The 280,828-nt window shown below is 45.2% G+C and overlaps 12 protein-coding genes and 1 non-coding gene across 34 annotated transcripts; 8 read left to right on the forward strand and 5 right to left on the reverse strand.

Moving 5' to 3' along the window:
• Nucleotides 1-827: 827 nt before the first annotated feature.
• RPUSD2 (RNA pseudouridine synthase domain containing 2) lies at nt 828-5,334 on the forward strand. The gene is made up of 3 exons (XM_027570902.2): nt 828-1,691; nt 3,155-3,451; nt 4,385-5,334. The coding sequence occupies exons 1-3, from the start codon at nt 1,044-1,046 to the stop codon at nt 5,117-5,119; spliced, it is 1,680 nt and encodes a 559-aa protein (XP_027426703.1). The 5' UTR covers nt 828-1,043; the 3' UTR covers nt 5,120-5,334.
• A 15,850-nt stretch (nt 5,335-21,184) lies between these two features.
• On the reverse strand, nt 21,185-21,266 carry TRNAS-GCU. The gene has a single exon. It is a non-coding gene; the product is annotated as a tRNA-Ser (tRNA).
• Nucleotides 21,267-21,447: 181 nt separating this feature from the next.
• KNL1 (kinetochore scaffold 1) lies at nt 21,448-80,871 on the forward strand. Of its 4 annotated transcripts, none has more exons than XM_027572321.2 (26): nt 21,448-21,734; nt 32,091-32,144; nt 33,736-33,775; nt 34,915-34,974; nt 40,217-40,278; nt 46,604-46,656; nt 46,879-46,912; nt 49,366-49,403; nt 52,474-52,526; nt 53,339-58,426; nt 60,425-60,563; nt 61,181-61,248; nt 61,633-61,731; nt 63,760-63,875; nt 65,317-65,407; nt 65,991-66,107; nt 68,180-68,267; nt 72,177-72,254; nt 72,622-72,661; nt 73,561-73,662; nt 74,107-74,207; nt 77,505-77,573; nt 78,436-78,545; nt 78,914-79,032; nt 79,743-79,865; nt 80,642-80,871. In XM_027572321.2, exons 2-26 carry the CDS (start codon nt 32,110-32,112, stop codon nt 80,781-80,783), a joined length of 7,065 nt encoding a protein of 2,354 aa, XP_027428122.2. In that variant the 5' UTR covers nt 21,448-21,734; nt 32,091-32,109; the 3' UTR covers nt 80,784-80,871. The 4 variants fall into 4 exon arrangements, with proteins under 4 accessions (XP_027428122.2, XP_027428123.2, XP_027428124.2 ...); XM_027572322.2 differs by lacking the exon at nt 21,448-21,734 and adding an exon at nt 21,846-22,075; XM_027572323.2 differs by lacking the exons at nt 21,448-21,734; nt 32,091-32,144; nt 33,736-33,775 and adding an exon at nt 34,775-34,810.
• An 11,871-nt stretch (nt 80,872-92,742) lies between these two features.
• On the forward strand, nt 92,743-136,050 carry RAD51 (RAD51 recombinase). Of its 2 annotated transcripts, XR_003515863.2 has the most exons (11): nt 92,743-93,212; nt 98,274-98,376; nt 100,899-101,036; nt 108,963-109,080; nt 110,623-110,714; nt 114,691-114,785; nt 121,334-121,447; nt 121,773-121,902; nt 122,093-122,214; nt 122,669-122,950; nt 136,035-136,050. XR_003515863.2 is itself a non-coding variant. In XM_027571681.2 (10 exons), the coding sequence occupies exons 2-10, from the start codon at nt 98,290-98,292 to the stop codon at nt 122,790-122,792; spliced, it is 1,020 nt and encodes a 339-aa protein (XP_027427482.1). In that variant the 5' UTR covers nt 92,743-93,212; nt 98,274-98,289; the 3' UTR covers nt 122,793-122,980. The 2 variants fall into 2 exon arrangements, 1 of the variants encoding a protein (XP_027427482.1); XM_027571681.2 differs by lacking the exon at nt 136,035-136,050 and having other exon boundaries at nt 122,669-122,980.
• RMDN3 (regulator of microtubule dynamics 3) lies at nt 124,691-139,517 on the reverse strand. Of its 4 annotated transcripts, none has more exons than XM_027571676.2 (13): nt 139,377-139,517; nt 138,823-139,016; nt 136,712-136,904; nt 136,137-136,280; nt 130,407-130,692; nt 129,483-129,585; nt 128,153-128,213; nt 126,612-126,687; nt 126,381-126,458; nt 126,049-126,147; nt 125,792-125,845; nt 125,581-125,661; nt 124,691-125,367 (listed from the first exon to the last, which is right to left on the reverse strand). In XM_027571676.2, exons 2-13 carry the CDS (start codon nt 139,007-139,009, stop codon nt 125,314-125,316), a joined length of 1,416 nt encoding a protein of 471 aa, XP_027427477.2. In that variant the 5' UTR covers nt 139,010-139,016; nt 139,377-139,517; the 3' UTR covers nt 124,691-125,313. The 4 variants fall into 4 exon arrangements, with proteins under 4 accessions (XP_027427477.2, XP_027427478.2, XP_027427479.2 ...); XM_027571677.2 differs by having other exon boundaries at nt 136,712-136,962; XM_027571678.2 differs by lacking the exon at nt 126,049-126,147.
• A 4,810-nt stretch (nt 139,518-144,327) lies between these two features.
• GCHFR (GTP cyclohydrolase I feedback regulator) lies at nt 144,328-148,167 on the forward strand. Its single transcript, XM_027569469.2, has 3 exons — nt 144,328-144,492; nt 146,405-146,499; nt 147,648-148,167. The coding sequence occupies exons 1-3, from the start codon at nt 144,457-144,459 to the stop codon at nt 147,769-147,771; spliced, it is 255 nt and encodes an 84-aa protein (XP_027425270.1). The 5' UTR covers nt 144,328-144,456; the 3' UTR covers nt 147,772-148,167.
• Nucleotides 148,168-148,309: 142 nt separating this feature from the next.
• Nucleotides 148,310-183,676, reverse strand: DNAJC17 (DnaJ heat shock protein family (Hsp40) member C17). Of its 2 annotated transcripts, none has more exons than XR_003515626.1 (11): nt 183,579-183,674; nt 158,889-158,958; nt 158,301-158,359; nt 157,997-158,084; nt 156,321-156,406; nt 155,994-156,090; nt 155,388-155,431; nt 154,835-154,912; nt 154,293-154,411; nt 153,705-153,815; nt 148,310-148,546 (listed from the first exon to the last, which is right to left on the reverse strand). XR_003515626.1 is itself a non-coding variant. In XM_027569460.1 (11 exons), the coding sequence occupies exons 1-11, from the start codon at nt 183,654-183,656 to the stop codon at nt 148,424-148,426; spliced, it is 915 nt and encodes a 304-aa protein (XP_027425261.1). In that variant the 5' UTR covers nt 183,657-183,676; the 3' UTR covers nt 148,310-148,423. The 2 variants fall into 2 exon arrangements, 1 of the variants encoding a protein (XP_027425261.1); XM_027569460.1 differs by having other exon boundaries at nt 154,293-154,373; nt 183,579-183,676.
• C6H15orf62 (chromosome 6 C15orf62 homolog) lies at nt 148,407-152,744 on the forward strand. 4 transcript variants are annotated; one of them, XM_027569463.2, is made up of 2 exons: nt 148,407-150,564; nt 150,689-152,744. In XM_027569463.2, the coding sequence occupies exon 2, from the start codon at nt 150,859-150,861 to the stop codon at nt 151,384-151,386; it is 528 nt and encodes a 175-aa protein (XP_027425264.2). In that variant the 5' UTR covers nt 148,407-150,564; nt 150,689-150,858; the 3' UTR covers nt 151,387-152,744. The 4 variants fall into 4 exon arrangements, with proteins under 4 accessions (XP_027425264.2, XP_027425263.2, XP_027425265.2 ...); XM_027569462.2 differs by having other exon boundaries at nt 148,407-149,815; nt 149,954-152,744; XM_027569464.2 differs by having other exon boundaries at nt 148,407-149,815; nt 150,587-152,744.
• Nucleotides 183,677-183,819: 143 nt separating the features above from the next.
• On the forward strand, nt 183,820-190,427 carry ZFYVE19 (zinc finger FYVE-type containing 19). Its single transcript, XM_027569459.1, is given in 11 exon segments — nt 183,820-184,083; nt 185,201-185,322; nt 185,492-185,545; nt 185,928-186,046; nt 186,146-186,291; nt 186,623-186,731; nt 188,546-188,755; nt 189,198-189,277; nt 189,602-189,700; nt 189,816-189,943; nt 190,020-190,427. Coding segments are annotated over 11 exon segments (1,410 nt in total). The 3' UTR covers nt 190,099-190,427.
• Nucleotides 190,428-190,574: 147 nt separating this feature from the next.
• On the reverse strand, nt 190,575-210,970 carry PPP1R14D (protein phosphatase 1 regulatory inhibitor subunit 14D). 4 transcript variants are annotated; one of them, XM_027569465.2, is made up of 5 exons: nt 210,768-210,970; nt 202,940-203,218; nt 192,034-192,117; nt 191,829-191,861; nt 190,575-191,629 (listed from the first exon to the last, which is right to left on the reverse strand). In XM_027569465.2, the coding sequence occupies exons 1-5, from the start codon at nt 210,768-210,770 to the stop codon at nt 191,564-191,566; spliced, it is 465 nt and encodes a 154-aa protein (XP_027425266.1). In that variant the 5' UTR covers nt 210,771-210,970; the 3' UTR covers nt 190,575-191,563. The 4 variants fall into 4 exon arrangements, with proteins under 4 accessions (XP_027425266.1, XP_027425267.1, XP_027425269.1 ...); XM_027569466.2 differs by lacking the exon at nt 210,768-210,970 and adding an exon at nt 203,601-203,980; XM_027569468.2 differs by lacking the exon at nt 192,034-192,117.
• Nucleotides 210,971-214,233: 3,263 nt separating this feature from the next.
• On the forward strand, nt 214,234-228,463 carry SPINT1 (serine peptidase inhibitor, Kunitz type 1). Of its 6 annotated transcripts, none has more exons than XM_027572779.2 (12): nt 214,246-214,664; nt 214,948-215,487; nt 222,945-223,072; nt 223,300-223,438; nt 223,531-223,701; nt 223,878-223,904; nt 224,294-224,358; nt 224,466-224,516; nt 225,304-225,457; nt 225,688-225,858; nt 226,073-226,150; nt 226,494-228,462. In XM_027572779.2, the coding sequence occupies exons 2-12, from the start codon at nt 215,028-215,030 to the stop codon at nt 226,724-226,726; spliced, it is 1,677 nt and encodes a 558-aa protein (XP_027428580.2). In that variant the 5' UTR covers nt 214,246-214,664; nt 214,948-215,027; the 3' UTR covers nt 226,727-228,462. The 6 variants fall into 6 exon arrangements, with proteins under 6 accessions (XP_027428584.1, XP_027428582.2, XP_027428580.2 ...); XM_027572780.2 differs by lacking the exon at nt 214,246-214,664 and adding an exon at nt 214,671-214,733; XM_027572781.2 differs by lacking the exon at nt 226,073-226,150 and having other exon boundaries at nt 214,240-214,664; nt 226,494-228,463.
• A 12,170-nt stretch (nt 228,464-240,633) lies between these two features.
• On the reverse strand, nt 240,634-261,894 carry RHOV (ras homolog family member V). 2 transcript variants are annotated; one of them, XM_027571282.2, is made up of 6 exons: nt 261,285-261,894; nt 254,806-254,875; nt 246,759-246,882; nt 242,385-245,816; nt 242,126-242,184; nt 240,634-241,932 (listed from the first exon to the last, which is right to left on the reverse strand). In XM_027571282.2, exons 4-6 carry the CDS (start codon nt 242,590-242,592, stop codon nt 241,489-241,491), a joined length of 711 nt encoding a protein of 236 aa, XP_027427083.1. In that variant the 5' UTR covers nt 242,593-245,816; nt 246,759-246,882; nt 254,806-254,875; nt 261,285-261,894; the 3' UTR covers nt 240,634-241,488. The 2 variants fall into 2 exon arrangements, with proteins under 2 accessions (XP_027427083.1, XP_027427082.1); XM_027571281.2 differs by lacking the exon at nt 254,806-254,875.
• A 168-nt stretch (nt 261,895-262,062) lies between these two features.
• VPS18 (VPS18 core subunit of CORVET and HOPS complexes) lies at nt 262,063-270,826 on the forward strand. Of its 2 annotated transcripts, none has more exons than XM_027571279.1 (5): nt 262,063-262,472; nt 263,525-263,666; nt 266,646-266,737; nt 266,902-268,772; nt 269,491-270,826. In XM_027571279.1, exons 1-5 carry the CDS (start codon nt 262,382-262,384, stop codon nt 270,214-270,216), a joined length of 2,922 nt encoding a protein of 973 aa, XP_027427080.1. In that variant the 5' UTR covers nt 262,063-262,381; the 3' UTR covers nt 270,217-270,826. The 2 variants fall into 2 exon arrangements, with proteins under 2 accessions (XP_027427080.1, XP_027427081.1); XM_027571280.2 differs by lacking the exon at nt 262,063-262,472 and adding an exon at nt 263,239-263,364.
• The last annotated feature ends 10,002 nt before the right edge of the window (nt 270,827-280,828 follow it).

Consider the following 280,828-nt stretch of genomic DNA (forward strand, 5'->3'; position numbering starts at 1 on the left):
GCTCAGTCGTTAAGCTTCTGCCTTCTGTTCAGGTGATGATCCCAGGGTCCTGGGATCAAGCCCCGCATCAGGCTCCTTGCTGAGTGGGAGGCCTGCTTCTTCCTCTCACTCCCCCTGTTTGTGTTCTCTCTCTGTCAAATAAATAAATAAATAAATAAAATCTTAAAAAAAAAAAAAGGCCCTGACTGATCAATGGAGCCCAGGTGATAAATGCCCATGCTGCAAGGGAATCTGGGAAGGCCGGTTTCTGGTTTACACATTTTATAATGTGGGAAATTCCTCACACAAAAGAAGAGGGTTAAGAAGATGCTGGATATCCAAAAAATATGACAAATGTCTGCTCTACACGGTCTATACCAGCGCTTCTCAAATGTTAATATGCATACATACCATCTGAAGATATTGTTGAAATACAGATTCTCATTCAGTAGGTCAGGAGGGAAGAAGGAACAAGATTCTGCAGTTCCAACAAGTTGCCAGGTGTTTCCCATGTTGCTAATCCAGAGACTGCATTTTGAGTAGCAAGACTTTATACAATCCCACAAGGACTTCCTCTCTAGAACGTTCCAATATCTCATTCCTTGTCTGTGCTTTCTAATCCTTCTCAGGAAGGATAGGATAGGTGTGAAGACATTGCTTCTGGGTTGTGCGTGTTTAGATACGTATATAACAGCTTTATTGAGTTATAAGTCACATACTATAATATTCACCCTTTAAAGTATACAACACAGCGCTTCTTAGTATAGTCAGAGTTCATCAATCCTCATTCTGATTTCTTTTGAATAAGGCTCCTTTCGTTTTTCCAGACCCAAGGGACTTTGAACGTATCTACATGGAATCTACACTTTTGATGAGTCATTCTCAGCCTCTCCACTGAGCTCACTCCCATATTCACTCTCACTCACTGACTCTTAACGGGCAACTCCACACGTTCAACTCCACTCATTCAACTGCCTCCGTCACTCCTTCTCTTCTCAGTCCCCGCCTCGACACTGGGCCTCGCTGATTGGCTGGTGCCCGGTGACGTCCTCACATCGCGACCCATGATCTGGGGCCGAGTTGTCATGTGGCTGGGCGGCCACCGGTGGCTTCCAGTTCTTCAGCAAGGGTTCCTCAACCTCCGGCGCCTCAGCGCTGCCAGGATTTGGGGTAGTTGGTGGCGTCCGATGGCGGAAACATTCTCGACTGGGGCCGAGGCAGCGACCGGGCTGAGGGCTGCGGTTCGACAAAACGGAGACGCATGCGGCGACGCGAGGGGTGAGCGGACCTCCGGGAGCCCGGAACCTGTAGGCCCGGGAGCGGAGCCGGCCCGGGAGGTCGGGAAGCAGACCCCACTGAGCGAGGAGAAGGCCCCGGTTGCAGCTTCGGGCCCAGGCAAGCGTAAAAAGCGACGGGACGCCATCAGGGAGCGCGTCGTGCCACCCCCGAAGAAGCGGCGGGCAGGGGTGAGCTTCGGCGATGAGCATTTTGCAGAGACCAGCTACTACTTTGAAGGAGGCCTGCGCAAAGTGCGGCCTTATTACTTTGACTTTCGGACCTACTGCAAAGGCCGCTGGGTGGGCCACAGCTTGCTGCACGTCTTCGGCACCGAATTCCGAGCCCAGCCCCTGACCTACTATGAGGCCGCAGTCCGGGCGGGGCGCCTGCATCTCAACGAGGAGCCGGTACAGGACCTCGGCGTTGTGCTCAAGGTGGAGTCCTGATGGGGCCGGCCGGAAGCGGGCGAGGAAAGGGGGCAGGGGTCTTTCTCGGAGTTAATAGGGCATAGGTACTGGAGTAAAATCGAGGTAATTCTGAAGCGTTTTCGCTTTCACTTGGAACACTCTTGGAGCCCCCTCCTCTTATCCCATCTCCGCAAAAGTAGTCTCTGCTTCAAAACTCAACCCGTGTATCCCCTCCTTCCAGGCGGCTCCCTTGTTTCCAGGGGACTGAAGTTGGAATTCTCAAAGCTCCTTTTGTGCCCTGTCTTGTGGCACTGGCATTTATCGCTATGTTGCGTTGTAGATCGCTGTACAAATAGTAATAATAGAGGCTGTCATTTATGTCTCCTTACTGTGTGCTGGCACAGAGGTAAGCATTTTATGTACTTAACATCAAATTCTAACGACAGCCTTGTGGGGTAGGTATTGCCACCTCATTTTACCTGTGAGGAAACAAAACTAAGGTAAACTTCAGAGAGGTAAGTACCTGCAACAGTGTCACCGCCAAAGTCTGTGTTCTTGTAACTACTGCTTATTTATCATAGATCCTGATAGAATTGTGAAATGTCAGGTATAGAGACTAGAATTGTCTAGCCCAATGCTTTGACCCTTTAAAATTCCATCACTAAGCTAAGAGTTACCAGAGTCCCCTGTCAGTAACATTTTGTTGTGAGGGGAGACAAGGTGATTTCAGCATTTGAGGAATGAGTGGTTTGAATCCCCTCTGCCATCCCAATTTTGAGAAGTACAGGTCTGGCCTAATCCTCACATTTTACAGATGAGGAAACTGAGGCCCAGAGAAGTTAAGTGACATGCAGTGAGCCTGTGGCAAATCCAAGTCTAGAGACCAGATATCTGGACTTACAGCTTGGTGTTATTTGTTCAAAGTCACAATAAGTGATGATTTTATGGAGCTTTTTCCCCCCCTCCATTTTAGAAAACTTTACCTTTTCTTTATTTTTCTTTTTTTAAAGATATTTGTTTGTTTGTTTAGAGACAGAGCAGATAGAGGGGCTGAGGGAGAGGGAGAGAATCCCAAGTAGACTCCCTGCCCAAGATGGGACTCGATCCCACCACCCTGAAATCATGACCCCGGCAGAAATCAAGAGCTGGACGTTCAACCAGCTGAGCCAGCCAGGCGTCCCGGAAGACTTTACCTTTTAAATATAACTTTATTGTAGAGAAAATACAAAAAAACAAAACCAAAAAACATTCATAATCCCACCACCCAGAAATATCACCAAAACATTTTTGTGTATATCCTTCTAGTACTTTCTCAATCCCTGCTCCCTGCCTGTGTGTCTGTATTTTTATAAAATGAATACACTATGCACGCTGTATTTTCTGCTTAAGGATGTAGTGTGACCATTCTGTCAGTAAGGAACAGGAAGCTGTGTGAAGTTGATTACATGTTGCTTAGCTCTGGTCTGATGACTTGCCTGTGTCATTTGCAGGACAATGACTTCTTGAGGAACAGAGTGCACAGGCATGAACCACCAGTCACAGCAGAGCCTGTCCGCCTGCTAGCTGAGAATGAGGATGTGGTGGTTGTAGACAAGCCTTCTTCCATTCCTGTCCACCCTTGTGGCCGCTTCCGACACAACACTGTCATCTTCATCCTGGGCAAGGAGCACCAACTCAAGGAGCTACACCCATTGCATCGGCTTGACCGCCTTACCTCGGGGGTCCTCATGTTTGCCAAGACAGCAGCTGTCTCAGAGAGAATTCATGAGCAGGTTCGGGACCGGCAGGTGAGCTGGGCTTTTGTCTCCTGCATGCAACTTCCTGGGCTCACGAATGCTCTGTGTCAAAAGTGTGTCTCTGAGTTCTTTTGAAGTGGTCCTTCATGTTACCTGGCCAAGCTTCCTATCCTCAGGAAGGTCAACACTGAAAATGTGAAAAACAGTCTATTATCTCTTACGTTTCAAAAGATCTTTAGAGACAGCATATACACTGCCTCTCTTGGTAGGTTGCTCTTTTGAAGTTTTAGAGTGCTGACAAGCTGACTGAGGTGTTTTTTGGTTTTGTTTGTTTTTTTATGACTGAGGTTTTTAAGATTGTGGGGAGAGCCTCCTTGGTAGAAAGATTCTGGTTGAAGTTGGAAGAGGCTTGGGTAGAAGAGTTAAATGGTAGTGACTGTGATCTTGAGACTTGTAACTCTGGATCTGATTGTGATACGTTTAATGAGTGTTTAGTGTGTACCAGCCTCAGTACCAGGTACATTAGAGTCTAACTGAATCCTTATAACAGTCCTGTGAGGTAAATGCTTTTCTAATCTTAACATTTTCTAGACAAGTTAATGGGATTTTTTTTTTTTTTTTTGGTAAAGATTTTATTTATTTGACAGAGAGAGACACAGCGAGAGAGGGAACACAAGCAGGGGGAGAGGGAGAAGCAGGCTTCCCACGGAGCAGGGAGCCTGATGTGGGGCTCGATCCCAGGACCCTGAGATCATGACCTGAGCCGAAGGCAGACGTTTAACGACTGAGCCACCCAGGCGCCCCAAGTTAATGGGATTTAAAGAGGCTAACTATTGTACCCAGAATCATGCAACTGGCAAATGGTGGAGCTGGAGTTTGAATCCTCTTCTCTCTGACACTGATACATTTCTCATCACTGTACTGGGTCTGAACTTCATGAGTTTAGGCTTTGTGCTGACTCTCTCCCTCTTCCCTCCTGTGTAGCTGGAGAAGGAGTACGTGTGCCGAGTGGAGGGGGAGTTCCCCGCTGAGGAATTGATCTGCAAGGAGCCCATCTTGGTGGTATCTTACAAGGTAGGGGTATGCCGCGTAGATGCTCGGGGCAAGCCCTGTGAGACAGCGTTCCAGAGACTGAGCTACAATGGCCACTCCAGTGTGGTGCGGTGCCGGCCACTCACAGGCCGCACTCACCAGATCCGAGTCCACCTCCAGTTCCTGGGCCACCCCATCCTCAATGACCCCATCTACAACTCATTTGCGTGGGGCCCCTCCCGGGGCCGGGGCGGCCACATTCCCAAGACAGATGAGGAACTGCTTCGGGACCTTGTGGCAGAGCACCAGGCCAAACAGAGCCTGGATGTGCTAGATCTCTGTGAGGGCGATCTGTCCCCAGGACTCATAGACTCTACAGCTCCTTCCTCAGAGCTGGGCAAGGACCACCTAGAAGAGTTGGCTACATCTGCCCAGAAGATGGATGGAGCAGTTGAGGCAGCTCCTCAGGATCTGGACACAATGGCCTTGGCACCAGAGAAGGCAGCTGAAACAGATGTTGTGAATCAAGAGATAGACCCTCTCTGTGCAGAGTGCCGGCTGGTGCGACAGGACCCCGTGCCCCAGGACCTTGTGATGTTCCTGCATGCTCTGCGCTATAAAGGGCCAGGGTTTGAGTACTTTTCACCCATGCCTGCTTGGGCACAGGATGACTGGCAAGAAGACTGAGGGCTGTGGCCAATGGAGGGGTTGCTTCTTGAATTGGAAAAGGAATGGGCCATGGTTTTTAGGAGTTGACCTCATGGGCTGGTACTCAGGGTTTCTACAGGAGTGAGGTTGGGCTCTTAAAGGGTCTTCTTATACTTGCTACCTCCTTCTTTCCTCCCCCTCTAGCTAGAGTTAGGGAACTTGTTGGTTTGTAAATATATCCCTTTTTCAAACACCTTGTGTGTCTGGTTTTCTTACCTTTTTTTTTTAATTGAGGTAAAATTCACATAATGTACAATTAACCATCTTAAGATACACAGTTTAGTGACATTTAATACATTCACAAGGTTTTGCAGGCATCACCTCTTAACTAGTTTCAAAACGTTTCCATCACCCAAAGGAAACCCGTACCCATTAAACAGTCACTCCCCATATCCCCTTTCTCCTAGCTCTGGTGACCATTAATCTACTTTCTGTCTCTATGGATTTGCCTATTCTGGACTTTTCATATAAATGGAATCATACAATATGTGACCTTTTATGTCTATCTACTTTTGCTTAGCATAATGTTTTTAAGGTCTGTCTAATTTATAGCATGTATCAGTACTTCATTACTTTTTTTTTTTTTAAGATTTTTATTTATTAGAGACCGTGTGCACATGCACGAGAGAGCACAAGCAGGGGGAGAGGCAGAGGGAAAAGCAGACTCCCCACTGAGCAAGGAGCCATATGTGAGGCTCGATCCCAGGACCCTGGGATCATGACCTGAGCCGAACTGATTGAGTCACCCAGGTGCCCCAGTACTTCATTCCTTTTTATGGCTGAATAATATTCCATATGGGTATACCACATTTGTATATCCATTCATCAGTTGATGGACATTTGGGTTGTTTCCACCTTTTGGCTATTGTGAATAGTGCTGTTATGAACATTCATGTATAGGGTGCCTGGGTGGCTCAGTTGGTTAAGTGACTGCCTCGGTTCAGGTCATGATCCTGGAGTCCTGGAATCGAGTCCCGCATTGGGCTCTCTGCTCAGCAGGGAGTCTGCTTCTTCCTCTGACCTTCCCCCCTCTCATGCTCTCTCTATCTCATTTTCTCTCAAATAAATAAATAAATAAAATCTTTAAAAAAAAGAAAGAAAGAAAATGAACATTCATGTATAAATTTGTGTTTGAATACATGTTTTCAGTTCTTTCGAGTATATACTAAGGAGCAGAACTGCTGGGTCATATGGTAATTCTATTTTTAACTTTTTGAAGAATCACCAAACTGTTTTCCACAGTGGCTAAGCCATTTTACATTCCCCCTGGCAATGCAGGAGGGTTTCAGTTTCCCCATATCCTCACCAGTACTTGTTACTTTTCATTGTTTTGATTATAACCAGCCTAGTGGGAGTGAAGTGTTCCTGCATTGTGGTTTTGATTTGCATTTCCGTCTTTAGCATCTCTGAGCATCTTTGCATGTGCTTCCTGGCCATTTATATATCTTTGGAGAAGTATCTATTAAGTCTTTTGCCCATTTTTAAGTTGGGCTGTTTGTCTTTTGTTTTTGAGTTATAAAGAGTTCTTCATATATTCTGGATATAAGACCCTTAGGAGGTATGATTTTCAAGTATTTTCTCCCATTTTGTAAGTTGTCTATACATTTTATTGATAGTGTTCTTTGATTCACAAGTTTTCATTTCTTTTTCTTTATTGCAATAAGAACACTTAACATGAGATCTACCCCTTAACAAATTTCTATGTGTACAGTACCAGATAGTTAACTATAGGCATAACATTGTACAGCAGATCTCTAGAACTTAATCATCTCGCATAACTAAAGCTCTATACCCATTGAATAACAATCTCCTATTTCCCCCTGCCCCCCTACTCTCTGTTTCTATGTGTCTGACTGTTTTAGATACCTGAAAAAAAAATTGTTTTCCTTCACTTAATAGTCGCAGAATACTCTGTACTTCAAATGTGTGGGGACTTTTCCCACACCAAGCAATTCTCCCAACACTAACTGGGTGCCCTACAATTTAACTCAATTCTGACACTATCTACCTGAAGATAGCATCAGACCCATTGAGCCCACAGGCTCAATTCCACAAGACTGCTCCACATCAGATGCCAATTGCAAGTCCAGGTTGTCACCTGTGCTTCTGACCAACCAGAAATCAGAGGTTCCCACAACCCCCTCCTTGGGTTCAATTATTTACTAGAATGGCTCACAGAACTTAAGAACAGTTTACTTACCAGACTATTGGCTTATTACAAAGAATATTAAAGGATATGGGGTACCTGGGTGGCTGAGTTGGTTAAGTGTCTGCTTTCGGCTCAGGTCATGATCGATCCCAGGGTCCTGGGATTGAGTCCTGCATCAGGCTCCCTGCTTGGTGGGGAGCCTGCTTCTCCCTCTCCCTCTGCTGCTCCCCCTGCTTGTGTTCTCTCTCTCTCTGTCAAATGGATAAGTAAAATCTTAAAAAAAAAAGAATATTAAAGGATATGGATGAACAGCCAGATGACAAGACACATAGAGCAAAGTCTTGCAGGGTCCTGAGCACAGAAGCCTCTGACCCTGTAGAGTTTGGGGTGTGCCATCCCCTGGCATGTGAATGCCTTCTTGTTCACCAACCCACAAATTCTCCGAACCTAATCATTTAGGATTTTTATGGGTGGTTCTTTACTTAGGCATGATGGATTAAATCATTGGCCACTGGTTAAGTTAATCTCCAGCTCTCTACCCACAACCCCCCCGCAAGTTAGTAAGTGGGCTGAAAGTTCCAACCCTCTTATCAACAGAGTTGGTTCCCCTGGCCAATCAACCCCCGTCCTTAAGTGCTCTCCAAAAGTCACCGCATTAACAAACTCAAGTGTGGTTGAAAGGGGTGTGTTATAAGTAACAAAAGATACCTGAATCACTCTTATCACTTAGGAAATCCCTAGGGTCTTAGGAGCTCTGCCAGGAACAGGAATGAAGACCAAATACGTATTATTATAAATCACAGTATCACGACACCTTCGATAAGTGGAATCATATAGTCTTTCTGTCTTTTTGTGATTGGCTCATTAAGCTCACTTAGCTTATTTTTTTTTAAAGATTTTTTATTTATTTAACAGAGAGAGAGAGAGAGCACAAGTAGGCAGAGCGGCAGACAGAGGGAGAGGGAGAGGGAGAAGCAGGCTCTCCACCGAGCAGGGAGCCCGATGCAGGGCTCGATCCCAGGACACTGGGATCATGACCTGAGCCAAAGGCAGCCGCTTAACCTACTGAGCCACCCAGGTGCCCCTAAGCTCACTCAGCTTAATGTCCTCAAGGTTCATCCATGTTGTAGCTTGTGATGGGATCTCTTCCTTTTAAAGGTTGAATAACATATCACATTTTGTTTATCCATTCATCTGCTGATGGACACGGGGGCTGCTTCCACCTCTTGGCTATCATGAATAGTGCTACTATGAACATAGGCGTGCAAGTACTTTTTAAGACTCTACATTCAATTCTTTGGGGTATATATACAGAAATAGGATTGCTAGATCATATGGTATTTCTGTTTTTTTGAAGATTTATTTATTTATTTATTCATTCATTCATTCATTCATTCATTTGAGAGAGAGAGGGAGAGAGCACACGCATGAGCAGGGGAGGGGCAGAGGGAGATGGAGAAGCAGGCTCTCCACTGAGCAGGGAGCCTGATGCCGGGCTCCATCCCGGGACCCCGGGATCATGACCTGAGCCAAAGGCAGATGCCCAACTGACTGAGCCAGGCGCCCCACTATTTTTAATTTTTTTAAACATTTATTTACTTATTTGAGAGAGAGAAAGCAAGAGAGTGCATGAGCAGGGGGAGGGGTAGAGGGAGAAAGAGAGAAGCAGACTCCCTGCTGAGCACAGAGCCCCACCACATAGGGCTCAATCCCATGACCCTGAGATCATGACCTGAGCTGAAACCAAGAGTTGGACATTTAACCTACTGAGCCACTCAGGCACCCCTCTATTTTTTTTTTTTAAAGATTTTATTTATTTATTTATTTGAGAGAGAGAGAATGAGAGACAGAGAGCACGAGAGGGAAGAGGGTCAGAGGGAGAAGCAGACTCCCTGCTGAGCAGGGAGCCCAATGTGGGACTCGATCCCGGGACTCCGGGATCATGACCTGAGCCGAAGGCAGTCGCTTAACCAACTGAGCCACCCAGGCGCCCAGGCACCCCTCTATTTTTAATTTTTTGAGGAACAACCATATTGTTTTCCATACCATTTGCACCATTTTACAATCTTACTAAAAACGCAGAGGTGGTCTAATTTCTCCACATCCTTGCTAACATTTGCTATTTTTTGTTTTTGGGTTTTCTTTTTATGGGTATGAGGTGTTATTTCATTGTAGTTTTGGTTTACATTTCCCTGATGATTAGTGACATTGAACATGTTTTCATTTGCTTGTTGGCCTTTTGTATGTCGTTTAGAAAAATGTTCATTCAAGTCCTTTATGCATTTTTCAATCAGGTTGTTTGATTTTTTTGTTGTTGAATTGTAGTTCTTTACATATTCCGGATGCTAACCCCTTATCAGATAAATGATTTGCAGATATTTTCTCCCATTCCATAGGTTGCCTTTTGTTCTATTGATTATGCCCTTTGATCCACAAAAGTTTCTAAGTTTGATGTAGTACCTTTGTCTATTTTTGCTTTTGTTGCCTATGAGGCTGATAGGAATTTGATAGGGATCGCATTGAATCTATAAATTATTTTTGGGTAGTATTACCATCTTAACATTATTAAGTCTTCCAATCCATGAAAATGGGATGTCTTTCCATTTTTTTTTTTAGATCTTTAATTTCTTCCAGCAATGTTTTGTCATTTCTAGCATACAAGTCTTATATCTCCTTGGTTAAATTTATTCCCACATATCTTATTCATTTGATGCTATTTCAAATGCCCAAAAATAATAAAATAAATTGTTCTCTTAATTTTATGTTTGGATTGTTCATTGATAGCATATAGAATTACAACTGATTTTTGCCTTGATTTTTTAATCCTGCAACTTTGAATTTTTTAGCTTAATATTTTTTTGCGTGTGGATTCTTAAAATGTGTGTGGGTGTGTGTATTTTTTTCATGTCATCTGAGACTAGAGATAATTTTACTTCTTCCTCTTCCAATTCAATGCCTTTTATTTCTTTTTCTGTCCAGTTGCTCTGGATATCTCATTGTGATTCCACTACAATGTTGAATAGAAGTAGCAGAGTGAGAGTGGGCATCTTTGTCTTGTTAATGGCTTAGGGGTAAAGTTTTCCAGTCTTTCACAATTGTATGATGATAGCTGTGGGCTTTTCATAAATTCCATATTGAGAATGTTCTTACTGCTTGTTTCTTGCCCTGCATTTCTGCCTGGTCAGTCTTTTGACTTCTGTTCAGCTGGAAGCTTTCTCCTTTCTGTTCCTTTTGTTACATATCTGTCACATATGTCCTATTTCTTTGGAGTACCCATAAAGAGAAGCCTGACTTTTTGTTTTCAGGCTTCTTCAGGGTGAATGAAACAGGCTCATTAACACCTAATCTGTAGACTTTGATCAGCACACACTAAGCAGTGGTGGTGTGGGTAGGGAAAAACAATTGAGTTTATGTTCTTTTAGTGGTTCATACTAGTTGTTGGCCCCCTATTATATGCCAAACATTATTTAATGCTGGTATACAAAAATAAATAACTAGGGGCGCCTGGGTGGCTCAGTTTAAGCTTCTGCCTTCAGCTCAAGTCGTGATCCCAGGGTCCTGGGATCGAGCCCCACATCAGGCTCCCTGCTCGGCGGGAAGCCTGCTTCTCCCTCTCCCACTCCCCCTGCTTGTGTTCCCTCTCTCGCTTTGTCTCTTTCTGTCAAATAAATAAATAAATAATCTTAAAATAAATAAATAAAATAAATAACTAGGTCCTGCCATGGTAGAGCACACATGATGAAATATGCAAAATACAAAGGGAAACAGTGGAGATACGGCATAATTCTGTCCGGAAGTACCAGCACAGGTTTCCCAGAGGAAGAGGCATTTAAGAATGAGTTTGAATTGGCCCAGTAGAGACGTAAGAGAAGAATTACAGGGAGAGGGGCAATGTGAGAGAAGGCAGGCAAATTCCAGAGGTAGAGAAATAGAGCAGGAGACATCCAAGGAGAAAGCCTTTGAGGACATTTGGCCCTCTATGTATGGCTCCCTGTCACTGACTCCTGAAGTCTTGGCATAGCTTGTATATCAACAAAGGACTCCGAACTACAAGGGATAGGAACAACCTGGGGGAGACAAGATTTTCATGGATCTGAGTATCTGCTCAACTTTGTGAAAACCCTATCTCGAACTCTCATGAGCCAGCCAATTCCTCTTATCATGGAGACCCTCCTTAACTCAGGAGCTCTTGTTTCCCAGGACAGGCAAGAATCAGATGCCTGGTAAAATTCATTCAGCAGACATTTGAGTACCAACTGTGTGCTGGGTTTATACTGGGCTCTTTGTATATAATGGTGAATAAGTTAGATGTGGTCTGCAGTGGTCTATATACTCTATAGAGAGTATATAATCTGCAGTGTACAGCCCACTGTAGGGAAGACAAGTAAACAGTTAAAATACAGTGAATAAATGTTCTCTGTGGTGGGAGGACGAAGGAGGCAGAGGCTATCTCCATACCTTGTCTCTTGCCTTCTGGGGTTCTGAATGGTAGCATTTTCCATCTGGGCTCTTTAGTTCTGTATTCCTTCTCTTTCTAGTCCCGTTTATCTTATTCTCATTCTTTTAATCAGCCTCAAAGGTTTTTGATGTAAGGACACACGGATGGGTTTGAGAGTGTCCCTGGATCTCTTGAAATGGTATGCAAAATTTTGTATATGTGTATATCTTTCATATATTTCAACAGATCCTTCAAATCTGCATTGTCTAATACTAGCCACATGTGCTATTTAAATTTAAATTAATTAAATAAAATGTAATATGCAGTTATTCCATTGCACTAGCCACATACCCAATATTCAAAGCCATTTGGTCTAGTGGCTATCATATTGGGCAGCACAGAGAGAGAACATTTCCATTCATTGCACAAGGTTCTCTTGAGTAGCATTGCTTCAACGAGCCTTTACTGTAAACAAGAGTTCCTGACTACAATGATTCCACTCATCTGCAGACACTTAAAAAACAGAGGTTGTGTGCGTGTGTGTCCGTGCACATGCGTGTGTTCTTCCATCTTACACATACTAGTGAAACAATTGGTCTCTGTGTCAGTCAAATGTTGGGCTAGGTGCTAGACTATTTATATAGAACCTCTAAAAAAGGTAATGCCCTAAGGAAGCTCAGGTTGAATCCAGTTGATCTTTTCTGTAGTTTTCCCCTCGTAAAATGATATCCTTTTTAGAAAGTTAATTCTTATTATAGCCCTCCTATCCTTACTCCTACTCCGGAGGTAACCATATTGATAATTAAGTGGTTTTCTATTCATAGATGCACAAATGTTTATGTATTTTTTAAATAAAAATGGGATCATGCCATACAAATTGTTCTGCAACGTGCTTTTCTGTACGACTTTTTTTTTTTAAGATTTTACTTATTTGTCAGAGAGAGAGAGCATAAGAAGGGGGAGCAGCAGGCAGAGGGAGAAGCAGGCTCCCCCCTGAGCAAAGAGCCCAATGCAGGACTTGATCCCAGGACCCAGAGATCATGACCTGAGCCAAAGGCAGACACTTAACTGACTGAGCTACCCAGGTGTTCTTGTAGGACATTTTTTTTTTAAACAGCTTCATTGTGTCACATTGTGTGATGACACTATAATTTAATCCATCCCCTATTGGTGGAATTTTAGGTGTTTGCAGTTTTTCGTTATTACAAGCTGTAGTGAACACCCTTAGATCTGTTTGCACTCATATCAGTGTTTCTGTAGAATAAATTTTTAGTGTAATTATGAGGTTGATAGCTTTAAATATTTATTGAGAGGTAATACCACACTGCCCTCCAAAAAGATTATACCAATTTACATTCCTTCCAGTAAGTAGTTGAGAGGCAGAAGCAGGTGAATGTAGTGACTGAAACAGCTGGTCAGGCAGCTGCATTTTCAAGGTTGACTTTAGTTCCAACTGTGGATTGGAACCATGGGTTTCCTGGAATGTCTGCATCTCTCAATGGATGACCTAGATTTGCTTGGCTCAGTCTTTTCTCCCAAAGAGAAAATGGGCTCATTTCATAGTCTCTTTGGTCTTTGAATCACTGGTACTCAGGACTGAGGAACCTGGCCAGTTCAGTTGGAGGAGCGTGCAACTCCTGATATTTGGATCACTGGTACTCAGGACTCAGAACTTTGGTCTTTGGATCTCTGGTACTTGGGACTCAGAACTTTGGTCTTTGGATCACAGGTACTCAGGACTGAGGACACAGGATGATTGAAAACCAAAGATGGATGCAGAGCAGCTAAGGAAAAGGACCAGGTTTTAGATGGATCAGTTTACTGCAGTCAGAGGTATCATCACTAACGCACTCATTCTGCTTAGAACGCTTGCTTTGTGCATGGTAAACAATATTGTCTTTGATTATGAGTATTGTTTGCTTCTCCTCCAATTCCTCTGTGTACTCTCTTCCTTTAACTTTCATTTGAAGCTTGTCCAAGTTTTCAAAACTGCAACATTTTTATCAGCCATTAACCACACCAAACTGTTAAAAATTGCCTAGTAAAGTTGGACATGTAATTAATGATTTGGCTCTATCCATTTAATGATAGCTAGAAGTACAACTAGCAAGTCACCTGTACACGTACCCCGGGGGACATGTATGGGAACATTCACAGTAGCATTCTTGCAATAGCAAAAAACAAGAGACAACCAAAATATCCATCCATAAGAGAATGGATATCCAACTGTGCATTCAGACAATTGTATATTAAGCAGCAGTGAAAATGAATGAATTATATGGATAAAGTAGTGTTGAATGAAAGAAATCACAGATGAATAAATATAATATGAATCCATTTATATAAAATTTAAAAAGGAGGTAAGACTGAACATTTTTAGGGATATATATACATGTATATTTGGTTAAGAAAAGCAAGAGGATGGAGGCATCTGGCTGGTTTAGTCGGAGGAACACGCAACTCTTGATCTTGGGGTCATGAGTTCAAGCCCTACATGGAGTGTAGAGATAACTTAAATAAATAAAAAACTTTAAAATAAAAAAAGAAGAGCAGGAGGATGATTAACACCAAATTGAGTAGTTATCTCTGGTGGGAGGATGGCAGCAGGGAGGAGCACATGGGAAGCTTCAAGGGTGTTTCTTAAGCTGGGTCATGTTTACATGGCATAGGTTTTATTATTGTTCCTTTAAGTTATACACAGGATATATTACATATATATGTATTGTATCATTGTATAATCTTTTTTAAAGATTTTATTTATTTATTTGACAGAGAGAGAGAGAGAGAGAGAGAGAGACAGCGAGAGCAGGAACACAAGCAGGGGGATTGGGAGAGGGAGAAGCAGGCTTCCCGCCAAGCAGGGAGCCCGATGTGGGACTCGATCCCAGCACCCTGGGATCATGACCTGAGCCAAAGGCAGATGCTTAACGACCGAGCCACCCAGGCGCCCTGTATCATTGTATAATATTTTTCAAGATAAAAAAATTTAAGTAAAAAATGTTAAAAGACTTCTCTCTGTTTAACCTTTGGTTATCTCTGAAATAGTGACTCTCCTCTTTTAGTCACCCCACCACATAACTCCTAAAGTCTCTTTGACCTCCATGTAGCTGGTGGTACCACTCCCAAGAGCTTGGGCCACAGATCACTTTCACCAGGGATAGAGAGCACCATATATCTGGTATTTGGGGGAGTATAATGATAAGCAATATATAATAATTTGCAAAAGTGGCCACTTTAATATGCCTTAGCAGATCCAAACACTGCTCTTTATCATAAAAGAACAGGTATCTAAACGCAGTTTATGGCTTTGGTGTTCTAGATCTGGCATGCTTTCAGACATAGAGAGCTCTGTGCCTTGCCATTTCCTAACACTTAATATCATGGCATCTAGACACAGATTTTTTTTTAAGGTTTTATTTATTTATTTGAGAGAGAGAGAGAAACTGCATGAGTGGGAGGGGCAGAGGAGAGGGAGAGAGAGAGAATCTCACGCAGACTCCATGCTGAGCATGGAGCCCAACACAGGGCTCAATGTGGGGCTTGATCCCAGGACCCTGAGATCATGACCTGAGCCAAAATCAAGTTGGATGCTTAACTGACTAAGCCACCCAGGCGCCCCTTGACAGATTTTTGAAAATACTTCAGTATTCAAGTAAATAATAGATGATACATTTGTTTCTGGTTATTTTTCCTGTAAACTTTACAACATTCTAAATGTTGAAGTTAAGGTAGGTTAAGAACTGTAAAAAAAAAATAGCTTTATATCCTATCCTAAATGCTAAATTTCCCAGAATCAAAATCAAGGCAAAATTGTAAGAATTAAGAATTTTGCAAGCCAAGGAATGCCAAGAATTGTCAGCAAACCACCAGAAGCTAGGAAAATGTTGTGGAACAGATTCACCCTCACAGGCATCAGAAGGACAAACCGTGTTGACACCTTGATCTCAGACTTCTAGTCTCCAGAACTGCGAGACAATTCTGTAATTTAGCCCATGATGCTAAAATAAGGGCTGCCTCTTTTATTTGCTACGTTATACCAAAAATGACTGCAGGCAGTCATCAAAAGGCAAGTTTATTGGCAGTGATCCTTTCAGTGAGTACACAGAAACCATTGTCCAGGACCTATTTCAACTTTCCTTTTTTTTTTTAAGATCTTATTTTTAAGTTCTCTATACACACAACCTCAAGATCAAGAGTCACATGTTCCACTGACTGAACCAGCCAGGCACCCCTCAACTTTTTTTTTAATTTTTTATTGTTATGTTAATCACCATATATTACATCATTTGTTTTGGTGTAGTGTTCCATGATTCATTGTTTGTTCATAACACCCAGTGCTCCACGCAGAACGTGCCCTCTTTAATACCCATCACCAGGCTAACCCATCCCCCTACCCTCCTCCCCTCTAGAAACCTCAGTTTGTTTTTCAGAGTCCATCATCTCTCCTGGTTCGTCTCTCAACTTTTTTTTTTTAAGATTCATTTATTTATTTGAGAGAGAGAGAGTGCGGTGTGGCGGGCAGATGGAGACAGCAAGAATCTCAAGCCAACTTCCTGCTGAGTGCAGAGCTGATGCGGGGCTTGATCTCATGACCCTCATCATGACCTGAGCCAAAACCAAGAGTTGGATGCTCAACTGAAGCACCCAGGCACCCCACTCCTCAACTTTTTAAAAGCTAGAAAAAATTTTTTTTTCACATGTCAAGTTCTGTGTCATTCAAGAATTTAAAAATCAGAATTCTAAATCCATAGCTATATAGCAACAGGAAGTTGATAATTGAGATGACTTGGTCTCTCTTAATAGTCCACTTTAGTCATTTGCATGCTGTCATAATTCAGAACAAATGCAGCCTTCATCTGTCCATCAGTAACACTTCTAAGTATTTACTAAAGGAAACAGTAAACATAAATCAAAATATTTAGGTAAGAATTTCAAGAAAGTAAAAATACTTTAGAAAGCTGAAGGAGGAAAAAGTGCTCAGAGTTAATGACTCAAAGAGAAATATAAAACACTTACTGCCCTATAGTGTCACAATCAAAAAAAAATTATTGCTTCTGTTTCTAATTCCATGGAATCATTGGTCACATCCTCAGGTCTTGCTTTCATCCATTAACTTCACCCTTTTGGAGTTGGGTTTGATCCAGTTTTACTACTTTCTGGAAGATTTCAAATGCGAAATTTTGGAGTTTAGAAATCTGGGCATTGCTCCTCCTCAATATGATGAAAAGGAAAGGTGTAACTGGTTGTTGTTTGCTAACTATCCAGAGCTACCTCAGCAGAAGACACAAAACAAGGGGATATAACAAGTGTTACTCCACAGTTCCCTTAATCTATTAGCATTTATTCATGTTGTCTTTCCTAAGCAAGGTTACTATAAACTGGATTTCAGTTTTTGCTCTATCGATCTTCAATATGAAAACATTTAGTTTTCAACTCAGTAGGCATCCCCAGAAGCTGTTACCACAAAGGGGATGCTTTTGTGTGATAGCATGCAGCTCAGGGAATGATCTGAGCAAAGGAAAATAATTTTCAGTTGGTGTTGCAGGCACAAAGAATAACTGGATTCACTCTTGAACTTCTTCAGGCCTTGTCATGACTGTCTTCCCAGAAATGGTTCTCCAGTGAGACCATACTTCCTAATGGTAGGAACAGACTGAACTCACTTCTGTCATTGCCTGCCTCTCAAAACCAATCTTTTTTTTTAAAGAGATTTTTTTGTGTGTTGTTTTTAAGATTTTATTTATTTATTTGAGAGAGAGAGAGAGCATGAGAGGGGGTAGGGTCGGATGCAGAAGCAGACTCCCTGCTGAGCAGGGAGCCCGATGCGGGAATTGATCATACCTGAGCCGAAGGCCGTCTTTTAACTAACTGAGCCACCCAGTCGCCCTCAAAACCAATCTTTGCAAGCTTTGCAGCCCAAGGTCTGGGTTTTTCATGCAAGAATTAAGAAACCAACTGGGGGCACACCAAAACAAAACAAAAAACCCCAAAACCAAAACCAAATTCTTTGGATTTCAATTCTTCCTTCAAAGCTATGTCCTAGAAGGGCTGCTGACCATCACCAGTTAAACACGGAACCATTCTTCCCAGAGCACCTCATTCTCCGAGGACAGTGGGTCTTCCTGAAGCTGGACTTGGAGAATGAAGGCCCATTCCTGGGCCCTGAAGAAATAAGTAAGTTGGAATACCTCGGTAATACCTTTGACTGCGCAATGACTTTTTTCTCTTGTGGTCTTCCAGAGGGTGAGGAGCCCTGCAATAGTTCAGGATAGGCCTTGTGAAGACGGACCCTGGTGTTGATGGAGAATGGTTTCCCTGACCTGTGGCTTGTTGACAAATTTCAGGGAGTAATGGAGATCTTTCCAAAGGTAGCAGCCATTCCTCTAGAAGTACCTTGTCCAAGTCTTGCAGTTGCAGCTGTGCCAGTAGATGGCGCCTCTAACTCTTACTGCCTTATTACAAATGTATTTTTCCATTACCAATCCAAGGTGTCCCCAGCCCACCCTGCATTTTTAAATAATCTGGCATGTTGTTGATTCTTTTGATTCTCTTAGAAAAAGTTACAAGTAAGCACTGTTCTTACAGGTGAAGAGATTATAGCAATGCAAAACACTGGAACTGTCATAGCAAGTATTACTGAAATTTCATATGAAAGAAATCACAAATGAACTAAGCATGAAAACAGGTAAAGAGCTGAAGAACAGAAAAGTGAGCTTCCACTCACAAGCTTGTTTTTTTTTTCTCTAGACACTTCCAGTGCTTTGTATTTTCAGAATTTCTACAGCTGAAGATGTTCCTTTGGGAAAGTAATCCACTCACTTTTATTTGTACAGACTGGATACACTGATAGATCTTACCAGTTTTCCAAAGGAAGTCATCACTGCAAGAAGCAGGCGTAACTCAGAGACACTGCAAGAAGCAGGTATAACTCAGAGAGGTGATGCAGTCTTGTGATGCAGTCTTGCCCAATTGGCCATTTATTTAAATTTTTTTAAAGATTTTATTTATTTATTTTTTTAAAGACTTTATTCATTTATTTGACAGAGAGAGACACAGCGAGAGAGGGAACACAAGCAGGGGGAGTGGGGGAGGGAGAAGCAGGGGGAGTGGGGGAGGGAGAAGCAGGCCTCCTGCTGAGGAGGAGGCCTGATGTGGGACTTGATCCCAGGACCCTGGAACCATGACCTGAGCCGAAGGCAGACGCTTAACGACTGAGCCACCCAGGCGCCCCAGATTTTATTTATTTATTTGACAGAGAGAGACACAGTGAGAGAGGGAACACAAGCAGGGGGAGTGGGAGAGGGAGAAGCAGGCTTCCTGCTGAGCAGGGAGCCCGATGCCGGGCTCGATCCCTGCGATCGTGACCTGAGCTGAAGGCACACGCTTAACGACTGAGCCACCCAGGTGGCCCCTGATAGGCCATTTAAATACTGTCTAGCAAATGCTGGGGTAAACCCAGGAGTAACCTAACCAGGAGGAGTGCAAAGCCCCAGAAGCAAGAGAAAGTACGGGGACTAGTTACAAGGAATCTAAGATGGGGCTGCGGGTTGCAGGGCAAAGGGAGACTTTGTTGATGGGGATGATATCTAAGCTAAGATCTGAAGGAGGAACAGGAACCAGGCAGGCAGGGGTGAATGGGAAGGAGGTACAGGGGAGCAGAAACATGTTCCAGGGAGAGGAGTAGGAATAGCATAGGTCTTAGGCGTAGAGAGCAAATCTGAGTTCAGAATAAGTTAAGATCAGTGTGTTCAGGGCACTTTAGAAAAGTCTCAGAGGTTCTTAACTTTTTTTGTGACATAGACCCCTTTGGCAGTCTGGTGAAGTCACTGGGTCCCTTCTCAGAATGTTGTTTTTAAATGCATAAAATTAAGTTTGTTGGAATACAAAGGCAACAATTATGTTGGAATACAGTTATCGAAATAGTTTTAAAATCTGTGATATTAATAATAATATAAAATACTGTATGTACTTCTTTAGGAATGCATAACTTAATGACAGGTCTAATAACTATTATTTTGAAGTAGTGATGAGCAGGTAATGGGATATAAAAATATGTGATTTCTCTTGGTAACAAAATTACAGTTAAGGTTAATATTACCATAGTTCATTGCTTACCTTTATTGAAGGCAGTACTTTCAATGATAGATTAGTGAAAATAAATATGCACTTTTTCCTCCAACCAAATAACCAATTGAATTCTTATGAATGTGGACTCTAATGGACTCCTTATGAATGTGTGGAACCGGGCTAGAAACCCTTCTTAAGAGCAGGGTGGCAAATGGATTGGAGAGCAAGGCTGAAGACAGGTGCTGGGGCGACCCAAAACTCTCAACACAGAGAGGCGTCAATATCCCCCAAGGGATTTGGGTTTACGTGGGGAGGAACCAGTGACACCAGTGGGCAAGGGCTTCTGCCTACTCTCAGTGCTGCAAACCTTGCTGAAGCACCAGCCAGGTGCCAAGTTCTATGGCACTATGCAGTGTGCACAGCCTCGTGGGAGAGAGAACAGGTAAATCATTTCTGCAAGGGATTAATGAGCACTAAATACTAATCTCCAGCACGGTATTGAATGGAGATTAAGACCCAGCAGAGTTCGACAGACTTGGATTACACTGCCCTTTCTTACATAGTTATAGAAGCTGTATAACCTAGGACAAGTTTATCTTCCAGTGTTCTCATTTGTAAAAAGGAGTAATAAAAATGTCTATCATGATCATAGGGTTATGACGAGTTAAAATGATGTAATTCATTGCGGTGCCTGTAGGTAATAAATACTGGATAAACAAAGGTTAAATATGAGTTGAATGAATGTGCCTGATGACCTTTGAAGAGAGGAACCCCTCTATTCTATTTCTGTCCCCTGTGTCTCCCTCTCTGTTTAAATCTAAGAACAGTTTTAACACTTTCTTCCGTGGTAAGGTAGCCATGTTTCAGGTCTTCAGTCTCTGGCTTCTAGATACTGCTAAGTTTCTCCATGTTGTCAACATCTTTTTAATGTTTCCCAGTGTATACTTTTCTTGAGCACATGCAGCCTGCTGGGGGCTGGAAGAGAATCTTGAACACTGTGTCTTATAGTAGCTTTTGCAGTGATAACCTGGTATGTCATAGTAAGGACAGGTATTAAAAACTCCGCGGTAGGGGGTTTATGATAACTGAAGTCCCGCACTCAGAAGCTAGGTTAATTTAACATGGAATTCTATGCACTGTTGTTTACTTCATATAAAAAGATAATAAATGAAGCACACACGTCTTCTGGGATGTTTCTTTCTTTTTTTTTCCCCCCCTCTTGTTTATCTGTGACGTTGGAATGCTCCAAAAGCTGTCTTCTAAATACCTCAAGCCAGACATTGACGCTGCCAGAGTAAATCGAGTAGTAAACCGTAACTGGACTAGTCAACTGTTTTCTCTCGTAAATAAATTTACATTGATCTGAGGCAAAAAAAAAAAAAGCTACAGTCGACGAGGATGGGATTCGAACCCACGCGTGCAGAGCACAATGGATTAGCAGTCCATCGCCTTAACCACTCGGCCACCTCGTCCCCGAAGCGTATTGCTTCCTGGTAACTATAGGGAGTAATACTAGGGGGCTGTGACGCAATGTTATGGAAGCCGCCATTTTGTACGGAAACAAAGATCTGATCATTTTTACAGCAAGTAATCAAAAGAAGATGGCTGCTCCCACGATGTGAAGGATCTACAGTGGAGCGGGACAAAGGAAATTCGATGGAAAATAAGATGGCCTTTAAGGAAATAAAATTGATATACAGACTGGGAGGGAAGTTTGATTAACGGAGTCAGGAAGGGGGTTGTTCCGGAGTCTAAGGGGCGGAGCCGACGCGTAGAGCGGCTTTGCGCATGTGTAACAGCTAGGCGGTTAGATTTGAATACTTCTCTGAGGTAGTCTGGGCGTTGTGAGGTTAGTCGGTGGGCGGCGGCGGGCTCGCTCTCTGAGGAGCGCGCGGACCCCAAACAAGTCTGAGGACCATTTGTCAAGCAGCTGGACTGCGGTGGGTAAAGAGAATGACCCTTTGTTCCAGGCTTCCGGGGCGGTGGGCATTAGGTTTTTTCTGGGCGCTCTGAAGGCTCAGTGGGGGGTCGTGGGGACGCTCCCTCCGCCAGGCGGCCTCCGAAAGCGCTGGGCCCAGAGTAGAAGTTTCTGCCGGGTTGCGGGGCTCTTTGCCCACCTGAGCCTGCACTTTGTGCGCCTTCCTCTTCCCTAGCACTTCTCCCTCCACACCTGAGCCCCTCGGGCCTGCTCGGATTGCCGGTCCGCGGCGCCCCGCCCCGCCATCTTCTGTCAGGGCTCCGGGACTGTGCCTCGCACCCCTTCCCTAGGGGACTCCCGGCGGTTCGTATTTCCGACTCGGTCTTTTTGTAGCTATAACTGAAGTGACAGCGTTGAGTGGTTTTCAGCGCTCGGCTGGTCGCTATTTATTTACTGGCAGCACTAAACCGACATTCGGTTTCCTGCAGTTACAATAACGTTAACAGATAAAGCCAGTATTAGTAAGCCACAAACGAGTTTTGAAAATATCTCCCTGTGTCCATTAGTAGCTCGGAGCTTATTAAAGCCTCTTTTTCTTGCTGCTTATCTCAGTACTGAGTTTAAGGAAAAAAATTCTCAGATATTGCCGATTGCAATTTTAGAGATAAGTTTGTAGAGATATGATGGAGAAAACCAGAGCAGAGCTTACTCTAGCTAGATACTAAGATTGAAGTTTTCACTTCAATTGAATTGGATCAATAGAATTCCTCAGATATTTAGTGGGATCCTTGTCTTGCGCTAGGGCCGGGAACGAATGATTCAGAGTCCCTAATCTGGAGGGATTTTCAGTCCAAAAGAGAGAATAATTAACATTCACAAATAACTAAAATACAAGACAATGTAAAGGATTATAGGACTTTGTAAGGTGCTATGGGAGCACAGAAAAAGAGTTTATTTGATGCTTTTGGCCCTGGAGACTAGAGGAGGCTTTGTGGAGAAAGGGGCATTTGAGGTGGAACTTGAAGGGAAGGATGCCTTACAGAGATGAGTCAATGTAAGATTTTGCTAATTAAAGGTTGGGTTCAAAGCAGTATAATTCTCCTTGACTTGATTGGCTGGAAATGTTTACAAGATGACAAATAGATACAAAAATGTTTGGAGTGGTAGTATCAGTGACATGCTTGATGCTGAATAAGAGTATAGTAGAAGATAATCTAGATATTGTTAGTGCTGTCCAGTAAAACTTTCGGTGATAATGGTAATGTTTTATATTTGCACTGTCCAGCATAGTTCCCCATTAGTCACAAATGACAACTGAACACATGCAATGTGGTTATTGTGACTAAAGAACTGAATTTTAAGTTTTATTTCATTTAAATTAAATTTAAATAGCTACTGTATCAGATAGCACAGGTCTAGAGCCTGTTATCAGTGGACACAATGGAATACATTAACCCTAGAAATTGGTAGTGAAATGCAGGAGTAGCCAGAGTCAGAGAGTAAATGTTTCAGGTTTTGCATTTTACGTGGTCACCAGCATGGTCTCTGGTGTATGTTCTTCTTTGTTTTTGTTTTGTTTTGTTTTGTTTTTTCTTTTTTGTTTTGTTTTCTACAACCCATTCAAAATGTAGAACAAAACAAAACAAAAAACACTCTTAAGGGCCCATTTGGCCCAGGTGCTGTAGTTTGAAGACTTCTGGATTATTTAGACTAGTAATTCCCAAACCTTCTTGGCTCATTGGTGCCCTTAGATCAAAAGAAATAACTAACAGTTCCATTTATTAAGTCATTAGGTCCAAACAACTTAAAAAGTTGTTAAGTTGAAATAAATTTATGTTTTAGTAGCCATTTGAAAAAAATAATATGCATAAATTGGAAGAAAAAATAGTATTTTTATTTTATGCTTAAATAATCACAGTTATTTACTAAATGGCTATGTGTGCCTGTTGAACACTACACAACTTCTCAAATCTTGGAATCATATAGAACACTGCCACCCTCATTTCCAGTATCACATTGATAAAAAGTACTTGCTTCATATCATAACAACTGCCAAAAATCCAGCTTTGCAATAATATATCATCAAACTGAATGTAATACAAATGGGTACTATTTTGAGCTAGTAATCCACACAGTGCCTGACAGATGTCAAAAATTGCTGTTTCTCTCAAAAATTTAAAATATCCCAGGACACTTCTGTGAGTATGCTATAGCACCCCTGGGTGCCAGGTGTACAGATTTAGAACCAATGAATAATTAGTTAATGTGGCAGTGACCAAGAGTTCAACCATAACAGCATTTTACAAGTGAAGTTTAACATGATGATCTGGGGTACCCTATTTCTGTTGACGGTGGAACTTAATAGTTGTATAATAAATAGAATTTTTTTAAAAAAAGGAGGATTTCAATAAGCTCTGAATCTCATCACTTACTTAAGTGCCAACTGGTCTGCAGGTTAGACAGGAATGATGTTCAATGACTATTTCAAACAGTGAAGATGTTTAGGTGATCCTGATGTGATAGTATTTAATATTTTTATCTGTGAATTTTGAATACGTCACTGAATTTGGTAATATTCCCAAAAGGAGAAAAACTATGCAAGTCAGTGATTGTAAAGGTAACTTAAAAGATTGTTTCTTAATTACTCATTCAGCAAATATTTATTGAGCTCCTATTATTTACAAAGCATGTGCTAGTTTCTTAGAATGTAACAGTGAGCATAAGAGACACCAGGCTTATTCACATAGAATTTATTGTTGGGGCACGGTAGTTTGGGGAAATACTAGGGATAATTGATTTACATAACAGACTTTTAAATTGCAGTTGTGGTAATGCTACAAAAGAGACATACACCGTGCTACAGAGTGCTTTTCTTGGCTTTTTTTTTTGCCAAGAGAGAATAGCAAATATAAATTCAGTGGCTTGGGAAAGAGCTTGTGTGTACAGGAATAAAAGTGCCAGTGTGGCTAGAATAGCGAGGAAGACAGTGGCATGAAATGAAGTGTGAAGTCTGAAAGGCAAGTGGAGACCCAGGTCTTGGAGAGCTTTATAAGTCCTGGTGAAGAGTTTATTCTCATTACCACGGGAAGCCATTGGAAGCCATTAAAGGGTTTTAAGTATGGAGTCTCTTAAACGTAACTTACGTTTAAGAAGATAACTGTAGAGAATGTAGAGAAGGGAGTATGGAGGATAAGAGTGAAAGTAGGGAGACCATTGAGGTGAATATTGCAATAGTTTACGTGAGAGATAATAAGCTTGAAACTATGATGGAGGCACTGAAGATAGTGAATGCATTTGGGATAAATATTGGAAATAGAACTACTAAGATTTGGGGATGAACAGAATTGGAAATAGGTGTCAGACCTGTTTAATCTCAGAGGGAAATGTTCAAAGTTTCACTGTTAAGTTGATGTTTGCTGTTGGTTTTTTAAAATTTTTTTAATTTTATTTTAATTTTTTAAATTTTATTTTATTTAAATTCAATTAATTAACATAGAGTGTATTATTAGTTTCAGAGGTAGAGTTCGGTGATTCATCAGTTGTATATAACACCCAGTGCTCATTATCTCACGTGCCCTACTTAATGCCTGTCACCCAGTTACCCTATCCCCCCATCCTCCTCCCCTCCAGCAACCCTCAGTTTGTATCCTATGGTTAAGAGTCTCTTATGGTTTGTCTCCCTCTCTGATTTTGTCTTGTTTTATTTTTCCCTCCGTTCCCCTATGCTCCTCTGTTTTGTTTCTTAAATTCCACGTGAGTGAAATCATATAATTGTCCAACTGACTTATTTCACTTAGCATAATACCCTCTAGTTCCATCCACATCATTCCAAATGGCAAGATTTTTTTTGATGGCTGAGTAATATTCCATTGTGTGTGTGTGTGTGTGTGTGTGTGTGTGTGTGTGTGTGTGTGTGTGTGTGTACCACATCTTCTTTATCCATTCATCTGTTGGTGGACATCTGGGCTCTTTCCATAGTTTGGCTATTATGGACATTGCTGCTATAAACTTTGGGGTGCAGGTGCCCCTTCAGATCACTACATTTGTATCTTTGGGTTACATACCTAGTAGTGCAATTGCTGGGTTGTAGAGTAGCTCTATTTTTAACTTTTTGAGGAACCTCCATACTGTTTTCCAGAGTGGCTGTACCAGCTTGCATTCCCACCAGCAGTGTAAGAGGGTTCCCCTTTCTCCACATCCTTGCCAACATTTGTTGTTTCCTGACTTGTCAATTTTAGCCATTCTGACTGGTGTGAGGTGGTATCTCATCATGGTTTTGATTTGTATTTCCCTGATGATGAATAATGTTGAGCATTTTTTCATGTGTCTACTGGCCATTTGGATGTCTTCTTTGGAGAAATGTCTGTTCATATCTTCTACCCATTTCTTGATGGTATTTTTTCTTTTTTGGGTATTGAGTTTGATAAGTTCTTAATAGATTTTGGATACTAGCCCTTTATCTGATAAGACATTTGCAAATATCTTCTCCCATTCTGTTGGTTGTTTTTTGGTTTTGTCGACTATTTCCTTTCCTGTGCAAAGACTTTTTATCTTGATGAAGTCCCAATAGTTCATTTTTCCCCTTGCTTCCCTTGCCTTTGGAGACGTGTCTAGCAAGAAGTCGCTGCAGCTGAGGTCAAAGAGGTTGCTGCCTGTGTTCTCTAGGATTTTGATGGATTCCTGTCTCACATTTGGGTCTTTCATCCATTTTGAGTCTATTTTTGTGTTTGGTGTGAGGAAATGGTCCAATTTCATTCTTCATGTAGCTGTCCAATTTTCCCAACACCATTTGTTGAAGAGACTTGTCTTTTCTCCATTGGAAATTCTTTCCTGCTCTGTTGAAGATTAGTTGACCGTAGAGTTGAGGGTCCATTTCTGGGCTCTCTATTCTGTTCCATTGATCTGTGTGTCTGTTTTTGTGCCAGTACCATACTGTCTTGATGATTACAGCTTTGTAATAGAGCTTGAAGGCTGGAATTGTGATGCCTCCAGCTTTGGTTTTCTTTTTCAGCATTCCTTTGGCTATTTTATGATTCCATACAAATTTTAGGATTATTTGTTCCAGCTCTGTGACAAATGTTGGTGGTATTTTGATAGGGATTGCACTGAATGTATAGATCGCTCTGGGTAGCATTGACATCTTCACAGTATTTGTTCTTCCAATCCATGAGTATGGAACATTTTTCCGTTTCTTTGTGTTCCTCAATTTCTTTCATGAGTGTTCTGTAGCTTTCAGAGTATAGATCCTTTGCCTCTTTGGTTGGGTTTATTCCTAGGTATCTTACGGTTTTTGGTGCAATTGTTTTTTTTTTGTTGTTGTTTTTTAAAAGATTATTTATTTATTTGACAGAGAGAGACACAGTGAGAGAGGGAACACAGCAGGGGGAGTGGGAGAGGGAAACGTAGGCTTCCCGCAGAGCAGGGAGCCCGACTCGGGGCGCAATCCCAGGACGCTGGGATCATGACCTGAACCGAAGGCAGACGCTTAACGACTGAACACCTGGGCGCCCCTTTTTGGTGCAATTGTAAATGGGATTAATTCCTTAATTTCTCTTTCCCTGTGTCATTCTTAATGCATAGAAATGCAACTGATTTCTGTGCATTGATTTTATATCCTGCCATGTTGCTGAATTCCTGTATGAGTTCTAGCAATTTTGGGGTGGAGTCTTTTGGGTTTTCCACATAGAGTATCATGTCACCTACAAAGAGTGAGAGTTTGACTTCTTCCTTGCCGATTCAGATACCTTTTATTTCTTTATGTTGTCTGATTGCTGAGGCTAGGACAACAGTGGTGAGAGTGGACAGGCGTGTCATGTTCCTGACCTTAGGAAAAAAGCTCTCAGTTTTTCCCCGTTGAGAACGATACTTGCTGTGTGCTTTTTGTATATGGCTTTTATGCTATTGAGCCATGTTCCTTTTATTCTTACACTGTGGAGAGTTTTAATCAAGAACGGATGCTGTACTTTGTCAAATGCTTTTTCTGCATCTATTGAGAGGATTCTGTGGTTTTTGTTCTTTCTTTTATTATTGTGTATATCACATTGATTAATTTGTGGATGTTGAACCAACCTTGCAGCCCAGGAATAAATCCCATTTGGTTGTGGTGAATAATCCTTTTAATGTACTGTTGGATCCTATTGGCTAGTATCTTGGTGAGAATTTTGGCATCCATGCTCATCAGGCTATTGGTCTGTAATTCTCCCTTTTGGTGGGGTCTTTGTCTGGTTTTGGGATGAAGGTAATGCTGGCCTCATAGAGTTTGGAAGTTTTCCTTTCATTTCTGTTTTTTGAAGCAACATCAGAAGAATAGGTATTAATTCTTCTTTAAATGTTTGGTAGAATTCCCCTGGGAAGCCATGTGGCCCTGGCTCTTGTTTGTTGGGAGATTTTTGATTACTGCTTCAATTTCCTTGCTGGTTATGGGTCTGTTCAGGTTTTCTATTTCTTCCTGGTTCAGTTTTGGTAGTTTATACGTCTCTAGGAATGCATCCATTTCTTCCAGATTGTCTAATTTGTTGGCATATAGTTGCTCATAATATGTTCTTATAATTGTAGTTCTTCGGTGTTGTGATCTCTTCTCTTTCATTCATGATTTATTTGGGTGCTTTCTCTTTTCTTTTTGGTAAGTCTGGCCATGGGTTTATCAATCTTATTAATTTTTTCAAAGAACCAGCTCCTATTTTCGTTGATCTGTTCTACTGTTCTTTTGGTTTCTGTTTCATTGATTTCTGCTCTAATCTTTATTATTTCTCTTCTCCTGCTAGGTTTAGGCTTTATTTGCTATTCTTTCTCCAGCTCGTTTAGGTGTAGGGTTAGGTTACGTATTTGAGACCTTTCTTATTTCTTGAGAAAGGCTTGTTGTGCTGTATACGTCCCTCTTAGGACTGCCTTTGCTGCATCCCAAAGATTTTGAACAGTTGTGTTTTCATTTTCATTTGTTTCCATGAATTTTTAAAATTTTTCTTTAATTTCCTGGTTGACCCATTCATTCTTTAGTAGGATGCTCTTTAACCTCCATGTATGTGATGATCCCAGTCTTTTGGTACCGGTTGAGATCTGATTTTTTGACCCAGGATGTGATCTATTCTGGAGAATGTTCCATGTGCCCTCGAGAAGAATGTGTATTTTGTTGCTTTGGGATGGAATGTTCTGAATATATGTGTGAAGTTCATCTGGTCCAGTGTGTTGTTCAAAGCCCTTATTTCCTTATCAATCTTCTGTTTAGATGATCTGTCCATTGCTTCACTATTATATGTCCAGGTATTGACCATTTTTATTGATCCTTAGGGAGGTTCTCTGTGCCTCCTGGACTTGAATGCCTCTTTCCTTCCCCAGATTAGGGAAGTTCTCAGCTATGATTTGCTCCAATATACCTTCTGCCCTCTTTCTCTTTCTTCGTCTTCTGGGATCCTAATTATTCTAATATTGTTTCGCTTTATGGTATCACTTATCTCTCGAATTCTCCCCTCGTGTTCCAGTAGTTGTTTATCTCTCTTTTTCTCAGCTTCTTTATTCTCCATTGTTTGGTCTTCTATATCACTAATTCTTTCTTCTGCCTCATTTATCCTAGCCATTAGAGCCTCCATTTTTTATTGCTTCTCAGTAATAGCTTTTTTTATTTTGTCTTGGTTAGATTTTAGTTCTTTTATTTCTCCAGAAGGGAGTCTCTAGTGTCTTCTATGCTTTTTTCAAACCCAGCTAGTATCTTTATAATCGTTATTCTGAACTCTAGTTCCAACATCTTACTAATGTCCATACTGATTAGGTCCCTGGCAGTCAGTACTGCCTCTTGTTCTCTTTTTTGAGGTGTTTTTCCATCTTGTAATTCTGTCCAGAGAAGAAAAGATGAACGAGAGAACAAAATACTAATATGGCAACAACAAGCCCAGAGAAATATACACTAAACAAATCAGAAGAGACCCGAAACCAGAAAAAAAGAAGAAGAAAAGAGAGAATATAATTGAATAAGTGAGCAGAATAGAGCAATACATTGGATTCTGTGTGTATTTTGGTCTGTTTTTTTTTAGAAAATTAGATCCCAAAATTGTAAATAAAGAAAAACTTATATATACAAAAATAAATACAATGGAAGGATAGAATATAACTGTAAAAATGGAAATTAAAAGACAAGAAAAAACAAAAGAGAAAGAAGAAAAGCAACAACAAAAAGGAAGGGATATAAACAGGTGAACAGAACAAAGCAATACATTATCTCCTGAGTGTATTTTGGTAGGATTGTTAGAGGAAACTACATCTAAAAATTGTAAAGTACGAAAAACTTATGTATACAAAAATAAAATTAAATACATTGAAAGGATATAGTGTAACTGTAAAATGGAAATTTAAAAAGACTTTAACAAAACAAAACAAAAACAAAAGGAAGAAGAAAACGAGAGAATATGATCAGGTGGGCAAATAGAACAGAGCCATACACTAGATTTTGGGTGTATTTTGGTCTTTTAGAAGAAATTGCATCCCAAAATTTTAAAGAAAGGAAAACTTTTATATATATATATATTATATGTACACACAGATACAAAATAAGATACACACATATAAAATAAAATGAAATACAATGAAAGGATAGAATGTGACTGTAAAAACGAAAATTAAAGATTTTAAAAGGAGTTGATAAAAAATTGGTTGAAAAAAGAAATAAAATTTTTTTTAAAAAGAAAGAAAATTTAAAAAATCAAAATTTAAAAACTAAAGAATCATGGGGGAAAAGCCATGATTTCTTTGTGCTGGAGTTTTGCAGTTCTCATTGATCGGTAAACTTGGTCTTGGCTGGATATTCTTGCTGATCTTTTGGGAGAGGGGCTTATTGAGTTGATTCTCAAGTGTCTTTGCCACAGGCAGAATTGTACCACCCCTGCCAGGTGCGGGGCTAAGTAATCCGCTCCTCTTTGCTCTCTCTGGCTTTTGTTCCCTGAAGGCTTTCCACGCAGCTTTAGAAGATGAAAATGAAAATGGCAGCTTTTCAGTCTCCAGCCCCAGGGCGGAAGACTCCGGGCCCGCTTCTCAGTGAGGCCTCAGAGAAAAACAATCACTCCTCTCTCCCTGGTCTCCGGCCGCACTCAGTGCTCACCTGGCCTGTGACCGAGCATCTCTATCTCAGGCACACAACCCCGTTTTGAGACTCCAAACCCATCAGACTCCTGTGGTGTGCTCTCTCGCCACTCCTCCCAAGGGAGGAAGGGGGATCTTTCCAGTTCTTCTGCAAGCAGGGGCCCGACTGTGCCATGGATCCTGGTTTATGGCAACCCCGAGCTGAGAGCCCACTCTTCGGCTCACTGATTGCAGCCAGCTTCCCCACTCCGATGCCTGGGAACTCTGCCACACTCAGGCACCCCTGGTCTTCCTGTGACCCTGAGGATCCTGAGACCACACTGCCCCAGCTAGGATTCCATCCCCGCTTAGCAGCCTAAGGGACGTCCCTCACCAGAGCAGACTTCTAGAAGTTCCGATTTTGTGCTCCGCTGCTATATCACTTGCAGGTAGCCTGTTGAGGGAGGCTCCCCGCCCCATGGTCTACCCTCCCATATATTGCCTTGGATTCACTTCTCCGCACCTCCTACCTTGCAGAAAGTGGTCACTTTTCTATTTGTAGAGTTGCAGCTATTATTTTCTTCAATCTCTGATTGAGTTCGCAGGTGTTCAGAATTCAGCTTTCTAGCTGAATTCCTGGGACCAGAGGAAATTAAGGTCTCCTACTCCTCTGCCATCTTGAACTCTCACAATCAGCTACACTCTTTTAAATGTTATTTTTATGTCTTAAAGTTTTTTTGCTGAGTACTTATAGTTGAATTTTCATAACACAAATATGTATATTATGCACATCCAGTGTATTTTTTTTTAAAGATTTATTTATTTGAGAGAGTGAAAATGAGAGAGAGAGTGCATGAGAGGGGAGAGGGTTAGAGGGAGAAGCAGGCTCCTCGCTGAGCAGGGAGCCCGATGCCGGACTCGATCCATGACCTGAGCCGAAGGCAGTTGCTTAACCAACTGAGCCACCCAGACGCTCCTCCAGTGTATTTTGATACCTAATTGATTTCACTGTGGGATTAAATTATTATATAATCCATAAATTCTTATAAACTAGGTCAATTTTTTTTGAACCGTTAATGCCCTTATCATCCCAATCAGTTAGTCACTGATTTTTATCTTGAATATGAGAATTTTCCAGAAGTATTAATTATAATGGAGTACTTTAAACTCAAAATTTCTCGTTTTATAGCCCCATAGCGTAGCTTTTTCTTCCCTTTTTTCGGTCTTCCCCCAGAAAGTAATCCTGAAGTTACAACTTTGCTATTAATCTCTTCATAGTTTTTAACTTCTTTTCTTTCTCACCTTTTCTAATGTTGTGTGTTTTTTACAGAAAAAGGTTTTCTTCAAAAATGGATGGGATGTCTTCAGAGGCTAATGAAGAAAAGTAAGTTCATGTAGTATAGCTAAAAATGTTAAACTCTTTATCAGAGAAAGATACTTTTCTTATGGATAAGACCTATTGATAACTTCTGAAATCTTTTTCCATTCTGTTCCAGGGAAAAGAAATAAATGTTACAAAGTCATAGATCTCTTTGCCATATCTTTGTGTTTATATATCTAAAATCAAAACTAAGAGGGACTTTAGAGACCACCTCCCATCCCTTCAATTTAAGGATGGGAAAATTGGGGTGCCTGGGTGGCTCAGTTGGTTAAGTGACTGCCTTTGGCTCAGGTCATGATCCTGGAGTCCCAGGATCGAGTCCCACATCAGGCTCCCTGCTCAGTAGGGAGCCTGCTTTTCCCTCCGACCCTCCCCCTTCTCATGTTCTCTCTCTCTCTCTCACTCTGTCACTCTCTGAAATAAATAAGTAAAATCTTAAAAAAAAGAAAAGGATGGGGAAAATATTAAAAACATAAATAAGGATGGGAAAATTGAGGCCCAAGGAAATGAAAAGATTCTAAAATTGGCGTCACAAACTGTGATGGTGGCCTGTTTATAGTCTACAGATTTTTCCCCCCTAAACAATGTTTTTAAATTTTGAATTAGTTGCTAAAATTTTCTCATGAAAAATCAAGTGCAGGGGCACCTGGGTGGCTCAGTCTGTTGAGCGTCCAACTCTTGATTTTGGCTCAGAGCGTGATCTCTCGGTCATGAGATCAAGCCCCGCGTGGGGCTCCGTGCTCAGTGCAGAGTCTGTTTGAGATTCTCTCTCTCCCTCTGCTCCTCTTGCTGCTTGTGCAAGCTCTCTCTCTATTTCTCTCTAAAATAAATAAAAGCTTGGGGCGCCCAGGTGGCTCAGTTGTTGGGCGTCTGCCTTAGGCTAGGGTCATGATCCCAGGGTCCTGGAATCGGGCCCCGCATCGGGCTCCCTGCTCAGCAGGAGGCCTGCTTCTCCCTCTCCCACTCCCTCTGCTTGTGTTCCCTCTCTCGCTGTATCTCTCTCTGACAAACAGATAAAATCTTTTAAAAAAATTAAAAAATAAATAAAATCTTAAAAAAAAGAAGAAGAAGAAAGAAAAAGAAAAATTGAGTGTAGCAACACTGGGCTCATATTCTTATGGTAAAGGCTAACCTGATCAGAATAAGGACTGTGACCATTATACTAAGCGGGAACTCTCCATTATCATCTCAACACCACCTATTTTCCTTGTATCTACTAACTGATCTGTTTGGCCACCATAGGCATTTGAATTTTCAAAACCTGATTTAAAAATCACACAGTAGTAAAACCAGAGCTAGAGTATCTTGATTTATGACCTATTTATCTTACAATTGTACCTCTGTAAACATGGTACATTATGTTGTGCAGATTGTTTTGCAGGCGATATTCTTAAGAGTATACAATATGTATTTTAAAACACTGACCTTCTAAATACTGACTTTAATGTCTTATAAATTTTGCTAAGTAAAAGTGATACCATGTGTTAAGTGAAAGTGATGGCCAATTTAAAAGCATGTAAAAGGTGCTGTGATGATGGCTTTTGGAAATTTAGTCTTTTACCAATGTGTCTATAAATTTTTTTTCCTTTTTCAGTGACAATATGGACAGACCTGTTAGAAGACGACATTCCTCAGTAAGAAACATGACGTTAATAATTGTTACCTTTGGGGCGCCTGGGTGGCTCGGTCAGTTAAGCAGCTGCCTTCGGCTCAGGTCATGATCCCAGTGTCCTGCGGTCGAGTCCCACGTTGGGCTCCTTGCTCAGCAGAGAGCCTGCTTCTCCCTCTCCCTCTGCCTGCCACTCTGCCTACTTGTGCTCTTTCTCTATCTCTGTTAAATAAATAAATAAAAATCTTAAAAAATAATAATGATTACCTTTTATTGAATGATGACTGTATGTCGCAGTAATTTTGACTATAACATGACCATCCCACTTCCACTGGCTCCTATTGCTCTCTGGATACTCAAATATTTACCTGCTTACACAATTCTGTAAATATACTAAAATTTGTATTTTATGAATTTCATGGTAATTTTATGAATTGTATGCCATGTAAATTATACGTTAATAAAGTTTAAGAATATCTTTAAATAGTATAGTAATACACAAAAAATCCAACTCAAACTGATTTAAGCACAAATTTTATTGGGTTTTGAAATTGAAAAATCCAAATATAGGGATGACTTTTGGCACAACATAACTGACCAGGGGTTCCAATAATATCACCAATATTAGGATTTTTCTCTCACTTTTCTACTCTGACTGCTTCCTCTGGGTAATCTCCATTTTACGGAGAGGCCCTCTCCCCATGATTACTACAGTACCTCTAGCTTTCCCAACTGCTAAATGAAAAGGTGTCTATTTCCTCAAGATAAAACAAAAACAAAGGATTTAGGATTGAATCATATTGGCTTGACTGTCTTGTTATGGATCAAGTCCTCCTTCCTGAACCACTCACTGTTGATGAGAGAATATCATTTGCATATTGTTCTAGACCAGGGCTACATGTTGTGCCCTAGGGTTGGGGTGGAGCTTCACCCAGACCACAGGGGATGAGAGTAGGCAAAATAATTGAGGAAGGTGGGCAGTAGAAGGAAATAGATGCCAGATATTTAAACCAGCCACAAGATACAGCACTGAAGAGTACGAATTTGAGGAGTTTTAGAGGTTTTCACAAAAATTTTAACATCTCTACCTTTCTCCTATGGTGGAATTTGAACTGATTATTAATATTAATACCAGATTTTCTTGAATAATTCTAATTCTTCTAGATTTTGAAGCCCCCAAGGAGTCCTCTTCAGGACCTCAGAGGTGGGAATGAAATAGTTCAGGTAAGTCTCTAATGCAAATGCTTTATAGATGACTATTTTCAGTGATAATTTTAATAGGAACTTTATTAGCTATATGAAGAGAGAACATCATAAATGATTTCTAGTTGAATGTGTACAAGTGAGCATCCAGTGGCTATCAGATTAAAATCCGAACTCTTGAGTACGCTGGCACTCTTAATTTTTAAGTCCAGTTTACTTTTCCAGCCTTTCTTGCCACTCTTACACATGTATCTCACCATTGCTTACTATTCTGCAAACATGACACAAACTGTCAAGCCTGCAAGAATTTACATGAAATATCTCCTCTATTTAGATGATTAGTCCTTCATTCTTCTTTGTCCTCCCAACATTCTATTAAAAAATTTTTTTGGAACATTCTGAAAAGTAGCAGGAATTTTATAATGAATGCTCATATAATCATCACTTAGATTCTTTAATTAATATTTTATCATACTTGCTTTATTGTAAGTCTATAGCCCTCATTATTTGGTAATTCCTATTTTCCTTTAAGACTCAACTTCGATATTGCTTCTCTCAGAAAATCATCCCTCAATACCTTCCATTATAATTGTTTGCTAATGTCCATTCTAAATTGAGAACTCCCTGAGGGTGGGAACTTTATCATGTGTTTTTTCAACTTATTGTGCCTGATATAGTTGAATTTCAGTACATTTTGTTGATTGATGAAATGCATATAGTTTTGGAGACCATATAATTCTGAATGCACACTCTACTCTGGCTTCCCTAATCTTTCTATTTCTCAAATGCCTCAAGCTTTTTCCTGTTTCAAGGCCTCTGCACACGTTCTACCTAGAATGCTTTCTCTCTACCCAGCTCTTCATCTGACTGATTTTTAACTAATCCTTCAGGTCTCAAATATACTTCCTCAAAGAAATCTTCCTGATTCTTAGGCTAGATTAGTTTTGTTTTTTTTTTAAACATAGTTTTCCTATATAACACTCATCACACTTTGAATTTTATATTTGTATAGATTTTTTTGTTTTTATGTCTATGTTACCATTAATACAATAGAGTAGGGAATCATTTGTTTCCTTTACCACTATTTTTCCATCACTCAGCACAGGACCTTTTGCATGTGTGTGTGTGTGTGTGTGTGTTTTAAAAATGTAATGAGGGGCGCCCGGGTGGCTCAGTCATTAAGCGTCTGCCTTCAGCCCAGGTCATGATCCCAGGGTCCTGGGATTGAGCCCCATATCGGGCTCCTTGCTCAGCGGGGAGCCTGCTTCTCCCTCTCCCACTCTCCCTGCTTGTGTTTCCTCTCTCACTGTGTCTGTCTCTGTCAAATAAATAAATAAAATCTTAAAAACAATAAAAAATAAAAATGTAATGAATGCTGAATGAGTAAAGGACAGATTCATAGACTCAAAGCTTTAAAACCAACAGGACCTCACCAGTAATCTTAAATCCAATTTTTTAGTTTTATAGAAGAAAAAAGAGGTCCAAGGGTGTCAAATTTTTATATAAGCCCACACAGCTAGTAAGTGGCAGACTTCACATCTGAGCTGTAATCTCCTAATTTCTAGTTCAGTGCTCTTTCCAATATAGCACAAAAATTTCAGTTTTTCTTTCTTTTTTTTATTTTTTATTTATTTTATTATTATTTATTTAAAGATTTTTATTTATTTGTTAGAGAGAGCACAAGCAAGGGGAGCAGCAGATGGAGAGGGAGAAGCAGGCTCCTCACTGAGCAAGGAGCCCGATGTGGGACTTGATCCCAGGACTCTGGGATCATGGCCTGAGCCGAAGGCAGACACTTAACGACTGAGCCATCCAGGCGTCCCTTTTTTTTTTTAGTAAGAAGTATATTAGTCTCTGTTAGTTTCAGTATATACTATGGTAGTATTATTGTCCATATTAAGCTCGAGGCCACTTGTAGTATCTGCTAGGGTATTAACAGAGAGGATGAACATTCCTGATTCTTTCTTATAGTAAGACATGCTCAGGTATTAAGAATTAACATAGTAAAAGTCTCTGTGGATTTATTTCTCTGTCATTTGCTTTTTGTATTTGGTATTTATGTGAGTAAAAAGGTTTGCTCTTGTTAAAGAAGATGAGGGAAAATAAAAATAGCATTTTACAATGAAAAGATGCTCAGCATCACTAATCATTAGAAAAATGCAAATCAAAACCACAGTGAGATATCACCTCATATCCATTACAATGGCTACTGTAAAAAAAAAAAACACAACAGAAAATAACAAGTACTGGCTAAGTTGTGGAATAATTGGAAACCTGGTACACTGTTGGTAGAAATGTAAAATGTTGTAGCCACTATGGAGAACAGTATGGTGGTTCCTCAAAACATTAAAGTAGAATTACCATATGATCCAGCAATTCCACTTCTGGGTGTATACCCAAAAGAATGGAAAGCAGGGTCTGGAAGACACTTACACCCCTGTCATAGCAACATTATTCACAATAGGCAAAAGGTAGAAGCAAACCAGTGTCCATTGATAGATGAATGGATAAACAAAATGTGGTATCAATGGAATATTATTTGGCCTTAAAAAGGAAGTTCTGATACATACTGCAACAAAGATGAACCTTAAGGACATTATGCTAGGTGAAATAAACCAATCACAAAAAGACAAATACAGAGCCCCTTGGTGGCTCAGTCGGTTAAGCATCTGACTCTTGGTTTCAGCTCAGGTCATGCGCTCAGGGTCGTGAGATTGAGCCCCACATCAGGCTCCACACACAGCGTGCAGTCTGCTTGAGATTCTCTCTCTCCCTCTCCCTCTGCCCTTCCTCCTGCTCTGTCTCTCTCTCTCTGTCTCTCAAAAAAATAAATAAAAATCTAAAAAAAAAAGGCAAATACTTTATGATTCCACTTATGAATTACCTAATCAAATTCATAGAGACCAAAAGTAAAATGGTGGTGCTAGGAGATTGGATGGGGAAAGAGGACTTGTTTAATGGATATGGAGTTGCAGTTTTGCAGGATGAAAAGAGTTCTGGAAATTGGTTTCACAACAATGTGTATACCTACTTAACACTACTGAATTGTACACTTAAAAATGGTTAAGATGTATTATGGTAAATGAAATTAATAGTCACAGAAGGACAAATACTTCATGATTCCACTCATATAAGGTATCTAAAATGGTCAAAATCATAGAAGCAGAGAGCAGAACCTAGGTTGCCAGGGCCATAGAGAAGGGCAAAATGGGGGTTGCTAACAACAGGTATGAAGTTTCAGTTATATAAGGTAAGTTCTAGAAATCTGCTACACAACATTGTGCCTATAGTTAACAGTATTGAATTGTGACCTGAGCTGAAACCAAGAGTTGGACGCTTAACCGACTGAGCCATCCAGGCACCCCATAAATTAAATTTAAAAAAGTGGTTAGGATGCTAAATTTTGTTATGCATATTTTACCACAGTTAAATTTTTTCTTAAATCCTAAAAATAGTATAATAAGTTTACTGTAACAGGCCACATATCACTTGCTTTGTCCCCAGTCTTCTTCTTTTTTTTTAAGATTTTATTTATTTATTTATTTATTTATTTATTTATTTATTTATTTGAGTGGGGCTGGGGGAGAGAGAGAGAGCAGGGAGAGGGACAGAGGGAGAGGGAAAAGCAGACTCCCAGCTGAGCAGGGAGCCTGAAACAGGGCTTGATCCCAGGATCCTGGGATCATGACCTGAGCTGAAGGCAGACGCTTAATCTACTGAGCCACCCAGGTGCCCCTTAATTCTTCTTAATAGCAAAACAATCATTCACTTAAAAGGAGAGAGAAAAAGTAAGGGACAGTAATCAACTTCGTTAAATATATGTTTGTGTTGGTATGCTTATTACCGTTCACATGGAAAATCATATTCATGGGCACCTGGGTGGTTCAGTCATTAAATGTCTGCCTTTGGCTCAGGTCATGATCTTGGGGTCCTGGGATCAAGCCCCGTGTAGGGCTCCCACAGGGAGCCTGCTTCTCCCTCTCCCACTCCCCCTGCTTGTGTTCCCTCTCTCCCTGCGTCTCTCTGTCAAATAAATAAATAATATCTTTTTTTAAAAAAAAAAAAGAAAATCATGTTTGTTAAGTGCATTGAGATATTTCAGAGAAATAAATAATTACCAAAATTAGTGATATCACATTAACTCCGAATAAGACTTGGTCTCTGTCTATAGTACTTTGGAGACCTAATTCACAGTAGTTTCAGTAAGAATCATACCATATAAGAAAACAATCAACAAAACTGAAAAGCAACCTATGGAATGAGAGAAGATATTTGCAAATGACATATCAGATAAATGGCTATCCAAAATCCATAAAGAACTTACCAAACTCAACACCCAAGAAGAAAAAATCCCATCAAGAAATGGGCAAAAGACATGAACAGACCTTTCTCTAAAGAAAACATTGAAATGGCTAACAGACACATGAAAATTGCTCAACGTCACTCATCCTCAGGGAAATACAAATCAAAACCACAATGAGACACCACCTCACACCAGTCAGAATGGCTAAAATTGACAAGTCAGGAAACAACAGATATTGGGGAAGATGCGGAGAAAGGGGAGCCCTTTACACTGTTGGTGGGAATGCAAACTAGTACAGCTACTTTGGAAAACAGTGTGGAGATTCCTCAGAAAGTTAAAAATAGAACTACTCTCTATGACCCAGCAATTGCACTACTAGCTATTTATGCAAAGGATACAAAAATAGTGTTCCAAAGGAGCACATGCACCCCAATGTTTATAGCAGCAATGTTCACAATTGTGAAAATATGGAAAGAGCACAGATGTCCATCAACAGTTGAATGGATAAAGAAGATGTGGTACACATGCACGCACACACACACTGGAAGATTATTCAACCATCAAAAAGAATGAAATCTTGCCATTTGCAATGATGTGGAGAACTAGAGGGTATTATGTTAAGCAGAATAAGTCAATCAGAGAAAGACAACATATAATTTCACTCATGTGGAATTTAAGAAAACATGAACATAGGGAAAGGGAAAGAAAAATAAAATAAGATAAAAACAGTAAGAGAGGCAAACCATAAGAGTCTCTTAACTATAGGGAACAAACTGAGGGGAAGTGGGAGGGAGTGGGGTAATTGGGTGAAGGGCATTAAGGAGCACTTGAGATAATGAGCACTGGGTGTTATATGCAACTGATAATCACTAAAAACTCTACTCTGAAACTAATAATACACTCTATGTTAACTAACTTAAAAAAGAAAAAAGAATCATACCATATATTCTCTGCCCTTAGGAATCTAATACTTTGAGAAATAAGAAAAGCTCTCGTCGAGTCAGCTTTGCAGACACTATAAAGTAAGTTGGAAGGAGGAATGATTAAAATGTTACAGGTAATGATTTTTTGTGTATCAAACCAGGTATGTTGATAATAACTGACTTGGATAATCTGGGTTTTAATTACATAAGCATTAGAGAATTATTATTAAAAAATTGTTATTCAGCATTATGCTTGAGAAACATTGAAAGCATCACCTCTAAAGTCAGAAAAAAAACCCAGCTATGTCTTAACACTGTTAATTTAACATTGTATTGAAGGTGCTAATAAAAATAGAGGAAGTGGAGTTCTAAAGATTGGAAAGATGGGGTAAATCTATTACCTTATGCAAATTAGATACTTGTATATTAGGAAAATATAAGAATATCAAGTGAGTGGTGCCTGGCTGGCTCAGTCGTTAAACGTCTGCCTTCAGCTCAGGTCATGATCCCAGGATTCTGGGATCGGGCCCCACATCGGGCTCCCTGCTCAGCAGGGAGTCTGCTTCTCCCTCTCCCCCTGCTTGTGTTCCCTCTCTCACTGTATCTCTCTCTGTCAAATAAATAAATAAGATCTTTAAAAAAATATATCAATTGAAATACCTGTGCAGACAATAAGTAGCAGGATACAAAAATAATATATGAAAATTGGTATATTCCTATATATAAATAATAACCAGATAGAAGATAAATACCTTTTTCCCCATTGTATTAATATTTTATTGCTATGTATTTAATAATAAAAGCATATAAAGGATAAACCTTTACTGAAGGATACTAAAAAATTGTGCAAATGAAGTTTTAACAAGTTTCTGAATAAAAAGAGGAAGCCTGCTTCCCCCTCTCCCTCTGCTCCTCACCCCTGCTCGTGCTCTCTCTCTCGCTCTGCTCTCTCTCTCAAATAAATAAATAAAATCTTAAAAAAAAAAAGATTCAACATCGCAAAGATGTTACTTTTCCCTAAATTATTAATTTACTTTTTCACTTTAAATTTTAAAGGTTTTATTTATTTGAGAATGAGCATGAGCTAGAGTGTACAAGCAGGGGGAGCAGCAGAGGGAGAGAGAGAAGCAGACTCCCCACTGAGCAGGGAGCCCAGTGCAGGGCTCTGTCTCAGGACCCTGAGATCATGACCTGAGCTGAAGGCAGTTGCTTAGCCTACTGAACTACCCAGGTGCCCTTAGTTTTTTAAATTGATTTATTTTAGAGAGAGAGTGTGTACAAGTGGGAAGAGAGGTAGAGGGAGAGAGGAAGCAGACACCACGTGGAGTGGAGAGCCCAATGTGGGACTCAATCTCACAACCCTGAGATCATGACCTGAGCCAAAATGAAGAGTCAGGTGCTTAACTGACTGAGCTACCAAGGTGCCCCAATTTATTAATTTAATTCTTATATATATTGTTTTCATGATTATTTTCTTGATGGTTAGCAGTATATTTGTATTTCTTCACTGATTCAAGAGTTGTTTAATAGGGGTGCCTGGGTGGCTCAGTCGTTAAGCGTCTGCCTTCGGCTCAGGTCATGATCCCAGGGTCCTGGGATCGGGCCCCACATCGGGCTCCCTGCTCAGTGAGAAGTCTGCTTCTCCCTCTCCCACTCCCCCTGCTTGTGTTCTCTCTCTCGCTCTCTCTGTCAAATAAATAAATAAAATCTTAAAGAAAAAAAGTTGTTTAATAGAGAATTTTAAAATAGCCAAGTGGTAAGGATATTTTGTTGTCATTAATTTTTAGTTATATTGCAGAGAGTGTTAATCTGTATTATTTTGATTTTTATTAAAATTTTTTTAATAAAAAATACATTTTTGTAAATGATCCATAGGTATTTAAAAAGATATTTTGGGGGCGCCTGGGTGGCTCAGTTGGTTAGGCGACTGCCTTCGGCTTGGGTCATGATCCCGGAGTCCTGGGATCGAGTCCCGCATCGGGCTCCCCGCTCGGCGGGGAGCCTGCTTCTCTCTCTGACCCTCTCCCCTCTCATGTACCCTCTCTCTCTCATTCTCGCTCTCTCAAATAAATGAATCTTTAAAAAATAAATAAATAAAAAGATATTTTGTATTTTAGGGTGTAGAGTTTGATATATGTCAATTATATCTACCTTATACCTTATGTTATTTGGAACTTCTATAATCTTAAGTTTTATTCACTTTAATCTGCATGAATTAGAGGTAAATTAGTGTCCTGCTGATACTGCATCTCACTCTGTCTCTATATTTCCAATAGTTTTTCTTTATGAATATTGATTCTATATGTTCATCGGTACATAGTCATAATTGTTATATTTTCATTCAGAATTGTACTTTCTAGGACGCCTGGGTGGCTCAGTCAGTTAAGTATGTGACTTCGCTCAGGTCATGATCTTGGGGTCCTGGGATGCAGCCCTGTGTGAGCCTGCTGCAGGCTCCATGCTCAGTGGGGAGTCTTCTTGTCCCTCTGTGTCCTCCCCCCGACTCGTTTTCTCTCTCAAATAAATAAATAAAATCTTTAAAAATAATAATAATGATGATAAATTTTAAAAAATAAATAAGTAGTGGGGCGCCTGGGTGGCTCAGATGGTTAAGCATCCGCCTTCGGCTCAGGTCACGATCCCAGGGTCCTGGGATCGAGTCCCGCATCAGGCTCCCTGCTCAGTGGGGAGCCTGCTTCTCCCTCTGCCTCTCTCTCTCTCTCTCTCTGTCTCTCATGAATAAATAAAATCTTTTAAATAAATAAATAAATAAGTAGGGACATCTGTGTGGCTCAGTCAGTTGTGTCCGACTCTTGATCTTGGCTCAGGTCTTGATCTCAGTCTTATGTTGTGAGTTCAAGCCTCATTCTGGGCTCCTTGCTGGGAATGGAGCCTACTAAATAAGTAAGTATAGTCCAAACTCTTTATGTTTTACCAAGAACATTAAAGCCAGGGACGTGATATGACTTTCCCGAGATAATGTAGGTAGTGACAGAACCACAGTTAATATAGGTCTCCTGACTCCTAGTCTACTGCTTTTTCCACTTCTTCTGATAGACTTTCCCAAATACTATTAAACCTAGTCCACTCTTTCCTTTCCTGGATATCATCTACTCATTATACTTACTTTCCTAAAATGGCTCTTGGATATTAAAAGGAATTTCAGGTTCAAAACAAAAAAAATTGAACAGTTCTGGCTTATTACTAAATAGTCCCTAGTTTAAGTCATTTAACAGAGCATCAGCTTCCTCCTTTTTTTAGGATGGAAATAATATTCCTTACATATCTCATATCTCATCGTATTTATTGCATGGCCAAAATAAGATAGTGTCAATTTGAGTAATATTAAGCAATGTATGAGTGGTGTTTCAAAAAAATTATCTTTGTTAAATAGATTAATTGAAAAAGAATTACAGGATTCTAGATGTAGAAACAAGCATAGTAAAAGCACTCTTAATAATTCCCAGCTCACTGAATTGTTAGAATTAACCTATATTTTCCATTCCCCTTGTAAAATATACTGATATCTACAGCACAAAGAATATTCTTTCCTGTCCATAAACTTTAGATCCTGAGAGTCGATTGGTAGGCTTACCAAGAAGTATTTGTCTTGTTTATCTAGTTGAAGTTGTTGTAATTGCATAATTTAATTTAATATTACATAAACTGATGAAAATGAGTTCAAAGATAAAGATAGTTATTTCTATGAAAATTGTAATGAACAGCAGGGGAAACTTTGATAAAGGTGAATTTATTTTTAAAAATTCTTTCAAGGGATGCCTGGGTGGCTCAGTCTGTTGGGCAGCTGCCTTCAGCTGGGGTCATGATTCTGGCGTCCTGGGATCGAGTCCTGTGTTGGGCTCCCTGCTCGGCGGGGATCCTGCTTCTCCCTCTTCCTCTGTCTGCTTCTCCCCCTGCTGTGCTCTCTCTCTCTCTCTCTCTCTCTGTCAAATAGATGAATAAAATCTTTAAAAAAAAAATTCTGGGCAGCTGGGTGGCTCAGTCATTAAGCGTCTGCCTTCGGCTCAAGTCATGATCCCAGGGTCCTGGGATCGAGCCCCACATCAGGCTCCCTGCTCCACGGGAAGCCTGCTTCTCCCTCTCCCACTCCCCCTGCTTGTATTCCCTCTCTCACTGTGTCTCTCTCTGTCAAATAAATAAATAAAATCTTAAAATAAAATAAAAACTTGGTATGGCTGAGACAACCATGGGGAAATCTTTCATGAAAATCTAGGAGTCTGTGTTCATATTACTTGAAAGTTTCTTTGTCTGGATGCCTGAGTGGCTCAGTCGGTTAAGCGTCTGCCTTCAGCTCAGGTCATGATCCTGGGGTCCTGGGATCAAGTCCTGCATCAGTCTCCTTGCTCAGCGGGGAGCCTGCTTCTCCCTCTGCCTGCTGCTCACCCTGCTGTGGTCTCTCTCTCTCTGTCAAATAAATAAGATCTTTAAAAAAAAAGTTTTTTTATTCCACTTTATAAATACACTAAAATTGTACCAGTAGATCCACTCAAAAGTAAAGTCCTCAGATTGACATTCAGAGATTTGCAAATTAAAATCTACTTATGTGGGGGCACCTGGGTGGCTCAGTCGTTAAACGTCTGCCTTCGGCTCAGGTCATGATCCCAGGGTCCTGGGATCGAGCCCCACATCAGGCTCTCTGCTCAGCGGGAAGCCTGCCTCTCCCTCTCCCACTCCCCCTGCTTGTGTTCCCTCTCTCGCTGTGTCTTTCTCTGTCAAATAAATAAATAAAATCTTTTTTAAATAAATAAATAAAATCTACTTATGTATTTTAATTTTTTTAATATTTAAGTTATGTAGGTATCAGTTAAGATTCCTTATTTTAAGTGTTTTTTTTTTTGATTAATGGACCAACTACTGATCCTGCTCATATTGATTAAAAAGGCTTCTATTGTTCTATTGTAAATGATTGGAAGAAAAGTTGTTTCAAGTATAGCTTTGTAGTTATAGGCTCAGGTTTTGAAGTCAGACAGATTTGGGTTTGCATTTTGGCTTTGCCACTTATTGGGTATATGACCCTGGGACTTACTTAAACTTTATGACCTTCAATATCTACATCTGTAAAATAACATGATAATTGTTATAATCATTAAAAATGTATATAAAGAACAGAATGCTTGTCACACAGTATGTATGCAAATGTTCACTGCTTTCTTGTAATTGAAACTAAATTTTCTTTTTTTTTTTAAGATTTTATTTATTTATTTGAAAGAGAGAGCAGGAGCCGGGCCAAAAGGAGCAGAGGGAGAGGGAGAAGCAGGCTCCCCACTGAGCAGGGAGCCTGATGTGGGGCTCAATCCCAGGGCCCCAAGATCATGACCCGAGCCAAAGATAGATGCTTAACTGACTGAGCCACACAGGTGCCCCTGTAATTGAAACTAAATTTTCTTTCTTATTAAGAATCGGTTCTCAATAATGAATGATACTTAATATTAGAACAAAAATGAACTAGCCAGATTCTTAAGGCAGATATCGAATGCTGCTTCTCCAGAAGCTTAATCATCCCAATCAAAAGAGATCCCTTCCTCTGGAGTCCATGTCCCCTTATCTGAACTGTTAATAACAAAAGTTTATAATCATTGTTCCAGCTCTCTACTTACAGTGAAAACTCCTTGAGGTCAAGGATCATATATCAGACTCTTGTATATAACATCAAGTATATAGTGGTGCTTAATAAATGTTTTGTTGAATAGAGTGAATATTTTAGGTTATTGAGGGATAAAATGATTTTTGTCAGAGTTAATTAAAAAAAACAGATTTTAATGTAAATGAATTTGGCGTTTGAGATATGAATAGTACATGATGTAGCAAAGAGGAAGCTGAAATCCATTATCTTTATCTCAAAACAGACTATAAATTAACACCATAGGGTTCTAATTAAAAATTGCAGATTTTCAGGATGCCTGAGTGGCTCAGTCGTTAAGCATCTGCCTTTCGCTCAGGTCATGATCCCAGAGTCCTGGGATCAAGCCCCACATCGCATGGGGCTCCCTGCTCAGCGGGAAGCCTGCTTCTCCCTCTCCCACTCCCCTTGCTTGTGTTCCCTCTCTCGCTGTCTCTCTTTCTCTCTGTCAAATAAATAAACAAAATCTTTAAAACAAAAAAATGCAGATTTTCAGGGGCGCCTGGGTGGCTCAGTGTGTTAAGCATCAGACTCTTGGTTTCAGCTCAGGTTATGATCTCACAGCCTGAGATTGAGCCCAGCTCAGAGCCACGAGCCACCAGGTTGGGCTCCACGCTCAGCAGGGAATCTGCTTGTCCGTACCCTCCCCCAACCCCTCCTCCCTGTCTCCCCATTCCCCCCCACCCCCCCACCAGCCCACCACTGCTCATGCCCCCACCCAGAATAAATAAAATCTCTTTTTTAAAATTGCAGATTTTCAGTAATCTTTATTTTCTTTTCTAGAGTATTCCAGACAGAGTCTCATATGAAAATAGTAAGGAAGTCAGAAATTGCAGGTAAATCTGTTTTCTATTAAATTTTACTATGGTTATCTAACCAGGTAATTGATAAAACTGTCTATCTTATTGCTTAAAAAGTATAGCTTGAGCCATGGGGGCAGAAAGTAAAGTGCGTAGTTAGTAATTTCTTTTTTTAATTGTTGTTAATGTTTGTATGCAATTTTTCTAATGCTTTATCAGTGTATCCTTGAACAAATTTAATTTTTATTTTATTTTTAGAAACAGAAGCGGGAGAAAATATTCTGTTTATACAGTAAGTAAAGAAAATGGGATTCAAATTATATTTTAAAAGCTGTTTATTCCAGAGCGCCTGGGTGGCTCAGTTGGTTGGGCGGCTACCTTCGGCTCAGGTCATGGTCTCAGGGTCCTGGGATTGAGCCCCACATCGGGCTCCCTCCTCGGCGGAAGGCCTGCTTCTCTCTTTCCCACTCCCCCTGCTTGTGTTCCCTCTCTCGCTGTCTCTCTCTCTGTCAAATAAATGAATAAAACCTTAAAAGAAAAAAAAGCTGTTTATTCCTATCAAATGCAGTGTTTATTTTTTTTTAAGATATTTATTTATTGAGAGAGAGAGAGAGAGAATGGTAGAGAGCATGAGAGAGAGGAAGGTCAGAGGGAGAAGCAGACTCCCTGCTAAGCAGGGAGCCCGATGCGGGACTCGATCCTGGGACTCCAGGATCATGACCTGAGCCGAAGGCAGTCGCTTAACCAACTGAGCCACCCAGGCGCCCCTCAAATGCAGTGTTTAATTTATTTTTTAAATATTTTATCCATTTGAGAGAGAGAGAACACAATCAGGGGGAGCGGCAGAGGGAGAGGGGGAAGCAGGCTCCTCACTGAGCAGGGAGTGTAACACAGGGCCCAATCCCTGGACCCTGGAGATCATGGCCTGAGCTGACAGCAGATGCTTAACAAACTGAGCCACCCAGGCACCCCAAATGCAGTGTTTATTAAATTAATAGTTTTTGTTTTTATTTTTGTTACCCTTTTGTGGAATTCTTAGGATTAATTCAGAAAACAGATTCTTTGCAGAATTTAATACACTGCTATCTCTGATTAAGTGTGTGCATTGTACAGCTTATCCTTTTAACAGAGTGATGAAACACTCCACTTTCACATATAAATCCTTAAATATAACAGTACAAAACAATAAAACCCAAGTTTTCAGTTTTTTTCATTAAATTAGTTTTTCTTATTATGTTTATATATGGAAAAATAAATACCAGTTGCTCTTGAACAAATGGAAAGATGCTTATTTTCATTCATCATAAGAGAAATATGAAGTTAGATTATTATTGAGATACAATTTTTCACCTAATCAGTTAAGAATGTAGGTAAGGGACACCTGAGTGTCTCAGTCCGTTAAGCCTCTGACTTCAGCTGGGGATATGATCTCAGGGTCCTGGGATCGAGCCTCATAGCCAGTTCTCAGCAGGGAGTCTGCTTGTCCTTCTCCCTCTGCCCCTCCCTCCTGCAAATAAATAGAACTTTAAAAAAAAGAATATGTGGGGGCGCCTGGGTGGTTCAGTTGGTTGAGCGACTGACTGCCTTTGGCTCAGGTCATGATCTCAGGGTCCTGTGATGGAGCCCCGCATCAGGCTCCCTGCTCGGCGGGAAGCCTGCTTCTCCCTTTCCCACTCCCCCTGCTTATGTTCCCTCTCTCGCTGTCTCTCTCTCTGTCAAATAAATAAAATCTTAAAAAAAAAAAAAGAATATAGGTAAAAAGTCGCTCTTTGCTAGTGGATATAAACTGAAGAAGGCAGTTGGCAGTATCATTCAAAATTTTAAATACACATGCCCTTTGACTCAGTAATTTCATGTCTGGGAATTTATTTCAAGATACTTGTAAATGTTTAAAATGATGAACATATAAGGTTATTCGCTACAGCATTTATTGTAATAGCAAAGGAGGTAAAAGATCCTAAGGATCTATCAGTCAGGGACTGGTTAAATAAATTCTAAATTTTCCATGTAATTGACTGCTCTTGAGCTGGAAAAAAAAGATTCTTTTTATATACTGATTCAGAAAATTCTCTAGGTTTAGGCTCCTCACAGTTAACCACTGCTGTGTGTGGAGCCCAGCATGGGGCTTGAACTCAACAACCCTGAGATCAAGACCTGAGCTGAGATCAAGAGTCAGATGCTTAACTGACTGAGCCACTCCGGTGACCCGATAATTTTAGATGTCTTTGCGGGAACTTAAATGTATATCCAAGTGCATGTTTATCTTTAGTTTTTGTTTTTAACAAGACAAAAATGAGAACACTTAATAATATGTCTTATAACACTTTCCATGTTGTTACATATAGATATACCTCAGTCTTTCATAATTTCTTGTATGTTTGCATCAGCATTTAGTCAGCTCCCTGTTGATGGACATTTGGATTGTTTTATTTGCTTTTTTTTAAGACTAAATCTCTAGATAATGAGTTGCTTTGTAGGTTCTTTAAAAAAAACACAACAGCATGTATTAAGCATATTTTTATAGTATCCTTGAAATTAACAAAGCCTTAAGACCAATCTGAAAAGTTTCCTTTGACTGCCTTGTAATTTTTTTCTGCCCGAGTTAGATGAGTCTTTTTAAAGATGTCATTATATTTTTCTGACAGTCACCCTATGAAAACCTTTGACCTTCCCTACTCTTTCAAATGTTAGGATTCTCGATCATTGTTTGGGGTATAGATTTTTAAAATACTTTTTAATTTTTAGGAATAAGAATCCAGAAGATAACTACTGTGAGATTACTGGTGAGTATGACCAGAATACTTTTCTTACCACATAACTTTCTCTTCAGCCAAATTTCGGACAGAGTAATGTGTAAAAGAACTTTGGAAAAAAATGTGAAGAGCTCTGTTCTTTATACAAAATCTTCAATATGAAATTTCACAAATTTGCTATTATTTCTGCCAAACCTGCTGTTCCACTTGTTTTCTCTATTTTGGATTCCCACTCACTCATTTACTCAAGTCAGAAATTGAGTCATTTTTGAACTTTTTCCTCATTCTCTATATCCATTTTTCTTCACCTCTATTCTTTCTCTTAAATATCTTGCAAATCTTTTACCTCCTCTCTGTTCCTTCTGCTACTGTTTGAGTTCAAATCTTCATTATTCATTGTTCTTTCATGGGCTATTGTATTTAGTTTCTTATCCCTATAATCCATTCTACATATTTCTAAATCTGATATTACCTCCCAACTTAAAATTGTTCAATGACACTTTTTTGCTTACAGGATAAAACCCACATTCTCTGGCATAGAGTTTGAAGGGTCTTTAAAATTTGGCTTGACTTCTCCCACCTTATCTCTTGCCCTTTATAGATATGCTCTAGCCCAGTGAAGAAGTATTAATAGATCCCCATGTTGACTTTTTTTTCTGTGTATCCATTTGTTTCTTCTCTCTGAAGTGCCCTTCCTACTCCAAGTTGCCTATTAGTCTTCTCATTTTTCACCTAACTTAGTTTTTCACTTAGGTTAACTTCAGTGCTATTCAGTGTAGCCAGTCCAGGGTGCCTGGCTGGCTCAGTCGGTGGAACATGCAACTCTTGATCTCAGGGTTGTGAGTTTGAGCTCCACATTGGGTGTAGAGATTACTTAAAAATAAAATCAAAAACAAAGTAGCTAGTCCACAAACTGTTAATAATCCATGACATAAACGGAACTTGCACTAGAATGTGAATCAACTATGGCAGTAAACTACTGTTTAGTTAGCTGACATTTTTTTCTTAGCAAAGCTTTCTTGATGAAAGAAATATCACATGATTTACATTGGCTGCAAGCTCCTTATTTCGTCATGAGTTGGTAACAAACAGTTCACAGACTGGCACCACACATCAAGTTGTACTGGCTTAAATGGAGCCTTTTCTGACAAAACCAAGGAGTCACTCTGTCCTGTAATGGTATAATACCCCTTTTATTTCTCATTCTTTTGTAGAATTTATCATATTGTATTTTAGGTATTTCCTTCTGGCTCCTTAATTAAACTGGGAACTCTGAGTCCAGAAATTTTGTCTGTTCTTTGTGCCTTAGTAGGTAGTTGAGTTTTGGGGCACATAATAAGTTCTGAGTAAATATTTGTTGGATAAGTGGATGAAAGCTTGATATATAAGTAAGATTTTTTTTTAAGATTTTTATTTATTGAGAGAGAGAGAGAATGGTAGAGAGAGAGCATGAGAGGGAGGAAGGTCAGAGGGAGAAGCAGACTCCCTGCTAAGCAGGGAGCCCGATGCGGGACTCGATCCTGGGACTCCAGGATCATGACCTAAGCCGAAGGCAGTCGCTTAACCAACTGAGCCACGCAAGCACCCAAGTATGATTTTTAACAAAAAACCTATAATTACTTCATATTCAATCAAGGTTGCCATAAAGTCTTTAAAATGTTTCAAAGATTTTTGTGATGAGCACTGGGTGTTGTATGGAAGTGTTGAATTGCTGTATTGTACATGTGAAACGAATAATACACTGTATGTTAACCAGAATTTAAATAAAAACTTTTAAAAAATGTTCTAGAGATTTGCCTTTAAACTTAAGTATTATAAAAATGTATTTCCTGTTTTATTACAGCATCTTCAATCCCTTCCTTATTTCCAAAGTCCATCTAATCTTTATATTTCAATTCTGAAGTGTCCTGAGTCTAATCCTTTATTTCCATTCTCATTTTCTCTTACCCAAACAGAAATTCTCATCCTGTTTGTATCTGCACTATTACAGCAGCTCCCCATTGGTTCATCTTCTCTTAAATCTACTTTTTTCTCCTTCTCTGGAGTTATTTTTATAAAATGCACATCTTATCATGGTAACATCTAGATTCCTTAACATAGAATAAGAGAGGCTTCAAAATCTTATTCTAACATTTCAGTCTCATGAATTGGTACTCTTTACCATGTAACCTCTACTATACAGGGAATAAAAATAAAGAATTAAAGGGGAAAAAAGTAGTCCAAACTTTCCACCTTTAAAATCACCACATTCTACGGGTGCCTGGGTGGCTCAGTCATTTAAGTGTCTGCTTTCAGCTCAGGTCATGATCCCAGGGTCCTGGGATCGAGCCCTGCATCGGGATCCCTGTTCAGCGGGAAGCCTGCTTCTCCCTCTCCCACTCCCCCTGCTTGTGTTCCCTCTTTCACTGTCTCTCTCTCTATCAAATAAATAAAATCTTTAAAATAAATAAATAAACAAAATCACCATATTCTGAAAATATTTCAGGCACGTAGAGAATACAATAATCACAGATCTCTCTGTCCCTAAAATGGGACAATTATAAGTTTTGTTTTGTTTTTTTTTAAGATTTATTTAGGGGCGCCCGGGTGGCTCAGTTGGTTAAGTGTCTCACTTCGGCTCAGGTCATGGTCTCAGGGTCCTGGGATCGAGCCCCACATCAGGCTCCATGCTCAACAGGGACTGCTTCTCCCTCTCCCTCTGCCCTTCCCTTCACTCATGCTTTCTCTCAAATAAAATCTTTTTTTTTTTTTTTAAATAAAATATTTATTTAAGAGAGAGAGCACATGGGGTGAAGGGCAGAGGGAGAGGGAGAGAAGAAGACTCCCCATAGTGTGCGGAGCCCAATGTGGGGCTCAATCTCAAGACCCTGAGATCAGGACCTGGGCCAAAATCAAGAGTTGAAGACTTAACCCACTGAGCACCAAGGGACAGTTAGAAGTCTTAATGAAATTTAATACCTAAGTCCTTATGAAGGGCTTAGTAACTGATAAAACTTCAGTAAATTCTCATAAATGATGAAGAACCTAAGGAAAGAAAAATCAGGCTCTTGGTGATACATTTTTTCGCTATTGACTGTAGTTTTTTCATCTTTTTCAATAGGGATGAACACATTGCTTTGTGCTCCCATTCAGACCCAGATGCAACAGAGAGAGGTATGAGTTCATGGACATGCCTTTTATTTTATTCTCCCTTGTAGTTAACATACAAAAAAAATTAATGGTAATGGCATGATTTAGGGATTACTTACTAAAGTAGACCAGCGTAGACTGGAAAACTTCCTACCTTTTCAATTAACCTAAGGACAGTTCAATCATGGCCAGGTTAAATAATAGGGAAATAATTATATCAGGACTTCTCAAACTATAATGGGCATATGCAGGATTTTGTTAAAATATAGATTCTTTTTCAGTATATCTGTGGCAGGCCCTGAGATTCTATACTTCTAACAATCTCCTGATGATACTAGTGCACTAGTTCACAGACCATACTTTGAGTAGCAAGGAGTTAGACTGTTTCCTTACAAATAAAACCATTGCATTAAGATTCAAAGAGAACCCAACTTCCAAGAGTAGAGTGTACTATAAATTAGCCATCAGACTCTTAGCCCATTCTGTCTTTTTTACTTAGAATGAGAATGACCTATCTAATATAGTAATTAGAATTTTCCTTATAGTTACATTTGATATTGTCAGTCTTTTTCATTTTTTAGTCATTCTAGTTGGTGTATAATTAACCTTGAACTTTTATTTGTCGAAAAACACTAAAAGCATTTACAGACTTTGAAAAAAAATGTAATAACAAATTACATGCTACATACCACACCACTGATTCAAACAAACCAGTGTATCATGAAGCCATCGTTGAGGATTATTTATATAGTACTCTATATATGGTACATATTATAAAATACCTTTTTTAAAAGTTTGCATTTGATCTGATCTCCTATATTTTGCTTTTATTATAGATTTCAATTACAGAACACAACCATGAAAGGAAACATGCAAATGACCAAACAGTCATCTTTTCAGATGAAAACCAGATGGACCTAACAACAAGTCATACCATAATGATTACCAAAGGCCTTTTAGATTGTCCTAAAAGTGAAAAGTCCACTAAGATAGATACCACATCATTTCTGGCTAACTTAAAGCTCCATACTAAGGATTCAGGAATGAAAAAAGAATTAAATTTTTCCATGGATCAAAGCACTTCTTCAGAAAAAAAAATAAATTTTAATGACTTCATAAAAAGATTGAAAACGGGAAAATCTAATGCCTCTCTAACAGGACCTGATAAAGAAAATTTCGAGATATCTATTCATCCCAAAGAATCAAACAGGGCCTCTTCTGTACATCAAATGCATGTATCTCTTAGGGTAGATGAAAATAGTAATAATATGACTAGAATCTTTAGAGAACAAGATGATGGGATGAATTTCACCCAGTGTCATACAGCCAATATTCAGACTTTGGTTCCCACATCCAGTGAGGCCAGCTTAAGGGAATTTAAAGGTGATGATATTACAATTTATGGCAATGATTTTATGGACTTGACAACTAATCACACTATACAGAATTTACCCTCATCAGATAATTTATCTAATACAGAAAATCAAACCCAGAATGTCATGATGGAGATTATGACAGATTATGGAACTAAAGCTCCAGGAAGGAAGACAATCTTTAAGAATAAACCAAATGCTGCTTTTCAAGACCCTTCTTTAAACCCTAATGGTGAAATACATATTACCAAAAGTCATATTACCGGGACAGAAACTCACACAGGCACACAGACTTCTAACCAAGATGCCAGAACATTGGCCATAATCCCAGAATCTATATGTTCCAGCCCAGCTACGCAAAATTATAAGACATTTTTCTATTCTAGTAGTAATGATGCCATGGAACTGACCAAGTGTCTCTCAGTTATGAGAGAAGAGAAGAATTTGCTGAAGAATGATAGTAATTATTCTAAAATGTATCCCAATCTAGATGCCATCTCTCTTCTCACAGAGAAAACTATTTATTCAGGAGAGGATAGCATGGACATTACCAGGAGTCATACAGTTGCAATAGATAATCAGATTTTTAAACAAGATCAGACAAATACACAGAGAGCAGACACACCAATATCTGAAAAAGAAATGATGCTCCAAAATCTCATAACCATGTCAGAGGATGGGGAAATGAATATAAATTGTAGCTTAGTTCCTCATGTATCTAAGGGAAGATTACAGCAGAGCCTGGCAAATTCTTTATCTATTTCATTGACTGACAAAAAGACTGAAATCTTCACAGGTGAAGATATGGATTTGACTAAAAGTCACACAACTAACTTACAAAGTCAAGCTCCTCTTGCATCTTACAATCTAATATTTGAGAATACCAGTAAATTTCACTCTCACAGCAAAAGCCCTTCAGATGAATGGGAAGAAATGACCAAAAGTCATATTGAACCATCCCAGCAGCCAGACATAAAATCTAAAAACATTCCAACTGACATGTGGGGCAAAGAAAAAGATCAAGTTTTAAAGACTGCACCCTATCTTGATAAAGATTCTCCTCAGTCAGCTGATATTAATCAAGACATAGCACTGAGCCATAGTATAGTGTACTCTGGTGGAAATCTTAGGAAACAAATAGCACTGGGAAATAATAGAAATACAGTTTCATGTGAGCCATGTTTGTTTCCTACCACAGAGTCACTGTTTTCATTAGAAGGACAGTCTACCGTGAAAAATCATAATACTGCTGTTAACAGTTACACAGTGAAATCTGTATCAGGCCAGAATTCTAAACTGCCTGAACCACTGAGGAAAAGTGTAGGCAATCCCACACCTGGCTGTTCCCATAACAAAACAATTATTTGTTCAGAGGAGGAACAAAATATGGATCTAACTAAGAGTCACACTGTTGTCATTGGATTTGGTCCTTCTGAAGTACAAGAATTGGGTAAGACTAATTTAGAAAATACTAGCAGCCAGCTAACAACAGTAGACAGACAGATAACTGTAAAAGTTGAAAAATGTAATAAAACTCCTACAGAAAAAACTGGAGCATTTATTTCTAATGATAACATAGATGTGTTAGAAGACAAAAGCATACAAAACCTTGGATTTCTGAATGAAAAGCAAGATGTCAAAATTTGTGGAAGGAAAAGTGTTGGCAGACAAAAAATTGATAAGACTATTGTATTTTCAGAAGATAATGAGAATGATATGGATATCACCAAGAGTTATACAGTGGAAATAAATCATAAAGCTTTATTACATGAACAAGATTCCCATTTGGCAGGAACTTCTAAGACTGTTTTGTATACGTGTGGGCAAGATGACATGGAGGTCACTAAAAGTCACACAACTGCCTTAGACTGTAAAACTGTCTCACCAGATAAAATAATCACTAGGCCTATGGACAAAACTGTAATGTTTGTAGATAATTACAATGAACTGGAAATGACAGAGTCCCATACTGTTTTCATTGACTACCAAGCAAAGGAGAGGACTGTGCTTACGGACAGACTTGACTTTGAACTATATAAAAGGAAAAGCCTAGAAAAGCCAAAACTGACACCTGCTTCTGCTGAGGAGAATGTTTCCTTTCCAGAGAATGGTGAAAGTGACCATTCAGCAAAAGTCAACGAGCTAACACTACTGAGGGGATGGTCTAACAATGGTCCTGTAGAGAAAGCTGCAGGATTTATAGCTGGTGATAACATGGAAGTGTCTAAGTCAACCTTTTGGAAAAATGATGAAGATGTACAAAAACCAGAATTTCTGAATGAAACTATATTAGGCAAAAGTCAGAGAAGGAAAAGCCTTAGACTCAAAAATGACAAGACTGCTGCATTTTCCAAAAATGATGAAAATGATATGGATATCACCCAGAGCTATACAGTGGAAATAAACAACAAAACTGCCCTGGAAGATAGTGAGGATTCCCATTTGGTGCCTTTGGCAGGAACTTCTAAAACTGTCTTGTATACATATGGGCAAGATGACATGGAGATGACTAGAAGTCACACAACTGCCTTAGAATGTAAAACTGTCTCACCAGATAAAATAACTACTAGGCCAATAGACAAAACTGTAATGTTTGTAGATAATCATGATAATCTGGAAGTCACCAAGTCCCATACTGTTTTCATTGATTGTCAAGACACAGAGAAAATTCTTATAGAGTGCCCTAAATCTGGAATAGCTAATGGAAAAATTTTGGGTCTTTCTTTTCATAATGATGGTAGCTCTATTCAAGAAGAAGTCATTGAAAAACAAGCACTGGTTGTAGAAAACAAAATTGTTCTTTACACTAAGCAAAAGCATCATGTGATACCCTCTGTTCCTACTAATATATTGTCTAGGGGTCAAAGTGAGTTAGAAGTTATCAAATTCAATAGCACTGTAGATGAAGAGGTCATGGGGAAAGTTGTAGACCGGGCCTATACACAGGAAAAAACAAAAATTGGAAGCTGTCAGTTAAATAGTACAGATAGAAGAAACATGGGTTTTACAAATAGTCATGCAATTGCTGTGTGTGGATCCAGTGATAATTATTCCTGTTTACCAAATGCTATTTCCTGTTTTGATAATTTGGAGGGGAATGTCATGTCCTTAGGTGATAAAGATGAGAAAGTCAGTAACTGTCCAGTGCAAAATGATCTTATTTATGTAAACAACTTAGCCAATGAGTATTACTTGAAGTCTGAGGGACTGCCTCTCTCTGCTTCTTGTTCTTTGTTAGAAAAGGAAAAAGTGATTCAAACCAATACCAAAGGACAGTCAGACTGTGTTACAACAGTGCTCAAAGATCAAGATCTGATTATGGAGCCCCCAAATTTAATAGCTAATCAAACTTTATTATATAGTCAAGATCTGGGGGAGATAACTAAACCTAATTCAAAGCAAGTATCTTTTAAGCTCCCAGAGGGTCAAATGGAGGGCTTTGTTGATAAGGCAGAACATAATTTAAAGATGACCTTTGTTGATGATGTTTGTGTTACTTCTCAGCCTCATCTCTCCAGCCAGCTACCTCCATTACCTCAACAAGGACAGATAATTGTGAATAAAGATGAAACTGTATCATCGAATGCTAGAAATAAGAATTTAAATATTGCTATAGGAAATTCTTCTGTACCCACATGTGAAAATGAGTCCAAAATGCTCAGTAATGACAAACAGTTTACTATAGCCTGTACAAAGGAGCCAAGAAAAAATACTCAGACAGCTAAATGTAATACAGATTTCCACAGTAATTCAGACTTGGCTAAGCAAGTTATTCAAACTCATGCTAATTCTAGAGAAGCATCAGATCCTGCAATTGCATCTAACACTGCAAGTTTTAGTAGTGTCAGATCAAATCTGAGTAATTTGAATGGGAAACTTGAAGAATTTTTAGATTTCCAAACTCCTCATATACCACCTTCTCCAAAACAATTATTTGCATTAGTCAATAAGGCACACAATCATAGGGGTATAGTGCAAGCTACAGAAATACATAATATTAACACAGTGCCCAGCAGTGTTGAAGAGGAGAGAGCTGAAGAAAGTAAAATTTCTCATAATGAAGCTGAAACTAATTCTGTACCACTCCTGACGGTTGTAAAAGATAAAGTGAGGAGATGTTCTTTGGGAATATTTTTGCCCAGGTTGCCAAACAAGAGAAATTGTAGTGTCACTGGTATTAATGACCTGAAGCAGATTCAAGCAGATACCACTGATTTAAACCATTTAGAAGCTCAACCAGTCTTCAGTAAGAAGTCAAGCATTGAATTTGTTGCAACTAAACTGACCTTAAGTCCATCTCAATATATAAATGAGGAAAACCTTCCTGTATATCCTGGTGAGATTAATTCCTCAGATTCTATTACCATAGAATCTGAGGAAAAGGCTTTGATTAAGACATATCAAAAAGAGATTTCACCATCTGAAAATAAAATAAGAGAAACCTGCAGTAGCCAAAAAAGAACCTGGGTACAAGATGAAGAGGATACTCAGAATGAGAAGAAAATCAGGAAAAGTGAGATTAGGTTTAATGATACTGCACAAGATCAGGAGGTAAGCTCTGTCTTGAACTAAGGAATGTGTTTTTTAAGTTATGAGTATTGAGTTTTAATTTTAGTCTTGGATGAGCAGGAGTTGATTATTTCCAGTTATAGGGCTGGAGAAATATTCCTATTTAGAATGTTAAGGAATTATTTGACTAACAGCTAGACTTAAAAACAATTTGAAGTGACAAATAATCACAAAAAGTGAAATGGGAAGTGGTACAAAAATTAATGTAATTGTGTAATTTGTCATTGTGGTTTTGCATTAGGAGAATCTCTAGGCAGGGTATATGTAGTTTGAAACGTTAAATTTAGTCTAAATATCTGAATATTTAGTCTTAAATTCAGTCTAAATATCTGCATAACAAAAAAGCCTTTTTGTAATGCAAACTGCATAAAAAAACTTGCCTGAATTTTCTTGGCTAATGAGGATATGTAGAATGCCTCTTTAGTGGATGAGAGAATGCCTAGGTCAAGCCCAGTATCTCAAAGTGAAGAAGTGAGAATTTGAGTTTATGAAAGAGGTTATAGATTTTAAAAGTTGAGGGAACACTCATTTGGATAACTTGGAGAGAATAAAATCTGTCACTCAAACTGAGTTTTGTAGGTAGAGAAATAAAGATTAGAAAGTATCAGAGGGGGGGCGCCTGGGTGGCTCAGTCAGTTAAGAGGCTGCCTTCAGCTCAGGTCATGATCCCAGGATCGAGCCCTGCTTCTCCTTCTCCCTCTACCTCTCCCTACTGCTTGTGTTCTCTCTCTCAAAAATAAATAAAATCTTAAAAAAAAAAAAAGTATCAAGGGCACCTGGGTGGCTCAGTCGTTAAGCGTCTGCCTTCAACTTGGGTCATGATCCCAGAGTCCTGGGATCAAGCCTCGCATCAGGCTCCCTGCTCTGCGGGGAGCCTGCTTCTCTCTCTCCCACTCCCCCTGCTTGTGTTCCCTCTCTTGCTATGTCTCTCTGTCAAATAAATAAATAAAATCTTTAAAAAAAATTAAAAAGTATCAGAGGTTCATAGAAAACAAAATTTAAACTCTAATATGTGAGTAAGCTTAGAAAAATATTTCAGTAGTTCTATAATATGAGGTCCTGAGGAAATGATTCATCTGTGAAGCTTTGAGAATGTAGTATCAGTGATAGAAAACTTATAACTGAACGGATTATATGAAAATTAGTATTTTGTTCAGTAGATATTGAGTGTCTCCTGTGTCCTGAGTACTGCTTAGGTGCTGGGAATACATCACCAGGAAGTTACAGAAAAAAAATCTGTCCTCATGGAGATTACATTCTAACATTTAGACAAAGGATATATTGTCCTCAAAAACATATGTAAGTAGGTAGATGAAAATGGCATTTAAGGATTAAAGTCAAATGGTTAAAATGGTAAAAGCAAGACCATATCACTTATTTGACATCAGCCAAAGGAGTCTTAGTCACCTGGGGAAAGAAGTACTAAAACCTGGAAATGAGTTTCTTTGTTGTTCTAGCCAGAGTCACTATGAATAGCCAATATTCTATGCTGTTTTATTTCAGTGTGGTAGCCCTGACCCTGGTGACTAGTAGTTGAATAATTGAATAGGTCAACGTTTGGCAGCTCATAGGATCTGGCTTTAACTTAGACACATTAGAAAAAATTTGCTTATACAGTATAATGCGCAAACTGATTTCTATATATTCTTAAATAAAATTCCTTTGAACTTTAGGGGCACCTGTTTGGCTCAGTCAGAGGAGCATGCGACTCTTGATCTCAGGGTTGTGAGTTTGAGCCCCACGTTGGGTGCAGAGATTACTAAGAAAAATAAACTTTTAAAAAAATTAAAATAAAGTTACTTTGAACTCTAAAGGCCTAATAAGTTGCTTGTTACTTATTCCAGTTTGTTACTAAGATATTTCATATAATTGTAGATAAATTTTATGTTATGAAGTAGTATTTGTTAGTGTTCAACAGTTATTGTAAGTATACAGAGTCATAACTTGAGGCTGATGATGTTCCCTAATTGATAATTTCAGATTTTTGATCACCCTGCTGACGGGGATATAGATAAAAATACTAACAGTGTTTTGATAAAAAGCCTGAGCAGAACACCATCTAGTTGCAGCAGTTCTCTTGATTCGATCAAGGCCGATGGGACCTCCCTGGACTTCAGCAGTAAGCTCTTCATGAAGACTAAATAATAGAAGTCATCTGCTTACTTGACTAATAATAAATGTATTTCAATTCAGGAGATATTTGAAATTTATTTAATCTTTTTGGGAGTTATACATAGTTGATAAGTAAAATAATTTTAGTTTATTTTTAATGCTTAATTATTTTTATAAATTGAGAAGTGGTAGACCATAAAGGGTAATTTCCTTAAATAAGCTTATCATTAGGGGCGCACGGGTAGCTCAGTCAGTTAAGTGTCTGCCTTTGGCCCAGGTCATGATCCCAGGGTCCTGGGATCGCGTCCCACATCGGGCTCCCCCCTTGCCCGGGAGCCTGCTTCTCCCTCTGCCTGCCACTTCCCCTGTTTGTGCGCTCTCTCTCTCTCTCAATCTATGTCAAATAAAATCTTAAAAAAAAAAAAAACTTATAATTAGTAGAGAAATAATTAGATGGGATCTTAAAACGGTAATATACTTTGCCCTGTAAATGACTCTTTTCCCAAAAAGATCCTAGTGGATAGCTTTAAGAGCATGAACAACACATAAATCTGAATGATAGTTAAAATTAAGCTTACAATTTAATTTTGACTTTTTTATCACCTGAATTTGCTTTACATTTAGCACAGCACAATAGTCAAATGGAATCACAGTTTCTCAGAGACACTATTTGTGAAGAGAGCTTGAAGGAGGTATGTTAAACTATTTCTCATTTCTAATGCAACTATATTGCCTGCTTTGTTTTCACTTTTTAAATTTTTTTTAAAAATTATGAAATATTCAACTATACAGAAAATTAGATTTTTTTTGTTAAGGACCCAGCACGGTGATTGATCATATGGGGTAGAAATCACAATTAAAAGACCTGTGTTTTGTTGTTTGTTCTTAATTCTGTTGTCACTGAATAACCTTAAGAAATAATTTTAGATAAAATCTGTTCGTGTATAGCTTACAAATATTTGGATATTTCCACAAATATATGCAAAATACTATAAGCTATTTAGAAACAAAATGGGGTGGTTATAGTCAAAATGAGCTCACCTTGAATATTGTGCAAACTTTTTTTCCTTCCTTAGAAACTCAAAGATGGGAAAATTACAATAAAGGAGTTCTTTATACTTCTTCAAGTCCACATTTTGATACAGAAACCCCGACAGAGCAATCTCCCAGCCAAAGTATGTGCAGTTTCTTGGCAAAATAATTATCTCAGTTAAAATGTATTATACTTGTTTATTATTAAAGTGCATCAAAACCATTGTTTATTCAAAAATAGAAAAAGAATCTAAGGAAGAATATTTTCTTGCAGAAAGTTTTTCTATAGTAGGTACATTGTGGTTAGCATAAAAATTATTTTTTTGAGGGGCACCTGGGTGGTTCATTCAGCTAATGTCTGACTCTTGATCTCAGCTCAGGTCTTGATCTCAGGGTTATGAGTTCAAGCTCTGCATTGGGGCTACAGCATGGAGCCTACTTAAAAACAAAAAAAAAATTGATTTTTTTTTGTAATATCATAGACTTTGATAAGGTGAAATTCTATTTTTTTCTCATTCCTTTTCATGTATTTTGTCTTTGATACCTTTTCCTGAGCATATGCTTTTTCCCCACTATATAAAAATCCAAATATAGCAAAAGTTTTTAATAAACATTTTTCAAAATCAAAATTGTGTTAGATTATACAATATTTGAATTGTACAATCAACAAACTCATTTTAAAAGAAGAAAAATTTGGGGGCGCCTGGGTGGCTCAGTCATTAAGCGTCTGCCTTCAGCTCAGGTCATGATCCCAAGGTCCTGGGATCGAGCCCCGCATCGGGATCCCCACTCTGCAGGAAGCCTGCTTCTCCCTCTCCCACTCCCCCTGCTTGTGTTCCCCCTCTCGCTGTGTCTCTCTCTGTCAAATAAATAAATGAAATCTTTAAAAAAAAAAAAAAAAAAAGAAAAATTTGTGTCACTTAATAGGAATATGTTTTTCTCTTAAGTCTGTCGAACATTTACAAAAATTAGTTATGCCCTAGGCCACAAAGAAAATATTAACAAGTTGAAAAAAATGGAGATTTTATGGACAACATCATTTGATCTTAATCCAATAAAATTAGAACTAATAAAAGGACTATAACATTCTTAGCTTCTTGGAAATTGAAAAATACACTTGTAGATAACTCTGAGCTCAGAGAGGAAATCAAGACTGTTAAGAGAGCAAAGGAGAATATTTAATACCAAACATATGGGACATACAGCAAAAATTATACTTTGTAGGAAATTAAAAGCCTTAGATAACATTGTTATTATAGAAAATTAAAAGGCTTAGATAACATTGTTATTATAGAAGAGAATCTAAAAATAAAAGAATTTTTAATGCTCACTTTAAGAAATTGGAAAGTGAGGGGCTCCTGGGTGGCTCAGTCAGTTAAGCATCTGCCTTCGGCTCAGGTCATGATCCAAGAGTCCTGGGATTGAGCCCCACACCGGGCTCCCTGCTCAACGGGAGGCCTGCTTCTCCCTCTCCCACTCCCCTGCTTGTGTTCCCTCTCTTGCTGTCTCTCTCTCTGTCAAATAAATAAATAAAATCTTTAAAAAAAAAAAGAAACTGGAAAATCAATAAAATCCATTAAAAAGGCAAGAAGGCAGAATTAATATAAGTAAATGGTAAAGCTAATGAGACAGGAAACAAAAATTAGTAGAAAGAATAGCAAATCCAAAAACTGGTACTTTGAAAAGACAATAAAAGACATGTCCAGAGATTAAAATAATTTTTTTAACCAAATTTTTACTACCTTATTTTACACATGCCAGAAAAATTTGAATTCAAACTGGGATAGAAGTAAGGATCAGGGCTAGAGAATGGGAGTAGAAAAAATTAATCTAGGAAACTGGTATCTTTTTTCTTTCTTTTAATGAAAGGGTTCCTGATTGAATTTTTAGGTATTGATTTTCTTAAAACAGCACATAGCCATTTTCAAACCACTATTCAATCGCATGTGAGTGGAACATCCACTAACCATCTGTAGGAAATGGACTTTTATGTCAGAGACTTGTATTCGGATTCCAACTAGTAGCTTACTGGGTGTATCGATTTCATAGAATAATCAAATTTTTCTTTGTAGAACTTTAAAATAAGCACTCTGAAACTTCAAACAGTTCTTAAACATGGTTTTGTCTTCAGGCTACCAGTTTTGAGGGACTGATTTTCTTTTTTTTTCCAGTTTACTATAAACACACCACCTACTCCAGAAGACCTGATGTTAAGTCAGTATGTCTACCGACCCAAGATACAGATTTATAGAGAAGATTGTGAGGCTCTTCGCCAAAAAATTGAAGAGTATGAAAGTTTTTATTTTTGTGTGTGTTTTGTTGGATGGGTGGGTAATCTGTGTGGTAAAATTCTAATTAGAATAACATTGGCATAGGAAAAAGTTCATGGCATTAATTAGCAGTGTGATATGGTATGTGGAAAAGAATCAGGTTTGTAGGCAGACAAATTGAAGCTCAGTCCTGGGTACAGCACTAGCTGTGTGACTTTGTGTAAGACATTTAACCTTCATTTCAACATCTATAAATTAGCGATAATAATACCTACTCAGCAGGTAGATATGAGCAGTAGAAATAGTGTATATAAAATATTTTCATGCCATTCATAGCAAAAAGTATGTCACTCAGTAAACAGTTATTAGGTTATGATATCATAAACTGATTGCAAAAGAACATCTTCGAAAGAAGATAATACCTTATAGAAATTTATATATAGTGCCTGAAATCAAGATTGTCTTTGGGTTTATAATTTTATCACATTTGCCCTTGATTTGCATGTAAGAAAGTACATGGTATTACGCAGATTATTGCTCAGTGCTTTGGTATATGTGGATGCTGCAGAGTAATTTACAGATTAGGTATATCTAAATTCCCTCAGGTAAATTGGATTTGCAACCCAAAATATATCGTACTTACCTAGAACTATTCGACTAATTTGAACCAATCTAACAAACAGAAAAGAAATAAAATAATTTTTAAATAACTATATAGTTTTTAAACTAAAAACTTAAGATGCTGTTAAATTATAATACAACAGATTTGCCTGATTCTGGTTTTTCATTCCACAACTATATATTGAATACCTACTATGTGCCACACACTGTACTAAGTACTGGGGCTCATCACTGAACAAGACAGAAAAGGTTTTTTTTTTCATATTGTCTAAAAGAGTTGAGTGTCTCAAGATTTGTCTTAGAATGTTTTATTTTGAATAAATAGTATCTCACGTACAATGCACAGTCTGTTTAGATGTGCTCTACTGTTTAATTTTACACTTATGTTCCTGTATATAATATATTCTAACTCTGATAGAAATTTATTTCTTATTAACAAGAGACTAATATATAATTTTACTAGTTTTATAAATGCTATTGTATAAAGGTGAGTTAAGACTGGGAACTGAACTGGGAACTTTTACTTAAAATAATAGCTACAACTTCACAACAGTTATGCACTGATAGGCCTTAAGGATTCTTTAAAAGCAACATATTTTTATATTGGAACAAGTTCATTGAGATTGTGAGGGAAGTTTTTCTGATTCATAACATTTTTGAACTGTTCTACAATCACTGAAATAATCAGGCTGACCACTGTTCTTGCATGAATTCCCCTTTTCTTAATGTAGAAAAGAACTAGGAAGAATTAAATTAAGTATGCCTGTAAGTCTGAATTGATTCATTCAAGCTGACTTCTGAACCCTGTGCTAATTAATTAACTTTTCTATATTTTAGATTAAAGCTTTCTGCATTGAACCAGGATAAACTGTTGACTGATGTAAATAGGAACCTGTGGGAAAAAATGAGACACTGCTCTGATGAGGAGGTATTTTTTATCTCATTTTCAGAATGGGAATCAGTATAGACATTTTGAACCTGTTTATTATGAAATAGGTACTGTTACTTGATAATTAGTGATGAGTTCTTTAACTTCTCAGGTATAATATGTTAGCAAGGTTTTTACATGAATAATCATTAAAATATATAATCTTTTCAAACCCCAAATGACCAATTAAATATATGAAATATATTTGAAGTTCATTTAGAATTTCTTCCTACTTGCTTCACTTAGATTTAGATGAGGAAAAGATTTACTTTAATTGGTTACTTAATAGCAACTCATTTTATATGTACTCTAATATATTAAGAGTGTTATTAACTTAGGGCCTATCATTTTCTGATTTGTAATATGAATAAATGAATTAAAGGCAAGAATTAAAATTAAAATCTTTGGTTCTGTTCTTAAACTACTAAATGTGATTAAATTTGCAAATGAGACATGCCCTGCCTTAGGAATCAGTCTAGGATGGGCAAAACAGCCCATAGCAGCTGAACCAGCCTTCCCAGACCATTTGCCTTTCCTAACTCTTTTGTTTTAGTACGCCCTAACCTTTGATTTTTCCTTGCAGCTGAAGGTCTTTGGAATTTACCTGAACAAAATAAAATCACGTTTTACCAAGATGACTAAAGTCTTCACTCACCAAGGAAAAGTGGCTCTCTACAGCAAACTGGTACAGTCAGCTCAGGTAATTTGAAACAGTTAACAGCATAGAAAGAAAGATCTATTAAAATTAATTTATAATGGTTATAGAATATGAAGAATGTTTCCTAAGGAACATGGTTCATAAAGAGGTGGGGTTCAATTTATCAAAAGTGGCAAATCTGGCATCTTGAGTAATTCTAGAATATATTTACTAATATGGGCCTATGTCTCATCTCAAGTTTGTTATTTATGTTTTTAAGTAATCTCTACACACAACAGGGCCTCAAACCCACAACCCCGAGATCAAGAGTCACATGCTCTACCGACTAAGCCCGCTAGGCGCCCCTATGTGTACATGTTTAAAGTAGCATTTCCCAGGCGCCTGGGTGGCTCAGTTGGTTGGGCGACTGCCTTCGGCTCAGGTCATGATCCTGGAGTCCTGGAATTGAGTCCCGCATCGGGCTTCCTGCTCAGCAGGGAGTCTGCTTCTCCTTCTGACCCTCTTCCCTCTCGTGGTTTCTATTTCTCATTCTCTCTCTCTCTCAGATAAGTAAATAAAATCTTTAAAAAAATAAATAAATAAAGTAGCATTTCCCAAAATGATTGTACTTTGCATAAAAAAACTTTCTTTCCCTTGGCAAATAATTCTGAGAAATTTACATGCCATATCCCCCCTTTGGAGAAATATAATAGCTAGCATATTAAAGTCTAAAGTCAGAAATTTTTTTTAAGTCTAAAAGGAACAAAACAGGGGCGCCTGGGTGGCTCAGTCATTAAGCGTCTGCCTTCAGCTCAGGTCATGATCCCAGGGTCCTGGGATCGAGCCCCACATCGGGCTCCCTCCTCTGCTGGAAGCCTGCTTTTCCCTCTCCCACCTCCCCTACTTGTGTTCCCCCTCTCGCTGTGTCTCTCTCTGTCAAATAAATAAATAAAATCTTTAAAAAAAATAAAAGGAACAAAACATGCTATAATTCTGTTCAGTGTTTCCCATATTTATTTGACCATAGAACATTTTTTAGGAACTCTTTTTTTGGGGGCACCTGGGTGGCTCAGTTGGATAAGCGTCTGCCTTCAGCTCAGGTCATGATCCCGAGGTTCTGAGTTTGAGCTCCAGGCAGGCTCCCTGCTCAGTGGGGAGTCTGCTTCTCCCTCTCCTTCTGCCCCCCCCTCAAATAAATAAATAAATATTTTTTTAAAAAATTATTTTTGGGGGGCATCTGGCTGGCTCAGTTGGTTCTTTCGCTCAGGTCGTGATCTCAGGGTCATGAGATTAAGCCCCGGGTTGCACTCCACACTGGGTGTGGATTAAGATTCTCTCTCTCAGTCAATCAGAGAGAGACAATTATCATATGATCTCATTGATATGTGGAATTTGAGAAATAAGGCAGAGGATCATAGGGGAAGAGAGGAAAAATGAAACAAGAAGAAACCAGAGAGGGAGACAAACCATGAGAGGCTCTTACTCAGGAAACAAACTGAGGGTTGCTGGACTCTTACTCTCAGGAAACAAACTGAGGGTGGGTGGGATGGAGTGGCTAGGTGATGGACATTGGGGAGGGTATGTGCTATGGTGAGCACTGTGTATTGTGTAAAACTGATGAATCTCAGACCTGTACCCCTGAAATAAATAATACATTATATGTTAATAAATTTAAAAAAAAGATATTCTCTCTCCATCTCTCTTTGTCATTCCCCTCCCCCCTCTAAAAATTTTTAAAAATAAAAAATAAAAATAATTCCTTTTTGCGGGGAACACCTGGCTGGCTCAGTCAGTGGATATGATACTCTTGCTCTTGGAGTTGTAGATTTGAGCCCCATATTGGGTGTAGAGATTACTTAAAATCTTTAGAAAAAAAAATTTTTTTTTAAGTAACATGTATTAGCATCTTATATTACATGGAAATACTGGAATAAAGGAAAGTACAAAAAATAAGTTTATATAAATCTGTTATGTATGCTTTTTAAAAACATTTCAAGTCCAGGCTTGAAGCTTTGACCTTCATTTTAAGATTTGCCTGTTCATGATATAGCAGTATGTCAGCAAGTTTAACCACTTATAATGTTAAAATATTTTGTTTAGAGATGTAACTTGACAATATAATATTGTGTGTTTAGAATGAGAGGGAGAAACTTCAGATAAGGATAGATGAGATGGACAACATACTTAAGAAGATTGAGAACTGTCTCACTGAGGTTGAAACAGGTAATGTATTTTGAATACTTTTCCAAAAGAAAATTTAATTTTATCTAAGTACTTCCCTACAGTACAGATTACTGGTATCACTTATGTCGAACCCTTGTATTAGCAACTTGAGACATTAAATCAGAGCAAAATAAAACTCCTTTCCTGTGGTCATCTGTAACACAACCAATAAGAGATGCTCAAGATAATAAACAAATCTCTTTAGAAAGCTCTTCATAATCTAAACCATAGTCTTATTTTTTTAAATAGATGAACTTACTGTCTTCTTTGAAAATTATCTCTCCTTTCAGTTTGACCTCTCATGATCCCGCATTGTTACTATTATTGTCCTGAAACTGCTTTCTCAAAGATCACAAAATTCCACATAGTCATCAAATTTGGAAGCTCTTGGTTCTTAACCAGCTTGACCTCTCAGCATTTGACACTGCTGATTATTTTCTTTCTGAACCTTTCATCTCCCTGAACCTCTGTGATACTGCACTACCCCCAACTGTTTGCTTTTTTCCTGAGTACTCCCTTTAGTCCTTCTGTTGGTCTCTCTCTAACCTCATGTGTAGGCATTTAGATTTTATCATCTACTCATTTCTATATTCTCTCCCTTTCATCTACTTTAACATTTGTGTTTGTATCAATGATTCCCAAATTCAGTTAAATTCATCATTTGTTGAGCACCTACTGCATACCTGATACTGTGCTTAGCAACAGAAAAAAAGATATTATAAACACAGATTTTGACCTTGAGTAGCTTATAATTATTCTGAGTAAAAGCATCTTTAGCCTCTTGAGTTCCAAACTTAACATTTCTAGCTTCCTGCTGAACCTCTACGCAAAAATGTCTTTAAGCACCTTAAACTCTGTGTGAATAAAATGAAATTTATTGTCTTCTCCTATTTCCAAAATAAAGCCTCTAAACTTGCTCTCCCTGTGATGTTTCTTATGTCTATTAAAGACATCACTATTGTTATAAACTGTAAAAAGCTAAAACTTTCTTTGTCTTTGAGTTTCTCTTACCAAGTCTTTACTTCTTCAGCATCTCTTGTATTCTTTCCCATTTCCATTAAGGCTATCATTAATTCTGACGTACTATTTCAAATTTTCTAACTAATCTATCTACACTCTTAACTTCATTCTGTCTCCTTCCAGTCCAACCTGCACATTGCTGCCAGATTAAATAATTATGAAGAACAGTTTTCATTATGTTACTTCTTTGAAAAACTTGTCTTTCCATTTATAACAAAATAATGTCCAAACACCGGAGCTTGACATTTAACATTCTCTACAATCACTTTTTTCTCCAGTCCTTTTTAGATCTTCCTTTCTTATGTGATTTACTTTTATTTTTTTATTATGCATCCCAAATTCCAACCAAATCTTGTTATCTCTATGCAGTAGTGCCACTTTGTCTTTGCTAGTGCATTCTCCTGTTTTCTACCAAAGGAGGTAGTCATCATCTCCCTTGAGCTCCTATAGCTATTTTGTTAGTCCTTATAGTAGCTATACATCTACTTGTAATTATAGTTACTTTTGCATAGTTTATCCCCCTAACTAAATTGTAAGCTCCATGGAAGCAAGGATCAGCTTTTATTTTTCTCCATATCCCTCAGAGTTCTTAGCACTATGCTTTGTATTGAGTAAGTACTTAGGACATGTTTTCTGCATTGCATTGATAATGAGTATATGAATTCCATAATCTTAGACTGCCCTACCCCTTTGTTCATTACCTTTTTCTCTACTTCACACACAAAAAAATAGAAGCTATTAAGCCACAATTTCTAAACTTCCTATTGCCAAACAAATCAAACTTTTATATATCTATATCCATTCTTTCATCCATCCTTCTTTTCCGTAAGACCAATCTTTCCACCTAAACTTTGAGTTCCATCCCTTCTTATCATCTGAGGAATTTCATATCACTGATTTTTCCTTATCTCTTATATATTCAACCTCCCAGCCTCCTCTCTGAAGGGTATATTCACCTCTCTTTCATCTTTAAGAATACCAAAACCACACTTCCCTCTCTAGGACCCACTAACAAATGGCTCTCTATTTCTTTCTCATTCCTGCATTATTCCTTGTGCAAATATGCTGAGTACCTACAATGTGCCATGTACAATGCTTAGTGCAAAGAATACTATGGTGATAAAAACAAAAACTTAGGGGCGCCTGAGTGATGCAGTTGGTTAAGCGTCCGACTCTTGGTTTAGGGTCAGGTCGTGATCTCAGGGTTGTGAGATCAAGCCCCACCCACGTTGGGCTCCAGCTCAGTGTATAGTCTGCTTAGGTTTCTCTCTCCATCTCCCCAACTCTCCTGCTTATGTGCATGCTCACTCACGTGCACATGCTCTCTCTAATAAAAAAAATGAATTAAAGAAAAAGTTTCATGGCCTTGTGGAGCATCTCATCTAGAAAAGAATATAAGAATTAAACACATAGGGGGCGCCTGGGTGGCTCAGTCGGTTAAGTATCTGCCTTCAGCTGAAGTCATGATCCCAGGGTCCTGGGATGGAGCCCCCGCCTCGGGCTCCCTGCTTAGCAGGAGGTCTGCTTCTCCCTGTACCTCTGTCCCTCCCCCTCACTAATGCTTTCTCTCTCTCTCTCAAATAAATCTTTAGAAAAAAGAAATAATTTTGCAGCAAGTGGTTACATGATAAGTGGTTACAAAAGAGGTTACATGGTGCTGTAGTCCTGAAATAGAAATCTAACCTAGTCACGTTGGGAGGGGCTTCCCTCTGAGGAGGTGGCATTTAAGCTAAGATCTAAAGAATGAGGAAGAGTTAAAGTGAGGAGGGGAGAGTAGACTATTTAATATAAATACACGTGCAGAAGCTCTTATGGGAAAGAATATGCCAAGTACAAGGGTCTGAAATAAGGCCAATGTGGCTGGACTAGAGAGAGCATAAGAGAGAACATGATCTGAGATAAAGCTGGAGATGTCAGCTTAAGAGGCCTGGCCAAGGAGGGCCTCTTAAGGAGTTTTGACTTATAAAATAATTTTATATAAAGAACTAAAGAGAAAATACAAAATATTTTTAAGAATTAAAAAGAACAGGGATGCCTGGGTGGCTGTCAGTTAAGCATCTGCCTTCAGCTCAGGTCATGATCCCAGGGTCCTGGGATCGAGTCCCACATCGGGCTCCTTGCTAAGCGGGGAGACTGTTTCTCCCTTTACCTGCTGCTCCCCAGTGCTTGTGTGCTCTCTCTCTCTCTGACAAATAAATAAATAAAATCTTTTAAAAAAAGAAGAAGAATTAAAAAGAACAGGAGCACCTGGGTGGCTCAGTCAGTTAAGCGGCTGCCTTCAGCTCCAGTCATGACCCCAGGGTCCTGGGATCGAGCCCCACATCAGGCTCCCTGCTTAACAGGGAGTCTGCTTCTCCCTCTCCCTCTCCCTCTGCTGCTCCCCTGCTTGTGCTCTCTCTTCCCTCTCTCTGTCAAATAAATAAATAAAATCTTTTTTAAAAATTATGTTTTTGAGGTAAAAATCTAAACTTATTTTGGATGTGGGAAGGAAAGGGATCTTAAGGGTGAGGTTTTAAGATTTCAAAAACAAATTAAAATTTTAAAATGTGCATGCATGCATTTATATATGTGTTATCTGTTCCTGTGTCTTGTCCATGGGATTGCCTCCCAATAACTTTGATGTATGCAAATTATATATAAACAATTTCTACCTCAAAGTGGCCCCTGAAGTTGCTGTTGGAGATCATTGCCATATGGCTCAAAGTGCACTTGTCTGCCACTAGAAGCAAGTCTTTGTATGAAATTATAATTATAGCTCAGTGCTTTATTGGTGAGGAAAATGGGGAATAATGAGTGTTTGTGAAATATTGTTAACAATTCATTTTGGGACCATCTTTTTTTCTGTGGTTATTTTTTACTGAGTTATCCTAATGCACATTGCCTCCTTAGAAACTGAGAATTTGGAGGATGAAGAGAAAGACAGTCCTATGGAAGAATGGGATTCTGAAATGAGAGCTGCAGAGAAAGGTAACTGAAGGGGTGCCTGGGTGGCTTAGTTGTTTGAGCATCCGACTCTTGATTTCGGCTCAAGTCTTGATCTGTGTCGTATATTGAGCCCTGTATCAGGCTCTGCTCAGTGTGAAGTCTGCTTGTCCCTCTCTCTCTGCTCCTCCTCTCTCTGTCTCTCTTTCTCTCTCTCACTATCTCAAATAAATAAACAAAATCTTTAAAAAAGAAAAGGTAACTGAATTAATTAAGGAGATAAATGGGGGGAAATCTATTCTTTATTTAGGTGAGATTAAGTGATACAGAATTTTCAATAGAACAAATGATTTTTGTGGCAACATTTTAATGTGTCTGTTCTGATAAATTTGTTTTGTTTTTCTTTCCAAAGAACTGGAACAGCTGAAAACTGAAGAAGAAAAGCTCCAAAGGTCAGCCTTCATTTGGAATGTTAGAAAATAGGCTAACTTTACAGGCCTAAATGACTTCCTACCTCCAAAAACTGAGATTAGGCACATGAGTATTGACTTAAGACTGACTCAGGGCTTCTACTCCACCTTGAACTTGACCCATCTTAGTTGACAACATTTTCGAAGCACTTACTGTTTACAGGGCGTTAATCCAAGGTAGTATTTTTCGAGCTTGAATAGTATCAGTATCCTTTTGAAGAAAATAAACCTAGCATTAAGCTGTTTTTGTATTGTACTTTCATATTATACTTAAGTATAAGTAAGTATAAAATGAGGTATATTTTTCTTATTGTCAGGGGTCTTATTTAACTATAAGACTAAAATGAATCAAATATAAGTAATGACAAACCAATAAAATTCCAACTGACAACATTAATTTGACAGGTGATAATGTCTGGCTAAAATTAAATTAATGCTAGCAAAATGACTAACAAGGCATAAGTTCTATTTAGCTCTAATAAACTAAACAAAACCAAACATAGGCATCAAAATTATGGCATGTCTCAGTTTTAAGGTGGGCATTCTTATGATCTACATTATGTTTATATTTTATCATCAAAACAAAAAATAAATTTTAAATAATCTTAAAGAGTATGCAAACCTTCAAGGATACCTTTATGGATCCTAATTTTGAGAACCATTTATTTAAGCCTTTCCTAATTAGACCCACATTTCTAGATTAATGCTTATTGAAAGGAAAGAAAGAAAGAAAGAAACCTAAAAAAACAAAAATGGATGCCATTCACTTCAGTGGGGAGCTATCTAGCATGTGACTTCTTGTCGTAAACCTTTATTTTAATGGAGTCCAAATTCTCTGACAGCAGCCTTATCTTGCTATGAATACCTACTTTGATTTGCAGAAATCTTTTAGAACTGGAAGTACAGAAAGAACAGACCCTTGCTCAAATAGACTTTGTACAAAAACAAACAGATAAAACTGAAGAGCTACTGGATCAGCTGAGGTAAGGAAAAGTAGATGTCGTTAGTTTGTGTTTTATCCTGTGCCTCTGTAGTCGTCTAAACCTCTTACAGCAGTTGACATGTGTTTGTAATGTGTATCGCTGTTTTAACTATAGTACAATACATTCTCAAAAAGAGTCAGTGTACCCAGCATCAAGCTGAAGGTATATGAGGTAGGAAAGCTATGAAATTATAATTTTAAAATATTTAACACCTTATATTGCCTAAACTTGGCTTTCTCTGATACACAATTCAAAATTGAGCCAATTCTTTTTTTTTTAAGTATGTTTGTACATTCACAGTATTTGAATCAAAATATTGATTGTTCCCCAAGCCAGTAGAAAAACTTCAGCAGCTGTTGCTGATACTGTTTACATGGTATCAGAAGTTAACTCTCTTCTTTTACCTCAGAAAAAAATTATTTGTCTCTCTTTCTTTCTCTCCAGCTTGTCTGAGTGGGAAGTCATTGAATGGAGTGATGATCAAGCTGTATTCACCTTTCTTTATGACACAATAGAACTTACCATCACCTTTGGAGAGACAGTAGGTGAGTAGCAAAAGTAAGATAATTCCTCTGCAGGAAAATGTATGGCTAAACTCACTAGAGAGTCCATTCTTTATTTTAATACAATAATAACTATTGACATAATGAAAGCACTGCTGAAAATCTTAGAAGAGTTGATCACTTTAATTTGTGATAATAGAATTATGCAAATTATATAAAAATTCAATGGGGCACCTGGGTGGCTCAGTCATTAAGCATCTGCCTTCGGCTTGGGTCATGATCCCACGGTCTTGGGATCGAGCCCCGCATTGGGCTCCCTGCTAGGTGGGAAGCCTGCTTCTCCCTCTTCCACTCCCCCTGCTTGTGTTCCCTCTCTTGCTGTGTCTCTCTGTCAAATAAATAAAATCTTCAAATATAAATAAAAATAAAAAAATAAAAATTCAACTAGTGAAATTTGACCTTTGTTGAATTACATTAGATGATAGAAATTTTATGTATCCAAATAATGGATCAACATGCTATTTGCATCTATTTATTCTGAGTTCCTTTTCTCCATCTGTGTTTTGTGATAGAGGATTTACTCTAATGGCTGATGACTGTTAACTTTTTTTTGTACTGAAGTTAACCTGAAAAAATTGGAAGTTCTTTGTGTAATGGTAGGCTTATCAAAGTAGGTAGAATCACTATATGGTGGCTGGACGGAGTTCTAGCTGTTTTGTTGAGAGTCTCCTGTCAGTGTTTTTAGGTCTTTTCTCTGAAACAGTTTCAACATGGCCAAACAAACTTCACAGTCTCTTACCCTCCACACAGGATTCTCCTTAAAAGTTCCTTTTCTCAAAGAATACCATCAAGACGCTTGAGTGGCTCAGTCGGTTGAGCGTCTGACTCTTGGTTTTGGCTCACGTCATGATCTCAGAGTCCTGGGATCAGGCTCTGTGCTCAACACAGAGTCTGTTTGTCCCTCTCCCTCTGCTCCTTCCCCTGCTCATGCTCTCTCTCTCCCAAATAAAGAAGTGTATAAAATCTTTTAAAAATATTAATAATACCATCAACTTCAGTCCAGGTCCAAAATTAAAACTTAGGAATTAGGGGTGTCTGGCTGACTCAGTCAGTAGAACATGCAACTCTTGCTCTCAGGGTCATGAGTTCGAGCCCAACACTGAACGTGGAGCATACTTAAAAATAAATAAATAAATAAATAAATAAACAAACAAAAAATAGAACTTAGGAATCACTCTTTACGTCTTCATCCCTTGTCAGGCATACCTAATCATCAATAAGACTTAGGGATTTTAATTTCTTAATACTGATCCACATTTCTTTGTTTCCTGTCAGTAGTCATCTCTAACCAAATGGCTACAATAACATTCCATCTGGCCTTTCTGAGTCCCCCCTTTTTCCTCTCCAATTCATCTTCCTTCCTGTAGCTATGGTGATTATTGGAAATTGAATCATGCACCTAATATTCTTAGACTAATGATCAAAATATTTGTTATGGCCTATAATGTCTTGCATGAATTGAATTTTTCCTCCTTTTCCTGCCTCATCTTAAACTATTCTCTGCACTTTGGCACATGGATTTCTTTCATTTCCTTTTTTTTTTTCCTTAAGTAGGGTCGACACCCAACATGGGGCCTGAACTCATGACCCTGAGATTAAGAGTTGCATGCTCTCCCAACTGAGCCAGCCAGGTGCTCCTCTTTCATTTCCTTAAAAGGTCCTAGTCTTTTCATGCTCAATCATGTTCCATCCTACCTCAGGACCTTCATAATGATGTTTTTTATGCCTGGAAGCCCTTTCCCTTTGTCCATTTGGACTGCTATAACAAAAAATGCCATCAATTGGGTAGTTATTGAACAACTGAAATTTATTTCTTATATTTCCGGAAGCTGGAAGTCCAAGATCAGGGCGCCAGTATGGTCAGGTGAGAGCCCTCTTCCAGGTTGCAGACTTCTCATTGTATCCTTACATGCTGAAAGACCAAGCTAACTGTTTAAGTTCTCTGTAAGAGCATTAATCTCATTCATGAGGGCTCCACCCTCCTGACCTAATAAATGTTTTCCAAAGGTCCATCTCCTAATACCATCACAGGGGGCATTAGGATTTCAATATATAAATTTGATGGGGGAACACAAACATTCAGACTATAGTACTCCCTTTTCACTAAATGAATTTCTGTTAATAATCCTTAAGAGCTTAACTCAGTTATCACTTTTGCAGGAAAGTTTTCCCTGACTCTCCTTTTATCCACTTCCTCTACTATTTGCCCTCCTATTATATATGTTCTCATTGCTTCCTGCAGTTTTCCTTAATAGTGCTTATCATTGATTGTAGTTTTTGGTGTTTATTAGTGTAATTATCTGTGCATCCCCTGAGTTATAAGCTTTTTGAGAATATAAATTGATTGTGTCTGTTTGTCTCACTAATACATAGAGAATATTCAACAAAGTAAAAAGAACCGAATTTGAGAGACAGGAGATAACTCTAGAATTTGGAAGAGGAAGCAGCTCTCCTGGCTACTTAATTACTGTAATGCTAATTACTGTACTGTACTGTAATGCTAAAAGCATAAATCATTTTCACTGTATTTGTAAAAAGATAGTAGGTATGAAGAGACGATAGTCATTTTTTTATATGATGTCTGAAAATAGTATCTTTGCACAAAAGTTAGGAGTCAAGGAGGAGGCCTTGATAAATTTACAATAAATGTACTACACCTTAAATTTCCTTCAGAGACTTGCCAATAAATGTAGTTCAGCAGTTTCAGGAGGAGCGTTTGCCATACACAAAGAATAATATGATTCAAGGATACACCTTTAGGGGCACTTGGGTGGCTCAGTCGGTTAGGCATCTGCCTTTGGCTCAGGTTGTGGTCTCGGGGTCCTGGGATCGAGCCCCACATCGGGCTCCCTGCTCAGCAGGGATCCTGCTTCTCCCTCTCCCTCTGCCCCTCCTCCCACTTATGCACGCATGCTCTCTCATTCTAAGATAAATAAAATCTTAAAAAAAAAAAGATACATCTTTCACTGCTTATATAAAAAAACCCCAGCTACGCAGAAAAAGTAGGATTCTAAAGTACTGAGTTGTATGTAGTTTAAAATCAGATAATAAAAAGAAGTAATGGGGTGCCGGAAGTGGCTCAGTCAGTTAAGCATCCCACTCGATTTCAGCTCAGGTCATGAAATTGAGCCCTGTGTGGGCTCAACATGGCATCTACTTGTCCCTCTCCCTCCGCGCTGCGCCCCCCACCACCTGCTTGCACAGGTGCACTCTTTCTCTCAAATAAATAAATAAAATATTTTTTAAAAAAAAGTACTGCTTTTATTCTGGTTCTTCTAGTTGGTCTCCTTTTCCTGGACAAGGCTTATAGGAAGATTGTTGACCTGAATTTTCAGTCTCTTTTAGATGGTAAGTCCAAACACTTATCCATTAAAAATTTGTTGAATATTTACAAGTGTAATTTGCTCCTTGAGAACTCTTTCATATACAAAGTTAAATATAAACAATAATATAATTCGTACTTAGAAATGTGTATTAGACATATAATTGCTTGGGTAATGTTCTAAATATTGGGTAGGGCTTAAAAGAAACTATATTTTTAATTATTACTAGATTGTAAGCAATGATTAATAATAGCTATTTCCATAATTCAAAAGTTACCATTCTGAGTACTTATACTATATCAGGCATTTGTATTATTTATATCAACACTTTGAGGTAAGTATTCCTTGTTTTACAAATTAGGGAACTATAGCTCAAAGAAGTAAGTGTGCTTAGGATCCCTCAGGTTGTAAGGAAAGGCAGTATTTAAACTTGTTTAGGTTGTATTTAAACCCATGCTTTTAACCAAGTTCTGTTCCGTATATGATAAAGGCTTGAGTTTTTATAAGATGTCTATGTTTGGGGCACCTGCGTGGCTCAGACCTTTGGCTCAGGTCATGATCTCAGGGTCCTGGGATCGAGCTCTGCGTCAGGCTCCCTGATCAGCCGGGAGTCTGCTTCTCCCTCTCCCTCTCCCTCTGCCCCCGACTCATTCTCTCTCAAAGAAATAAAATCTTTAAAAAAAAAAGAACGTCTGTGTTCACTATATATATGTTTTTATGAAATGAATATATATTTCATTTTTTCATAATTATGAAATGATTTATGAATTGAAAATAAAATGGAGAGGATACTTAGACACTTAGTAGTTTGAAGGTATTTCTAGCTTATGTATATATTTGAAAATAAGTAATAACCTGTTTTGATTTTTTTTCTTTCCCTTCCTCAGAGGATAAAGCTCCTCCTTCCTCCCTTTTAGTTCATAAGCTTATTTTTCAATACATTGAGGAACAGGAATCCTGGAAGAAGAAATGTACAACACAGCATCAAGTACCCAAGGTAAATCTGATTGAAGTATTTTGTAGGAAAATTATATGTCCCAAAAAGCAGAACTGAAATGTCATATATTTAATCCTGAAACTATAAATATATTAAATTGTTTAACTTCAAGGGATTCTTTATTAAAAAGCCACTAAAGGGCGCCTGGGTGGCTCAGTTGATTAAGCGACTGCCTTCGGCTCAGGTCATGATCCTGGAGTCCCGGGATCGAGTCCCACATCGGACTCCCTGCTCAGCGGGGAGTCTGCTTCTCCCTCTGACCCTGCTCTCTCTCTCTCTCAAGTAAATAAATAAAATCTTTAAAAAAAAAAAAAAGCCACTAAAAACAGAAATGTTTTCATAATTTTTTTTCCCTCAATTTTTCCCAGATGCTTCAAGAAATCTCACTGGTAGTGAGCCATTGTAGACTCCTTGGAGAGGAAATTGAGTTTTTAAAGAGATGGGGACCAAATTATAACCTAATGAACATAGATGTGACTAATACTGAGTAAGTACATTATTTCCCCAGGGCTGCCATAACAAAGTACTGCAAACTCAGTGGCTTAAAACAGCAGCAATTTATTGTTTCACAGTTCTGGAGGCTAGAAGTCTGAGATCGAGATGTTAGCAGGGTTGATTCTTTCCAAGGGGCTGTGAAGGAGAATCTGTTCCATGCCTATCTCCTAACTTCTAGTGATTTGCTGGCAGTCATTAACATACTTTGGCTTATAAATATATAATCCTAGTATCTGCTTTCATCTTCACATGATGTGCTTGCTTCCTGTGTGCATGTTTGTGTCCACATGTACCCTTTTTATAAGGACACCAATCATTTTGGGTTAGGGGACCGTCCCACTCCAGTAGGACCTCGTCTTAATTAATTAAATCTGCAGTTACCTTATTTCCAAAATAAGGTCACATCCTGAGTTACTGGAGGCGAGGGCTTCAACATATGGATGGCAGGAGGGGACATAGTTCAACCCATAACAGTAAATAGTCAAAAATTTATTAAAATGATTTATTTTAATGAGTTTTATGACTAGCAAAAAATGATACTACTAATAATACTTTGTTCCAGATTTTTTACCCATTGTCCATTTGATAAGGACAAGTGAATAATGTACTACCTAAGTTTCACATATGAGTATAAAAGGAAAATGTATTTGTTTCATTCTGTTTTTGTTTTGTATTTTTAATTGAAGATCTTGTCTTTTATAGATTGAGGCTTTTATTCTCCAGCTCTACAGCATTTGCAAAATTTGAGATAACTTTACCTCTCTCAGTTCATTTTCCAACTGTCCCATTACCTTTCTCCATTCAGAATCACCTTGGAAACACTGGGTAAGTAAAGAGCCATCAGGATAGGGCTCCTAACTACTTTTTAACCTATGTTGTGTCATTTGAAAGATCTCTCAAAGTGGTCAGAAATAATGCATATACCATTATTGGATATACCAGTAATGGATAATCCCCCATAGTGAGTGCCAAATGTCACTTCTCTCTGACTTCATTTTGAAAAATTTGTTCTTTTAAAGTCAGTGACCTTCATTTCTAGCTCCAGTGGATGCTGGAGACCATTGGTCTATTCTTTTATATTTGCTCTACTTTTGGAATACTCTTACCTAAAGCAGGAACCAAGAAGGAAAAAAATGGGTATAAGCTTAGCCCAGATCATATATAAACAACTTTTATGGCCTTAAAAACAGAATAAGCACTTAATCATTTAATAATCACTTAAAAAGCTGTGTAGTCATAATGCTTTTCTCAATTAGTCTTTGTAACCAGATATAACAATATTTCATTCCTACTATATGTCTTGTGACTTTTTAGACACACTGCTGACAGTTTGTAAGGTGGCAGAGTTTAGAATGCACCCACCTCAAATCCATCAGCAAACACTAACAATTTAGGTTTTTAGCTAAGTCAAGATACCTCACAGTTCATAGAGAATTGCTCTTTGGCCTTGTTTTGGAATCTCAATTCCAATTGGGCAGGCTATTTCTAGAAATGCCTGTTTGTGCTTCCTAAGAGACTCAGAAACCATCCCCAAAAACATGAATTCCAGTGAAATGGAGATAAGTATCCAGAAAAATTAATGAACCTTTTGTTCTTTCCAGCCACGATGAAATCACTGCAATTCTATCTAAAGTACCACTGGAGGACAACTACCTAAAGAATGTAGTCAAGCAAATTTACCAAGATCTGCTTCAGGACTGCCATTTCTATAGCTGTAACAACCAAGCACAGTGCACTTCATAATGATACTATGTCAGAGTATCCATTGCTATTTAATCTTTGTCTTTAGGTCATAGAAAGAAGCCTAATAAAATTCCTTCTGATGATGTTATAGTTAATTTGTATGGTTAGTTTTTAAATTTCTGCAATCGGGAACAATGGCCAGCCTCAAATACCATATTATCAACCTGCTCCTCTTTTTACAAAAGGTTTAAATAGTAGAACACTTAGGGGAAAATTTCTTCTAATTAAAGTTGTGCTCTCTGCTATAGGACAAGCCCTGAGAAGTAACGTTAAGTGTAAGAGGAACTGTCACCTCTGACAAAAACATTAGCCATTTCCTCATATATAGAACTATGATTTTTAAGTTGCCTGGCTTCTGCCTAGCAGGTATTTCTGGAATAGAGATCTATCTGTCTACAAACTTTTCATCCTTCTTTTTCTCCATTGCAAAAATGTTAAGAAAAAACAGTAGCACTCAGCTATTCAAATGGTTGCCATCTTTTCTTGAGGGCCTTGCCTTCTTTTATTACATAATGTCTATTAATGTTTTCTTAAGTATAATTTCATAGAGAAAGTTAATTCATTTTGGCCCAGTATGTATATGTAAATATATTAATTTTTTTGTGTGTTTGTGATGTAGTAGGGAGATATATATAGAAATACATAGAGCTGTAGGGACGCCTGGGTGGCTCAGTTGGTTAAGCAACTGCCTTCAGCTCAGGTCATGATCCCAGGGTCCTGGGATCGAGCCCCCCATCGGACTCCCTGCTTGGCGGGAAGCCTGCTTCTCCCTCTGACCCTCCCCCTGCTTGTGTTCCCTCTCGCTGTCTCTCTCTCTCTCTGTCAATTAAATAAATAAATAAAATCTTTAAAAAAAAAAAAGAAATACATAGAGCTGTATAGAGAGATACACTTCTGTCTGGGCAGTTTCCATCTTTCTGAAGGATGCTTTGCAGCAAGATTCTCGGTCTCTTTCTATTAAATAATTGTACTTCAAACAATATATCACATTCAAAACCACCAATATTGTCAAGTTCTGGCAGTAGTAATGGATTTAATGTGAGTATTGGTTTTTGAAGCCACACCCTTCTCATACACAAAAATAAGCATATCCATTGATAATGATCGGTATTATCTGTGAGATAGATAAATATGAGAAAACTTGAGTCAAATCCTAATCATGGTAATTTTTGTTTCTTTTATATTTAATTCTAAACTAAAGTATATTGCATTTTTAAACTAATTCATCTTAAAATTTTGCTTTATACTTTAGGATCAGGTTAAAGTCCTATGCATCCCATGAATATTATCTCCGCTCTTGAATTGGCTTTTACTTCTGAGCTATTGGTGAAAAAGATGACAGCTTTCAAAGCTTTTAAGCTTTGAAAGTCAACATAAAAGTCAACATAAAAGTCAACATAAAATTCATTTCCATAAAAATCAAGATGTAAACATGAACTCCTTGAAAAACTTTTAAAGTCACCAATATGGTCTGTTTTCCATGAAACTTAAATTAGTTTTCTTACTGGAGTTATTTTATTTCTTTTCTGTAAACCTGAAAAGTAGAGGTTTTGTTTTATGCATTTTGGTAACCTGGAATGGACCAACTCCAAGAATGATTTGGCTTGTAATTATGATCTCTGCTTCCTTTATGGGTTTGGCTACATAATTGTAATATTTAATTATTTCTATTTGTTCAAAGGATTGGCTATTTTTATAAAATTTTTTGGAAGTTGTTCCTTCACTGATTAGAAGCAGGTTGGTTTGGGGCGCCTGGGTGGCTCACTCGTTGGGCGTCTGCCTTCAGCTCGGGTTGTGGTCCCGGGGTCCTGGGATCAACCCCCACATTGGGCTCCCTCCTCTGTGGGAGGCCTGCTTCTCCCTTTCCCACTCCCCCTGCTTGTGTTCCCTCTTTCGCTGTGTCTCTCTCTCTCTGTCGAATAAATAAATGAAATCTTTAAAAAGAAAAATCAGGTTGGTTTTTGCACTATTAAAATAAGTTTATTATATGACATCTTTTTAAGCAGTGTCTCTTTATGAAGTGAAGAGGGTTTTTTGGGTTGGTTTGTTTGTTTTACCATGTGTTCAATAGACCTTTGAAGATATACCAAAGGAAGCTCCTTCCAGAAACACCCACTTATTTGAAAACTGAGATAAGATTGAAATATGTCAGGACCTGAGTATAAGAACCAGACACAAACCATAGTTATCCCTATGTCTATGTCTCTGAAAGATAGTAAAAACTATTTGAAGTTCCTCAGGAAACTATCATTTCTATGAGCTAATGGAGTGGTTCTCAAAGTATAGGCCCTAGACTAGTAGTGTCAGCTTCACTCCAAACCTGCTGAATCAGAAACACTAGGGTTGGGGACCAGTATTCTGTGTTGTGTTTATTTTTTTAAACTTCCTTTTTTTAAAAAACAGCGTCACTGAAATGTAATTGACATCATATAATTCACCTTTTTTTAAAAGATTTTATTTATTTATTTGACAGAGAGAGACACAGCAAGAGAGGGAACACAAGCAGGGGGAGTGGGAGAGGGAGAAGCAGGCTTCCTGCGGAGCAGAGAGCCCGATGCGGGGCTTGATCCCAGGACCCTGGGATCATGACCTGAGCCGAAGGCAGACGCTTAACGTTAAAATTCACCTTTTAAAGTGCATAATCGGGATGCCTGGGTGGTTCAGTTGGTTAAGCATCTGCCTTTGGCCTAGGTCATGATCCCAGTGTCCTGGGATCGAGCCCCGAGTCAGGCTCCTCGCTCATTGGGGAGCCTGCTTCTCCCTCTCCCTTTGCCTGCTGCTCCCCCTGCTCATGCTCTCTCTGTGTCAAATAATCTTTAAGAAAATAAAATTTAAAAAAAAGAAGTGGTATATATATATACAAAGGAATACTACTCAGCCATCAAAAAAAAGATATCTTGCCATTTGCAACGGACATGGATGGAACTAGGGGGTATTATGCTAAGTAAAATAAGTCAATCAGAGAAAGACAATTATATGTTCTCACTAATGTGGAATTTAAGAAACAAAACAGGATCATAGGGGAAGAGAGGAAAAAAAACGAAATCAGGGAAACAAGCCATGAGACTCTTAATCATAGGAAACAAACTGAGGGTTGTTGGGGGGGGTAACTGGGTGATGGACATTAAGGAGGGCATGTGATGTAATGAGCACTGGGTATTATATAAGACTGATGAATCACTGACCTCCACCTCTGAAACCAATAATACATTATATGTTAATTGTTGAATTTAAATTTAATTTTTTTTTTCAAAAGGAACTCTGGGCGCCTGGGTGGCTCAGTTGGTTAGGCAAATGCCTTCGGCTCAGGTCATGATCCTGGAGTCCCAGGATCGAGTCCCACATCGGGCTCCCTGCTCAGTGGGGAGTCTGCTTCTCCCTCTGACCCTCTTCCCTCTCGTACTCTCTATCTCTCATTCTCTCTCTCTCAAATAAATAAATAAAATCTTTAAAAAATAAAATTAAATAAATAAATAAGAAACTTTGTGATAGTTGTTTGCCAAATTTCCCCCTAATTTGTGGTTTTATTTGACTTTAGTTATAGGTTTTGCCATGTAGAATTTTAAAGATATGTAGTCTAATGTATCAATATTTTCTTTTATGGCTTTTGAGTTTGTGTTATATTTAGATTCTCCCCACTGTAAGATCTATGGTTTCTCTTAGAACTTTTATGGCTTAATACTTTGTATCTTTGAACCAATTGGAGATTTATCCTAACAAAGTTTAAGGATCCAAAATAATTTTTTTTCTAGATGGGTATGTGGCTATCCCAGCTCCATTTAACAAACAGGCTATTTTCCCCCACTGATTTGGAATGACTTTTTTATCATATACTAGGTTTCTCTACGTATTCGTATCTGAGTGCAGTACACAGAATAGTAGCCACCCCTGCAACACCAAAATGTCCATACCCTGAAACCTGTGAATGTCATCACAGTAGGGACTCTTCAGAGCTTTTGAAGGATCTTGACATGGGGAGGCTATCTTGGATTAGCTGGGTAGGCCCAATGTAATCACAAGGGTTTTTATTTTTTTTTAAGATTTTATTTATTTGAGAGAGAGAATGAGATAGAGCGTGAGAGGGGGGAGGGTCCGAGGGAGAAGCAGACTCACTACTGAGCAGGGAGCCCAATGAGGGCCTTGATCCCGGGACTCCAGGATCATGACCTGAGCCGAAGGCAGTCGCTTAACCAACTGAGCCACCCAGGCGCCCATTCCCCAAAAACCCTTAATGTAATTTTAATGAGATCATGTTATATTAAATTTAAAGAACAACTCATGGACAACTGATACCTTTAGATATTAAGTCTTCCAAAAGTATGCTTTTCTGTTTTGTGTCCTTCGTTTAACATCTTAAAATATCCTTTATATAGGATGTGCACTTTTCTTTTTAGACTTATTCCAAGGCATTTTATATTGTTACAGTTTTTAAGTTATAATAAAGACAAGATAAATTCAAACCAAAAATTCAAATAATGTACAAAAGAATACAGATGAAGGCAAAGTCATCCAAAATCTTATAGTGAGCATCATTCCTATATACTAGGCTCTCTTAGCCATAAAGAAGGGTAATGGCTATTGGGTAGGCAACCAATGGTATTGCCATGAATCACATTGGGATTTCTATTGGGAATTCATTTATGTTGAGGAAGTTTCAACTTTATAATTTTGAGCCTTCTCCGGGAAGATGGTTTTGGGGATTTTTCCATAGAGATCCTGAACATTTCTAAAAATTTATTCCTAGACGCTTATGATTTTTGTTACTACTGTGAATAGGATTTTTTTTTTCTATTACATTGTCTAATTAGTTATTAAGACAAAGTGCTGGGTGCCTGGGTGGCTCAGTTGTTAAGCGTCTGCCTTCAGCTCAGGTCACGATCCCAGGGTGCTGGGATCGAGTCCCACATCAGGCTCCCTGCTCCGCGGGGAGCCTGCTTCTACCTCTGCTTCTCTCTCTGTCTCTCATGAATAAATAAATAAAATCTTTTAAAAAATTTTTTTAAAAAGACTTAAAGTGCTGATCTTTTTATATTTCATAATTGGTTACACTAATGTACTTTCTTATTGTCCCTTAAACTGTCTAGGTATGCAATTATATCTGTAAATCTTTCCCAAAATTTACATCTTTTATTATTTATCTTTAATTATTACACCCAGTGACACTTCCTGAGCAATAGTACATAATAGTGGCAATAGACAATTTTGTTTTTGTTTTTTTCTTTTTTATTTAAGTAATCTCTACACCAAATATGGGGCTCAAACTCACAAACCTGAGATTAAGAGTCATGTGCTCTGGGACGCCTGGGTGGCTCAGTCATTAAGCGTCTGCCTTCGGCTCAGGTCATGATCCCAGGGTCCTGGGATCGAGCCCTGCATCAGCAGCCCTGTTTCGGCAGGAAGCCTTCTCCCTCTCCCGCTCCCCCTGCTTGTCTTCTCTCTCTCGCTGTGTCTCTGTCAAATAAATAAAATCTTTAAAAAAAAAAAAAGTCATGTGCTCCTACTGAGCCAGCCAGGAGCCTCAGTTCTTGGTTTTAATGAAAGTATTTCTAACATTTCACCAGTAAGCAGACAATGGCAGCTTGTTTGGAATATGTTTTTTTCTTGATCATGCTAGGGAAACATCTGATTCCTTTTTACCTTTTTCCCCCTTAATGAGGAATTTATGTTGAATTTTATTGAATGTTTTTTCAAAATGATGAAATTAACCCTATGGGTTTTCTCCTTGACCTATTAATATAGTCAATTATAACAGATTTCCCAATACTAGATCATCCTTGTACTACTCAACTGGATCACTTGGACATGACAGTGGGTTTCCCTTTCTGGATTTCCCTTACTATGCTTCAGGCTGACTATGCCAAGAGATTATTATCCTAGGGCACCTGGGTGGCTCAGTTGGTTGGGCGACTGCCTTCGGCTCAGGTCATGATCCTGGAGTCCCGGGATCGAGTCCCGCATCGGGCTCCCTGCTCAGCAGGGAGTTTGCTTCTCCCTCTGACCCTCTTCCCTCTTGTGCTCTCTATCTCTCATTCTCTCTCTCTCAAATAAATAGATAAAATCTTAAAAAAAAAAAAAAAGGAGATTATTATCCTTGAGAGAAAAGATTAGGTTTCTCACAATTAAGTTTTGGTTTTACTAGAGGTTACCTCTGAGATTTCAGATAGGTCACTGGACTGTAATTTAGGATATATATATCCAAAACTTTTCAATTACACACTTAAAAATATATGGATTGCTAGCAAGAACTCTAGTTTCTAATTTCCAAGTATTTAGTGGGTTGTCTTGGAAGAAAGGAACAGAAAACTACTCAAACTGGTTTAAGCAGAAGAAATGGAAGGAAGATTTATTGGAATGTAGGAGTATCTCATAGATCTCAAGAACAGTAAGTGCTGCTGGGCTCCTGAGAAATTGGAAAGATTTGGAAAACAGATTTCAAAATTGTTTCTTTCCTTTCTGTCTCATTCTCTCCCACTTTCTTGGTCTCTCAATTTCTTAATCTTTCTACAGATGGGGTTTCTCTGGTTTGACAACCACACAGCCACAGGAATTTCATTTTTTTTATGTTATGTTAATCACCATACATTACATCATTAGTTTTTGATGTAGTGTTCCATGATTCATTGTTTGCGTATAACACCAAATGCTCCATGCAGAACGTGCCCTCTTTAATACCCATCGCCAAGCTAACCCATCCTTCCACCCCCTCCCCTCTAGAATCCTCAGTTTGTTCTTCAGAGTCAATAGTCTTTCATGGTTTGTCTCCCCCTCCGATTTCCCCTGCTTCATTCTTCCCCTCCTGCTATCTTCTTTTTTTTTTTTTTTAACATATAATGTATTGTTTCAGAGGGACAGATCTGTGATTCAACAGTCTTGCACAATTCACAGCGCTCACCATAACACATACCCTCCCCAATGTCTATCACCCAGCCACCCCATCCCTCCCATCCCCCCACCACTCCAGCAACCCTCAGTTTGTTTCCTGAGATTAAGAATTCCTATGACTCTCATGAATAAATAAATAAAACATTAAAAAAAAAGAATTCCTCATATCAGTGAGGTCATATGATACATGTGTTTCTCTGATTGACTTATTTCACTCAGCATAACACCCTCCAGTTCCAACCACATCATTGCAAATGGCAAGATTTCATTCCTTTTGATCGCTGCATAATATTCCATTGTATGTATATACCACATCTTCTTTATCCATTCATCTGTCAATGGACATCTTGGCTCTTTCCACAGTTTGGCTATTGTGGACACTGCTGCTATAAACATCGGGGTGCACGTACCCCTTTGGATCCCTACATTTGTATCTTTGGGGTAAATACCCAGTAGTGCAATTGGTGGGTCATATGGTAGCTCTATTTTCAACGTTTTGAGGAACCTCCATACTGTTTTCCAGAGTGGCTGCACCAGCTTGCATTCCCACCAACAGTGTAGGAGGGTTCCCCTTTCTCCGCATCCCTGCCAACATCTGTCGTTTTCTGACTTGTTAATTTTAGCCATTCTGACTGGTGTGAGGTGATATCTCATTGAGGTTTTGATTTGGATTTCCCTGATGCTGAGCGATGTTGAGCACTTTTTCATGTGTCTGTTGGACATTTGGATGTCTTCTTTGGAAAAATGTCTGTTCATGTCTTCCGCCCATTTCTTGATTGGATCATTTGTTCTTTGGGTGTTGAGTTTAAGAAGTTCTTTATAGATTTTGGATATTAGCCCTTTATCTGATATGTCATTTGCAAATATCTTCTCCCATTCTGTTGGTTGTCTTTTGGTTTTGTTGACTGTTTCTTTTGCTGTGCAAAAGCTTTTTATCTTGATGAAGTCCCAATAGTTCATTTTTGCCCTTGCTTCCCTTGCCTTTGGCGGTGTTTCTAGGAAGAAGGTGCTGAGACTGAGATCGAAGAGATTGCTGCCTGTGTTCTCCTTTAGGATTTTGATGGACTCCTGTCTCACATTGAGGTCTTTCACCCATTTTGAGTCTATTTTTGTGTTTGGTGTAAGGAAATGGTCTAGTTTCATTCTTCTGCATGTGGCTGTCCAATTTTCCCAACACCATTTGTTGACGAGACTGTCTTTTTTCCATTGGACCTTCTTTCCTGCTTTGTCGAAGATTAGTTGACCATAGAGTTGAGGGTCCATTTCTGGGCTCTCTATTCTGTTCCATTGATCTGTGTGTCTGTTTTTGTGCCAGTACCATACTGTCTTGATGATGACAGCTTTGTAATAGAGCTTGAAGTCCGGAATTGTGATGCCGCCAGCTTTGCTTTTCTTTTTCAACATTCCTCTGGCCATTCGGGGTCTTTTCTGGTTCTATACAAATTTTAGGATTATTTGTTCCATTTCTTTGAAAAAAGTGGATGGTATTTTGATAGGGATTGCATTGAATGTGTAGATTGCTCTAGGTAGCATTGACATCTTCACAATGTTTGTTCTTCCAATCCATGAGCATGGAAAGTTTTTCCATTTCTTTGTGTCTTCCTCAATTTCTTTCATGAGTATTTTATAGGTTTCTGAGTACAGATTCTTTGCCTCTTTGGTTAGATTTATTCCTAGGTATCTTTTGATTTTGGGTGCAATTGTAAATGGGATTGACTCCTTAATTTCTCTTCCTTCTGTCTTGTTGTTGGTGTATAGGAATGCAAGTGATGTCTGTGCATTGATTTTTTATCCTGTCACTTTACTGAATTCCTGTATGAGTTCTAGCAGTTTTGGGGTGGAGTCTTTTGGGTTTTCCACATAAAGTATCATATCATCTGCAAAGAGTGAGAGTTTGACTTCTTCTTTGCTGATTCAGATGCCTTTTATTTCTTCTCGTTGTCTGATTCCTGTGGCTAGGACTTCTAATACTGTGTTGAATAGCAGTGGTGATAGTGGACATCCCTGCCGTGTTCCTGACCTTAGGGAGAAAGCTCTCAGCTTTTCCCCATCGAGAATGATATTTGCTGTGGGTTTTTCATAGATGGCTTTTATGATATTGAGGTAGGTACCCTCTATCCCTATACTCTGAAGAGTTTTGATCAAGAAAGGATGCTGTACTTTGTCAAATGCTTTTTCTGCATCTATTGAGAGGATCATGTGGTTCTTGTTCTTTCTTTTATTAATGTATTGTATCACACTGATTGACTTGCAGATGTTGAACGAAACTTGCAGCCCAGGGATAAATCCCACTTGGTCGTGGTGAATAATCCTCTTAATGTACTGTTGTATCCTATTGGCTAGTATTTTGATGAGAGTTTTTGCATCCATGTTCATCAGGGATATTGGTCTGTAATTCTCCTTTTTGACGGGGTCTTTGTCTGGTTTCGGAATCAAGGTAATGGTGGCCTCATAAGATGAGTTTGGAAGTTTTCCTTCCATTTCTATTTTTTGGAACAGTTTCAGAAGAATGGGTATTAATTCTTCTTTAAATGTTTGGTAGAATTCCCCTGGGAAGCCATCTGGCCCTGGGCTTTTGTTTGTTGGAAGATTTTTGATGACTGCTTCAATTTCCTTAGTGGTTATAGGTCTGTTCAGGTTTTCTATTTCTTCCTGGTTCAGTTTTGGTAGTTGATCCATCTCTAGGAATGCCTCCATTTCTTCCAGATTATCTAATTTGCTGGCATATAGTTGCTCATAATATATTCTTATAATTGTATTTCTTTGGTGTTGGTTGTGATCTCTCCTCTTTCATTCATGATTTTGTTGATTTGGGTCATTTCTCTTTTCTTTTTGATAAGTCTGGCCAGGTGTTTATCAATCTTGTTAATTCTTTCAAAGAATCAGCTCCTAGTTTTGTTGATCTGTTCTACTGTTCTTTTGGTTTCTATTTCATTGATTTCTGCTCTGATCTTTATTATTTCTCTTCTCCTGCTGGGTTTAGGCTTTATTTGCTGTTCTTTCTCCAGCTCCTTTAGGTGTAGGGTTAAGTTGTGTATTTGAGACCGTTCTTGTTTCTTGACAAAGGCTTGTATTGCTATATAGTTTCCTCTTAGGGCTGCCTTCACTGTATCCGAGAGATTTTGAACAGTTATGTTTTCATTTTCATTTGTTTCCATGAATTTTTTTTTTTTATTCATTCGAGACACAGAGACACACACGGAGAGAGAATATGAGCAGGGGGAGAAGCAGAGGGAAGGGGAGAAGCAGGCCCCCCGCTGAGCAGGGAGCCCTATGCGGGGCTCGATCCCAGGACCCCGGGATCATGACCTGAGCCGAAGGCAGACACTTAACCATCTGAGCCACCCAGGTGCCCCATGTTTCCATGAATTTTTTTAAATTCTTCTTTAATTTCCTGGTTGACTCATTCATTCTTTAGTAGGATGCTCTTTAGCCTCCATGTATTTGAATTCTTTCCGACTTTCCTCTCGTGATTGAGTTCTAGTTTCAAGGCAGTGTGGTCTGAAAATATGCAGGGAATAGGAATTTCATTTTAATGAAAGGTCAAAGTCACACATATGTAAGGGGCGCCTGGGTGGCTCAGTCGTTAAGCATCTGCCTTCAGCTCAGGTAATGATCCCAGGGTCCTGGGATTGAGCCCTGCATCGGGCTCCCTGCTCGGCGGGAAGCCTACTTTTCCCTCTCCCACTCCCCCTGCTTGTGTTCCCTCTCTCGCTTTATCTCTCTCTGTCAAACAAATAAATAAAATCTTTAAAAAAACAAGTCACATGTGATTTCATTCAGCCAAGAAGGGCTATGGGTTTGCAGATGCTCTAAGGAAGGGGTGTGAAGAAGGGGACGTAAAGGTGGGTATATTTGGTATGGAAGGCAGTTACTATTATCCCCAGGTACTATCTGCAATTACTAAGTTAAGTTGAGTCTACCTCCAGAATGCTTCCTGAATCTGTTCTGTCATTGCTCTAACTCAAGCAAGCCTTCATCCCTAGTCTGAAATACTACAAGAGCTTCCTAACAGTTTTTGCTGTCCTTACTCTTTCCTGAAATCTCTCCTTCATTGCCACAAGACAACGATGGGAGGATTAAATAAAGACTTCATGAACTTTAAAGCATTCCACAAATGTAAAGTAGTGGTGGGGCAAAAAATAGATCTAAATAAAGTAGTACTGGGGGAAAAAATAGATCAAATCAGAGGACTCCTCTCCTTAAAAAACTTTCAATGATTTCCTCATTACCTAAAGAATAAAGACTAAAGCTCCATACATGTTCTTCAGCTTCTTCATAACTTGGAACTAAATGTTAACTTTCCAGTATCAGCGCCTCCGGGACACTTTTCCTCCCTCATCAGACAATACTATGGCTTGACCACGTCGTTAATTTCCATGCCCATACTGTTCTATATGCTCATGTCTTCCATCTCCTCTTCCTTGCCCATGAAACCCCATTCACCCTTTAAAACCAGAATCACAGATCAAAGTTTCCAGTAAACCATGATAAGGTTTACCTTCTCAAAATCAATGTCTCCTTCCCCTGGAGTCTTGCAAATCTCCAGTAAATTACCAAGGTTTGACTAATATTTCAGGCATTTTTCTCCCCTTCACTAGCTCTGTTTTCCAATTCCATCTGTCTACTCAAGCATCCTCAGCTCTACCACCTCCAGGGGCCTAGAAAACGCCAAGCTGCAGGAATTTCAGAGTCTGGAAGCTCAGAGCTAACACAGGCTTAAGATACTTCAGAAGCAAATCAAGAATAGCTCTCTAGGGGGCGCCTGGGTGGCTCAGTTGTTAGGCTTCTGCCTTCGGCTGAGGTCATGATCCCGGGGTCCTGGGATTCAGCCCAACATCGAGGCTCCCTGCTCCGCGGGAAGTCTGCTTCTCCCTTTCCCACTCCCCTTTCTTGTGTTCCCTCTCTCGGTGTGTCTCGCTGTGTCTCTGTCAAGTAAATTAAGAATCTTAATAAAAAAAAAGCTCTCTAGAACCAAGCTTTTCCCCAGAGGGGCTGAGGCGCAGGCGCTGGGCGGTGCATAATGGGAGATGGAGTCTTTGGCCGACCCCACTACCTCTTGGGAGTTGTAGTCCTTGGTCTGGTAAAAGAGAAGGAGGAGGAAACTCCCAAAGTGTGAATTAGTTCTAAGGGGTAAACGGAAAAGGGAACTCCTTAAATATCATGCAAGATCAAGATCCTTGGGCCCATCTCCGGCTCCCCAGCAGCGGGCGGGCGAGCTAGACGGCGGAGCCGGGGAGGGTGGGGAGACGTTACGTTGACGCTGGCGTGACCCTTCCGGAGAATTTGGCGGGATCTCCGAAAGTTGCCGGGCGGGGAGAGCCCTGCCGCTTGAGACTCTGGTCTGAGGAGAGCTGACGCGCCCTGAGGGGCGTAGTTGGGAGCTAAAACTCGCAGGCGTTGTGTGCAGAAAGCCGGAGCAAGGGAGTAGAGAAGTTGGCAGCAAAGGAGGGCGTCTGAAGCCCGTCCGGGGTCGGGCGCGGACCAGACCAGCGGACAGAAGTCGGGGCGCGCAGCCCGCCCGAGTGAGAAGCGCTGTGGACCGAGGTGAGTGTGTGAGGCGTACACCTGGCCTCTTTCTGCGTCCCGGTGCGTCCCCGCATTAACCGGACCGGGCCCGAGGCCCGGCAGCCGGCTTATAGGCCCCTCTGCGCCGAGTGAGAAACCGGAGTTGGCCGGGCGGAGCAGGGGCATGCCTGGGCCCAGCCCACCGTCGGAGCTGGTTATGGCGAAAATTGATGCGGTCCCCAGGCTTCAGAGCTGGGAGGAACCTTAGAAGCCTTCATTTCCAACAACCATTTTATGAGCGGAGGCGAGAAAGCCGAGATCTAGAGAAGTGTAAAGATTTAATGTCACAGCTGTTTGTGTCAGGGCCAGGGTTTCCGGATTTCTGGTCAGTCCTCTTTCCATTACTCCGTGCTTTGCTTACGAAGTACCCGCCTCCAGTTTCCTAAAAGATGTTTTCATTACCAAATGCGGAAGGCCGTGAACGTGATACCTGGGGAATCATCTGTAGTGAGGTGTTTTGGTTTTTTTTTTTTAACTTCTAAAGTGAAGTGTAATACGCATATAGAAGAATGCACAAATCAAAAGTGTATACAGCTCTGAGTTATTTCAAAGAGAATATATCTGTGTAATCACTGCTCAGGTCAATAAATAGAATGTTGTCAGCACCCCCAAAACTTCCCTTGTCCCCCCTGTAGTAGGTCCCTTTTTCTCCCCAAAGGTAACCACTGTTTTGACTTCTAACACCAGTGACTAAATTTGCCTGTGTTTGAATTTTATCTAAGTGATACTATTTATATTTTTGTGTCTGGTTTCGCCCAACATTCTGTCTGTAGATTCATACATATCTTTGTATATAGTAATAGGTTTTTTTTTTTTTTTTTTCCCTATCGAATTCCTTATTCTTTCTGCCTATGGTGGACATTTGGGTTGTTTCTAGTTTCTGACTTTTTAAAGGAGAAGGGCTGCTGAGGACATGCCTATGTATATTTTGGTGCACATGGGTATGCTTTTCAGTTGGTTAGTAATACAGTGTTGAAATTCCTGGGTCATAGCATTTGTCTATATTCAACTTCCACATTTAATGCCAGTTTTCTAAAGTACCAATTTACATTCAAACCAGCAGTGTATGAGTGTTTAGTTGTTTCACATGTTTGCCAACACTTGATATAGTCAGTCTTTTTAATTTTATCTATTTTGGTGGCATATAGTAATACCTCATGGTTTTAATATTCCTGATAATTGGGTTGAGCATTGGTTCATATGTTTTTTTTTTAAAGATTTTATTTATTTATTTGAGAGAGAGAGAATGGGAGACAGAGAGCACGAGAGGGAAGAGGGTCAGAGGGAGAAGCAGACTCCCTGCTGAGCAGGGAGTCCGATGTGGGACTCCATCCTGGAACTCCAGGATCATGACCTGAGCCGAAGGCAATCGCTTAACTAACTGAGCCACCCAAGCGCCCGGTTCATATGTTTATTGACCATTGGATATCTTCTATACTGAAGTGCTTGTTTAGATCTCTGTTTTTCTATTGGGTTGTCTTTCTTGCTGATTTGAAGTTTTTTATATATTTTATTTTATTTTTTATTTTATTTATTCATTTGACAGAGAGCACAAGTAGGCAGAGTGGCAGGCAGAGGGAGAGGGAGAAACAGACTTCCCACTGAGCAGGGAGCCCGACTCGGAGCTCAATCCCGGGACCCTGGGATCATGACCTGAGCCGAGGGCAGAGGCTTAACCCACTGAGCCACGCCCCTGAAGTTTCTTATATATTTTAATTATCAGCCTTTGGTTGTATATGTGGTAAATATTGTCCCCCAACTATAGTTTTTTTTATTTTCTTAATAGTGTCTTTTGATAGATAGAAGTTCTAAATTTAAATGTAGTCCCAATTTTTCAGTCTTTTCTTTTTTGGTTGTTGCTTTATGTATCCAGTTTAAGAAATCTTTATCCTAAAGTCATGAAGATATTTGCTTATATTCCAAAAGCTTTGTTTTTCCTCTTACATTTAGATCTATAATTGAGTTGGAAATGGATGTTTCTTCTGTGTGTGGGGGGGGATGGTTTCTTATTTTGTAAGGCTCGTCCATCAACTCAACACTGTTTATTGAAAAGACCATCCTTTCTCCATTACTCTGCATTTCCATCTTTTTCATAAATTATGAAGGGAGAGGTTTAAATTTAAACTGCATTCAGGTGATTCTGATATTTAGTATTATCACAGGCACATTATGCTAAATCTGCCATCTAAGAGATCTGCATCTGAACTAATCCAGAACAAATGGTCATCTCCAAAGAAGACACAGATGGTAAACAGACACATGAAAAGGTGCTCAACATCACTAATCATCAGGGAAATGCAGACCAAAACCACAATGAGTTATCACCTCCCATCTGTCAGAATGGCTAAAGTTAAAAAGATAAATAAGGGAGCCTGGCTGGTGAGGATGTGGAGATAAAGGAATCCTCGTGAACTGTTGGTGCACTAATTTACATTTAGTGCAGCTGCTATGGAAAACAGTTTGCAGGTTCCTCAAAAAATTAAAAATAGAAATACCATGTGATCCAGTAATTCCACTACAGTGTATTTACCCAAAGAAAACGAAAACACTAACTTGACAAAATATACGCTCCCCAATGCTTATTGCAACATTATTTTTTTTAAAAGATTTTATTTATTTATTTGACAAGAGACACGGCGAGAGAGAAAACACTAGCAGGGGGAGTGGGAGAGGGAGAAGCAGGCTTCCCACTGAGCAGGGAGCCCAGTGCAGGGCTCGATCCCAGGACCCTGGGATCATGACCTGAGCCAAAGGCAGACGTTTAATGACTGAGCCACCCAGGAGCCCCATATTGTAGCATTATTTACAATAGCCATGATATGGAAGCAACCCAAGTGTCCAACCACTCATGAATGGATAAAGGAGATTGTGTGTGTATAAAATGGAATATTACTCAGCCATTAAAAAGAATGAGATCTTCCTGTTTGCAACAATATGGGGGGACCTAGAGGGTACTGTGCTAAGTGAAATACGTCATACAGAGAAAGACAAATACCATATGATTTCATTTATATGTGGAGTGTAAAAAACAAAAATAAATGAACAAACAAAAAGCAGAAATAGACCCATAAATACAGAGAACAAACTGATGGCTCCCAGAGGGAGAAGGAGGGATGGGTGGAATAGGTGAATGTGAGTGAGAGGTACAGGCTTCCAGTTATGGAATGAATAAGTCACAGGAATAAAAGGTACAGCGTAGGGAATATAGTCAGTGGTATTGTAATAATGTTGTATAGTGACAGGTGGTAGCTACACTTGTGAGCATAGCATAACATACAGAGTTGTCAGATCACTATGGTGTACACCTAAAACCAATGTAACATTGTGAATCAACTATACTTAGGAGGGGGGAGGGCGCCTGGGTGGCTCAGTTGGTTAAGCGGCTGCCTTCGGCTCAGGCCATGATCCTGGAGTCCCGGGATCAGGTCCCGCATCAGGCTCCCTGCTCAGCAGGGAGTCTGCTTCTCCCTCTGACCCTCCCCCCTCTCATGCTCTCGCTCTCTCTCTCTCTCTCTCTCTCTCTCTCATTATCTCTCTCAAATAATAAAATCTTTAAAAAAAAAATAATTTTTAAAAAAAGGGGGAGAACAAATGGTCCTCTTTTGTCAAATTTTGAAGAATGGATATTTCATATGTGTTCTCTTTTGTGTTAAATTTATCCAGATTGTTAAATTGTCCAGATTGTTTTGGTGTGATTTAAATTCATTTATTCCTGTGAACATTAAGACTTGTTCATTTTGGGGGTGCCTGGGTGGTCCAGTTGGTTAATCCTCTGACTCTTGGGGGTGGGGAAAGACATTCATTTTTACTAACACCTTTGAAGATCATTAAAATTTTTTGTTCTCCATTCTTTTCAACCGGAGCAATTTTAACTATCATAATAGCCTGACTAGGTATGGGCCTAATGCTTTATGGGAGATTTCAGACTGAGCAGGGTACTTGAGTGTTATTTATTGTGCATTCAGTGAGGTCTGAAATTGATTAAAATGGTGATGTTTAAATTTCATACATCCCCCCCTTTTTTCTTAAAGATTTTATTTATTTATTTGAGAGGGAGAACGCGCATGAGCCAGGGGAAGGGCAAAGAGGGGAGGGCTCAACAGGGAGTTGAGCAGGGAGCCTGATATGGGACTCGATCCCAGGACTCTGGAATCATGACCTGAGCTGAAGGTAGACACCTAACCGAGCCACCCAGACGCCCTAAATTTCACACATTCCTATTGGAAGAAGAATATGTGACTACAAGCTATGGTCCTTGGCTAAGGTGGGAAGTACTTCTCATCTCAGTCTACTGCCTTAACAGGAGTGGAGGCTTATGGGCAGTCATTCTGTACCTTCATTTCACTCCTCTCCCACCACCCCCAAACCCTACTTGCTGGAAGGAAACAATGAAGTTGAAACAGTGTAACAGACTCATCAATTTTTTTAAAAGTACTTTTATTTTTATTATTCATTTATTTATTTTAAAGATTTTATTTATTTGAGAGAAAGAGTCAGAGATAATGACAGCACAAGTGGGGAGGAGAGGAAGAAGCAGGCTCCACTTAGGGAGCCCGACTTGGGGCTCGATTCCAGGACCCCAGGATCATGACCTGAGCTGAAGGCAGACGCTTAACCAACTGAGCCACCCAGGCGCCCCTAATTTTTTTTTTTTTAATTTTAAGTAGAGTCTTGGAAAGTCTGCATTCATTTACCAAATACTTACCAAACAACTAATATTTAATGTATCGGGGTATACACAAATAAATAAGACTTGGCCCCTACTCTCAAGGAATATGAAGCAGGGGAACTGGGGACATAGTTGGTCTAGTTAAGCTGTGCATCTTTAAGAAGCAGACTAGTCCTGACTCTTCCTAAACTATTTCTGATAGAACTAGCTAGGTGGAAGGGAAAGCTGGTGAGATATGTTTTTTTTTCCTGCAGTAGGAAGGAGAGGTAGGTCAGTGATTAGACCAAAAGACTAACGAGAAATTCTTCAGAGATTTATTTCAAAACAAAGTTTGCAGCTCTGTACTTTTTCTGGCCATCTCTATTTTTCAGTATTGATTGCGGAGTAATGGCTATGCAAATGCAGCTTGAAGCAAATGCAGATACTTCAGTGGAAGAAGAGAGCTTTGGCCCACAACCTATTTCACGATTAGAGGTATGTACTTAGTTAATTTTGGAATTATAATGCTAGATTAGAGTCTCCTACCTCTTGGGAGAAATCATAACCTTTTCATAAACCATTGATTTATTACCTAAGGTCAAACCCAAATTAGAGTTTTCAGAAATGTTATCAAGGATCCTGTAGAAAGGCTTGAGATAATTGCTAAACATATCTGGCCAGATCTCTTGTTTAAGAATTCTACTTTATCATTTTTCTTTCTCAGAGTTGGATTGTCAAAAACTAAGAAGCCCTAGGATCCCATGGTGGAGTCTCTGTGATGTTTATACTATGTATGAAATTACAGTCCAAAGAATTAAGAGTGGCCTGGGACAGCTATGCAGGAAGAGAGAGGAGCATTGTCTCTCCACTGACCCATATCTGTCTGAAGTTACTAGCAAGACAGCTGTCGTGGTCAGGGAGAAGGGCTTGTGGGTTTTTTTGTTTTCTTTTTTTTGAAGATTTTATTTATTTATTTGAGAGAGAGAGAATGGGAGACAGAGAGCACGAGAGGGAAGAGGGTCAGAGGGAGAAGCAGACTCCCTGCTGAGCAGGGAGCCTGATGCGGGGCTCAATCCCAGGACTCCAGGATCATGACCTGAGCCGAAGGCAGTCGCTTAACCAACTGAGCCACCCAGGCGCCCGGGCTTGTGGTTATTAAGGTATAAGAGCCAAGCTCCAGTTCAGGACTCTGCACAGGAACATCAAGCACTAGAGCTGGAGCCTTGCACTATTTCTTCCCATTGTACCAAGGCCCCACAGTGTGAACGCAGCTGACATAGGCTGAAAGAAGTAGGAGGGAAAGCAGAGAAAGCCTTCATTCTTCTGTCTCTTTAAAACATATTCCTACGGGGCGCCTGGGTGGCTCAGTTGGTTAAGCGACTGCCTTCGGCTCGGGTCATGATCCTGGAGTCCCGGGATCGAGTCCCACATCGGGCTCCCTGCTCGGCGGGGAGTCTGCTTCTCCCTCTGACCCTCTTCCCTCTCATGCTATCTCTTTCATTCTCTCTCAAATAAATAAATAAATAAAATCTTTAAAAAAAAATAAAAATAAAATAAAAACATATTCCTACTACCCCCAGCTAAGCTTCAGGACTCCAGAAGTTAATTTAAACAGGTTTGTGATAAATATTACAGAGTTCAGCATCACAAATTCTGGTATCATGAGCATCCTTATACCCACACATGCATTTTGCTTATTGCTTAAATATTAATAGTAGAGCTTATTTCTATTGGCAGGTACTGTTCTCTCCCCTCTCAAAAACCCTTTCTAACCCGCAAATACATAAACATTCCACCACTAACTAATATTGTCCCAGCAGTCATAGCTTCAATGGCTAATAAAATCAAAGCTGAATTTGTAATATAGGTAGGAAGAGGTATCTTTGGGTGGTTTATTTTGAGAAATTGGTATATGAGTCCTTGACCAAAAGTAGTTTTCCCCCATTTTCTTTTTTAAGATTTTATTTATTTATTTGAGAGAGAGAGCGAGCATGGGCAGGGGGAGGGGCAGAAGGAGAAGCAGACTCCCCATTGGGCAGGGAGCCTGACACGGGGCTTGATCCCAGGAGGCTGGGATCATGACCTGAGCTGAAGGCAGACGCTTAACTGACTGAGCCTCCCAGGCACCCTGGTTTTCCCCCATTTTTAATGTCAGTTGTTAGAGCTTTTCAGTCATTTTGCTGCCCTCAGCTCTGGGGCAGCCTTATCTGTTTACTCCAGCTTAGATTAAGAAAAAAAAAAAAGATTTTTTTTTTTCTTTAATGTGTGCTTGATGTAGAAAACATTGGAAACACCGGTTTAAGGTGGCTTCTTAGGGCCCAGTGTTTCAAAGTTTGTTTTGTTTTGTTTTTTTTTTTTGACAGAGAGAGCATAAGTAGGGGGAGTGGCAGAGGGAGAGGGAAAAGCAGACTCCCCATTCATCAGGGAGCCTGATGCAGGGTTTGATCCCAGGACCCTGGGATCATGATCTGAGCCAAAGGCAGATGCTTAATGACTGAGCCACCCAGGCGCCCCTCAAGGTTCATTTATTTATTTATTTATTTTAGATTTATTTATTTGACAGAGAGAACACAAGTAGAGTGGCAGGCAGATGGAGGGGAAGAAGCAGGCTCTCTGCCGAGCAGGGAGCCGGACTCGGGGCCTGATCCCAAGATCCCAGGATCATGACCTGAGCTGAAGGCAGCTGCTTAACCGACTGAGCCACCCAGGTGCCCCTCAAGGTTCATTTAGAGTCCAGTCATAAAAGGTTGAGAGTTACAGGTTTATTCCAGTGCCTGTGAATTAGTGGTTTGGTCCCAACTCATGATGAGAACATGTACATGGGATTACCAGTTTAAAAGTATTGGTTTTCAAAATGAAAAGGTTGATAATTTGTTATTAAATACCTCATGTGTAGAGAATACTTTTGCATATAATATCACGGTTCTTTAAAACAGCTCTGAAGTGGGTAGGGCAAATATCTACATTAGATGAGAGAACTGAAGCTTACATTTATCCATGGTTTTCTTCACTTGCAGCAATGTGGCATAAATGCCAATGATGTGAAGAAATTGGAAGAAGCTGGATTCCATACTGTGGAGGCTGTTGCCTATGCACCAAAGAAGGAACTAATAAATATTAAGGGGATTAGTGAAGCCAAAGCAGACAAAATTCTGGTAAGTACTGCTTATGTGATGTAGGGAGGCATTAGTGGGAATAGTACAAAAGGATATACAGTGAAAAGTTGCAGTGTTCCTCCTTCATCCCTCATTGTGTCATCGTGTTTCCCTTTACGGAGGTGACTGCACTAGTTAATTATCTTTGAATGTGCCTCCTGGCATAAATTGGGATTGTCTCTCATGGAAATTAGTTTCATGGGGTATAAGTACCGCCAAATTGACAAGTTTGCATTCCCACCAACAGTGAGTGGTATGTACCTTATCTTTCTAGAAATTTTGATCTCGTGCCTTAGAAATACATTCATTAGTATGTAGCCACTAAAAAGAGTTTCAAAAAATATTCGTTGACATAGGAAAATGTTCCTGATATAAGAAAGCAGGGTAATAAAACACATAAGTATGTACATATATACATGGTTGGTTTCTGTTTTTAAAAATGTGTATATGTATAGCACATACACAGGATAAATACACTAAAATATTTGTGGTGTTATTTCTGGATGGTAAGAATGTGAGTAATTTTTATTTTTGCCTTGATTTTCTAAAATTTCTTCATTTTGTATAATAAGTTTTACTTCCAAATAGAAAAGTTGTTTTTATTTCTTGTTAGCTAACTAATCATAGGCAAGATTCTCCAATAATGACAAGAGAATGTGATTTCAAATCATGTGCTTAGTTTTGTTTTTTTTTTTTTTTAACTTTAATGATATAAGTGATTGTACTGGCTTAATAGAAATGAAGTAGTAATCTTGTAATCCCTTATGGCATTTTAACTTTGAAATCTCATCCCTTTCATACATACTCTCATCTGACCTTCATAACAACACTGAGAAAAATAGGTAGGGCCAGTATTATCTCTGTTTTACAGATAAAGAAACTTAAGGTACAGTGGTTCAAGTATTTACCCAAGGTCATGCAGGCAGTGGCAGAACTAAAACTAGAATCCAGTTATTTTCATCCTATCATATTATGATCTTTTCTCATTTTCCTCCAGTGTCTTACAGCTACTATTAATTTTTCTTTACCGTTCATAATTCTCCATGATTACATTTTATTTTATGCACTTATCCTTTGGTATTTATATAGTTATTATACAGTTGGGTATTTTTTTTTAAAGATTTTATTTATTAGAGCATGAGTGGGCAGGATGGAGGGAGAGCAGGAAGTAGACTTCCCACTGAGCAGGGAGCCCGACTCGAGACTTACTCCCAGGACGCCGTGATCATGACCTAAGCCATAGGCAGATATTTAACTGACTGAGCCACCCAGGTGCCCCTGTAGTTATACATTTGGTTAGCTTTACCCTTGAACTTTTATATAGCGTAAAGTAAATATCTATAAAATTGCATTTTCATATTTTATGTTGATTACTATTATAGTTTCACAGAAATTTTTCTCTGAAAAGATTTTCAAAGCCTAAAGAATATTCCAAAAAGACTGCGTCCTCTGTTATTGGTTAGCTACAGTGTATATACTGCCATGTAACTTAGTCAGATGAACAATATCTGAGATTTGTGAGTACTTACTATTTCCTATATTAATACATGCACAACCTGATGAGTTCTGTTTCATTGGGTATTATATTGAGAGCTTTGAATTTTTAAGCACTGGCAGGGATTTTACTTCATTTATTTAGACCACTTTATAATAGTAACTCAGGGCTGAAAAGTAATTTTTTTTTTTAAAGATTTATTTATTTTTAGAGAAGAGAGAAAGAGCATGACCAGGAGGGGCAGAGGGAAAGGGAGTGAGAATTCCAAGCAGACTCCGACATGGGCTTGATCTCACGACTCTGAGATCATGACCTGAGTAAGCCAAAACCAAGAGTCAAATGCTTAACCAACTGTGCCACCTAGGCGTCCCCAAAGTTTTCATTCTTAATTTAAGTCCTTAGAGGAAAGATGTTGCTATCCATGGAAGTATGAAGTTATCTTTTTTTTTTTTTAAGATTTATTTATTTATCTGAACATGGACCCTGGTGCAGGGCTCAGTTCTCACAATCCTGAGATCATGACCTGAGCTTAAACCAAGAGTTGTGTGTTTAACCAACTGTGCCACCCAGGTGCCTCTGAAGTTGTCATTTATTGTATTATTCAGATATGTTTAAGTGGTGACTTAATTGGGAATGACAGTTCTGAGCCCCTGATACCTCATCGAAAGAGTATGTGTGATACTATGCCAGTAGATGTCCCTAAAGTCTATTGGTTGTTTTCTTTCTGGGCATTAATATTTGTGACAGAACAAATCCTGACAGGATCTTTGCTTATGCCTTGTCAGACCTTAGTTTTAGAAATCAAATCAGGGCTCCTGGGTGGCTCAGATGGTTAAGTGTCTGCCTTCAGCTCAGGTCATCATCCCAGGGTCCTGGGATCGAGTCCCGCATCGGGCTCCCTGCTCCTTCAGAGCCTGCTTCTCCCTCTGCCCCTCTCTCTCTCTCTCTCTCTCTCTCTCTCTCTCTCTCTCTGTCTCTCATGAATAAATAAAATCTTAAAAAAAAAAATCAAATCAGTGTCCTGCTTTTATGAAAACACAAAAACCTTTAATAAAGCAAAATGAGATGTGCAAAATGATACAGAGCTAGGTCTATTTTTCTTTCCTCTTTGATTTTAGACATATTGTAAATTTCTAGTAGATAAAGATTGATGATGTTATTTGCTTTTAAAGGTTAAAGAAGATTTCTTCAGTCTGGCACCTGGGTGGCTCAGTTGTTAAGCATCTGCCTTCAGCTCAGGTCATGATCCCAGGGTCCTGGGGTCGAGTCCCACATGGGGCTCCCTGCTTGGCAGGAAGCCCGCTTCTCCGTCTCCCACTCCCCCTGCTTGTGTTCCTGCTCTCACTGTCTCTCTCTCTCTGTCAAATAAATAAATGAAAATTTTTTTTTTTTAGATTTTATTTATTTATTTGACAGAGACACAGTGAGAGAGGGAGCACAAGCAGGGGCAGAGAGAGAGGGAGAAGAAGGCCTCCCGCAGAGCAGGGAGCCCGATGTAGGGCTCGATCCCAGGACCCTGGGATCATGACCCGAGCCGAAGGCAGATGCTCAACGACTGAGCCACCCAGGCACCCCAATAAAAATCTTAAAAAAAAAAAAAAAAGATTTCTTCAGTCACTAGAGCTATTCCCCCAAAGTCTTTGAGATTTTCTTCTTTTTTTTTTTCTTTTCTTTTTTTTAAGATTTTTTTATTTTAGAGAGAGCATGAACGGGAAGGGCAAAGGGAGAAGGAAAGAGAATCTGGAGCAGAAAACTCCATGCTGAGCACAGAGCCCCAGGTGGGGCTTGATCTCACGACCCTGAGATCACAACATGAGCCAAAACCAAAAGTCGAACACTCAACTGACTGTGCCACCCAAGCGCTCCTGAAATTGAGATTTTCAAAAAGAATATCCACTGTTACAGTGGAGAAAGGAAAATAAAATCCATTTGTAGTATGTAAATCAAAGTGGTTAAGAAAGATTTTATGAACGATTTCATTCAGAAGGTTACAGATTTTTATGTGATCTTTTCCACATTTTCAAAGTTTAATTTTAATTGGCTTTTGTTGAACTGTGTTTTCTTGGTGTACTGTAAGCACTGACAGGTTCAGCACCGTTATTTTTTGTAATATTTTTCATTTTTTAAGATTTATTTATTAGAGGACATGCGTGCACTTGTGTGTGCAGTGGGAGGAGGGGCAGAAGGAGAGAGAATCCCAAGCCGACTCCCTGCTGAGTGCAGAGCCCCAAACAGGCTCCATCTCACAACCCTGAGATCATGACCTGAGCTGAAATCAAGAGTCGGTCGCTTAACCGACTGAACCACCCAGGTGCCCCATAATACTTTCCTTCTATTCACCATTCTATGTCTTATGTCCAAGATCTGGTAGTTGCTGGCTATTGAAAACTATAGATTTAAGACTTCACCTAGCACAGATGAAAGTAATGCATTACATTAAGTGTGAGAATAAAGTTCTCCCAGATTAGGCAGTTGCATGGTTTTTACTTCACATTTCACTTGGTTATAATATTTTGTTCGTGTAAGGGCTCATCTTCTAGAAAATTTAGGAGTTAAAAATGACAAACAGGAAAAGCATCTCCTATGTTTTTTTCTTTTTTTTTTTTAAGATTTTATTTATTTATTTGAGACAGAATGAGAGAGAGAGAGAGAGAGAGAGAGTACATGAGAGGGGGGAGGGTCAGAGGGAGAAGCAGACTCTCCGCTGAGCAGGGAGCCCGATGCGGGACTCGATCCAGGGACTCCAGGATCATGACCTGAGCCGAAGGCAGTCGCTTAACCAACTGAGCCACCCAGGCGCCCTGTTTTTTTCTTAGCAGTTTGTTATTAAAATTTCTTAACTTACTGGGCGCCTGGGTGGCTCAGATGGTTAAGCATCTGCCTTCGGCTCAGGTCATGATCCCAGGGTCCTGGGATCGAGTCCCGCATCGGGCTCCCTGCTCCTTGGGAGCCTGCTTCTCCCTCTGCCTCTCTCTCTCTCTCTCTGTCTCTCATGAATAAATAAATAAAAAGTTTAAAAAAAATAAAAAATAAAATTTCTTAAGTTACTGTAATGCTGAAAGAATTTTACAGTGAAAACTCATGCACCCACCACCTAGACTCTACCATTAACATTTTAATATATTTGACTTACCACCTGTCTATTCATCTCTATCCAACAATCAGTCCATCTTGGATTTTTTTTATACTTTTCAAAGAAAGTTGAAGATGTCAATACATTTCCCCCTAAATATTTCAGCATACATTAATTAGGGTTCAGTAGTGGTTTATAGTCTCACTCATGCCCTTGCTTTGGTATTTGTATTTTCTATTTTTCATTAATCTTCATTTTTCCTGAAGATTAGTAGAAGTTATATAGGAAGAGAGATCATAGAAAAAAAGAAGGGAAGAAATTCTCAGATATAATAGAAAATTTGCCAGAGCTAAAGGGAAGCAGAAATCTCACATAGTAAGAACTCATTGAGTGTCAAAGACCCACAGCTAGACACATGAGTGTGAAATTTCAGTTTATCAGTCATAAAGAAGATTCTGAAAGAATTCAGAGGAAAACAATTCTAAAGGAACAAAAATCAGAAAGACTACCTTTTTTTTAAGATTTTATTTTTTTAAGTAATCTCTACACCCATTGTGGGGCTTGAACTCAACCCTAAGATCAAGAGTTCCATGCTCCACCAACTGAGCTTGCCAGAAATCTGACTGGTAGAAACTAGTAGAACAATGCCTTCAAAGTTCTGAGGGAAAATAATTTTTTTTTTTTTTTAGATTTAATTCATTTGAGAGAGTGTACAAGCGGGTAAGCGGGTGGAGGTGCAGAGGGACAAGAAGACTCCCCGCCGAGCGCGGAGCCAAACGTGGGCCCCAATCCCAGGACCCCAAGATTGTGACCCAAGCTGAAGTCAGATGCTTAACCGACTGAGCCACCCAGGCACCCCTAAGGGAAAATAATTTTAAACCTAGAATTCTGTTCCAGCAATTTTATTAACCAAGTACTTGGGCAGAATAAAACATTTTCAGAAATAAAAGAACTCAGAATATTTTTCTCTTATCCACTTTCTTAGGAAGTTACTTGAGGATATACTTCAACAAAATGAGGGTGGAAAACAAAAGATCTAGGTTAGAATCCAACTCAAGTACTCAGTGAAGGAGGGTTCGGGACAGTAGTTAACCTAGAGAGCAAACAGCCCAGTTTGGAGAAGAGAAGGAACTTCAGGTAGAAGGGTTTCAGTAGAATACATGGTAAGAATGAGAGGTTGGTAAATTTGAGAAATGATAAAGTCAGAAAACACTGGAGAAAGACATGACTCAGATATAAAAGCAAGGTAAAATGGACCATGATTTTAAAACTGGTGGCGTATAAAAAAAATGATTTGAATTTCACAGCAGAAACCTATGAGGGACATTGAGTTGTTAACATTGGAATTTTAGTGAAAGAATTGTACTTCTAGAACACTGTTTGGTGTTGCAATGAATTAATTTACAAAGCTGTAACATAAATGTAATGAGTTTTCAAGTGAGATAGTATTAGAGAAGTTTAGAGAATAATTTAAAGCTACTACTCACCTATTCCTTGATTTTCTTTTTTCTTTGTGTAAAGTTTTTACCTTTTTTTTAAAGATTTATTTATTTATTTATTTGACAGAGACACAATGAAAGAGTGAATACAAGCAGGGGGAGTGGGAGAGGGAGAAGCAGGCTTCCGACAGAGCAGGGAGCCCGATGCGGGGCTCAATCCCAGGACCCTGGGATCATGACCTGAGCCGAAGGCAGACGCTTAACCAACTGAGCCACCCAGGCACCCTGTGGAGTTTTTAAATGATAAGTTTAATCTCTGCTTGCTATGGATGTATTCAGATTTTTCTTTTCTTCTTCTTTTTTTTTTTTTTATAGTCAGACTCCGTTTATTTTACCGAATTTAGATTCAGGTTCAACTAGGGATGCCTCGGTGATTCAGTTGGTTAAGAGTCCTGGGATCGAGTCCTGTATTGGGGGGGGTCCTTGCTCAGCGGGGAGCCTGCTTCTCCCTCTGCCTGCCGCTCCCCTGGCTTGTGCTTGCTCGCTTGCTCACGCTCTCTCTCTCTCTCTCTCTCTCTCACAAATAAAATCTTATAGATTTAGGTTCAACTAATGATTTGTGCTTTGACTTGGATGATTTTGATGAGTTTTGGATTATTGAGTTTTAATAGTTTGTATCTTTCTAGGAATTTGCTTATTTCATTGAAGTTATCTAATTTGGCATAGAATTCTGTTTTTGTAAGGTTGATAGTAATGTCCTTTTATTCCTGATTTGTGATTTGAGTCTTTTTTTCCTTGATCTAGCTAAAGGTTTATCAATTTTGCTTGATTTTTAAAGAACCAACTCCTGGTTTCTTGATTTTTCTCTAGTTCTAGTCTCTATGTTATTAGTTTCTACTCTAATCTTCCTTCCTTCCTTCCTTCTGCTTAGTTTGTTTAGTGTGCTTTCTCTAGTATCTTTTATTTATTTTAGAAAGAAAGCACGTGAGCATGAGCAGGAGGTGCAGAAGGAGAGGGAGAAAGAATCTCAGGCAGACTCCATGCTGAGCACGGAGTTTGAAGCAGGGCTCAGTCCCAGTACCTTGAGATCATGACCTGAGCTGAAAACCAAGGGTTGGATGCTTAACCAACTGCACCATCCAGGCGCTCCTGAATGCACTTATTTTAAATTTTGGAATTAATTGATTATTGAAAACTTATCAATGACTGAAAAATAGGATATAAATGTTTTCAACCTTGACAGCGTAAAAGAAAAGGTACAGCTGACAGAGATGGGGAAGGTAGACATGGAGGGAAAAGTGATTAAAGGACAGATGTCCTCATTTAACAGAGTAGGAAGTTAAGAGAGTCTGTGGTTGATGGAACAGGAAATGAGAATTTAAATATTTTGTTAGACTTCATACTGTATCGTCACATTTGTCATGAGTCGGGCGAAGTACATATGTGTGGGTCTATAATAGGTTTTTTTTATTATGTGGATGTATTACTTGAATTAACAATTAAAAAATTAATTTTCATGGAGTCTCTAAATTAGCTTATCCTTTAGTTGCCAGAGAGAGAAAATAATCCTAGAACTAAAACTATTAGTATATTGATGACTTTTTATTTATTATTTTTTTAAGATTTTATTTATTTGTCAGAGAGAGTGAGCACAAGCAGGGGGAGTGACAGGCAGAGGAAGAAGCAGGTTCCCTGCTGAGCAAGGAGCCCGATGCAGGACTCGATCCAAGGACCCTGGGATTATAACCTGAGCCGAAGGCAGACGTTTAACTGAGCCACCCCGGAGTTCCTTTTGATGACTTTTTAAAGAGAAAGCACTCTGGAAATTTTGTTACAATTTGTCTCTTCCCACAGTATGTCTGATTCTTGTTTTACTAATAATCATATTTTGTTGATTTGACATTTCTTATTTTTCCCAGACGGAGGCAGCTAAATTAGTTCCAATGGGTTTCACTACTGCAACTGAGTTCCACCAAAGGCGGTCAGAGATCATACAGATTACTACTGGCTCAAAAGAACTTGACAAACTACTTCAAGGTATAGTAATCCCTTATCCTCGTCTGTAAACTGCAGTTAGCAAAGCATCCAGGTCACAGAACAAAACTAAAGTATTTGGGTAGAATTTATCTGTTAGATACAATTAAGAGATAAGAGAACTGTCCACATTGAAGAAGTAAGACTGCTGCCGGGAGGACCTTACTTATGCTAAAATTATCTGCCAATGAAATAATTGAATTTCTGTTTAATACTGCATTCAGAGAGAGAGTAAGCATCCTCTGCTTACTTTAACACAAAGTTGAAAATCTGATAACTAAAACACTCCATGTTTGAATACTGTGTTATAGTATCAATGCATGGTAGTGCACAGTAGTTCACACTAAACTTTTGGACTTTATGGAAACCTGTAAAGTTTTTGAACTTTTGAAAACATTGCTGTCCTAAATTATCGCAAGGTTAGTTTTTTTCTTGTTTCCCCAAATATTTAATCATTTAAGTTTTATTTAGGGTGTAAAATAGTATGCATTCAGGAATATGTGCAAATTACTTAATAACTCCATGCTTCAGTTTTATTGTCTTCATGGTGAGGATAAAAAGACTTCCTACCTTATAGGTTATTGGAATTAAATGAAATGGTACATATATTTGCATAGCACGAAGCCAGGTACACAAGAAACATTTAGTAAATGTTAGATGATATCTCTAATTTTTACATTTACTGCTTATTGACTTGTGATGGTTTAGTTCTATATCTTGATTGTGGTGGTAGTTACATGAAGCTACAGATGTGATAAAATTGCATAGAACTATACACATGTACACAAATGAGATGAGTGCATTTATAACTAGAGAAATCTCAACAAACTCTGTGGGCTGTCTCGCTGACAGTTTTCTGATACTGATACTGTGGTTACATAAGATGTTAACACTGGGGGAGGCTGACTGAAGAATTCTTGGGACCAGGGTGCCTGGGTGGCTCATTTGGTTAAGCATCTGCCTTTGGCTCAGGTCGTGATCCTGGGGTCCTGGGATCGAGCCCCACATCAGGCTCCCTGCTCCGTGGGGAGCCTGCTTCTCTCTCTCCTTCTGCCTGCCGCTCCCCCTGCTTGTGCTCGCTCTATCACTCTCTCTCTCTCTCTCTCTGTCAAATAAATAAATAAAATCTTTTGCCAGAGAGAGGGGGAAAGAGAGCGAGCACAAGCAGAGGGACAGGCAGGCAGAGGGAGAAGCAGGCTTCCCACTGAGCAAGGAGCCTGATGTGGGACATGATCCCAGGACCTTGGGATCATGACCTGAGCCAAAGGCAGGTGCTTAACCGACTGAGCCTACCAGGCATCCCTAAATAAATAAAATCTTAAAAAAAAAAAAAGAATTCATGGAACCTCCCTGTACATTTCTTTGTGATTTTCTGTAAATCTAGAATTATTTCAAAATAAAAAAGTATTTTAAAAGCTGTTCTTGTTGAAAATTGAATTTCCAAATTATGTATACATCTTTCTGATGAGTTCCAAGGACATTTCTATGATTATTGTTTCTAAACATTTGTATTTTACTAAGAGGTGTTTCTTACTGCTCTTTTAGGAGGAATTGAAACAGGGTCCATCACAGAGATGTTTGGAGAATTCCGAACTGGGAAGACTCAAATCTGTCATACGCTGGCTGTAACATGCCAGGTAAGCTTTTGGGCTCTAACCAAATCAGCAAAAATTAGTTGATTGCTATTTGCAAGCATCTTTTGGGATGGACATTAAGGGCACTTTATCCCTAAGACTGCAGAATTACTCCACGTCCTAGAAACTTTAACGCCATTGTTTTCAGATTATTTCATCGTTTCAGATGTTTTCTTACCATCCACTATGCCTCCCCTGTTTTCACCTGCCCTCTTCAGTAGTCTAGATTTTATGATTTCACCATTAAAGTCATTCTTCAGATATATATTCCCCACCTAAAGAGATGTAAGTCTTAGATGAACCCTTCTAAGAGGCTTCTCTGAGAACTGTCTTTTTTTTTTTTTTTTGAGAGAGAGCAAGAGTGAGCAAGAGAGCATGACTTGGTTGGGGGGAGAAGCAGACTCCCTGCTGAGCAGGGAGGCTGATGCCAGACTGGATCCAAGGACTCCGAGATCATGACCTGAGCCAAAGGCAGACGCTTACCCAACTGAGCTATCTAGGCTCCCCATGAGAACTGTCTTCTTAGTGCCTATTCCTTAATAGCTGATCATACTGGAGAAAAATCATACCATAAAGCTGATTGTCTTTAAATTCAAGCTGACAGACATCAGATTAACATCCAATACTGCTTAGCAGACCTACTAAATTTGTTGAGGCATTCTTTTTCCCATTCAGTAAGACAGTTCTCATGCTTTGTTCTTTCTTCTCAAACCTTCATGCTCCTGTTGAACCCTCACTCAGCCAATGACCAACCTGTTCTTCACATCAAATTTATAAATCCACCTACAATTATACCCATCTTTTCTTATCTTGGGCTACAATGGAAAAAGTGTCTCTTTTCTTTTCAAAACCCCATGCTATCAGTGTGATCTGGTTTACCTCTGACCACCTTCTCAAGGACTCTACTCCTCCATTTTCTGCTTTACCTCTGTATTAAGTATCTCTTCCAAAACTTTTTTTATTTTTTTATTTTTTAAAGATTTTATTTATTTATTTGAGAGAGAGAGAATGAGAGATAGAGAGCATGAAAGGGAAGAGGGTCAGAGGGAGAAGCCGACTCCCTGCTGAGCAGGGAGCCTGATGTGGGACTCAATCCCGGGACTCCAGAATCATGACCTGAGCCGAAGGCAGTCGCTCAACCAACTGAGCCACCCAGGCGCCCCCCAAAACTTTTTTTACTTATAGTCTCATTCATAGGAGGATTTGGAAACAGACACAGTAAATTAATGTCTAAGATCATGTTTTATTGAAATAATAGATTAGTGGGTGGCTCAGTAGGTTAAGTGTCCGACTCTTGATTTTGGCTCAGGTCATGATTTCAGGGTCATGAGATCAAGCCCTGCGCTGTGCGTGAAGCCTGCTTGAGATTCTCTCTCTCCCTCCACCCTTACCCCCCCCAAAAAAAGAAGAGGCGCCTGGATGTCTCAAAGGGTTAAGCATCTGCCTTTGGCTCAGATCATGATCTCCAGGTCCTGGGATTGAGCCCCATGTTGGGTTCCCAGCTCAGTGGGGAGTCTGTTTCTCCCTTTCCCTCTGCCTTTCCCCCTGCTTGTGCTTTCTCTGCCTCTTTTGCTCTCTCTCTCAAATGAATAAATGAAATCTTTTTTAAAAAAGAAAAAGGATGCTAATTCATTAATTACAGAAAGGATTACATTTCACCAGCCTAAGAGCTAGAACTAGAGGTATAGAGAGGATGTTACATTACGGCTTAATAAACATCATCTGCTCTCATTTGTTCAGATTTTCTTAACTTAATGAAGTGAAACTCTATTACATTAGATCTCTATCTAATAATGAAGTTACATAAAGTTGAGAGCCACAGATCACAAAAATGAACAGACCATGTTTCTTTAAAGTACTAGACTAATTTTAAAATTCAGAGAAGACAATTTTTCATACATACCAATTTTAAATGCATATACCCTTTGACAGAAAATGTGGCTTACACAACTATTCACATATAGTCAAGGATAAATGTACAAAGAATTTGCACCACAGCATTATAAAATGGTGAGAGTTCAAAACAACCTACATCACTGTAAAATAGGAAGAAGAGTTAAATTATGGTACTATAAAAATAGCTAACTTGGTGGTGGTGTTCCAGTCCAGTAGTACAAGATGACTGCAATGACACTGGAGGGCAAGATGGAGGAGACAGAATGGGCTGGAGTGCAGAGTATGCGGTCCATCCCCTACACTGGGACCTTTTCCACTTTTCTGTCAGTCTTCCTACCCATACCCAGTCAACTATGGTCTCCCTTCTGCCCACAGAGTTCTTTGTAGCTGGAAAAGAGCTTCCTCTCTTGCTAGCACTAAAGATGACAGAAAGTGAGAGAAGTGGGGCTCCTCATTCATCTTAATTCTTTAATTTTTAGCCCCTTGAGTGTCAAGATTTTCTCCTCCCCCAAAAAACTAAGCATTTGCTGTCCTCTTAGCCAGTGATTTCAAACCTTTCCTTTGTCAAGACCCTCTTTTGTTGTATACATATCCTTTGCTCCTTCCATGGATTCTTAGGATTTAAAAGATTTATCTGCCAACTTTTGAAATGATAACAGTCATTTTTCCTTTTCCGAATTAACAAAGCCTCTGTAACTGAGCTAAGGTGAGTGCCTTAGAGGTGGAGAATATCATCAGTTCTCAAAGTGCTTTCTGTATGTCAGGCACTGTCTTAACACTTTGTGAGTTACTTAATCTTCAGAACAATCCCATGAGGTGGGTTTTATCTACCTTTTAAGGAAAAGGAAACTGGGATTAATATTCTCAAGGCAACATAGTAATGGCAGAACCACATATGAAGAGTGTTGTATGAAAATGCAAGGGGCGCCTGGGTGGCTCGGTTGGGCGACTGTCTTCGGCTCAGGTCATGATCTCGGTGTCCTGGGATCGAGCCCCGCATCGGGCTCCCTGCTTGGCAGGAAGCCTGCTTCTCCCCTTCCCACTCCCCCTGTTTGTGTTCCCTCTCTCGCTGTCTCTCTCTCTGTCAAATAAATCTTTAAAAGAAAAAATGCATAGGTGATGATGATCTGGAAGATTACTTCTGGAAGATGGGAGTGATGAAGAGCTTTCAATTTTTACTCATTTCTATATTGTGTGAATTTTTAATACAAGGATATGGTACTTGCATGATTTTTAAAAATATTTTCTCAGAAATAGGAAAAGAAATAAAATTTGATGCTTCTTGGCCCTTACTGTGAAATGTCCTAAAGGATTTTCCTCAGAATTTAAAGGTGAATTATTGCTCCAAAGTAGATTGCTAGGGTGGAAACTGCCCTTTAGCATCATTCACGTAAAATTTGTAGAACTCAAAAGGTGTCTGGCATAGGATGGGTAACCTAAAACCAAGAATTCCCTAAGTCGCTCATAAGACAATATTGATGGCATTCCTCCCTTTTCTTTTTTTTTTTAACTCTATTTTGCTTTTTCTCCTTTAATTTTTAACATCTGTAGATACTATTGGAATAAACACCTTTTTTCTTCTCTCTCAGTCATACTTTAAACTTACGAAGAATGCTCCTAGGGCATTGCCAAGCCCCTTTAGGGACCTGCAGAAGCAAACTGCTTAATAAAGTGAAGTGTAAGTGTGGTCTGGATGTGACGAAATTAATTGGGTATTGGATCAGGGTCTCTAACTTATTAAAGCTAGGGTAGTAAATGATGTTTCCAAAGGTTTGTACTCTTGAGAGAATTGTTCGATCTTGTGTTGGTATTCAGTCATAGAATTTTATCACCTACTTTGGACTGTATTTCCAAGCAGTCCAACTCTGGCAAGAGTCTGGCTTTGTATGCTGTGGAACACCAGGAGTTTCATATCTACTACTAGCTGTATTTCTATCAGAAGGGAATGCCTCCTCCTCTCTACTTCTCATTGACTCTTTAAAATGTTTTTTCCCTTTGCTTTATTGGGGGTGGGTGGGGAAGTTGATTAGTTACATCAGAAGTACAGTGTTAATTTCCACACTGTTCTTTTTGTTCTGTCTAGCTTCCCATTGACCGAGGTGGAGGAGAAGGAAAGGCCATGTACATTGACACTGAGGGTACCTTTAGGCCAGAACGGCTGCTAGCAGTGGCTGAGAGGTAGGTTACTGAATTAGATGAGAGAAATCTTTTTTTTTAATATTTTATTTATTTGAGAGAGCAAGAGCTGGGGGGACAGAGAGAGGGAGAAGCAGGCTCCCCACTGAGCAGGGAGCCAGACACAGAGCTCAATCCCAGGACCCCAGGATCATGACCTGAGCCGAAGGCAGACGCTTAACTGACTGAGCCACCCAAGCGCCCCTAAGATGAGAGAAATCTGGCTGCACCTGTCACTGTAGTGATTGCCAGGGTTCGTATGTCTGAAGAGTGTTTCTTCTCTTACTGGTCTGAATCCCAAAGTTATATGTGTAGTTCAGAAGAATGACCTTCCTTAGAAAAAAAGTACTTTTTTTTTTTTTTAAGATTTTATGTATTTATTTGACAGAGACAGCGAGAGAGGGAACACAAGCAGGGGAAGTAGGAGAAGAAGAAGCAGGCTTCCCGCTGAGCAGGGAGCTCGATGCGGGGCTCGATCCCAGGACTCTGGGATCATGACCTGAGCCAAAGGCAGACGCTTAATGACTGGGCCACCCAGGTGCCCCAAAAAAGCACTCTTTAAAATCTATGAGTTATTGTCAGACTGGATAAAAAACTATATCCAACTATATGCTGTTGTCTAGAGAAACACTGTAGATTGAGAGACACAAATAGGTCGAAAGAAAAAATAATGGGAAAAGATACTGCATCCAAACAGTAACCATAAGAGAATTGGCTATTCTACTATCAGACAGTATAGACTTTAAGACAAAAAGAAAATACATTACTAGAGATAAAGAGGAACATTTTATAATTAAAAAGTCAGTTCATTGGGAAAATAGAACAATTACAAACATATCCATACCTTAATAATAGGCTCCAAAATATGTGAAACAAAAACTGACTTAATTGAAAAGCAAAATAAGCAATTTAACCATAATGACTGGGGACTATGTCTCACTTCAAAAAACATATAGCTACTGTACCTAATGGTGGAAGTCTGAATGCTTTCTCCTTAAGATCGCAAACAATATAAGATGTCCACTCTCACCATTTACATTCCATTGAAGGTGGAATATACTGAATGTACCAGAGGTCCTAGTCAATGCAATCAGGTGAGAAAATAAAATCAAAGGCATCCAGATTGGAATGGAAGATGTAGAACTATCTTTATTCACCGATGAAATGATCCTGTATGTAGAAAATCCTAAGGAATCTGCATATACACAAAACTACTAGAACTAAGTTGAGCAAGGTTGTAGGATACATTGTCACTATGCAAAAATCCATTGTGTTTCCATATATAAGCAGTGAACAATTGAAAAATTAAGAAAACAATTCTGTCATTCACAGCACTGAATTCCATTCACTGTCAAAATGATCAAAAATCAAAATAGAAATAAATTTAACAGAAGACTAAAAACATTGCTGAAAGAAATTGAAGATCTACATAGAGAAACAGTCCATATTCATGGATTGGAAGACACAAATTTATTAAAGTTATAATTTTCCCTCAAACTGATCTAGAAATTCAGCACAATCCCTACTGTAATTTCAGGAAGCATTTGGGCAGAAATCAACAAGCTGATTATAAAATTTATATGGAAATGTGTAGGACCCAGAATAGCCAAAACATTCTGGGGTAGTGGGAGAGAACAAAATTGTAGGTCTTGGTCTTCTTAATTTTAAAACTTACTGTAAAGCAACAATAAGACAGTGTGGTGCTAGAATGGGACAGACATGTGGATCAGTGGAACAGAATTAAGAATTTAGAAGTGAGCTCTTTCATTTATAGTCACTTGATTTTTGACAAAGATGCCAAGGCAATTTAATGGTTCTTCAATAGTTGTCTTTTCAATAAATGGTGCTAATGAAGTTGAATATCAACATGCAAAAAGATAAATTTAGACCCTTACACTATACATAAAATTAACAAAAATGGATAATAGTGTGGTGAATCCTCAAAAAATTAAACATAGAATTATAGTATAATTCAGCAGTTCCACTTTTGAGTATATAAAGAATTGAAACAGGGACCCAGATACTTGTACACTGGTGTTCATAATAGCACTAGTCACAGTAGTCAAAGGTGGAAACACCTGGCTTATTCATCACTGGATGAATGGATAAACAAAATGTCATATAAAATGGAATATTAATCTTAAAAAGGAAGGAAATTCTCACACATGCTACAACATGGATGAATCTTAAAAACATGCTAAGTGAAATAAGCCAGTTACAAAAGGACAAAGATGGTAATGATTCCTCTTATACGAAGTACCTGAAGTAGTCAATTTCATAAAGACAAAGTAGAACAGTGGTCCCTAGGGGCAGGGAGTGAGGAGAATTGGGGGTTATTTTTTGAGTGATACAGAGTTTCAGTTTGGGATGATAAAAAGTTGTGGACATGGATGGTGGTGATGGTTGCACAGCATGGGAATGTACTTACTCCACTGGAGTATACATTTTAAAAAAGCTTAAAAGGGTCAATTGTATGTCATGTATATTTATTATTATTTTATTATTTTATATATTTGTTTTTTCTATTCCTTTTTAAGATTTTATTTATTTATTTGACAGAGACACAGCAAGAGAGGAAACACAAGCAGGGGGAGTGGGAGAGGGAGAAGCAGGCTTCCCGCTGAGCAGGGAGCACAATGTGGGACTCGATCCCAGGACTCTGGGATCATGACCTGAGCCGAAGGCAGATGCTCAATGACTGAGCCACCCAGGCACCCTGATTTTTCTGTTCTTTCTGGGAGGAAAAACCAGAGGAAAACTATTAAAGCCATTAACTAAAGCTAAATCTCAAAATAGGTTTAATGTAGTGTATGCTTTTGTAAAGATCAGAGTCTCCACATAGAATAGACTTGCTTCTGTAAAAGACTGATAGAATCATAAACATAGAAACTTAGCATTCTCAAAGAATGCCTTGATTTTGCTTAAACAGATTCTCTTTTAAACTATAACATAAGGGAGTCGGTGTTGTACTTTTGGACTATAATGATTTTAGGTTAACATTAATATGAAAATACTACTTGAATTAAAGTGATATGATTGTCTTTTTGTTTGGGTTGTGGATAAAAGCTTTATTCAGTATCACTTATTCAGAATTTAGGTATAAAAAAAGTGCTAGGTAAGAGAGGCTTAGTCTTTTCCCTCAAGGAATTTGTAGTCTAGTCAAAGAATGGTAAGGTAGCTTCTCACAAATGCCATAAAGAGGCTTTAACCAAGTTTTCTGGAAGTGCAGAAGAGGAAAATCACATCTATTTGAGAAGTGCAGAGAAGCTTTGTAAAAATGCAGGCATATAGTTGTGCCTCAATAAATGGATAAAATCAAAATACCTTTGAAGAAATGGGGACATATTGGGGTGCCTGGGTGGTGCATCAGTTGAGCATCTGACTCTTGATTTTGGCTCAGTTCATGATCTCAGAGTCGTGAGATCAAGCCCCATGTGGGGCTCTGTGCTCAGCATGGAATTTGCTTGAGATTCTCTCTCCCTCTGCCTTTGCCCCTTCCTCCTGCTCTCTCTAAAATAAATCTTTAAGAAAAAAAATGCCCCCAAAAAAAAAAAAAAAAAAAAAGAAAAAAAATGCCCCATTATGGTATATTTAATGAGAATGAAAATTGTCTTACTTGTGAATGCTCAAAGTGTTAAGCATTCATGTCTTAGGTAGCCATTACAGAGGTGGAAAAAATAATTTTTAAAAAATAGGAAATACCTTTATATACCAACAACAAAACCGAAGGAAGAGAAATTAAGGAGTCGATCATTTACAATTACACCCAAAACCATAAGATACCTAGGAATAAATCTAACCAAAGAGGCAAAGAATCTGTACTCAGAAACCTATAAAATACTCATGAAAGAAATTGAGGAAGACACAAAGAAATGGAAAAACGTTCCATGCTCATGGATTGGAAGAACAAATATTGTGAAGATGTCAGTGCTACCTAGAGCAATCTACACATTCAGTGCAATCCCTATCAAAATACCATCACCTTTTTTCAAAGAAATGGAACAAATAATCCTAAAATTTGTATGGAACCAGAAAAGACCAGGAATAGCCAGAAGAATGTTGAGAAAGAAAAGCAAAGCTAGCGGCATCACAATTCCGGACTTCAAGCTCTATTACAAAGCTGTCATCATCAAGACAGTATGGTACTGGCACAAAAACAGACACACAGATCAATGGAACAGAATAGAGAGCCCAGAAATGGCCCTCAACTCTATGGTCAACTAATCTTCAACAAAGCAGGAAAGAAGGTCCAATGGAAAAAAGACAGTCTCTTCAACAAATGGTGTTGGGAAAATTGGACAGCCACATGCAGAAGAATGAAACTCGACCATTTCCTTACACCACACACAAAAATAAACTCAAAATGGATGTAAGACCTAAATGTGAGACAGGAATCCATCAAAATCCTTGAGGAGAACACAGGCAGCAACCTCTTCAACCTCAGCCACAGCACCTTCTTCCTAGAAACATCTCTAAAGGCAAGGGAAGCAAGGGCAAAAATGAACTATTGGGACTTCATCAAGATAAAAAGCTTTTGCACAGCAAAGGAAACAGTCAACAAAACCAAAAGACAACTGACAGAATGGGAGAAGATATTTGCAAATGACATATCTAAATCTACCAGATATAGATTTATATCCAAAATCTATAAAGAACTTCCTAAACTCAACACCCAAAGAACAAATGATCCAGTCAAGAAAAAGGCAGAAGACATGAACAGACATTTCTGCAAAGAAGACATCCAAATGGCCAACAGACACTTGGAAAAGTGCTCAACATCACTCAGCATCAGGGGAATATAAATCAAAACGTCAATGAGATACTACCTCACACCAGTCAGAATGGCTAAAATTAACAGGTCAGGAAACGACAGATGTTGGCGAGGATGCAGAGAAAGGGGAACCCTCTTACACTGTTGGTGGGAATGCAAGCTGGTGCAGCCACTCTGGAAGACAGTGTAGAGGTTCCTCAAAAAGTTGAAAATAGAGCTACCCTACGACCCATGCACTACTGGGTATTTACCCCAAAGATACAAATGTAGTGATCCAAAGGGACACCTGCACCCCAATGTTAATAGCAGCAATGTCCACAATAGCCAAACTATGGAAAGAGCCTAGATGTCCATCAACAGATGGATAATGAAGATGTGGTATATATATACGGTGGAATATTATGCAGCCATCAAAAAATTGAAATCTTGCCATTTGCAACAACGTGGACGGAACTAGAGGCTATTATGCTAAGCAAAATAAGTCAATCGGAGAAAGACAATTATATGATCTTACTGATAAGTGGAATTTGAGAAACAAGGCAGAGAATCATAGGGGAAAGGAGGGAAAAATGAAAGAAGACGAAACCAAAGAGGGAGACAAAACATGAGACTCAATCTCAAGAAAGAAAATGAGGGTTGCTGGAGTGGAGGGGGTGGGAGGGATGGGGTGTGGTTGAGTGATGGACATTGGGGAGGGTATGTGCTATGGTGAGTGCTGTGAATTGTGTAAGACTGATGAATCACAGACCTGTACCCCTGAAACAATACATTATATGTTAATAAAAAAAAAATAGCAAATACCTTATTTGCCTTTTTTTTTTGAGAGTGAGAGTGGGAGAGCACGGGGTGGGGGGGCCCACTAGAGGGGCAGAGGGAGAAATAATCCCAAGCCGACTTCACGCCCAGCAGTGAGCCTGACGTGGGGCTCCATCACACGACCCTGAGATATGACCTGAGCCGAAATCAAGAGTTGAACACTTAACTGACTGAGCCACCCAGGCTCCCCTTATTTGCCTTTTTTAAATGCAAAGGAAAAAAAATCATTGAGGTATAAGATGAATTAAAGGATCAGTTTTAACCATACTGGATACATGTCATAGAATCTGTTTTAACTGTAACTAGTTATTAGCAAGGAAGAATAGGAGAAATGAAATCTACTTGTTTCTCTTGAACTTCTTAAAGTTTTGAGTGCTTGTTTAGAAGGTTTTATTCCTAGGGGCGCCCGGGTGGCTCATGTGGTTAAGCATCTGACTCTTGATTTCAGCTCAGGTCATAATCTCAGGGTCATGAGATAGAGCCTGGAGTTGGGTTCTGGGCTGGGCATGGAGCCTGCTAAAGATTCTCTCCCTCTGCCCCTCAAACCTTCTCTCTCCCTCTCTTAAAAAAAAAAAGAAAAAGAAAAAAGGTTTTATTCCTCTATAACAATTATATGAATTTAATCTTTGAGTGATTCGTTATTTTTGTTTCAGTTCCAATTCTGTCATGTTGCATTGGTTTTTCCAGGAGAACATTTGGAACATGGTATTTGGAAATTTGTTTTGGCTCAGGAGTCCTCAAAGACTAAATTTGGTTTATCCTGAAGTCTTGTTCAGTAGATCTACTCCAAATCAGTTGCTGCTGTCATCTCTTTCTAGTTTGCCTGGACTTCTAATAGAAAGGGAATTAATATTCTTTAGCCTTAACACTTCTTACCTAATCAAGCAATCTCTTTGCTAGAGATTAATTTCCAGTCTGCCTGAGTTTTCTTTGCAATCTAAAAATGTTCTCTATTCGCTTCCAGATATGGCCTCTCTGGCAGTGATGTCCTGGATAATGTAGCATATGCTCGAGGGTTCAACACAGACCACCAGACCCAGCTCCTTTATCAAGCATCAGCCATGATGGTAGAATCTAGGTATGTGCTCAGTGGAAGACACTGAATCTTATATAGGCTATTTGGCCAAATTGATAGTAACTTGAAATAGAAATGGGGAGATTTAAGTTTTAGTTCTTAGTCTGACACTGTTGCATTGTGGTTCAGGTCAAGTTACTGCCATAATCCATTCGAACTTATTGGAAACTTTACACATTATATAGTGCCTCAGACACGAATGCTGTACAAATATTTTAATAAAACATTTATGTACAAGTATAACTGAATATGACAGCTCAAGGTAGTGAGGAAGGGAGAATTTGACCCAGGCTCAAAATTGGCTTCATGGAGTCCTTGTTCACTGTAGGTACGCACTGCTAATTGTAGACAGTGCCACTGCCCTCTACAGAACGGACTATTCGGGTCGAGGGGAGCTTTCAGCCAGGCAGATGCACTTGGCCAGGTTTCTGCGGATGCTTCTGCGACTTGCTGATGAGGTAAGTTGTGGGATCAGGACAGAGAATGCCTACCTAATTTTCAGGGGCCTTGCTGGGAGGCCAGAACATCAGGGCCTGGTTTCACAGATACGAAGATAATATTAATCATTCATTACTTTGTGGGGAAAGGGGTGGCAGCAGTAAGGTCCTTTGGACATTAAAAAAATGACATTTATCCTTTCTCCATCAGTTTGGTGTAGCAGTGGTAATCACCAACCAGGTAGTAGCCCAAGTGGATGGAGCAGCCATGTTTGCTGCAGATCCTAAAAAACCTATTGGAGGAAATATCATTGCTCATGCTTCAACAACCAGGTAAAGTGATGGGATAGGCGACTTCGTCTTGGAATGTCATATTAACTGATGTAGACATGAAAATACAACATTTCCATTTAAATCCAGTTAAAGCTACTGTTGTATAATTAGACACATTTGCTAAACATAATTGTCATGCTCTAATATTAGTGCATATATTTGCTTTCATTTTATAAAGGAATTAATAGCCCTCAAATTTGCAAGACTGAATATGAAGGATATGCCTCTCTCTCATTTTTAAAAAACTGTTTCAATGTGGAAAATGTACTAAGGTGGGGGGCAGGGTAGGAGCGGATTCCTCCAGGTTGGAAATACCCCTAAGGAATACAGAAAAATTCCCCAAAGTCCTAGGAAGTATATAGGTCTGAAAAAAAAGAACTAGATCTACCATAAATAAGAAAAATATTTTTAAATTATAACTTTGGTCTGGTGGTTTTGTTTTGTTTTGGGTCAGACTGTATCTGAGGAAAGGAAGAGGCGAAACCAGAATCTGCAAAATCTACGACTCTCCCTGTCTTCCTGAAGCTGAAGCTATGTTTGCCATCAATGCAGATGGAGTGGGAGATGCCAAAGACTGAAACATTGGGGTTTTTCCTGTGATAAACCTTAAGTGCCTAATGGAGAGGACTGCTCCCTGGGGTTCTTCATAGGCCTCTTCCTGTTGTGACTGCCAGAAAAAGGCTTCCGGAAAAACAGCTATTGTATTGGCTTTTCTGATGGTGTAAACAGGAGACAGGTCAGTAGTCACAAACTGATCTGAAATGTTTATTCCGTCTGGAGTGTATTAATTTCTATGTGAATTATTTCAGGGGAAGCAATACCTTTCACATAGTGCCTTGGGGTTGACTCAGGACTAACAGCTGTCTACTGGACAATCTTTAGTTCTCTGCAGACAGAAGCTGGGGAGACTAGATTCTTCTCTCACTGTCTGAATAATGTTGAAATGCCTGTGTGGCAAAGAAAGTGGGTCTTCTCAGAGGTTCTTTTCTTTCTGCCAGTAAAATTCTGTCAGTCAGAAGCAGGTTCTTAGTTTGCCTAAATTATCTTATGTAAGAATTTTTTAGTTAAGGGCTATGGAGCAGGCCTTCTGGACCACCAGCCCTTCACCATCTACTTAGCAGTTAAAAAACCAAGAGTAACTCAAAATAATTCTGGAATCTTAAGCATTTAGGGGGTCTTTAAGTAGATTTAGTGTGGAGCTGCTAATAGTTATTTGTGCTGTTTGAGTATTTCAAGATAGGGCCTTTAAAATAACTTTTTGGCACTGGGTGATCAGTTTCTATTGCTTTAAAATTGAAAAATTTTAAAGGGAAGTCATATATTCAGATGATTGAGCTTATTATGCTTCAGTCTAATAGAGATTATTACAAGATGAATATCCCATGACTTTCCAGTGGCCTTTTGAGTCTTATGTTGTAGAGTCCTAATACTTGTCCGGATTATTCTACTTCAGGGGTTTGAGATCCTCCTCTTCTTCAGACTTCTACTCAGGATGGCTTTTAACCAGCTCTTTGAATTTCAAAAGGCCTTGTCAGCTAGTACTGGGAGGAGAGACACAGAAAATCTCTGCTGTTGCCTGTGCTGATCCTACTGTAGGTAGGGAGATAGGAAGACAGTCAATTTAATGCAGCTTTGTTTAAAGAATGGAGTACCTCTCTGGTCTTATCTCTCATTTCTATACCACAAAATAAACCTAGGATGATATAGTAAGCCAGAGTGACAGATTCTGGAATGGAAGCTTGGTTTTTTTTTTTTTTTAAAGATTTTATTTATTTATTTGAGAGAGAGAATGAGAGATGAGAGATAGCACGAGAGGGAAGAGGGTCAGAGGGAGAAGCAGACTCCCTGCCAAGCAGGGAGCCCAATGTGGGACTCGATCCCAGGACTCCAGGATCATGACCTGAGCTGAAGGCAGTCGCTTAACCAACTGAGCCACCCAGGCACCCAGCTTGGTTCTTATATAAGAGCATCTCAATCCTTCAGTCCTATAAACTTATCTGTTATTCTTGTAGGTGAGATTTTTGTAGGTGAGATTTATCAGGTGAGATTAGGCTTTGTGCTGTTGGCCATAAGAGTAGCCTAGTTGGGGGCGCCTGGGTGGCTCAGTTGGTTAAGCGACTGCCTTCGGCTCAGGTCATGATCCTGGAGTCCCGGGATCGAGTCCTGCATTGGGCTCCCGGAGTCTGCTTCTCCCTGACCCTCCCCCCTCTCATGTGCTCTCTCTCTCTCTCTCATTCTTTCTCTCAAATAAAATCTTTAAAAAAAAGAGTAGCCTAGTTAGAATAGGCCTTATTAGGCTAAAATAGGCGCTCAGCCTGTGTTTCACATGCAACTAAAATTTCCACTGAAAGTAGCTTTAACCCAAGAGCTTAAACTATTGGGTGCTATTTTTCTATTTGTCTGTAGTAGTTTCAGTAGTAGGAAACAATTACGGAAATGTCAGGCAAGAAAGGAGCTGATGGCAAACATAGGGGAATATAGTCAAATTTGGTTTATTTCAGGTTTGTACCAAAATATATTCCAGGCAACTCCTCAGATCACTACTTCACAGTCTCATAAGCCTTATGCACTGGTGTCCTTCCAAAAGCTGCCAGGACTCTGGAAGTAAAGCAGTCCAGCCCCTCGGCCCAGGATGGTGAGAACTGATGTGATAGGTGAGAAGGGGGCAACATCCATGGGCTGCCCGGACCTTTCCTTTTACCCTGATTGACAGACAGGGTATGGCCTTAGAACTGTAGAGCTTAGAGTCAAATATTTATTAATAGAAAAGATTAGCGTACAAGTTCTGTGTTTTGTTCTTAGAGCTCTTTGAAGTTCATCCACCTCACCAGCAGGCTAAAGATAGCCCTCAGTGCTATATATATATTACTCTTGATTTTTCAAGAATTCACTTAACCATAGCAATCCCGGCCTTATTATGTACTTCCCCAATTTCAGATAAAATAAGGGATTAGAATAAATTAACCAGTGGGCAAGAAGAAAGAAATTGGGGAACGGTTATGGATACCAGTCAGACCCAGGAGTCAGGACCACCATTAAGATTCCTGATGATCTAAGCAGGGCAGTCTCTCTCAAGTCACGAAGGCCATTGAAATGTGATTATTCTCTTAAAATTACTTCCAATTCTTCCAAGTCCTTCTGGAAAGCTGAATCCTAAGGGAAACAAAGACAAGGACTCATTTCCCAAACCACTGATACCTTCCCTGCTGAGCTGTTACCACAGTCTTGAACCTACTTTCCCAGAACAGCCTGCAGCCTATGAAATCTGCCTCCTCCCCTAGGAGCCTATATGCAACAGTGTAGACTCAAGGGAAAATTTTCTTTCCTGAAAAGGTCACATGATTCAATAATGGAACAAAGTATTACCTCGTTGGTGACATCCGGCAGCTCCAGGGCTAACTTCATCCACTGTCTAGCTTCAGAGTTTTTTCCTAGTTCTCTGTAGCACTGAGAAGAGATAACAGTGAAAACCTGGGAGAACCACCACCAGGAGACTGACTTTGAGGACTTCCCATTATTTATCAACATATATAGTTTCATCTACGTTGAAAAAAAAAAAAAAAACAGGTGAATTTACCTTGGAAATATATACCCTCCCTGCTTTGGAAAATCCTGGCTGTAATTCTTCAGCCTAGAAAAGGGAAGAAGGCATTTCAGTAAGGAAATTACCAAATTCAAGTCAGGCTGAAGTTTATTAAATAGAGCTTTCCAGCCCTGGTCTGGGGAACTCTATCTTTATAAGCTGTCCAGGTGGTTCTGATTTTCCCATAGAAGAGATAGGCATAAAATTGCTGCCTACCAGAAATCCCTCCCTTCCTTCCCAATACTTTATACCTTTAGGAAGCTTTGGAGGGCATCCTGCACAGTGGCACTGAGAGGGCTTTCAAACAAAGCTGTAGCAGTTTTTTTTTCTAACCAACTCAGGTGAGAGACCTGCCACCAAAAGATCAAAAAGTGAATTAAAAGGTGGTTTGTTTTGTTTTGAGAGAGAGAAAGCTGGTGAGGGTGGGGCCAGAGGGGGAGAGAGAATCTCAAGCAGATTCCCTGCTGAGCTTGGAGCCTAACACGGGCTCAGTCTCATGACCCTGAGATCATGACCTGAGCTGAAACCAAGAGTCGGGAGTTCAACGAAGTAAGCCACCCAGGCGCCCTGGAATTCAGCTTACCTGGTAGCACCACCTGCCAAGGAGAAAGTGAGCCATAGGGTTTTCTGGCTGGAGAGCAATGGCTTTGTCCACGTGCTCCTGAGGGAGAAAAAATACAAATTGACATCAGAGTTGCTGAAGGAAGAACAAGAAGTCGTAGAAACCGTAGGAGCATCCTTTGCAAGGAGCAAGGAAAGAGCCGCAAATCTGGACTAGAGCAGCACAAGGGAAGGAAGAGAAGCCTTTCCTCACCTTGAAGCTAAAGCCACTCTGGATGCGCCTCTGGATGCTCTCATGCTCAGCCAGCTGACCACAAAGCACTGCATACCTAAGGGGGAAAGCCGCAGCAAGCTCAGGGACAAGACACGGGCTTCCCATCCACTGCCCCCTTCCCCCTCAAATAGAGCTGAAAATAGCATCTCCATACGTACAAAATTCCTCTTTTCACAGATCTGTGGTCCCAATTCATAATCCCCATACAATTCTCCAAAGTATGCTAGGTACAAAAAAGTGGGGTCCACCACAGTAAACTTCTCATACTTAACATTTAGGCAGTGTCTCAGTCCAAGTCTCCACAAATTTCTCCCTATAATGAGTACAGCCACTGGGGGTTGTAAAAACTTAAAAAGCAGATCTCTAATAATCAGCATCAAAATGTAAGGGACCTAAGTACATTGGTTCTTATCTCCTAAGCAGACACTAAAAAGTCTCATTAGCTTTAGAAGCATACAGGCATGTCCTGGGGAAGCTATACTCCAAGACAAACTGGGATACTCTAGGAAATTCTAATGTTAATTTGGGAACCAACAGAAGCAGAGGGAGAAAGGCTTTAGATTTTAGTCCTCTCCACATCCTCCCAAGGGAACAAAGCCAGCCAGCTTCCCATATTCTGTCTTCAAAAACAAAAGTCTCACTACTCCATCCTCCCAGCATTGTTTCTGGAAGCACAGTTGACATTAAATGAGTGTCTAGAGACCCAAGTTGCTTTTTCATATACTCAACCAAAACCGGGGGGGGGGAAACGGGGGACGGTGGCATTTGTATCCAAAACTTCCAGAGGCTCATTTCCGTATTTCCTTCAAAAAGCTGTTCCCCAAGAATAAAGTAGGAGATCAATTTCCAGCCTTGGGAGTCCAGGAGCCCCAAGGAAATCCACAGGGAAGTGGCAATGACCTGGCCTCTGAGAAGAGCTCTTGCACTGACAATCTTAGGACAGAAATATGGAAAGCAAAGGGGAGGTGAGAAGGGAATTTTCACTAAGACTCTGAGGTGCTGGAACCAGGCCCTAGGACACAAGTTGGCCTTGACCCATGGAAGTTGGAAGAACTTTGCCTCACAGGAGACAACAAAAGCAGGGCTGATGTTTTTGTAAGCTAATAAACTAAACTTCCTGGGGGTGAGCTCACATTCGCTTTAACTCATGCCAGCCAAGCAAAGAAGCCAAAGTCTACCACCAGCCAGGGATTGCAGTTAGGGGGAAAGAAGAGCTTGTGCAGGAGCTACAAATTGTGCCAGCCTCCCTGAAGAACCAAGAACCCATGAATTTTGTAGCAAGGATAACTCAAAAAGCTACGTATTTCTCTAAGCTCCAACAACAAAATCTTCGAATTCACCCTTGCCTCACTTCCAGGGCACCTTCCAAAAAAACTCCCCTGGGTCCCTGGTTTGGGTTAGGCCCAGCCATATGGTAATAAAGGCCAGAGCTCCCTCTCCTGTTTCCTCTGGTAGAGAAATGGCTCTCTTCCACTGTAACTCATGCTAGCTCTTCCCAGGACCCCGCAGAGTGTTATTACCACTGGTGAGAGTCAGCATTCCCATCCCCCTTCTTCAGGGCAGCCTCTGCTTCTTCTTTTCCTGTAGGGACAAAGGTGATCCAGAGTTGACAAGGGCTCCCATGCACACTTCCACATGAGGGGCTATGGCAAGAATGACTATTCTAGCTCTTACCAATCCCTACCCAACCCGGGATTGTTTGCAATAATTTTGAATGTGAGAATGAAAAGCTGCAAATAGCTTCACAGGGATAATTTCTGCTTCACCTCGTTGCTTTCCGTAGCTCTGTCATCAACTGCCCAACTACCTTCTTTTTACAACACCCACCTGATGTGTTTAAAGCTTTTTTTTTTTTTAAGGCAGTGTGTGAGCAGTGGGGGTTGGGAGAGAGAATCTCAAGCAGACTCCATTCTGAGCGCAGAGCCCCATGTGGAGCTCGACCTCACAACCCTGAGATCATGACTTGAGCTGAAACCAAGAGTCCAACACTTAACTGACTGAGCCACCAAGGTGCCCCTCAAAGCTTTTTTTTTTAAGATTTCATTTATTTATCTGACAGAGACAGCGAGAGAGGGAACACAAGCAGGGGGAGTGGGAGAGGGAGAAGCAGGCTTCCCGCTGAGCAGGGAGCCCGATGTGGGGCTTGATCCCAAGACCCTGGGATCATGACCTGAGCCAAAGGCAGACGCTTAACGACTGAGCCACCCAGGCACCCCCCATCAAAGCATTTTAAATATAAAAGAACCCAGTGGCAATCAAACTGTCCCCAACAGACCAGTCATTTTTCAAAATCCCAGGATTCTCAGTGACATGACAGTGACGAGCCCTGAGCTTGGCATCATTCATATGCACCCTACCTGCCAGGATGCAGACTTTGGCAACAGAGTTGTTAAGTAGATCCCAAGGACTCCTAAGCTAGTAGTATTCTTCCAAACTGCTGCTCATGGGCACTCACCAAACATACTCTACTGATACTCTTAGAGAACACCTGCCCCACAGGCTCCATAACTCAAACCAGATTCCTAAGCAGCAGCAAAAAAAAAAACCTCTTCAGATTAAGAAAGCCCTCTCTTGCAGCTGGGGAGTGAGAACAAAGAATTGTGCTAGTATGATACAACTACCCCGAAAAACATTTGCACCTGTATTAATCATGCTGTGCAGAGAAGCAGAGACTGCTGGCTCAAAAAGGAAGCAGAAGTCCCTGGGAACCAGAGTTTCTCTCTCGTGAGTAACTGAGCCACAACTGCCCTGACAGCCTATATCTTGGTGGTTCCCCTGAGCCCCAAACAGATGGGCCAGCTCCACCCCCGGAATCAGTCACCTTCCCATCAGGAATCTGTCAGCACTTACCATTTAGGGCATATGACTTCTTCTCAGTCACCTCTTCAGTGAGCTCACACATGTCGCTATAGGCCCGGGCCAGGCGCCAGAGAAAGTCCTGCCGGCTTCCATACTGCAGACCAAACAGAGGGATGGATGAGGCCCCTCTTCTTCAGCTGCAGAGAACTGGGGCTCTGGCCTTCTTCCCAAGCCGTAGGTTTGAGTTTCCAAGCTAGTGTGTTTCAAACTGACATCAGGCCAGCCTTAGGCACAGCATTCCACCCCCACACGACCTCCCACCTGCAGTTAGCTAACTGGTGCTATGTCATCTCTGGCCAGCAGATGCACCAGCCTCCGAGTTGAGAGCATTCTGGCCTGATACTGTGAGGAGGAAAGGTCCACTCGAAGATGAAATGAGGCACAATGAGAAGTCTTGCTGACACAATGAAAGATGTGAGAATGCCCAAGAGAAGGAAACATTCTAACTCCGGGGCATTTATACCTGGGTGAGCATAAATTCTGGCAGTGAACCAGAGGAGAAGGAAACTGTGGCTGAGTGACCTCCACACTTGTCACTTGGGATGGAAACTTCAATTAGGGCAGGCAGCTTGGGCTCTGCCTCAAGGGAAATAAGAGGAAAAAAAAAATATTCCAGTCCTTTCCACATTTCTCTCCACTGTAAGAGGTAGTGCTCTTTGGCAGGAGCTCTACAGGAGGCAGAGGACTGTGGTGAGGAGGCTCTAGGGCAGGCGGTTCAGCCAGGCCCCAAGGGGCAGTGCGTGGCCTACTTGGAACAGGATGTGCAACCCTGGGGCATCCATGCAGAACCAGCCATCTCACCCTCATTTCCCTTCCTAGGGCATCTTGCAGGCTTACAAGTGACAGTGGCCTTCCTCCATTCCCAGGGGGCGCTAGGGGGGGCTAGTGAGGGCAGACAGGCAGCTGGGGCCTTACCGCAGGCTTGTTGCTGAACAGCAGCTGGAAGCCCTCCCGCTTGCCCTGCTCGCTGCCCTGGTGTAGCTCATCCGCCTGCTGCAGGAGGGGCAGCACGTCCTCCAGGCCAGGGGAGCCTCCAGCATCCAGGGCTCCAGCCACTGGGCCCAAAGCCACCTCCACCTCCAGGTCCAGAGAAGCCTTTCTCCCCATCTTTACAGTCTCACAGCTCACTTCATCTTCCCCGTCATCACTGTCCCTGTCAGAGTCCCGCTCATAGTCAGACTCGGCATTGGCTGTGGTGTAACTGTGGCAAAGAAACAGAAGTGACAGGGTCAAGGGAGATTATTTAGCCTCAGAGCTCTAGGGTCTGTCTCCCACCCACAAAGCGGGACGCTTCATGGCGCTGCTGTCCAGAGCACCGAGTAAAAACCATTTCTACCACTTAGGGGCAGAAATGAGTGCTTGAGAGAAAGCTTCCTATGGGAACCACGGGCTGGGAAAATGATTCTGGAAGGAAAGTGACCAGCTGGGGGCACTGTGGCAATCAGGGGCCAATACAGAACCCCCAGCCGAGCTACCAAGTTGGCCAGATAATCAGAAAAAGAAAAAGGCTAGAAAGAAGCCGCCTAGAAAGGAATGTAACAAAATGTTGCTAGATCTCATGGTAGAAGAATTAAAGGAAGTTTTTCTACTTTTTAACATATGATTGCTTTAATGAGCATATGTTCTTTTAGGTAAAAAAGAAACACTTAAGATAAAAAAAACCGTAATGTGGGTGGAGCTGATCTCCTGAGCTAGATGGCTTACCAGGCTAAGGGTTTGTCAATCATTTTTGCCTTATCAGCCAAAAGCACCGCCAGAAACAACATGGGTGGGTGCCAGCCTCTGAGACCACGGGCAGCCTAAATATCTACATTTTCTTTCTCAATTCAAGGTGTACCTTTGTCCTAAGTCAGCAGCCAAACCTAAACCACAATAGGAGTAGCCCTTGGAAACCTTAGGAACTTGCTCGGGGTGGGGAAAGGCCACTCTGCAGCCGGAATCAGGAGAGGAGGAAGATGCAAACAGAAGGGCCTGGGAAGGTATCTCTGGGGCCGCCACAAGCCAGGGACGTGTCTCCTTGGAACCCCCTACTTTGATGAGCTCACTGAAGAGGCGGCCACATTTCTCTTGGATCTTGGCCTTCACCAGCGGCTGATGAGGGTGTTCTCCCTAACTGCCAATTGAATCAGACAAAAAATTGAGCAGAGGACAATGTCAGACTTCCAGGGGCTAGAAGCAGACACCAGAGAAACCTCCAGACCTGAGTGAAGGAAAAGCAGGTTCTGTCAGAGTCAGAAGGTTCTGAAGCACAGGGAAGATCTTAGGGTCATTTAGGGATAGGCCTTCCTCCTGGAATGAAAGACAGACAGGATACCTACAGCTGGCGCAAAACAGACCTGGAGAGATGAGAAAGGCACCTACAAATAAAGGCAGGACAAGACAGTGTCAAGTCCGGCAGCAAGTAGTAGGCCAGAAAGCCAGACCCAACAAGGAGGTGGGCTCCATCTGGAAGGTACTAAGCATGCAACCAGACCGAGGGCGCAGTCTGTGCCACTGCTTCACAGAGGAGCTTCCAGACTCATCTAACAAAGGGCCCCAGGAACAGCTACTACAGGAACCTGTAGGGTATCGACCTTAGCTTCACCTTGCTTTTTAAGATGTTATCCAAGTTCTTTCCCCTCTAGCAATGTGCAGTAGAAACGTTAGAAATTAGAGGGATAAGGAAAAGTGGCATAGGATTTACAACCAACCTGGGTGGTGATGGACAAGACCATCCAGGGGCAGCCTCGACAGACTCCCAACCAATTCTGAAGCCTTGGACAATAACCTGCCCAAATGAGAACATCAAATCAGAGTCTACCAGCACCTCTACTCAGCCCAGCCAGACCGAAAGGCAAGACGGGTAAATGGGTTACCTGGGGTAAGGAGCTAGAGTCTCGGATCTCCTGTTGCTAGAAAGAAAGGGAGGCACTACTGCTTGCTCAACTCCCTCCAGTGAGGAGTTCAAATCCCGAGTCTCCCAGGGAGGGACCCCTGCTCTGACCCCTACAATGCATAGCTTCAGCAGTCTCTCCAGGGAGCTCAACGTGGCTGAGGAAAAGGAGTGGTCAGGAGGGACTTTGCTGCCACCCGCAGAGTAAGAGCTGGTGGAGCCTGTGAGGTACGGACGCTCCAGTGAGGCCGAACGGCGAGGAGGCCTTTTTTGCACCTCAGCCCCACTCTAGGGAGTTCTGCCTTGCTCATGTGCACCCTGCTGGCTGGCATGCAGTGGACGGGCAGACACCTGTTGCCTGAGCACAGACATCAGCCTCGTGAGCTTCCGGGCCTTCCAGAGTTACATGGGCTGCGTGTCTGTATTCCCACCGGGCTCTCACACCTGTCAGACCACCAATCCAGCCCTTGGAGAAATCCACCAGAGTGAGGGGGGTCCCTTTTGTTAACATGCCCTGTGGCTTTTGACATCTGACAGGGACTGGCAGGGACCTTTGAAAAGGCTCTTTGGAGCTGTGCCCTTGGGTGCAACACACTGTTCCCACATACAGTAGAGACTGTGGCTCCTTCAGAGCAAGGAGGCCAGAGCCACCCGACTCTATCCCTTGAGGAGAGCCCGCAAGTCTGTGATCAAGGACTCAGCACACACATATCCCCTTTTGATAATTTTCTTTCTTTTGACTCCTCTAAGCCCCGTTAAAGGGGCTGAGCTAAAGCATTCAAAGACATCCAGGCATGGGAGACTCTCAGTGGTGGGGAAGATAAGACCGACCTAAACAAGGTGATAAATGCCCAAGGAGTGGCAATGAGGTTGCAGGCAATCCTTGGCTGGAATGCCTGGGAAGGCTTGCTGGGGGAGTTGGTGTTTTAGGGCAAGCTGGGTTTTGATCAGAAGAGAAGTAAAGCTATGTTTGGTACAATGTTCAGGGAACAAGCTTGTGGACCCACATGGTGACTCTGCCTCTGCCATATTCAGTCGGTCCCCTGGGAGCTGCTCAAAGTTGCTATTTTATGTGGAAGAAAAGGGAATACAGCGTTCAGTGGAGTAGGCTATTAAATATGCTTAGCCTTTCATCCCTCAAAGAAGCACTCCTCCTCTGGTCCCACATGTTCAAAGCCATTCCAGAGTTTGTGGTCTCCTCCCAAAATTCCCCCTTGACCTATATGGCACTGACCATGACAAAAAGAATTAATTCACCATGGCCACTGCCCCAGACAGCAGCCAGCTAAACTGGAGTCTTGCACTATGTACCACCATCAGCTTCTACATGCCACAGGATCAGTCATGGGCTGAGCCTGCTAGTAATTAAGAAGGCCACCCTTTGTCTCATCCCATCATGGGTTGGCTGATAAGCCTTTCCCCTTATGGCCTTCAGAGCCCCAGTGAGCACCCCACGCAGTGAAGCACCCACAAACTTCCCTGGTTAAATCCCCTGGCTCTCACTGTTCCCAGAAGTTTGTACAACTTCTTTAAGATTTGCTTATTGGAGAGGGAGAAAGAAAGCGAGTGCATGTGCACAAGCAAGCAGGAGGAGGGGCAGAGGGAGAGGGAGAGAATCTCAAGCAGATTCCCCACTGAACACAGAGCCCAACCTGGGGCTCAATCCCACCACCCTGAGATCATGACCTGAGTCAAAATCAAGAATCAGTCACTCAACTGACAGAGCCACCCAGGCGCCCCTTGTACAACTTCTTAAAATCATCATTAAAGGCCTCAAGCTCTACATCTTTTTTTTAAGATTTTATTTACTTATTTTGACAGAGAGAGACACAGCGAGAGAGGAAACACAAGCAGGGGGAGTGGGAGAGGGAGAAGCAGGCTTCCCGCGGAGCAGGGAGCCCGATGTGGGGCTCGATCCCAGGACCCTGGGATCAGGACCTGAGCCGAAGGTAGACGCCTAACAACTGAGCCACCCAGGCACCCCGAGTTCTACATCTTGATCTTGGGCAGAGCTGTGACCTCTCCTTCTGATCTACCCTCTTACAAATGTTAAGTTTCCCACCCAAGTGACCTCCTTCAGTGAGTTGTATAGAGATGCTCCTTAAGTCTCAGGGTCCACTATCAATTACTTTGTCCCTCTTTCTTTTCAGCCCAGATATATCAAATACGAATTCCATTTCTGCCCCCTAATCTAACACAGCCTTCTGGAAACAGAAGTATTAGGTAATTGAAAAGAGCCACGTCCACTAACCCTTGACAATACAGATAATAGGGATCAGATAACTCCCAACAACAGAAGTCACAAATGGAGGACTAAAGATCTTATCAAGAACTGGCTTGTTGCAAGAGGTGCCTGAGCAATCAGTGATCAAATCCAGTACAGATGCCCAATGGCAGTAATATGGAAAAAAAGTAGTAGTATTCTTCATTTTCTTAGAAAACCAAATGAGGAGAGGCAGGAGAATATACTGTCCCAAACAAGAAAATGAGGCTGAAATTTTTTTAAGATGTACTGACCAGATCATACTGCTATGGGTAGGTCTTCCCTGGGCAGTGAGTTGTGGCAGCTCTTAGTCCCCGGGAACAACTCCCAAGGGCTGCATGGGACATGTCTTCCTGTAAAGGCCTTTCCATGCCCCCATACCCAAGCCATGCCTTAGATCACAGACCCTCACACCCCTGCAGATGAGCCTCACTGAGCCTGCACTTAACAGCTGTATAACTCTGGGCAAGGCATCAAACCTCACCAAGCCTCAAGTCTCCATCTGAGAAAAGGAAGAAGAGCAGCACCTACTTCCTAGGATCCCTGGGAGGATTAGATGAGGAAATGGCTCTGAAGTGCTTGGCATGGTGTCTGCCAGAGGAAAAATAAACAGTAGTTAACATCATAAGGTGTTTCAGCTAAAGAAGGACATTGCTGCAAAGATCACCCTGAATGGCTGTAGGCATGTTTATAGCCGAGTCAGTCCTGTCCCAGCAGAAGGCTGGGCTGTTCTCTGTGCCAGTCTTTTCCTTGGGCAGGAAGAAAGGTCAGCCTCAAGACCTCACAGAGGAGCTGGCAGCACGCAAGGGTGGAAGCTGCCAGTGATGGCATCGGGCACCACAACAAAGACCTTCATTCAGACTCCACCCTTGAGACCAAGTTTCAAAATGGCACTATTGACTTAAAATAAAAAAGCCCTTAGCCTGACCACGTTTGGAGGCTGTCCACCAGACTCGTGCCTGCTGTCCCGTATCGCAATGAGGCCTATGGTCAGACCTGCTGAGCTACCAAGGACTCGGTCAGCTCCCACCTGTCAAGATGGCACGGGAGCGCGAGCGCGCCTCCCCCGTGGGAGGAGCGGAGCTTCCAGGAGAGGGGAGCACAGTTAGAACTTAGAGGGCTCTGGAAACCTGGCTCAGCCACTGAGTGAAGGAAATAAAGTCCTAAAGCAATACTTATAAAGTCCTTGTGAAAACACAGGCAAACGTTCAACTAATGTTATGGGAAAAATGAAAATAAAAATTAACGAAAAAAACGGCAACTATGTGAAAAACCAACTCAGAAGAAAATGACAGGTGCAAGCAATAAGCATTGTTAACATCTCATCTGCCTGGGTGACATAAGGTGGATGGTTTTTGTTTAACCTATTCCTTATTTTATTCCTGTATACCCTTACCTTGTTCCCAAGATTATTGACAGCTGCTCAGTGTGACTTTTCCACGGATAGACAGTACTTCTACAAAATGTAACCTGGCTGAAGCTACCCCTGCCTCCAGGAGAAAGGACTCACCCGCCTTCGCTCTCAGCATCTGTGAATGTGGCTCCGGAGGTGGCTGTGAAGTAGACAGAGCTGGACCCAGTAGAGTCACTCCTCTCCCGGGCAAATGGGAACCTTCGCCGCCGAGCCACTCTCTGGCTCTCTTCCATGTGGGATCTGGAAGGCAGGGCCCTTTAGAGAGGGTGCCATTAGGCCCCAGCCAGCCTGTCTTTCTCCTCCCCATGAGGGAACCTCTTACTCCTGCTGCTCATTAAAGGGCCAAACACAGAGATAATCCCAGGTTTCTACCCTTAGGACAACATGAAGGGCAGCTCCCCGGACCCAGCCTGCATGGGCAGAGCAGCTAACTCAGAACAAAGCATGGCAGCCGCTACAGCAGATCACGAGGGCCCTAAAGCAGCAAGGAACTTGTGGAAAGCAAGGTACCAAGCCTACAGCTTCCCAGCCAATTACGTGAGAAGCTTAAAACGGGCTTCTTCCTCAGAGAGATCAGCAAGGCCAAGACACAGCTCAGCTGAGAAAGCCAGAGGGGCCAGGAGAAGTTGAGGGGCAGGGGGCAAGGCGGGACCGAAGGCTGCATCACTCACCGGACCTCCCCAACAATCTGCCCAGCAAGCCCCTGCAGGCTGTTCCTCAGCTCCTCTACCTCACGCCGCAGGGCCACCAGACTGGTCAGCACCAAGTCCACGCGCTCCAGCACCTCCTCCTGGCCTTCTCGCGGAAGGCTGGGCAGTACCGCAGCGTCTCCAGCCTCGCCGGGGACTGCCCGAAAAGGCCTCACTGAAGGAAGCACAGCACAGTGATGCTCAGGGGACAGAGTGAGGAAAAGACCATGGACCTGGAATTTAAGAACACTTGCTTCTCACTGGAGCTCAATTTACCAAAACCCTTGAAGCTCAGACAGTATATGTTCATAGCTAAGTCCCGGTAACAAGTCTTCAAGTTACTATTAAAAGAAAAAAGAAAATCAAGATTCCCAATCTCTAACCAAGAGCCCCCTCTGTTCCAAGAACCTGTCACACCAGGGCCTTTAGCAGTATCACACGCCACGGCAGGTGACGTAAAATGCTTGCAGTACCTAGAAGAACGCAGTACCTAGAAGGCAGGACACCTGCCCTGTGAAAGGAAAACAAAACCCTCTACCTGTCCGTCTAGTTCCAGTATACCAGGCAGTCAGTAGTAACCCCACAGCAAAACTAAAATTGAGCCCAAATTCTGAGCTTTCACTTCACAAAGAACAGCAAAGGAAACTCTGAGATCCTCTCAAGGACTTCATTTAGTATCATCAAAGAAGGGCAAAGAGAAAGGGGCAGTTACTAAGAGAAAAGCCCATCCACACCCCATGGGAAAAACACCATTCCCAAGCCCTCATTTGAGCTCTGGGTAAAAATTCCCACAATAAATGCTAATAAACTGGTAGCTACCCAAGGCCATTGGACTGGAAAATGTAAAAACAGTAAAGAAACCAGGAAGGCAGGACCCACAGTCCAGGCAAGCATGAATGTGTTAAAGGAAATCTACTAAGAGTCTAGGCTGGATTACAGTACACACCCAATATCATTCAAGAATTTCTTGCTCAAGACGGCAAGAAAAATCTCGGGGGGGCACCCGGCTGGCTCAGTTGGTAGAGCATGCGATTCTTGATCTAGGGGTTGTGAGTTCGAGACCTTAAATTAGAGATTACTAATTTAAGTATAGAGATTAAGTGTAGAGATTAAGAGATTAAGTCATTAAGTGTAGAGATTAAATAAAACTTTAGAAAAGAAAGATCTCTGGGAACATAGCCACTTTCTCCAAACATCTACTGCTAAGAACGTACAAATAAAGCTCAAGGAAAAGGAAAGACAAGCACACTTGAAATACTAGGTTACTAGCCAGTTGCAATCTAAATTGATAACTCTTTGAAGACTCTTCTAAAACAAACTTTTCCAATCCATCTGGCATTTGGTAATCAGAGAAACACTCATTCCCAATTAACATAGGGTGACATGATCTCGGTGCTTCTCTATTACACACACCTGAGGAGAGTGGTTTGAACCAGCCCTAGATGCTTTGCTCAAATAACATAAGGTCAAAGTTCTGCAAAACAAAAGCAATATCCATTTCAGCTGTGGCTGGCTTCTAGCAACATTCAGCTTCAACTGCAGAACATGCACGCCCACATCCATACTGTGCAAGTTCACAGGACCAGGTGACCAGGCCCAATCCTACCACTTCATTGCTCTGTGACACCCTGGGGAAAGTTATGCAATCTTTTCAAATCTCCATTTTCTCCTAAGAAGGATTTAAAAAAAAAACAACTTGGATAGTCTCCAAGTTCCCTTCAAATTCTAATACATAATACATAAGCCTCAAGACTTAATTCCCCTAAAATCAGTTTTCCCTTCTGCCTTATTTTGGACTCTTATTAAACCCCTCACCCAACACTAAGCAAGTGCCTTTAAAACATACGTGGCACTATTGTGGCCTGAACTAAGAGTGAAAGCTAAACAGCCTTTTCACAATATACTTTCCTGGGATTACAGGAAAAAGAAAGAAGAGGAAGGCTGCTTTCCTTTTCAATAAGCTTTACAGAAAAGTGAAACTCTCAGGCACCCCCCCACCCCCGTTGTCCTGTCCCACAGGCTCTGCTAAAGGCAGCCCGGACCCTAGGCCCATCCATCAGCCACCACTGTGGCCTCAGGGGACCGGCTCGTACCCTGGCGTCCTGGCTCTGAGGTCTGCGTGTAATCCAGGGAGTTAGGTATGCTCTGGCTGTGGCCATGGCGCTGGGTCCGTTTCCACCGCTGGCTGTAAAGGGCACACAGGAATCCAAGGCCCGCGGCGGTGCCCAGCAACAGTCCCAGCCCGGCTTGGGCACCGCCCAAGACCCCCAGTCTAGACATGCTGCACCTGCAGCCCACGTGAACCACCGGGAGTAGGCGGGGGGGGGGGACAGGGGGAGAGAGAGATTCGTGAGCGTGATCCTCCCCCCCCGAAGCTCCCGACTACCCTCACCCCAATCCGGATCCTAAGGTTTCCGCCAGACCCCTGTGCCCGACTACCGTGCCTCTCACCCAACTTGGACGCAGCCTCCCCTCCAACATACCCGCAGCCCTGACCTCAGAGTCAGGTTTCTGGGCCTCCAACTCCCGCCCCCAGCCCCACGACACTGCAGACAACAAATCCATCGCCCCGGCTGCAAACTCCAAGCCACCCCCCGCGCCCTCGGAAGGCGCCCTGGCCCGGCAGCGGATCAACTCAGAACCTTACCCGGCCGCTCACAACCAAAGAAGCAGCCGCCACGGCCGCCGCCTCACGCTGTCAATGACCGTGACGTCATCAAGCGGCGCCAGCAGCCCCGCGCGCCCTTAGGAACGCGCGATGAGACGACCGCTCGGGGCTCCACTTCCGCCTACGCTTTTCCCAGGGGGCGGCGCCGGCAGCGAGCGGGAAAGGGGGACCGAGGAGCGAGAAGAGAGGTGGGGAGGAGGAGAGCGGGGTGACTTCTGGGTCGGATGCTCCAGCAGTACCCATGTCTGGCCAGATGAGGTTCCATTTCCCTCCAGTCACGCCAATTTTCCTGCTGTTCCCGAATGTCTTTCTCCCTTTGCGTCTACTGCCTAGAATAACCCGTTGTCATTCTGGAAAACCACCCCTCCCCACCATTCCTTGACACTCTCTGTCAGAACTCAAGACTATTTGATTTCGGCTTGATTTACTCATGCATTTTTACTGGAGCCATTTACTGAGCACAAGACAGTAGCACCTTCGGCAGTTCAAATTAGAACAGATAAACGGTTGGTTACCTACAAGAAGTCCCGGAGTCACCAGGGCCAGCTTCTGCCGGTTGACACTTAAAAACTCGTAACAGATGCAAACCCCAGAACTAAAAAAATCTTAAACTTAAATTATCCGTAGTACCTTAATCAAGAACAGGGTTATATACTGTTTTCCCATTTCCAGAATGTAAATGAAATTCTTTCCTCTAATGATGACATTTTCTTAAGCACTTGGGTGAGGCTGAAACTTGAGTTGATCTCTAATTGCTTAAATTAGTTCAGATACCACTTCATTTTTTTAAAAAGCTGTATTCTTCAGGATTTCTGTGCCCACTGTGAAAATTAATAAAGGGAAACCACTAATGTAGACACAGGCTGCTAGAAGGGAAGACTGGAAGGGGCAACCTGATGTCAATTACAGGAAGAATTGTCAATTACAGACCCCTAGCAGAAGAAACTCAACAGAAGACAATCATAAATTACAGGCTCCCACAGAGAAAGATGTACATTGCATCCCCTGCAATAAATCGGCTGCCCCTGCAATTCAGCCAATGAAAAACCATCATCACCCTAAACTCTTGCTACACTACAATGGATTGGTGTTCAAAACAACTCCTCCCAACTTCCCCGTTCTTTTCCATCAAGTAACATTCCTCTCCTTTTTTTGTTGAACTTGCCTATGGTTTTGTTGTAGCTTCCTTGTCCTGGATTGCAAACCTGTGCTATTCCTGAATAAACCCATGTTTTTGCTGGTAAAATAACTAGGAGTTTTAAGGTTAACACCACCATTACCCATCGATTTTTTTTTAAAGATGTTATTTATTTATTAGACAGCGAGAGAGGGAACATAAGCAGGGGCAGAGGGAGAAGCAGGCTTCCCAACCACTGGGGAGCCAAACCCCAGGACCCTGGGATCATGACCCGAGCCAAAGGCAGACGCTTAACGACTGAGCCACCCAGGAGCCCCTACCCATTGATTTTTAAAATTCCACTTTGAGGTTTTATGCAACTTCTTATAATTTAAAAACTGAAATTACAGGACTACGATTCCAGTGTTACCACCAGCATTTCTTTCAAGTTAAAATTTTGTTTGGTGACAGGTGAATTATCTAAATGAATCCTCCTCAAATCCTTGACTAGATATTGTATTTTACAAATAAGAGAGTACTTTTAATGTACCTTGTAAAGAACAATTTAAAGGCAACAAGGTTCCTACCCTACAGTTTAAGGAATAGAAATTTACCAATACCTTCTACTCATTTTTAAGGATTCAATTCAACTGGTATCTTCTGAGATACACTGACTGTAATTGTCTTGGTGGTGAGAAAAGGGTGTTTTTAATATACTTTTTCTGTAATTTTTTTCTCATTTTTCTGAGATAAGCATGTGTTTCTTTAGTAATAAGAAAAAATAATAACTTTTGGAGAGAAAAAAAGTCATTTCCTTTGCAGAACCTTCCTAGACTACCACCTTGGTGGATTTAATCTTTTTATTTTTCTTTGCTCCTGAGGCTTGGTTACCTCCATTACACTTGGTTCCATGATTATTTGTTTTCTAGTCTGGCTACCCAACTGGAGTGTTCACTCATCCAGGTTGGGGTTCATGCTCAATTCATCTCCACATTCCCTGAGCTCCAATGCAGAAGCCACCCATAGAAGCTGAATGTGGAGGAAGGAAGGAAAGAAGGAATAACCAATATCCAGGCCTGACCACTTAGACAATGCCTTCATGATGAAAACCTGACTTGTGGAAGAACAATCTCTCCTCTTTCTGCAGGCGAGGAAGATCTGCCAGATAAACTGATTGTGGCAAGAGGCGAGGCCAGATGGGCAGACCAAGCAGGGGAATTCATTTCCCTCTGGATATTAAAGATGTTATCTGGTGGGCATGTGGCTGCCAGAGCGATCAGCAGCAGGGTGGGTGATTCTGGATAGAGCTCTCTATCTTATGTGGCATCTGCAGACCAGTTTTGCAAATGTAATAAAGGCCTGGCAGCCTGAGATATGCACTGCGTTCCCATCTCCTCCTCACCCCAGCCCAGCCTGAGAGAGGAGAGCAGAGCAGCCCCCAAATTCCTGCTCTCATTTCTGCCCCAAACAGGCAAGCCTCATCAACCCACCTGGCTCTTCCAAGAGAGGCAACATAGTCAAACGCCTTGGGATGGTGGCCTTACCCCCTGTGTCTAAACACTAGTGTACTTGAAACACTTAAAAATTGTTCTTATTAAATATTTAATAGCTACAAAAGGGTATTTATAATACATATAATACAATAAAGATTGAGGACATGTATAACCCTTAGCATCCAGGTGCTAGTGTGAGAAAGAGAACATCACTATTGCCTTGTAAGACTCCTGCATGGCTGTCCCTGCCTGGTCCCCTTCACTTCTCTCAGAAGTAAACACTGCCCTGAATGTTACATTTATCATTCCCTTACTCTTCTTTATAATCAACCACATATTTGTTTATTTATTTATTTGAGAGAGAGAGAGAGAATGAGAGATAGAAAGCACGAGAGGGAAGAGGGTCAGAGGGAGAAGCGATGTGGGACTCGATCCCGGGACTCCAGGATCATGACCTGAGCCGAAGGCAGTCGCTTAACCAACTGAGCCACCCAGGCGCCCCTACATATTTTTTTATTGAAGTGTAATTTAACCATATGTTTTTTATCCCCAAACAATGTATTCTTTTGTTTTGCAAGTTTTGAGCTTTAAGTAGAGTCGATCTCTATTTTTCCACAATTTACTTTTGCACTTAGCATTTTTCATTGCTATGCAGTTTCCATTGTATCAGTCAACCAAAAACTTAACTCCACTTTTGATGGACGTAAGGACTGTTTCCATTTTTTTGCCAAGAACAAACAGTGCTGTTATGAATATTCTTATACATGCATCCTGATGAGTGAGTTTTCTTGAGGTTTATCGAGGAGAGATTTAGCTGGGTCATATCCATGCACAACTTCAGCTTTGCTAGATGATGCCAAGCTGTTTTCTGAGGTGATTGTTTCAATCATAACACTTTGCAATCCCAACAGTAGTGTTCTAGTTGGTAGACCTTTTCACCAATACTCAATGTTTACAGATTTATTTATTTAGCAAATAATTAAAGTAGTATCTCATTGTGGCTTAAAATGTAGTTTGAGGGCACCTGGTTAAGCCTCAGATTTTTGGTTTCGGCTCAAGTCATGATCTCAGGGTGGTGGGATCGAGCCCCGTGTGGGCTCAGAGCTCAGCTCAGACTGCTTGAGATTCTCTCAACCCCCCTCCCTCTCCCCTGGTGTATCGGCCTATTCAAGTCATTTGCCCTGTTTTTTCTATTGATCTATCTTTTTATTGTTGATTTGTAGGAGTTCTTTATATGTCCTGAGTATTAATCTTTTGTTAATCCTTCGTTAGGCATGAATATCTTCTCTCTCTAGCTAAATTGTTAGTCTCAGAGGTGGAGAATAGGGGTAGAGAGTACAGAATAGTCAAACAGACCAGTAAGAGATCTTTAGGTTTACACCTGCCTGTTTCCCTTACTGCGCTCTCCACATCCGTCAAGCTGCCCGAGGCACAGAGCACGGCCTGTAAGTGCCCAAAGATTGTCCAAGGGCCAGGAAGGTTACAGGCTGTTTCTTTTTGCTTTTTTAGAGAATCAATCACAAGGCAGGTAAAGAATCTTTTGAGTTTTCAGATTTTGAAACATCTAGATGAGGGTGTGGACACACCGAGGTGCACTTGCTGCCCTCTCATCGGGGGCTGGTGCCCGGGATATAGTCTTTCTGCTTCAGGTGTTGCCTAGCGATTTCCCGCGCGTGCGCTCCTTCTCTCGGGGGCCAGATTCCATTGGTTTAAATCCCTCCGGGACTGGCACACAGCCAAACGCACAGTTCCTTTACAGATTTACCTATGGGGCCACAGAAATGCAAGGTTCGGCCGCTGCACTAGAAATTACAGTCAGGGAGGCGAAACTGCGCAGTGCACACGAGGTGGTATTGTAGCTTTAGCCACAAGCGTCCCACCCCTGTCTCCCGTGCGCTGACGGAGTCCCCGGAGAACGTGTCCTGGGGACGGGAAGTGGGGATCCGCTAAGAGCTTTAGAGGCGTCCCTGGGTGGGGGTGGGTTGCAGCTTGGGAGGGACCTTTTGGGAGGGTCGCCGATACCTCCCTGCTTTGCTTCACGGGGACGGGGCTGGGGACCAGCAGGACTTTGGAACTTAGTGCCCGAGGTGTTGCAGAAAGAGGGCGCACGGCCAACACGCCCCCTTTGCAGCACGGCCCGCGGCGGCCCGCCGAGCCCTCTGGCCCACCCCCTACTCCAGGCAGCGAGAGCGCGCCAATGTCCCAGAGCACTGCCCCGAGGGCAGGAGGCGGGCCCGAATCCTCAAGTGCGGGGGCGCGTCACGGGCGCCCGCTCCTGATTGGCCGGCCGCGGCGGTCACGGGCCGGGCGCACTGGGATTGGCGCCGCCCGAGGCCAGAGCTGGAGTAACTGGACTCTGGGCGGCGGGTCGCAGTCCCAGAGCTCAAGGGGCTGGCGTCGGCGCCGAGCCCAAAGCCCTGGGTGGGAGCCTGGCCGGGACGCGCGCACCATGCCCTACGTGCTCATCAGCACCCAGATCCGCCTGGTGAGTACACGCCGCCCCGCGAGTTGGGATGGAGTTGGTTGGGGCCGGGGCCGGGCCCGGGCCCGGGCAGAAGGCGCTGCCACTGCACCTTGGCGCCTCCCTCTCGGGCCCCGCCCGCCAGTGACTGGACCCGGAAGCCGCCCGGACACGCCCCCTCGGGCCGCGGGTCGGAGGCTGGGGAGCGCACTCAGCCGGGATCGCGGGATTCGGGGAGTCTGGCCGGCCGGTGCCTCCAGTGCCGCGAAGCGGGTGGGGTGCGTGCGTCCCCGCGGCCGAGTGGGCTCGGGGCGCCTGCGGCTCCTGTCCTACCCGCCCGCCCGAGGAAGCCAGGGGAAGCCCCGGCCTCACGTGTGCAGCACCCAGTGCCCTACACAGAGCAGCTCCGCAGGGGTTACGGGGTGGGCGGGTGGGAGTGGAAATATTTTGGGGGAAAGAGGTTTGGAAAAGACAAGGACGTGCTAAGACGCTAAAACACCTATGCCAAGTGCCGGGCCCATCCACAGCCACTAATAGCACCCTCAGGCACTTCCAGAAAGCCTTTAGGAGAGAAAGAAGGGGGAGACCATTCCGGAGTCAGAAGTGACGCCCCTTTCTCCGGGTGAAATTTCCTCGTCCAAGACGGTGCTGGTCGCCCCAGGAATCCCCTTTTAACTTCAGAAAAGTAGGACCGGGCACCCCAGCCAGCACCTCCGTCCTTTCCCACTCCCCAGGAGCCTGGGTGATCCATCAGCACGTGCACAGCTCCTTTGAGATGGAGATGGCGGGTGGGGGAGGGGTCGCCAAGGGACAGGCGAGGTCTTGGCGGTGCCCTAGGGCAGTGGTTTGAGACCCAGTTACTTGGGCAGTTAAAACGTGCACTCCTGGGCCCCTTCCCAGACCTTCCAAAATACTAAGCCTGAGGCTTAGGAATTCAGTGCTCTTCAGGGGATTTTTTTTTTTTTTTAAAGATTTTATTTATTTATTTGACAGAGAGAGACACAGCGAGAGAGGGATCACAAGCAGGGGGAGTGGGAGAGGGAGAAGCAGGCTCCCCCCTGAGCAGGGAGCCCGATGTGGGGCTCGATCCCAGGACCCTGGGACCATGACCTGAGCCGAAGGCAGACGCCTAACGACTGAGCCACCCAGGCGCCCCGATTTTTTTTTTAAATAAATATAACAGCTTTACTGATATATAGCATACATGTCATAGAATGCACCAATTTGAAGTGTACAATTCAATATTTTTTAAAGCATACTCAGTTGTACAGCTATCACCTAATCAATTTTAGAATATTTCCATCCCCTTGAAAAGACACCCTGTACCCATGCCCTGTATCTTAGCAGTCACTCCTCACTGCCTCAGAGCCCCCCAGCCCTAGATAACCATTAATCTACTTTCGTGTCTGGCTTCTTTCATTTTTACGTTTTCAAGGCTCATCCGAATTGTAGGATGCGTGGGTACCTAACTCATTGCTGTTTTGCCAAATAAGATCCCATTGTCTAGCTACATCACAGTTTATTCATTCGTCAGTTGACAAACACTTAGGCTGTTTCCCCTTTTTGGGTCTTGTGAATAATGCTGCTATGAACACTCCTGTACAAGTTTTTGTGTGGACCTGTTTTCATTTCTGTTTTCCAGGTGATTGGGATACATACAAACATGGATAGTGATGCCTGGCAGGAAGTTGCCAGGAGGCAGGCAATGTCCAGCTCAGCTTGGATGGAGGGGCCAGGGACGCTTCACATTGCCCGGCCTGCTCACTGAGGGCTCCACCCATTCCCAGCTCGTGCTCAGCCCCCAGTGTTCCTCTGCACCTGGTCCAGCCTTGAACTGAAACTGGCTCAGGGCCAGCAGGCAGGGGAGGAAGGACAGAGAGACCTTCCACCTCTCCCTGGCAGCCAGCCAAGCAGCTGCGTGTGGCTTATCTTGCAGGAGGTGGGCCCGACCATGGTGGGCGATGAGCACTCAGATCCAGAGCTGATGCAGTATCTGGGAGCCTCAAAGAGAAGCACCTTGGGAAGCAACTTGTAAGTAGTGACATTCCTAAGGATCTTCTCCCTGCCGGCCCGAGACCTGCCCGTTTCCTTTACACAGCCAAGCCCAGGGACGATGCCATTGCCTAGCGTCAGAGGCCCTGCCTGCATCATGGGGATCTGTCCTCTGTGGGGTCAGTCCTGTCTGCAGCTTTACTGCAGCCCCCAGGCTTGCTCTGAAAGCTCTCACTGGCCCTCCCTTCACAAGGGAACCCCAGGACGGAGTCCAGCTGGGTAGAGGACTCCGTAAGTGGACTGTTCCTGGCCCTGTCCTCTCATCTCGGAGCTGGACCCCACCAAGACAAAGAAAGGCACAGAGAGAAAGGTTTCTCTGGAGCTGGTTGAGTAAGAAAGCTGAACTCTACAAACAGGCAGCAGGCAGCCCGGGTCCTCCTTCCAGCTCAGCTGCTGCCTGGGGACTTGGCCACTTCCCCTGGCGTTCGCGCCAGCTTCACAGGCGTGGAACTCGTGAGAAGTGCTGCAAGATTTAGCCCCAGTTCAAAGAGGGGAAAGAGGAGGCAAGCTGGCCCCAGCCCCTTGGGTCAGGGTTGGAGGGCTGAAGCCAACCCCATTCCTTTACCATGAGGCACTTGTCTCAAGATGCCCAGCTTGGGGCTTGAGCCCTTTATCTGACAACCCTTCACAATCAATCAACCCTGAAAGAAGGGACAGCATTCTCTGTGCTAGGGGGCAGCACCCAGAGCCAGGAGCTATGGGACAGGCAGGGCAGCAAGAGGGGGCAGAGCCGTGGGGGAGGACCCTGGAGAGAACAGGCCATTCCTCCTGATAGTGCAGTGGCCCAGAGTACATGGGGCTGTCATCAGACTAACATGGGCTCTACGATCCGTATGACATTTGGAAAGCTACCCATCCCCTCCAAGATTTCTTATTTATAAAATGGGAACAATCATGGTACCCTCCTTAGGTTGTTGGGAGGAAGAAACAAGATCTACAAGCCAAGTGCTTAGCAGGGGAGGGGGCAAGGAGTGTGCACTTAGCCCGGCACCTAAAAGGCACACAGCAAATACCAGTCACTCCCGGGATTCCTGACCAGGCCTCGTCATCAGCAGACATTAGCTGTGTGCGAGGAGTCGGCGCTATGTGCCCCCTCAGGCTGTCCTTCCCCCCCCTTCTCTTCACAGTTATGAGTACTTTGTCAGCGATCCTCCTCGCATCGTCCTGGACAAACTGGAACGCAGGGGCTTCCGTGTGCTGAGCATGACAGGGGTGGGCCAGACGCTGGTGTGGTGCCTGCACAAGGAGTGACCCTCTCCCGCTGAGGAGCACACAGAGCACCCCTTTCTTGAGCGGTTGCCGTGGGCCCTGATCCTGAGTGCCCGTTCAGTCTCCTCCCAAATTGTCATATTCCTCAGCCTGGCACCACTGGGCAGGGAATGGCCTTTTCTGAAACGTGCCTCAGCCAGGGGGAGAGGGCAGGGCCCTTGCCCTGGTGCGCCCAGCTGCCCCTCCAGCTTCTGGGCCTGGCTGAGAGCCCTGGAGGAGGCCATGTCCTGTGGGCAGGCTGAGGGGCCCGGAAGAGCCAGGCCAGCCCTTTCCAGGAGCTGGGAGCCCCTGCCAGGAGCATGGCCCCAGGACTGGGCAGGAAGGTCCTGCGTAGCTAGTCCAAGCCAATAAAGGCCTGTGATGAATGGCTGCCCCTCAGCTCTGCCGGCTCACTGACTCTCACTGTGTGGAGCACCTCCCTGGGGGTCTGCTCATGCCTGGGGAGGGAGAGCCAGGCCTGGGTGGAACCCTCTCAGGCAGAGCCCACCATGGCCATGCTTGGGCAGGCCGGCACCCAACACCTACAGATATAATAGAGGTAGACTGTTGTTAAAAAAAAAAAGAAAGAAAGTTTATTGGTGATGTTCAGGAAGAGGGCCGTGGGTGAGTGGGCTGGTGGGCTGGAGGCAAGAGGTTACGTGGGCTGCCCCACCTCATCTTCCCGCTGCATCTGGGCGATCAGCTGTTGCCGCTCAGCTGCCTGGCGCATGCGCATCATGACGAGGCTCTCATAGTCCCTCTCGGACAGCACTGAGCCCTGGGGGACAGAGGGGACCGGGGGATGGCGGTCAGGGCGGCAGGGCACAGCCCCCCACTCCAGACTTGGAGGACGGCCTAGGCAGAACTACAGTCCTGAGTCAAGGAGTGAGGCTGCCCGGTACTTCTCCACGGGCTCTCCTCTCACCCATCACAAGCAACCCCCATCAACAGTCAGCCGTGCTCCATCTTCTCGGGCTGAATCACTGCGTGCGCCAGCCAGGCCCTGTCTCCCTCCATTTCCTCCCCGCCCTTTATTTGTCACTCCTTTTGGCCACCCGTGGCTCGGGCTTCTCACAGGTTTCCAGTGAAGGCGCCGTCAGAGGTGCAGGAGAGCACTGCCCCCTCCCCGCGGTCTGGCTCCTGCCAGGACTGAGAGAAGGGAGCCCTGCCCTAGACACAGGCTCAGTCAGCCCTGCACTAGAAGGAGAAACAAGCATGAGGCCACCCGCCTCCTAAAAATACACACCAGGGCTGCAGGAGGGCAGGGCCCGTGCCTTCTTTTATGATCTTGCCAGCGCAGTGCAGGGGATTAAAGAGTGCTCTATGTTAATAATCAAAAGAATAATAAACAACCAACCCAACGCGCCAGTGTTGTGGGGTGGAGAGGCAGCTCTACAGTGGAGCTCAGATCCACCCACCCCACACCCTGATAAGGTCTGCAGTGGGAACGAAATCACTTCTCCCATCAGTGTAGCTGAAGCTATGTGAAGTGTGAAGCCCTTCTGAGTTGGCACAGAAGTGAGCCAGGCCAGGGGGGCTGCGGAGCAGAGCCAACCGCTGAGCCCTGTTCTGTGGCAGACCCAGCGAGTGCACGCTCACAGGGTAAGTTCAGTGGTCAGTGACCTGGGGAATGTGAAGGGAGTGACTGGGGTTAAGATGCCAGACCCTGGCCAACTGGTTTGAAGTAAGGGCTGTACAGAACCAGTAAGTGTGACTCAGCCCAGACCCCCCTGCTTCTCTGACAATGCCAGCCTCGTGTGTCCCAGGCCGCGGCAGCTCTGAGGACGGTAGCCCTCCCAGCCAGGCCCGCCCGCCGAAGCTTCGCCCAGGGCACTGCTGACAATTCAGGGCAGCCCCATGTGGCCCAACCCTTTCCACAGAGGGACTCCAAAGAAGGCCCAGGTGGCCCAAGGCAGGATAGGAGGCAGCAGGACCGGGGCCCTCAACTGCTCTCTCCTGCCCTGAGGCTATGGGAGTAAATCCAGGAAGATGAGGAACCGCCAGACTGGCTGTCAGGCTGAGGGGAGAGCAGTCCTCCCTCCCCAAGGTAAGGCTGCTCTGCAGAGCAAACTTCAGAGTCACCCGGGCCTGCCCTGAGCCCAGCTGTGGGAGGAGCCGGCCCTTTATAGGCATGGGGCTGCTTCCCGTTAACACACCCTCTACCGCCTCCTTCTCATACCTGCAGGCTTGGCTAAGGAAGGCCTGTCACAGGCCCCAGGACTGAGTCACCCACACTAGTGACAGGTCTCTCTTCCGTCCCCAACAACTGTTCCACATGCCTGCCTTTCAATTAATTCCCACCCTCCTTGGGCTCCTCCCTCCCGGGCACTGGGGGGCGGGAGGGGGGTTGGGGATCCAGGCCCATGGGCTAGGGCCCCAGGCAGATAGGCTGTGGGGGGAAAAAGGAAGCAACGTGGTGACACACAAAGCAGGGCTGCCCCCAGAGAGTCCTCAGGGAAGTCCGAAGCTCCCCAGTGCCCTGGGGTGTTGGCCACAGCTGGCCCAATCCCAGCCCGCGGATGCTGCAATTACCTAAGAGCATGAAACCCGGCTTCCCACCTGACTGAGTCACCTGAAAACAACACATCCCCACTGCCACACACTGGCACAAACAGCCAAGCCACTAATCAAAAGAGTCCGGGAGCTGCGGCGGAGAGGCCAGGTGCAGGGACCGGGGAGGGAAGGTGAGCTCGGGCCCACCCGGAGCGGCCGCCACCGGGGAAGCAGTCCAGGCCGCTCTAGCACCGCGAGATCCATCTCTGGCACCTCGGCGGGGCTGCCCACACTCCGACTCCAGTAAGTGCCGGTTTCTCCCCAGCGCCCGATCAAGTAACCAGGCCACTCCTGTCCCTCTGGGAAGCTCCTGTCCCCGGGAAGTCCCACCTCTCTGCTCTCCGGGACAAAAGCACTCTCTTCCCAGGACCTCTTGCCACCGTCCAAGATGCTGGCCAAAAGTCTGTGCTTCTAGCCCACTAGGGCTGTCCCCTGGCTCTTGCCAGTCACTGCTCCAGCGGGGACCTAATGGTCCCCAGCTACTCTTGAACTGGGCTGCTGAGGTACCAGGCTCGTCTGCTGGCTCCCCTGGGTGCCATGGAGACCTGGCGGAAAGGCTCCTTCCGCAACGCCTCCTTCTTCAAGCGGCTGAGCCTAGGGCGGCCGAGGCGACTCCGGCAACAGGGCAGTGTGCTCAGCCAGGCAAGCACGGCTGGCGGGGACCACGAGGAATACAGCAACCGAGAGGTCATCCGGGAGTTGCGAGGGCGGCCGGATGGCCGGCGCCTGCCCCTGTGCGGGGACGAGCAGCCCCGGGCCACCCTGCTGGCCCCACCCAAGCCTCCCCGCCTCTACCGAGACAGCTCCAGCTGCCCCAACATCCTGGAGCCCCCTCCTGCCTACACCGCTGCCTACTCGGCCACGCTGCCCTCGGCGCTCTCCCTGGCGGCCACCTTCCACCACTACTCTGAGGACAACCTTCTGGACACTCCCCCTTTCCAGGGGACACCTGCTCCAGACCTGAGTGATCCCTTCTTCTCCTTCAAAGTAGACCTGGGGATTTCACTTCTTGAGGAAGTTCTACAGATGCTGAGGGAGCAATTTCCGAGTGAACCTGGCTTCTGAATGGGGTGCGGGTGGGCAGAGGTGGGGTAACTGGAGGAGCCAGAAGCCTGGAAAGAGGGTGCAGCTGCAGATTAAGAAAAAGGTAGGGACAGGAATCCAGGATCCTGCCTGCCCTCCAGGTCCTGAACAGTCCTCCACGTCACCCCGGAGCACAGTGTCCGGACAGAAGGACAGAGGCAAGCCGGAAATGCTGTGAGGGGCACTCACTGGCAGGAGCCCTGAAGGCAGCTGGCTAGGCTGAGGCCACGCCTGTAACCACAGGGACGGGGTAGAGGCCAGCAGAGGGGGAGGGCAGCACAAGGTGTGTCGGGGAGTGGAGGACATGCAGACTGTGCAGGTCAGGCAGGTGCCCTGCACCAGCCCCTCTGAAGCCACTGTTAACACATCACAGGACAGGACTAGACAAAAGTGGTCCCCCCCACTAGCTACATGTGGCTGTTCACATTGCAACTAAGTAAAATTAAAAATTTAGTGCCTTGGTTGCACGAGCCACATTTCAAATGTTCAACAGCCACACATGACGAATGGCTACCACATTGGACAGTGCGGGCTGAACATGAACATCACTGGAGAAAGCCCTAGTGGGCAGCATGGGTCTAGGCCACAGCCTGGAGCCACGAGTGCCACGGTGGGTGAGGGGGACAGCCAGGCCCTGCAGGGGCGGGGCTGGCAGAGCAGGAAGAGCGAGGCAGGTAGAGGTGCAGAGCACAACTCGGGAAGGCCAAACAAATCATTTGCCGAAAAGGGACAAGAGAGACAAGCTGCCAACGCTGCTGCCCAGAGCATGCCCTGAGCCTGAGGAAGGAGGCTGTAGGGACCGCCACTCACAGGCACAGGCGCAGCCTGCAAAGGGGTGCTTGGTGGAGTTCCCACAGTTATTAGTGATGGCAACCCTTGGGAGATGTAGCAGAAACAGTGGCAGATTTCCCTTTCTGCCCCAAGAGCGTAGGAGAACCGGATCAGGGGATGGACACAAAAGTCGTGGCTGTTGCTGTGAAGAAGCTCAGCGAGTCTCCAGAATTCTCCACCAGGACTGGGGAGCTCTGCCTTGCCCGAGCCCCTTGATGATGGGGGCCCGCCACCCAGGGCCGAGCCCACTGGTCAAGGCCAAAGGCTGTGCTATGGCTCCCAGCTTGTGGCCTGGCCAGAAGACTTGAAACCAGAACCACAATGGCTGGTCACGTGGTTCTGACACGCTAAGCCTCTCCAAGCCTGGCAGACGGGGAGAGAAGCTTCGACGCACACTGCTTGCATACCCAAGCCTATGGCCTCCCTCTTCCCTCCGCTGCGTGGACTTGTGGAGGTGAAAGCCTCCCCTCCGGATGCAGGAGGAAATGAATAAAGTTGTTTGTAACATGGCCTATGGAGTGTCATCTGGGGCTGTGAAATGCTGGGGCTTAACAGCAGGGAATTAGGTCTCTAAAGAAGGGCTCCGACCCGTTCATCTTTCTCCTCTGCCCAGATCTGGGCCACACTCCCAGGGAGCTTCCCATCCTTCCAGCCAGCTGAGGAGCACACAGGAGAGCAGGGGTGGCGTGGCTGAGGCAATGAGAGCAAAGCCCTGCAGACCCCCGGGGACCCTCTCCCCCACAGGTCGGGCTGTGAGCACGGCAGCCTGAGGCTCCTGCACAGATCTGCAGGCCATTTCAGAGAAGGGACAGTTCTGGGCCCGAAGGCTCTCTGTCCTGCCAAAGTGGGGCGGTGTAACCAGGGCCAGGTGTGCACGTGTGCAAGTGCCGAACAGAATGCCTCACGCAGCTGAGCTCAAGAGCCAGCATGAGCAGCTGAAATCTGTGCTGCAACACAAAGCGTGCATGCAGGCGGCACCCTAGGGCCAGCAGGGGAGCCAGTGCTGATGCTGAGGAGATTCTGCCTCTTGACCGTAGGCCCCTGCCGGGGCAGCCCCGGACACACCTGGAGAACTGAGCCAGAGCCAGGTAGCAAGCAGCTGCTCACGCTGCCTGCCCCTTCCTTCCCTGGGGCACCGGGCAGTCGAAGCGCTCAGTGCTTCACACCACAACCAAGCAGCCCGTGGGCCAGGAAAGCCCCTCTGGGCAATGGTGGGAGCCCCAGCCAGAGACCGGGGGACATGGAGGGAAAGGAAGGTCTAAGAATTCTGTGTGGGGTGGGGTCCTGGCACTCAAGAGACAGAAAGAGTCAGAACAGAATCCCAGTCCTGTTCAGGTCGGCAAAACTGCCAATCTCACTCTGCTCCTGATGACCTGGATTTGGGAGGAAAGGGCCCTGAGCAGAGCCCAGACAGGAAAAGGTCCCTCACACCCTGAGCAGACCCAGCTGAGGGAGGTGTGGTTCCTTACCTGCGACAGTCCTGGGTGGCTGGGGCCCCCCACACCCTGGGGCTGTCCCTCCAACCAGGAAATCTTCAGAGGGTTATCGACCAGGCCCACTTCATTTTGGACAGCCAGCTCCTGCCAAACACAGTATCCAGTCCTTGGTCCCATGGCTCCAATCAGCCATAAAGTGGCTCTCTCTACACCCGCAGAAAGAATCAGAACCAGCACTATCATCCTCCAGGGAAAACCAAGCAACCTTCACACAATGACGGGCTGAAGCTTTGACCCTCCTCATGGGTGAGTGGGGGCTACGAGCCTTCTAACTGGGGAGTGGGGGGAGAGGCGAAGCATGCCTGGAGGCATGTCAGCTTCCACAGGAAGGGAGAGGGTGTGGAGCCAGGCAGCAGGAAACAGAGTCGGTCTATGCTGTCCTTCATCCCCAGAGCATTCTCCCGCCCTTACCTTCACTCGCTGTGCCTCTACTCCCAGGAATCGGCAGGGCGAGGCTCTCTGGGAGTGTGGATACCTAAGCTCAGAGGGCCCGCAGTACTGGCTCCCTACTCTGGAATAGTGGGGCCACCATGGCCCCCCAAAGCCTCCCACAGCACTCACCGCAGCCTTGATGGTTGCAAACTCCACCACGGCAGTGCCAGCCTTCTTACTGGAAAGCACCAGGTGGAGCACCTCTCCATACTGTGAGGACAAGGGGGTCCCAGTAAGCATGGCTCAGCCTTCGGGAGCAAGACAAGTTTGGGTTGGCCAGAGGCCTGCCGGGGCATAATGCTTTGTTGCTAAGTTCCCAGAGAGGGATCAGAGATGGGAAAGAAAGATTTTTGCAAGGATGCGGAAGGATGGCAAACGAGAGCCGGGCAAAGGACTGAGGACTGAGACTGCCACCAAAGGTGCGGAAGGGGACGGGGCTTCTGTGCCATGTGCCCACCTCATCTCTCCCCACACACTCCTAGAGCAGGGCAGGGAAGGCGACACCGGGCTGAGGGTACATGGCAACCCAGGGACCAGAGGACCGTAGCTGGGGAAAGCCTCTAGGCTGCCCTAGGGTCTGTGAGGCAGAAAACGTTTAGGCATGGAGATTTGGGGTTTTGGCTGAGATGTAGACAGAGATGTTGGTAAAGAGGGAAGGCAGCAGGGCAGACCTTCTGGAAAAGCTGTAGGAGGACATCTCTGGAGTAGCCGCCTTTTGACTCATCTTCCTTCTTGCACTTCCATTTTAGCTGAAAAGACATTAGTGAGCGCCACCATTAAACTCTGACCTCAGCCTGAACTGTCCCAGCGCCGCACCTGGGCTTTACACGCTGAGCGACACTCATGGTCTTCCAGCACTTGTCATCTAGGGAGCGCCACCGCAAACGTGTTCCGCTTGAAAACCGATAGGGAGGGTGGCGTGCTCACCGGAAGCCGCACTTCCGGCCCCATGAGATGCTCCCCTTCCAGGGCTTCTGGGGAGTGCTGCCCGGCAACCGCCAGGGCTCAGGGGGCCTTTCGGGGCGAGCTCTGAGAGGCTGGCCCGATCCCCAGGCAGTGGGAGGATGGAAGGATGTGGGCGGTAGTGCTGGCTCCCAGAGGCCCAGCATCCCCGCCAGAACCCCTTTAACCCCCAGAAGCATCTGTTCTTGCTGACAAGAGGTAGTGTACAGTGGCTCATGGATCCCACAGGGGGTTTAGCTTGGGAGTTTAGCTTTAGCTCACCTTTAGCTTGGGGGTTCCTCTGCCTTCAGGATTTTCTGCCTTTCCTAAAAATTTTGGGAAAATTAGCAAGGTAGAATAGGAGGGAGCCAGCAGGTTCTCTAAAGGAGACACAAAGACCTATAAAAGGTCACTCCTTACCAAAGGCAGTATCTGCCCTCCCTGCTGATGAGCTTGGTGGGGAAGGTAGAGGCAATCCCACCCCCATCCAGAGGAGCTGCCACCTCAGGGGCGGTCTGCCCGGCTGCCTGCTGAAGGCCATGATTAGCACTCTGCCAATAAAGGGTTAAGACAGAGGTGCAAACGCCATAGTTCTACTGAAACAAAGTATCCTAGAGCCTTTCCTCTACTGATCTGCTCCAAAATAGAGCCAGCTCTGCTTAGGACTCAGACAAACAGGGCCAGCAGATCTCAGGCATGGTGAAAAATAAACAGGCCCCAGAGAAGTGGTGGGAAGAAGAGACAGGTGGTGTATGTCTGAGTCAGGTGCCCCCAGGGTTGCAAGCAGGTGGAAGCCTCCAGAGCAACTCCACCAAGCAGGTGGTGTACCTGCTCTGGGCATTCTGAGCTGCCTCAGAGGGGAGGTAGGTGGAGGTGAGAGACGCTTACCTCTCAACCTCTGCTCCCGTTCCTGGCGTATCTGCTCCTGGATCAGCCTCTGCTGTTCCTCCAGCTGCCGGGAACCCTCTTCTCGAAGGCGTTCAATCTGCAGAGCAGGGTTGGGGGGAGTGACAATTCTGTGCAGATCCAATTCCAGGTTGGCTCACCTTGTGAAGGTCCCTGGGAGGCTCCACCTGCAAGCTAGGGCTCAGCGATTACCCAGATCCCACAGAAGAAAAGGGAAAGTGCATGCTGTCTGCAGCCACAAAAGCCACCGAGGCCCACTCTCCTCCTTTTCCTGCAGATAGATTTAGGCTAGCACGCCTGGACGCTCACCTCCTGCTCCAATGTCCTGGTGCTCCGGCTCTCCTCCTCTTCCTCACTGCCATGGGCCTGGGCCTGCCGCTCTCGGGCCTCCAAGTCTGGGCACAAGAGTTGAATGACCCAATGTCTGGTCTAAGCAGTTTCTACATGGCCACAGCCTGCCCAAAGTCTCACACAGGATGAAACCATAGAGTAGCTCCACATCCTCCCTCCATGTCCATGTGCTCCCAAGTTAGCCCTTGTTGAGAAAAGTCATAGCACAGATGAAGCATAGGCTCCAGCTGAGTGGCTGGGGTCTGGAAGAGTTAAATCAGCTCATGCTGACGAAGCTCGTTCTCCGATCAATGAACAGGGTGTGGGTGGGTGCTTATGTCAGCAGCCCAGGGCCATGTGGCAGGGATGCCGAGGGTGGAGCTGCTGGCCTGCTCCCGTGGTTTGGCACGACAACCTGGCCTCAGCCTTGGCAATGATGCTTCTCCCACCACAGAGATCAAGTCCCCACCGTCTCCTTTACCTCCCTCTCAGCTCACATTTACCAAGCCTCACTTTGGATCTGACTCTGGTGGCTCCTACAGGGATGGCAGAGTCTGTGTGAGGACATCACGCCATGTCCTGGAGCCCTTCCTACCTTCCAAGAGACACCTGCTTGTGGCCCGAGCCCAGGCCAGCTGCTGTGACAAACCCTCCTCTCAGGCCTGGCATGCACGGCTTTCTTCTCTGGGTACTTTACTTACCTAGAATCACCAGGGTTTTTTGTTTGTTTTTGATAGCAAGATGGATGTACTGGGATGGTATATGTACATATTAAATATGTGGATGTCAAATAGGCAAGAAGAAGGGGAGAAAAATTGGGTAAAGACTGCCTGGAACAATCTTACTGCAGTGACGAAAATGCTCTCAAACTGATTTACAGTCATACTTTCACCATTTGGGAAATTTACTCAAAACCATTGAATTGTACACTTGAAATGGGTAGATGTTATGATATTCAAAATACATCATAATAAAGCTTCAAAAAAGAATGCCTGGACCTATTTGGATTCTTCTGAGGGGACTCCACAGAGTGAAAGCTCTGTGCAGAAGTGAGGCTGGGATGCATCAAAAGATCCAGGATGGCATACTGAACAAAAACACAGACTTTGCTCATACCGTGTGGTTAACTCCAGCAAGTTCTTATCCTTTCAGTGCCTTAGCTTCTTTATCTATAAAAAATGGATTTAGTGGGTGCCCGGGTGGCTCAGTTGGTTGGGCGACTGCCTTCGGCTCGGGTCATGATCCCGGAGTCCCGGCATCGAGTCCCACATCGGGCTCCCTGCTCAGCGGGGAGTCTGCTTCTCCCTCTGACCCTCTTCCCTCTCGTGCTCTCTATCTCTCATTCTCTCTCTCTCAAATAAATAAATAAAATCTTTTAAAAAAATGGATTTAGTAATACCTACCTCTTTGGATAGTTGTGATAATTAAAGGAGGCTGTAAAGCATCTGTCACAAGCTAGCTGGTAGTAAATCTAGTCACTGTTGTTATTCCTAATTGTGTCCTTTAGGAGCCATCCCTGATAGCAGGGCTCTGCCCAGACCTGGAGCAAAAAAGCTCTGAGGTGCTAGAATTATAGCTCCAGGAAGAAAGGTGAGGGGCTGCATGAAAATGGCCCAGGGAAACTAAAGGCCACCCAGCACCACGATGTCACCTACCAAGCTTCACTTTCTTCCTTCTCTCATCAAGTTTCTGGGTCCTCTCTGCTGCCTGCTTCTTGGCTTTCCTGACTTTGTCATATGCAGCCTGGCAGGAGAAAGGAACACCGAGGAGCAGTCAGCTCGAGGACAAGCCTGGAGCCCAGCCATGTAGCCCGAGAGCTGTCAGGAAGCAGCCTGGCGACCAAGCCTCAGGCTGGGGCAGCAAGGACTGTGCTGCAGGGCAGAGGATAGGGGACTGAGGCCGAGGGGCCACTGTGGTGTCCAACCACAGGGACAATCAGATAGAGGAGGATGAGCTTACCCTGGCTGCAGCATCGGTCAGTACCTCCAAGGCCTGAGAAAGCTGGTGGAAGAGCTCAGCTAAAAATATGGATCAAGAAAGAGAGAGGACAAAAATGAAGTCAGGGGTGCCTGGGTGGCTCAGTCAGTTAAGCATCTGCCTGCTTGCTCCCCCTCTGCTCCTTCTCCTGCTCACGCTCTCTCTTTCGCTCACTCTCTCTCAAATAAACAAATACAATCTTTTTTTTTTGATGAAACAAAATATATTTTATTTCAATTATCCTAGCACACGGCAGCCCATCTTAAAAAAAAAAAAAGAATAATGAAGTCGGGCTTGATGATGGTGTGCTCCCTCAGAAAAGCACCTCAAAGAAGCCACGGGCTGGCAGGAAGGCCGACATCAGCAGATGATGGACCAGCAAAGGAATGGGGGTGTACAGGCAACTGACCAATGCCCCTCACATGCAAAGTGCAGGTTTCGGGCTGTGCACCCAAAGCCAGGCTGCCTGTGCGTGCCAGCACTCCCCAGCACGCACACGGGAGTGGAGATGGGGAAGACACCACGTCAGCATGAGCAGGTCTCACCTTCCCACACCTGGGAGAGTCTCACCTGCTCTGGGATTATCTGGATTTTTGTCTGGGTGGCAGGAGAGGGCCTTCTGCCTATATGCCTTCTTCACCTGGAAGAGCCAGAAGATGTGGTTATTCACTCTCTCACCCCAGGACAGAGAGGGAAAACCTCACTAACGAGATAAAGGGAATCCAGGGAGTGCTCCCCCTGCGCTAAAAGAGAGGCAGCTGGCTCCCATGCGGAAACAGTCACCTCACAATCTCTGGGAGATTTGCAGGGGAGAAGGCAAAAGCCATGGAGGGAGCTGACTGCTGTCCTGCAGCAGGGAAGCTGGGCCTACTTCCTGCTGCGCACCAGTCTCACCACAGACGATGTAGAAGGGCTCCTGGCAGGGGCAGGTTTCTTTACAGCCACCTGGAAACAGGCACTCACGCGCTCTTGGTGGGTATGTAAACTGGGGCACCCTTTCCGGAAGAAAATTTAGCCATACAAGTTTTAAAATGTATTTGCCCTCTGATCGCTCCTAGGAATTTGGACTTGTAGAAGTATCCCAAAGCAAACATACAAAGATGTCCACGGCACCAGTGTTTGTTTATTTTTTTAAAGTTTTTTTTTTTTTTTTTTTTTTTAAGTAGGCTCCAGCCCAGCATGGAGCCCAGTGCGGGGCTCGAACTCATAAACCTGAGATCAAGACCTGGACTGAAGAGTCAGACACTTAACCAACTGAGCCATCCAGGCACCCCTAAAAGATTTTATTTTATTTTTTTAAAGATTTTATTTATTTATTTGACAGACAGAGACATAGAGAGAGAGGGAACACAAGCAGGGGGAGTGGGAGAGGGAGAAGCAGGCTTCCCGCAGAGCAGGGAGCCCAATGCGGGGCTCCATCCCAGGACCCTGGGATCATGACCTGAGCCGAAGGCAGACGCTTAACGACTGAGACACCCAGGCGCCCCTAAAAGATTTTATTTTTAAGTAATCTGTACACCCAATGTGGTACTCAAACCTACAACCTTGAGATCAACAGTCACATGCTCCAACGACTGAGCCAGCCAGGCACCCCTGCAGCAACGTTTATATTAGATTAGCACCCACTGGAACGAACCAAAATCTCCATCAACGGAGAGACCCATTAAAAATACTACGACCGGGGCGCCTGGGTGGCTCAGTCGGTTAAGTGGCTGCCTTCAGCTCTGGTCATGATCCCAGGGTCCTGGGATCGAGCAAGGAACCTGCTTTTCCCTCTGCCTGCCACTCCCCCTGCTTGTACTCTCTCTCTCTCTCTAGCAAATCAATAAATAAAATCTTAAAAAAAAATACTACGATAGAAGTCTATATGTGCTGACTAGAAAGATCTTCAAGTCATCATCTCAAGCAAAAGAAAAAAAATTTAATTCTGTAGGATGACAGATGAGATTTTTTGTAGTGATGGTTTTGAATATATACAAATACCAAATCATTATGTTATACCCCTGAAACTAATACAATGTTCTATGTCAATTATGCCTCAAAAAAATTTTTTTTCAAGGTACAGTGCATAAAAAACAAAACAAGACTTAGAACAGTATATATAATATCACTTTAGGATTTAAAATAAATAAAAGAACTATAAATAGAGTTATTTGGGCACATGCATAGCCTTTGGCTTCTTTTTTTTTTTTTAAGATTTATTTATTTATTTGAGAGAGAGAGCAGGGGAAAGGGGCAGAGGGAGAAAGAAACTCAAGCAGACCCCCCTCCCCACCGCAGCATGGAGCCAGATCAGGGCTGGATCTCACAACCCTGAGATCAGACCTGAGCCGAAACCAAGAGTCAGATGCTTAACCGACTACACCACCCAGGTGCCTGTTTTCTTTTTTATAAAAACTTAGGAGAAAAAAAGTTTCTTATCATAAGAAACCTAACAGTGGTTTCCTTTGGAGAGAGGCTGAAGATGGAGGGGAGGGAAACATTACTTCTTATTTAAAAGAACTTTGTTTTGCCTCGCATCGGGCTCCCTGCTCAGCAAGGAGTCTGCTTCTCCCTCTCTCTCTGCCACTCCCCTTGCTTGTGCTCTCTCACTGAGCAGGGAGCCTGATGCGGGGCTTGATCCCAGGCCCCTGGGATCATGACCTGAGCCAAAGACAGACGCTTAACCAACTGAGCCACCCAGGTGCCCCCCCCTTTTTTTGAGAGAATGCTTTATGGACTTTATTCTAAAGGAATATTAAAGTATACTGTTGTATGTTTTATAATTCATTTTGGATGTTCTATATCAGAAAACTGGTTTTTGTCTTTGTTTTGTTTTGCGACACACACCTTAAGAGTCCAGGTGCTTGTGGGACCTGAGTTGTGTTTAAGTATTTATTTAAAAAAATCATGTCTCCATTTGTACTTAGCACTATTCTCTTGTGCACAGGTGAATATTTGCAATTATGTTTCATGTTGGGCATTCTGCTGCAAAACCATAAAAAAGGGGATACAGAAACAAAAATGAAAACTGTTTTTGTTTTACTTACATAGGGAAAGGGCACCTGGGTGGCTCAGTTGGTTGAGCAACTGCCTTCGGCTCAGGTCATGATCCCGGAGTCCTGGGATTGAGTCCCACATCGGGCTCCCGGCTTGGCGGGGAGCCTGCTTCTCCCTCTGACCCTTTCCCCTCTCGTGCTGTTTCTCTCTCTATCTCTCTCTCTCTCAAATAAATAAATAAAATCTTTAAAAAAAAAGGGAAACAAATTGTTCAAACTGAAAAAAATTAATTATGTAATAATGGGAAATTAATCTATATATATCAGTTTGCTTCCTTACCAATTCTCTTTCTAGAATGTGCTCTCTCACTCTCTGTCAAATAAATAAATAAAATCTTAAAATAATAATAATAAAAGGTATTTTTTTAAAGATTTATTTATTTATTTGAGAGAGCGAGAATGAGAGAGAGAGAGTACATGAGGGAGGGGAGGGTCAGAGGGAGAAGCAGGCTCCCCGCTGAGCAGGGAGCCCGATGCGGGACTCGATCCCAGGACTCTGGGATCATGACCTGAGTCGAAGGCAATCACTTAACCAACTGAGCCACCCAGGCGCCCTAAAAGGCATTTTTTAAAAAATATTTTATTTATTTATTTGACAGAGAGAGAGAGCAAGAGAGGGGACACAGCAGGGGGAGTGGGAGAGGGAGAAGCAGGCCTCCCACTGAGCAGGGAGCCCGATGCGGGGCCCGATCCCAGGACTCTAGGATCATGACCTGAGCTGAAGGCAAGACGCCTAACGACTGAGCCACCCAGGCGCCACATAAAAGGTATTTTTTTTAAAGTACCTCTACACCCAATGTGGGGCTTGAACTCACAACCCCGAGATCAAGAGTCGCATGCTCCACCAACTGAGCCAGCCAGGTGCCCCCATTTACTTCTTATTTTATACTCCTCTGTAGTTCAAGTTTTCAAACCTTAAACAGGTCTTATGTTATTATCATTTTTTATTGTCTCTTGGTGGGGAGGTTATGGTCCACCTTAAGTTTTTATCTTGTATCTGAATTAAAAAGAAAAAAGATTATTTCCTATGTTAGTAAAAATAAACAAACATAGCCACGAAAATTCTCTATCATCTATTGCGCACTCAGCTGGTTTAAAGACAAGGCAGAGCACAAAATCCCAAAATCGCCTCTGGTTCCTGAGGCCTTCCTTCACTTCTGCCTGCATACCTCACCTGCCACTTAAACCTGCTGTGAGGAGGAGCCTCTGGACCCAGAACTTCCTCAAGTAGCTAAGCCAACCGGCTTTCTAGGCTTCTCAGAGGAAACCAATAAATACTTCTACCCAAAGCTGCTAAGTAAGGACTTTAAGAGGCAAGTAGCCAGCACCAAGGGAGGACGTGTAGACAGGTGCCTCACTCCACTACCACCTCCAGGGCCAAGGAGGGTGGGCAGCCACCTAGCCCAGGACCTCTAGGGTGTGCTGCCACCTGCTGGGCTACAGCGGGCACTACATCTTCACCAGCCTGGACGACCCGCCCATCAGGCTCTCAGGGCACTCCTGGCTCAGCCCAGGAGACAGAATCCACTCCCAGGACAGGCCTTGAGCACCCAGGGTGTAGATGTGCCTTCCTACACTCCCACCTTCCCAATCATCTACCTGTGCTCACCTGGCCCACCTGCCTGCCTCCCCAACCCAATCTAGCTTTTCACCATTAAAAAATAACATCAAGCTCTGGTTTCACTATTAAAAAATTAATAATAAGAGAAGAGGTAATAGTTTTATATACAGCCTACAATTGAAACGTCACCTTTACTCTTTCAGCTCCTTATCAATCATTTTTTCTCCTTCCTTCTTTTGTCTCCTACCTTGTGCCCCTGGCTTTATTTCTTTTTCATTTAAAACGAAGCCGTTATTATATATTCTTTATATGTTAGGGTCCTTTATTTGTTGTTTTTCTTCAATAAGTAAAACAATACTAATGTTCTTTCCCCAGTTCCCCAACTCTCTCTTCAAGGTTCAAGTATTAACTGGATGGTGGGTAGCCTTTTAAACCTTCCTCCTTGATCATGCCAGCAAACAGGGCTCTTTTGAATTTTGTTTCTGCCTCTCTCCCACTCCTCTCTCTTTGGTGAAAAGAAGAGGCAGGGAGAAGAGGGTGTCTGTTACCTCAGCGTGAAAGCTGCCTGCCCTCAGAATGGACTTCTTCAGGACCAGGATGAGGGCTGTGGCCTACTGATGTTGGGGCTTTTGAGGAACAGTTTCTTTTGTATCATGGGATTACTTAAAAGTATTATATGTTCACTTTTGTAAATCTGAAAGAAAGGGAGAAAAGGGGCAAGAAGGACCAGTAAAAAAGCAAGATAGAAGGAGCATGGCGGGGGAACGCTTGGGTGGCTCAGTCGGTTAAGCGTCTGCCTTCGGCTCAGGTCAGGATCCCAGGGTCCTAGGATTGAGCCCCACATTGGGCTCCCTGCTCTGCAGGGAGCCTCCCTCTCCCTCTACCTCCTGCTCCCCCTGCTTGTGCTCTCTCTCTCTCTTCTTTTTCTTTTAAAGATTTTATTTATTTACTTGAGATAGAGAGTGAGAGGTGCCCCTCTTTTTTTTTTCTTTTTTGAGAGAATGCTTTATGGACTTTATTCTAAAGGAATAATATTAAAGTATACTGTTGTATGTTTTATAATTCATTTTGGATGTTCTATATCAGAAAACTGGTTTTTGTTTTTGTTTTGTTTTGCGACACACACCTTAGAGTCCAGGTGCTTGTGGGACCTGAGTTGTGTTTAAGTATTTATTTAAAAAAAATCATGTCTCCATTTGTACTTAAGCACTATTCTCTTGTGCATAGGTGAATATCTGCAATTATGTTTCACGTTGGGCATTCTGCTACAAAACCATAAAAAAGGGGATACAGAAACAAAACACAGAAACAAACAAAAACGGTTTTTGTTTTACTTACATAGTGAAACAAATTGTTCAAACTGAAAAAAATTAATTATGTAATAATGGGAAATTAATCTATATATATCAGTTTGCTTCCTTACCAATTCTCTTTCCAGAATGTGTTCCTTGGACAAATATCTATAACAGTCTCATCAGATCTTTTATTTTAAGTAACAGTATAACTAGACCTAGGTTACCTCCATCTGCATGGACCCCATCTTACCCCTGCCCTTCCAGCTCCATACTCCCCAAATTTACAACTAAATACAATTGCCCTAATCAAATTGATATATTGGACCCCCCACTCCCTCAAGGCCTGGCCTGGACCTCAATTTCCAAACCATCCTTTAAATATATAAGGGCCTGATCATTCTGTATTTCAAGATCCTATCGGAAAAAATTACCAGTCTCATGCACTGGCTGGTTATTAGCAAAAAGAGAGGTAAGGCCAGAAAGTCAAGGTCACGATGGTATTCATTTCCAAGGAGGGGTAGCTAAGGGCTGTACTGAGAGCCCTTCAGTACAGCACTGAATCTACCCCACGTCCTGGGTCCACTGATGGAATATCTAGGAATAAAGAGGCTGAACTGGAGGTGGGGATATAGAAAAAAATCAGGTTATTTCCCTGATTTTTTTTTAAGATCTTATTTATTTATTTGAGAGAGAGAGAATGAGAGATAGAGAGCACGAGAGGGAAGAGGGTCAGAGGGAGAAGCAGACTCCCCGTGGAGCAGGGAGCCCGATGTGGGACTCGATCCCGGGACTCCAGGATCATGACCTGAGCCGAAGGCAGTCGCTTAACCAACTGAGCCACCCAGGCGCCCTATTTCCCTGATATTGAAGAAGAAGGACACTGTTTAGCAAGGAAGATGGCTGTGAAAACAATGAACTACATTATTTTATGTGATGCCGTAAGAGTGGTCCATGAGAATGAAAACACAGAAATAAATCCACAATTACATGGTCAATTAATCTTTGACAAAGGAGGAATAAATATAAAATGGGGAAAAAGACTGTCTCTTCAACAAATGGCCACATGTAAAAGAATGAAACTGGTAGGGGGCGCCTGGGTGGCTCAGTCGTTAAGCATCTGTCTTCGGCTCAGGTCATGATTCCGGTGTCCTGGGATCGAGCCCTGCATTGGGCTCCCTGCTCAGCGGGAAGCCTGCTTCTCCCTCTCCCACTCCTCCTGCCTGTGTTCCCTCTCTCGGTGTGTCTCTCTCTGTCAAATGAATAAATAAAAATCTTTAAAAAAAACAAAAACAAAAGAAGAAATTCTAAAGACTCCAACAAAAACCTGCTAGAATAAATGAATTCAGTAAAGCTGCAGGACACAAAATCAACAGATAAAAATTTGTTGCATTTCTATACACTAATAATGAACTATTAGAAGGAGAAATTAAGGGAGTGCCTGGGTGGCTCAGTCGGTTAAGCATCTGCCTTCGGCTCAGGTCATGATCCCAGAGTCCTGGGATGGAGTCCCACGTCAGGCTCCCTGCTCAGTGGGGAGTCTGCTTGTCCCTCTCCCCCCGCTTGTGTGCACTCTCTCTCTCTCAAATAAATAAATAAAATCTTTTAAAAAAAAAAAGAAATTAAGAAAACAATCCCACTTATAATTGCATCAAAAAGAATAAAATACCTAGGAATAAATTTAACCAAGGAGGTGAAAGAACTGTATGCTAAAAACTGTAAGACACTGACAAAAGAAATTGAAGACAACACAAATAAATGGAAAGATATTCTCTGCTTATGGAAGAATTAATACTGTTGAAATGTCCTTACTATCCAAAGCAATCTGCAGATTCCATGCAATCCCTACCAAAATTCCAATGGCATTTTTCATAGAAAGAAACAAACAAAAAAAATCCTAAAATTTGTATAGAATCACAAAAGACCCCAAATAGCCAAAGCAATCTTGGGAAAGAAGCACAAAGGTGGAAGCATCACACTTCCTGACTTCAAACTATATTACAAAGTTATAGTAATCAAGACAGTATGGTATTAGCATAAAAACAGACATGTAAGGGGCACCTGGGTGGCTCAGTCATTAAGCATCTGCCTTTGGCTCAGGTCATGATCCCAGGGTCCTGGGATCGAACCCTGCATCGGGCTCCCTGCTCAGCGGGAAGCCTGCTTCTCCCTCTCCCACCCCCCCCCCGCTTGTGTTCCCTCTCTCGCCGCTATGTCTCTCTCTGTCAAATAAATAAAAATCTTAAAAAAAAAAAAAGACATGTAAATCAATGGAACAGAAGAAAAGAGAGCCCACAAATAAACCCATGCATATATGGTCAATTAATTGATGACAGAGGAGCCTAGATTATATGATGGGGGAAAAGATAGTCTCTTCAATAAATGGTGTTGGAAACACTGGATAGCCACATACAGAAGAATGAAACTGGATCCCTACCTTATACCATACACAAAAATCAACTCAAAATGGATTAATGTAAGTATATAATAATGGACTGAATATAAGACTTGAAACCATAAAACTCCTAGAAGAAAACATAGGTGGTGAGCTCCTTGACATCAGCATTGGTAACAATTATTTGGATTTGACACCAAAAGCAAAAGCCTGGAAGCAAAAATAAACAAGTGGGACTACATCAAACTAAAAAGCTTCTGCACAGGAAAGGAAACCATCCACAAAATGAAAAGGCAACCTATGGAATGGGAAAAAATATTGGCAAATCATATACCTGATAATATTCAAAATATAAAAAGAACTCATACAACTCAATAGCAAAAAGACCCAAACAATCTGATTTTAAAAACGGGCAGAGAATCTGAATAACATTTTCCCAAAAAAGACATACAGATGGCCAGAGACACATGAAAAGTTGCTCAACATCACTTATCATCAGGGAAATGCAAATCAAACCCACCATGAGATATGACCTTACACCTGTTAGAATGGCTGTTCTCAAAAAGACTAGAAATAACAAGTGTTGGTGAGGATGTGGAGAAAAGGGAACCCTCATGCACTGCTGGTGTGAATGTAAATTGGTGCAGCCACTGTGGAAAACAGTATAGAGGTTCCTTAAAAAACTGAAAATAGAACTACCACATGATAGAGCAATCCTACTTCTGGGTATTTATCCAAAGGAAATAAAAACACTAACTTGAAAATGTATATGCATTCCCATGTTCACTGCAGCATCACTTACAATAACCAAGACATGGAAACAACCTGATGGATGGAAAAAGAGGATGTGGTACACACACACACACACACACACACACACACACACACACACACACGCACGAATATTATTCAGCCATAAAAAAGGAAAGTTGGCCAATTGTGACAACATGGATGGACCTTGAGGGCATTGTGCTGAGTAAAATGAATCAGACAGAGGGAGGCCTGGGTGGCTCAGGTGGTTAAGCCTCTGCCTTCGGCTCGGGTCATGGTCCCAGGGTCCTGGGATCGAGCCCCGCATCGGGCTCCCTGCTCTGCGGGAAGCCTGCTTCTCCCTCTCCCACTCCCCCTGCTTGTGTTCCCTCTCTCGCTGTGTCTCTCTCTGTCAAATAAATAAAATCTTAAAAAAAAAGTACACATGTATCAAGTCATTATGTTAATATGTCAATTATATCTCAATTAAAAAACAGGGATATTCTGCTTCTTTCTCCTCTTCTAAGCTAGAAGGCAGCATAGTTCACTAAAAGAGAGAAAGTTCTGGAATCCAACAGATGTATTTTTAAATTTTCAATCTTCCGTATACTACTAGCAAGACTGAACAAATTGTTGAACCTCACTCAGCCTTAGCTTCTTCAACTATAGTGTGAGGGAAGTATCCCCTATACACAGGATAGTTGTGAGGATTTAAAAAAAAAAAACAAAAAACAGTCCACGTGAAGTACCTGACAAAAACTCAGCACTCAGGGCGCCTGGGTGGCTCAGTTGGTTGGGCGACTGCCTTCGGCTCAGGTCATGGTCCTGGAGTCCCGGGATCGAGTCCCGCATCAGGCTCCCTGCTCGGCAGGGAGTCTGCTTCTCCCTCTGACCCTCTTCCCTCTCGTGCTCTCTATCTTTCATTCTCTCTCAAATAAATAAATAAAATCTTTAAAAAAAAACAAAAAAAAAAAACTCAGCACTCAGTGTAAGTCCCAAACCTCTTGTCTATCCAATTCTGGAAGGAAGGTAAACTGTGACACCAGCCCAGAAGGATACCAAGCTGACAGCAATTCCAGGGAAGGATGTGAGTCCACGGTGGGGCCAGGTCAGCCCAATTTGAATTCTCAAGATGGAGAGGGCCGGTTTCAAGTCTGCTGGGGGTGTGGTTCTAAAGTATAATCCTTGGTTAGCCCCCAGCGGCTCTGAAATACTCTCATTCAAAGAGTAGAAGGCAGAGTAGGTAGCCTAAGATCTTCTAAGAGTGGCTGTGAACCAAAACCCAGCTGGCCTAAGAATGCTGGTCAAGTGTGTCTGTCCTGATTAACTAGTTATTACTATTTTTAGCTGTTAAGTCGGCTCTGGGCAGGGCCCATTCCTGGGTTTTAGCCTGGAAGGCCAGTTTTGACTTTGAACCAGTTGGCCTGGAGTTTGGTGTTTTGTGTAACAAACTGGATTCCCAGCTTTGCCGAGCGAGTGTTCCAAAGTGACTGCTGCCTAAAGAATTTCTCACCATATAAACACAACTATCCTGAAGCAGGCCTTTGAAAAAGCTTCCGGTGTCAATATTGTTTATTATGAAATAATCCTGTCCTATTAGCAGCTCAAGAGGCTGGATTCAGGGCAAAAAGATGCAAAATATGTTCCTTAACTATGATAAAGTTGGGAAGGAGGAAGGGCTTTCAGAAGAGAGAAACAGAGACACCCTATTTGCAATGATATGGGATAAAGCTAGAACTGTTTAATCCCAGGCATCGGGGATGGAGCTCCTCCATGAAATTGAGTCTGCAAGTGCTGGATCACTCAGGCAGGGTTGAAGCCACCAAGGGAAGTTGCCAAAGGCTGGGGCACCTGGCTGGCTCAGCCTGTGGAGTGTGCGACTATTCATCTCAGGGTTGTGGGTTTGAGCCCCATGCCGGCTGTAGAGATTACTTAAAAATAAAATTTTTAGGGGCTCCTGGGTGGCTCAGTCAGTTAAGCTTCTGACTCTTGATTTCAGCTCAGGTGATAATCTCAGAGTCGTGAGATGGAGTTGGGCTCTGTGCTGGGCATGGAGCCTGCTTACGATTTTCTCTTTCCCTCTCCTGCCCACTACCCCATCCCCACCCCATACTCGCTCTAAGAAAATAAATAAATAAAATCTTAAAAAAAAAAAAAGTTGCCAAAGGCTACTGGGTTGACTTAACACTTGCAGCTTTCTTTTTTATTAATTTTTAATTTTTTAAAAGATTTTATTTATGTATTTGACAGAGAGAGACACAGTGAGAGAGGGAACACAAGCAGGGGGAGTGGGAGAGGGAGAAGCAGGCTTCCTGACGAGCAGGGATCCTGATGTGGGGCTTGATCCCAGGACCCTGGGATCATGACCTAAGCCGAAGGCAGACGCTTAACGACTAAGCCACCCAGGCGCCCCAACACTTGCAGCTTTCTTTCTTTACCTGTGAGTTTCCCCTAAATCCCTGGCCTCCCTAGCACTTGGAAACATTCATTGCATTTCCTGAGACTTCACAGAGAGGAGGAGCCAGGTGACAGTTGAGTGGCTTCCCACCCAATGTCCCCTGCACAGACCATGGGTTTTCAGAAGACCAGGCTGTCTCCAAAGCCCAGCCCCAGAAAGACAAAGAACTCAGATGAATAGAAGCTCCATGAGGACTTTAAATTCTAATTTGCAGAAGTGTGGTCTTTCTCCTGACATCTTTCTTTCTTTTTTTTTTTTTTAAGATTTTATTTATTTGAGGGTGCCTGGGTGGCTCAGATGGTTAAGCGTCTGCCTTTGGCTCAGGTCATGATCCTGGGGTCCTGGGATCGAGTCCCGCATCAGGCTCCCTGCTCCTTGGGAGCCTGCTTCTCCCTCTGCCTCTCTCTCTCTCTGTCTCTCATGAATAAATAAATAAATAAAATCTTAAAAAAAAAAGATTTTATTTATTTGAGAGAGAGAATATGAGAGAGAGAGAGCACATGAGAGGGGGGAGGGTCAGAGGGAGAAGCAGACTCCCCGCCGAGCAGAGAGCCTGATGCGGGACTCATCCAGGGACTCCAGGATCATGACCTGAGCCGAAGGCAGTCGCTTAACCGACTGAGCCACCCAGGTGCCCTCTCCTGACATCTTTCTAAGATGCTATTGCCTCCCCACTCCCTTCTCCATCCTAGGACACTACTTGAGTTTAGTCTGACTTCCATGTCTCAGGATTATCATCCAGAACATAAAACTACTGAAAGTGCGACACATTCAGGCTCCACTGAAGGCAAAGAGTTAGGCTTTTTCTATGCTTCCCTAGGAGGAAATAATCTTAAACTCTACTCTTTCTATAGTTTTCCTGTCTCTTCCCTAGTCAGTGTCTATTAGTCAGTCGGTGCCAGATACCAGCACTTTCCTCCAAGTGCCTCTAATCTGCTGTATCTTTTCTGGCATGGTCTGGAAAAACAGATAAGCTGTTGTGGTTCTCTTATTTATTTTTTTTAAGATTTTTTATTTTTAAGTAATCTCTATACCCCATGTGGGGCTTGAACTCACAACCGTAAGATCAAGAGTTGCATACTGTACTGAATGAACCAGACAGGTGCCCCAACTGTTTTGGTTCTTTTAAAATAATTTTACAATTTTTAAAATTAAAAAAAAATTTTTAAATTAAAAACATTTTATTTCAGGGGTGTCTGGGTGGCTCAGTTGACTAAATGTCTGATATTGGCTCAGGTCATGATCTCAGGGTCCTGGGATCCAGCCCTGCGTTGAGCTCCATGCTTGGCAGGGAATCTGCTTCTCCCTCTCCCTCTGCCCCTCCCCCCTGCTCATGCACAGGCACACGCTCCCTCTCTCTTTCAAATAAATAAAATCTTAAGAAATTTTTTTCATTTTACAATTGTTGTAATTGTACCTCAAATGAGAGCCCACAGATATAGGAAAGTATGGGGGTTTCCCTTAAAAAAAAAAGGGAATGTGCTTTATGGGGCAGGGAGTTTTGTTTATCCCCAGGGCCCAGAACAGTGCACTGAACAGGACCTGGCACTCAGTAGGCACACAATAAGTACCTACTGAATGAAAGGGGCAAACATCCATTTGTTCTCAACCAAAACACAATGAGAAAGCCTCAACTCTCAATTACTTCAGGGTCACGGAGGAGTAGAAGTTGAGTGCTGTCCTGACCCGGGGGCACCTTACCTCTATTTCACAATTTTCCCTTCCACCTGCTAACCCCGACTCTTGAGAAACCAAGTCTGAAAAAGGGAAAAAATCACTAGAGTAGACTGTCAGAACCACAATGGGAACTAAATGTTATCCCCCAGAACCCACATCACAGAGGGGATGAATGAATCATGAATAACCAGCCACCCAGCCTTTCCCAGAGGCTCCTTAACTGGTTCTGCCACTTGTAGCAACCTGAGCCCAGAGCAGGGGAATGGGCTGGGAAGCAGGTCTCCCACCATCTCCAATGGGCTTTGTGCCAGGCACACAGTAGAGCCTCTGACAATCCACCTGACTCCAGTTTCACCTCTTGAGGAGAACGAACTCCTGACTCACTCAAAAAAAGCAAGGCGCTAAGGGGTCCCATAAACATAAGACAGCCACCATTAACTTAAAAGAAAGGTGCCCTACAAAGAAGAGATCATTATATTTTTTTAAAGGCTGCTGTTCCCTTCTTTTTTTTTAAATTTTTTATTGTTATGTTAATCACCATATATTACATCATTAGTTCTTGATATAGTGTTCCATGATTGTTTGTGCATAACACCCAGTGCTCCACACAGAACGTGCCCTCCTTAATACCCATCACCAGGCTAACCCATCCCCCCACCCCCCTCCCCTCTAGAACCCTCAGTTTGTTTTTCAGAGTCCATCGTCTCTCATGGTTCCTCTCCCCCTCCGACTTACTCCCCTTCATTCTTCCCCTCCTGCTATCTTCTTCTTTTTCTTTTTTCTTAACATATCTTGCATTATTTGTTTCAGAAGTACAGATCTGTGATTCAACAGTCTTGCACAATTCACAGCGCTCACCATAGCACATACCCTTCCCAATGTCTATCACCCAGCCACCCCATCCCTCCCACCCCCCACCACTCAGCAACACTCAGTTTGTTTCCTGAGATTAAGAATTCCTCATATCAGTGAGGTCATATGATACATGTCTTTCTCTGATGGACTTATTTCACTCAGCATAACACCCTCCAGTTCCATCCACGTCATTGCAAATGGCAAGATCTCATTCCTTTGCTGTCCCCTTCTTATAATAAAACTTGGAACCAGGTAAGTAAGTGGTACAGGTAATTAAGCCCAGTTCTCAAAAGCCAGACTCATAGGTCAGACTCATACAGAAGACAGATAAGGAGACCACTCTGTGTGACAACAAGTACTAAAAGAACAAACCATAAGGGTGAATCAGCTAGAAGACCATTATCAGGTCTGGGTGCAGGAATGGGAACAGTCAGTAATCACGACCCAGGCAGTAATTTAATTTCTCCCCAAGCCTCAGAGAGGCAGACATCTCCTCATCCCTGCAGCAGCTGGAAAACCAGAGGTTAAGCGACTGTCTGGTGCTGCAGGCAGGCAGTAAACCACAGAGCTCTGGGCACTTATGCAGAAGTCCCCTCTGCCTGACATATTGGTCATTTTCATTCCTGATAGCCTGTGGCCCACCCTGCAAGAGCACTGCCGAGAAATCCCCAAGTGCCTGGTCACTACAAAAACTGCACTGCTCCTAAGGCTTATGACAGGCAGGGTGCCAGCCGCCCCCTGAGACGAGCCCCCCCAGGTCACTGCTCCCAAATGTGAGCCAGCCGGTCGTACTGAGATGATTCTGGGGGAACTCAGACCTCACACCAACATCTTTCTCAGGATGCTAACCATGGCCCATGGCCCAGACATGACCTATACAGCCTGGAACAAGTGGAGCTGGGCGCAGGGCCTGACCTGCTTCCCCCCAAATGTCGCCCTTAAGCCCCCTTTGGATCTGGGTCCTTGGACCATCCCTGTGGTCACTCTTCAGCTCCTCACATCCCTCAGGCTCTCGTCTCTGGGTCCCCGCCTTCCTTTAGCCCTCCCAGCACTCCCTCCTGGGCCTCAACCCCTGCCCTGCCATTCTTCTCAGCCCACTTCCCCAAACCAGCTACGCACTTGGAGCCCCATCTACGGCCCCACCTCCGCCCCCCCATCCTTACCCTAAGCACCCCTCTATCAGGCTCAGACTCCAAAATCTTTACCCACCTGCTTCCCTCAGGTTGTAGATTCCTACCCCGTCATATCTGTCAGATATCTTGGGTCTGGCTGCCCACACTTTTCCCCACTGCCTGCTGTATAACCCTCAACTCCTGGAGACTTGGGTCTCCAGCCCCAGAGCTGTTCTCTCTGCTCTGTCTCTGCCATTTCTCAGGGTGCAGAACTCCTCCTCTCTAGGCCTCGGTATTTCCAACATCTCATTCATTTTTTATTGTTATGTTAATCACCATACATGACATCGTTAGTTTGTGATGTAGTGTTCCATGAGTCATTGTTGGTGCACAACACCCAGTGCTCCCATCTCATTCATTTTTATCCCCATAAAAACAAATTTACGCTAGTAGAAAGAAGTGAGTCAATTAAAAAAAAATAGTAATAAGTAGGTAACAGTACTCAGGAACAGCAAAAATTGGGAAAGCAACTATTCAGATGGAGACTATTTTTTTTGTTTTTGTTTTTTTTGTTTTGTTTTTTAAAGATTTTATTTATTTGACAGACAGAGACACAGCGAGAGAGGGAACACAAGCTGGGAGAGTGGGAGAGGGAGAAGCAGGCTTCCTGCCGAGCAGGGAGCCCGATGTGGGGCTCGAACCCAGGACCCTGGGATCATGACCTGAACCAAAGGCAGACGCTTAACCATCTGAGCCACCCAGGCACCCCTTGTTTTTGTTTTTTTGATTACAAAATAAATAAAATTAATAAATAAAAAGATTTATTTATCGGGGTGCCTGGGTGACTCAGCAATCAACTCTTGGTTTTGGCTCAGGTCATGATCTCAGAGCCCTGGGATCAAGCCCCGAGTCAGGCTCCATGCTCAGCAGAGAGTCTGCTGAGATTCTCTTCCTTTTCTTCTGCCTTTCTCCCAGCTTGCCCTCTCAAGATCAGAGTCGCCAACCTGGTATCCAGGGATGCCAGCCAGGCATCGCTGGATACACATATTTTGAATGCTACCCTATATGAAATGAAAACTGCACTGTGGTAGTTTGAACACACATTTTAATGTACTCCCTCAAGCTGTCTAGATCAGCTTAATACCTGTCAAGTTCATCCGGGCTGGGCAGCTTTACTCAGAGTCAAATCTCTGTGTCTCAGATGGAGTCATGAGGTTCTCTGGGGCTCAAAGACCCATCTCTTGTTGCCCTAATTGCTCCTGAAGTGTGGGTCATAAAAAAAAGCTCTGAAAGAGAAGTAGAAAATTTGGGTTTGGGCAAGCACTCTGCATTTATTAGCCACCTTAGGCTGGGCGATTCAATTAACCTCTTGAGTCTTAGTCTTTTGATCTATAAATTGGACCTAATAGTCCTTGCCTATCTCACAGTCCTGTCTTGAAGATCACATCAAATGAGATAATTTATGTGAAAGCACTTTGGTGTCATATAAATGTGAGGTATTATCTTGAATGCTAATGAATAACTTGCAGCTTACAAACACATATGAATCATTCCTTTTGACTTAACAGGCAGCCAAGTAACTTCAAAAATCCAGAGCTCCAGCCAGACAGCAAAACCCAGAGTGAGTTAACCATCAGAGAGATGCTGGGAAGACTAGAGACCTACCTCCCGGGACCGCCCAGGGCTAGTCAGGCCCTTAGTGAACAAATGACTGCCATCAAGAGAAACCAGGCTCAGTGCCCAACCTTGAGGTCTCAAAGCCTGGTCTGGAAGTAAGAGGCTTTGGGAAAGCCTCCTGTTGGAGACAGTAGACTGAGTCAGGGACACCTCAAATCCAGAAATGGCTCCCAGATGCCCACAGAATCAAATCCAACCACTGTAGCACCTAGAGGTCCAAAGATACCACATTTTTCAGATTGATCTCCTGCCACATCTTCAACACGCCCTAGGCAATGCCCCATCCATTCCTTGTCATGCCAGGCATTTTGACTTCTAGACCTACATGCTCATGCTGTTCCTTGAAACCCTTCTCTGTCCTCTGTCCTCAAAGACTTACTCTTCTTAATTCTGGAAGAAAGAATGTTGGTGTATCCCCTTCTAGAGTATAACAGAAATATGGAGTTTAAATAAAGGTATTAGCTAGCATACAAGAAAAACAGCCTTTTCCTTAAAGTAACTTACATGCTATAATTTAACATCCCTTCCTGAAAATGTCAATATTAAGCGTCCTTGGTAGTTTTCCTGGTAAACAGACTTAAAATTTGAGTCTTCAAAGAGTTCGTCAAAATGCATTTTCAAGCACCAGGCTTCATCAAGTACTACTTGCCAAGATACAGTGAGTTATGTACCCTTCAAAGGGCTTCAAATGAAAGGTAAGGCTGCAACAGACAACAAAGACATGTGTCAGCTGCACAGAAGTGGGAAGAATATTAAACTGGGGCTCCAGTCTGGGTCTGACGCTTACTCTCTGGGTGATCTCGAGCAAGTTCCATAACCTTGCTGGACCTGGATCCTCCTGTCCATAAAAGGAAGAGAGTCAACGACTGTGAAGATCCCCGCTGCGATATATTCTTTTCTCTCCTCAAGGTCTTGCACAAAAACACCTCCTCAGGGAAGTCTTCCTTGATCCCATTATATGACCCGTACCTTCTTCCTACAGCATTTTCCTTAAATATTTTAATGGAACCTCTTTCATTCTACCTCAACATTCATTGTTCACTATACTGTGTGAGCTGGCAGAAAGCAGACTGGTGTCTGCTTCAGCTCTAAATCCCACTATGCCCACATGGTACCTTGTTCTTGGTGATATATTCCACTCATCTGTAGATCTGAACTGAACGGTGGACTCTGCTGATCCTCAGTTTTGTTCTACCTGATTCCCTACCTCCTTTCTACCTAGACTGCTGCAAGAATCACTGAGTCAGCACTGGTCTGTCAGGACTGGAATGAGTGAGAAGGGCTAAGGGGTGGAGTGCACCCTTAGATGTGAGTTGTGGGAAATGTGTATTTGACTTTAGATCTTCCGGTGTAAGGAAGGTAGAAGGACAACGTTAACAGGAAGAGCTAACATGTAGTGAGTATTCACTCTGTGCCAGGTGCCATGCTAAATGCTTGACCTGGATCGAGCCTCACAACAATGCTGGCAGGGAGGGACTGCCATCCTTCCCATTGTACACACAGAGAAGCCAAGGCACACAGAGGTAAAATATTTGATCAAGGTCACAACTAGGTAAGTCATGGAGTCAATGACTTACAATGACTTTGGAGTCAAAGTCCACTTTCCTATCACCGCTAATAAATACAAAGGTGATGATTAAAGCACAGTTACAATTCCCAATATTGCCTGATGCTCTGCTCTGTATTATAATTTCCATCACTTTCAACATATGGTAGATATAACAAACAACAATTCTTGGCCTTACTTAAAATTAGTTAGAAAAACTGTTATTTTTTATACCAAGTTACACTCTCTAAGAAATCATCATCTGATTAGAAAGCATCAACTTCTAGAATTATCGACTTTAACCTCTGCATTCCAAAATGATGGGCCATAGGAGCAAGAGATGGAGAAGGTGGAAACAGACAAGATGGGGCAACCCTATGGGGACCGCTCTCTTCACATTTGTCTCCCTAACACCAGACTCTGAGGCTGACACATGCTAGGCACTTAATAAAAGTTTGTGGAATCAGATGTTTGTGGGAAATGTTTCCACTCTCCTCAGAAACACACATGGAGAACAGGAAAGGAAACCAAAAAGAAACAGGGAGAACACTGTAAAGCTTGATTTAATAAAGGTCCAATGTCTGGGCAGGGCATGGAGCACATAGCATGCTGCATTCAAGAATGGAGCGGGGGCTGCAAGCAGAAGATGGGCAATCCCGCCTCCCTGGTGAGAGTGTAAGTCGGTACTACCTCTCTGAAAGGCAACTTTGAAATTGCTTTTAGGGGCACCTGGCTGGCTCAGTCGGTAGAGCAAGCAACTTTTGATCTTAGGGTTGTGAGTTTGAGCCCCATGTTGCGTGTACAGATTACTTAAAAAAAATTTTTTTAGAGGTTTTTAAAGTTGTATTTATTTATTTTTTTAAATTTCTTTATTTATTTGACACAGGGAGAGAGAGAGAGTAAGCACAAGCAGGGGGAGCGGCAGAGGGAGAGGGAGAAGCAGACTCCCTGCTGAGCAGGGAGACCAAGAACATGGAGCTCCATCCCAGGACCCTGGGATCATGACCTGAGCCAAAGGCAGACACTTAACATAGTGAGCCACCCAGGTGCCCCCCAAAGAAATTTTTTTAAAAAGCTTTTAAATATATTTACTTTTGGTCTAGTAATTTCACTTTGTCACAAAGTATTACTAAGAAAATAATAATGCGGGGCACCTGCGTGGCTCAGTTGTTAAGCATCTGCCTTCAGCTCGGGTCACGATCCCAGGGTCCTAGGATCAAGCCCCGAATCGGGTTCCCTGCTCGGCGGGAAGCTTGCTTCTCCCTCTCTCGCTGTGTCTCTGTCAAATAAATAAATAAAATCTTAAAATAATAATAATAATAATAATGCATATTCATCCAATCACTCAACTAGTATTTATTGAGCACCTATCAAGTGCTAGATACTGTTCTAGGTGCTAGAGACACAGCAATAAACAAAAGAGAGAAAGTCCTTTCCTTCTGGATTTTTTACATTCTAATGGGCGAGACCAACGGCAAGCAGAGGGGTACTCACTAGCACTGATCATTGTGGTAGTGAGCATTAGTAGTGAGATGTACTACTTAGAAATATATATAGCAGAGTAAGGGTGTAAGGGTACTGAATTTAAATTGGTGGTCAGGGAAAGCCTCTTTGAGAGCATTATATTTGAATAGCAATCTGAATAAGGTGCAGACATGAGATGATGATATACAACTGCCAGAGAAGGATGTTCTAAACAGAAGGATTTGCAGGTATAAAGGCCCTGACGCAAGAATGTGTTAGGTGAGTTTGAAAAAAAAATCACTAGAGGCCCATTTCACACCCAGTAGGAAGTCTATTACTCCCCCAAAAAGAGAAAATAACAAGTGTTGTGGAGGATGTGGAGAAATTGGAGCCCTTGTACACTGCTGGTGGGAATGTACAATGGTGTAGCTGCTGTGGGAGGTAGTACACAGTTACCCCAAAACATTACACGTAGAGTTATCATATGATCTAGCAATTCCACTTATGGGTATAGATTCAAAAGAATTGACAAAGTGATATTTATACACTTGTGTTCACAGGAGCATTATTCACAATAGTCAAAAGGTAGAAATCATCCAAATGTCTGTGAACAGATGAATGGATAAACAAAATGTGGTGATGTGGTATATACATTCAATGAAATATTATTCAAACTTAAAAACGGGGCGGTGTGGTGCCTGGCTGGCTCAGTCAATAGAGCATGTACCTCTTGATCTCAGGGTTGTGAGTTCCAGCCCCATGTTGGGTGTAGAGATTACTTAAAAAAATAAAATCTTGGGACGTCTGGGTGGCTCAGTTGGTTAAGCAGCTGCCTTCAGCTCAGGTCATGATCCCAGGGTCCAGGGATGTAGTCCCATATCAGGCTCCTTGCTCAGTGGGGAGCCTGCTTCTCCCTCTCCTTCTGCCTGCCGCTCCCCCTGCTTGTGCTCTCTCTCTCTGACAAATAAATAAAATCTTTAAAAATAAATAAATAAAATCTCAAAATATATATATATTTAAATTTTAAAAACAACACTGGGTGGCTCAGTTGGTTGAGCGACTGCCTTCGGCTCGGGTCATGATCCTGGAGTCCCGGGATCGAGCCCCACATTGGGCTCCCTGCTCAGCGGGGGGTCTGCTTCTCCTTCTGACCCTCTTCCCTCTCATGCTCTCTGTCTCTCATTCTCTCTTTCTCAAATAAATAGATGGAATCTTTAAAAAAAAAAAGAAATTTAAAAAAAATAAATAAAATCTTAAAATATATATATATTTAAATTTTAAAAACAACAACATAAAAAGGAAGGAAATACTGATATATGCAAGAGCATGGATGAAACGTGAGAAAACTGTTAAGTGAAAAAAGCCAGACACAAAAGAACAAATATATGATATTTTTATATTCACTTACATGAGGTATATAGAATAGTCAGGTTCACAGAGAAAAGAAGTAGAATAGTAGAGAAGGGAATGGGGAGTTAATGTTTAATGCTATGGAATTTCAGTGTGGGATGATGGAAAAGTTCTGGAGATGGACAGTGGGTGATTGTTGCACAATGGGTATGTACTTAATGCCACTGGAATTGTGCACTCAAAACAGGTTAAGATGGTAAATTTTGTTATGCATATTTTAGCACAATTAAAAAAAAAGTCATAGGAGGACTGAGATGGCAAGAGCTTAGTGAGCAAGGGGAGGATGGTAAGGAACATGAAGGAAAGGTAACATGGGCCCCACAGGCCAGAGAAGGCCTTCAGGTTTCTTTCTTTTTTTTTTTTAAGATTTTATTTATTTATATGAAAGAAAGAGAGACAGAGAAGGAGCATGAGCGCGGCGAAGGGCAGAGGGAGAGGGAGAAGCAGGCTCGATGTGGGGCTCCATCCCAGGACCCCAGGATTGTGACCTGAACAGAAAACAGATTCTTAACTGACTGAGCCACCCAGGCATCCCCAGGTTTCATTCTAAGACTGATGAGAAGCCACTGGGGAGTTGGCGCAGAGGTGACACAATCTGATTCCCTTTTTTTTTTTAAGATTTATTTGTTTATCTACTTGAGAGAGAGCACAAGAGCAGGGGGAGGGACCTAGGGAGAGGGAGAAGCAGGCTCCTCGCTGAGCAGGGAGCCCCATGTGGGACTGGATCCCAGGACCCCGACATCATGACCTGAGCCGAAGGCAGATTCTTAACTGACTGAGCCACCCAGGTGTCCCGATTCACATTTTTAAAGGCTCACTCTGGCTGCTGTGTGAAGAGGCTCAAGGGGGCAAGAGAACTAGAAAAAGGGCTAGAAGGCCACTGCAGTCGCCCAGGTAATTCCTGAGATTAATTCAGAATCTCTTGAGGGTTTGCAAATGGCATTAATTCATGACATACTCTTCATCTTGGCAGGCCTTGGGGCCCTGCTCCAGCAGAGACTGAGTGAGTGAGTGAGGGGGAAGGGTGAGCACCGATGCACACATGCACACATATACGCACGTGCACATGAGCAGGTAAGAATAAGGGGCTCACTGCTTCAGGTTCTAGCAAGGGACTGAATTCCCAGGGCATGATCCTCTCCCGAGGAGCACTTCCACACCAAACCCAGGTCCTCAATTCAAGGCTTTTCTATAAGAAGATAATACCGTGCCCTGCCTATCTCCTCTGAGGCTGGAATAGGAACAGAAGTCTCTACCTAGGAATTGCTGAGTCTCTAAATTTCCACCAATGGTGGTGTTTAGCCCACTTCTGGGCTCCTAGGTTTGTTACACTAGGAGGATGGCAGAGGGGGAAGTTCCATGTACGGAAAGGTGGAGCTGACCTTGCCCCTAACTCTAGTAGGGGTATGCAAACTTTTTCTGTAAAAGGCCAAAAATTTTAGGAGGCCACATATGGTCTTTGTCAAACATTCTTCTTGTGCTGGTTTTGGTTTGGTTTGGTTAGTTGGTTGTTTTCATTATAAAATATATATAACAGGGGAGCCTGGGTGGCTCAGTCAGTTGAGCCTCTGACTCTTGACTTTGGCTCAGGTCATGATCTCAGGGTTGAGAGACTGAGCCCCGCGTCAGGCAAGCATGGAGCCTGCTTGGGATTCTCTTTCTCTCTCCTCTCTGTCCCTCCCCCTGCCAACTCATGCTCTCTCTCATATATATATATATATATATATATATGTAAATTTTTTAATTTAAAAAATAAAAAGTAAAATATACATAACAAAATTTACCATTTTAACCATTTTTTAATTTTCTTTTTTTTTTGTAGAAAGAGAGGGCTCAAGAGCGGGGGGGGGTGTTGCGGGTTGGAGGGAGGGGGTAGAGAGACTCTTAAGCAGACTCCATGACCAGCGCAGAGCCCCCGTGTGGGGCTCGATCTCACAACCCTGAGATCATGACCTGAGCCAAAATCAAGAGTCACATGCTTAACCAACTGAGTCACCCAGGCACCCCACCATTTTAACCATTCTTAAGTGTACAGTTCTATGGCATTAAGTACATTCACATTAGTGTGTAACCATCACTGCCATTAGTCACCAGAACTTTTTACATCTTGTAAAACTGAAACTCTGTACCAGTTAAACATTAACTCCTCATTCCACCTCCTCCGTCCAGCCCCTGGCAACCACCGTTCTATTTTCTATCTCATGAATCTGACTACTCAAGGAACCTCATGTAAGAGGAATCTCACATAAGAAGAAATGGAGGCCAGTTGGGTTGCTTCCACCTTTTAGCTATTGTGAATAATGCTACTATGAACATGGATGTACAAGTATCTGAGTCTCTTTCGATTCTTTTGGGTATATACCCAGAAGTAAAGTTGCTGAATCATATAAGTCTATGTTTAATTTTTTGAGGACTCACCACACTGTTTTCCACAGCAGATGCACCACCAACAATGCACAAAGGTTCCAATTTCTCCACATCTTTGTCAACACCTGTTACTTTCTGTATTTGGTTGGTTGTTTTTTTGTTTTGTTTTGTTTTTTAATAATAGCCATCGTAATGGGTGTAAAGTGGTATCTCATCGTGGTTTTTGACTTGTATTTACCTAATGATTAGTGGTACTGAACATCTTTTCAAGTAGTTATTGGCCATTTATAATATCCTCTTAAGGAATTTACTATGTTCTCCCTTATATTATAGTTCTGCCTCCCCTACTAACAGGTAGGAACAGCACCTTTTACCCTTTATAAAGAGGCTTCTCACATATTCCTTAGCTCATCTGAGTGAAAACTGGACACTGGCCTGCTTAGACCTTGGTCTCTTGTCTAGACAATAGCCTCACCCAACTCCCTTAGTGGCAGCTCATCCACCCACCTCCACCTCTGAGTGATATACACATCAACGGCTCCCAATTGCCTTCCTCAGAAGTTCTCCATTTCAGGGTTCCAACACACTGGTGGGATTTGGTGCAAAATGTCCAAAGTAATTTCTCACTATTAATGAAGTACAAATTAAATTTACAAATGTAGAGCACTCACAATAGTGCCCAGCACATAGTAAGCACTATATAGGTGTTGGGCATTATTAATACTAAATCTTCAGAGTTATGAGACAGGTTGTAGCAGTTGCTTTTGGTGTTCTGTACACATCCATGGCCAACTTCTGCTTTCAGCTGCAGTCGCAGGAGACAGTGATGTGCAGGCTGACAGCATCTCTCCTCCAGGACCCTACTGATCTCCTTGCTTTTCTGCCCAGAGCTTCCTCTTCTCACAAGCTCACACAGCTCATGAAGTACAGGGCCATCCGTAGGGATTAGTTTTCATCTGATGAATTATCTGCCTCCCTTTCCTACATTGCTACAACCTCCACCATTATCCAGGGGAAGATAACAGAAATCCTAATTACAGCTTGATCCCTGGCACCTTTATCAACACCTTCCCGTGGAACTTCAGGCCCTCTGCCTTTACTCTTCTGATCCTCCCGCTTTGAGCCCACTAGCACGTTTTCAGAGGGCAATAATGGGCTGGGATGGAAAACAGAAATGGCAGAGTCACAGGTCACACTGTCAAGAAAGGGATGACAAGGGAGTGCAGGAGCCTTGAGACAGGCCTTTTTTCCGCCCTACGCTCTAAGCGGAGTTCAGTCAGCCTTCAGGAGGGTGACTATGAAGTACCTCAAGGCAAAAAAGGCAAAAGCGACTCAGAGGCTGACACTGCGCAGGCGCAGGGAGGAGACTCGGATTCCCTCGCAGGCTCATCCAGCTGCCTCTCCTAGGCAAGGGCCAGAGGAAGAGCACAGTACCCCGCGCTAGGATACTCCCTTCTGTGCACCCCAATTCTTCGTGAGGCCCTGAGACCATCCAGGAAACGTCTGGAAAACCACCTTCTGAGGCCATCGGGCCGCCCCTCACTCCCCTCCCTAGGGCCCGGCGGCACCTGGAAAGCGGGTACCAGCGCTGGCGAGGCGCCAAGACACGAAGGGCCGGCAGGCCCGTCGGATTTGGCCCTTCTCGCCACCGTTCTCACCTCTTTGTCCGCTGCTTTCTCCTCGATACCTAGCAGCGCGTACAGGTCCATCTGTAAGAGCTCCTTGGTCACCGCCATGGTTCCAACCCTGACTGGATTCGTACTACAACTCCCAAGAGTCTAAGCGTGCGTAGGGATTCCCGGGGACTGTCATCCCAAACGGACTGAATAGCGCTTAGCCCCCTGGGAAATGTGTTCTGGCTCAGGCTTGACTGCCTCTGCAGGAAGGGAGCAGTCGTGAATGAACTACGCCTCCCAGCAGCCCACGCGCCTACCGCTACCGCTCTCCGGCTAGCGTGGCGGACCGAGATTTTCCTGCCCGAGGCCGCAGCAAGCCCGCGCGAAGGGGCGCGGACGAGGGCGGGGCTTAGTGAAAGTCCAGGGGTCCCGGAACCTGGCGGGCGCGATCTCTCAGTTTTGTGGAGCCTGCGGCGCCTTGCCGGCCAGCAGAATGGAGAGTAGGTGCTACGGCTGCGCTGTCAAGTTTACCCTCTTCAAGAAGGAGGCGAGTCTTCTCCCCGCGGGCGAGAGGGACAGGGAGGACCGGAGTGGAGGAAAAGCTCAGGACTTGAAGTCCGTAGACTTGGTTTTATGGCCCCTTTCCAGCTGTGTGGTTTTGATGAAGTCTCTGAACCTCAGTTTCCATTTCTGTAAAATTGGGCTAACGCTCCCTCCCTTTCGGGGTTGACATGAGGGTCCAGAGAGGTGCTGGAGATGAAAGTGCCTTATAAACTGTAGAGCACGCTCCTGTCCTTTCTAGAAAGGTAGGCTTTCCTGTCCACCATGTATATGATGCAGCTGTTTCCTTCCCTCCACTCTGCTCCTCCGCAGCCCAGTCTTAGTTACTGTCCTGTGACCACTCTCCATCACTCTATGCCGGTTACTTCCTTTGCTCTGAAACCTTCACTGTCATGCAGTCTGCCCTTCCCAGGTTTCTTGAGTTCGATTAATGCCCTTCCTCCTGCTCCCGGGGCACCATGGCAAAGCCTCTTTTGTCCTCTGCACAGGCCCCTAAGTTCTGGTAAACTATAGGTTTCCTCTGCTCGGTTGTGACCAGGAGATAGGAACCAGATTGGATGGATGAATAGCAGTAGGGATGCAGATCCCTGTAGCGCTTAGAAACCTGGGTTTTGGAATCAGGGTGGTCAGTGTTCAAATTTGAGCTCCGCTGTCTTGTTCATGGAATGACCTTGGTTTGGGCAAGTCATGTAACCTCTCTGACCGCATTTCAGATAGGAATAATAATTAATGGTGGTCATCAGGATTAAGTAAAGTAGTGTGTATAAATTGTGAGGATTATATCAGATGATGAATGTTAAGTACTGAATTTAGTGCCTGGCACACAGTAAGTGCTTAATAAATGGAGGCCATTGTTATCCCATACCAAAGCCAAGCCACCCTCCATCTCTGCTAAGGCAGAGAAGGCAGGGGCTCTGCACGCTCTGATACTCCTTTGTTAAGAGTCAATGACTTGCAGCATGAAGTTTTGCATGTTTGTTTTCTACACCCCAGCATCAGGAAATTGAAGACAGGGTAGAAAGCATGGGAATTTTGCATAAAGCTTTACCTGATTTGAATAAAATGGGTGAGAGATGGAACCTCCTACTTCATGTTTCTTGTAGTATGGCTGTAAGAACTGTGGCCGGGCCTTCTGTTCTGGCTGCCTTAGCTTCAGTGCAGTGGTGCCCCGGACTGGGAATACCCAACAGAAAGTCTGCAAGCAGTGCCACGAGGTCCTGACCAGGTGAGAAGTTGACAGGGTCAAGGGTTTAGCCAAGCATGGTACCGGTCCCGGCTGGCCAGCCCACACAGCTTTGTGCTCTGTGGTGAGAGATCAGCTCGGGAAGTGTTTGGGGTGGGAGGTACTGACTGGCAGATGGCGGGACTTCTGATACCAGATATCTTCTCTATAGAGGATCTTCTCCTGCCAATGCCTCCACGTGGTCACCACCTCAGAACTATAAGAAGTAAGTGCTGAACAGAGACAAATAGGGATGGGGAAAAGACAAAGGAGCCATAAGGTAGGACTCTCTTCCCGGCCTCTAGATCAGATGAGCACAGGGTCCAGAGAAAATCATCGCTCAGCCTCCTGACTGCCCTCTTGGGCTCAGACAGTAGCTCATCAGCCCTTTCCCCAGAAACATTTCTTGGTAGACCTTGTCCTCTCAGCCAGACCCTTCGATTGGTCAGCTGGATTGGGCTGCAGGGTGACCTGAATGAGGACCACAGAATATTGTCCACTGGAGGCCTCCCTGGATGCCTAGAAGTGATTTGAATGGGAAACGGCGAGTGGGTGCCTTCACCCCTCCCTTCTGCATTCTTCAAGAGCCTAATCTCATACCCTCCCAGGCGTGTGGCTGCCTTGGAAGCCAAGCAGAAGCCCAGCACTGTCCAGAGCCAGGGACTGATCCAACAAGACCAAGTCATTGCTGAGCGCCTAGCACGGCTCCGCCAGCAGAACAGGCCCAGTGAGTGGGGGCAGACTGGGTGACCTAGAAGATACCATCCACGCCTCCTGGGACTAGGATTCCTCGGGATCTTACAGGGCTTCTCCATACCCATTTCAGAGTCAGTGGCCTCACAGGAGGAGATAGAAGCCAGGCTCGCTGCGCTGAGGGATGAACTCCGGGGTTCCATCCCTTCCACCCAGGAGATGGAGACACGGCTTGCTGCACTGCAGGGCAGAGTTCCGCCTTCCCAGACCCCCCAGCCTGTGAGTACTTGGGGAGACGAGGGTCCTAGGATAAGGACCGTGCAGAAGCCCAGATACATGTATACTTAGGTGCTTCGTAGGAATTGGCAACACCTCCCACCCTCACCTCTTGCTCCTCAGGCCTGCTGCGAGACCAGGGAACCAGGGACAAGCAGTAGGATGGGGTGGGGCAGGAAAGAATGGCCAGATCTCTATGGGCCCTGGATTAGTCCCCTTTCCCTGAGCTTTGGAAACTCTTCAGCATCCACCCCTAACCTAGACTGTTCTGCACCTTAGAGTGTTGCCTTCCCCCCTCCCCTGGCCCCCCACTGAAGTTCCCTCCTCTGAGCAGGCACATCAGCCACCAGACACGAGGACCCAAGCCCAACAGGTACAGGATCTGCTGACACAGCTGGCAGCAGAGGTGGTTATTGATGAGAGCCAGCAACGAGGAGGCCCAGGTAACTTCTCCACCTGGGTCCCCCAGGGACCTGCCCCCCACTCTTTCCCCAAGTAGGACGGGCTCTGCTGCCCACCCTCTGGGACACAAATATAAATCAGAAACCAATCAACATTGTAAACTACAGTTTAGTCCAACAGGAGTCAGTGTAAGCCTTGTGGATGTTGCGGGCTTTAGAGTCAGACAGTGATTTCTTATTCTACCACTTAACCTAGCTCTGTGAGAAAGTTTCATGACCTAAGTCTCCCCATCCTCAGCTACAAAATGGAGGTATATGTTTCCCTCACAGGGAAATCATGAGAAGTAAGGTGAGATAATCTAATAAGCACTTAAGGCCCTGCCTGGCTTACAGTAAGTGTTCAGCGAATGTTCTCTGCAATGATGCTAATGATAAGGATGAGGAAGAGGCTATTTGAATTTAATTAAAATTCAATGAGGAGCACCTGGGTGGCTCAGTCGTTAGTCTGCCTTCGGCTCAGGTCATGGTCCCGGGGTCCTGGGATCGAGCCCTGCATCAGGCTCCCTGCTCGGCGGGAAGCCTGCTTCTCCCTCTCCCACTCCCCCTGCTCGTGTTCCTGCTCTCACTATCTCTCTGTCTGTGTCAAATAAATAAAATCTTTAGAAAATAAATAAATAAAAATAAAATTCAGTGAAATTTGGGGCATCTGCGTGGCTCAGTCGGTTAGGCTTGATCTCAGCTCAGGCCTTGAGCTCAGGGTTGTGAGTTCGAGCCCTGCGTTGGGCTCCATACTGGGCGTGGAGCCTACTTTAAAAAAAAAAAAGAAAAACAATAATTAAATGAAATTTAAAACTCAGTTCCTTATGGTACTAGCCACATTTCAAATGCTACTGAACTACAATCTTGGACAGCACAAATACAATGATGTAGAACATTTCTGTTATTATAAAAAATTCTACTGGACAGTGCTCTTCAAATGCTTCAGAGCAGGGGTCCTTAACCAGGGATGATTTTCCCAGGGGGGCCCATATAGCAATATCTGGAGACTCTCTGGTTGTCACAACTTAGAGGGTGCCACTGGCATTTAGCAAGCAGAGGCTAGGGATGCTACTTAACATCATATAGCACATGGGACAGCCCCCACAACAAAGAACTGTCCTGTCCAAAATATCAATGAACAACATTGAGAAGCCCTGCTTTAGAGATATAATCTCATTGAATATCCTCCATAATCTTGTACATACTATTATTATCCATATTTTATAAACGAGGAAACTGAGGCCTGGTGAGCTTAAGGAGCTTGACCAAGGTCACAGGTATTAAGTGGCAGCGCTGGGACTGAAACCCAAAGCTGTCTGATTTTGAACTTCCTGCTCTGAAACGCTGAGCTAAAGGGGACCATGGCAGAGCCACACCCACTCTGGTAGAAAGCTTCCTGCCTGGTGCCGTAAAGAACCTCATCTTTTCTCATGCCCTCTCTGTGCTGCTGCCCGGAAGTGTTCATGCCGACCTGTCAGGCAGAGAGACTGGCTGAGGCTTAGTGTCCCCATATCCTCATCTTTTTTGGGCAGTGATGCTCATACTGTGGAATACCCACCCTAAGGGCAACATGTAAAAATATCAGCAGTGGGGATGGATGTAGTTGGAAAAAAAACATGTCTAAGATTACTAGTATTTTTACATTTGGAAAAATGGAGGAAAGATAGATTTTATTGGTAATATAAACCACAGGAGCTAATGCTGAACAAAAAGCTGATAATCTATGGTTTTTAAAGGAAGTTGAGAAATAGGCTCACTGGCTTCTGATGAGAGATCTTGGAATATCTCTGCCTCCCTGACTGCTTCTCTCCTTCCAGCCGCCTCTGTCCAGAATGACCTCAACCAAGGTGGCCCAGGAGGCCAGAGCGCTAATTCCAAGGGGCAGGCCACCTGGTCCCTGGAAGAGGAGAAGAGCAGGCTGCTGGCTGAGGCAGCGGTCGAGCTGCGGGAAGAGAACACGAGGCAGGAGAGGATCCTGGCCCTCGCCAAGCGCCTGGCTGTGCTTCGGGGCCAGGACCCTGATAAAGGTAGAGGCTGGGAAGCAGCAACTCGCTCATGTCCATCGGGCAGGCCCCCCACGCACCCCCCCCAGGCCAACCTCTACAAAATGGCGATTCCTGGCCACGCTGAGTCAGGTGCTGGGAATTCCTATGCCCAGGGGTCTCTTGAGCTCTGCCCAGAGCCACAAGGAAGGTACTGGGGCAAAGGAGTGGAAAAGGAGTACATAGCAGGCATCAGGGGCCCGGGACCCCCAGTCTCTTCAGGTGCAAAGTCTTCTGTTCCTGTCCCCCAGCCCTGCAGGGTGGGGCAGGGACGGGCAGGATCTGATCAGTGGCGACAGAGGCTGCCTAGCTCTGGAACAAGTGCCACTGGAAAGCCAACCAGCTCCTGGGGGCAAAAGTACAGCTCCTTGGGCGAACTCTCTCCATGTTACTCCTCCTCCCCTGCTCCTGTCGTTCCTTCTTCAAGTGACCCTCCAGGACTATCACCTCCCAGACAGTGATGATGATGAGGACGAGGAGACAGCCATCCAGAGAGTCCTGCAGCAGGTGGGCCCTGCCTTACCCACCTGACCCCCCCACCTTGTCCTGTCCCTGTCTCACTGCCCCACCCCCCACCCAGCCCCATTCACCCTCCCTCTGATCTCGTGCTGAATGGCCTCTCTGCAGCTCCTCTTCTGGCTGGGGCCCCACTGTCCCTATGACCCAGACCTGCCTACTGGCCCCTGGAGATGGGGTATCAGCAGCCACAGGCAACAGATAAAGGGAGATGGGTTGAGAAGCTAAGGCCACAGAGCACAGAAATACTCTTGGGGAAGAGGGTCAGGGTCTAGGCCTGGAACAGGGAGCTGCACCTCTTCACCCTGTCCACAGCTCACAGAAGAAGCTGCCCTGGATGAGGCAAGTGGCTTTAACATCCCTGTGGAGCCCGCTCTCCGAGCCCGGGCCCAGTCCTGCAGGGCAGAGCCTGAGGTGAGAAAAGCCCACCGGCCACCACCACAGCCTCCCTCCCTGCCTGGCCAGCCGCTCCTGCAGCAGTCTCCTACACACCTTATGTCTCTCCCCCATTCCTCTCCGGTCCTGACAGGCCCAGGCCATGGCCGCCAGGCCTGAGGCTGAGGAAGAGGAGCTCCCCTGGTGCTGCATCTGCAATGAAGATGCCGTCTTGCGCTGCACTGGTTGTGACGGGGACCTCTACTGCACCCGCTGCTTCCGGTGAGGGCGGGTGGAATGTTCTGTTCCACTGGGAGAAGTCGAACAGACCCCTGACCTGTCTCTCTCTGCTCCACAGGGAAGGCCACGATGCCTTTGAAATTAAAGAGCACCAGACGTCTCCCTACCGCCCACCGCGCTCAGGCCAAGAGCACTGAGGAAACCAGGCAGGCAAGCCCACCTCTGGGCCCAGCCTCAGGGCGCCCAGTGGGAGAGTGAGTCAGCCTACACTGCTCGTGGATGCACCCTTTCCTGAGCCTCGGTGTCCCTGGAAGGAAGGAAGAACTCTCCATTCGAGATGATAACTGGGGGGAGCCAGAGCAAAGGCAGAAGTCAGCCTGCCAACAGCCAAGCCTGGACTGGGAATGAGGTGTGGTGGGGAAAAGACGATACTGAATCTAAGCATGATGAGCCTTGAAACTTGCTCAAGGGCCCAGGGCCCTTCCCTGGCACTTAGTGGATCTAATAAAAAATGTTGATGTCTTAAGCCCAGCAACTCTTATCTCTAGAACCCTGTGGGCTCTGAGCCTGGGCCCCTGGAGAGGTGGCAGGAACAGGATTTCTACTCAAAGTCCAGTCCTTTGGAGTGAGGAAAAAGGTGGGGCCATCCTGCAGGCTTCTCCAGGCAGGAACAGTCCCATCCACCCTGGAAGCCTCATATGAAGTAGGCAGGGGATATTCGTTCAACTGATCTGAATGGTGCAACCTGCTCTGGGTAGCCCAGCATAGCCCCTAGGCCCCACCATCTTGGATTCCTCAGCCTCCCTAGTACTCAGACAGCGCATGCACAAACAGTGAATGCCTACCCTGCTTTGTGTCTTACTCCCAAAGGATGCCACCTCCCCAGGCTTCTGTCCCAACCTGCCAGCCATTCAGACCCAGTATCTTTCCAGCAGCACGCTCCTGGGCTGACTCCTGGCCTCAGCCTGTACCCTTTACACCTCTCTGCTTAGCTCCTGCTTTTTCTCTTTCTGCTGCTGGCTGGAGCCAGCTCAAGACAGTTCTCAGCCTGATGCCTCCTGACTCAACTTAGGGGGAACAGGAAGGTTTAGCATTCCCTGATATCCCCAGACCCAGCTGGGTTTTCCCTGTTACCTCTCCTCTGGGATTCAAAACTAGTCTTTGCCACTTCGGCTCCTGTTGTTGGTGATGCAGGATGCTGTGTCCTACTCTGGTGCCCTCTTGTTTGGCCTCTGGGCCTTGCTAGATCATGAGCTCTAAAGCAGAACTGTGATCTTCTCCTTTGAATTCTCAAGGCCAATTTGGATAGACGGACAGAGGAGGTGTGGATAGAGCCTGGTGGCTCGGGATGCTGGCCCTCTGGTATATCATTTTACCCTCCCCTCCCCATCCCTCAGGAAAGATATGCTCCACACTCCATTCAGCTGGGACTCCCAAAGGTTTTATCCACTTGGCTGCCAAGGAAAGTACTGGGCAACAGCCATGAATGGCTTCCAGAAAGCCCAGCTGTGACTGCACATACACTAGGAGTATCCAAATGTCCCTCCTCATCCTCCACGTTCCTTATCTGTGTCCCACAGGGCCATTTCCTCTCAGTCCAGGATTCAGAGGTTCAGGGCAGGCCTGGCAGTGTGGAGGCTGCTGAAGGTGGTCTCACAAGGCTTATTTCTGAGGCCGACTGAGTCTCCGGAGTTTCTTGAGTTGACTGAGCAGCTCAGAGATAAAAGGCTGAGAGAGAAACGGGTGAGATCAAAGCATGGGGTCACACCCACCTACCACACTGCCCGCCCTAATCTCCCTGACCCCATGTCTACAGAACTGGGGAAGGGGAGAAGGACGGAGGGCCAAGCCTTCCTCTCAAACACTCTTCATTAGCTGCCCCTCCTCTGGGCCCCTCTTACCCCCAGACCTGCAGAGCATCCCTTACCTCTGTGGGACGGGGGCAGTTTCGGAGAATAGCCTGGGTGGAAGAGAACAAAGAATGGGTCCCCAAGCCACAGCACTTTCCCACAAGCCTCCACTCAGCCCTCCCGGGAATCCTCCCCTCTGAACTGGTTCTCCCCATGCCACTCAAGAAGGCAAAACCTGGGTTCCTGGGTTCCTCCTGCTCTAAGCCCAGCCCCACATTCTACCTCCAAGTGAGTCTTCTGTTCCTCTGTGGATAGTTCCATGAGAACCTCCAGGTCAATCTCAGGCTCAGAAGGAATTGGTTGATCCTGTTTGGGAATCACATGGGGCTCAGAGGGGCCTGGCCAGCTGGTGCTGGAGTGAAAGTCACTGTCAGGGGCTCCCCCATCTCCTACCCTGCTTCCCACGTTCAGTCCGTCTCCTCACCTTCCTCAAACCACCCATTCATTCTTATATTCAGCACTTACTGAGGACCTACCTTCTATTTGAAACAGGGCTAGGGTTCTTTAAAAAGAGTGCCTGTTTGGGCAGCTGGCTGGCTCAGTCAGTTAAGCATCTGCCTTCAGCTCAGGGTCCTGGGATTGAGTCCCACATTGGGCACTCTGCTCGGCGGGGAGTTTGCTTCTCCCTCCCTCTCTCTCTCAAATAAATAAATAAATAAATAAATAAAATCTTTTTTAAAAAGTGCCTTTTTTTTAAAGATTTTATTTATTTGACAGAGACACAGTGAGAGAGAGGGAGCACAAGCAGGGGGAGAGGGAGAAGCAGGCTTCCCGCTGAGCAGGGAGCCCGATGCGGGGCTTGATCCCAGGACCCTGGGATCATGACCTGAGCCGAAGGCAGACGCTTAACTGAGCCACACAGGCACCCCAAAAAGAGTGCCTGTTTAATTTCAAAAGTTATGCACATTGTTGGTAAGGATATAAAATGGCATAGCTGCTTTGGAAAACAGTTTGGCAGGTCTTTGAAATGTTAAATATAGAGTTATCATCTGACCCAACAATCCCATTCCTAGGGCTACTCCCAAGAGAAATGACATGTCCACACAAACATCTGCACATGAATGTTCATCGCAGCATTATTCATAATAGCCAAAAGGTGAAAACAACACATATCTCCATCAACCAATGAATGGATAAATAAAATAATGTAGCCATACAACATTACTCAACAGTAAAAGGAACAAAGCATTGATTAGTGCTGCAACATAGATGAACCTTGAAAACATTATGTTAGTGAAAGAAGCCAGTTACAAAAGTCCCTATGTTATATGATTCAATTTATATGAAATGTCCAGAATAGGTAAATCCACAGAGACACAAAGTAGATTAGTGGTTGCCTTGGGCTGGGAGTGGTGGTGGTAAGGAATGAGGTGTGACTGCTAATTGGTACAGGGTTTCTTTCTGGGGTGATAAAATGTCCCAAAATCCAATTGTGGTTGTATAACCCTGAAGATACTTAAAACTATTGGAAGTGTACACTTTAAGCGGGTAAATTGTATGGCATGTGAATCATATCTCAATAAAGCTATCTTTAAAAGTTATAGTCAATGAAATAATTGAAACAATAGAGTTTATAAAATTAAAAATGAAAGAAGCTCAAGAAAATGAGATGACAGGGGCGCCTGGGTGGCTCAGATGGTTGGGCCACTGCCTTCGGCTCAGGTCATGATCCCAGAGTCCTGGGATCGGGTCCCGCATCGGGCTCCCTGCTCAGCGGGGAGTCTGCTTCTCCCTCTGACCCTCTTCCCTCTCGTGCTCTCTATCTCTCATTCTCTCTCTCTCAAATAAATAAATAAAATCTTAAAAAAAAATGAGATGACAATCCACAGACTGGGAGAAAATATTTGCAGAAGATGTGTCTGATAAAGGGCTATTGTCCAAAACAGACAAAGAATTCTTGAAATGCAGCAATAAGAAAGAAACAACCCAATTGAAAAATGGTCCATAGATCTGAACAGATACCTCACCAAGGAAGATATGTGGAAGGCAAATCGCATAAAAATTGTTCAACATCATATGTGATTAGGAAATTGCAAATTAAGACAACAATGAGATACACTACATACCTATCAAATTGGCAAAAAATCCAAATCCGAATGCTGGTGAGGATATGGAATGACAAGAACCTTCATTCATTGCTGGTGGGGATGCCAAATAGTATAGCCACTTTGGAAGGCATTTTGGTAGTTTCTTACAAAAATAAACACACTCTTACTATATGATCTAGTGATCAAGCTCCTTAATATCTACCCAAGTGAGCTGGAAACATATCTGCACAAAAAGCTACATCAAGATGTTTATAGCAGCTTTACTCATAATTGCCAAACTTGGAAGCAACTAATCTGTCCTTCAGTAGGTAAATGGATAAATCAACTGTGGCACATCCAGACAATGGAATATTATTCAGCACTAAAAGAAATGAGCTGTCAAGCCATGAAAAGACCTAAATGAACCGTAAACACACAGAATAAGTGAAAGAAGCTAATCTGAAATTGGCCAGTCATACATACTGTATGATTCCTACTATACGACATTCTGGAAAAGGCAAAATTATGGAGACAGTAAAAAGATCAGTGGGATTAAGGGGGGGAAGTGGGATGAATAGGTGGAGCACAGAGGATTTTTAGGGCAGAGAAAATACTCTGTATAATACTCTCATGGTAGATACATGTCCTTACATATTTGTCTAAACCTTTGAATGTACAACACCAAAAGTGAACCCTAATATAAGCTATGGACTTTTGGGTGACTTTGATGTGTCAGTGTAGGTTCACTGATTGTAACAATGTACTGCTCTAGTGGGGGATGTTGATAGTGGGGGAGGCTGTGCATATGTGGGAGGTAGGGGGAACATGGGAACTCTGTACTTTCTGCTCAGTCTCCCTGTGAACCTAAAACTGCTCTAAAAATTAAGTCTATTAAAAAAGATGTGAATTCGGGTGCCTGGGTGGCTCAGTTGGTTAAGCGACTGCCTTCGGCTCAGGTCATGATCCTGGAGTCCCGGGATCGAGTCCCACATCGGGCTCCCTGCTCAGCGGGGAGTCTGCTTCTCCCTCTGACCCTCTTCCCTCTCGTGCTCTCTATCTCTCATTCTCTCTCTCTCAAATAAATAAGTAAAATCTTAAAAAAATAAAATAAAATAAAAAGATGTGAATTCAATGGCCAAGTTTTTTTTTTAATTTTTTTTTTTTATTCATGAGAGAGAGAGAGAGAGGCAGAGGCAGAGGGAGAAGCAGGCTCCCCGCCTAGCAGGGAGCCCGATGCGGGACTCAATCCCAGGACCCTGGGATCATGACCTGAGCCGAAGGCAGATGCTTAACCATCTGAGCCACCCAGGCGCCCTCAATGGCCAAGTTTTAATAAACTTAGAAATTTACTGCTTCATCAAGGACTTTCTTAAGTGAAAGTGGCACAGTGGTGAAGAACATAACTCCTAGTTAGGGGTCAGTTGGACAATTAAGTAGTCAGGGCCAGGGTCCCCAACAAGAAAATAGGGAGCCGGGACAGCTAAGACAAAACTGCACCAGCATCCTGTTTTACAGCTTAGACAAGACCATAATAGCATCCTGTATAGTAGCCTCTGCAGGAGTGACTTTTGCAAAACATCCTGAAATAAAATAATGAAACATAAAACATTTGTCACTATCACAAGTTGAGGCGGTTAGTCTCCAAATGTCAGCCCAAAAGACCTAACCTGATAGGTAGATGGGAGCAGGATCAAAGCCCTGATTGGCACACCTTAGCAGCCAATCCACAGGGGACCCACACTCAGGATGCTCAAGATAGTTCTGCAAAAGAGCTTATAAAAATCCCTAGATTTGAACATCAAGACGGCAACCCTCTCGGGTCCCCTCCCTGTTTGGGATCTTTGTACTATTGCTCAATAAACTTTGCCTTGCTACCCACCACTCTTTGGTCTTCATCTTCATTCTTCAAAGCACCATAACGAAGAACTTCGGGCAGTAAGGGAATAAAAATTCCTGTAACACTAGTACAGGTGGGTGCCACTTTCCTTCTTGTTTGAAGGTTTATTTATTTAGGGGTGCCTGGGTGGCTCAGTCGGTTGAGCGTCTGCCTTCAGCTCAGGTCATGATCCCGGGGTCCTGGGATCGAGCCCCGCATCGGGCTCCCTGCTCCATAGGGAGCCTGCTTCTCCCTCTCCCACTCCCCCTGCTTGTGTTCCCTCTTTCACTGTGTCTCCCTCTGTCAAATAAATAAATTTTTAAAAATCTAAAAAAAAAAAAAGTTTATTTATTTAAGTCGTCTCTACACCCAGTGTGGGGCTCAAACTCACAACCCCAAGATCAAGAGTTGCATGCTCCTCCAACAGAACCAGCCAGGTGCCCCCATTGCCACTTTCTGGATTCACGCTAAGGGCCACCCTTGTTTTTGCATTATCAGTGCAAATGTCAACATAGTGAAAAAGGCAAATGACATCTCAGTATTATTATGAAAATAACCATGAGCCCTCTCAAAGGGTCACCACAATATACTTCAACAACTGCTGCCTTATTCATTTTTCTATGGGTTGTTTAGTTTTTTCTTACTGATTTAAGAAGTCTTTTTTTTTTTAATTCAGATTAGCCCTAGCACTCATTCCATAGATGATGGAAATACCACTTATTTTTTTAAGATTTTTAAAAATTTTATTTATTTCTTTACTTATTGAGAGAGACAGAGAGAGTACAAGTGGAGGGAGGAGCAGAGGGAGAAGGAGAGAGAGACTCTCAAGCAGACTCCCCTCTGAGTGCAGAGCCTGATGAGGGGCTCGATCTGACAACCCTGAGATCATGACCTGAGCCGAAATCAAGAGTCTGACACTTAACTGACTGAGCCACCCAGGTGCCCCTGGAAATACCATTTGTGTGGGGAAGGAGTTGGGGAAATATGTTTATATAGCTGAATGTAACTAATGTTCTTTTCCTGTTTGGATTTTGCCGCTCCTTCTCCCCTCCTCCTCCACTTCTTCTCTTAATGCTTAGCAAGTTCTTCTCATACTGATTTGAATAAATATTTTATATTCACCTTTACGTTTTCTAAAGATTTGATAATTTTACCTTTTCCTTTTGATTATTTAAGCCTTTAAAATCTTTTTACTCAACAAATATGTGTCCAGTGACTGCTATTAACATGGTACCATGAACCCCGGAACTTCAGTGAACAAAACAAAGATCCTGTCCTCCAAGAGTCCACATGTTAGAGGCAGTGGAGGAGACATGATAGAAACAGATATAATAAGTAACTAACATGTATAATTTGTTTAAAGGTTATCTGGGGGAGGGGCACCTGGGTGGCTTAGTCAGTTCTGCCTTCTCCTCAGGTCATGATCCCAGGGTCCTGGGATCAAGTCCCACATCGGGCTCCCAGCTCAGCGGGGAATCTGCTTTTTCCTCTACCGCCCCCCGCTTGTTATCTCTCTCACACTCTCTCTCAAATAAATAAAATCTTAAAAAAAAATAAAAGGTTATTTGGGGTGTCTTTTTGGATGATGGAAATGTTCCATATCTTGATTGGGGTAGTGGTTACATATGGCAAAGTGCATCCCAATATACACTTCAAATTTTATTCTCTGTCAGTTATACCTCAATAAAGTTGATGTTTTTGGGGCACCTGAGTGGCTCAGTCGGTTAAGAGGCTGCCTTCGGCTCAGGTCATGATCCCAGAGTCCTAGGATCGAGTCCGACGTTGGGCTCCTTGCTCAGCAGAGAGCCTGCTTCTCCCTCTGCCTGCCACTCCCCCTGCTTATGCTCTCTCTCTCTCACTCTCTCTGTGTCAAATAAATAAATAAATAAAAATCTTAAAAAAAAATAAATAAAGTTGGTGCTTTTTAAAAAGGAAAGAATATAGGAAAAGAAGCCTCCCCTGCCCTCTCATTCCTCCAACGGCCTACAGGCAACCACTGTTAACAGTTTTGGTCCTTCCATGCCTTTTTAAAATAAACAGCGTTAGGGATCTAAGTTCTTTCACCCTAAGCTGTCAACTTTCCTTTTTGCTTCCTTAGTTTCTAGTTCATCTGGTTCAGCCTTCATTCATTTAATGCATATTTACTGAGTGCATGCCATGTCCCAAGTACTGTGATAAGTACTAAGGCCCTAACAGCAAGGCAGACACATATAATTCTGCCCTTGAAAAGCTTATAGTCTCCTGAAGGATACAGACAAGTGAAATGGCAGTTATAATACAGAGTGATAAGCACTCTGATGAGATACTTTGAGAACACATGGAAGGGGAAACCTTACCAAGCTTGGGGTTCTGGAAGGCTTCCTGGAGGAAGTGACTTCTAATCTGAGACCTGAAGGCTGAGTAAGAGTTAACCAGATACTTATATTTCTGGAAATGATGGAGTAACAGGGGCTGTATTCATTCTCCCAACATAAGTAACTAGAAAACTAGACAAAAATAGAATAACAGTGTTTTCAGTCATTGGACAACAGGTTGCTCAGGACTACCCGAGAGAGAAGAGAAACTGAAAACGCAAACTCTGTAATCGCCCTGTATTTCCTCCTAGAGGCAATTTCCAGACCACAGAGCAGAGAGGGAGGCCCCAAGCAGAGCACAGTGGTCTTGCTATATTGATGTGACAGAGATCAGAGTTCAATGTTGAGGTGGCTGGAAGTTGCTAGACACAGTTGTGAAGAGGAGGGAGTTCTGAAGAAAGAAACCTCCAAATATCTGCATAAGGGTTCTATTTAGTCTTTGCTGAACACAAGATGCACATTCATAGGGTAAAGCCTCACAAGGCCAGGTAGTGTGAGGCACCGAAGGCCCAGAGATGAATAGACCTCACACAGGACTGGGAGGCAAATCAAGTTCCACCCAGCCAGAGTGGACAGTCATCGCTGATCATGCAGGAATCCAGTACAGACCTCAGAAGGGCCCTACTTTACTGGGGGTTAAATTATTCTCTAGATTAAAGGCTACTCTAGAGTCAATGTAACTTAAAAACAAGCTTCAGAAGGATCAAACTGAGCCACAGGTAACTAAACTGCCTATTAGAATAAGGCCCAACGCTTTAAAGGAAGAAAAAAAAAATCCAGTTACCCAGTAACATAAAACTCATAAAACGTCCAGTATCCAAACAAAAATCACTCGTCATACCAGAAGCAGGAAATGTGACCTATAAAGAGGAAAAAAATCAGTTAATAGAAGCAGACCCAGAAACGACAGAGATGGTAGGATTAGCAGATGAGGAAAACACAAACACAGTAATGAGAAAAATGAAATATATGAGAAAAAAACCAAACGGAGCATCCAGAGATGAAAAATACATTTTTTAAAGATTTTATTTTTAAGTAATCACTACACACAACGTGGGGCTCAAACTCACAACCCCGAGATCAAGAGTCACATGCTCTACCGACTGAGCCAGCCAGGCGCCCTGCAAGATACAATATTTTAAATGAAAAATTTACTGGATGGAGTTAACAGCATATTTGGACGTTGCCAAAAAAAGATCAGTTGAACCTGAAGATGTAGTGACAGAAACTAGCCAAAATGAAACACAGAAAGAAAAAAGCCTTGGGGTGGGCGGTGGGGAAGAAGAAGAGAACAGAACCCTGATGGCCTGTGGTGTGGTATCAAGTGGTCTCACATATGTGCAGTTGGAATCCCAGAAGGTGGAGGGTGGGGCTGAGTAGTAAAGCTGCATTCTAATCACTACAATTCTACCTCTAAAAAAGTACAAGTCTGGCCCCCCCAAAAAACCTTTTCCCATCACTTATGATATTATCCACATGTATTTTGAATATACGGTAGTATATTACTGAGAGTCAGATTGTGGCTGCAGTCTGGAGTTGAGAATATGAGCTGATACCATAATCCAAATACTCCTTCCCTCAAGTATTTTTTGAATTCTCAGAAAATGAGTGGACAACTCCTGCTGAGCTGAACAACGGTGGTAAAATTGTGACTCGATATTTCATGAAGGGGTCTCCTGCCAGATGCTGCCTGATTTGACTCTGTTCTCACCTTTACTCCATCCTCAGTCCCTTTCCTATTGATCTCTCTGCCATGGGAACCAGCAGTGGAGTAAGGCTCAGGGAGGAGCTCACAAGTGTTTGTTTCACATATTCATTAACAATACTTTTTTTAAAGTTGGAAGTCTAGGGCGCCTGGGTGGCTCAGTCGGTTAAGCGACTGCCTTCGGCTCAGGTCATGATCCTGGAGTCCCGGGATCGAATCCCGCATCGGGCTCCCTGCTCAGCGGGGAGTCTGCTTCTCCCTCTGACCTTCTTCCCTCTCATGCTCTCTCTCTACCATTCTCTCTCTCTCTCAATAAATAAATATTTAAAAAAAAAAAAAAAGTTGGAAGTCTAGTAGATTGTTTCTTAAAATGTCACCACACCAGAAGGGTTGCATCAAAACGCCAGCTGAAAAAGACAGTGTCATCGAAGCTATAGGAAAGAAATGTTTTCAAAACTCTGGGGTGGTCAACAGCATCCTGTGCTGATGTGTACATTAGATCTGGCCCCAAGACAGTGATTGGTGATCTTGGTGAGAGCTCTCAGTAGAATGGTGGGAACAGAAGCCAGGTCTCATGAGAGATTATGGACTCTAAGAAACAAACTGAGGGTTCTAGAGGGGAGGGGAGGTAGGGGGATGGGTTAGCCCGGTGATGGGTATTAAAGAGGGCACGTTCTGCATAGAGCCCTGGGTGTTATACGCAAACAATGAATCTTAGAACACTACATCAAAAACTAATGATGTAATGAATGGTGATTAACATAACATAATAAAATTAAATTAAAAAATAACTAACTAAATAACTAAATAAATAAAAAGAAGCCAGGTCTCAGCGGTTTGAATAGTGCTAGGAAGGGGAATGGTAAGTAAAGGATGTGAGTGTGGACAAATCCTTTAAGAAGTCTTGTCGTAAAGGAGAAATGAAATTGATGAAATTGGGGGTGGGAACTGCACGGGGGGTGCGCATTGTTGAGCAAGAGTCTCCCTAAAATAGGAGAAACTCCTGAGTGTTTATATCCTTGCTTAGAAGCCAAATCCACACTCCACCTCTGGACAATAGGAGCACTAGGGCCCCAAGTCTGTTTGTTTTGTTGAACCCAGACTTGGTTCCTCTGAAGACCCCAAAGCAGATTTTATACCCAGTGAGAAGAAGGGGGGCCCTCCATCAAAGTAGGTTGGATCCCATTAAACCAAACTGAACAAGCAGTGACACATCCCTAGAACCACTGCCCGCAGTGCTATCCAAGGTGGGTATGTTGGGGAGAGCCTGCTGTATGGGGACAGGCTCTATGAAAGTAGAACTGGGGCAGGGTAAGCCTGGAGACACTGTTGCTTCAATCTCTCCCAAGATGACCAGCCACCTGGGGCTTCCCCAGCCACTTGGCTGCTTCCTGCTGAAAAGAGCAGGGATTGGGAGAGGAACCGCCACCTAGCACCTTTGGACAATTGCCATGGCAACCGCAGGCCAGGTATTTTATTTCGGTCATTGCCTGGGAGTGGTCCTCCCACATATCCTGTTTTCCAATGTTATGAGCTCATTATTGTACAGCCCTCCCCCTCCCCACTGTGTTGATCTTCCAAAACCAGGTTCTTTGTCTAGTGTCTTTCTCTGAGGCCTGGACAAATTTGCTCTGAGGTGTCTGAAATATGAGACTTCTTATGCAAGTGCACCACAATCTGAAACTGAAACTGATCCAGAGAGGGCGAGTGCTGGCAGGATAGAAGGGTGGTGGAGGCTGAGCAGAAGCAGGCCAAGAAAATGTGCCTCTCCTGCTCCCAGCTCCAGAGCATCTCCCTCCCCTACACGAGGGAGCCCAGGATGCTGCAGGGGAGATGGTTGACACCTGGACCACACTAACACAGGACCCAGTGAGCTTCACAAGACAGACTGAGCCACAGGCATCATTCTTCTCCACCCCAACCGCAGCACAGCCCTTACCTGGAAGAATGACAAGCCCCTTGCTGCCCCAAAAAGAAAAGATAGGCACAGAGTCAAGAAGAAGGAGAAAGAAGGACCATGGTATGTAGATGAGGACTCCTGGGCTCTGGCTTGGTTCAGTGGTTCTCAGCCAGCCACATGCTGGAATTAACTGTGGAGCTTATAAAAAAAGACAAGTGACTGGGCACCACCCTAATAGATTTAGTCAAACTGGGGTGCAGTCAGGTCATCAGGTTTTTTTCTGAAGTACTTCATGAATGGAGAACTACTAAGCTGCTCGCCTAAGTGCCCGGGTGCAGAGCCCCAGCTGCAGCTCCTGGTCTCCTGGTTTCCTAGTCGTGTGACCTTGGGCTCATTCATTACTCAACATCTCTAAGCTGCCATTTCCTCCACAGTAAAACATATCTACCTAAGGGAGTGGTGGGGAGTTGGGTGATGCATGTCCAGCACGAGGCACTGTGCCTAACACAGAGTTAAGTGTTCAGAATGTTACTCTCCTTGTTGAAACAGCGGTTGTTACTGCTCTAGGACCCCGATTTTTAGTTATCTGAGGAAGAAAGTGCCACGTCCTGTGACAAGGGGCAGAGACCTGTCCTTTTCTCAGGGGGAACTGAGGGGAGTCAGTCAGAGCCAGGGCCAAGGACTTGTTCTAGTTCAGTGCGGTCCACTCTGAGAGGATACAAATGTTTCTCTATCTGTGCTGACAAGATGGCAGCCAATAGCCACATGGGACTACGGGGCACTTGAAATGTGGCCAGTGTGAATAAGGGACTGAACTTTGCATTTTATTTAATTTTTATTAATTTGAAGGTCAATAGCCACACATGGCTGGTAGCTATAGTACCGGACAATGTAGCTCTTGACATGTAGGTGCGTTGAGAATGAGAGCAAGACAAATACATAAAAGTAGCTCTTCTATCTCCCTTGAGCTTCAAAAAGTCCCACAAAGGAGATATGACAGGCAGTGATAGGCTCATTTTATAGATTAGGAAACTAAGCCTCGGGGATGTTAAAACACCTGGCACAGATTTTGAAGAGCATTAGAGGCAGAACCAGACCAGACCAGAGGGAGGCGGATTTCGGGACTGCAAATCTATCTTCACCTATTGAGAGAAGCCTTCCCTCCGTGGTAGCACCTCACATTAGCCCTCCAGCTCCTCCTGAGGTCTCCGAGCAGGCACTCTCCCTGGCACCCCGGGGCCTCCCTCGCTGCCTCATGTCACTCACCTGGAAGAGCTCCTGAACCTGCGCATCCACCCACTGCTCCATCTCCAGCCAGCGCTGGAGCTGCCCCCGGTCGTACTTCACCGTCAGCCGGCTGGGTCTCCGGGACCTGGATGCTTTGGAGGGGTCGGCGTGTGACTTTGACTCTGAGTCTGTGGATGACGTCCTACTCCTCCCAGAAGTCCAGTGGACCTTCTTACTTGGATTCTCCCCGTCAGGGTTGGGAGATGTGCAGGAAGTAGGGCTTGAAGACAGCATGGAAGGCTTGGTGTGAGCAAGGACCTGGGGAAAACGGCCAGTCAGAGAAAGGGCGCCAGGGAAGTGAGGAGCCGAACAGAGGGAGAGGCCAGCAGGGAAGAAAGGAAGGGGGAGAGGGGCAGGGCCAAGGCTCCGGGAGGGGTGGGGGGTCAAAGATCAACAGGACTTTCTCTGGTGCTGGGAATGCCGATCTCCAGGCTCCTTCCTGCCAGTGAGTGGCACTCCTGAGCCGTGCCCCAGCCCTCCTTTTTGCAGCTGCTGGAGCCCAAAGTGATATAAACTTCAGATAAGCAAAGGTTAAGAGCGTGCCATGCCTTGGGAGGAAGGAGGGACGCTCAGGTCCTGAGGGGTGCAGGGCTCTGATCGGTGCTCTATGGCCAATTGTGGAACAGGACCGGAGTCACACCTGAGAGCCCCCGGCATCCCATCTTCTTGGAACTAGATCCACCTGGGCCCTGAGGAACTGGAGTCAGATGGGTCCTGCAGGAGCAGAGTCCCAAGCAGGTAGGAGCTCCTGCTCAGAGTGGGGCACCGGCGGGGGCAGAGTCTCACCAAGGATAAAGGAATGGTTATCTCTGGCCTTCGTCGGGTCAGTACCCTCTTGGGTCTGGGTGTGTCTGAATGTGAGCTGCCTTATGCATATGTGAGGGAAGAGGTGCTCCTCTGTCAGCCTGGCCCTGTGCTTGCAAAGGTAAATTCATCAAGCTCATCTCCCATGCCCGATCCCCAGAGGCAACTGCTTGGGAAGCCATGTGTATCATCACATGACCCTCCCCTGACTCAGCTCCTTCCTGACGCAGAGGAAACCCACAGACCTAACTTTTACCCAGGTGACAAGACTAATAGTTCTAAACATACAGTACTTGCATCCTAAAGGAAGTGTATGTTTGTTTGTTTAGTCTTTTGTAACAGAAATGTCCTTTTTCTAAAGATTTATTTATTTATTTTGAGAGAGAGAGAGAGAAAGCAGGAGGGGCAGAGGGAAAGGGAGAGAGAAGCCCAAGCAGACTCCCCACTGAGTGTGGAGCCCAACTCGGGGCTCGATCCCATGACTCTGACATCATCACTCAAGTTGAAATCAACAGTCAAACGCTCAACTGACTACACCACCCAGGCACCCTGTAACAAAAATTTCTTAAACTTTTTAGAAAAGTTACAGAACACTGTCATTTTTTTTTAAATATGAACAGCCCAGAAGGATGAACAAATGAAAAACGAAAGTCTCTCCCCCAGCTCCACTCTCCAGAAGCAACCTCACCAACAGCTTCTGTTTTTAATTCCCCTTTAAGCACCATTTATCCCTTTGTGTAATAGCATATATTTGTCCGTTCTAGACAGTATCTCTGGTCTCTTCAATATGAAGAATGGGAAACTTTGTCATCCCCTTTTACTTTCTACATTCCAATTTTTGTTTATAAATTTCTTTTTAGGTCTTGCAGTAGTTGCTTTTAAAGTGTTGAGTTTCAGGGCACCTGGGTGGCTCAGTCGGTTAAATGTCTGCCTTCAGCTCAGGTCATGGTTCTGGGGTCCTGGGAATGAGCCCCAGGTAGGGCTCCCAGCTCAGTGGGGAGCCTGCTTCTCCCTCTCCCCTCTGCTTGTGCTCTCTCTCTCTCTCTCTCTCAAATAAATAAATAAAATCTAGATTTTATTTATTTATTTGAGAGAGAGAGAATGAGAGAGAGAGAGCACGAGAGGGAAGAGGGTCAGAGGGAGAAGCAGGCTCCCTGCTGAGCAGGGAGCCTGATGTGGGACTCAATCCCGGGACTCCAGGATCATGACCTGAGCCGAAGGCAGTCGCTTAACCAACTGAGCCACCCAGGCACCCAATAAAATCTTTAAAAATAAAATATTGAGTTTCTGTTTCCAACGTATCGACTAAAACCATCATACATTGACTCCTAAGGGCTTTAGATAATAGCCAAGAGATGAGTCTTTTTTTTTAAAGCTTTCATTTATTTATTCGATATAGAGAGAGACAGCACGAGAGAAGGAACACAAGCAGAGGGAGTGTGAGAGGGAGAAGCAGGCTTCCCGCTGAGCAGGGAGCCCCACGGGGGGCTTGATCCCAGGACCCTGAGATCATGACCTGAGCTGAAGGCAGATGCTTAAGGACTGAGCCACCCAGGTGCCCCCAGATAAGTCTTTTTCAAGATTTATTTATTTATTTGAGAGAGAGGGAGCACGCGCTCTGAGGTCATGACCGGAGCCGAAACCAAGAGTCAGACGCTTAACTGACTGAGCCGCTCAGCCACCTCCAATAGATGAGTCTTTAATGATGAAAAACTTTGGGGCTCTAAGTTGACAGAGTAGGGGAATTGGTTGAGGGCTGCACACCAGGAAAGTAGCCTGGAAAAGCCCAGACTTTGGAGGAAGACTGACAGATCTGAGTTCAAACTCAGCTTTTTGCCCTGCATTGGTTTTATAACCTTCACATTCACAACCTTTCTGAGGCCATTTTCTCATCAGCAACATAGGGCTTTGGGGGAGGATTAAATGAGTTGATATATGCAAACATGATGTCCAAAACATGGAGGCATCCATTCCCTTTCTTTCTTTGCCTCCTCACTCTCCGCCTTCCTGGTGAGACTCTGTCTGCCACAGGCTTGCTGAGGGATTTCTCCGCAGTGGTTTCCTTCCTGGACCTCTTTGGAAGAGGGTGGAAATGAGCAGCAGTAGGGAGGCCTCTAAAATGCAGCCCATAGACTCAGCTGTTACTCTGATGACCTGTTACACTCTGGGATGGGCAGACATTGTTATTATCGTTCTCTCCATCTTCTGTTTCCTGTCTTGTGAGGAGTTTGGGAGCCCTTCCAGGAAAAGGAACCAGATCAGAAGACTCAACGGGTTTTGTTCATTCATTAACTCATCCACTTAATAACAAAGATTTTATAAGCTCCTCTACTAGGCCAAACATTATGCTCAGTCCTGGGGATTGGTGATCCAAAAGAAACTGTCCCCATCTTCATGGAACTTATAGTCAAGTGTAAAAATAAAAAATGTTAATCACTGATCAAATAAATGTAAAGCTGCAACTGTATTTAGTGATCTGGAAAAAAAATAAAGGCAAAACATGCTATAAGATTGTCTACCGAGGATGTGACCTAGCAAGTGGTAACAGTTTGAACCGAGTTCTGAAGGATGAATAGGAGTAAACTAGGCACAGGGACCAGCAGGGGTGGATCTGGCAGAAGTCAGAGCAAATGCAAAGGCCCTGTAGTAGGAGGGAGATGTTGAATACAAGGACGAAAATGTCAATGAGGCTAGAACAGGGAAAGGAGGGAGGGGAAACACAGTCATGAGGCAGAAGGGGTAGAGGTAGCTACACAGGGCCCTGTGATCCACATTAAGGAATTTTGTCTCTATCTTAAGCACATTGGGAGTCACAGCAAAATCTTAAGCAACAGTGGTGGGATAGGCTGATATGTTCAGATTTAAATTTTCAAAAGATCACCCTGCCTGTTAAATAGAGAACTGGGGGCGCCTGGGTGGCTCAGTTGGTTCAGCGACTGCCTTCGGCTCAGGTCATGATCCTGGAGACCCGGGATCGAGTCCCACATCGGGCTCCCTGCTCAGCGGGGAGTCTGCTTCTCCCTCTGACCCTCTTCCCCCTCATGCTCTCTATCTCTCATTCTCTCAAATAAATAAATAAATAAAAATCTAAAAAAAAAAATAGAGAACTGGAGGATACAGAAAGTCTGAAGGAGATCAGTTAGGAGACCACTGCTGTAGGGCTTGCCTGGGGGAGTTAGAATTGTCAGTAGTGAGAAGAGGACAGTGGAGAGCTACTTAGGGGTACTATTTAATAGAACTTGGTGATGGACGGGGGATACAACATAGGCAAACTTCATAGACGCCCACACAGGGACACAGACAGGTTCACGCATGGAGACTTTGTGAGCCTGTTTCCTCATCTCTAAACTGGAGGTTGGGGAGATTGTGCAAGAGCAAGTAGAATGGCCCCCGTGAAGCTCAATGGCACACAAATGAGTTATGCCCATTATGTATGTGTAAGGCTCTTTATTACACATTCTTCCATTTCTGCATTCACACACATCTCACTGGCCTATGCGTGTCACCATTCATCAATTAGTTTGCCCAAGATAAGGGAATCATGCCCCAAGATAACATGGAAAGAAAAAAGCACCAAGACCGCAGGGCCACATCAGCGTGGGCAAACAAAGAGGGTGCCGGCCTGGGTAGAGGCTAGGGTGTCTGCCCTACTCCCCTCGCCTGCCCTAGGTCCAGTGGTGGGATAAAATAGGCCACAGGCAGACACCATCAGAACTAGACTGTTCTTAAATGCCTCTTCTTCGGGGCACCTGGGTGGCTCAGTCAGTTATGCAGCTGCCTTCAGCTCAGGTCATGATTCCGGGGTTCTGGGATTGAGCCCCGTGTCGATCTCCCTGCTCAGCAGGGAGCCTGCTTCTCCCTCTCCCTCTGCCTGCTGCTTCCTCTGCTTATTTTCTCTCTCTCCCAGGTGCCCTCTAGTCTTTTTTCTATGCTTATATAACATAGTTGAGAAAATGCTAATATACAATATATAATTATTTGGGAAACTTTAAAAACTATTATTGGGGTGCCTGGGTGGCTCAGTCATTAAGCGTCTGCCTTCGGCTCAGGTCGTGATCCCGTCCTGGGATCGAGCCCCGCATCAGGCTCCCTGCTCCTTGGGAGCCTGCTTCTCCCTCTCCCACTCCCCCTGCTTGTGTTCCCTCTCTTGCTGTGTCTCTCTCTGTCAAAAAAAAAAAAAAAAAAAAGATGTTGTAGAAAATTTTAAAATATAGATAAAAGTATAAATGATCTGTTTGGTGTATTTATTTTCCATTTTTCATAGAGTTTTGCTTGTTTTGGATTTTCATGAAATTAGATCATTTTGTAACATATGCATGCTGTCTTATAACTTAATATCTTTTGAATACTTTTTGTAGGGGTGCCTGGGAGGCTCAGTTGGTTAAGCGTCTACCTTCAGCTTGGGTCATGATCCTGGGGTCCTGGTATGGAGTCCTATATCCGACTCCCTGCTGAGCAGGGAGTCTGCTTCTCCCTCTCCCTCTGCTACTTCTCTCTCTCTCTGTCAAATAAATTTTAAAAAAAAACTTCTTAAAAAATGAATACTTTTAGTACCATTAAGTAGTTCTGTACATATCTTTTTTTTCTAAGATTTATTTATTTGAGAGAGAGATTGCGTACACTTATGTGTGAGCAGTAGAGGCCAGAATCTCAAGCAGACTCCCCACTGAGCATGGAACCTGATGTGGGGCTCGATCCCACCACCATGAGATCATGACCTGAGCCAAAATCAAGAGTTCTATGCTTAAGGGACTGAGCCATCCAGGTGCCCCCCCATACATATCTATTTTTAACACTGCAAAGTCTTTAAAAATTTGGACCATGACTCAGAGTAAGGAATTCATTTAATATCACAATGCATACATATACAAACATGAAACGAAAATTTCTTATGAAGCAAAACTTACCTTTCCTCTGATATTTTCAAATCGATTTCATTTAATTTTTTCAAATGCTGACAGCAAGTCACTTTGTTTTTAAGATTCACTAATGGATTCGAACCTGTTCTATTAGCCGCAATTCCATGATATAGTTACTCAATCCCTTATTATTAGATATACGGACAGCTACCAATTTTTTGCCTTATAAATACTGCTGGGTTTTTTTTTTTAAGATTTTATTTATTTTTCAGAGAGAGAGCACAGCAGGGGGAGCGGCAGACAGAGGGAGAAGCAGGCTTCCCGCTGAGCAGGGAGCCCGATGTGGGACTCAATCCCAGGACCCTGGGATCATAACCTGAGCCGAAGGCAGACGCTCAACCGACTGAGCCACCCAGGCATCTCTAAATAGTGCTGTTTTGAACATCCCTGTAACTATTCCTTTGTTAGAATTCCATGATTTTTTTTTCCCTTAAGAGAAATTTCTAGAGGCGGAATGACAACGGCAAAGGATGTGTAAAATTTTAGGGGAGTTTAATATTTATGGTCATATTAGCTCCTTGAAAAGTTGTACCAAATAAACTGTTTATAGTTTGATATCCTAATTTTTTCAGTTAATGAATATGTTAGTTATGTATCACTGCATAACAAATTATCCCCAAATTTTGCAGCTTACAACAATAAGTACTTACTCTATCACTGTTATAATAGGTGGCTTAGCTGGCTCCCCTGGGTCAGGGATTCTCAGAAGGCTGCAATCAGGTGCTGGCCTGGGCCGTTGGTCAGAGACATCAGTTCCTTGCCACAAGGACCTCTCTAGAGAACTAGTCACCACATGACAGCTAGCTTCCACTAGAGACAGGGCACTGAGAGGAGGATGGTAGGCAAGCAAGATGGAAGTCACAGTCTTTTTGTAGTCTAATCTAGGAAGTGACATCCCATGACTTTTGCTGTATTCTACTCACCAGAAGCCAGTCTCTAGGACCAGCCACACTCAAGGGGAGGGGATTACACAAAGGCATGAATATCAGCAGGTCTGGACAACCACTGGCCATTTAGAGGCCACCTACCACACTGGAATATTGTGTGAGCATTTCTGACACTAGTAGAATTCCTCAAAAATGCCCCTTTTAGGGGCGCCTGGGTGGCTCAGTCGTGAAGCGTCTGCCTTCGGCTCAGGTCATCATTCCAGGGTCCTGGGATCGAGCCCCGCATTGTGCTCCCTGCTCGGCGGGAAGCCTGCTTCTCCCTCTCCCACTCCCCCTGCTTGTATTCCCTCTCTCGCTGTTTCTCTCTGGTCAATAAATAAAAAAAATCTTTAAAAAAATGCCCCTTTTAGGCATCATCCAAGAGAAACTGTCTCCTTTAAATAAAGATTTTAAAATGGAAAATAAAAACACCAATGATAGCAGCCTCACCTTGAAAAGTATTACATTACTTTCCCCAAAATTCCTTATGAAAAATTGTTGGTTCTCCATTATCAAGAAAATTCATGGGCTTTGATTAGATCATTAAAACAAATTTATTTAGGGGCGCCTGAATGGCTCAGGTGGTTAAGTGTCCGACTCCTGGTTTCAGCTCAGATCATGATCTCAGGGTGCTGGGATCCAGCCACACATCAGGCTCTGTGCTCAGCGGGGAGTCAGCTTGAGGATTCTCTTTCCCTCGGCCCCTCCCCCCACTCATGGGTGTGCTCTCTCTCTGTCTCTCTCAAATAAATAAATAAAATCTTTTTTAAAAACCTGAAATTTAGGGCGCCTGGGTGGCTCAGTTGGTTAAGCGACTGCCTTCGGCTCAGGTCATGATCCTGGAGTCCCGGGATCGAGTCCCACATCGGGCTCCCTGCTCAGCAGGGAGTCTGCTTCTCCCTCTGACCCCCTTCCCTCTCGTGCTCTCTGTCTCTCATTCTCTCTCTCTCAAATAAATAAATAAAATCTTTAAAAAAAAACTAAAAATAAAAAATAAAAACCTGAAATTTATTTATAAAATGTATTGTTTATGATTACTAAATAATTAAAATTTAGTCTGTAAATAGATTATCCCTCTATTTCCGTTATTATTGCCACATAGCAAACCACCCAAAAATGTAAAGGTGTAAAACAGACACAGCCATTTAATTCACTCACCATTCTGCATCTTGGGCGGGGCTTGGCAGGTGCAGCCGGTCTCCGCCAGCCAGCTCAACTGGCACTAAAGATAGAAGATGGCTTCATGGGGCGCCTGGGTGGCTCAGTTGGTTAAGCGACTGCCTTCGGCTCAGGTCATGATCCTGGAGTCCCGGGATCGAGTCCCGCATCGGGCTCCCCACTCAGCGGGGAGTCTGCTTCTCCCTCTGACCCTCTTCCCTCTCGTGCTCTCTATCTCTCATTCTCTCTCTCTCAAATAAATAAAATAAAATCTTAAAAAAAAAAAAAGAAGATGGCTTCACACAGCTCCTCAGCTGGGGTGGCTGGGAGATAGCTGCACTCCTCTCTTCCCCTTCAAGTCTCCCATCCTCCAGGGGCTTGCTCTCTTCAGGTGGCCTTTCTCTCCTGCAGGGGAGTCAAGCTTCTTTAGATCACAGCTGGCTCTAAGAGGGAAAAATGCAAGCCATATGGTTTAGGGCCTAGAAGGCACAGGGCACCACTTCTGCATGTTCTGTTGGTTGAAGCAAGTTACAGATTCAAAGGGAAGGGAAGACCGATGCCACCTCTTGGTGGGAGGAGCAGTGTGCACACACAGGAAGGTGAGGTATGGTCTTGGCCATCTTTGTAGACAATCCACCACATCGACTTATAGAAACCCCCAGATCACCATCTGAGACAAGACACTCAGTGTTCCTTTTCTAGCAGTGGTGTTAAGGACTGAATATTTTCACCAAAGCACCCAATCCTAAGAGCAATAGTTGGTACTGGTGATATGGCAAATGAGAATGAAGCCTGTAGCATAAACCCAGGCCTAATCTTCCCCAAGCTCACAGAGGGAGGGTGAGCCACATGGTCTAACAAAAGAGTTAACTCACCCAGACAGCTCCTCTAGGGCCTGCAATAAGCAATTAGAAAACTGTATCATCTGGAAATGCTTTGCAGGAAGGCAGGGCAGAATCATGTAAAGGGCCCAAGACTAGCAGTCAAGAAGCCTGAAGTCTGGAGGTGACCTCTGCCACACACTATCTCTGTGTCTCTGAACAAATCAGGGCAAGTCTGATCAGGAACAATTACCAGGGAAGACTGTCAGGACCCAGGAGCTGGCTGCTTGTTTGCAGGGAAGGCCCAAGGAAAGGCAGGGGGCACAGGTAACTCCAGAGTGGCAGGGGCAGTGAGAATGTGGTGAGAGGAATGATTTGGGGCTAAATGTGATGAATGTGGAGGTTGTCATGATATAATTCTGTCTTCATTATGGAAGCATTCCATGCTCACTAAAGGGAACTTGAAAAATCATTTAAAAACTAGAAAGAAGAAAACGTTACCCCATATTCCCACCATTCAAATGCCATCACTTTCACCACTTGGGTGCACTGTCTTAGTCTTTTTTCTTCTCATGTGTAGTTTTTCTTTTCAAAATGTAGGTAGCAGCATAAGGTAGTGGGAAAAGTGTAGTTTTTTGATGTCAGAGAGACTTGGAATAAAATTCTGGCTCTGTTACTTTTTTCAGGTATCATTTATTGGGCACTCCTGGTATCAAAGTTTAATCTGTATGAACTCATTTAAGCCTCATAATAACCTATGAGGCCCCACATTATACGCAAGGAAACCAAGGCACAGAGGGGCTAACTAACTTGCCAAAGGCCACACAGAGAGTAAGTGGCAGATGATAATTAAACCCAGGAGCCTGAGTCTAAAGCCCACATACTCTCCCCTATCCAGCCTTGCCTCCCACTCTTTACTCTGTGACTTGGACAGAGCTAGGGAACTTCTCTGCAAAGTGGAAACCATTCTCAGAGTTGTTGTGAGCATTAGCAATCATCTTTGTCAAGTGTGCTGGTGTCTTAACCGAAGGTGGTTGCTCACCACCTGAAAATGAGGTTTTTGCTTCAGGCAAGTTAAATCTGTGGTGAGCGTGGAAGATCCAGCTGAAGTCAGAGTTGCAAGTGAAGGAAAGCCCAGGGTTTAGGCGCTAAAGCAATGGAATTGGCCTGCCTAGATGCCAACCCTCACTCTGCCACCTGCCACATTACCTGTCAGAACCTGTCCGTTCATCTGCATATTGAGGATAAAAATACTATCTGCTCTCTTGGTTTGAGTATCTGGGGCAATGTGTGGGAAGTGCTTAAGGGTTTGGGCATTGTCAGTGCTTGATAAATATAGGTTTTTTTTAATGGTGTGGATGGATGTAATGATCAATCTATGGTTATGTCATGTTACCATAAGGTAATAGTTTCCTGTGTTAGGATTCTTATGTGTATAAGGTATTGGGGGAGGCAGAAATCAACTCACAACAGAACCCTTTCTTCCTAGTAACTGCACAATCATTTGCTTCATTCCCGGCATAACATCCTTGCCCTCTGTCCACTGTGCCGGGGGCAATGGAAAAAAAGCAGAAAATCCAGAGAAGGGGACAGACCCCAGATTCCCACCCCAACACCCATAATGTAGGCAGCTGGGGGATGTTGCAGTTCAGCAAGGAAAATGATCAAAGGGTTGGCTACAAGACCTAATAGGTAAAGCTACTCTAGATGAGAAACTAGGAAGAACGTTCCACTGGGCGGGGTTTGTTAAGTCACTGTGAAAAGGTGTGCAATCTCTTTTTTGGGAGAGCATTACTTGCTCTGTAGGGTCTATTAAGAGGAGTTCTTGGGGCGCCCGGGTGGCTCAGTCATTAGGCGTCTGCCTTCGGCTCAGGTCATGATCCCAGCGTCCTGGGATCGAGCCCCCGCATCCCGGCTCCCTGCTCGGCTGCTTCCCCCTCTGCCCCTGCTTGTGTTCCTTCTCTCGCTGTCTCTCTCTCTCTGTCAGATAAATAAAATAAAATCTTAAAAAAGGAGGGGGCAGTCCTTCACTCTCGGCTTCAAGGAACTCACGGTTCTGTGAAGGTCATTATCTCAACTACTCTGGTGAGCTGGAACCTCTAGCTTCCAAGGATGGCATTCTACTGGAAGAGGGTGGCCAGCTCTTGACCAGGAGCACCCTCTTCGTGGGAGAGAAGAGGGAACCTGTGCTCCAGGGGACGAGGTAACAGACCAGTAAGCTAACAGGGACTCAGCCCCGACAGAGACCTGAATGTAAGCCTTGGTACAAGATACGGAAGGGCCTCAAACGCAATGGAACCACTGTTAGGTCCCGCAGGGAAGCGTGGAAGAGGGAACCGCCTCAGTTGCTCACTCTGACAGAAAGGAGGGCTTCCCGGAGCTGGCAGGGGCGGTGACGCTGGAGCAGGCATCCCGGATTCCAGTTATCAAAGGTGCAGCCCCACAGCTTCGGGGGATCTCTTCCCGCCACGAGATGGAAAAGATTTCCCCGAGGGCTGACGACGCCCGCGAGATCATTTGCAAAGGGCTTTCCTCCTCCCCACCCACCCCCGCCCCCAGCCCCTTCACCCCGCCTCAGGCCAGACGCCGGGAATGATGGCCCCGACCGGAAAGGGAGGCCGGAGGCAGCCGGCCCGGAGCTCCCGACCCCCGAGGGGACGACTTCGCTGCCGCGTCCCGGCCGTCCGGGCCTCCGGGCATCAGGCTGCACTTCTGGGGCGCGGGGCCCCGCCGCGAGGCTGGACTCCACGGGGCCGCGATAGGGCAGCCCGGAGGGGCGCCGCTCGGAGCCCCTGCGGAGAGCAGCCCGCGCGGGAGAGGTCGGGGGCCGCGGCCGTTCGCGGAGCTCGGCAGGGCAGGGCTGGCGGCGGCGCACCGGGAGTGGGCGGAGCCGGCGGTGTTAGGGTTAATGTCCGCCCCGCCCCGGCCGCACTGACTCAGTTTCACCAGAAACCTGAGGAGGAGGTGGCCGAGTCCCAGCGCAGCCCGCACCGGGGCGGAAGCGGCGGCTGCAGCCGCGCAGGAAGCCGGGACCGGAACCTCGGCAGGCCCGGCCCCACCCCACTCACCTGCGCAGGTAACCCGGGCCCCGGAGCGGGCTCGGAGCATGTTTGGCCCTTTGTTCGGCGCTGCTGCGTGTGGCCGGGTACAGGAGCTCCTTAGCCGTCCATCTGGCCGTCCGTCGGGCGGCCGGCTCACCCGAGCGTGCGTGGGAGGGCTGGGCCCGCGTACCCCTCCTCGCTCCCCGCGCGCGGGGTGCTCCCCAGCCCTCCCCTCGACTTACTCCTGGCTGGACCGCCTCCCTTGAAGTGTCCGGCTGATCCAGTGTGTCTCCTCCCCCATCCCCTCCCCTCTTTCAGATCGCTAGCACCCTCGGAGCCCAGAGGCCCGCGCAGTGAAGGTGACCCCCGTGGGGAGAAGGGCGACGGCCCCGGGGAGGATGATGGCCTGCGCCCGCCTCTCCCAAGCCCATGTCCCAGCAGTCGCCGTGTGGCTCCTGTGCGCGCTCGATCTCCTGGGCACCGAGGCTGGGCCGCCGCCCGCGCCCCCCGGCCTGCCCCCGGGAGGCCCCTGCCTGGACCGCTTTACCGCCGGGGTCCCTGCCTTCGTGCTCGATACCGAGGCCTCGGTCAGCAACGGGGCCACGTTCCTGGGCTCCCCCACCGTGCGCCGCGGCTGGGACTGCGTGCGCGCCTGCTGCACCACCGAGAACTGCAACCTGGCGCTGGTGGAGCTGAAGCCCGACGGCGGGGAGGACGCCATTGCCGCCTGCTTCCTAATGAACTGCCTCTACGAGCAGAACTTCGTGTGCAAGTTCGCGCCCAGGGAGGGCTTCATCAACTACCTCAAGCGGGAGGTTTACCACTCCTACCGCGAGCTGCGGACCCAGGGCTTTGGCGGTAAGGACGAGGGAAACGGGTGGGATGGATTTGGAGAGACTCAGCAAGGGGGCTGGTTATGAAGTCTTGGGGGAGGCGAGCATCAGAAAGCAGTAAGAAGGGCAGTCTCTTTGTGCCCCGACTCCTCCTTCGAAGTAGGCAGTATAAACAGTAAACAAAGGGCAGGCTACGTGAGTGGGGAAGGGTAACATTCTAGAGCCCAGACTCTGGGTCCGGAATTCAGGATGTTGAATGGGCTGGTGCTTTGGGATATGTGTTTGGGAGAGAGGAGGCAGCTCCTCGCGATTCCCGATTGCTGACCCTGATGTGCCAAGTCAGGGAGTGAGTTGTCTGGAGGCCGCAGGGTGACTAGCTAAGCACCCCTGGCCAAGCACTGTTCTAGGCACCTTGAGGCCCTGTCAAGTGAGCCTGGGGTAGAATAGTCTGCTCCCTTACTGCCGGGCTGGGATTGGTTTGCATCTGTCTGCACCCCCTGTTCCCACCTGTTGGCCTTTTGGTGGTCTGGGGAAAAGCGCCAGACTCCAGATGCTAAAGGACAAGCCCAGTCAGGGGTTGACCTAAAAGGGGAAGGGGCAGTGTTGTGGGCACAGTAGCCAGAGGCTCTGGGGTGGGGCTGAGGAGGGTTGCCCGTGAGTCAGCCCACTGGTATGTGTACCTGGTCCGGGAGGGATGTCAGCTGTACAGGCAGGTGTGTGTACGCAGTGAGCCAGGCAGGGCTCTCCCAGCTGAGGATGTGGTAGCCAAGCTACAAGGTCTGCTCGCCTTGTTTACTGCCAGGGATAAGGGCAAAGTGGGGGCTCCTCCTTCCTCCTGTGACTGAGCAGTGAGCTGGGATCAGGGCCCCTCCAGAGACCTTCATTCCCCATTTTCTCTGCCTGCTGCTCTGGCCAGGTGGGGCTCCAGGGCAGGGATGGGTCACAGCTGATAACCTCTGTTAGCACTTGATAGTTGACTGATTGCTGTGGCCACTCTCCTCTGACTTCGGCCTCCTGACAACCACTTCTGAAAAGGGTGCTATTAGTCGTCAGCCCACTTTTTAGATTAGGAAACTGACTCCCATGTTAAATCATTTACCCAGGATAGCATTGCCCGTAAATGTGAGACGTGGGACTCAACCCAGGCAGGATCTCCCAAGGTCCTGTGCTGTTTTTCTGCACAAGACCATCTTTTTTGGTAGAAACCCAGCACTCTGACCCAAGATAGCCCAGCAGATAATAGAACCAGAGACTGCGGAACTCAGGGGCCAGGACTGGGCTGGTGCTCAGTCTGGGAGTGGTCTCAATTCCGGAAAGTCGAAAAGAAACTGTCCGGCTTTTTCCTGGGCCAGCCTCTCTCAGGTTAAGGACCTATTCTTCTCCCTATCCTTCCAGTAGCTCTCCTGGCTCTCCGAGGAGAGGTGGGATGGGAATTCTGGGTGGGGGAGGTGGAGAGTGGGCACCGTCTCAGGCTGGGCCACCTGAATCCCACTGGTCCAGGGCCTGAGCCTGTTCCGCAAGGAAGTAGCACAGGGTGTAGGTGGTGATGACACTAATTGACCTGAGCTGCTTGTGCCTTCCTGCTCTGACAGAGGGTCCATGGGAGACCCACTCCAGGGCCAGAACCTAAAACTCTGGGTTCTGGTCAGGGAGATGAGGCTCCGTGGTCTTGGGACCAGCCTTCCTCATTTGGAAACCCGCCCACCCCCACCCCAGACTGGCCTGTTGGGCACAACACAGGATGGAGTGGGGATTTCCTGGGTCACTGAGGGAGCTGGGTAGGGCGTGAACTGAGTGCGAGCTCCCAGCCATGTTAAGGGTGCTGCAGTGCTCTGGAGGGTGGGGGTAGCTATTTGGTACCAAGGAGTCCATTCTCAGCTGAGCCTGGATAAAGCCATCCTGGAGGCTCAGATGGACCAAGACAGGCAAGGTGGGCAGGTGCTCAGGGCATCTAAACCTTTGATTCTTGCATGTGGTAGAGAGATCCTCCCCAGGGTGGGTTGGCTTGCTCCCCTTTCCCTGTTTGTGGCCAGTCCAGTCCAGATTCCTATGGCCTCCTGGAGCGCCCTGCTCCTTCCTTCATTCCCCTCACTTGCCCTCCCACTCTTTCTATTGGAGGAGTGGCTTAGGAGGTGGAGTCTGTGTTTCCTGGAGACCTGGCAGCTGGGGGAGGAGCTGGCTTTATTGCCCCTCTGGCCCTTTGCCCTCTTGGGGGCTAGGAAGTAGGGAGTGGTAGGGTGGGGCATCTGCCCCTTGCTCCCAGGGCCTGGGACTGGGTGGATGTTGCTGGTTGGCCCAAGGCCTGACGCATCACTCCATCACTCTGCTGTCCACTGCCACCCTCAGGGCTGGTGGGGCTAGCCTATCTGTCTGCTAGGTAGACTGCCAGGGGGTCTTGTCTTCACCTGATGACTTTCTGAAAAATGTAAGGAGGGAGGCACCCCCATGGCTTTGTCTCTCAGAGGTCACCCCAGAAAGCTGCCCCTGTTGGACCCTCTACTGATTGCCAGCCAAACCACCAGTGTGCGGGTTTGGTCCAGACAGGTGCTTTTCTTTCCTGCTCTTCTGGTTCTATTTCCCTCGCAACCCCTGGAAGCCAGGGCCTCCTTTTCTCATTGTTCTAGGCCTCTGCACCTGCATCTGACATGTTTTTCTGTGGACGCTCTCCCCTCCCATCCCTTCACTGTCACTGTGTGTCCCGGTCTCCCCCCTTGGGTCCACCCTCTGTGACTCTGCCTCATCAAAGAGGAATCTCAGTGACTCAGCCTCCCGCCAGCGTTCTTATCTCTTTACCTTCTCTTCTTCCTTTCAACTCACTCTTAACGCCTGACATAACTCCGTAGAGCCTTGGTAGAGGGCAGTTCGGCAATATCCATCCAGACCGTAAACAGGTTGCCTGGCTGGCTCAGTTGGGACAGCTTGCGACTCTTGATCTCAGGATGGTGAGTTCGAGCCCCACATTTGGTGTAGCGATTACTTAAATGAATAAATAAATAAAAACTTGTTTAAAAGCCCTGTAAATGCACATAACCCTCAACACAGTTCCACTTGTAGGAATTCATCTTGTGGCTATACTTCCATGTGTATAAACCAACTTACCAGCCAGTTACTCACTGCAGCATTGTTTATAATAGCAAAGAATTGGAAACAATCTAATGTCCATCAACACATCCTATAATTGGATATGGTAATGCTGTTTTAATAAAAATAAACCTGAAGCAATATGGTTTAGTTCTTAGTAGGGAAAGAAGAGGAGAAGAAAGAAGAAAAGAATCTAAATCAAGAGGAGACTGGGGTACTGGTTAATTAAGTTGTAAGTTATGGTGCATTCATATAATGAGTACTGTGCAACCAAAAAAAAAAAGGGGGAAATTGTTTCCATGTTGCTATGGAATGATTTCCAAAACATATTGTAGGAAAAACAAGAAGGAGAACTTGCATGCTTCTGAACTGAATACTGTCTCTCTTGATATTCACAAACACACACACACACACACACACACACATACACACACAAAATAGTAAGAATGGATGCATCTGGCGAGATGAACGTGAGAGGTTAAGGAGAGAAGGTTAAGAAAAGACAAGATTTTTTTTTTTCTAAAGATTATTTTTTTATTCATGAGAGACAGAGAGAGAGGGAGAGGCAGAGGGAGAAGCAGGCTTCCCGCTGAGCGGGGAGCCCGATGCGGGACTCGATCCCAGGACCCCGGGATCATGACCTGAGCTGAAGGCAGACGCTTAACCATCTGAGCCACCCAGGCGCCCAAGAAAAGACAAGATTTAATTCTCACTACTCTTTTGTACTTTTTTGAGGGTAAGATTTTACTTTTTAAGTAATCTCTACACCCAACGTGGGGCTCAAACTCACAACCCTGAGATCAAGAGTCACATGCTCCACCGACTGAGCCAGCCAGGCACCCCAACTCTTAAGTACTTTTTCCCCCCCTTTGGTACTTTTTTTTTTAATTTTAAGATTTTATATATTTATCTGAGAGAGAGAAAGAGAGTATGAGCAGGAGGGGAGGAGCAAAGGGACAAACAGACTCCCCGCCGAGCAGGGAGCCCAATGTAGGGCTCCATCCCAGGACCCTGGGATCATGACCTGAGCCGAAGACAAATGCTTAACTGACTGAGCCACCCACGCGCCCCTCTTTTGTACTTTTTGAATTTTTTATCCTTTTTTTTTTTTTTAAAGATTTTATTTATTTATTTGAGACAGAGAGAATGAGAGAGAGAGAGCACATGAGAGGGGGAGGGTCAGAGGGAGAAGCAGACTCCCCGCTGAGCGGGGAGCCCGATGCGGGACTCGATCCAGGGACTCCAGGATCATGACCTGAGCCGAAGGCAGTCGCTTAACCAACTGAGCCACCCACGCGCCCCTCTTTTGTACTTTTTGAATTTTTTATCCTATATATGTACTACCTAAGTTAAAAACAACCCTGAGATTATAAAAAGCAATCAAAATCACATTTCTAAGTAAATGGGTGACCAGCAGCACGGTGTTTTAGAAAAGAGCTATGGAGTCAGATAGACCAGGGTTCAGATCCCAGTTCTGCTGTTCAAAAACTGAGTGACCCTGGGCAAATCACTGAACCTCTCTGGTGTCAATTTTCTGATCTGGAAAGGGGCAAGAATGCAGTTGTGGCAGGATGGTTAGGAAGGTAGGTAACATAGATCAGGGGTCAGCAAACTTTCTGTGAAGGTTGAAATAGGAAATATTTTACGCTTTGTGGCCCATACAATCTCTGTTCCAGCCACTCCGCTCTCTTATAACGCGAAAGCAGCCATCGACAATATGTAACCGAACAGGTGAGGCCATATTCCAACTCATGGACACAAATTTGAATCTTAGGTGCTTTCCCCATGTCACAAAATACTATTCTTTTGATTTTTTTCAACCGTATAAAAGTACAACAGGTGGTGGGCCAGATTTGGCCTGCAGGCCATAGTTTGTCAACTCCTGCGGATGATGCGGATAGATGATGTGTCGTGTCCAGCATACATTAAACTCTTGGCAGCTTTGTTAATAAACCCCACTGCATATCTTTCTCCCAACTCTGGCCTCTCAGGTGCTCCCATGCACACTTCCGCTGCCTGCTGGTCACTTCTCTCAATGGTCTTCCCTCCCTCAAGTTCAACTTCTCTGATTGAACCCACAGGTTCCCTCTAGATTGGGTTTCCTTTCTGTCTGCACCCTGACCCTTCCTTCCCACTTCTCAGTGCCTGTCAGACACGGAAGCCTGAAGTGTCTGTCTAGCGTTCTTCTCACATCCTCCTTTCCATTCCCTTAGCTATCCCTCTAACTCCAACTACTCCCTTCGCGTGTGCCCTGGATTGCTGCGCTGGTCCACTCACTGGCCTCCTCGCTCCATAGAAGTAATTCAGGATAGGGGCGCCTGGGGGGCTCAGTCAGTTGGGCATCTGCCTTTGGCTCAGGTCATGATCCCGGAGTCCTGGGATTTCAAGTCCCACATTGGGCTCCCTGCTCAGCCAGGAGTCTTCTCCCTCTGCCTGCAGATCCCCCTGCTTGTGCTCTCTCTCACTCTGACAAACAAATACATAAAATCTCAAAAAAATAAATAAATAAAGTAATTCAGGACAGAGGGCTCCCTCGCTGTGGCCTGGAGCTCAGGAGGGCCCCTGCATTCAGACTTCTGGACCTCGCTCATGCATCTAGGAGGTCAGTGTCTGATGCATCTGTGGCCTCCAGAATTCTCTACCACTGCTCACGGCCCCTTCCTGTAGCCCAGTTGTTAAATATTTGAATGTCACTTCTGCTGTGTCTGCATGCTCTGGCTCTGCATTGAGGCCCTTTGAGGCATGTCTCACCCCGCTGGCCTCTTTCATGTCCGCCAGACCCGCCTTGCAAATTCCCAACTCCTTGCTTTTGCTCACCTTTTCTGCTGTTACCAATAGCACAGCACATTCTTCCCCATAAGCAACCCCCAAAAAAAGCCAAAACAAAAGAATTTAAAAAGTCCTTTCTCCCTTCTCCAGAAAGCCTTCCCTCCTTCCTCTAACTTGTGGTGTGGCCTCTCCCCGTTTGGCGTGGCCACTTCCTTGTCTTGGACACGCACCACGCGTTGCTTCATCTTGGTGGGTCTCTTCTCCCATGTTTTTCCTGGTGCTCAATCTCATCTGCCCAATTGGACTGGAGTCCCCTCAAAGGCAGTGTATCAATTCCTGTGGCTGCTGAAACAAAGTACTATGAACTGGGTGACTTCAAACAACAGAAATTTATTGTTTTACAGTTAAGGAGGCCAGAAGTCCAAAATCCAGGTGTTGGCAGGGCCGCAGTCTCTCTGAAGAGCGGGGGAGGATCCTTCCTGGCCTCTTCCAGCTCCTGGCGCATCACTCCAGGCTCTGCCTCCCTCTTGACCCGGCTTCCCTTCATTTTGTTTTCTCCTCTTCTGTCTTTTATAAAGACGTGTGTCATTGCATCGGCCTACCCAGCTAATCCTGAATGATCTCATATGGAGATGCCTAACTTAGTTACTTCTGCTGAGACCCTTTTTCCAGATAAGGTCACACTCACAGGTTCTGGAATTAGACAAAGGCATATGTTTTGGGTGCCACCATTCATCCCACTACAGGCAGGAATCGTGCTTGGGGCTTGTTTCTCCCCAGCCCCTAACTGGAGACTGGTGGAAGCCTCGGGCGCAGGCATTGTCAGGCTGAGGGAGGGTGTGATTCCCTGGAGACCCCTTGTAAGGGGAGGCAGGCACCCTCCTGTGACTACATGCTCTGGGACACCAAGGCTTGCCACGTTGCTGCCCAGGGACTCCATGCTTCAGACCTCTACCAGGCTGGGCTTCTCAGTAGCAATCCAGACCAGCAGAATGAGGGGTAATAGTGTTAATTACATATTTACTTATTTGGCTTTTCAAAAATACTGTTACTTTAACTTTTTAAAGCAGTTAGCACAGGTACCTGCTTATTATAGAAAATCGGAGGGGCACCTGGGTGGCTCAGTCGTTAAGGGTCTGCCTTTGGCTCAGGTCATGATCCCAGGGTCCTGGGATTGAGCCCCACATCGGGCTCCCTGCTCCATGGGAAGCCTGCTTCTCCCTTTCCCACTCCCCCTGCTTGTGTTCTCTCTCTCGCTGTCTCTCTCTCTGTGTCAAATAAATAAATAAAATCTTTAAAAAAAGAAAGAAAGAAAATAGGAATAAGCTCCTCTCCCATGTATATTTTTTCCTTAATTGGGCTCAAATGGCACATGTTGTTCCATATTTTGCTTCCAAAAGCAGGTTTTACATTAAAAATGCCTTTGGGGGTACCTGGGTGGCTCAGTCGGTCAAGCATCTGTCTTCAGCTCAGGTCATGATCCCAGGGCCCTGGGATCAAGTCCCGAGTTAGGTTCCCTGCTCAGTGAGGAGCCTTCTTCTCCCTCTGCCATGTGGCCCATGTTGCTCACCCACTTCAGGAGAGCTCTGGTCCACTCAGTGAGAGTTGACCTGACCTTACCTTCCCCCTCAGGGTCCCGGATCCCCAAGGTGTGGACAGGCATAGACTTGAAGGTACAGCCCCAGGAACCCCTGGTGCTGAAGAATGTGGAGAACACAGATTGGTACCTACTGCAAGGTGACGCGGATGTCAGAGTAGAGGTGAGACACTGGGCTGGCCCTCTGACCCCCACCTCAGCTCTCTAGGGCCCCCTTTCCAGGGCCACAGGCCAACCTGAGGTTCCAGATGGGTGGGGTGGATAGAAGCTGGGGATCCATTTACTACCAAGTCCCTCTGCCCTCCGTATGGGGTGGCTATGTGGCTGGGAGGAGCTCGGGCAGCTGCAGGGCATCGGGGGTCCCAGCCTGATGGCACCTCCTGTGTGTAGAAGAATGAGCCGGACCAGGTGAAGCTGTGGGGACTCAAGGAAGGCACCTACCTGTTCCAGCTGACAGCGGCTGACTCCAACCAGCCAGAGAGCATGACCAACGTCACAGTTACTGTGCTGTCCCCCAAGCAGACAGAAGGTGAGGGAGCGGGTGGGGAAGAAGTACCTGGAGCCAACCCCCTCTGTTGATGGGACCCCACAGGGGCCCCTCACAAGCTTTCCTCCCCCCAGAATATTGCCTCGCATCCAGCAAGGTGGGCCGCTGCCGCGGTTCCTTCCCCCGCTGGTACTACGACCCCAAAGAACAGATTTGCAAGAGTTTCGTTTACGGAGGTTGCTTGGGCAATAAGAACAACTATCTTCGGGAAGAGGAGTGCAAGCTAGCTTGCCGGGATGTGCAAGGTGGGCCTTTACGAGGCAGCTTTGGGACTCAGGTGTCTTTCCCCCAGGGTGGGTGGTCCCTCTGCCAGTCAGGGCAGTGGGCAGGGGGAGTCCTTCATTCCCAGGCGCCCCCGTCAGCTTGTCCCTGCTGGGACCTGGCCCCAGCTCCTCTCACGCATCTGCTTTCTCTCTCCCAGGTCCCTCACTGGACAGGCATGGGCCAGGTGAGCTCTGCTCCTTTCCCTGTTCCCCTCACCCCTGCTGGGTCATGTCTTTGTCTCTGCCCCAGCTGCCTCTGCCCAGCCATGCCTGCCCTCGTAGGATGTGGAAGGACCACAAATGCCCCACCCCTTGCAGCCCAGCACCCTACCAGGATCTGCCCAGTTTGTGTGTAGGGGGGTTTGTGGGGAGCGGGGGCGCCGGCAGGGGAGCAGGGGACATGTCATAATGCCATGTTGGGGTAGACGAGGCCAGGTAGATGATGGAGTCTTGGTACTCGGTGACCTATGCGTGAGCCTGACCTCACCCTTAACGCCGTCCCGCCCCACCCAGTGTGCTCTGGCACCTGTCACCCCACCGAGTTCCGCTGCCGCAACGGCTGTTGCATCGACAGCTTCCTGGAGTGTGATGACACGGCTGACTGCCCCGATGCCTCCGATGAGGCCGTCTGTGAGAAATGTGAGGCTGGGACAGGCAGGGTCGCTGGGCCGCGGGGGGCCTGACCGCACACCCGCACCCTGGGGGAGCCCTCTGGGGCCCGCGCCTCTGACCTTCCGTCTTTGCAGACACCAGTGGCTTCGAGGAGCTCCAGAACATCCACTTCCGCAGTGACAAAGGTGAGCTCCTCCCCGGGTCCCCTGGGTTGGGACAGAGGCCGGCACTGCCATGCTCATGCAGTGCCCCAGGGCGCCTGAGGGGCCCACTGGGTGCACCAGGTGCAGGTAGAAAGCTGGCGGGCGCCTGGTGTTTCCCAAGCCTGGATCCTCCTCTGAACACCTTCGGAGATTTAACCATGCCTGCATATCCCTGAGATTTTATTTACTTACCATTTTTCCTATAAATCAAGTACTTTTTCTTTTTAAGATTTTATTTATTTATTTGAGAGAGAGAGAGAATGAGCAGTGGGGAGGGGCAGAGAGAGAGAGTGAAGGAGAGAGAGAACCAGACTGTCTAGTGAGCAAGCAGGGAGCCCGATGCAGGACTCAATCCCAGGACCCTGGGATCATGACCTGAGCCAAAGGCAGATGCTTAACCGACTGAGCCGCCCAGGTGCCCCTAAGTCAAGTGCCTTTTTTTTTTTTTTTTGATATTTTATTTATTTATTTGAGAGAGAGCGTGAGAGAGAGACCACAAACGGGAGGGATAGAGGGAGAAGCCGACTCCCCACTGAGCAGGGAGCCCGACACAGGACTTGATCCCAGGACCCCGGAATCATGACCTGAGCCCAAGGCAGACGCTTGACTGACTGAGCCACCCAGGCGCCCCCAAATCAAGTACTTTTTAAACTTAATGTATTAAAGGAAATTTCATATCAATAGCATAAATGGCAAGCCACTGTTACAAGCTACAAATCGAGATGAACTATTGAAATAACTATAATAAAACAATGTTAATAAATTTTAGCTGGACGTTGTTGCCCGCCAGGGCTCAGACCCTGAGCCTTCTTTGTTAAAAGATAGACCGTCCAGTGCTGGAGAGAAAACTGAGACCTTGACACAATCGGAAAAGCTGAAAGAAAACTGGAAAAAAAAAAAAAAAAAAAGTTATGTGAGTCAAGGTAGGGTATTTCTGTGCCTAAAATCATTGTCCAGGATCTGTCTTCCTTGCTTCTGGCAAAAGTGCGGAAGGGCCAGCTGTTCCTGGGGCCCCCTGAGGCCCTCACTGAGTCTCAGCATGAGGCGGGGTGGGACGCGGCAAGCAGCACCCTCCAACGTGGAGCCTGGTGGATGGTGGCAGGGAGGCCCCCCGTGGACTCACTCACCCCTTGGCCTGCTCCGTATCCCCCAGGGCACTGTGTGGACCTGCCAGACACAGGGATCTGCCTGGAGAACATCCCGCGCTGGTACTACAACCCCTTCAGTGAGCGCTGCGCTCGCTTTACCTATGGTGGTTGTCACGGCAACAAGAACAACTTCGAGGAGGAGCAGCAGTGTCTTGCATCCTGTCGTGGCATCTCCAGTGAGCTGGGCAGTGGGGAGCAGAAGACGGAGAGGAGAAGGGCTTAGCTAGAGCACTCTGCTCTGTCCCAAGGCCTGGGCTGGTCCCAGTTCATCATCAGAATACCTGGAATGGGGGTGGCGGAGGGGGGCAGTGGGTGGTCTGGGGGCACTGAGGAGCAGTTGAGTTTCAGAGCCTTGAGTAGTGACTTGTTTCTCTCCTCATCATTTTGTAGAGAAGGATGTTTTTGGTCTGCGGCGGGAAAGCCCCATTCCTAACATACGTGAGCCCTGGTCTGCCCTCTCATGGACGAGTAGGTATCCTTTCAAGGATCAGCTCCACATGATTGGTGGTGACTGCTGAAAACTGTGTTGAGAAGGATCCTGAGGTTGGCTAAAGGGACAGAGTGCCCACAGTCAGTGGTGATACCTGCCACAGGCAGAGGAGGGAAGCACAGTAAAGTGTGTGTCATGTGTTTGCCGTCACAGTCCCGGGCCTTTCCTTGAGCTCCTGACGGAGCCCAGCTGCTCGTACGCTGGAGGTCATTCCACACCTGGCATCCGTTTGACTTGGTCCCTTCTGCGCAGAGGGGGGTTGGGCATCAGAGCTGAGCGGGCCCTGGGAGCTCCCCTCCATTACACCCCTTCTTCCCCCAGGCTCCGTGGAGGTGTCCATTGCAGTACTCCTGGTCACCTGCATCGTGGTGGTGATAGCCCTGTTGGGTTACTGCTTCTTCAAGAACCAGAGAAAGGGCTTCCACAGACACCGTCACGGCTGCCGCCACCACCACAACCACCACCTTCAACCCCCCACCCCTGCCAGCTCCACAGTCTCCACCACAGAGGACACGGAGCACCTGGTCTATAACCACACGACCCGGCCCCTCTGAGCCGGGGGCTCTCCCAGGCTCTTTCCGGCTCTTGCCTGGCCCTGCTTCCTCCTTGCCAAGATGTAAGCCTGGGCTGGGGAAGACTTTGGGACCAGACTCCTCCAGGCTATTTCCCAGGCCCACTCTGCTTCTGAGGCAGGGCTCCAGCCCCTCTGGGAGATGTCTCAGCTAAGCTTAGGCCTCTCGTTCCTGACAAAGCTCCAGGGTCTGGGAAGAGCAGAAAACCTTTGAGCCCAGAGTCCCACACACAGATGGACTTGTCTGCCTAGGATTTCAGAAGAAGTTGGAATTTTGTTTCTTGTTCAAAGCTGCCTGTCCCCACCCTGTGGCGTTGGGAAGGGGCCTGGGGCAATGTCAGAAGCTGGAGGCCCCCCCCCCCGGCCGTGCCCTTCAGAGCTGGCCCTCCCACCCTGCATAGTCCAGGGCTGGGGGGAAGGACGTCCCTGTATATTTTGTGCTGTATAGAGTTGCTTTTTGTTTATTTAATGCCATGGGGATGGGTAAGAAGTGGAAAGAGGCTGCCTCTTCCCTTCCCCCGAGAATGAGGCCTGGCCTGGCCTGGCCCGGCCCGCGGCACCTGGTGTGCAGTATCCTCCCCACATGCCCCAGGGCTCTCAGGCATCACACCCCTGCCCGTTCCCCTGCCTTCCCCAGGCCCCAGTCCACCCACAGTGTAATAAAATGGTTAGTTCTGTGAGGTTGCTGCCTCTGCTCTGTGGGGCCGGAGAGGGACAGGGCTGCTGGAGGGGATAGGACCGCCCTGTACAACCGGTTCCGGGCTTCGGCCACCCTGTTTAGCAGGTTTTCCCACCCTTCCCGAAACTGCCCCAGCCCCTGAGGGTGGAAAGACTTGCCAAGTTTGACCACCAGAGGGGAGGGGTGAGAGGGCCATGGAAGAAGAGGGCCCAGGGAGGCTGCCATGCTGCCGCGTAGCATGATTTTTTCCTGGTGTGAGCCTTGTCAACAAGTCCGCTTTGTCGCTGGGGCAGCTCCTAACTGCAGCATGTAGTGGAGAACTCAAGGGCAGGGAGGGAGCATGGCTTTGAACTCTGGTTCTTATCTCCACTCCTTTTGGTGTGGGGGCCCAGGTCACCGCTATCTCCCCTGCCCACCCACAGAAGCTTTGGCTTTTTCACGGGAGTGTTGCTGCTCCCCAGGCTCTGAGCTCCTGCCCAGGGGCCTTTAGTTGAGGTACTCCAGCCCACACCCCTCCATCTGTTTCAGTCACTTTTTGTTCGGTGTCAAAGAAAGCCATCCTTTCATTCATCTCCTCAACAAATTATATATTGAGCTTCTATGTGCCCTACACCGCCAATCTGATATTGTCAAGAAAAGCACGCAGGAAGCATTGTGTAAGGGCTTTATGTATCTCAACTTCTTACCTCGGCACACAGCCCTGTGATGAAGGTACTATTCTCCCCCCCTCCACCGCCCCGTTTTCCAGGAAGCTGACTCAGCAAAGCTGAGTTCCTAGGGTCCTAGAGGTGGTACTGGAGGACCAGGTTCAAATCCTAACATGGCTCCTAGTCTTACCAAAGAGATACTTTTACATTGTAATGATTGCTATACAGAAAAATAACATGGAGGGTCACCTGGGTGGCACATTGACTTGGGCATCCGGCTCTTGGTTCCAGCTCGAGTCATGATCTCAGGGTTGTGGGATCGAGCCCTGTGTCAGGCTCCAAGCTCGGCGTGGAGTCTACTTGGGTTTCTTACTCTTCCTCTGCCCCTCCTGCCCATGCTCTCTCTCAAAAAAATAAATCTTAAAAAAAAAAAGATGTTGAGAGTTTGGGGGCTACAAATGATTGAAGGTGAAGGTATATATTTGACTCCTAGAAGTGTACAGCTCCATAAAGTTCCATAACCACACACACCCCAGGAGGCGAGCACCCAGATCGAGAAGCAGAACCTTTCTAGCACCCTAGGATGGGCCTCCTTTCGATGGCTAATTCTCACACTACTGTGTTTTTGTAACTGTTGCACTCAGCCTGGACCACATCCTCCTTTCTCATCTTTCGGCCTAATTGTTCTTCCCCAAATTCTCCCACGCACAGTCAGGTGGGAGACACCCTGGTGTCTGCTAACAGAACCCCTAGCACAGAGTGCCCCCTTCTCCTTTCTGTCTCCTTATCTGTCTTCCCTCTGGCTTGTGGACTCCTGGAGACAACAGATGGTATCTTTGTCATCTCTGGGTCTCTGTCACCCCACATCCCTCCATGACCTTAGTAAATGGTAGTGGATAGATGGCAGCGACAAACTTTGTTACTCTGGCTGCCCCCATTTCATAGGACACCGAATTTTGGCTTCCTGCTCTGCCAGCTATTCATCCATCCCTCAAGGCTCAAAATGGATTCAGTTCCTCTAGTGCCCCTAGCACTGGGGACAACCCCCATTATCCCTTGGATCTCTGAAGCACCTCCAAGGCTGAGGTGATGAATGAGTCATGAGATTCTGTATCCCAATGCCTACAACAGTGATCAACGCAAAATAAATGCTTAATAGGTGTTTGTTGGACAGAAAGGAACAGCCTCCTCTTAAGGAGGGGTGGAGATGAGGTGAGACGGTGCCAGGCAAAGTGCCATCCCCAGAAAGATAGGCGACGCAGGGAGGGCTCAGCCGGGTGAGCTAGGACAACGGGAAGAAGGATCGCACAGGAGCCGCTCGGGGGCGCTCTCACCACTACCAGGCGCTGTGTTTCGCGGCAAGGGTTTGAGCGAAGTACGGAGTCCCAGGCAGGTAGCAGGTTGGAGCCATGAAAGTTGAGACGGAGCCTCTGCTCTTCTAGAACTTACCCGGTGGAGTGCAAGCAAAAGGAATGCAAATACTGTCAGAAAACAGTCTGGTTCCCAAACCGCTTGTTTCTGCGACTTTCCCAGCCATCCTCTTTTCCATCTCCACCCAATGACAGCCTTTCTCAGAACTTTCACACCTCCATTCCTTTGCATGGGCTGTTACCTCTACCTCAAATGCCTCTTTGCCCCGGAAAACCTCTACTTACCTCTTGATGAAGCTCAAAACGCGTTTGCTGTTTCTCCAGCCAAAGCCCGCCGGTGCCCTCTCCATTCTCCTATGCTGCGTACAGCTCTGTTGCACACACACATGGCCCATGGTAGTGTATGTCTGCCCTCACCTGGAGGAGGCTCCGCGGGCAGGGCTGGGGCTGGGGTCTTTTTTTTTTCCTTAAGTTCATTTATTTAAGTAATCGCTATATGCAATATGGTTCTCGAACCCACGACCCCGAGATCAAGAGTCATATGCTCCTCTGAGCCAGCCAGGCACCCCAGGGATGGAGTCTTATTTACCTCAGTATCCCCCATGCCAGGTCCTGCTTGTGGATACAAAGTGTCTAACAAATGGCTGTTGAGTAAAGCAGAGGCTGATCAAGCCATGGAAATTAAGAGGGAGGCTGAGAAATGGCTTCATTGGAGGAGTTATAAAAAGAGATGAGCAGGTGGGTGTGGGTGTTCCAGGCACAACAAATCATAGTGAGTAAAAGCCAGGCAGTGAAGATCATGGGTCTTGTTTTGATTGGGGACCGACAAGCTGCTCAGTTGGACTCAAGCCCTGAGAGGGAAAGCCAGGAGCTTGGTGGGTAGAGGCAATGTTGGTGAATATGGTGGGGAAGACAGATTTGAGCAGGGGAAGGAGCAATTCAAACTCAGCTTGAAGGAGTGGTTAGGTAAGCAGTCCCTATCACTAGAGGTCGCACCACAGGAGAGGGAGAGAGGGAGAAAGCCACACCAAGCAAATTAGGGTTACCTGTGTGTAAAGTACATTAGATGTGCAGTAAAGGCTAGTCAAAAAGTTGCATGTGCAGTAAAGGCTAGTTGAAAAGCCAATCATGCTTTGACACAAACAGCGGTTTAATTTCTTTAATTAGTTACTAACATTTAAAGAGTCAGGAAGGGCGCCTGAGTGGCTCAGTTGGTTAAGCGACTGCCTTCGGCTCAGGTCATGATCCTGGAGTCCCAGGATCGAGTCCCACATTGGGCTCCCTGCTCAGTGGGGGGTCTGCTTCTCCCTCTGACCCTCTTCCCTCTCGTGCTCTCTCTCTCTCTCTATCTCATTCTCTCTCTCAAATAAATAAATAAAATCTTAAAAAAAAAAATCCACTTTTCCAGCCTTGTTGAAAACTTAGGAGACTGGCAATCTGGGGCCCACATTCCTACAGCAATCCAGGCCCTGAGTTTGGGTCCTCTTGAGCTGGGCAGGCCCTAACCCATCCATAGCTCCCACCCAGCCTGCCACTCCGGGCCTTCATTCAACTTGGGGACCCCCATCATAACCCTTCTAACCCAACATGTCTTCCTCTATTGGGGAGTTTTCTCTAAAATTTATTGGTCCCAGGGCACCTGGGTGTCTCGGTTGGTTGGGTATCTGCCTTCGGCTCGGGTCATGATCCTGGGGTCCCGGGGTGGAGGCCCCGTGTTGGGCTCCCCGCTCAGCCAGGAGCCTGCTTCCCCCTCTCCCTCTGCCTGCTGCTCTCCCTTCTTGTGCTCTCTCTCTCTCTCTGTGTGTGTCAAATAAATAAATAAAATCTTTAAAAAATAAAAAATAGGGCGCCTGGGTGGCTCAGTTGGTTAAGCGACTGCCTTTGGCTCGGGTCATGATCCCGGAGTCCTGGGATCGAGTCCCGCATCGGGTTCCCCACTCAGCAGGGAGCCTGCTTCTCCCTCTGACCCTTTCCCCTCTCATGCTGTTTCTCTCTCTCTCTCTCCCTCAAATAAATAAATAAAATCTTTAAAAAAAATAAAATAAAAAATAAAATAATAAAATTTATTGGTCCCAACAGTTCAAATGAATACTGGCAAAACTGGGTTGTTTCTCCCGAACTCATCCCTGCCCACTTAAACAAACAGCCCTGAATGAGGAGTGGTTTGCCCTGTTGCACAAGACCACTCCCTTCCCCCACCCAACCGCTAGACTACAGCCTGGGAAGGCACTTTTCAGCTCCCCTTGGGAGGGGCTGCAGTCAGCACTATCTGATAGACCGAAACCCAGAAGCCCAGGTTGGGGGGCAGAGGGGGAGGATGGGTGGCCCAGACTCTCCCACAGGGTCCTTCAGAGTGCCTGCTTTTCCTAACCTCCAACTGCAAGGAGCCTGGGGGTTTTCTATCAGTGGATCCCAGAATCAGGATGACCAAGAAAATAAACCCAGAAAGAAATTGAGAGGCTCCTTGTGGCGGAGTTTAAAAAAGGGGGGGGCGGGCTATATGTTTAGAACAACAAAACTAAAAAAGAGTATTTACCCAAATGTTCCCTCTCATTGATAAAATTACCGGTGGTTTTTGTTTTCTTCTTTTTGTCAGCCCGCATTTTCTAAATTTTCTATAAGAAATGTCTATTGCTTTTGTAATAAGAAAAAGTTATTCTTTTGAAAAAGTATTCAGGTATATTCCAGTAAGAAACAAACCATCAGACCATGCAGCTCTTCGATGGGATGGAGACAGTGGGGAGGGAAAAGAAGAGAGAGCTTCTGAGATCGGGGGAGGGGAGATGCTGCAAGACTTGGGAGCTGGAGTGTGCAGAGGGAGAAACTGAGTCAGTGGGGCCTTCAGATTTTCTGTCCTGGGAACCTGGGTGGGTGACAGTGCTGCCAGCAGAAATGGGGCCGCATGGGAGGGGCAGCTTCGAGAGAACCAAAGAGAAAGTGAGGAGCCCCCAGGCACCAGAAGGAGACTGGTTTTATTGATTTTATCGTTGGTTACTTAGTTTTTATTTGCTTATGCCTTGCCTTCCTGAGGAAGGATTTAAAGGCAGCTTAAAAGGGTCTATGAAATATGAGATAACATGAGTATAAAGTAGGAAGAAGACAAAAAAGAACAAGGAACATTTAAAAAGACCAGGAATGGGGCGCCTGGGTGGCTCAGTCGTTAAGCGTCTGCCTTCGGCTCAGGTCATGGTCCCAGGGTCCTGGGATCGAGCCCCACATCGGGCTCCCTGTTCGGCGGGAGGCCTGCTTCTCCCTCTCCCACTCCCCCTGCTTGTGTTCCCTCTCTTGCTGTGCCTCTCTCTGTCAAATAAATAAAAATAAAAAAAACTTTAAAAAAAAAATAAAATAAAAAATAAAAAATAAAAAGACCAGGAATGGGGCACCTGGGTGGCTCAGTCGTTAAGCGTCTGCCTTCGGCTCGGGTCATGATCCCGAGGTCCTGGGATCGAGCCCCACATCGGGCTCCCTGCTCGGAGGGAAGCCTGCTTCTCCCCTTCCCACTCCCCCTGCCTGTGTTCCCTCTCTCGCTGTGTCTCTCTCTGTCAAATAAATAAAATCTTAAAAAAAAAAATAGATAAATAAAAGGCCAGAAACAAAGCAAAAACGTACAAGTTTTGTAGTCTTTGGGCCACACGGTCAGCTCTGCGTGTCCCCGGCTGTAGGTGCCTCCTGGCGAGGCCCCAACACTCTAGCTGGGAAGGTCTGGGCTTGGTGGAGAAGGCCGAGTGCCTGGATTTGGGAGTGGGCTGGGTAGGGGGAAACGGAGGGCTGGGAGATTGCTGGGAGAGAGAAACACTCTGAACCCTGAGACAGAGCCTCTGCTTGGAGGGAGAGGACCCAGAGGAGCGGTGGTTGGAGGGGTGGTGGGAGACCCGGAAGAGAGCGGCTCAAAGGTGAGGAGTTTGAAAGCCTGCCAGGGTCTGGAAGGAGCCAGCTGAGGAGAGGAGCCAGGTGGAAACCTGATGAAGGCGGGGGCGGGCGTAGTGAGGAAGGGGACACGAGCCAGCACCCTTTCCACAGGCAGCTGTGGGAGGAAGAGAGGCCTGTGCCAGGTTTTAAGCACGGAGGGGAGAGGCGAATCAAACACTGACGGAGTACAACAGATGACACCGCTGACTCACTAGCTCACTTGGGGTTGTCTTCCTAGCGGATTTTCTCTCAGCCCCTTCCCTTCTCCCAAATGATCCCTTTTGCAATCAGTGTAGGACTTGGGTTAATCAGACTGACCGGGGTTAGTCTGTGGCCCTCAAAGAGGGGTCCATCATAGTCTATGGAAAGTAAAGGACTAGATGACAAGGTCCTTTCTATCTCCCAAACCATGACGTTGGCCTGATTATAGACTCGGGGTCTCTCAGAGCAGAGCTAAGGGAGGCTGTCAGAGTCAAGTTGTTGAGGCCCAGAGAGGGGCAGTGACTGGCCCAAGGTCACACAGCCAGTGGTTGGGGACAGAGCTAAGCCAGTATTCCTAAGCCCCAAACTTTTTGCGCTGACATCACCTCCCGACGACCAGACTCCTGGCTTTGGTTTTTGTCCTTTCTCTGGAAGTGGGACAAAGGAGCCAGGAGCCGGGCCAAGAAGCTGTCAGGGCTAGTCCCAAGCCCCAGGATGCTGGGAACCCAAGGTCCACACCCATGTAAACACAGGCCAACACTGATACCTCTTACTTGGCTCTCAATAGCTTCCTCCAAATCAGCTCCCCACTATTTTTTTTTAAAGATTTTATTTATTTATTTGAGAGAGAATGAGAGATAGAGAGCACGAGAGGGAAGAGGGTCAGAGGGAGAAGCAGACTCCCTGCTGAGCAGGGAGCCCGATGTGGGACTCGATCCCGGGACTCCAGGATCATGACCTGAGCCAAAGGCAGTCGCTTAACCAACTGAGCCACCCAGGTGCCCTCAGCTCCCCACTGTTATCTTGCTTATCCTTGCAGGTCCCCTGGGAGCCAGGGAGGAGCAGAAAGTATTAGCCCCACTTCACAACAGAGAGAAACTCAGACAAGGAGGAAGGTAGTAATTTGCCCAAAGTCGCCGGGCAAGTCAGGGATGGGGCTGAAACAGGAGGTCCCATGGGAGATGGGGGGTGGTCAGCAGAGCACATGGCCCTTTGGGCAGGGGTGGGGTAGTGCCCCAGGAACCAAGGGTCCCCTGTCTCACCAGGACAGTGATCTCACTGTCCCCTGAGGGAGACCTCTGGGGACAGGCTCCGCTTGTTCCCCAACTGCTACAGGGTACTGGAGAGGGGGAGCAATTGGGCAGAGGCAGCAGAATATGGCCACAGGTCGGAGGGAGGAAGCTATCATGGGTCAGGTGTCCCTGGGTGGGGTTTGTGCTGGCTGATTTTCTGCCAGCTTCAAGGGGCCCCAGGGAACCTCAATGCCCCCACTGAGCCCAAGGACTCTCCTAATGCCCCTCACTGCCAAGGGACCAGGGAGCCATCTGGACACCTGGGGAGAGAGGCAGATTGGTGCAGGTGAGGGTCAAGGAGGCCCTCCTTGCTGATGGCAATGACTGGCTCTGCCTTCCAAAGGAGTTACAAGTAGGGTGACCATAAGGACAGGTGATTAATAGAGCTCCCATTCAATCTCAAAAATATCCCGAACCTGACAATGAATTTCGTGATCATCCAACCCAGTTATGGGACAAATCCTCTGTTCAGTGAAGAAAGTCTTGAAAATGTTTCACAAGGAGGGCAGGCCTGGTTCGGTGCTGACATCTCTCCCCACATTCCATCTCCAGTCCTGTCTCCCTCCGCCCCGCTCCCCAGCCCAGGACAACCGAATCTGTCCCAGAAACCACCACTCCCAGCTCTGCCCTCTAAGAGAAGCATTTCTAGGGCTAGGGGCACAGAAACCTAGAGCCCTAGGTGGCTCACTAGAAAGAGGCCTTGACCCAGGGTCAGGAAACCCAGGTCCAAGGCCCAGCTCGGGTTTCACCTTTGTCGGAAGGGGCTCTGTGCTTTGGTCTTTTCATCTGAAAATTGGAGCTAAGGAGAAGTTCGGTTGCATGAACGGAAGGTGATAATGCAGGAGATAAGGCTGCCTCCGCGTTGCTGCAATCTGGGGCAGAAAGCCGTGATTCCCGGGGACAACCAGCGCTGCCCAGGAAGTCACTCCCTGCTGTTGCCACAGGGTGACTCATGTGGCCCCCCGGCTGGCTGAGTTGTGCTCACCGCGGCGGATCTGGCCCAGGCCCAAGGAGGGCGCTGACGGTGCAGCCCTGCTGGGAGCCCGGTTTCCTGGCAGCCAGGCACAGTGGGCAGGTCTGACCTGTGAGAGCCGCGGTTACTAACCCCCTGGGGCCTGGGCTGGTTGCAAAAGGGGCTGGTGCTCCTGACGCAGTCTGCTTTCGGTCTCACTCACTCTCCCAAGCTGGTTCCCAGGAGAATGGGGGAGCTCGGGGAGGGTGCGTCACCCCCGCCCTGGGCACCACTCTGCTCCCAGGCGGAAAGCAAGAGAGGCACACCCCCTTCGGGCGCGCGAACACTCACACACCAGCCCGGGGCCCGGCATGCACGCCCGGTGCAAGGAAGCACACGGAGAGAGGCCCCCTCACAGATCCACACAGAATCGAGCCTCTGCGCGCACAAACACGTAGACACACGGCCCCCAAGAAACTAGGCCCGACCTAGATGTGCACACCCAGATGCACACATAGATTTGTGTATAATACACACTGCTGAGGGCAGACACCATGTGGGTGCACAGACACACACATTCAGAGCTATACGCATCTTGCATAGAGACGCCCACACTGACAGACACACACAGACTTGCACACATATGGAATTATTCAGAGTTTCGCACAAGGACAATACCCACTCTCAATATGCGAAAGCAAAAACAGGGACACAGAGAAATGTACGTGAACACAAATATACGATATACATACACCTTGTCATCATTTAGTATTTATTGAACACCCACAATCTGCTAGTCATGCTCCGCCAGAAAGAGAACCCCCCCCCCGCAACACAAGTCATACATACACAGAAACCCAAGCCCTCTCCAAAGAGCCACTTGGGATTATATGGGGTCCAGTCTCCAAACCAAAGATGAAGAACTGTTTTTCTGTAGATGGTCACCAACCCATGGTGGAAAAACTAACCAAATGCTGATGTAGTTATCATTTATAATAATAATAAAAAAAAGTTAAAGGAAAACAACCTCCATGCTCCAAATTGGGATCTAGTTGAAGAAATTATGGTCAGGGTGAAATAGTAAGCAAATATATACATACGGTTACAGCCTCTGGTCAGAGTTTATAATGACATGAAAAACACTGTTAAATTTTATTTATTGGGGCACCTGGCTGGCTCAGTCAGTGGAGCAGGCAACTCTTGGTCTCGGAGTCATGCGTTCCAGGCCCACATTAGGCATGGAGCCTACTTAAAAAATAGTAATAGAGGTGTCTGGGTGGCTCAGTCGGTTGAGCAACCGACTCTTGATTTCAGCTCAGGTCATGATCTTGGGGTCATGAGATCAAGCCCCGTGTCTGGCTCCAAGATCAGCGTGGAGTCTGCCTGAGATTCTCTCTCCTTCTGCCACTCATGGGCACTCTCTCTCTTTCTCTCTAAATAAATAATATTTTTAAAAATGCTACTAAAAAAATAAAAAATAAAAAAAATAAAAATACTACTAATAGGGGCACCTGGGTGGCTCAGTCATTAAGCGTCTGCCTTCGGCTCAGGTCATGATCCCAGGGTCCTGGGATCGAGTCACACATCAGGATCCCTGCTCCGCGGGAGACCTGCTTCTCCCTCCCCCACTCCCCCTGCTTGTGTTCTCTCACTGTCTCTCTCTATCGGATAAATAAATAAAATCTTTAAAAAAATACTAATAATATTTTTAAAGTATTTTAAATTTATTTATTTATTTTTAAAAAATTTTACTTTTTAAAAAAGATTTGTTTTAGGGAGAGAGAGAGAGAGAGAGCACATGAGCACGGGGAGGGGCAGAAGGAGAAAGACAAGCAAGCTCCCCACTGACTGTGGAGATGGGTGAGGGTCTCGATCCCAGGACCCTGGGATCATCACCTGAGCCAGATTAACCGACTGAGCCACCCAGGCGCCCCTTAGAGATTTTTTTTTTTTTAAAGTGATCACTATACCCTACATGGTGCTCACAATCCAAAGATCAAGGGTTGCATGCTCTACCAACTGAGCCAGCCAGGCACCCCTGTTAAAATTTTAAATGAAAAAAAAAATGTATATATAGCATGATCACAAAAAATTTTTCAAAAATATGCATAGAACAGGCTGGAAGGAAGTACATCAAAATATTACTATTGATTATCTATGGGAGTTAAGACTATTACTAAATTTTTAATCTTCTAGTTCTTCAGATTTTCTAATTTTTCTATGAGTATTTATTATGGGAAAAATAAAACATTTAAAAAATCAGCTAAAGGGGGCACCTGGGTGGCTCAGTCGTTAAGCGTCTGCCTTCGGCTCAGGTCATGATCCCAGGGTCCTGGGATCGAGCCCCGCATCGGGCTCCCTGCTCAGCAGGGAGCCTGCTTCTCCCTCTTCCACTCCCCCTGCTTGTGTTCCCTCTCTCGCTGTGTCTCTGTCAAATAAATAAGTAAAATCTCCCCCCCCAAATAAAGAAAGAGAGAGAGAATGGAGAGAGGGGGAGAAGAAGGCAAAGGAAGGAAAGAAATAAAATAGATATTATAAAGAGAAACAAAAGCAGAGCAGGTCAGTGGGTTGGGAACCAGAGGTAAATCCCACCTGTCCTGCATAGGCTTGGTCCCTACCTGTCCAAGGGCCGTTCCAGCAAGCCATTGCTCTTAGGCCTATCTCCAGGCTTCCATGGCACATATCTGGAGCTGAGCTTGACCCTCAGGGTCCCCTCCAGGGCTCACTGGTTGGATTTTTATCTTTTTTTTTTTAAGATTATTTATTTATTTATTTGAGAGAGAGAGAGTGAGAGAGAGAGAGCCCAAGAGGGGGTAGGGTTAGAGGGAGAAGCAGACTCCCTGCTGAGCAGGGAGCCCGATGCGGGACTCGATCCCGGGACTCCGGGATCATGACCTGAGCCGGAGGCAGTCGCTTAACCAACTGAGCCACCCAGGTGCCCGGATTTTTATCTTAAGCACTTAAGGGCCAGCTACAAATATTGCCTGAGCCCAGGCCCCTGCAGGAGCACAGGGGCATGAAGAGGACTTTCTACTTCCCCGGGGAGATGCAATCTGAGTAAGTGACCAAATGCAGAGTGCCAAGAGAGCAGTGTGGACGCTAATACAAGTAAGAGACACTTTCTGGAAAAGGGGAGTACTGAAAGATGGTTAGAAGAGAAACGGCATGGGTGGCGGGGGCGGGGGGGGGTTCTTTGCAAACTAGAGGATTTGGCAAAAGCAAAGACTTGGGAGTCAGAAGTCAAAAAATAATCAGGGATCAGGGAGTGGGATCACTGGAACCAGCTGGCCTGATCCAGTTTGATGTGGGATTTGAGAAGGCCTTGAATGCTAAAATGAGGGCCTGGGAGTTCACCACTGGCCCAGAGAGCTGTTAACAGTCCTGAGTCGGAGAGATGCCAGAGGGGAAGGCAGCAGTCCCGGGGGAAGTGGATGGAGCACAGCAGGGGCAGGGATGGGGAGGGCAAGGCTAAGAGAGGTGCTGACCAGGCTTGGTGACCCAGCAGAAGAGGAGACATAGTGACACGGATATGCTGGGGCCACCAGAGAATCAGGGAAGAAGCAGGAGGTTGGGAGCCTCAGAGATGACCTTTAGATTTCCGCCCCCTACTCAAAGGACCTCTAAGGCCCCCTGAAGCAGTTTGATAACCTCTAATCCACCATCCTGAGTCTTTTGTTTTGCAAATGAGGAAACTGAGGCACACCAAAGGGAAATAATTTGCCTAAGGTCATGGTTGATGTCAGTCTGAACTTGAACCCAGGTCTCTGCTCCCCCGGGGGTGGGGTGGGGTGGGTGGGGCGTGTGTTGGGCTGGGTTGAGGTAAAAGAGGCTACGGAGCTGGGGTGGGAAACCACCACCCCCCCCCCCCCCCCCCCCGGGCCCTGGCTGCAATGGTGCAGCTCCAGCCCCTCCACCTCAGGGGCAAGGGAACAAAGGGAGACGAAATGGCTGGAGCTCTAGGGGACCGGCCCTGGTGGGACAGGAGCTGGACCGTCTTGGCTAAAACTAAATTTGGGGATTATCTCAGGTTTCGCTTGGCTAGGATTTCTGTCCCTCAGCCCTGCTCTTTCTCATACCCAGGCAGCTGTTACTTCCTGGAGAGGCAGCTGGGCTGGGACAGGGTTCACACTCACCTGGCCCAGCAGTTGCCTAGCAGGTGTCCCAGGTGTGCCTTAGAAATACCTCTCCAAAAGAATAACATTTACCCACGTATATACAGAACTCTAGAGTTCACTAAGTGCTCTTACAGCTACTTGGTAGTAATACCTCACTTGAGATATTACCTTTTTTCTCTGGGGCTCACTTTCCTTACGGGTAAAATAAAGTGTGTTTCCCCCCGCCAAGGTGCCCTTTAAAGTTCCGTCCAGTTCCAATTCCAGGGAATGTTCTCTGGATCCCTGTTGCTCTCCAAGTCGTCACCCAACAAACCCTCACTCCACAGGATTTCTGGGACCAAACTTCTATTTAAATTGACAACCGGCACCTTGACCTTCGGTCGGTCCTTATGTGGACTTTGAATGCCAAGACCAAACACGAGGTCCAACCAACTTGACCCAGGAGTTTGGCCAGTGGTTGAGGTTTAGGCTGTACGGGGTCCCTTCATGCTTGGGCTCTGCACCAGCTGCCCCCCGCAACCCCACAAGATCCTGTGGACAGTTGGAAGGATCAGAACAGGAAGGTTCAGAGGGCCCAGCATCGCCCCAGAGCCCCAGCGCTGAGCTAGGTGCTCTAGAAAGGAGGGGCAGAGGGGCGGGGCAACACCCACCTGGTGAGGTCATGGGAAAGCAGCTCTGGCGCTGACACCTGGGGAAACCCGTTCCTAGGCTGCTTCCCACACTAGCTCTCCTGGGAACCGGCTAAGCCCCAAGCGGGGTGCCCCAGACCTGCCCCCCCGCAAGTCCAGTTCCCAGCACACTGTCTCATCTAGTCCAGCCCCCACCTGTCAGTCTGGCCTCAGTCCTTCCATGCCCAACCTACCTATCCTGGCTGCTGGGCCTTGAAGAGGGCTCTTAGAGGGCAATGGGCAGACAGCTCCAGGAAATGACACAGAGACAGCAGCTTCAGAAACTTAAGGTTTTATTTGTAGATTCTGCACTGCTCTACCTTCCAGGCTGTGGCCTTGGAGAAAGGTGACCCCAGCCCCTTCTTCCTCCAGGCTCTAGGTCACAGCTCCTCCCCCTCCTCCGGGTGGGCCTTGCCTCTCGCTTCCTGCCCTGCTCCTGGCCCAGCCAGTTTGGGCAGTGCCTAGGGAGCCCTGAGCCCCAGTTCTTCCCAGGGACCAGCTCCGCCCTCCCGGGCCCTGGGGGCTGAGGGCAGCCCAGGTGTCAGCCTTGCTCCTCAGCTGCAGCACTTTTCTGCTCTCCTTGTTCTTCCTCCTTCCAAACCTAGCCTTCTGACCTGCCTCCTCACCAGCCTGCCTCCTGTCTCAAGGCTCCAAGGCCTCACTTTCTGCTCCCTCTCAGTCTCTCCTTGACCTCTGTCTTACCCAGTTCATCCCGAACTGCTCTCCAAATCAGGGCTGGACACCCTCCTGCCCCAAAATGCCTGGCTCTTCCTCCCCCGCCCTGTGGCAAGGCGGGGACCACCACAAGGGGTCCTAATTCAGCCAGGCTGACCTGCAGGCTCATGGTAAGAAACTGGGAATTGGATCCCTAACTGCTTGGAGGTGGCTGGCACTGTTAGGACCACCCCACGAAAATCCAAGTGCTGGGATTTCTCTGTGAGCCTTGACCAGAGATCCAAATCAGAGCCCCTCGCATATGAGAGTGGGCAGTTAGAGGCCTGTGTCCTCACAGTGTTCAGATGGGAACTGAGTCCCATGGGGCGGCCTGGCCCTGCCAGTACCCTCCTCAAAGGCTCCAGTTTCCAGAAGTCTGTGGTCTTAGGCCTACTGCTCCCTAGCTGCCATAGCTGTTCAAACAAAGCAAAAGAACTTCTTCCAGCGGCAGCGGGAAAGGGTACGAACACCTTTGGCATTCAGTTTCTTCTCCAGCCGGGCTTTGTGTTCAATGGCACTGAGAATAGCCGAGTCAAACACCTCTTTCAAGTTCTTCTGCGTCAAAGCGGAGCACTCGAGGTAACAGGAGGCTCGGATTTTCTCGGCTAGACCCTGAGCCTGGGGTTGGGGCACGGGGCCCTCCCGGCCCCCCTGGTCCAGCTGAATCAGTACATTGACATCGTCCCTCAGGTCGGACTGGGTACCCACCAGCAGCACGGGTGCCTGGGGGTTGTGAGTGCGGATCTCTGGCAGCCATTTCTCTGTGATGTTCTGGAAAGAGCTGGGCTGCACCACGCTGAAGCAGGCCAGGAAGACATCGGTATCCGGGTAGCAGAGGGAGCGAAGGCGGTCAAAATCTTCCTAGGATGAGAAGGCCTGATCATTAGTAGGGTTATTCCCTGCCACAAGTAATGGGAATTTGATTGTCACCTGGGGTTGCAGACCTGAGACTCGGAAGGGCCCAAGACCTTCTCCATTCCTTATCCATCTAGGGTCCTCCCAGCCTCCAGCCCACCTTCTCCCAGACCATTAGAGGCCGCCCCCCATTTCTTACCTGTCCCGCTGTGTCCCAGAGCTCAATGCGCACCGGCGCTCCATCCACCAGGACTTGCACTGCAGGGTCAAGGCGTTGGGGGGACAGGGAGTTAGGAAGAGCGTCCAGGGCCCCACCGGACCTCACCAGCGCCACCTCGGGGCCCGCTCCCGCCTCCCTCCCGGGGGGCTCCCTCGCCCTCCCGCACCCGCGCCAGCCCCTGCGGACGGGTGCACCACCCCACCCCCAACCACGCGGTCGCCGGGGCCGTTGAACGTACCGGAGAAGGTGTCCAGCGCTGTGGGCCGGTAGCGCGCGGGGTACCCATTGCAGGTGTAGCTGACGATGAGGCTGCTCTTGCCCACGGCGCCGTCTCCCACCAGCACGCACTTGATGCCCAGCTCCGGGGGCGCGCTGCCCCGCCGCGGCGGAGGGGTCGGGGCCCGGAGCGGGGACGACTCGGCCTCGCTCAGCTCCCGCGGGGGCATGGCCCGCTCCGGGGGCAGCCCGGGACCAGGCTCCGCTGTGCTCCGGAAAGCAGGTTCCGCAGGGTGCCTCTGACTGAGTCCGCAAAGGCCCGGCGAGCGGGCCCGCCGCTAACCCCGGGTATAAGTGGGGGCCACGCCCACCTCATCTGCATGTCCCGAGCGGCCTCGGACCCCGCCCACCCGCTGGGCCTCCGGCCCCGCCTCCCTCCGCAGTGCACCCCATGAGGCCAGGCAATCACAAACGCCGGGAGGAAGAGAGGCCAAAGGAAAACTGGCGCTCAGACAATCACGCAGGTACAAGGACAAAGAATCGCCAAAATGAGGCAGATTTAGGTATCTTGGCGGAGAAAGCTATCCAGGATTTATTGTTAGGAGGAAGAAGCAAGTTGCAACACACATAATACAGCCTGTTCAAATTAAACCTTTGTTCAAAATGAAAAACTAGATATATGTTTGCACGAGTATGAGAGTCTGGATAATAATGTTCTTAATTAAAAAATAATTTTTTAAAAATATATAGATCATGGGGGCACCTGGCTGCCTCGGTCCCTAGAGCCTTCAACTCTTGATCTCAGGGATGTAAGTTCAAGCCCCATGTTGGGTTACTTAGAGATTACTTTCAAAAAAAAAAATCTAAAAAAAAATATATAGATCATAAAGAGAAGATAAACTCAAGCATGAACACATCAAGCAGGAATTTACTGTACTCCCAGGGAAGAGCTTCCTCTAGATTAAGCCTGGAGGCAGACCTTAAACACCTTCACTATACTCTGCTAAAGGAATTTGGGGTGCTGGAGAGTCTAGCTGGAGAGGATCACCAAGGACAATTCTCCATTTGAGTATTTTCTAAATCCCCAAATATTATCTTCATCATCATCATCAAAAGCACATAGTAATTACCTATTTGCTGATGCTGTTCTGGGCCACCCACTGTCCTTGCCCCAGAAGGAGTTTACAGACTGAGACAAGATATGCAAGGTAGCTCTAGGAAGGTCACCCAAGAGAGCTAATTTCATCTTTTTTTGCAGCCACATCAAGTGACACCAGGCCCAGGATCCTTTCTCTGAATTCCAAGCCAGTCTTTCATCTCAGCCTGTACAAAGATGGTTGAAAACACCTCCTTCTTGAGTTCTTGCAGGGAGAGTGTTGGGAGGGGAGGAGGCAGTGAATATTAAAGAAAAGAGATGATCCATTTCTTAAACAATTGGTAGTATAAAAATCAATAAATCTAAATCTCTAAATCTCTTGGAAAAAGTCTCAGGATCCCTGATTTTTATTTTTCCTTCCTTTTTTCCTTGTCAAAAATTGAGGACAACACCTAGAAAGTTGCTGACTTAACTGTTAAAATCTTGACTGTGGGAAATGGTAGGATCCTCTCCAATATCACTTCTATATCCCAGTGTCTACATTCTACATTCTCTACATCCAAGTATCTGGGGATACTAATAATCCCAGATTATAGCCCCAAAGACTTCTCAGACTTATCCACATAAGTTTATTCATTTAGCAAATGGAAGAGGCCCCAAAATGTTGTCTTTCTGTTGTCTCCCACAGGAGGTGCAAAAGCTGTTCTTTTTGCTCTCCTGGAAAGGGAGGCAAGAATGGGGATTTGAAAAGACCTGTACATCAAGACACCTGTTCTAGCATTCCTAGTTCTTCAGCTCATTAGCTTTGTGACTCCTGGGAAATTACCTGATCCATCTTAGCATGATAGAATGACAGGTGAAGCCCGTTTATTTCTTTTTTTTTTTAAAGATTTTATTTATTTATTTGAGAGAGAGAGAGAATGAGAGCACGAGAGGGAAGAGGGTCAGAGGGACAAGCAGACTCCCTGCTGAGCAGGGAGCCCGATGTGGGACTCGATCCCGGGACTCCAGGATCATGACCTGAGCCGAAGGCAGTCGCTTAACCAACTGAGCCACCCAGGCGCCCCTAGCCCGTTTATTTCTGAAAGCCCTTCTGGTGCTAGCAATCTGTGATTCAGGGACCCAGGTGTCTCGGACAAAATTACTAGACACACACACACACATACACACACACACGTAGAGGCTCTTCTTCACAGAACTCTTGTCCTTTTACCCAAATTTTAATAATAGTTTTATTGTAGCTGTAAATTTGAGGGTAATCTTGTTTAATCCTTTCTGCAGGTATGAAGGGTATATATAAATAATACACAAATGGGGGGAGGTGTCTGCTGGCATGGGGAAAAGCCCTGACTTGGCCTGCGACAGGCCCCATGGGTGGGGACACTTTCCGACCTAGGTCCCTCTGTCTGAGCTGGTTTAGGGACAGTCATGCCAGCAAGAAGGGGAGGGTGGAGACAACTCTGGGAGCTGGTGAGTCACCTGTTTCTCAGCTAAGGCCTTGCAATTGTAGCTGCTACGGCTGGGAAAGTCCCCTCCTAATGGTGGGTTGTCTTACTCCTGCCCACCTGACAGATCATCTATCCTAACTTCCAGCCAGACACACATTTGCAAAGATTAAAACTTGGCCCTAACATTCTCCTTAGAGAAATGTTTGATTCAAGGACTGGGGCAGGAAATATACAAAATGAGCCTGGAGCATTCTGTGGTACAGAAAGTAAGGAAGTCCTAAACAAAACAAAGGGAAGATGGAGGTACATCAAACGGACACAGAGCCAACTAACTGAAAGAGTTTCCAAAGGCGAAATCTGGAACAAGTTGAGCAACAAAATTAAGAAATATTGGATTATATCCCAAAGTATAACATAAATATCCATGAGTCTATTCTGATATAAATAAATGATTGAGCACATAAATAAATAGGCAATCATAGGCAAATCTCCTGCGGAAAATTCCAAATAATGTATGTAGAACCTCGAGGAGGAGCATAACCCCCAACTCCTTCAGGGTGGACTGTACATAGTGACTTCCTTCCAAAGAGGACAGTATGAAAAAGGTGGGGGGAGAAAGAGTAACTTCACAGTGGAGAATCCTGACAAACACTCCTTCAACCAGGTGATCAAGATGAAGAACAACATTGATAAGCCAAGTTGATAGTATGTACCCTTGATTTGATGTAAAGAGAATGGCATTTTCCCTCTGTGGTCTTCCCTACTAGAACTCCAGTCTAATCAGAAGAAAAACGTCAGAAAATTTCCATCGGAGAGACATTCTATGAATTGCCTGCCCAGTACTCCTCCAAACTGTCAAGGTCATCAGGAACAAGGAAGGTCTGAAAAACTGCCAAGGGTCAAGAGGAACCTGAGGAGAATGGCAAATGAATGTAAGTAACATGGTGTGCTGGATGGGATTCTGGAGCTGAAAGAGGACATTGGGGGAAAACTGAGGAATTCTGAACAAAATATGAATTTAGTTAATAATAATAGATCAATGCTGGTTCATTAATCATGACAAATATAACCATGTAATGCAAGATGTTCATCACAGGGGAACCTGGGTTGGAGGTATGTGGAAATTATCTTCTCAACTTTTCCTGTAAATGTAAACTGTTCTAAAATAGTTTATTTACTTATTGTTTTTAAAAAAGGAAGAAAGAAAATACCCAAAGAACTAAAACATGGCCCTGACATTGAATCATGGCAGTAATAACCTTTTGTTTCCAAAATGTCGGACACAGGTATAGGGGACTTAGACTTACCAAAGTGCTTTCGTTTCCCTGTCTTATAGGAAGCCAAGCGAGAAGGCGGGGGAAAGGGTGAGCATACTGGGGCCCAGAGGAGCTAGGGGACTTGCCCCGTTTTAAAGAGGCTAGTAAGTGGTAGACACTTCACCTCAGGTGTGGTCAAGTTCTTAGGCATTTCTGTTGTCCCCTTATCTTATTTAAAATTTACTGCAGGGCGCCTGGGTGGCTCAGTCGTTAAGCGTCTGCCTTTGGCTCAGGTCATGATCCCAGGGTCCAGGGATCGAGCTCCGCATCCGGCTCTCTCCTCGGCGGGAGGCCTGCTTCTCCCTCTCCCACTCCCGCTGCTTGTGTTCCTGCTCTCGCTATGTCTCTGTCAAATAAATAAATAAAATCTTAAAAAATAAATAAAATAAAATAAAATTACTGCATACGTTGGGATACCTACGGCAAAACCTCAAGGAGAATAAACCAAACCAGTCTATCCCTACCCCACCATGGTGATTTTCCTACTGCTGGAAAGGGTATTAACAAAAAAACACTGGTTGTGGGGTAGCATGTACTTAGCAAGGTCAGCTTGCAGGCTCTTTGTGAGAGAAACGCGCCTCGAGCAGTCTTTCTCCAGTTCCCAGGCATACTCCTCTCCAAGGCCTCCAAGTCAGTCCGGCCCGCTGCTCAGAAGGAGCCCTGAGAAAGAATTGTACATTTAACACTTCATTTCTTTGTCAGCCATACCTCAGTAAAGCTGGGAAAAGCACCACTTTTTTACCAACATACTACCGCCATTACTGCTGGTACAACAAATAGACTGCAGAGTTAATTGGTTTTTAACTGGTTTCTCTACTTGGTGTGCTGGCATCCTGGGAGGGAGTTGGTGGCAAACTCAGCGGCCCGGGCTGAGCTGGCCTCATGGTGTTCCCATCCGCCCCGCCCCCCCCACCGCCCCCGCCCCGCCCCCAGCCCCGGGACAGGATCCTGCTAGCCAACCCTCCAGCCCAGCCCCATCCGTGTTGTCTATGTCCTCCATGTCCCAAGGCTCGGGCTTCCGCCCTGCCCTGCATCCTCCCCCTAACTCTGTCTTAGCCTCCGCTTCTCCCTGTCTTTCTCTCCACCTCCTCTACATCTAGCTAATCCCAACTGCTGCTGCCCGACCCCCTCCCCCAAGACCTTGCACTCAAGCCCCGGCCAGTATTTTTTAAAGGCCTTAGAGGCGTTGAAACCTAAAAAGTTCATCTAAAAGGACTCCCCACTTGGGGCATCTGGCTGGCTCAGTTGGAAGAGTGCAGGACTCTTGACCTCAGGGCCTTGAGTTCAAGCCCCAAGTTGGGTGTAGAGATTACTTAAAAAAAAAATGGGGCGAGCGCCTGGGTGGTGGCTCAGATGGTTAAGCATCTGCCTTCGGCTCAGGTCATGATCCCAGGGTCCTGGGATCGAGTCCCTCATTGGGCTCCCTGCTCCTTGAGAGCCTGCTTCTCCCTCTGCTTCTCTCTCTCTCTCTCTCATGAATAAATAAATAAAATCTTAAAAAAAAATGGGGCGCCTGAGTGGCTCAGTTGGTTAAGCATCTGCCTTTGGCTCAGGTCATTATCTGGGGATCCTGGGATTGAGCCCCATATCACATTGGGTTCCCTGCTCAGCGGGGAGTCTGCTTCTCCCTCTCTTTCTGCCCCTCCCTCCGGCCCATTTTCCCTCTTTATCTCTCTCTCAAATAAATAAATAAAATCTTTTAAAAATTTTGTTTAAAAGGACTCCCCTCTTGGGTGCCTGGGTGGCATAGTTGGTTAAGTGACTGCCTTCGGCTCAGGTCATGATCCTGGAGTCCCAGGATCGAGTCCTACGTCGGGCTCCCTGCTCTGCAGGGAGTCTGCTTCTCCCTCTGACCCTCCCCCTCTCATGCTCTCTCTATCTCATTCTCTCTCTCAAATAAATAAATAAAATTTAAAAAATAAAATAAAATAAAAGGACTCCCCTCTTAACTTCTTTATTTCTGACAATGGCAGCATGATTCTCTCAAGCTAATGAATTGGAAAGAGTTGGAACTAAACAGTTTCCAAACACTTGGACTCCTTCCTCTCCTTCTTTAGTCCTCAATCCTTTCTTTTTCTTTCTTTCTTTTTTTGTTTTTTAAAGATTTTATTCATTTATTTGAGAGAGAGACACAGAGAGAGCACAAGCAGAGTGCTGGGCAGAGGCAGAGGGAGAGGGACAAGCAGACTCTCCACTGAGCATGGAGCTCAACGTGGGGCTCCATCCCAGGACCCTGAGATCATGACCTGAGCCGAAGGCAGTCCCTTAACAGACTGAGCCACCCAGGCGTCCTCTCAATCCTTTCTTTGAAGTACTGGACTCCCCTCTTTCTTTTGGCACCCTTTGCCACAATAATCACCTCGTACCTGCCTCCCATCTTTGCTTTGTACATTTCTGGTGCACCCAAGCTTCCTAAGTCAGAAAATTTATTCTGTCACTCTCTCACTCAAAGCCTATAATGAATCCCTGTTATCCACTGGATAGTGTCTGAGTCTCTACCTGGCATCCCACATCCTTCGAGTACACCCCCAGCCCTGCAAATGATCCTTAAGAGAATTTTCAGTGACATGGGGAAATGCTAAAAGATAATATTAAGTGATACAGAATTATATAAACAGTTTGAGCCCAAGTATTAAAAAAAAAAAAGTGTACAGGGGCGCCTGGGTGGCTCAGATGGTTAAGCATCAGCCTTCGGCTCGGGTTGTGATCCCGGGGTCCTGGGATCAAGTCCCACATTGGGCTCCAGGCTCGGCGGGGAGCCTGCTTCTCCCTCTCCCTCTCCCTCTGCCTCTCCCTCTGCCTCTCCCCCTGCTCATGCTCTCTCTCTCTCTCCGTATTTCTGGGTCTCAAATGAATACATAAAATCTTTAATAAAAAAGTGTACAGTTAGAATAAAATAGAGTCCCATATGAAGGATGTATATTAAAACATGGAATCAAGGGTGCCTGGGTGGCCCAGTCGGTTAAGCGTCTGCCTTCTACTCAGGTCATGATCCCAGGATCCTGGGATCGAGTCCCGCATCAGGCTCCCTGCTTAGCGGGAAGCCTGCTTCTCCCTCTGCCTGCCGCTCCCCCTGTTCATGCACACACACTCTCACTCTCTGACAAATAAATAAAATCTTTAAAAAAAAAAATCTTAAAAAAAATCCTGGTGGGCAGCCCACGATCCTTCCCTGAGGCCACAGCACTTGTCTAAATGGCTGGGCCCCAGGTCCAGCCAAATCCGGAGTTGCTTCTCCCCCAAAGACTGGGTCCACGGCCCAAAGTTTCTTCTTGAACAGAAGCTGGGGCCTGATACCACTGAGGTCCATTCACAGCTCTGTGGTTAACCCTAGAGCATGTATTATTCTTTGATGATGTGATGATAATGATGAACATCAGCAACTTTGCAAAAAGAGAACCCAATAAACAAACATTCAATGAATAATCATATCGCTCCAAATTCTCTTCTTGGCATTGTTTATATAAACTAGCATTTTACACACTTGTAAATAAGGATATCTAAATTCTTTAGCAACTGGTATAGCCTCAGAAAATTGCTAGTCCCTGTGTTGTAGCAGCTTTTTAGAAGACTAAGTTATTCCTATTTTTTTTAAAAGATTTTATTTATTTATTTGAGAGAGAGAATGAGAGATAGAGAACACGAGAGGGAAGAGGGTCAGAGGGAGAAGCAGAGTCCCTGCCGAGCAGGGAGCCCGATGTGGGACTCGATTCCGGGACTCCAGGATCATGACCTGAGCCGAAGGCAGTTGCTTAACCGACTGAGCCACCCAGGCGCCCAAGACTAAGTTATTCCTGACATTAACCTCTTAGTGGCTGGATCCTGGGCAGGAGTGACAGGGTGGGGCACACTCAGGGAAGTGGGTATTTTAACCACTGATGTGGTCATACTGGTGTGTCCCTGCTGAACTTCATCAGTCTGTTTGGATTTGGAATGAGGGTAGACCAAGCAGAAAGGGCTTGGAAACAGGGCTCCTGGGAGGCTCAGTTGGTTGTGTCTGCTTTTGGCTCAGGTCATGATCCAAGGGTCCCGGATGGAGCCCTACACTGGGCTCCCTGCTCAGTGGGGAGTCTGCTTCTCCCTCTCCTTCTCCCGCCACCCCCCCCATACTCTCTCTCTCTCTCTCTAATAAATAAAACCTAAAAAAGGGTGGCAGGAGGGCTTGGAAACAGCCTGAAGAAACAGCAGGAATCAAGCCCAAGGGAGAAAGGATGTGGTCCATTTTGGAGCTAAAACTAGCTTAGCCTGGCTGGGGAAGAGACAGATGAGCAATGAGCTAGCAAGGGAAGCAGGAATCCGATGAGGTCACACCAGAGCTGCTCTTGACCTTCGGAGTTATTTCACGGGCCAATAGCCAGGCCTAGAGTGACCAGGACGAAGAGTTGTCTCGGGATGCTAAACTTTCAGTGTCAAAATTAGGAGGGCTGGGGGGCACCTGGGTGGCTCAGTCAGTTAAGCAAATGACTCTCTGTTTCAGCTCAGGTCATGATCTCAGGGTCGTGAGATCAAGCCCTGCATCGGACTCTGCCCTGAGCATGGAGCCTATACTTGAGATTCTCTCTCTCCCTCTCCCTCTGCCCCTCCCCCTGCTCACATGCACTCTCTCTAAAAAAATAAAAATAAAAATAAAATAAAATAGGGGTGACTGGGTGGCTCAGTCGTTAAGTCTCTGCCTTCGGCTCGGGTCATGGTCCCGGGGTCCTGGGATCGAGCCCTGCGTTGGGCTCCCCGCTGGGCGGGAAGCCTGCTTCTCCCTCTCCCACTCCCCCTGCTTGTGCTCCCTCTCTCGCTGTGTCTCTCTCTGTCAAATAAATAAATAAAATCTTTTTAAAAAATAATAAAATAAAATAAAAGATGGAGGGCTGGTCACCCCAACTGGATCTCTATTTTATTCCTGTTAGCACTGGAGTGTGCTCTTTAGAAAGACCACAGCAACTGGACTAGAAACAGAGCAGGATTTTCCAGACCAACCTGAAATCATCATTAGCTATTTTGTGAAAGTACTAATATGAAAGGTACTGGGTTTTGTTCACATTTAAATTCATATAAAGCTAGTATTTCCAAATCAAATTCCTTTCCCCTCTTTTACCTCACATTACAATTTCGTTGACGAGAGACAAATTTGCCTGTTATTCAAGAGCATGGGCTCTGGGCCACAGCACCTGGATTAGTATCCAGGTTGTGTTACTTACTAGTTGTTGTCCTCTCAGTCTCCTTGTCTGTAAAATAGGGTTAGAATAGTACCCGTCTCAGAGAATGTTGTGGGAATTGAATGAATTATGGAGGATGCTTAGCATAGTGCCCATAGAGAGTGCTCTGCAAGGGTGTTCTATTATTTTTTTTTTTAAGATTTTATTTATTTGACAGAGAGAGAGAGACAGCGAGAGAGGGAACACAAGCAGGGGGAGTGGGAGAGGGAGAAGCAGGCTTCCCGCGGAGCAGGGAGCCCGATGCGGGACTCAATCCCAGGACCCTGGGATCATGACCTGAGCCGAAGGCAGACACCCAACGACTGAGCCACCCAGGCGCCCCTAGGGTGCTCTATTATTATGATTATCTTCTCTCTGGGTCAGGGCAATCTTTTCGGATGAAGTCATGGGCCTGCTTGAGAATGAACATTACAGATTTGTCAGGTAAGGTAAAGTTCAGAATTTTGTCTTCTGTGACCCAGATAGGGAACACGGAAAGAAATGAGGTTGTTGTTTTTTTTTAAAGATTTTATTTATTTATTTGACAGAGAGAGACAGCGAGAGAGGGAACACAAGCAGGGGGGAGTGGGAGAGGGAGAAGCAGGCTTCCCGCTGAGCAGGGAGCCCGATCCCAGGACCCTGGGATCATGACCTGAGCTGAAGGCAGATGCTTAACGACTGAGCCACCCAGGCGCCCCAAGAAATGAGTTTTTATTGAAGTCGTCATCCTATTATCCTGATTTTGTTATTACCTTTATTTTACAGATGAGGAAACTGAGTCTCCACAGAGTAAAGTGACTTGCCAAAGGCCTAGAGGCTAAGGGAGAGCCAGGACTGTGGAGCCCAGGTGTGTGCTCCAACACCACCTCCTTCTCAGTCCTCCCCTTAAGGATTATGGGCTACAAAGCAGGTTATCTATTGCTTCATTACCTTTTGCCATATAAACACTGATTACATTCTAACATTTAGTCAGAGATCTTTTTAAAATTTTGTGTTGTAATCAACTTCATCTAGATATTACATAGAAGATGCACACATTTTGGGGCGCCTGGGTGGCTCAGTCGGTTGAGCGTCTGCCTTTAGCTCAGGTCATGATCCCAGGGTCCTGGGATTGAGCCCCAAGTCAGGCCCCCTGCTCAGCGGGAAGCCTGCTTCTCCCTCTCTCTCTGCCTCTCCTCCCAGTTTTTGCTCTCTCTTGCTCACTCTCTCAAATAAATAAGTAAAATATTTTTTAAAAAAGATGCACCCATTTTAAGTGTATGGTTCCATGAGTTTTGACCAACGTGTCCTCCTCTAGAGTCACCACCAGCAGCACAATCAAGATATGAAATATTTCCATCTCCCCCACAAAGTTCCTTCTTATTCCTTTCTAGTCAATCCTCCACCCCCTAGACCAGGTCCCAGGCAAACACTGATCAGCTTTTCTGTTGCTAAAGCTTAATTTTTGCCTGCTTTAGAATTTCAAATAAATAGAAGCATACTCTGTGTACCCATCTATGTCTGGCTTCCTGTGCTAAACCTGTTTTTGAGATTCATTGCATGTCAGGGTAATTTGTTCTTTTTTATTGCTGAATAGTATTCTCTTGTACAGATGTACCGCTATTTGTTCATTCTTTTGTCAATGGACATTGAGTTGTGTCCAGTTTGGGGCTATTATGAATAAAGCTACTATAAATACTTGTGTGTAAATCTTTGTCTGGACAGATGTTTTCTTTCTCTTGGGTAAATACCGAGGCCCGGAACTGCTGGCTCATAGAGTAAGTGCCTATGAAGCAGCTGTTAATTGCTGCACCATTTTATATTCCCTCCAGCAGTGGGTTTACAACCTCACAACACTAAGTATCGGTGACCTGCTTTTTTGGTTTTGGGTTTTTTTTTAAGATCTTATTTATCTAGGGGCTCCTGGGTGGCTTAGATGGTTAAAGGTCTGCCTTCGGCTCAACTCATGAACCCCGGGGTCCTGGAATCGAGTCCCGCGTCAGGTTCTCTGCTCGGCAAGGAGCCTGTTTCTCCCTCTCCTTCTACTGCCTCCCCACTTTTGCTCTCTCACTCTGTCAAAGAAATAAATAAAATATTTTTAAAAAGTTTTTTAATTAAAAAAAGATTTTATTTATCTATCTGAGAGAGAGAGACAGAGAGCACATGCAGGGGGAGGGGCAGAGGAAGAGGGAGAAGCAGGCTCCCCGCTGAGCAGGGAGCCCGATGCGGGGCTGTATCCCAGATCCCAGGACCCCGGGATCATGACCTGAGCCAAAGGCTGATGCTTAACCGACTGAGCCACCCAGGCGCCCTTCAGTGGCCTTTTTAAATATTTTGGACTTATTGTTGTTGTGTTGTTGCTATCATTTTTCATTTCGGTAAGAGGCCATATGGGTGAGTCTACAGGCAAGTTTAACTCAGACATATGCAGTGTGATGTAGTGTGTGCTTTAAGTTGGAGGCAGGATGAGGGCTGCTTGTTAGATTTTACCGGGTTTCACATTAATCAGAGAAAGCTTCCTGGCTATCGCATCTTTTGAAATGTCTCCTGGACTAAGGGAAAGATAAGAAGCATAGCAACCAGCTCTGAGGCAGTGCCCTGAAAATCATTATTCCCTGGGCACTGTCCCTAAAGGGACTGTGGCAAAGGTTTGGCTTTCAGAGAATCACAGAATGTTAGAGATGGTCTAGTTCTACCTTCACAGTTTACAGCTGAGGAAAGGAGAGGAGCTCAGAGAGGGGAGGTTACTTGTCTAGCACACAATGAGCATGGAGCCTGATGCAGGGCTCAATCCCACAACCCTCAGATCATAACCCCGGGATCATGACCCAAGTGGAAACCAAAAGCCAGATGCCCAAATGACTGAGCTACCAAGGCTCCCCTGGTTTTGTTTTCAATCAGTTTATGTATTCGTAGATAGAATGCTTAAATGAGACAGTTTAGCACCAATTATCTTCCTATATATTTTTTTTTCTTTTGTGTTGATCTAAACGCGGAGAAAGCTTGTTCACATAAATGTTAGATGGGAATGGAAGGTTTGATATAGCAATGTCACTTGATTATTTGACTCCTTTCCAAATTATATGCCAAAAATGTTAGTGATTTTTTTTCAATTAGCCAACAGCTGATTAGGTTCTCAAATTGTATTCAAATTAAAGAACCAGAAACTGGGGCACCTGGGTGGGTTAGTCTGTTAAGCATCTGCCTTCGGCTCAGGTCATCATCCCAGGGTCCTGGGTTCAAGCCCCACATCAGGCTCCCTGCTCAGCCAGAGTCGGCTTCTCCCTCTCTTCTTCGTGCTCTCTCTCTCTCTCTCTTTCTCTCTCACTTGCTCACACACTCTCTCTTTCAAATAAATAAGTAAAATCTTAAAAAAAAAAAGCAGAAATCATTTGATGGGCAAAGGATTTGTTACCTGTTCTTTGTGGGAATACCAACAATCATTCCAGAGGTCTTTTCGCTGGGCTTCCTGCAGATTTTTATCCCTGGAAGGAAGCACCATAGTGTGAAGGGTTTTGGTTTTCCCATCCCAGTAGGTGAGTGGTGTATTTTTCTTTGAAAAGTAGGAGCAGGGGAGGTGGGAGAGATCCTGCCTCTTCCTCCCAGGTACCTTCTGCTGGTCACTTTTAGGAAATAGATGAGGGAAGCTGAGGACACTGATTTCCTTGGTGCTCCATGCCTCTTGGGGAGAGCTTCTCAGCCCCCTAAGGACATGTGAACCCCAGTTTGAGGACCAATGACCTATGGATGCTTTCTTTTTATTTTTAAAGAGTTATTTGTTGGGGTGCCTGGGTGGCTTAGTTGTTAAGCATCTGCCTTCGGCTCAGGTCATGATCCCAGGGTCCTGGGATCTAGCCCCGCATCGGGCTCCCTCTCTCCCTCTCCCCCTGCTTGTGTTCCCTCTCTCGCTGTGTCTCTGTCAAATAAATAAATAAAATCTTAAAAAAAAGATTCATTTATTTGGGGAGGAGGGGCAGAGGGAAAGTCTTTTATAAGCTTTTTTTTAAAAGGTTTTATTTATTTATCAGAGAGAGAGAGAACACAAGCAGGGAGAGCAGCAGGCAGAGGGAGAAGCAGGCTCCCCACTGAGGAAGGAGCCTGATGGGGGACTCGATCCCAGGACCCTAGCTAGGATCATGACCCCTGCCGAAGGCAGCCACCGACTGAGCATCCCTTTGAAGGATGCTTTCATTTCCCACACAGACAAGTGAAAAAAGTGTCTCTATTCCTTCACCTCCAGTGTCTTCTCTGGGACCACTGGCACTATAATCCTAGAAGGTGGCAGAAAGAAAAAAGGTAGGTTGGATCCACACATGCCTTGGGTGGGGTTTTGACATGCACTCAGTGAAATAAAGGATGACAGTAACAGGGAGGGGAGGAGGCTTTCTGAAAATCGGGGCTATGGAAACATCTGGAAGGGAACCAAATAGGAAGGAAAGAGATTTATAGTCTCTTGTAAAGGGTTGAGAAGAGATGTTCTGCATTAGCTAGGGCCTTTTTTCCTTCAATATAGTTTAACAATGTGCCAGGCCCTGTCCTAGGAGAGGGTGTGCTGGTACACCTGTCCCTGCCCTCAGGGAGCTTATACAGAGTCACCCCAGGGAGAGGGAGGGAAGGGCAGGAGGGGGAGGGGAGAGAAATGGAAGAGGAACAGGAGGAAGGAGAGAGAGAGGGAGGGTGGGGAGGAGGAAGGGAAGGGGAAAAGGGAGTGAAGGGGCTGGAAAGGAGAGAGAGAGAGAGACTACCAGGCAATTGTAACGTAGTAATCATACAAATGTAATCATAACATGGGCGATCAGTACAGGAGGCTGGAGGAGCACCTAGGAGGGCCCTGATCCTGGCAAGGGTAGGAATATCAGCAAAATCTTTCCAGAGGGGTCAGACCCCCAAGACCAAATACTCAAATGTCTGCAGAGGTGTGTTGCATCTGGGAACTCCCTAGATCAGCACATCTGGAGAACTGAGAGATGAGTATAGACAGGTCAGATGGAGTTTAACTGGGGATGATGGGTTTCCTTATAAGTCTTATGGCCCTGTTTTTAAAATTTATACATATATTATGATGATTAAAATAAAAATTAAATTTAAAAACAAATTCCTAAATCTCCCATGCAGAAGAATTCCAAATGACTTAAACTTCACCCTCAAGGAAGCGTAAATCCCCACTCCTTAAGTGTGGGCTGTGTGTAGAGACTTCCTTCCAAAGAAGAGAGTATTGAAAGGCGGGGAGGAGGCACACCTGGGGTGGCTCAGTCAGTTAAGCAGCTGCCTTGGGCTCAGGTCATGATCCTGGAGTCACATGATCATGATCCAGCCCCACTTGGGGACATGGGGCTCCCTGCTCTGTGGGGAATCTGCTCCTCCCTCTCCCTTTGCTGTCCCCCCACCATACTCTCTCTCACTGGCTCACTCTCAAATAAATAAATAAAATCTTTAAAAAAAAAGGGCGAGGGGTCACCTGGGTGGCTCAGTCGGTTAAGAGACTGCCTTCGGCTCAGGTCAGGATCCCAGGGTCCTGGGTTTGGGTTTCAGGCCGCATCGGGCTCTCTGCTCAGCGGGGAGCCTGCTTCTCCCTCTCCCTGCTCCTCCCCCTGATTGTACTCTCTCTCTCTGTCAAATGAATAAATAAATCTTCAAAAAGGAAAGAAAGAAAGAGAGAGAAAGGTGGGGAGGAAGAGTAACCTTACAGTGGAGAATCTGACAAGCGCTACCAAGGTCAACATCAACAGTGGTGAGTCATGTTGATGGTATATACCCTTGATATGATGTGATGATAATGGTATTTCACCTCCCCCAAACCCATAACCCCAATCTAATTATGAAAGATAACAGACAAATTCCAATAGAGAGCATCCGACAAAATACCTGCTCAATACTCCACAAAATTGTCAATACTCCTCAAAAAACAAGGAAAGTGAAAAACTGCCAGAGTCAAGAGGAGCCTAAGGAGACATGACAACTAAATATAAGATGATATCCTGGATGGAATCCTGGAACAGAAGGAGAACAATAGGTAAAAACGGAGGCGATCTGAATAAAGTACAGACTTTAGTTAATAATAATGTATCGATATTGATTTACTAATTCTAACAAATGTGCCATACTAATGTTAAGATGTTTGTAGTAAGGGAAACTGAATGTGAGATATGTGGAAACCCTCCACTATCTTCTCACTTTTTCCATAAATCTAAAACTTCTAAAAAAGAATGTGTATTAAAAAAAAAACTAATTTGGGGTGCCTGGCTGGCTCCGTCAGGAGAGCATGTGACACGTGATCTCAGGGTCATGAGTTCAAGTCCCATGTTGGGTGTAGAGATTACTAAATAAATAAATAAATAAACCAAATTACTCAAGTCAATTAAATCACTCCTTTTTGTCTGCGTCTTCATTCAGTCAATTACTACTAATAGTTAACTTGTATTTTTTTTTAAGATTTTATTTATTTATTTGAGAGAGAGAGTCAGCGAGAGAGAGACGGATAGCGAGAGAGAGCATGAGAGCAGGGAGGAGAAGGAGAAGCAGACTCCTTGCTGAGCAGGGAGCCCAACACTGGGCTTGGGGTTGTATCCCAGGACCCCAGGATCATGACCTGAGCCAAAGGCAGAAGCTTAATGGACTGAGCTACCCAGGCGTCCCTAGTTAACTTGTATTGAGCATTTTCCAGGTATAGGCACAGTGCTGAGTGATTTGCATAATATTCTACAATATTCACAATGCTACAGGTAGATTTTTCTCATTTTACAAATGTAGAAACTGAAGCATGAGAAAGGTCATTCATGCAATTGTTTAATAAATATTTATTAGTAAGTTATGACTGCCCCATGATGCTGGGTCTCTGAGAGTAAATGCCCTGCAGGGGTCTCAGGTGCCACTGTCCAGATTGTGCTCAATCATGTGACCTCTGCCCCACCCTCATCCAGCCCTTCCTCCTCCTGGACAATGGTGACATTGCATCATCTGCCACATCTCCCCAGGAGTCGTCCTGAACCCTTCCTTCATCCTCACATCTAACCGGTCACTAACTCCAGTGGGCTCTTCCTCAGACATGTCTCCCCAGAGTCTTCCCAGTCTACTCTCTCTCCAGGTTGGGCCCTCACCACTTCTCTGCTTCTGCCTCAGGTCTCAGACTCTCTGATGTGGACCCCACCCAAGCCACCACCCATTTTTCTAGAACCCACATCAGATGATCTCATCCCCAACCAAAGTCTTCTGATGGCCTATTCAATTGATTTCATAATCTGGTCACAACTGGTCCCATTTCCTACACTGCCCTACTCCCTGATGCTCCAGCTCCCCAGCCCCCCCACTGTTTGCAGGCCTATTCTCTTGGTTTTCTTGAGGCCTGCGTAATGCCTTCTCTTTTTTTGCCCTTGGAAATCATGCATGCACTTCAAGTCTTAGCTCAAATTCACCTCCTTTCATGCACTATTCCTCTTTCTCCCCGGCCCAGCAGTCAGCCCTTACCTATCTTGTGGCAACAACCACACAGATTGTGAGAGGTAGGAGCTGGTGGATCTGTATCCCCAACTGTGAGTTCCCTAAGACACTTCAGTATTCCTGTGCTCAGGTTTGTTTGGGGTATTCTCCACAATCAGCTTCTGTTATAGCAAAGAAAAATGCCCATGCTTCTTAATAAAGGGTCAGTAAATGGCCGGGATAAGAACAGCCATAGCAGTTCTGATGGGGAAGTTGCAGTCTAGGGAGGCTTCATGGAGGACGTGGACTTGAGAGTGACTGTCAGATTAAAGCCACATTTTGAGTTTCCTGAGCATATGCTCTGTGTTGGACACTATGCTAGAGCAATGAGCTTTCACCTAGATCACCTCATTTACTTTTCCACATAGACCTACTATGTATCATTATATCTACAGTATTTCTGTGGATGAGGAAACTGAAGTTAAGAGCATCACCTGCGCACAGTGTCCAACTAGTGAGTGATTGGGCAGGGATAAGAATGCTGGTCTTGTTCTTACTCCGAAGTCCCACATAAGGATGGGAGGATGAGTATGCAGAGGAATCCTATTGTAATCAACTCAACAGGGAGTGTGCACGGAGTCCATAGTAAGCAAGGCCCGCTTAGGCCCCACCCTATACATCCCAGAGAGCAGTGAAACCCAGGAGGAAGGTTTTAGGGACAGTGAGGAGGTGGCTGGAAGGACTCTGTGTCCCTGAGACACCCCTCCTAGGCTGGCTGGCTCCATGCAAGGGGGACATTTCTCCGCACAGTCCAGACCTGAGGAATCAGCTGTACTCTTTCCCCTTCGTCTTGCATTGGGAAATGGAGGGTGTTGCTTAACTCTTCAGCATCTGCTTGTATTTGAACATTGCCTTCTGGTTTCCCCATTTCCTGGCCACCTGACCCTGGACAAATTGCTTTTCCATTCTGAATGTCAGTTTCTGATTTTGTAACATGGGGAAAAGAGCAGTACTTGCTTCTTAACATCAGGGTAAGGGTAAAATGAAATAACAATGATTATTATGAACTTAGTGTGGTGCTTGGCACATTGCTGTCACTCAGTAAATGTACCTTTTATTATTATCTGACCTTAGGCTGGGCCCATTTGTATTTCCCTAATGCATAAGGCAGGTGATCTGGGATGGAGCCTTCTGCACCGAGCAGGGCAGCTCCCTAGCTGGGGCAACTTTTCCCAGGGCGGAAACCTCCTGTCTGCGGCTCACCTCTGGCATCTTCCCTTTTCACACCTAGCCTGCCAGGCAGCGCCCTTGGCTGGGAGAGCGGCATTGCTCCTGCAGGTTGTGGGCAGGAGAAGTGGGACCCGGGAGCAGCAGAAAGTTATTCTGGACGGCCTAACTGGTTGCCCGGTCCCAGGCCAAGGCCACTCCAGGTCCAGAAAGCCCAGAAAGCCCTGGGTGGAGGCTGGTCAGGGTTCAGTCCTCTGCATCTGGCAGGGAAGTTCAGCAAGTAAGGAGACCACACAATATACGGTGCAAACCAGGACGCTTTTGAGAGTAAAGGGAGCTCTTTTAGCCATTACGCACAGGATACGCGTTAAAGCCAGGATGGCGGTGACCCTGGCCAATAGCCTTCCATTCTAAAGATTTTTTTTTTTTTTTTTTTTTTTTATTGAGAGAGAGAGAATGGTAGAGAGAGAGCATGAGAGGGAAGGTCAGAGGGAGAAGCAGACTCCCTGCTGAGCAGGGAGCCCGACATGGGACTCGATCCCGGGACTCCAGGATCATGACCTGAGCTGAAGGCAGTCGCTCAACCAACTGAACCACCCAGGCACCCAATAGCCTTCCATTCTAACAAGGTAGAGTCCGCGGGTCCCAGGAGGGAACAGACTCCGTCTGGGTGGCCCAGGCAGGTGGAAGAGGGAAACTGAAACGGAGTTGCACTCCACATTCCCTCGCTTTGGACTCTCCATCGGCCTTCAAGGTCACTTGTCCCCTCGTTCCTGCTTTGCGCGTATTTGCCCCTCTGGGCTCCCCACATTGCTGTGGCCATGTCCCTGGGTAAGCCTCACGAGGGCTGAGACTTTTTTTTTTAAGATTTTATTTATTTGAGAGAGAGAATTAGATAGAGAGAGAGAGAGCACGAGAGGCAAGAGGGTCAGAGGGAGAAGCAGACTCCCCGCCGAGCAGGGAGCCCGATGTGGGACTCGATCCCGAGACTCCAGGATCATGACCTGAGCCGAAGGCAGTCGCTTAACCAACTGAGCCACCCAGGCGCCCTAGGGCTGAGACTTTTGTCCGTTTTGGTCTGTTGTGCCGCCCCCAGAGCCTGGAATAGTGGCTGACCGAGAGTGTGAGCTCACTTGTGGAATGAGTGAGCTTTTGAACAAATCCACCCATCGCTTGCCTAGCATTAAGTATCTGTTTACTGGTCCATTGTCCCTGCTAGTTTATGACCTTCAAGGACGATATTGTACTTACCTCTGTGACTCCAGCACCCAGCCCAAGGCTAGGCACAAAGTTAGTGCTCAACGCTATTTTGAATGAGTGAATGGAAGCAGACCCGCACCGCTTAGCTGTGCTTGGTCTTTTCTGCCGCCCCTTCTGTCTCTCCCCACACCGAGGAGCCATTACGGAGCCGGGTAGAGGCCGGTTAGGTAGCTCTCGGCTAAATGTGGGAGAAGAGAGGCCAGAACTGCTTGCCTTTGCCTCGTGAGGATCAAGACACGGACTAAACTGAGAAGCGGGAGGTTCTCCTGAGGCAGCGGCCTGTCTGGAGAGGTCGGAGCGGGAGCTGGACACGGAGGCTGAGCGGTCGCGGTCGCGGTCTGACGGAGGGAAGGCTGGGCATGAAAGGAGTCGGGGACTGGCTTCGAGGCCGGGGCTGGACTCCGCGGCACGGTGAGGAAGGGCCTGTAAAAGCCGGGATTGCCCCCTTGCGTCAGAGCTCGGAACTGCACCAGGGTCCTGGAAGGAAGGACCTGTATTCAGAGGGGCCAGCCCAGCACCCAGCCCGACTGCAGCTGTGACGCGTCCAGGGCTCCGCCTCAAGCCGAGAACTCCCGCAGCACTTCCGGCTCCCGCCCTGAAGAGCTGACTGGGCCCAGGCCCTGGCCCGCCCCCCCTCTTGGGCCCGCCTCCTCCTCCGTAGCCGTCGCCGCGCCTAGCTGAGGCCGGCGGGGGTACGTTCCCTACGCGAGTAAACGTGTGGCTCTGAGAACCCGGAAGTTACGTTATAGGCGCGCGTCCCGGGGGCGGGAGTCAGCTGAGCTGCTGGGGCGAGGTTGGGATCCTCTCAAATCGGCTAAAGGGAGCCAGTGATCTTTTGGGGGGCGGGAGCGGGGTGCAGGACTGCGCCAGATTCAAGGGGGAGGGCTCCCCGGTCTTTTCGCTTTGTAAGGCGGGAGTGAGAAAACCCTCGGGATTTTAAAGAGGAGTGGGCGGCGGATTGCCAAAATCTGTCAGATTCTTGTCGAGGCTGGGGAGACGCAGTTTCCAATCCAGGGCGACGGGGATCCCTGGGGGGAGCCCTGTTGTAATCCCTGGGCCCGACACGGAGGGCCCAGAGGCCGGGCACCATGGCGTCCATCCTGGATGAATACGAGGACTCCCTGTCCCGCTCAGCCGTCTTGCAGCCTGGCTGCCCCAGCGTGGGCATCCCCCACTCCGGTAAGGGAGGGGAGGGCGCCGCTCACCCTATCCGCTCACCTGGCACCTGCGGGGGAGGATCCGGGGAGTAGCTCCAGGAGGTCCGGTTCACCGCCTGGCGGTGCAGTCCAGGTCTAGGCCCCTGATTCTTCTCAGGGGCTCTTGGCCCCCAGCTGGTGGATGGTCGAAGTTTGAAAGAGCAGCAAGAGCAGTCTCGTGATCTAGGCCCTGCCACTAGGGTCCTAAGAGGAAACTGGGACCCAGATAAGGAAGTGGCTTGTCTACAGGGCCGCAGTTGAGAGAACTGAGAATAGGCTCCAAGGCTTCAGCCAGAGTCTATGCTTTTCCTACCAGGCCCCTTCGGCAGGTGGGAAGAAGAGAGTGGTCAAAGAAAACGGTGGAAGGGGAATGTTGTCGGGGAAGGAAGGCTGGTCCTAGAGGGAACTTTGTCACTGAACAGGGAAAATGAAGTTATTTTAGGCCTTTGCTAGATCTGGGTGCAGCTTGGTGTTGAGGGGAAATTTTTGTAGAAAGTAGGACAGAGTTGGCAGAGGGGTCTGAAGTGCTGGGATATTCTGTGCAATGGTAAAGACATGAGAGGAAAGGTAGAGAGAAAGAAGAGGCAGTTTGATTGGAACTGTTCCCCAGGGCTCCCTCTGCCTTCATTCTTCTGGAGGCTCAGTGAGAACATTATTGCTCGGGCAGGGAGGAGGGGAGAGAGTGGATCTAGAATACTTTAGTTGAGCTGGGATTGCTGGCCCCAAGATTGGTAAGGGAGAAAGCCCAAGCCTTGCCCCCCGCATCACCATTGGGAGCAGGTACATGACCGTTTACCAGCAGTCCAAGGGTTCAAAGAATCCACCCCTCATGGCTGTCAGAGGTGTGAAAAGAGCCCAGGATCCCTAATGAGGAGGTGATTAGCAAACTACCTGATATATTGATATTAAGCTTTTAACCAAGGGCTTGGGGTAGGGATATGTTGGGAAGGTGGAGAGGAAACTTGTTTTGTTGCCTCTCTTTGTCCTTCCTCCGCGTTTTCCATACCTAACCTTTAACTCCCTCCTTTCATGTAGGGTATGTGAATGCCCAGCTAGAGAAGGAAGTGCCCATTTTCACGAAGCAGCGCATTGACTTTACCCCTTCTGAACGAATTACCAGTCTTGTCGTCTCCTGCAATCAGCTCTGCATGAGCCTGGGCAAGGATACACTACTCCGGTAAGTGAGGGCCCAAAAGGCTTAGGAGTAGGGAGTGGATTAGTGGTATTTGGGGACTAATCACTGACTAGGGCCTTTCTTTCACTCTGGGCAGGTGAAACAGTAGATTTGGATTTTTTTTTTTTTTTAATAGGTTGATTTTTTTCTTTCTTTTTTTTTTAAAGATTTCATTTATTAGAGAGAGAGAGACAGAGAGGGAACACAAGCAGGGGGAGTGGGAGAGGGAGAGGCAGGCTTCCTGCTGAGCAGGGAGCCTGACGTGGAGCTCGATCCCAGGACCCGGGGATCACAACCCGAGCCAAAGGCAGACGCTTAACAACTGAGCCACCCAGGTGCCCCTAGATTTGGAATTTTCCAAAAATATCCATTCCCAAAGAGAATTAATGTAGTATAGTAGTTAAAATCAGGTAGACCTGGGTCAGGTCCCAGCTCTCCCACTTAACAGCTAGGGAATGTTGAGCAAGTCACCCAGTCTCTCCAAATGTGTCCCTTCATCTGTTAAAGATAGTACCAACCCACAAATTGGTCATATTGATCAGGGGAACTGTCTAGAGTCCTGAAATAAATCCAGTATAAATGGAAATAATATATCCCAATAAAACTGGAAATACATACATAAGTGGAAATAATACATAACAAAAGTATCAGCAAAATTGTTTATCCAGAATAACCATCTGGGATAAAACAGAGGTAAGCCTCTATATCACAAAAATAAATTCTAAGTGGAATAATTATTTAAATATTAAAAATAAACTGAATATTTATTCAGGGTACCTGGGTGGCTCAGTTGGTTAAGCATCTGCCTCTGGCTCAGGTCGTGATCTCAGGGTCCTGGGATTGGGCCCCATGTTGGGCTCCCTACTCAGCGGGGAGTCTGCTTCTTCTCTGCTCCTCCCCCCACCCCTCTCCCCCCACCTCTCAAATAAGTAAATAAAATCTTTAAAAATAAAAAAAAAAACTGAATATCAAAAGAATATTTAATGGGGGTACCTGGGTGGCTCAGTCAGTAAAGCATCCGACTCTTGATTTTGGCTCAGGTCGTGATCTCAGGGTTGTGAAATTGAGCCCCACGTCAGGCTCTGTGCTAGGCACTGAGCCTATTTCAGATTCTCTCTGTCCCTCTCCCCCTCCCCTGCCTTTCCTCCATCCCTCTTTAAAAAAATAAAAAGAATAAAAGAATATTTAAGAAATGTCTGTGTTCTTGGACCGAAGGGAGATCTTCTTACTCAAGCTAGGAAATCCACTAGGAAAAAGATAGATATATTTGACTACACAGTAATTGCTGTTATGACAAAATAACAAAAAAACTTTTAAGAGGCACCTGGCTGGCTCAGTGGGAAGAGCATGGAACTCTTGATCCTGGGGTCCTGAGTTCGAGCCCTACCTTGGGTGTAGAGTTTACTTAAAAAAATAATAATACAGGGCGCTTGGGTGGCTCAGTCAGTTAGGTGTCCTTTTCTTGATTTCTGCTCAGGTCATGATCTCAGGGTTGTGAGATCAAGTTCTGCATCAGTCTGGGCGTGGAGCCTGCTTAAGATTCTCTCTCCTGGGGTGCCTGGGGGGCTCAGTCAGTTAAGCGTCGCCAGCACCATAGGTTACTGTTTCTAATTTTTGCCAATCTGATAGGTTAAAAACATGGTACCTTACTGTTATTTACCAAAGGTTGAAAGTATTTTTAGATGTTTACTAGAAATGTAGAGTTTCTCTTTTGTAAACTGCTGGTTTATATTTTTTGCCCTCCCCTATCTACTGAAGTGTCTTTTTCTTACTAATTTTTAAGGACTTTTTAAGGAATAGGGATTTAAATCTGTAGTCATATGTGGAAAAATATCATTTTCCCACCATCTTTGATTGTGACCTGATTCAAATACTTTGATTCTTTGGTTAGAATGAGCATATTATTTGAAAAGAATTTAATAAGGGAAATATAAACAGGAGCATTCCTCAAGGTTATCATGAAGATTCATTGAGCTCTATTAGGTTAAGCTCTTGGCATGGTGCTTCATATATAGAAAGTGCTCAGTACGGGGCGCCTGGGTGGCTCAGTCGTTAAGCGTCTGCCTTCGGCTCAGGTCATGATCCCAGGGTCCTGGGATCGAGCCCTGCCTCGGGCTCCCTGCTCCGCGGGAAGCCTGCTTCTCCCTCTCCCGCTCCCCCTGCTTGTGTTCCCTCTCTCGCTGTGTCTCTCTCTGTCAAATAAATAAATAAAATCTTAAAAAAAAAAAACTATTATTATTCAAGAAATAAGTTTAAAGAAGACATGTTTGGGGGCACCTGGGTGGCTCAGTCGTTAAGCATCTGCCTTCGGCTCAGGTCATGATCCCAGGGTCCTGGGATCGAGTCCCACATCGGGCTCCCTGCTCAGCGGGGAGCCTGCTTCTCCCTCTCCCACTCCCCCTGCTTGTGTTCTGTCTCTCTCTCTATCAAATAAAATAAAATATTAAAAAAAATAATAAAGTGCTCAGTAACCATTAACTACTGTTTGTTCTCTTTTTTTTTTTTTTTAACTTTTTATTTATTTATTCATGAGAGAAAGAGGCAGAGGGAGAAGCAGGCTCCCAAGGAGCAGGGAGCCTGATGCGGGACTCAATCCCAGGACCCTGGGATCATGACCTGAGCCAAAGGCAGATGCTTCACCATCTGAGCCACCCAGGCACCCTTTTGTTCTCTTTTTACCTCAGCAATCTGGGATACCCCTGCCTGTCTTCCCAGACACACTGCACATCTACTGAGCAGAGGAAAAGACCTCTGTTCAGTGACTTCTCAAAATGAGGTGGGGGAATTCTCAGAGCGGAGGGTTCTTAAGTAGGACCCTGTATGTATTTCAGAGTTCCCTTGGGATGGTATGCAGAATTGTATGCGTGTATATAGATTTCAGGGCAGAAAGGCTGTGGCTTTCATCAGATCATAAAGAGATCTGTGATTCCAAAAAAGGACCTACCCTTCTCTGGAGTGATGCTGTGACTCTTGTCTCGACAGCATTGACTTGGGCAAGGCAAATGAACCCAACCACGTGGAGCTGGGGCGCAAGGATGATGCCAAGGTTCACAAGATGTTTCTGGACCACACTGGTAAGTGGGGGGGCGGGAGAGGCAGGTCTGGGGTTGCGGGGGTAGTTGAGCAGAGCATAAGTCACTGCCCGGGCGGGTGGGATCTGCGAGTGGGGTGGGCAGGGAGGAGGCTGAGGGTGGGAATGGCAGCATTCTGTAGGGTGCCTTGCTCTCCCCCACTCTAGGCTCTCACCTGCTGATTGCTCTGAGCAGCACTGAGGTCCTCTATGTGAACCGTAATGGACAGAAGGTCCGGCCACTGGCGCGCTGGAAGGGGCAGCTGGTGGAGAGTGTGGGCTGGAACAAGGCCCTGGGCACCGAGAGCGGCACTGGCCCCATCCTGGTCGGCACCGCCCAAGGCCAGATCTTCGAAGCAGAGCTCTCAGCCAGCGAGGGTGGGCTTTTTGGCCCCGCCCCAGATCTCTACTTCCGCCCATTGTATGTACTAAACGAAGAAGGGGGTCCAGCACCTGTGTGCTCCCTCGAGGCCGAGCGGGGCCCTGACGGGCGTGGCTTTGTTATCGCCACCACCCGGCAGCGCCTCTTCCAGTTCATAGGTCGAGCAGCAGAGGGAGCTGAGGCCCAGGGCTTTGCGGGGCTCTTTGCTGCCTACGCCGACCACCCACCCCCATTCCGTGAGTTCCCCAGCAGTCTGGGCTACAGTGAGTTGGCCTTCTATACCCCCAAGTTGCGCTCTGCACCTCGGGCCTTCGCCTGGATGATGGGGGATGGCGTGTTGTACGGAGCATTGGACTGCAGTCGTCCCGATTCCCTGCTGAGCGAGGAGCGAGTGTGGGAGTACCCAGAGGGGGTAGGTCCGGGGGCCAGCCCACCCCTGGCTATCGTCCTGACCCAGTTCCACTTCCTCCTGCTGCTGGCGGACCGGGTGGAGGCAGTGTGCACACTGACGGGGCAGGTGGTGCTGCGGGATCACTTCCTGGAGAAGTTTGGGCCCCTGAAGCACATGGTGAAGGACTCTTCCACGGGCCACCTGTGGGCCTACACTGAGCGTGCCGTCTTCCGCTACCACGTGCAGCGGGAGGCCCGGGATGTCTGGCGCACCTACCTGGATATGAACCGCTTCGACCTGGCCAAAGAGTATTGTCGAGAGCGGCCTGACTGCCTGGACACAGTCCTGGCCCGGGAGGCCGATTTCTGCTTTCGCCAGCGTCGTTACCTGGAGAGTGCCCGCTGCTACGCCCTGACCCAGAGCTACTTTGAGGAGATTGCCCTCAAGTTCTTGGAGGCCCGACAGGAGGAGGCTCTGGCTGAGTTCCTGCAGCGAAAACTGGCCGGTTTGAAGCCAGCCGAGCGCACCCAGGCCACACTGCTTACCACCTGGCTGACAGAGCTTTATCTGAGCCGGCTCGGAGCACTGCAGGGTGATCCTGAGGCCCTGAACTTATACCGGGAAACACGGGAGCGCTTCCGGTCCTTCCTCAGCAGCCCCCGCCACAAGGAGTGGCTCTTTGCCAGCCGGGCCTCCATCCACGAACTGCTTGCCAGCCACGGGGACACAGAACACATGGTGTACTTCGCCGTGATCATGCAGGACTACGAGCGCGTGGTGGCATACCACTGCCAGCATGAGGCCTATGAGGAGGCCCTGGCGGTGCTTGCTCGCCACCGTGACCCCCAGCTCTTCTATAAGTTCTCGCCCATCCTCATTCGTCACATCCCCCGCCAGCTGGTGGATGCTTGGATTGAGCTGGGCAGCCGGCTGGATGCCCGGCAGCTCATCCCTGCCCTGGTGAACTATAGCCAGGGTGGCGAAGCCCAGCAGGTGAGCCAGGCCATCCGCTACATGGAGTTCTGCGTGAACGTACTCGGCGAGACGGAGCAGGCAATTCACAATTACCTGCTGTCGCTATATGCCCGGGGCCAGCCAGCCTCACTGCTGGCCTACCTTGAGCAGGCCGGCGCCAGCCCACACCGCGTGCATTACGACCTCAAGTATGCGCTGCGTCTCTGTGCTGAGCACGGCCACCACCGTGCCTGTGTCCATGTCTATAAGGTCCTAGAGCTGTACGAGGAGGCTGTGGACCTGGCCCTGCAGGTGAGTCGATGAGTTTGACCCCATCCAGGACAGAGGCCTGGAGAGCAGTCCTGTCAGAGGCTGAGGGTTTGGAGTGGGGGGGCTGCGGCTAGAGGGCACCGGCTTCTCCGGCGGAGAGGTGCTGCAGCGCAGAGGTTAACATGGACTCCGATGTCAGGGTTTGAAATCGGTTCTGCCGCTTACTAGGCCGTGTGACCTCAGGCTGATTTCTGACCCTCTCTTTGCTTCAGATCATTCGGCCACAAATGGGATAGTGTTCTAGTTACTTCCCTCTTAGGGTTGATGAAAGTAGTGTATACGAAAAGCAGTCAGAGTGGCACCTGCTGTGCAGGTAAGTTCTATGTACATGCTAGCGATTGTGTTATAGTCACAACTGCTGAGTTACGTTAAAATGTGAATTCCTGGGTTTGAAGCCAGGACTTACTGAATCAGAAAGTCTGAGGGTAGGGCCCCCAAATCTGTATTTTGAATATGGTACCCAGGTGATTTTTGAATTTGCCAAAATCAAAGCCCCTTCACCGTGAGTAGCTTTTACAAAGCGGTGATGGGGACAGGCCCGTCACTGAGACAGGTTCCTATGCTGGCCCCCTGAAGCCCCACCTCGCTTGCTGCCAGGGGATCCTACCTGGGGCTTCTGCTGGGGCCCAGGTTTTCCCTGGGCGTCTGTTGTCTCCCCCAGTCTCTATCCCCAACCCTTCTGCTCGCGGTCTCCCCGCAGGTGGACGTGGACCTGGCCAAACAGTGTGCTGACTTGCCTGAGGACGACGAGGAGCTGCGTAAGAAGCTGTGGCTGAAGATTGCTCGGCACGTGGTACAGGAGGAGGAGGACGTGCAGACGGCCATGGCCTGCCTGGCCAGCTGCCCCCTGCTCAAGATCGAGGACGTGCTGCCGTTCTTTCCTGACTTCGTCACCATCGACCACTTCAAGGAGGCGATCTGCAGCTCACTCAAGGCCTACAACCACCACATCCAGGAGCTGCAGCGGGAGATGGAAGAGGCCACAGCCAGCGCCCAGCGCATCCGGCGAGACCTGCAGGAGCTGCGGGGCCGCTACGGCACGGTGGAGCCACAGGACAAGTGTGCCACCTGTGACTTCCCCCTGCTCAACCGCCCTTTTTACCTTTTCCTCTGTGGCCACATGTTCCATGCTGACTGCTTGCTGCAGGCCGTGCGGCCTGGCCTGCCAGCCTACAAGCAGGCCCGGCTCGAGGAGCTGCAGCGGAAGTTGGGGGCTGCTCCGGCCCCTACCAAGGGCTCTGCCCGCACCAAGGAGGCCGAGGGTGGGGCTGCCATGGCGGGGCCCAGTCGGGAACAGCTCAAGGCTGACCTCGATGAACTGGTGGCCGCCGAGTGTGTGTACTGTGGGGAGCTGATGATCCGCTCCATTGATCGGCCCTTCATTGACCCCCAGCGCTATGAGGAGGAGCACCTCAGTTGGCTGTAGGAAGAAGGGTGTTGACCTGCTGGGTGGGCAGGCAGTCGGGGCAGTTGCCCTCTCTTGGGAAGGCTACACCATGGTCTGTGGTCTGGCGTCTGGAGACTGCTGGGCCGTGACAGTGTTGGGGAGAGTGGAATTACAGCTGTCGCCTGTAAGGTGTCATCTATGAGTGTAATCTGCCACTGGCCGTGCTGTTCTTGAGAGCCGCCTTGGAGCTGCTCTTCCGCCAGACCATCTGCGTGCCTCCCGGTAGTGGGCCTTAGCCTGGAGAAGTCAGCATTCTCACCATCACCGTCCCCCTCCATCTAACAGTCCTCTTTACGCCCCACAGACATCCCGTTCACCTTCTAGAGCGAAAGTACCATTCTTCCTTTTCACTCTATGGCCCTTCTCCCTCAGAGGAAGGCCTCTCCCGTGGCTGCCTCTAGGTCCCAGAGCGAAAAGGCAGCCCCTCCAAGTCGTGGGCACGGAGGGTGGGAAAGGTGGTGCCGGTAGGGGGCGCCTCTTGTGTCCACCTTTTGGGGCTCTGGTGTGGGGGTGCCCTGGGACAGAGTGCCTCATGGAGGAAGGGGGAGATGGTGATGGGGGCGGGGCGCATTAAACCGCGTGCACTGCACTGGGGGCTCTCGAGTGGATGGCTTTGTGTTGATGCTGGCCTGAGGGGCGTGTGAGTCGCCTCCAGGGGAGCTACGGTCCCACAGGGAAGTGCCAGGACCCTGAGCGCTTTCCAGCCTTGGCCCTCGCTCCTTCTTCTGGAGATGTGACCAATTGATTGTGCCATTTTTGTGATTTGCTTGCTTCCTTGTCCCTCGACTCCTTCCTCCCTGGTTCCAGGCTTCAGCTGGGAATGATGGCCCACCGGCCTCTCAGACCAAGGACTGTTCTTCCCTTCGGCCAGCAGGTGGTGCTGCTCCCCACAGACTCCTTCACGCTCCGGCAAACGGGGGGCACTGAGTTCTTGTCATTTTCTCCACTAGTGCTTCCTCGGTCTGTTCCTCCTTAGTATGTTCTGGGAGTCTGCACTGCCTAACCGTGAATCTAAGCCCTCATCCTCCCTCCACTAGCCCTTAGGCGTCCCAGATTCTGCTTGCCCTTCCCTTTGCGAGCCTGGATCCTTGTGTTCCCAGCTTCTGCCAGCTTTGAGCCTGCCACCCACCATCCATGGGATGTGGCAGATACATTTTTCCCCCTCTAACTCCTGTGACCTGCCCCTTCCCCTCCAGATTGCACTCTTTCAGTTGTGGCTACTCTAGAGTCCCTGATGGCAGCCTTCCTGTGACATCAGGGAGCAGCACCCTTGCTCGGTGGACTGGGGTTCACAGTCCACTGCCAGGCTCCATGGGTGTGGTCTATCAGCTGCCCAGACTGACACCAAGTAACAAGTGCGTGTTCCTGGAATCGGGCCAGGGTGAAGCCCCCTGGCTGGTGACTGCAGGCTTTTCTCTCTGCAGAGTAGCCCTTTTCCAAGACTTTAAACTCCTGCAGTCCTGGTGGAGCCTCGCCCTGCCGAGTTCCCCCAGTCACTAGAACAAGTGTCTCCTCATGGCCGCTGCCAATGGTCGGGTTAGAAACTGCCCATCTTTGATGAGCCTCAGACTTCCCGTCTTCCGCCAGAAGCAAGAGGGAGCACATGTGGCGCGGTTGGTAATCACCGGGTGGGGAGAGAGCCTCCTAAGCCTGTTCCTTCTGTTCCGAGAAGATTTGGAGGGCTCTTGTTCCCCTTCCTCTTTGCATGTGGCCTAAGGCTCCCCTCATACCTAGATGTGCCCAGTAGCGGGCTAAGGGGTACCGTTCCCCACTATCAGCATCAGTCTAAACTTTGACCTGCCGCTTGCGTGGTCACTTGCTTGGAACAGCTTGGGTTGTCTCTGCACGTAATGGGTGCCTAATACATTTTAGTTAAACAAACACTGTCCTGTTGCTCCCTCCTCCCGGAGGACTTGGCTAAGACAGCCCGGGATGCCCCTGCCCCCTCCTGTCCTCTCCTGAGCCTGCCCATCTGGTCCTAGGCAGCTTCCTCTTTCCTGGAAAAAAGGCCCCAGGCTTCCTTGGCACTGACAGAATGGGGTTCCGTTGAGTCAGGGCAACGGGAAGCCACGGCTCTTAGATCCTTGGAAACCAAGCGAGGCCTGGAATGGAGGGGAGAGAGAAGGCCCTCAGGGCCCTGGCCCTAAGCCTGGGAGGGCCAGAAGGGTGTGTGGTGGGGGAGCAGCTGTGTGGGCAGAGACCAAGATGAATGAGCTGCTCCTGGAGCTGTCACTGGAAATAGGAGGAGTGGCCACAGGCAGTGACGCTGAGAACAGGGCAGGAGGCCTGTAAACAAGGAAGCCACCTGGGGGAGACTCAGGGCGGTCACTGGTCCTGGGGAGCAGGTGCTTCCTGAGGCGCGCCCTTGAGAGGGCTCTGGGGGGCTGCCTGGCCAAGTCGTCAGCTGGCACGAGGGGGCGCTGTCGACTGGCTTCCCGAAACCACTGGCTCCCTTCCACAGCTCCATGGGGAGTGGCGGTCGGAGGGTGTGACGCCCCAGCGACTGAGGCCTGGCTTTCCCGCTGGGCGGCCCTCCCTTCTCTTGTCCCTAAGGCAAACGGGCCAAGGGCACCAGCCCTGGCAGGGAGGGCACGGGGCTCCTGGCCAGCAAGGGTGTGAGCTCATCCCCCCCCCCCCCCCCCCCCCCGCCCCGGGACCATCAATTCTCCCATTCCCCCCTTCCCCCACCCCAGGGCTCGGGTTGCAGGCTGGGCCCTCATCAACCCCATTGGTTGGGAGGGGGCTCCGAGGCCACCAGGCTCCAGGCTGCCCTTGGCGCTGCCCCCCACCCTGGCGCCAGGGAAACAAAAGGTTAGGGGGCCCAGAGGGAGTTATCTGGCCCCACCACCACCAGGGGAGGGGGAGGGGGCCAAGAGGGGCATACCTCCTCCCCACTTCCCCAGCTCTGCAGATTCTTCGAGACACTTTCACAGGCGGAAATTCCCAGAGGTCAGAGGAGGGAAACGGTTAATTCCTTTTATTCAATGGGTCCCCCCCTACACGCCTCCCCCCAGCTTCCTCCCTCCACTTCCCGCCCCCCCCCTGTGTGAACAGGAAGTGGAGAGGAAAAGGCTCGGAGCAGAGCAGCTGGGAGCAGGAGGCAGGGAGTGGGCGGCAGGCTTGGTGCCAGCCCTGCCCCTCATGGTTGCTTGCTGGAGGGCCAGACCCACTGTGGCCTGGGAAAGAACCTGCAGCCCGGCCGGCTGAGTGGCGGCAGAGCCGGGTGACAGCCTCCCATTGGAGCCCCCTTCTCTCAGCCTGCCTGTAGGTCCAAGGCTGCTGCCAGGAGTGCGTGAGGCATCCTCTGTCTGAGCCCGCAGCTGCCCTGGCCACTGCAGCCCCACCCCCACGGCAGGCTGGGCATCCCTCTTCAGGCAGCCGCCGCTCCTGGCACTGGCTCCAGCCACTCAGCCCCTTGGCCCTGCCAGTTCTTTGAAGCTCATGCAGTGCTTCCTGTTTGGGGCAGGCGATGCCAGAGCCCCTCCCCCACCATTGTTCTGTGGAGACCATAGGTCCATCTGTTGCCCCATGGTGGGGCCCCTAGGCAGTGCCACACGGGAGCAGCACCACAAAGGACCCTGCTGGCAGCTTTGATTATGTGGAGTGAGGCAGGGCCCCGAAGCAGGTTGAGGGGGAATGGTGGTCAGAGGCAGGCCTGGCGTGGGCAGGCCTGGCGTGGGACAGAGGGAGGATGCTAGGTAGTTCTAGTGACTGGGCAGCCAGAGCCCCCAGCTTTCTCCTCCACCTGGAGCATGGCGATGATGCTTTTCAGGGAGCTATACCTGCTGAAGCCACCAGGAGAGGAACACCGTTCTCATGTCCAGTTTCCAAAAGGGAAAACTGAGGCAGAGGGGCAAACTTGGGTCTAGGATGGCTGCTAAAAGGGGCACGAAGTAGGGTTCTTCTCTCAAGGGGATTAGCCCTTCTCGCCGAATGCCCTTTACTGGGTGCTTTCCTCTTCCTGAGCTGCTTTGCTCTTTCTCAGCTTTCGCCTTGAAGTAGCTCTTGAGCTGAGAAATCAGGAACCATGGGGTCACTGGGAGGTTAGGGTGGCCCTACGTTGGTGACCAGCAACCAGTGTCCACTGAAAGAAAACGAGCCCAGGCAGGCCCAGCAGGAAAAGAGAAAGGGGCATTGGTCTGGCCCCAGGAAAATGGGTGCTGCTCTTGGTTCCCAGTCCGCCGTAGCCAAAAGTCTGTTTGTGTTTCCCAGGTGCAGGGGGGCAGGTGCTGTGTATCTGCAGCTCACCTCCTCTGCCTAATCTCACAGCTCTGCCTCCAAGCTGCGTTCTCCCGCAGCGCTAGAAGCCCAGACGTGGTCTACCCCACTTCCCTTACCAGATCCTCTGGCTTCTCAACAGCCCAGAACCTGAACTACCTAGACCATGCCTCCCGAAGGTCAGTGCTGCAGAGATCTCAGCTGCTCTTGTTCGAAGAAAAAAGCCTTCATGGATGTTCAGCACCTGAAATGGATATGCTGTGCCTCCCCGGTGGAAGCAGGGCTGGGAGGCCCACACCCCTATTTACTGTGCTTCCCTCCCCCACCCCAATCTCTGTGGGATGCCGGGATGCTGAGGAACCCAGCTGGAAAACCGTTGCAGCCAATCCCACCTCCTGATCTTACAGATGCTGAATCTCAGAGGAGAAATTGGTGGCTGACACGAGGCTCCAGCCAGCATCCTGTCCCTTCTCCATGAGATTCACAATCGGTCAACAGTGACCCCCGTGCCCATCGGGAGCCAAACACCGTGCTAGGCTTCACCGTGCTCGCTCTCCCTCTCCAGCTAAAGTGCACGGAGCTGAGGGACAGGGAGGTGATCTGGAAAGGACAAGTGTAAGTCTCCGCTCTGCCATTTACCAGCTGTCAGTTTAGTCATCCCCTCAGAACTTCAGTTTCTTCACTCTAAAATGCCAATAAACATAACCCAACTTGGAGGCTCTAGTGTAGCTTAGACAGGAACAGTGCGGCACGTCTGCAAGGTTAGCCCAGCGCCGGGTCCCTGACCGATTCCTGTTGGTTTCTCTCCCACGTCATTCTGTGCCTCATTCCTCTGGGGCTGGGACCCTGTAAGCCCTATCGTGGCTCTTTCCGCACAAACCCCTCTGATCTCCTCTTTGAGAACCAGAGTGGAATTGGAAGGAAGAGGCGAGCTTGAGAACGCTTTTCTGGTTTCTCAAAAGATGGTGATTCTGGGGCAGAGGTCCAGGACGAGTGTGAGAGGAATCCCTCAGGCATATAGGCTATGGCCCCTGAGGTGGGACAGGAGGTGCTGCCTTGGGGGACGGGGTCCCCATTTCCTGAAGGAGAGAGGATACTACTCTTGCTCCAGAGGGCAGATAGGATAGGCTGAGGGGGCTGGGCCAGGCGTGGCTCCTCTGCCAGCCTGCCCTCGTGGTCCGGCCCGAGCTTGCACAACAGCCTGGCGGGCTGGCTGGCTGGCACTCCCCTGGGAGGCGCAGGAAGTCCCCCTTGTCCCCCCCTTGACCTTTGACCCATTGGGCCGGCTGCAGGCCAGAATTCCAGGCAGCTGTCCTCTCTTTTACCTTCTGTTCCTGGCCATTTCCCTTTAAGGCTGGAACCCAGAGATACCCCAAACCCCCACCTTACAGCTCATCCTTTCACATACTCTCTGGTACAGACCAGCTGGAACCTCCCCTGGGGCGGCTCCCTACGTGAGCTGTGGGGACCCTGGGCCAGAAGCCAGAGGGAAAGACCCTTGGAGTCTAGCTACCTGAAGGGCCTGAGCCTTATAGGAGCGTGCCCCCAACAAGGACTCCTGAACTCCAGACATCCTCCCAGCTGTCTTGCTTGACTTCATCTCTGTCCCAGAACTCAGCGGGCCAAGCCAAGAACATGAGACCGAGCCTCCTCTCCCTCCACCCTCTGCGCAGTCAAAGTTGAAAGGACCTTGATACTGTTCCACATTAAACCATGCTGCACCTCACGGCAACTCAGTTTCACAATCAAATAATTCCCTTTGGTTTTCTAGTGGAATTTTTGCTTTTATTTTTTAGGGTTTCTTGGCCTTTTTTTTTTCCCTTTTTTTTTTAAGCAATCAGTCTAAATTTGTCATCACACATCCCCCATTTCCGCCCCTAAGGGCCTCCTTTTCATCCCCTGGAATCTGGAAACCATATGTGTGGGCAGAAACCCCCCAGCATCCCCCACGGCACCCTGGCCCAGCCTGGCCTCCACAGGGGCAGCCTGTTAGCTGGGAAAGAGTCTACACCCCAGGCTGGGGCTGGAAAGGGAGTTTCTCTTTGGACCTTCCCAGCTCAAGCCATGGAGAAGCCGTGTGGTCTAGTGGTTAGGGCTGGAACACACAGGTTCTGTCCCCAGCAATCTCTTTGACTAACGCCAGAAGCCTGGGAAAGTCCCATTGGTATCCAAGGGACTCAGTTTCCCCATCAGTTGAGGGACTCAGAGCGTTACCAGCTAGCTCCTATCCTACCTGCCTTGGTAGATAGAGTTTTTGATCCAAAATTTTTGCTCTGTCACTTACAAGCCCTGTGACCTTAACAAATGGCTTAATCTTTCTAAACTTCGATTTCCTCATCTATAAATTAGAGACTATCGTACCTACCTCTTGGTTGTTGCTAGGGTTAAATAAGAAAACCTATCCTCAAGGGCCTAATGTCAATAAACATTAGTTGTTGTTAATAAGTAGAAATACATAATGAGGCGGCAGTGTGTTCTCGGCGGGCACAGCTCTGAGGCCCAGCCTGTCTGCCCCTGCCTCTCTGGCTCAGGCTGCCGTGTCCGGACCTTCTTTGGGCCTCCTCTGCCTCTAGAAGGAGAAGGGATGCATTAGCAGCGCTAGTGGATCAGGCCTGAGGCCCTGCTGCTCTGTCCCTGTCTCCATGGCGACCCCAGCCCCTCCCCTTCTTCCTTCCTCAGGAGCTTTCTGTTTACTGTAAACAGCTGCCCTAGCTCAGCCCTAGCTGATCCCGCCCAAGGCCAGCCAGACCCTCTCTGAACTGGGGACAGGCTAGATGTGAAGGTCCGGCCACAGCATCCTGGGCTTCAAGCGGCCCTGAACAGGCTCTGCTTTGCCACCTGGACTGGGAGGGGAGGAAAGAAGGGAAGGGGAAAGGCCTGTTACCTCAGACCAGGGCAGCCAGCGTCTCGGAGACAAGGATCAGTGGAGTGCAATGAACGAAGACCGTGCCAAGAGAGCCTGGTAGAGAGACCTCTGGCATGGCTTTAGACTGACTTGGGTTCAAATTCTGGCCTGGACATCTGGGTGTGCTCATTGTATGACCTCAGTCTGGTCATTTAACTTCTCTAAGCCCCACTCAGTTTATTGATTTGTAAAATGGAGGTGATAACACCGTCCTTGGAAGACTGGTTGCTGTGTAGGTTGGTGATGACGCACGCACATTATCACGGCGTGTTGCTAGCCTGCACTGATGGTGGCTGGATTTATGATTTCACCTCTCAGATACTCTCCCACTCAGGGACTTTGCATGAGTCCCAGCCTATTCCTCCAGCTGGCATGCCTCAATCACACAAGCTACAAGCATGCGTATGTGTGCACAAAGCACAGACACATGGGCACACAGCAAACACATACAAGCCAACTAATGAAATGAAACGCGTAAGCATCTGAGGCACAGGAGAATCTTTCCATGAAGGTGGAGTTAGAGTTGTTTCTTTCTTTCTTTCTTTCTTTTTCTTTCTTTTTCTTTCTTTCTTTCTTTCTTTCTTTCTTTCTTTCTTTCTTTCTTTCTTTCTTTCTTTCTTTCTTTCTTTCTTTCTTTCTTTCTTTTTCTCTTTCTTCTTTCTTTTTCTTCTTTCTTTCTTTCTCTCTTTTTTCCTTTTCTTTCTTTTTAAGATTTTATTTATTTTTAAGCAATCTCTACACCCAATGTGGGGCTTGAACTCGCAACCCCCAAAGATCAAGAGTTGCACGCTCCACCGACCAAGCCAGCCAGGCACACCAAGTCTAGTTTCTTAAGCCCAGACCTGGACCTGAGTAGAACCACACTAGAGCTGGGACATTGTACCACCATTACCAGGTCATCACGAGTGCTTACTTCTCCCTCCACTCAGCTGCCCCCCCCCTCCCCGGGATTGCACCCGCCCTCCCTGCTCAGCTGACCACTGTACAGGAATACAGGGAATGCTGTTAGGGTATGGTTCCCCATTCCTAGGGGTCACACTTTCAGGGAAGGATGTCTGGAATGTGAGGCTTCTGGATCCCACCTGAGGAGCTCACGGTGGCTCCTTTGACTCCAGCAACCTTGGAAGTACCGGCCAGTGAGGGAAGCCTTCAAGGGTGAGATGGAGAGCTGTCATTCCCCTTACCACCAGAACCAGGGCAGGCTGGGGTTAGGCAGGGGCATTCATCAATTTGAGTAATTCCCCACAGGCCCATGAGTAAGCGTGCCTCTGGATTTCCAGCACCCCCCTCCCCACCAAGATGCCTGTTGGGGTCTTCCAGGGCTGGGTTCCTGTTGGTCCCAGGTGTAGCCCTGGGGTTACATCCTGGGCTCAGCTCCCTCAAAGGCAGGCAGCAGCATCTGGAGGCTTGTCGGCTTAGCTGACTGCTGTCCTCACAGCAGCCTGCCTATCGGCCTAATGCCGGAGTATCTGTCCTCACCCTGGTCTGGGCTGCCTGAGCAAGGAGAGGAGCCCCCAGTACTAAAGTCAGCCCCGTGGACAGGGCTGGAAATCCCCCACTTCTTACCTTGGCTGGTTGAGGAAACAGCCTCCCGGCAGAAGGCCGCCTCCCGCCAGGGACTTTTCTCTTGGGGGTGACACAACATACAGGGCAGCTACAGGGACCCCGGCCGCACTTTAGCCAGCCCCGGGGGGGTAAGGGGAGCATCACACAGGACCACTCTCTCCCTTGTAGGAAGCGTGGCAGTCCAAGGTGCTAGAGTCCTATAGGGGCTTAAGCAGGCCTGAAAGGGTGGGCAGGGAGAAGGGAGGCCACAGGGTGGCCAGGAAGGTCCACACTGCTGGTGGCATCCGGGAATCTGACAGGGCCCAAACGATTCTGTACCCAGAGAGCCCCAGCCCCTCCTCCACAGCTCCCTTCCCTCACCCAGCACCCGATCTGAAATGGGCTTCTGAGAGGATAGAAAGCCTTCACAGGGCTTTGGTCTCCCGGGGTAGTGGTTTCCAAACTGTTTTGATTATGAACATTTATGTATAAATGACACACTAGAGTCAAAACCCATATGAAAGCTTACTAAAGCTCCATTTATTTTTTAGATAAAAAATAAGTTTAAATGGAAATCTTCCTATTTCCTCCCACCTCCTGACAGATGGCCTTGCTCACTCCTGCACTCAGCCCACCGAGGAGCCCGCCACACTCTAGATGAAGGCAGCACAGCCTTGCTCAAAGCAGACCATCCCATCTTGCAGGAGGGTACAGGGCTTCGGCGGGGGGGAGGGGGGGGCAGCTCGTTTTCTTAATGCTTTACACACCACAAACAACTGAGTAACCCACATCTGAAACTCTTCTCTTTGTTGTTGTTAGCTTGAAAAGAAACTCGGTCATCTTCGGCAAGGCTCTTTTGTTGTGGTGGTGGTTATGCTACGGTTCTCTACCCCAAAAGGCCCTGGCAACTTGTCCCTAGAGCCACAACATCCCCTTGCAGAAAGTGAGCATTTATCAAGGAAGAATGCCCAAGCCTGTGTATGTGTGTGTGTGTTGCATGGTTGCATGCGTGTGTACATGCACATCCGGGTGTGCCGATCAAACAGAGCCTGCTCGGGGACAGCCTCTGTCTTCTGGGCCTGCTGGCTGTTGGGGCCTCATGCAGGTCACACAGGTACTGAGACACCTGCCATTAACCCTTCTGACCTGAGTCCGAAGAACCTCTGACACTGAATCATATTCTTTATCTCCTCTGCATTGTCACAACAGAACCATTTAGATAGGTGAAGCAGCTATCAATATGTCCCTGGTCGAGGGGAGGAGCCCGAGGCTCAGGAGGAGAGGGAATGGCCCAAAGTCACAGGGTTCCACAGAGCTGGGTCTCCTAAGTGCTCCCCCTCCTCCCAGGTCCTGCCAGGCTGCCGCTGTGGGGTGGCCTGCCTTTTCAGTCCCCCAGAGAGAAGGCAAGCTCAGGACCTTCTCCCTGTCCTTGGAAATGTGACCCAGCCTCGGGTCAGCCCTCTTAGCAGGGAGCAGGGGCCCCACAGGCAGAGGGCAGTGTCTCTTCTGCCAAGGCCAAGGCCAGAGTTGCCCCCAGCTCCAATTGGCCCGGCAGGCTCTGGGGCCAGGACTTCCTCCTTCATTCAAAAGCTCAGCCCTGTAAGAGTGGCAGAAGGGGAGGGTGAAGGGAGGGCTCAACCTCCAGCCCCCTCCCCCCCTCACTGACAGCTGTAATCTGCTTGGGAAAATCTCTTTTTTTTTTTCCGCACAGGAAAAAATATTAGTTGTCCCGATAACAAGGAAAACAAAATCCAGCGCAGGGCATCAGAGACTTCCTGAGGCGGGAAACAATGTTCAGGGAGTTCAGTGGAGAAGCCCGAGCTGGGAGGCTTAAGGGGAACTGAGAGAGGACACTGGTCCAGGCCTATCCGGCCGGCGGGGGAGGGGATGACAGATAGAGGAACTTGGAAAAAAGATTTCCCC

Source organism: Zalophus californianus, chromosome 6 (genome assembly GCF_009762305.2).
Source record: "Zalophus californianus isolate mZalCal1 chromosome 6, mZalCal1.pri.v2, whole genome shotgun sequence".
In the NCBI taxonomy this organism is placed as follows: Eukaryota; Metazoa; Chordata; class Mammalia; order Carnivora; family Otariidae; genus Zalophus; species Zalophus californianus.

What these genes read in the sequence shown, in the direction of transcription:
- RPUSD2 (XM_027570902.2), top strand. Translation starts at nt 1,044, where the DNA reads ATGATCTGGGGCCGAGTTGTCATGTGGCTGGGCGGCCACCGGTGGCTT. An exon ending in ACCTCGGCGTTGTGCTCAAG is followed by an intron (nt 1,692 to 3,154) that starts GTGGAGTCCTGA and finishes TGTCATTTGCAG; the next exon opens with GACAATGACTTCTTGAGGAA. An exon ending in AGCAGGTTCGGGACCGGCAG is followed by an intron (nt 3,452 to 4,384) that starts GTGAGCTGGGCT and finishes CCTCCTGTGTAG; the next exon opens with CTGGAGAAGGAGTACGTGTG.
- KNL1 (XM_027572321.2), top strand. Translation starts at nt 32,110, where the DNA reads ATGGATGGGATGTCTTCAGAGGCTAATGAAGAAAA. An exon ending in AGAGCAATCTCCCAGCCAAA is followed by an intron (nt 61,732 to 63,759) that starts GTATGTGCAGTT and finishes TTTTTTTTCCAG; the next exon opens with TTTACTATAAACACACCACC. An exon ending in TTTTCAGTCTCTTTTAGATG is followed by an intron (nt 77,574 to 78,435) that starts GTAAGTCCAAAC and finishes TCCCTTCCTCAG; the next exon opens with AGGATAAAGCTCCTCCTTCC.
- RAD51 (XM_027571681.2), top strand. Translation starts at nt 98,290, where the DNA reads ATGGCTATGCAAATGCAGCTTGAAGCAAATGCAGATACTTCAGTGGAA. An exon ending in AACCTATTTCACGATTAGAG is followed by an intron (nt 98,377 to 100,898) that starts GTATGTACTTAG and finishes CTTCACTTGCAG; the next exon opens with CAATGTGGCATAAATGCCAA. An exon ending in TTCTGCGACTTGCTGATGAG is followed by an intron (nt 121,903 to 122,092) that starts GTAAGTTGTGGG and finishes TTTCTCCATCAG; the next exon opens with TTTGGTGTAGCAGTGGTAAT.
- RMDN3 (XM_027571676.2), bottom strand. Translation starts at nt 139,009, where the DNA reads ATGTCTAGACTGGGGGTCTTGGGCGGTGCCCAAGCCGGGCTGGGACTG. An exon ending in GAAGTCATATGCCCTAAATG is followed by an intron (nt 128,214 to 129,482) that starts GTAAGTGCTGAC and finishes TTGTCCCTACAG; the next exon opens with GAAAAGAAGAAGCAGAGGCT. An exon ending in TTGGCAGGTGGTGCTACCAG is followed by an intron (nt 126,148 to 126,380) that starts GTAAGCTGAATT and finishes TTTTGGTGGCAG; the next exon opens with GTCTCTCACCTGAGTTGGTT.
- GCHFR (XM_027569469.2), top strand. Translation starts at nt 144,457, where the DNA reads ATGCCCTACGTGCTCATCAGCACCCAGATCCGCCTG. An exon ending in TCAGCACCCAGATCCGCCTG is followed by an intron (nt 144,493 to 146,404) that starts GTGAGTACACGC and finishes CTTATCTTGCAG; the next exon opens with GAGGTGGGCCCGACCATGGT. An exon ending in AGCACCTTGGGAAGCAACTT is followed by an intron (nt 146,500 to 147,647) that starts GTAAGTAGTGAC and finishes TTCTCTTCACAG; the next exon opens with TTATGAGTACTTTGTCAGCG.
- C6H15orf62 (XM_027569463.2), top strand. Translation starts at nt 150,859, where the DNA reads ATGGAGACCTGGCGGAAAGGCTCCTTCCGCAACGCCTCCTTCTTCAAG.
- DNAJC17 (XM_027569460.1), bottom strand. Translation starts at nt 183,656, where the DNA reads ATGGCGGTGACCAAGGAGCTCTTACAGATGGACCTGTACGCGCTGCTA. An exon ending in TCCTACAGCTTTTCCAGAAG is followed by an intron (nt 154,374 to 154,834) that starts GTCTGCCCTGCT and finishes TTGTCCTCACAG; the next exon opens with TATGGAGAGGTGCTCCACCT. An exon ending in TTGCAACCATCAAGGCTGCG is followed by an intron (nt 153,816 to 154,292) that starts GTGAGTGCTGTG and finishes TGTGTTTGGCAG; the next exon opens with GAGCTGGCTGTCCAAAATGA.
- PPP1R14D (XM_027569465.2), bottom strand. An exon ending in AACAGAAGACTCACTTGGAG is followed by an intron (nt 191,862 to 192,033) that starts GTAGAATGTGGG and finishes TCTTCCACCCAG; the next exon opens with GCTATTCTCCGAAACTGCCC. An exon ending in ACTGCCCCCGTCCCACAGAG is followed by an intron (nt 191,630 to 191,828) that starts GTAAGGGATGCT and finishes TTTCTCTCTCAG; the next exon opens with CCTTTTATCTCTGAGCTGCT.
- SPINT1 (XM_027572779.2), top strand. Translation starts at nt 215,028, where the DNA reads ATGATGGCCTGCGCCCGCCTCTCCCAAGCCCATGTCCCAGCAGTCGCC. An exon ending in AGCTTGCCGGGATGTGCAAG is followed by an intron (nt 223,702 to 223,877) that starts GTGGGCCTTTAC and finishes TCTCTCTCCCAG; the next exon opens with GTCCCTCACTGGACAGGCAT. An exon ending in TGAGGCCGTCTGTGAGAAAT is followed by an intron (nt 224,359 to 224,465) that starts GTGAGGCTGGGA and finishes CCGTCTTTGCAG; the next exon opens with ACACCAGTGGCTTCGAGGAG.
- RHOV (XM_027571281.2), bottom strand. Translation starts at nt 242,592, where the DNA reads ATGCCCCCGCGGGAGCTGAGCGAGGCCGAGTCGTCCCCGCTCCGGGCC. An exon ending in AGCGCTGGACACCTTCTCCG is followed by an intron (nt 242,185 to 242,384) that starts GTACGTTCAACG and finishes TTGACCCTGCAG; the next exon opens with TGCAAGTCCTGGTGGATGGA. An exon ending in TCTGGGACACAGCGGGACAG is followed by an intron (nt 241,933 to 242,125) that starts GTAAGAAATGGG and finishes TTCTCATCCTAG; the next exon opens with GAAGATTTTGACCGCCTTCG.
- VPS18 (XM_027571279.1), top strand. Translation starts at nt 262,382, where the DNA reads ATGGCGTCCATCCTGGATGAATACGAGGACTCCCTGTCCCGCTCAGCC. An exon ending in GGCAAGGATACACTACTCCG is followed by an intron (nt 263,667 to 266,645) that starts GTAAGTGAGGGC and finishes TTGTCTCGACAG; the next exon opens with CATTGACTTGGGCAAGGCAA. An exon ending in CTGTGGACCTGGCCCTGCAG is followed by an intron (nt 268,773 to 269,490) that starts GTGAGTCGATGA and finishes GTCTCCCCGCAG; the next exon opens with GTGGACGTGGACCTGGCCAA.